This window comes from Salmo salar, chromosome 17, assembly GCF_965601325.2.
Source record: "Salmo salar chromosome 17, fSalSal1, whole genome shotgun sequence".
Taxonomy (NCBI): Eukaryota; Metazoa; Chordata; class Actinopteri; order Salmoniformes; family Salmonidae; genus Salmo; species Salmo salar.
Window position 1 is genome coordinate 64,378,530 of NC_138307.1, and position 247,590 is coordinate 64,626,119.

Here is a 247,590-nt window from a genome sequence, read left to right on the forward strand (position 1 = left end):
CACTGTCAAACATGGTGGTGGCAGCATCATGGTTTGGGCCTGCTTTTCTTCAGCAGGGGCAGGGAAGATGGTTAAAATTGATGGGAATATGGATGGAGCCAAATACAGGACCATTCTGGAAGAAAACCTGATGGAGTCTGCAAAAGACCTGAGACTGGGACGGAGATTTGTCTTCCAACAAGACAATGATCCAAAACATAAAGCAAAATCTACAATGGAATGGTTCACAAATAAACATATCCAGGTGTTAGAATGGCCAAGTCAAAGTCCAGACCTGAATCCAATCGAGAATCTGTGGAAAGAACTGAAAACTGCTGTTCACAAATGCTCTCCATCCAACCTCACTGAGCTCGAGCTGTTTTGCAAGGAGGAATGGGCAAAAATGTCAGTCTCTCGATGTGCAAAACTGATAGAGACATACCCCAAGCGACTTACAGCTGTAATCGCAGCAAAAGGTGGCGCTACAAAGTATTAACTTAAGGGGGCTGAATAATTTTGCACGTCCAATTTTTCAGTTTTTTATTTGTTAAAAAAGTTTGAAATATCCAATAAATTTCGTTCCACTTCATGATTGTGTCCCACTTGTTGTTGATTCTTCACAAAAAATTACAGTTTTATATCTTTATGTTTGAAGCCTGAAATGTGGCAAAAGGTCGAAAAGTTCAAGGGGGCCGAATACTTTCGCAAGGCACTGTATATATATCAGGGGGGTTGGATAAGAAAAACAGACACATGGTGAGACCCTTCCTTCCTTCCTTCCTTCCTTCCTTCCTTCCTTCCTTCCTTCCTTCCTTCCTTCCAATGAGACAAACCAAGTTCTCCTCTGAGATAACTTATGACAATTTACACTGCATTTTCATAGCATGTCTAACTCAATATATTGAAATTGGATATGATTGAGGGAGTTCCTCATTCCACCCTGTAATGTTTGAATTGATAGTGACTGGCACTTTGTACATTCAAATGTATTTATAAAGCCCTTTTTACTTCAGCAGATGTCACAAAGTGCTTATACAGAAACCCAGCCTAAAACCCCAAACAGCAAGCAATTCCTATCTAGAGGGGCAAAAGCAGGATCCGCATTTTAAAAATCCTTCTACTAGCTTTAGGGGACTTTAATTGCTAACATAATGTGATGTATGAGTCATATTAAATCTATGGGCTTGAGATGTGGCTGGAGAGAAAGAAAATATATAAAAACTGTTAAACTCTCTTAAAGAGATTTACAGAAGCAAACATTAACTCACAGCCCCAACCTTATAATCAGATCACCGTAGCAACACAATGTGCCATATCTAGGCCATAACGCGGCCGACTGTCAATCTGAAAATAGGGCTTTAAAGCTCGTGTTGAATTTTGTGGCTTCTACTTTACCAGTCACGATTAGACAAATCTTGTTCTTGGGTACAAAACAGATTAAGAGACAGGTTGTTCTGGTTTGAGTGAGTTTGTGTTTGTGTGCGTGTAGGTATTATCTGGAAGAAGCAGCCTCAACTTCCGTCCGTCATCTCACAGCCAAAACTGTGCTGCTAGCTGCAAGGATTAACATCCCAGAATCCACCTGGACAGGGAGAGAGAGATTCATCCACCACTAGCCAGATAAAAAGCCTTATCCCTGTATTTTCTCACACATATCCTTACTTTTCTTCTCTGCTTGGAAAGCCATCAGATCTAATTTTAATTTGTCACATGCGCCGAATACAACAGGTGTAGACCTTACCGTGAAATGCTTACTTCAAAGCCCCTAAACAACAATGCAGTTAAGAAAAAAAAAAGAAAAAGTAACAAATAATTAAAGAGCAGCAGTAAAATAACAATAGCGAGGCTATATACAGGGGGTACTGGTACAGAGTCAGTCAAGGTAATTGAGGTAATATGTACATTTACATTTACGTCATTTGGCAGACGCTCTTATCCAGAGCGACTTACAAATTGGTGCATTCACCTTATGATATCCAGTGGAATAACCACTTACAATAGTGCATCTATATCTTTTTTTGGGGGGGGGGGGGTTAGAAGGATTACTTTATCCTATCCCAGGTATTCCTTATAGAGGTGGGGTTTCAGGTGTCTACGGAAGGTGGTGATTGACTCCGCTGTCCTGGCGTCGTGTACATGTAGGTAGAGTTATTAAAGTGACTATGCATAGATAATAACAGAGAGTAGCAACAGCATAAAAGGGGGGGGGGCAATGCAAATAGTCCGAGTAGCCATTTGATTAGAAGCTGTTTAGAAGCCTCTTGGACCTAGACTTGGCGCGACGGTACCATTTGCCGTGCGGTAGCAGAGAGAACAGTCTATGACTTGTGTTTTTGTGGTGTCCTTTCACCCATATGAAAGCTGCAAGATAAGTGATCAATCACCAATTGATTGAGACCTGGACTGGCAGGTGTGGACACAATCAGTGGCATTGTGTCCACATATTTAGGGGGTAAAGGCTGGGGGCTAGGGGTCACTTTCCTCCACAGCCAGTTAGAACCCACTCCACTACAACCAGATTGGTGGAGTGGGGCAGACATATCAGCTTGCCCCGCCCCCTCTATAACCCTGATCTGTAGGTCCACTTTGTGTGTTACTGGTTCTGACATCATGCTGGGTTAGCTATAACCAGGTGAAGCACGAGTGACTGGAGCACCTGCTCTCTCTGGGCCCTTCTCATTTCAGTCTATACTCCCTACCTACCTTCCCTTGTCTCCTATCCCCTTCGAAGTGTACAGATCTGAATGGACTGTGTAGGATGTGATAGCAAGGTCTACTTAACTATATTGAGGCTATAATATCCCTTTATTACATCCACCTATCCGGTTACTTCAGATCGGCACAGAGTGAATGGTTAGGTGGCTAAGGGAAGGGGGTAGGGAGTGAAATGGAACTTGACCCATGCGATCGCGGTCTGGACCGGAGCCCGATCCCTCGCTCGACATGGGGGAGAAAAAAAAGCAGAGGGCAGCAGCGTGGACAGCTGACAGGAACCAATACTCGGCCAAGGTCAGGGGAGGGAGAAAGGGGACGCGCAGGGGCTCAGAGGTCTGACAGGAAGCAGTGGTCAGCAGGTGGGAAAGGGTTAATGTGGCGACTGTGCTGCGATGTGGCCGGAACCACTTTCCTGGCAGGGTCAGTGGAGGGGGCCATATACTGCCAGACAGTGAGATCTACAACCCCGGGGCCATATACACTTCACTGTTACACACACAAACTGACCCCATCATTGTTTTTCACCACACATACAGTACATAGATGCACTCACTCACACTTCCTATGCATGATAAGTATGACTGAGACAGCTGCCCTGCTTGGCCAGAGGTCTCGATGGTGGAGGAACCAATCAATATTGCATAACCTACAGTTCACCGTCCCCCCAGCACCCTCTGTGTGTGTGTGTGTGTCTGTCTGTGCCCACAAATATCCTCACGCACATTAGTGCACAACCCCCGGCTGAAAAATATAAAACACTGAAAAATGTATGAGGGAAGAAGAACAAAATAATGAAAAGAAAGAAAACAGAAAATAAAATAAAAGTATTGAGCAGACAGGAGACAGTAGAGAGGAGACAGCAGAGAGGAGACAGCAGGCAGCAGACAGGAGATAGTAGACAGGAGACAGTAGAGAGGAGACAGCAGGCAGCAGACAGGAGATAGTAGAGAGGAGACAGCAGACAGCAGAGAGGAGACAGCAGGCAGCAGAGAGGAGACAGCAGACAGCAGAGCGGAGACAGCAGACAGCAGAGAGGAGACAGCAGAGAGGAGACAGGAGACAGTAGAGAGGAGACAGCAGGCAGCAGAGAGGAGACAGCAGGCAGCAGAGAGGAGACAGCAGGCAGCAGAGAGGAGACAGCAGACAGCAGAGAGGAGACAGCAGGCAGCAGAGAGGAGACAGCAGACAGCAGAGAGGAGACAGCAGGCAGCAGAGAGGAGACAGCAGACAGCAGAGCGGAGACAGCAGGCAGCAGAGAGGAGACAGCAGACAGCAGAGAGGAGACAGCAGGCAGCAGAGAGGAGACAGCAGACAGCAGAGAGGAGACAGCAGGCAGCAGAGAGGAGACAGCAGACAGCAGAGAGGAGACAGCAGGCAGCAGAGAGGAGATAGTAGACAGGAGACAGTAGAGAGGAGACAGCAGGCAGCAGAGAGGAGACAGCAGGCAGCAGAGAGGAGACAGCAGACAGCAGAGCGGAGACAGCAGGCAGCAGAGAGGAGACAGCAGGCAGCAGAGAGGAGACAGCAGGCAGCAGAGAGGAGACAGCAGACAGCAGAGAGGAGACAGCAGGCAGCAGAGAGGAGACAGCAGACAGCAGAGAGGAGACAGCAGGCAGCAGAGAGGAGATAGTAGACAGGAGACAGTAGAGAGGAGACAGCAGGCAGCAGACAGGAGATAGTAGACAGGAGACAGTAGAGAGGAGACAGCAGGCAGCAGAGAGGAGACAGCAGGCAGCAGAGAGGAGACAGCAGGCAGCAGAGAGGAGACAGCAGACAGCAGAGAGGAGACAGCAGGCAGCAGAGAGGAGACAGCAGACAGCAGAGAGGAGACAGCAGGCAGCAGAGAGGAGATAGTAGACAGGAGACAGTAGAGAGGAGACAGCAGGCAGCAGACAGGAGATAGTAGACAGGAGACAGTAGAGAGGAGACAGCAGGCAGCAGAGAGGAGACAGCAGGCAGCAGAGAGGAGACAGCAGGCAGCAGACAGGAGACGGCAGACAGCAGAGAGGAGACAGCAGGCAGCAGAGAGGAGACAGCAGACAGCAGAGAGGAGACAGCAGGCAGCAGAGAGGAGACAGCAGACAGCAGAGAGGAGACAGCAGGCAGCAGAGAGGAGACAGCAGACAGCAGAGCGGAGACAGCAGGCAGCAGAGAGGAGACAGCAGACAGGAGACAGCAGACAGCAGAGAGGAGACAGCAGACAGCAGAGAGGAGACAGCAGAGAGGAGACAGCAGACAGCAGAGAGGAGACAGCAGACAGGAGACAGTAGAGAGGAGACAGCAGACAGGAGACAGTAGAGAGGAGACAGCAGGCAGCAGAGAGGAGACAGCAGACAGCAGAGAGGAGACAGCAGGCAGCAGAGAGGAGACAGCAGACAGCAGAGAGGAGACAGCAGGCAGCAGAGAGGAGACAGCAGACAGCAGAGCGGAGACAGCAGGCAGCAGAGAGGAGACAGCAGACAGGAGACAGCAGACAGCAGAGAGGAGACAGCAGGCAGCAGAGAGGAGACAGCAGGCAGCAGAGAGGAGACAGCAGACAGCAGAGAGGAGACAGCAGGCAGCAGAGAGGAGACAGCAGACAGCAGAGCGGAGACAGCAGGCAGCAGAGAGGAGACAGCAGACAGGAGACAGCAGACAGCAGAGAGGAGACAGCAGACAGCAGAGAGGAGACAGCAGAGAGGAGACAGCAGACAGCAGAGAAGAGACAGCAGACAGGAGACAGTAGAGAGGAGACAGCAGACAGGAGACAGTAGAGAGGAGACAGCAGGCAGCAGAGAGGAGGCAGTAGACAGCAGACAGGAGACAGTAGAGAGGAGACAGGAGACAGTAGACAGCAGACAGTAGAGAGGAGACAGCAGGCAGCAGAGAGGAGACAGCAGGCTGCAGAGAGGAGACAGCAGACAGGAGGCAGTAGAGAGGAGACAGTAGACAGCAGACAGGAGACAGTAGAGAGGAGACAGCAGGCAGCAGAGGAGACAGGAGTCGGTAGACAGCAGACAGGAGAGAGGAGACAGTAGACAGCAGACAGGAGACAGTAGAGAGGAGACAGGAGACAGTAGACAGCAGACAGTAGAGAGGAGACAGGAGACAGTAGACAGCAGACAGGAGATAGTAGACAGCAGGCAGCAGAGAGGAGACAGCAGGCAGCAGAGAGGAGACAGCAGGCAGGAGGCAGTAGAGAGGAGACAGGAGACAGTAGACAGCAGACAGGAGACAGTAGAGAGGAGACAGCAGGCAGCAGAGGAGACAGGAGACAGTAGACAGCAGACAGGAGAGAGGAGACAGCAGGCAGCAGAGAGGAGACAGCAGGCAGCAGAGGAGACAGTAGACAGCAGACAGTAGAGAGGAGGCAGCAGAGAGGAGACAGCAGGCAGCAGAGAGGAGACAGCAGGCAGCAGAGGAGACAGCAGGCAGCAGAGGAGACAGCAGGCAGCAGAGAGGAGACAGTAGACAGTAGAGAGGAGGCAGCAGAGAGGAGACAGCAGGCAGCAGAGAGGAGACAGCAGGCAGCAGAGGAGACAGCAGGCAGCAGAGGAGACAGCAGGCAGCAGGCAGCAGAGGAGACAGTAGACAGCAGACAGTAGAGAGGAGGCAGCAGAGAGGAGACAGCAGGCAGCAGAGGAGACAGCAGGCAGCAGGCAGCAGAGAGGAGACAGCAGGCAGCAGAGGAGACAGCAGGCAGCAGAGAGGAGACAGCAGGCAGCAGAGGAGACAGTAGACAGCAGGCAGCAGAGAGAAGTGAGCAAGCAGCAGAGAGGAGACAGCAGACAGGTGACAGTAGAGAGGAGACAGCGGGCAGCAGAGAGGAGACAGCAGGCAGCAGAGAGGAGGCAGCAGGCAGCAGAGAGGAGGCAGCAGGCAGCAGAGAGGAGGCAGCAGGCAGCAGAGAGGAGGCAGCAGGCAGCAGAGAGGAGGCAGCAGGCAGCAGAGAGGAGACAGCAGACAGGTGACAGCGGGCAGCAGAGAGGAGTGAGCAAGCAGCAGAGAGGAGACAGCGGGCAGCAGAGAGGAGACAGCAAGCAGAAAGGAGACTGAAATCTTCCAGCCCAGCCCTCCCAAAGGCTTCTGGGAAAACAACTAGGGAGGTCTAAAAATGTGCCTGATGCATTAGCCAAGACCTACATCTTTCATAATTAAAGTATTGCGCAGACAGAACCCAGGGGGTTCACATGTCTTGAATGAAATCATCCAGCCCAGCCCTCCCAAAGGCTTCTGGGAAAACAAGTCTCCAGTTGGGGCCTTCCACTTTTACACTGGACTTATAGCTCTGGATCGCATTCATTATAGCGCATCGTAGCAAAACGTTTTGCCATGGAAAACGAAAATGAGCGTTTAGTCCCACCCTGTTTCAGTATGGTTTCTTGCTTTTAGTGCCTAATGAATAAGACCTTTGTCAAGTCTCTTAGCCCTTAAAAACCCAGCGTCAGTTTCCTTCTGTGAGCAAACGCAAAGCCTTTCAGCTGGTTTTAATTAACTCAACCAGAGACAATGATTAATTAAAATGAGTGCAAAGACTTTTTAGTGAGGATACTGACAAAGACTGGAGAACTTCACACTGGTCCCAGGACGAAGGGATTTTAGTACAGACACAGAAGTAGGTCTAACACACACACACACACACCTCCACAAGGTGGTCAAAACTCTCATGAGACCCTCTCTATTTTAACAATGTCCAAACAAACCAAATTGAAAGTGGGCTTTGGTTGTTCAATCCAGACTAAATATATGTTCAGTGTTTATAGGTTTCAACTTCAATCATCAGTATCCATCAACCATCATAACCATTCTCAGATCCACAGCCTTTACCGGTTGGGCTTTGACACACAGAGGGATACAGAGAGAGAGGAAGCATGGTGAGACAGGCAGCGTGGTATAAGGAGAAAGGCAGCGTGGTATAAGGAGAAAGGCAGCGTGGTATAAGGAGAAAGGCAGCGTGGTATAAGGAGAAAGGCAGCGTGGTATAAGGAGAAAGGCAGCGTGGTATAAGGAGAGAGGCAGCGTGGGATAAGGAGAAAGGCAGCGTGGGATAAGGAGACAGGCAGCGTGGTATAAGGAGAGAGGCAGCGTGGTATAAGGAGAGAGGCAGCGTGGTATAAGGAGACAGGCAGCGTGGGATAAGGAGAGAGGCAGCGTGGTATAAGGAGACAGGCAGCGTGGGATAAGGAGAGAGGCAGCGTGGTATAAGGAGACAGGCAGCGTGGTATAAGGAGACAGGCAGCGTGGGATAAGGAGAGAGCCAGCGTGGTATAAGGAGAGAGGCAGCGTGGGATAAGGAGACAGGCAGCGTGGGATAAGGAGAGAGGCAGCGTGGTATAAGGAGACAGGCAGCGTGGGATAAGGAGACAGGCAGCGTGGGATAAGGAGACAGGAAGCGTGGGATAAGGAGAGAGGCAGCGTGGTATAAGGAGAGAGGCAGCGTGGTATAAGGAGACAGGCAGCGTGGTATAAGGAGACAGGCAGCGTGGTATAAGGAGACAGGCAGCGTGGTATAAGGAGAGAGGCAGCGTGGTATAAGGAGACAGGCAGCGTGGGATAAGGAGACAGGCAGCGTGGTATAAGGAGACAGGCAGCGTGGTATAAGGAGACAGGCAGCGTGGTATAAGGAGACAGGCAGCGTGGGATAAGGAGACAGGCAGCGTGGTATAAGGAGACAGGCAGCGTGGGATAAGGACACAGGCAGCGTGGTATAAGGAGAGAGGCAGCGTGGGTTAAGGACACAGGCAGCGTGGTATAAGGAGACAGGCAGCGTGGGATAAGGAGACAGGCAGCGTGGGATAAGGAGATAGGCAACGTGGGATGAGGAGACAGGCAGCGTGGTATAAGGAGACAGGCAGCGTGGTATAAGGAGACATGCAGCGTGGTATAAGGAGACAGGCAGCGTGGTATAAGGACACAGGCAGCGTGGTATAAGGACACAGGCAGCGTGGTATAAGGACACAGGCAGCGTGGTATAAGGAGACAGGCAGCGTGGTATAAGGAGAGAGGCAGCGTGGTATAAGGAGACAGGCAGCGTGGTATAAGGAGGCAGGCAGCGTGGTATAAGGATACAGGCAGCGTGGTATAAGGAGACAGGCAGCGTGGTATAAGGAGGCAGGCAGCGTGGTATAAGGACACAGGCAGCGTGGTACAAGGAGAGAGGCAGCGTGGTATAAGGATACAGGCAGCGTGGTATAAGGAGACAGGCAGCGTGGTATAAGGAGAGAGGCAGCGTGGTATAAGGATACAGGCAGCGTGGTATAAGGAGACAGGCAGCGTGGTATAAGGACACAGGCAGCGTGGTATGAGGAGAGAGGCAGCGTGGTATAAGGATACAGGCAGCGTGGTATAAGGAGACAGGCAGCGTGGTATAAGGAGAGAGGCAGCGTGGTATAAGGACACAGGCAGCGTGGGATAAGGAGATAGGCAACGTGGGATGAGGAGACAGGCAGCGTGGTATAAGGAGACAGGCAGCGTGGTATAAGGAGACATGCAGCGTGGTATAAGGAGACTGGCAGCGTGGTATAAGGACACAGGCAGCGTGGTATAAGGACACAGGCAGCGTGGTATAAGGACACAGGCAGCGTGGTATAAGGAGACAGGCAGCGTGGTATAAGGAGAGAGGCAGCGTGGTATAAGGAGACAGGCAGCGTGGTATAAGGAGGCAGGCAGCGTGGTATAAGGATACAGGCAGCGTGGTATAAGGAGACAGGCAGCGTGGTATAAGGAGGCAGGCAGCGTGGTATAAGGACACAGGCAGCGTGGTACAAGGAGAGAGGCAGCGTGGTATAAGGATACAGGCAGCGTGGTATAAGGAGACAGGCAGCGTGGTATAAGGAGAGAGGCAGCGTGGTATAAGGATACAGGCAGCGTGGTATAAGGAGACAGGCAGCGTGGTATAAGGAGACAGGCAGCGTGGTATGAGGAGAGAGGCAGCGTGGTATAAGGATACAGGCAGCGTGGTATAAGGAGACAGGCAGCGTGGTATAAGGAGAGAGGCAGCGTGGTATAAGGACACAGGCAGCGTGGTATAAGGAGAGAGGCAGCGTGGTATAAGGACACAGGCAGCGTGGTATAAGGAGACAGGCAGCGTGGTATAAGGAGACAGGCAGCGTGGTATAAGGAGACAGGCAGCGTGGTATAAGGAGACGGGCAGCGTGGTATAAGGAGACGGGCAGCGTGGTATAAGGACACGGGCAGCGTGGTATAAGGTCACGGGCAGCGTGGTATAAGGACACAGGCAGCGTGGTATAAGGACACAGGCAGCGTGGTATAAGGAGGCAGGCAGCGTGGTATAAGGAGGCAAGCAGCGTGGTATAAGGAGACAGGCAGCGTGGTATAAGGAGACAGGTAGCGTGGTATAAGGAGAGAGGCAGCGTGTGATAAGGAGACAGGAAGCGTGGGATAAGGAGAGAGGCAGCGTGGTATAAGGAGAGAGGCAGCGTGGTATAAGGAGAGAGGCAGCGTGGTATAAGGAGACAGGCAGCGTGGGATAAGGAGACATGCAGCGTGGTATAAGGAGACAGGCAGCGTGGGATAAGGACACAGGCAGCGTGGGATAAGGACACAGGCAGCGTGGGATAAAGAGACAGGCAACGTGGGATGAGGAGACAGGCAGCGTGGTATAAGGAGACAGGCAGCGTGGTATAAGGAGACAGGCAGCGTGGTATAAGGAGACAGGCAGCGTGGTATAAGGAGAGAGGCAGCGTGGTATAAGGAGACAGGTAGCGTGGTATAAGGAGACAGGTAGCGTGGTATAAGGAGTCAAGCAGCGTGGTGTAAGGATACAGGCAGCGTGGTGTAAGGAGACAGGCAGCGTGGTGTAAGGAGACAGGCAGCGTGGTATAAGGAGAGAGGCAGCGTGGTATAAGGACAGAGGCAGCGTGGTATAAGGATACAGGCAGCGTGGTGTAAGGAGACAGGCAGCGTGGTATAAGGAGGCAGGCAGCGTGGTATAAGGACACAGGCAGCGTGGTATAAGGAGACAGGCAGCGTGGGATAAGGAGACAGGAGGCGTGGGATAAGGAGAGAGGCAGCGTGGTATAAGGAGAGAGGCAGCGTGGTATAAGGAGAGAGGCAGCGTGGTATAAGGAGAGAGGCAGCGTGGTATAAGGAGAGAGGCAGCGTGGTATAAGGAGAGAGGCAGGGTGGTATAAGGAGACAGGCACCGTGGGATAAGGAGACATGCAGCGTGGTATAAGGAGACAGGCAGCGTGGGATAAGGACACAGGCAGCGTGGGATAAGGACACAGGCAGCGTGGGATAAGGAGATAGGCAACGTGGGATGAGGAGACAGGCAGCGTGGTATAAGGAGACAGGCAGCGTGGTATAAGGAGACAGGCAGCGTGGTATAAGAAGACAGGCAGCGTGGTATAAGGACAGAGGCAGCGTGGTATAAGGAGACAGGTAGCGTGGTATAAGTAGACAGGTAGCGTGGTATAAGGAGTCAAGCAGCGTGGTGTAAGGATACAGGCAGCGTGGGATAAGGAGACAGGCAGCGTGGGATAAGGAGACAGGAAGCGTGGGATAAGGAGAGAGGCAGCGTGGTATAAGGAGAGAGGCAGCGTGGTATAAGGAGAGAGGCAGCGTGGTATAAGGAGAGAGGCAGCGTGGTATAAGGAGACAGGCAGCGTGGGATAAGGAGACATGCAGCGTGGTATAAGGAGACAGGCAGCGTGGGATAAGGACACAGGCAGCGTGGTATAAGGAAAGAGGCAGCGTGGGTTAAGGACACAGGCAGCGTGGTATAAGGAGACAGGCAGCGTGGGATAAGGAGACAGGTAGCGTGGTATAAGGAGACAGGTAGCGTGGTATAAGGAGACAAGCAGCATGGTGTAAGGATACAGGCAGCGTGGTGTAAGGAGACAGGCAGCGTGGTATAAGGAGGCAGGCAGCGTGGTATAAGGACACAGGCAGCGTGGTATAAGGAGACAGGCAGCGTGGGATAAGGAGACAGGAGGCGTGGGATAAGGAGAGAGGCAGCGTGGTATAAGGAGAGAGGCAGCGTGGTATAAGGAGAGAGGCAGCGTGGTATAAGGAGAGAGGCAGCGTTGTATAAGGAGAGAGGCAGCGTGGTATAAGGAGAGAGGCAGGGTGGTATAAGGAGACAGGCACCGTGGGATAAGGAGACATGCAGCGTGGTATAAGGAGACAGGCAGCGTGGGATAAGGACACAGGCAGCGTGGGATAAGGACACAGGCAGCGTGGGATAAGGAGATAGGCAACGTGGTATAAGGAGACAGGCAGCGTGGTATAAGGAGACAGGCAGCGTGGTATAAGGAGACAGGCAGCGTGGTATAAGAAGACAGGCAGCGTGGTATAAGGACAGAGGCAGCGTGGTATAAGGAGACAGGTAGCGTGGTATAAGTAGACAGGTAGCTTGGTATAAGGAGTCAAGCAGCGTGGTGTAAGGATACAGGCAGCGTGGTGTAGGGAGACAGGCAGCGTGGTATAAGGAGAGAGGCAGAGTGGTATAAGGAGAGAGGCAGAGTGGTATAAGGAGACAGGCAGCGTGGTATAAGGAGACAGGCAGAGTGGGATAAGGAGACAGGCAGCGTGGGATAAGGAGACAGGAAGCGTGGGATAAGGAGAGAGGCAGCGTGGTATAAGGAGAGAGGCAGCGTGGTATAAGGAGAGAGGCAGCGTGGTATAAGGAGAGAGGCAGCGTGGTATAAGGACACAGGCAGCGTGGTATAAGGATACAGGCAGCGTGGTATAAGGAGACAGGCAGCGTGGTATAAGGAGACAGGCAGCGTGGTATAAGGAGACAGGCAGCGTGGTATAAGGACACATGCAGCGTGGTATAAGGAGACAAGCAGCGTGGTGTAAGGATACAGGCAGCGTGGTATAAGGACACAGGCAGCGTGGTATAAGGAGAGAGACAGCGTGGTATAAGGAGAGAGGCAGCAAGGTATAAGGAGACAGGCAGCGTGGTATAAGGACACAGGCAGCGTGGTATAAGGAGAGAGGCAGCGTGGGATAAGGAGACAGGCAGCGTGGTATAAGGAGACAGGCAGCGTGGGATAAGGAGAGAGGCAGCGTGGTATAAGGAGACAGGCAGCGTGGTATAAGGAGACAGGCAGCGTGGTATAAGGAGACAGGCAGCGTGGGGTAAGGAGACAGGCAGCGTGGTGTAAGGAGACAGGCAGCGTGGTATAAGGAGACAGGCAGCGTGGTATAAGGAGACAGGTAGCGTGGTATAAGGAGAGAGGCAGCGTGGTATAAGGAGACAGGTAGCGTGGTATAAGGAGACAGGCAGCGTGGTATAAGGACACAGGCAGCGTGGTATAAGGAGAGAGGCAGCGTGGTATAAGGACACAGGCAGCGTGGTATAAGGACACAGGCAGCGTGGTATAAGGAGACAGGCAGCGTGGTATAAGGAGAGAGGCAGCGTGGTATAAGGACACAGGCAGCGTGGTATAAGGAGAGAGGCAGCGTGGTATAAGGACACAGGCAGCGTGGTATAAGGACGCAGGCAGCGTGGTATAAGGAGGCAGGCAGCGTGGTATAAGGACACAGGCAGCGTGGTATAAGGACACAGGCAGCGTGGTATAAGGACACAGGCAGGGTGGTATAAGGAGACAGGCAGCGTGGTATAAGGAGAGAGGCAGCGTGGTATAAGGAGACAGGCAGCGTGGTATAAGGAGGCAGGCAGCGTGGTATAAGGATACAGGCAGCGTGGTATAAGGAGACAGGCAGCGTGGTATAAGGAGGCAGGCAGCGTGGTATAAGGACACAGGCAGCGTGGTATAAGGAGAGAGGCAGCGTGGTATAAGGATACTGGCAGCGTGGTATAAGGAGACAGGCAGCGTGGTATAAGGAGAGAGGCAGCGTGGTATAAGGATACAGGCAGCGTGGTATAAGGAGACAGGCAGCGTGGTATAAGGAGAGAGGCAGCGTGGTATAAGGACACAGGCAGCGTGGTATGAGGACACAGGCAGCGTGGTATAAGGATACAGGCAGCGTGGTATAAGGAGACAGGCAGCGTGGTATAAGGAGACAGGCAGCGTGGTATAAGGAGAGAGGCAGCGTGGTATAAGGACACAGGCAGCGTGGTGTAAGGAGAGAGGCAGCGTGGTATAAGGACACAGGCAGCGTGGTATAAGGAGACAGGCAGCGTGGTATAAGGAGACAGGCAGCGTGGTATAAGGAGAGAGGCAGCGTGGTATAAGGAGACGGGCAGCGTGGTATAAGGAGACGGGCAGCGTGGTATAAGGACACGGGCAGCGTGGTATAAGGACACAGGCAGCGTGGTATAAGGACACAGGCAGCGTGGTATAAGAAGGCAGGCAGCGTGGTATAAGGAGGCAAGCAGCGTGGTATAAGGAGACAGGCAGCGTGGTATAAGGAGACAGGTAGCGTGCTATAAGGAGAGAGGCAGCGTGGGATAAGGAAAAAGGAAGCGTGGGATAAGGAGAGAGGCAGTGTGGTATAAGGAGAGAGGCAGCGTGGTATAAGGAGAGAGGCAGCGTGGTATAAGGAGAGAGGCAGCGTGGTATAAGGAGAGAGGCAGCGTGGTATAAGGAGACAGGCAGCGTGGGATAAGGAGACATGCAGCATGGTATAAGGAGACAGGCAGCGTGGGATAAGGACACAGGCAGCGTGGGATAAGGACACAGGCAGCGTGGGATAAGGAGATAGGCAACGTGGGATGAGGAGACAGGCAGGGCGGTATAAGGAGACAGGCAGCGTGGTATAAGGAGACAGGCAGCGTGGTATAAGGAGACAGGCAGCGTGGTATAAGGAGAGAGGCAGCGTGGTATAAGGACACAGGCAGCGTGGTATAAGGAATCAGGCAGCGTGGTATAAGGACACAGGCAGCGTGGTATAAGGAGACAGGCAGCGTGGTATAAGGAGAGAGGCAGCGTGGTATAAGGAGACAGGCAGCGTGGTATAAGGAGGCAGGCAGCGTGGTATAAGGATACAGGCAGCGTGGTATAAGGAGACAGGCAGCGTGGTATAAGGAGGCAGGCAGCGTGGTATAAGGACACAGGCAGCGTGGTATAAGGAGAGAGGCAGCGTGGTATAAGGATACAGGCAGCGTGGTATAAGGAGACAGGCAGCGTGGTATAAGGAGAGAGGCAGCGTGGTATAAGGATACAGGCAGCGTGGTATAAGGAGACAGGCAGCGTGGTATAAGGACACAGGCAGCGTGGTATGAGGAGACAGGTAGCGTGGTATAAGGAGAGAGGCAGCGTGGGATAAGGAGAAAGGAAGCGTGGGATAAGGAGAGAGGCAGCGTGGTATAAGGAGAGAGGCAGCGTGGTATAAGGAGACAGGCAGCGTGGGATAAGGAGACATGCAGCGTGGTATAAGGAGAGAGGCAGCGTGGTATAAGGAGAGAGGCAGCGTGGTATAAGGAGACAGGCAGCGTGGGATAAGGAGACATGCAGCGTGGTATAAGGAGACAGGCAGCGTGGGATAAGGACACAGGCAGCGTGGTATAAGGAGAGTTGCAGCGTGGGTTAAGGACACAGGCAGCGTGGTATAAGGAGACAGGCAGCGTGGGATAAGGAGACAGGCAGCGTGGGATAAGGAGATAGGCAGCGTGGTATAAGGAGACAGGCAGCGTGGTATAAGGAGAGAGGCAGCGTGGGTTAAGGACACAGGCAGCGTGGTATAAGGAGACAGGCAGCGTGGTATAAGGAGACAGGCAGCGTGGGATAAGGACACAGGCAGCGTGGTATAAGGAGAGAGGCAGCGTGGGTTAAGGACACAGGCAGCGTGGTATAAGGAGACAGGCAGCGTGGGATAAGGAGACAGGCAGCGTGGGATGAGGAGATAGGCAACGTGGGATGAGGAGACAGGCAGCGTGGTATAAGGAGAGAGGCAGCGTGGTATAAGGAGAGAGGCAGCGTGGTATAAGGAGACAGGCACCGTGGGATAAGGAGACATGCAGCGTGGTATAAGGAGACAGGCAGCGTGGGATAAGGACACAGGCAGCGTGGGATAAGGACACAGGCAGCGTGGGATAAGGACACAGGCAGCGTGGGATAAGGAGATAGGCAACGTGGGATGAGGAGACAGGCAGCGTGGTATAAGGAGACAGGCAGCGTGGTATAAGGAGACAGGCAGCGTGGTATAAGGAGACAGGCAGCGTGGTATAAGGAGAGAGGCAGCGTGGTATAAGGAGACAGGTAGCGTGGTATAAGGAGACAGGTAGCGTGGTATAAGGAGTCAAGCAGCATGGTGTAAGGATACAGGCAGCGTGGTGTAAGGAGAGAGGCAGCGTGGTATAAGGAGAGAGGCAGCGTGGTATAAGGAGAGAGGCAGCGTGGTATAAGGAGAGAGGCAGCGTGGTATAAGGAGAGAGGCAGCGTGGTATAAGGAGAGAGGCAGCGTGGTATAAGGAGACATGCAGCGTGGTATAAGGAGACATGCAGCGTGGTATAAGGAGACAGGCAGCGTGGGATAAGGACACAGGCAGCGTGGTATAAGGAGAGTTGCAGCGTGGGTTAAGGACACAGGCAGCGTGGTATAAGGAGACAGGCAGCGTGGGATAAGGAGACAGGCAGCGTGGGATAAGGAGATAGGCAACGTGGGATGAGGAGACAGGCAGCGTGGTATAAGGAGACAGGTAGCGTGGTATAAGGAGACAGGCAGCGTGGTATAAGGAGACAGGCAGCGTGGTATAAGGAGAGAGGCAGCGTGGTATAAGGAGACAGGCAGCGTGGTATAAGGAGACAGGCAGCGTGGTATAAGGAGAGAGGCAGCGTGGTATAAGGATACAGGCAGCGTGGTATAAGGAGACAGGCAGCGTGGTATAAGGACACAGGCAGCGTGGTATGAGGAGAGAGGCAGCGTGGTATAAGGATACAGGCAGCGTAGTATAAGGAGACAGGCAGCGTGGTATAAGGAGAGAGGCAGCGTGGTATAAGGACACAGGCAGCGTGGTATAAGGAGAGAGGCAGCGTGGTATAAGGACACAGGCAGCGTGGTATAAGGAGACAGGCAGCGTGGTATAAGGAGACAGGCAGCGTGGTATAAGGAGACGGGCAGCGTGGTATAAGGAGACGGGCAGCGTGGTATAAGGAGACGGGCAGCGTGGTATAAGGAGACGGGCAGCGTGGTATAAGGACACGGGCAGCGTGGTATAAGGACACGGGCAGCGTGGTATAAGGACACGGGCAGCGTGGTATAAGGACACAGGCAGCGTGGTATAAGGAGGCAGGCAGCGTGGTATAAGGAGGCAAGCAGCGTGGTATAAGGAGACAGGCAGCGTGGTATAAGGAGACAGGTAGCGTGGTATAAGGAGAGAGGCAGCGTGGGATAAGGAGACAGGAAGCGTGGGATAAGGAGAGAGGCAGCGTGGTATGAGGAGAGAGGCAGCGTGGTATAAGGATACAGGCAGCGTAGTATAAGGAGACAGGCAGCGTGGTATAAGGAGAGAGGCAGCGTGGTATAAGGACACAGGCAGCGTGGTATAAGGAGAGAGGCAGCGTGGTATAAGGACACAGGCAGCGTGGTATAAGGAGACAGGCAGCGTGGTATAAGGAGACAGGCAGCGTGGTATAAGGAGACGGGCAGCGTGGTATAAGGAGACGGGCAGCGTGGTATAAGGAGACGGGCAGCGTGGTATAAGGAGACGGGCAGCGTGGTATAAGGACACGGGCGCAGCGTGGTATAAGGAGACAGGTAGCGTGGTATAAGGAGACAGGTAGCGTGGTATAAGGAGTCAAACAGCGTGGTGTAAGGATACAGGCAGCGTGGTGTAAGGAGACAGGCAGCGTGGTATAAGGAGAGAGGCAGAGTGGTATAAGGAGACAGGTAGCGTGGTATAAGGAGACAGGCAGCGTGGTGTAAGGAGACAGGCAGCGTGGTATAAGGAGAGAGGCAGTGTGGTATAAGGAGAGAGGCAGAGTGGTATAAGGAGACAGGCAGCGTGGTATAAGGAGACAGGCAGTGTGGGATAAGGAGACAGGCAGCGTGGGATAAGGAGACAGGAAGCGTGGGATAAGGAGAGAGGCAGCGTGGTATAAGGAGAGAGGCAGAGTGGTATAAGGAGAGAGGCAGCGTGGTATAAGGAGAGAGGCAGCGTGGTATAAGGAGAGAGGCAGCGTGGTATAAGGAGACAGGCAGCGTGGGATAAGGAGACATGCAGCGTGGTATAAGGAGACAGGCAGCGTGGGATAAGGACACAGGCAGCGTGGTTTAAGGAGAGTTGCAGCGTGGGTTAAGGACACAGGCAGCGTGGTATAAGGAGACAGGCAGCGTGGGATAAGGAGACAGGCAGCGTGGGATAAGGAGATAGGCAACGTGGGATGAGGAGACAGGCAGCGTGGTATAAGGAGACAGGTAGCGTGGTATAAGGAGACAGGCAGCGTGCGGGCAGCGTGGTATAAGGACACAGGCAGCGTGGTATAAGGAGGCAGGCAGCGTGGTATAAGGAGGCAAGCAGCGTGGTATAAGGAGACAGGCAGCGTGGTATAAGGAGACAGGTAGCGTGGTATAAGGAGAGAGGCAGCGTGGGATAAGGAGACAGGAAGCGTGGGATAAGGAGAGAGGCAGCGTGGTATGAGGAGAGAGGCAGCGTGGTATAAGGATACAGGCAGCGTAGTATAAGGAGACAGGCAGCGTGGTATAAGGAGAGAGGCAGCGTGGTATAAGGACACAGGCAGCGTGGTATAAGGAGAGAGGCAGCGTGGTATAAGGACACAGGCAGCGTGGTATAAGGAGACAGGCAGCGTGGTATAAGGAGACAGGCAGCGTGGTATAAGGAGACGGGCAGCGTGGTATAAGGAGACGGGCAGCGTGGTATAAGGAGACGGGCAGCGTGGTATAAGGAGACGGGCAGCGTGGTATAAGGACACGGGCAGCGTGGTATAAGGACACGGGCAGCGTGGTATAAGGACACAGGCAGCGTGGTATAAGGAGGCAGGCAGCGTGGTATAAGGAGGCAGGCAGCGTGGTATAAGGAGACAGGCAGCGTGGTATAAGGAGACAGGTAGCGTGGTATAAGGAGTCAAGCAGCGTGGTGTAAGGATACAGGCAGCGTGGTGTAAGGAGACAGGCAGCGTGGTATAAGGAGAGAGGCAGAGTGGTATAAGGAGAGAGGCAGAGTGGTATAAGGAGACAGGCAGCGTGGTATAAGGAGACAGGCAGCGTGGGATAAGGAGACAGGCAGCGTGGGATAAGGAGACAGGAAGCGTGGGATAAGGAGAGAGGCAGCGTGGTATAAGGAGAGAGGCAGCGTGGTATAAGGAGAGAGGCAGCGTGGTATAAGGAGAGAGGCAGCGTGGTATAAGGAGAGAGGCAGCGTGGTATAAGGAGAGAGGCAGCGTGGTATAAGGAGACAGGCAGCGTGGTATAAGGAGAGAGGCAGCGTGGGTTAAGGACACAGGCAGCGTGGTATAAGGAGACAGGCAGCGTGGTATAAGGAGACAGGCAGCGTGGTATAAGGAGACAGGCAGCGTGGGATAAGGACACAGGCAGCGTGGTATAAGGAGAGAGGCAGCGTGGGTTAAGGACACAGGCAGCGTGGTATAAGGAGACAGGCAGCGTGGGATAAGGAGACAGGCAGCGTGGGATGAGGAGATAGGCAACGTGGGATGAGGAGACAGGCAGCGTGGTATAAGGAGACAGGTAGCGTGGTATAAGGAGACAGGCAGCGTGGTATAAGGAGACAGGCAGCGTGGTATAAGGAGAGAGGCAGCGTGGTATAAGGAGACAGGCAGCGTGGTATAAGGAGACAGGCAGCGTGGGATAAGGAGAGAGGCAGCGTGGTATAAGGAGACAGGTAGCGTGGTATAAGGAGACAGGTAGCGTGGTATAAGGAGTCAAGCAGCGTGGTGTAAGGATACAGGCAGCGTGGTGTAAGGAGACAGGCAGCGTGGTATAAGGAGAGAGGCAGAGTGGTATAAGGAGAGAGGCAGAGTGGTATAAGGAGACAGGCAGCGTGGTATAAGGAGACAGGCAGTGTGGGATAAGGAGTCAGGCAGCGTGGGATAAGGACACAGGCAGCGTGGGATAAGGACACAGGCAGCGTGGGATAAGGAGATAGGCAACGTGGGATGAGGAGACAGGCAGCGTGGTATAAGGAGACAGGCAGCGTGGTATAAGGAGACAGGCAGCGTGGTATAAGGAGACAGGCAGCGTGGTATAAGGAGAGAGGCAGCGTGGTATAAGGAGACAGGTAGCGTGGTATAAGGAGACAGGTAGCGTGGTATAAGGAGTCAAGCAGCGTGGTGTAAGGATACAGGCAGCGTGGTGTAAGGAGACAGGCAGCATGGTATAAGGAGAGAGGCAGAGTGGTATAAGGAGAGAGGCAGAGTGGTATAAGGAGACAGGCAGCGTGGTATAAGGAGACAGGCAGTGTGGGATAAGGAGTCAGGCAGCGTGGGATAAGGAGACAGGAAGCGTGGGATAAGGAGAGAGGCAGCGTGGTATAAGGAGAGAGGCAGCGTGGTATAAGGAGAGAGGCAGCGTGGTATAAGGACACAGGCAGCGTGGTATAAGGAGACAGGCAGCGTGGTATAAGGAGAGAGGCAGCGTGGTATAAGGACACAGGCAGCGTGGTATAAGGAGAGAGGCAGCGTGGTATAAGGACACAGGCAGCGTGGTATAAGGACGCAGGCAGCGTGGTATAAGGAGGCAGGCAGCGTGGTATAAGGACACAGGCAGCGTGGTATAAGGACACAGGCAGCGTGGTATAAGGACACAGGCAGCGTGGTATAAGGAGACAGGCAGCGTGGTATAAGGAGAGAGGCAGCGTGGTATAAGGAGACAGGCAGCGTGGTATAAGGAGGCAGGCAGCGTGGTATAAGGATACAGGCAGCGTGGTATAAGGAGACAGGCAGCGTGGTATAAGGAGGCAGGCAGCGTGGTATAAGGACACAGGCAGCGTGGTATAAGGAGAGAGGCAGCGTGGTATAAGGATACTGGCAGCGTGGTATAAGGAGACAGGCAGCGTGGTATAAGGAGAGAGGCAGCGTGGTATAAGGATACAGGCAGCGTGGTATAAGGAGACAGGCAGCGTGGTATAAGGAGAGAGGCAGCGTGGTATAAGGACACAGGCAGCGTGGTATGAGGACACAGGCAGCGTGGTATAAGGATACAGGCAGCGTGGTATAAGGAGACAGGCAGCGTGGTATAAGGAGACAGGCAGCGTGGTATAAGGAGAGAGGCAGCGTGGTATAAGGACACAGGCAGCGTGGTGTAAGGAGAGAGGCAGCGTGGTATAAGGACACAGGCAGCGTGGTATAAGGAGACAGGCAGCGTGGTATAAGGAGACAGGCAGCGTGGTATAAGGAGAGAGGCAGCGTGGTATAAGGAGACGGGCAGCGTGGTATAAGGAGACGGGCAGCGTGGTATAAGGACACGGGCAGCGTGGTATAAGGACACAGGCAGCGTGGTATAAGGACACAGGCAGCGTGGTATAAGAAGGCAGGCAGCGTGGTATAAGGAGGCAAGCAGCGTGGTATAAGGAGACAGGCAGCGTGGTATAAGGAGACAGGTAGCGTGCTATAAGGAGAGAGGCAGCGTGGGATAAGGAAAAAGGAAGCGTGGGATAAGGAGAGAGGCAGCGTGGTATAAGGAGAGAGGCAGTGTGGTATAAGGAGAGAGGCAGCGTGGTATAAGGAGAGAGGCAGCGTGGTATAAGGAGAGAGGCAGCGTGGTATAAGGAGAGAGGCAGCGTGGTATAAGGAGACAGGCAGCGTGGGATAAGGAGACATGCAGCATGGTATAAGGAGACAGGCAGCGTGGGATAAGGACACAGGCAGCGTGGGATAAGGACACAGGCAGCGTGGGATAAGGAGATAGGCAACGTGGGATGAGGAGACAGGCAGCGTGGTATAAGGAGACAGGCAGCGTGGTATAAGGAGACAGGCAGCGTGGTATAAGGAGACAGGCAGCGTGGTATAAGGAGAGAGGCAGCGTGGTATAAGGACACAGGCAGCGTGGTATAAGGAATCAGGCAGCGTGGTATAAGGACACAGGCAGCGTGGTATAAGGAGACAGGCAGCGTGGTATAAGGAGAGAGGCAGCGTGGTATAAGGAGACAGGCAGCGTGGTATAAGGAGGCAGGCAGCGTGGTATAAGGATACAGGCAGCGTGGTATAAGGAGACAGGCAGCGTGGTATAAGGAGGCAGGCAGCGTGGTATAAGGACACAGGCAGCGTGGTATAAGGAGAGAGGCAGCGTGGTATAAGGATACAGGCAGCGTGGTATAAGGAGACAGGCAGCGTGGTATAAGGACACAGGCAGCGTGGTATAAGGAGACAGGCAGCGTGGTATAAGGAGAGAGGCAGCGTGGTATAAGGAGACAGGCAGCGTGGTATAAGGAGGCAGGCAGCGTGGTATAAGGATACAGGCAGCGTGGTATAAGGAGACAGGCAGCGTGGTATAAGGAGGCAGGCAGCGTGGTATAAGGACACAGGCAGCGTGGTATAAGGAGAGAGGCAGCGTGGTATAAGGATACAGGCAGCGTGGTATAAGGATACAGGCAGCGTGGTATAAGGAGACAGGCAGCGTGGTATAAGGACACAGGCAGCGTGGTATGAGGAGACAGGTAGCGTGGTATAAGGAGAGAGGCAGAGTGGGATAAGGAGAAAGGAAGCGTGGGATAAGGAGAGAGGCAGCGTGGTATAAGGAGAGAGGCAGCGTGGTATAAGGAGACAGGCAGCGTGGGATAAGGAGACATGCAGCGTGGTATAAGGAGAGAGGCAGCGTGGTATAAGGAGAGAGGCAGCGTGGTATAAGGAGACAGGCAGCGTGGGATAAGGAGACATGCAGCGTGGTATAAGGAGACAGGCAGCGTGGGATAAGGAAACAGGCAGCGTGGTATAAGGAGAGTTGCAGCGTGGGTGAAGGACACAGGCAGCGTGGTATAAGGAGACAGGCAGCGTGGGATAAGGAGACAGGCAGCGTGGGATAAGGAGATAGGCAGCGTGGTATAAGGAGACAGGCAGCGTGGTATAAGGAGAGAGGCAGCGTGGGTTAAGGACACAGGCAGCGTGGTATAAGGAGACAGGCAGCGTGGTATAAGGAGACAGGCAGCGTGGTATAAGGAGACAGGCAGCGTGGGATAAGGACACAGGCAGCGTGGTATAAGGAGAGAGGCAGCGTGGGTTAAGGACACAGGCAGCGTGGTATAAGGAGACAGGCAGCGTGGGATAAGGAGACAGGCAGCGTGGGATGAGGAGATAGGCAACGTGGGATGAGGAGACAGGCAGCGTGGTATAAGGAGAGAGGCAGCGTGGTATAAGGAGAGAGGCAGCGTGGTATAAGGAGACAGGCACCGTGGGATAAGGAGACATGCAGCGTGGTATAAGGAGACAGGCAGCGTGTGATAAGGACACAGGCAGCGTGGGATAAGGACACAGGCAGCGTGGGATAAGGAGATAGGCAACGTGGGATGAGGAGACAGGCAGCGTGGTATAAGGAGACAGGCAGCGTGGTATAAGGAGACAGGCAGCGTGGTATAAGGAGACAGGCAGCGTGGTATAAGGAGAGAGGCAGCGTGGTATAAGGAGACAGGTAGCGTGGTATAAGGAGACAGGTAGCGTGGTATAAGGAGTCAAGCAGCATGGTGTAAGGATACAGGCAGCGTGGTGTAAGGAGAGAGGCAGCGTGGTATAAGGAGAGAGGCAGCGTGGTATAAGGAGAGAGGCAGCGTGGTATAAGGAGAGAGGCAGCGTGGTATAAGGAGAGAGGCAGCGTGGTATAAGGAGACAGGCAGCGTGGGATAAGGAGACATGCAGCGTGGTATAAGGAGACAGGCAGCGTGGGATAAGGACACAGGCAGCGTGGTATAAGGAGAGTTGCAGCGTGGGTTAAGGACACAGGCAGCGTGGTATAAGGAGACAGGCAGCGTGGGATAAGGAGACAGGCAGCGTGGGATAAGGAGATAGGCAACGTGGGATGAGGAGACAGGCAGCGTGGTATAAGGAGACAGGTAGCGTGGTATAAGGAGACAGGCAGCGTGGTATAAGGAGACAGGCAGCGTGGTATAAGGAGAGAGGCAGCGTGGTATAAGGAGACAGGCAGCGTGATATAAGGAGACAGGCAGCGTGGTATAAGGAGAGAGGCAGCGTGGTATAAGGATACAGGCAGCGTGGTATAAGGAGACAGGCAGCGTGGTATAAGGACACAGGCAGCGTGGTATGAGGAGAGAGGCAGCGTGGTATAAGGATACAGGCAGCGTAGTATAAGGAGACAGGCAGCGTGGTATAAGGAGAGAGGCAGCGTGGTATAAGGACACAGGCAGCGTGGTATAAGGAGAGAGGCAGCGTGGTATAAGGACACAGGCAGCGTGGTATAAGGAGACAGGCAGCGTGGTATAAGGAGACAGGCAGCGTGGTATAAGGAGACGGGCAGCGTGGTATAAGGAGACGGGCAGCGTGGTATAAGGAGACGGGCAGCGTGGTATAAGGAGACGGGCAGCGTGGTATAAGGACACGGGCAGCGTGGTATAAGGACACGGGCAGCGTGGTATAAGGACACAGGCAGCGTGGTATAAGGAGGCAGGCAGCGTGGTATAAGGAGGCAAGCAGCGTGGTATAAGGAGACAGGCAGCGTGGTATAAGGAGACAGGTAGCGTGGTATAAGGAGAGAGGCAGCGTGGGATAAGGAGACAGGAAGCGTGGGATAAGGAGAGAGGCAGCGTGGTATGAGGAGAGAGGCAGCGTGGTATAAGGATACAGGCAGCGTAGTATAAGGAGACAGGCAGCGTGGTATAAGGACACAGGCAGCGTGGTATAAGGAGAGAGGCAGCGTGGTATAAGGACACAGGCAGCGTGGTATAAGGAGACAGGCAGCGTGGTATAAGGAGACAGGCAGCGTGGTATAAGGAGACGGGCAGCGTGGTATAAGGAGACGGGCAGCGTGGTATAAGGAGACGGGCAGCGTGGTATAAGGAGACGGGCAGCGTGGTATAAGGACACGGGCAGCGTGGTATAAGGACACGGGCAGCGTGGTATAAGGACACAGGCAGCGTGGTATAAGGAGGCAGGCAGCGTGGTATAAGGAGGCAAGCAGCGTGGTATAAGGAGACAGGCAGCGTGGTATAAGGAGACAGGTAGCGTGGTATAAGGAGAGAGGCAGCGTGGGATAAGGAGACAGGAAGCGTGGGATAAGGAGAGAGGCAGCGTGGTATAAGGAGAGAGGCAGCGTGGTATAAGGAGAGAGGCAGCGTGGTATAAGGAGACAGGCAGCGTGGGATAAGGAGACATGCAGCGTGGTATAAGGAGATAGGCAGCGTGGGATAAGGACACAGGCAGCGTGGGATAAGGACACAGGCAGCGTGGGATAAGGAGACATGCAGCGTGGGATAAGGAGACAGGAAGCGTGGGATAAGGAGACAGGCAGCGTGGTATAAGGAGAGAGGCAGCGTGGTATAAGGAGACAGGTAGCGTGGTATAAGGAGACAGGTAGCGTGGTATAAGGAGTCAAGCAGCGTGGTGTAAGGATACAGGCAGCGTGGTGTAAGGAGACAGGCAGCGTGGTATAAGGAGAGAGGCAGAGTGGTATAAGGAGAGAGGCAGAGTGGTATAAGGAGACAGGCAGCGTGGTATAAGGAGACAGGCAGCGTGGGATAAGGAGACAGGCAGCGTGGGATAAGGAGACAGGAAGCGTGGGATAAGGAGAGAGGCAGCGTGGTATAAGGAGAGAGGCAGCGTGGTATAAGGAGAGAGGCAGCGTGGTATAAGGAGAGAGGCAGCGTGGTATAAGGAGAGAGGCAGCGTGGTATAAGGAGAGAGGCAGCGTGGTATAAGGAGACAGGCAGCGTGGTATAAGGAGAGAGGCAGCGTGGGTTAAGGACACAGGCAGCGTGGTATAAGGAGACAGGCAGCGTGGTATAAGGAGACAGGCAGCGTGGTATAAGGAGACAGGCAGCGTGGGATAAGGACACAGGCAGCGTGGTATAAGGAGAGAGGCAGCGTGGGTTAAGGACACAGGCAGCGTGGTATAAGGAGACAGGCAGCGTGGGATAAGGAGACAGGCAGCGTGGGATGAGGAGATAGGCAACGTGGGATGAGGAGACAGGCAGCGTGGTATAAGGAGACAGGTAGCGTGGTATAAGGAGACAGGCAGCGTGGTATAAGGAGACAGGCAGCGTGGTATAAGGAGAGAGGCAGCGTGGTATAAGGAGACAGGCAGCGTGGTATAAGGAGACAGGCAGCGTGGGATAAGGAGAGAGGCAGCGTGGTATAAGGAGACAGGTAGCGTGGTATAAGGAGACAGGTAGCGTGGTATAAGGAGTCAAGCAGCGTGGTGTAAGGATACAGGCAGCGTGGTGTAAGGAGACAGGCAGCGTGGTATAAGGAGAGAGGCAGAGTGGTATAAGGAGAGAGGCAGAGTGGTATAAGGAGACAGGCAGCGTGGTATAAGGAGACAGGCAGTGTGGGATAAGGAGTCAGGCAGCGTGGGATAAGGACACAGGCAGCGTGGGATAAGGACACAGGCAGCGTGGGATAAGGAGATAGGCAACGTGGGATGAGGAGACAGGCAGCGTGGTATAAGGAGACAGGCAGCGTGGTATAAGGAGACAGGCAGCGTGGTATAAGGAGACAGGCAGCGTGGTATAAGGAGAGAGGCAGCGTGGTATAAGGAGACAGGTAGCGTGGTATAAGGAGACAGGTAGCGTGGTATAAGGAGTCAAGCAGCGTGGTGTAAGGATACAGGCAGCGTGGTGTAAGGAGACAGGCAGCATGGTATAAGGAGAGAGGCAGAGTGGTATAAGGAGAGAGGCAGAGTGGTATAAGGAGACAGGCAGCGTGGTATAAGGAGACAGGCAGTGTGGGATAAGGAGTCAGGCAGCGTGGGATAAGGAGACAGGAAGCGTGGGATAAGGAGAGAGGCAGCGTGGTATAAGGAGAGAGGCAGCGTGGTATAAGGAGAGAGGCAGCGTGGTATAAGGAGAGAGGCAGCGTGGTATAAGGAGAGAGGCAGCGTGGTATAAGGAGAGAGGCAGCGTGGTATAAGGAGAGAGGCAGCGTGGTATAAGGAGAGAGGCAGCGTGGTATAAGGAGACAGGCAGCGTGGTATAAGGAGACAGGCAGCGTGGGATAAGGAGACAGGCAACGTGGGATGAGGAGACAGGCAGCGTGGTATAAGGAGACAGGTAGCGTGGTATAAGGAGACAGGCAGCGTGGTATAAGGAGACTGGCAGCGTGGTATAAGGAGACAGGCAGCGTGGGATAAGGACACAGGCAGCGTGGGATAAGGACACAGGCAGCGTGGGATGAGGAGATAGGCAACGTGGGATGAGGAGACAGGCAGCGTGGTATAAGGAGACAGGCAGCGTGGTATAAGGAGACAGGCAGCGTGGTATAAGGAGACAGGCAGCGTGGTATAAGGAGAGAGGCAGCGTGGTATAAGGAGACAGGTAGCGTGGTATAAGGAGACAGGTAGCGTGGTATAAGGAGTCAAGCAGCGTGGTGTAAGGATACAGGCAGCGTGGTGTAAGGAGACAGGCAGCGTGGTATAAGGAGAGAGGCAGCGTGGTATAAGGAGACAGGCAGCGTGGTATAAGGAGAGAGGCAGCGTGGTATAAGGAAAGAGACAGCGTGGTATAAGGAGAGAGGCAGCGTGGTATAAGGAGACAGGCAGCGTGGGATAAGGAGACATGCAGCGTGGTATAAGGAGACAGGCAGCGTGGGATAAGGACACAGGCAGCGTGGTATAAGGAGAGTTGCAGCGTGGGTTAAGGACACAGGCAGCGTGGTATAAGGAGACAGGCAGCGTGGGATAAGGAGACAGGCAGCGTGGGATGAGGAGATAGGCAACGTGGGATGAGGAGACAGGCAGCGTGGTATAAGGAGACAGGCAGCGTGGTATAAGGAGACAGGTCAGCGTGGTATAAGGAGAGCAGGCAGCGTGGTATAAGGAGACAGGCAGCGTGGTATAAGGAGAGCAGGCAGCGTGGTATAAGGAGCACAGGCAGCGTGGTATGAGGAGAGAGGCAGCGTGGTATAAGGATACAGGCAGCGTGGTATAAGGAGACAGGCAGCGTGGTATAAGGAGAGAGGCAGCGTGGTATAAGGACACAGGCAGCGTGGTATAAGGAGAGAGGCAGCGTGGTATAAGGACACAGGCAGCGTGGTATAAGGAGACAGGCAGCGTGGTATATAGAGACGGGCAGCGTGGTATAAGGAGACGGGCAGCGTGGTATAAGGAGACGGGCAGCGTGGTATAAGGAGACGGGCAGCGTGGTATAAGGACACGGGCAGCGTGGTATAAGGACACGGGCAGCGTGGTATAAGGACACAGGCAGCGTGGTATAAGGAGGCAGGCAGCGTGGTATAAGGAGGCAAGCAGCGTGGTATAAGGAGACAGGCAGCGTGGTATAAGGAGACAGGTAGCGTGGTATAAGGAGAGAGGCAGCGTGGGATAAGGAGACAGGAAGCGTGGGATAAGGAGAGAGGCAGCGTGGTATAAGGAGAGAGGCAGCGTGGTATAAGGAGAGAGGCAGCGTGGTATAAGGAGACAGGCAGCGTGGGATAAGGAGACATGCAGCGTGGTATAAGGAGATACGCAGCGTGGTATAAGGAGACAGGCAGCGTGGTATAAGGAGACAGGCAGCGTGGTATAAGGAGAGAGGCAGCGTGGTATAAGGAGACAGGTAGCGTGGTATAAGGAGACAGGTAGCGTGGTATAAGGAGTCAAACAGCGTGGTGTAAGGATACAGGCAGCGTGGTGTAAGGAGACAGGCAGCGTGGTATAAGGAGAGAGGCAGAGTGGTATAAGGAGACAGGTAGCGTGGTATAAGGAGACAGGCAGCGTGGTGTAAGGAGACAGGCAGCGTGGTATAAGGAGAGAGGCAGTGTGGTATAAGGAGAGAGGCAGAGTGGTATAAGGAGACAGGCAGCGTGGTATAAGGAGACAGGCAGTGTGGGATAAGGAGACAGGCAGCGTGGGATAAGGAGACAGGAAGCGTGGGATAAGGAGAGAGGCAGCGTGGTATAAGGAGAGAGGCAGAGTGGTATAAGGAGAGAGGCAGCGTGGTATAAGGAGAGAGGCAGCGTGGTATAAGGAGAGAGGCAGCGTGGTATAAGGAGACAGGCAGCGTGGGATAAGGAGACATGCAGCGTGGTATAAGGAGACAGGCAGCGTGGGATAAGGACACAGGCAGCGTGGTATAAGGAGAGTTGCAGCGTGGGTTAAGGACACAGGCAGCGTGGTATAAGGAGACAGGCAGCGTGGGATAAGGAGACAGACAGCGTGGGATAAGGAGATAGGCAACGTGGGATGAGGAGACAGGCAGCGTGGTATAAGGAGACAGGCAGCGTGGTATAAGGAGTCAAGCAGCGTGGTGTAAGGATACAGGCAGCGTGGTGTAAGGAGACAGGCAGCGTGGTATAAGGAGAGAGGCAGCGTGGTATAAGGAGAGAGGCAGCGTGGTATAAGGAGAGAGGCAGCGTGGTATAAGGAGAGAGGCAGCGTGGTATAAGGAGAGAGGCAGCGTGGTATAAGGAGACAGGCAGCGTGGGATAAGGAGACATGCAGCGTGGTATAAGGAGACAGGCAGCGTGGGATAAGGACACAGGCAGCGTGGTATAAGGAGAGTTGCAGCGTGGGTTAAGGACACAGGCAGCGTGGTATAAGGAGACAGGCAGCGTGGGATAAGGAGACAGGCAGCGTGGGATGAGGAGATAGGCAACGTGGGATGAGGAGACAGGCAGCGTGGTATAAGGAGACAGGCAGCGTGGTATAAGGAGACAGGTAGCGTGGTATAAGGAGACAGGCAGCGTGGTATAAGGAGACAGGCAGCGTGGTATAAGGAGAGAGGCAGCGTGGTATAAGGATACAGGCAGCGTGGTATAAGGAGACAGGCAGCGTGGTATAAGGACACAGGCAGCGTGGTATGAGGAGAGAGGCAGCGTGGTATAAGGATACAGGCAGCGTGGTATAAGGAGACAGGCAGCGTGGTATAAGGAGAGAGGCAGCGTGGTATAAGGACACAGGCAGCGTGGTATAAGGAGAGAGGCAGCGTGGTATAAGGACACAGGCAGCGTGGTATAAGGAGACAGGCAGCGTGGTATATAGAGACGGGCAGCGTGGTATAAGGAGACGGGCAGCGTGGTATAAGGAGACGGGCAGCGTGGTATAAGGAGACGGGCAGCGTGGTATAAGGACACGGGCAGCGTGGTATAAGGACACGGGCAGCGTGGTATAAGGACACGGGCAGCGTGGTATAAGGAGGCAGGCAGCGTGGTATAAGGAGGCAAGCAGCGTGGTATAAGGAGACAGGCAGCGTGGTATAAGGAGACAGGTAGCGTGGTATAAGGAGAGAGGCAGCGTGGGATAAGGAGACAGGAAGCGTGGGATAAGGAGAGAGGCAGCGTGGTATAAGGAGAGAGGCAGCGTGGTATAAGGAGAGAGGCAGCGTGGTATAAGGAGACAGGCAGCGTGGGATAAGGAGACATGCAGCGTGGTATAAGGAGATACGCAGCGTGGTATAAGGAGACAGGCAGCGTGGTATAAGGAGACAGGCAGCGTGGTATAAGGAGACAGGCAGCGTGGTATAAGGAGAGAGGCAGCGTGGTATAAGGAGACAGGTAGCGTGGTATAAGGAGACAGGTAGCGTGGTATAAGGAGTCAAACAGCGTGGTGTAAGGATACAGGCAGCGTGGTGTAAGGAGACAGGCAGCGTGGTATAAGGAGAGAGGCAGAGTGGTATAAGGAGACAGGTAGCGTGGTATAAGGAGACAGGCAGCGTGGTGTAAGGAGACAGGCAGCGTGGTATAAGGAGAGAGGCAGTGTGGTATAAGGAGAGAGGCAGAGTGGTATAAGGAGACAGGCAGCGTGGTATAAGGAGACAGGCAGTGTGGGATAAGGAGACAGGCAGCGTGGGATAAGGAGACAGGAAGCGTGGGATAAGGAGAGAGGCAGCGTGGTATAAGGAGAGAGGCAGAGTGGTATAAGGAGAGAGGCAGCGTGGTATAAGGAGAGAGGCAGCGTGGTATAAGGAGAGAGGCAGCGTGGTATAAGGAGACAGGCAGCGTGGGATAAGGAGACATGCAGCGTGGTATAAGGAGACAGGCAGCGTGGGATAAGGACACAGGCAGCGTGGTTTAAGGAGAGTTGCAGCGTGGGTTAAGGACACAGGCAGCGTGGTATAAGGAGACAGGCAGCGTGGGATAAGGAGACAGGCAGCGTGGGATAAGGAGATAGGCAACGTGGGATGAGGAGACAGGCAGCGTGGTATAAGGAGACAGGTAGCGTGGTATAAGGAGACAGGCAGCGTGGTATAAGGAGACAGGCAGCGTGGTATAAGGAGAGAGGCAGCGTGCTATAAGGAGACAGGCAGCGTGGTATAAGGAGAGAGGCAGCGTGGTATAAGGATACAGGCAGCGTGGTATAAGGAGACAGGCAGCGTGGTATAAGGACACAGGCAGCGTGGTATGAGGAGAGAGGCAGCGTGGTATAAGGATACAGGCAGCGTAGTATAAGGAGACAGGCAGCGTGGTATAAGGAGAGAGGCAGCGTGGTATAAGGACACAGGCAGCGTGGTATAAGGAGAGAGGCATCGTGGTATAAGGACACAGGCAGCGTGGTATAAGGAGACAGGCAGCGTGGTATAAGGAGAGAGGCAGCGTGGTATAAGGAGACGGGCAGCGTGGTATAAGGAGACGGGCAGCGTGGTATAAGGAGACGGGCAGCGTGGTATAAGGAGACGGGCAGCGTGGTATAAGGACACGGGCAGCGTGGTATAAGGACACGGGCAGCGTGGTATAAGGACACAGGCAGCGTGGTATAAGGAGGCAGGCAGCGTGGTATAAGGAGGCAAGCAGCGTGGTATAAGGAGACAGGCAGCGTGGTATAAGGAGACAGGTAGCGTGGTATAAGGAGAGAGGCAGCGTGGGATAAGGAGACAGGAAGCGTGGGATAAGGAGAGAGGCAGCGTGGTATAAGGAGAGAGGCAGCGTGGTGTAAGGAGAGAGGCAGCGTGGTATAAGGAGACAGGCAGCGTGGGATAAGGAGACATGCAGCGTGGTATAAGGAGATAGGCAGCGTGGGATAAGGACACAGGCAGCGTGGGATAAGGACACAGGCAGCGTGGGATAAGGAGATAGGCAACGTGGGATGAGGAGACAGGCAGCGTGGTATAAGGAGACAGGCAGCGTGGGATAAGGAGACATGCAGCGTGGGATAAGGAGACAGGAAGCGTGGGATAAGGAGACAGGCAGCGTGGTATAAGGAGAGAGGCAGCGTGGTATAAGGAGACAGGTAGCGTGGTATAAGGAGAGAGGCAGAGTGGTATAAGGAGACAGGTAGCGTGGTATAAGGAGACAGGCAGCGTGGTGTAAGGAGACAGGCAGCGTGGTATAAGGAGAGAGGCAGAGTGGTATAAGGAGAGAGGCAGAGTGGTATAAGGAGACAGGCAGCGTGGTATAAGGAGACAGGCAGCGTGGGATAAGGAGACAGGCAGCGTGGGATAAGGAGACAGGAAGCGTGGGATAAGGAGAGAGGCAGCGTGGTATAAGGAGAGAGGCAGCGTGGTATAAGGAGAGAGGCAGCGTGGTATAAGGAGAGAGGCAGCGTGGTATAAGGAGAGAGGCAGCGTGGTATAAGGAGAGAGGCAGCGTGGTATAAGGAGACAGGCAGCGTGGTATAAGGAGAGAGGCAGCGTGGGTTAAGGACACAGGCAGCGTGGTATAAGGAGACAGGCAGCGTGGTATAAGGAGACAGGCAGCGTGGGATAAGGACACAGGCAGCGTGGTATAAGGAGAGAGGCAGCGTGGGTTAAGGACACAGGCAGCGTGGTATAAGGAGACAGGCAGCGTGGGATAAGGAGACAGGCAGCGTGGGATGAGGAGATAGGCAACGTGGGATGAGGAGACAGGCAGCGTGGTATAAGGAGAGAGGCAGCGTGGTATAAGGAGAGAGGCAGCGTGGTATAAGGAGACAGGCACCGTGGGATAAGGAGACATGCAGCGTGGTATAAGGAGACAGGCAGCGTGGGATAAGGACACAGGCAGCGTGGGATAAGGACACAGGCAGCGTGGGATAAGGACACAGGCAGCGTGGGATAAGGAGATAGGCAACGTGGGATGAGGAGACAGGCAGCGTGGTATAAGGAGGCAGGCAGCGTGGTATAAGGAGACAGGCAGCGTGGTATAAGGAGACAGGCAGCGTGGTATAAGGAGAGAGGCAGCGTGGTATAAGGAGACAGGTAGCGTGGTATAAGGAGACAGGTAGCGTGGTATAAGGAGTCAAGCAGCGTGGTGTAAGGATACAGGCAGCGTGGTGTAAGGAGACAGGCAGCGTGGTATAAGGAGAGAGGCAGAGTGGTATAAGGAGAGAGGCAGAGTGGTATAAGGAGACAGGCAGCGTGGTATAAGGAGACAGGCAGTGTGGGATAAGGAGTCAGGCAGCGTGGGATAAGGAGAGAGGCAGTGTGGTATAAGGAGAGAGGCAGCGTGGTATAAGGAGAGAGGCAGCGTGGTATAAGGAGAGAGGCAGCGTGGTATAAGGAGACAGGCAGCGTGGTATAAGGAGACATGCAGCGTGGTATAAGGAGACAGGCAGCGTGGGATAAGGACACAGGCAGCGTGGTATAAGGAGAGTTGCAGCGTGGGTTAAGGACACAGGCAGCGTGGTATAAGGAGACAGGCAGCGTGGGATAAGGAGACAGGCAGCGTGGGATAAGGAGATAGGCAACGTGGGATGAGGAGACAGGCAGCGTGGTATAAGGAGACAGGTAGCGTGGTATAAGGAGACAGGCAGCGTGGTATAAGGAGACAGGCAGCGTGGTATAAGGAGAGAGGCAGCGTGCTATAAGGAGACAGGCAGCGTGGTATAAGGAGAGAGGCAGCGTGGTATAAGGATACAGGCAGCGTGGTATAAGGAGACAGGCAGCGTGGTATAAGGACACAGGCAGCGTGGTATGAGGAGAGAGGCAGCGTGGTATAAGGATACAGGCAGCGTAGTATAAGGAGACAGGCAGCGTGGTATAAGGAGAGAGGCAGCGTGGTATAAGGACACAGGCAGCGTGGTATAAGGAGAGAGGCAGCGTGGTATAAGGACACAGGCAGCGTGGTATAAGGAGACAGGCAGCGTGGTATAAGGAGACGGGCAGCGTGGTATAAGGAGACGGGCAGCGTGGTATAAGGAGACGGGCAGCGTGGTATAAGGAGACGGGCAGCGTGGTATAAGGACACGGGCAGCGTGGTATAAGGACACGGGCAGCGTGGTATAAGGACACAGGCAGCGTGGTATAAGGAGGCAGGCAGCGTGGTATAAGGAGGCAAGCAGCGTGGTATAAGGAGACAGGCAGCGTGGTATAAGGAGACAGGTAGCGTGGTATAAGGAGAGAGGCAGCGTGGGATAAGGAGACAGGAAGCGTGGGATAAGGAGAGAGGCAGCGTGGTATAAGGAGAAAGGCAGCGTGGTATAAGGAGAGAGGCAGCGTGGTATAAGGAGACAGGCAGCGTGGGATAAGGAGACATGCAGCGTGGTATAAGGAGATAGGCAGCGTGGGATAAGGACACAGGCAGCGTGGGATAAGGACACAGGCAGCGTGGGATAAGGAGATAGGCAACGTGGGATGAGGAGACAGGCAGCGTGGTATAAGGAGACAGGCAGCGTGGGATAAGGAGACATGCAGCGTGGGATAAGGAGACAGGAAGCGTGGGATAAGGAGACAGGCAGCGTGGTATAAGGAGAGAGGCAGCGTGGTATAAGGAGACAGGTAGCGTGGTATAAGGAGAGAGGCAGAGTGGTATAAGGAGACAGGTAGCGTGGTATAAGGAGTCAGGCAGCGTGGGATAAGGACACAGGCAGCGTGGGATAAGGAGATAGGCAACGTGGGATGAGGAGACAGGCAGCGTGGTATAAGGAGACAGGCAGCGTGGTATAAGGAGACAGGCAGCGTGGTATAAGGAGACAGGCAGCGTGGTATAAGGAGAGAGGCAGCGTGGTATAAGGAGACAGGTAGCGTGGTATAAGGAGACAGGTAGCGTAGTATAAGGAGTCAAGCAGCGTGGTGTAAGGATACAGGCAGCGTGGTGTAAGGAGACAGGCAGCGTGGTATAAGGAGAGAGGCAGAGTGGTATAAGGAGAGAGGCAGAGTGGTATAAGGAGACAGGCAGCGTGGTATAAGGAGACAGGCAGTGTGGGATAAGGAGTCAGGCAGCGTGTGATAAGGACACAGGCAGCGTGGGATAAGGACACAGGCAGCGTGGGATAAGGAGATAGGCAACGTGGGATGAGGAGACAGGCAGCGTGGTATAAGGAGACAGGCAGCGTGGTATAAGGAGACAGGCAGCGTGGTATAAGGAGAGAGGCAGCGTGGGATAAGGAGACAGGCAGCGTGGTATAAGGAGAGAGGCAGCGTGGTATAAGGAGTCAGGTAGCGTGGTATAAGGAGACAGGTAGCGTGGTATAAGGAGTCAAGCAGCGTGGTGTAAGGATACAGGCAGCGTGGTGTAAGGAGACAGGCAGCGTGGTATAAGGAGAGAGGCAGAGTGGTATAAGGAGAGAGGCAGAGTGGTATAAGGAGACAGGCAGCGTGGTATAAGGAGACAGGCAGTGTGGGATAAGGAGTCAGGCAGCGTGGGATAAGGAGACAGGAAGCGTGGGATAAGGAGAGAGGCAGCGTGGTATAAGGAGAGAGGCAGCGTGGTATAAGGAGACAGGCAGCGTGGTATAAGGAGAGAGGCAGCGTGGTATAAGGAGAGAGGCAGCGTGGTATAAGGAGAGAGGCAGCGTGGTATAAGGAGAGAGGCAGCGTGGTATAAGGAGAGAGGCAGCGTGGTATAAGGAGAGAGGCAGCGTGGTATAAGGAGACAGGCAGCGTGGGATAAGGAGACATGCAGCGTGGTATAAGGAGACAGGCAGCGTGGGATAAGGACACAGGCAGCGTGGTATAAGGAGAGTTGCAGCGTGGGTTAAGGACACAGGCAGCGTGGTATAAGGAGACAGGCAGCGTGGGATAAGGAGACAGGCAGCGTGGGATAAGGAGATAGGCAACGTGGGATGAGGAGACAGGCAGCGTGGTATAAGGAGACAGGTAGCGTGGTATAAGGAGACAGGCAGCGTGGTATAAGGAGACAGGCAGCGTGGTATAAGGAGAGAGGCAGCGTGGTATAAGGAGACAGGCAGCGTGGTATAAGGAGACAGGCAGCGTGGGATAAGGAGAGAGGCAGCGTGGTATAAGGAGACAGGTAGCGTGGTATAAGGAGACAGGTAGCGTGGTATAAGGAGTCAAGCAGCGTGGTGTAAGGATACAGGCAGCGTGGTGTAAGGAGACAGGCAGCGTGGTGTAAGAAGAGAGGCAGAGTGGTATAAGGAGAGAGGCAGAGTGGTATAAGGAGACAGGCAGCGTGGTATAAGGAGACAGGCAGTGTGGGATAAGGAGTCAGGCAGCGTGGGATAAGGACACAGGCAGCGTGGGATAAGGACACAGGCAGCGTGGGATGAGGAGATAGGCAACGTGGGATGAGGAGACAGGCAGCGTGGTATAAGGAGGCAGGCAGCGTGGTATAAGGAGACAGGCAGCGTGGTATAAGGAGACAGGCAGCGTGGTATAAGGAGAGAGGCAGCGTGGTATAAGGAGACAGGTAGCGTGGTATAAGGAGACAGGTAGCGTGGTATAAGGAGTCAAGCAGCGTGGTGTAAGGATACAGGCAGCGTGGTGTAAGGAGACAGGCAGCGTGGTATAAGGAGAGAGGCAGAGTGGTATAAGGAGAGAGGCAGAGTGGTATAAGGAGACAGGCAGCGTGGTATAAGGAGACAGGCAGTGTGGGATAAGGAGTCAGGCAGCGTGGGATAAGGAGACAGGCAGCGTGGGATAAGGAGAGAGGCAGCGTGGTATAAGGAGAGAGGCAGCGTGGTATAAGGAGAGAGGCAGCGTGGTATAAGGAGAGAGGCAGCGTGGTATAAGGAGAGAGGCAGCGTGGTATAAGGAGAGAGGCAGCGTGGTATAAGGAGAGAGGCAGCGTGGTATAAGGACACAGGCAGCGTGGTATAAGGAGACGGGCAGCGTGGTATAAGGAGACGGGCAGCGTGGTATAAGGAGACGGGCAGCGTGGTATAAGGAGACGGGCAGCGTGGTATAAGGAGACGGGCAGCGTGGTATAAGGACACGGGCAGCGTGGTATAAGGACACGGGCAGCGTGGTATAAGGACGCGGGCAGCGTGGTATAAGGAGGCAGGCAGCGTGGTATAAGGAGGCAAGCAGCGTGGTATAAGGAGACAGGCAGCGTGGTATAAGGAGACAGGTAGCGTGGTATAAGGAGAGAGGCAGCGTGGGATAAGGAGACAGGTAGCGTGGTATAAGGAGAGAGGCAGCGTGGGATAAGGAGACAGGAAGCGTGGGATAAGGAGAGAGGCAGCGTGGTATAAGGAGAGAGGCAGCGTGGTATAAGGAGAGAGGCAGCGTGGTATAAGGAGACAGGCAGCGTGGGATAAGGAGACATGCAGCGTGGTATAAGGAGATAGGCAGCGTGGGATAAGGACACAGGCAGCGTGGGATAAGGACACAGGCAGCGTGGGATAAGGAGATAGGCAACGTGGGATGAGGAGACAGGCAGCGTGGTATAAGGAGACAGGCAGCGTGGGATAAGGAGACATGCAGCGTGGGATAAGGAGACAGGAAGCGTGGGATAAGGAGACAGGCAGCGTGGTATAAGGAGAGAGGCAGCGTGGTATAAGGAGACAGGTAGCGTGGTATAAGGAGAGAGGCAGAGTGGTATAAGGAGACAGGTAGCGTGGTATAAGGAGAGAGGCAGCGTGGTGTAAGGAGACAGGCAGCGTGGTATAAGGAGAGAGGCAGAGTGGTATAAGGAGAGAGGCAGAGTGGTATAAGGAGACAGGCAGCGTGGTATAAGGAGACAGGCAGCGTGGGATAAGGAGACAGGCAGCGTGGGATAAGGAGACAGGAAGCGTGGGGATAAGGAGAGAGGCAGCGTGGTATAAGGAGAGAGGCAGCGTGGTATAAGGAGAGAGGCAGCGTGGTATAAGGAGAGAGGCAGCGTGGTATAAGGAGAGAGGCAGCGTGGTATAAGGAGAGAGGCAGCGTGGTATAAGGAGAGAGGCAGCGTGGTATAAGGAGACAGGCAGCGTGGTATAAGGAGAGAGGCAGCGTGGGTTAAGGACACAGGCAGCGTGGTATAAGGAGACAGGCAGCGTGGTATAAGGAGACAGGCAGCGTGGGATAAGGACACAGGCAGCGTGGTATAAGGAGAGAGGCAGCGTGGGTTAAGGACACAGGCAGCGTGGTATAAGGAGACAGGCAGCGTGGGATAAGGAGACAGGCAGCGTGGGATGAGGAGATAGGCAACGTGGGATGAGGAGACAGGCAGCGTGGTATAAGGAGAGAGGCAGCGTGGTATAAGGAGAGAGGCAGCGTGGTATAAGGAGACAGGCACCGTGGGATAAGGAGACATGCAGCGTGGTATAAGGAGACATGCAGCGTGGGATAAGGACACAGGCAGGAGACAGGTAGCGGGATAAGGAACAGGAGCGTGATAAGGAGCAGCACGTGGGATAAGGACACAGGCAGCGTGGTATAAGGAGACAGGCAGCGTGGTATAAGGAGATGATAAGGAGACAGGCAGCGTGGTATAAGGAGAGAGGCAGCGTGGTATAATGAGACAGGTAGCGTGGTATAAGGAGACAGGTAGCGTGGTATAAGGAGTCAAGCAGCGTGGTGTAAGGATACAGGCAGCGTGGTGTAAGGAGACAGGCAGCGTGGTATAAGGAGAGAGGCAGAGTGGTATAAGGAGAGAGGCAGAGTGGTATAAGGAGACAGGCAGCGTGGTATAAGGAGACAGGCAGTGTGGGATAAGGAGTCAGGCAGCGTGGGATAAGGAGACAGGAAGCGTGGGATAAGGAGAGAGGCAGCGTGGTATAAGGAGAGAGGCAGCGTGGTATAAGGAGACAGGCAGCGTGGTATAAGGAGAGAGGCAGCGTGGTATAAGGAGAGAGGCAGCGTGGTATAAGGAGAGAGGCAGCGTGGTATAAGGAGAGAGGCAGCGTGGTATAAGGAGAGAGGCAGCGTGGTATAAGGAGAGAGGCAGCGTGGTATAAGGAGACAGGCAGCGTGGGATAAGGAGACATGCAGCGTGGTATAAGGAGACAGGCAGCGTGGGATAAGGACACAGGCAGCGTGGTATAAGGAGAGTTGCAGCGTGGGTTAAGGACACAGGCAGCGTGGTATAAGGAGACAGGCAGCGTGGGATAAGGAGACAGGCAGCGTGGGATAAGGAGATAGGCAACGTGGGATGAGGAGACAGGCAGCGTGGTATAAGGAGACAGGTAGCGTGGTATAAGGAGACAGGCAGCGTGGTATAAGGAGACAGGCAGCGTGGTATAAGGAGAGAGGCAGCGTGGTATAAGGAGACAGGCAGCGTGGTATAAGGAGACAGGCAGCGTGGGATAAGGAGAGAGGCAGCGTGGTATAAGGAGACAGGTAGCGTGGTATAAGGAGACAGGTAGCGTGGTATAAGGAGTCAAGCAGCGTGGTGTAAGGATACAGGCAGCGTGGTGTAAGGAGACAGGCAGCGTGGTGTAAGAAGAGAGGCAGAGTGGTATAAGGAGAGAGGCAGAGTGGTATAAGGAGACAGGCAGCGTGGTATAAGGAGACAGGCAGTGTGGGATAAGGAGTCAGGCAGCGTGGGATAAGGACACAGGCAGCGTGGGATAAGGACACAGGCAGCGTGGGATGAGGAGATAGGCAACGTGGGATGAGGAGACAGGCAGCGTGGTATAAGGAGGCAGGCAGCGTGGTATAAGGAGACAGGCAGCGTGGTATAAGGAGACAGGCAGCGTGGTATAAGGAGAGAGGCAGCGTGGTATAAGGAGACAGGTAGCGTGGTATAAGGAGACAGGTAGCGTGGTATAAGGAGTCAAGCAGCGTGGTGTAAGGATACAGGCAGCGTGGTGTAAGGAGACAGGCAGCGTGGTATAAGGAGAGAGGCAGAGTGGTATAAGGAGAGAGGCAGAGTGGTATAAGGAGACAGGCAGCGTGGTATAAGGAGACAGGCAGTGTGGGATAAGGAGTCAGGCAGCGTGGGATAAGGAGACAGGAAGCGTGGGATAAGGAGAGAGGCAGCGTGGTATAAGGAGAGAGGCAGCGTGGTATAAGGAGAGAGGCAGCGTGGTATAAGGAGAGAGGCAGCGTGGTATAAGGAGAGAGGCAGCGTGGTATAAGGACACAGGCAGCGTGGTATAAGGAGAGAGGCAGCGTGGTATAAGGACACAGGCAGCGTGGTATAAGGAGACAGGCAGCGTGGTATAAGGAGACGGGCAGCGTGGTATAAGGAGACGGGCAGCGTGGTATAAGGAGACGGGCAGCGTGGTATAAGGAGACGGGCAGCGTGGTATAAGGACACGGGCAGCGTGGTATAAGGACACGGGCAGCGTGGTATAAGGACACAGGCAGCGTGGTATAAGGACACGGGCAGCGTGGTATAAGGACACGGGCAGCGTGGTATAAGGACACAGGCAGCGTGGTATAAGGAGGCAGGCAGCGTGGTATAAGGAGGCAAGCAGCGTGGTATAAGGAGACAGGCAGCGTGGTATAAGGAGACAGGTAGCGTGGTATAAGGAGAGAGGCAGCGTGGGATAAGGAGACAGGAAGCGTGGGATAAGGAGAGAGGCAGCTTGGTATAAGGAGAAAGGCAGCGTGGTATAAGGAGAGAGGCAGCGTGGTATAAGGAGACAGGCAGCGTGGGATAAGGAGACATGCAGCGTGGTATAAGGAGATAGGCAGCGTGGGATAAGGACACAGGCAGCGTGGGATAAGGACACAGGCAGCGTGGGATAAGGAGATAGGCAACGTGGGATGAGGAGACAGGCAGCGTGGTATAAGGAGACAGGCAGCGTGGGATAAGGAGACATGCAGCGTGGGATAAGGAGACAGGAAGCGTGGGATAAGGAGACAGGCAGCGTGGTATAAGGAGAGAGGCAGCGTGGTATAAGGAGACAGGTAGCGTGGTATAAGGAGAGAGGCAGAGTGGTATAAGGAGACAGGTAGCGTGGTATAAGGAGTCAGGCAGCGTGGGATAAGGACACAGGCAGCGTGGGATAAGGAGATAGGCAACGTGGGATGAGGAGACAGGCAGCGTGGTATAAGGAGACAGGCAGCGTGGTATAAGGAGACAGGCAGCGTGGTATAAGGAGACAGGCAGCGTGGTATAAGGAGAGAGGCAGCGTGGTATAAGGAGACAGGTAGCGTGGTATAAGGAGACAGGTAGCGTAGTATAAGGAGTCAAGCAGCGTGGTGTAAGGATACAGGCAGCGTGGTGTAAGGAGACAGGCAGCGTGGTATAAGGAGAGAGGCAGAGTGGTATAAGGAGAGAGGCAGAGTGGTATAAGGAGACAGGCAGCGTGGTATAAGGAGACAGGCAGTGTGGGATAAGGAGTCAGGCAGCGTGTGATAAGGACACAGGCAGCGTGGGATAAGGACACAGGCAGCGTGGGATAAGGAGATAGGCAACGTGGGATGAGGAGACAGGCAGCGTGGTATAAGGAGACAGGCAGCGTGGTATAAGGAGACAGGCAGCGTGGTATAAGGAGAGAGGCAGCGTGGGATAAGGAGACAGGCAGCGTGGTATAAGGAGAGAGGCAGCGTGGTATAAGGAGTCAGGTAGCGTGGTATAAGGAGACAGGTAGCGTGGTATAAGGAGTCAAGCAGCGTGGTGTAAGGATACAGGCAGCGTGGTGTAAGGAGACAGGCAGCGTGGTATAAGGAGAGAGGCAGAGTGGTATAAGGAGAGAGGCAGAGTGGTATAAGGAGACAGGCAGCGTGGTATAAGGAGACAGGCAGTGTGGGATAAGGAGTCAGGCAGCGTGGGATAAGGAGACAGGAAGCGTGGGATAAGGAGAGAGGCAGCGTGGTATAAGGAGAGAGGCAGCGTGGTATAAGGAGACAGGCAGCGTGGTATAAGGAGAGAGGCAGCGTGGTATAAGGAGAGAGGCAGCGTGGTATAAGGAGAGAGGCAGCGTGGTATAAGGAGAGAGGCAGCGTGGTATAAGGAGAGAGGCAGCGTGGTATAAGGAGAGAGGCAGCGTGGTATAAGGAGACAGGCAGCGTGGGATAAGGAGACATGCAGCGTGGTATAAGGAGACAGGCAGCGTGGGATAAGGACACAGGCAGCGTGGTATAAGGAGAGTTGCAGCGTGGGTTAAGGACACAGGCAGCGTGGTATAAGGAGACAGGCAGCGTGGGATAAGGAGACAGGCAGCGTGGGATAAGGAGATAGGCAACGTGGGATGAGGAGACAGGCAGCGTGGTATAAGGAGACAGGTAGCGTGGTATAAGGAGACAGGCAGCGTGGTATAAGGAGACAGGCAGCGTGGTATAAGGAGAGAGGCAGCGTGGTATAAGGAGACAGGCAGCGTGGTATAAGGAGACAGGCAGCGTGGGATAAGGAGAGAGGCAGCGTGGTATAAGGAGACAGGTAGCGTGGTATAAGGAGACAGGTAGCGTGGTATAAGGAGTCAAGCAGCGTGGTGTAAGGATACAGGCAGCGTGGTGTAAGGAGACAGGCAGCGTGGTGTAAGAAGAGAGGCAGAGTGGTATAAGGAGAGAGGCAGAGTGGTATAAGGAGACAGGCAGCGTGGTATAAGGAGACAGGCAGTGTGGGATAAGGAGTCAGGCAGCGTGGGATAAGGACACAGGCAGCGTGGGATAAGGACACAGGCAGCGTGGGATGAGGAGATAGGCAACGTGGGATGAGGAGACAGGCAGCGTGGTATAAGGAGGCAGGCAGCGTGGTATAAGGAGACAGGCAGCGTGGTATAAGGAGACAGGCAGCGTGGTATAAGGAGAGAGGCAGCGTGGTATAAGGAGACAGGTAGCGTGGTATAAGGAGACAGGTAGCGTGGTATAAGGAGTCAAGCAGCGTGGTGTAAGGATACAGGCAGCGTGGTGTAAGGAGACAGGCAGCGTGGTATAAGGAGAGAGGCAGAGTGGTATAAGGAGAGAGGCAGAGTGGTATAAGGAGACAGGCAGCGTGGTATAAGGAGACAGGCAGTGTGGGATAAGGAGTCAGGCAGCGTGGGATAAGGAGACAGGCAGCGTGGGATAAGGAGAGAGGCAGCGTGGTATAAGGAGAGAGGCAGCGTGGTATAAGGAGAGAGGCAGCGTGGTATAAGGAGAGAGGCAGCGTGGTATAAGGAGAGAGGCAGCGTGGTATAAGGAGAGAGGCAGCGTGGTATAAGGAGAGAGGCAGCGTGGTATAAGGACACAGGCAGCGTGGTATAAGGAGACGGGCAGCGTGGTATAAGGAGACGGGCAGCGTGGTATAAGGAGACGGGCAGCGTGGTATAAGGAGACGGGCAGCGTGGTATAAGGAGACGGGCAGCGTGGTATAAGGACACGGGCAGCGTGGTATAAGGACACGGGCAGCGTGGTATAAGGACGCGGGCAGCGTGGTATAAGGAGGCAGGCAGCGTGGTATAAGGAGGCAAGCAGCGTGGTATAAGGAGACAGGCAGCGTGGTATAAGGAGACAGGTAGCGTGGTATAAGGAGAGAGGCAGCGTGGGATAAGGAGACAGGTAGCGTGGTATAAGGAGAGAGGCAGCGTGGGATAAGGAGACAGGAAGCGTGGGATAAGGAGAGAGGCAGCGTGGTATAAGGAGAGAGGCAGCGTGGTATAAGGAGAGAGGCAGCGTGGTATAAGGAGACAGGCAGCGTGGGATAAGGAGACATGCAGCGTGGTATAAGGAGATAGGCAGCGTGGGATAAGGACACAGGCAGCGTGGGATAAGGACACAGGCAGCGTGGGATAAGGAGATAGGCAACGTGGGATGAGGAGACAGGCAGCGTGGTATAAGGAGACAGGCAGCGTGGGATAAGGAGACATGCAGCGTGGGATAAGGAGACAGGAAGCGTGGGATAAGGAGACAGGCAGCGTGGTATAAGGAGAGAGGCAGCGTGGTATAAGGAGACAGGTAGCGTGGTATAAGGAGAGAGGCAGAGTGGTATAAGGAGACAGGTAGCGTGGTATAAGGAGAGAGGCAGCGTGGTGTAAGGAGACAGGCAGCGTGGTATAAGGAGAGAGGCAGAGTGGTATAAGGAGAGAGGCAGAGTGGTATAAGGAGACAGGCAGCGTGGTATAAGGAGACAGGCAGCGTGGGATAAGGAGACAGGCAGCGTGGGATAAGGAGACAGGAAGCGTGGGATAAGGAGAGAGGCAGCGTGGTATAAGGAGAGAGGCAGCGTGGTATAAGGAGAGAGGCAGCGTGGTATAAGGAGAGAGGCAGCGTGGTATAAGGAGAGAGGCAGCGTGGTATAAGGAGAGAGGCAGCGTGGTATAAGGAGAGAGGCAGCGTGGTATAAGGAGACAGGCAGCGTGGTATAAGGAGAGAGGCAGCGTGGGTTAAGGACACAGGCAGCGTGGTATAAGGAGACAGGCAGCGTGGTATAAGGAGACAGGCAGCGTGGGATAAGGACACAGGCAGCGTGGTATAAGGAGAGAGGCAGCGTGGGTTAAGGACACAGGCAGCGTGGTATAAGGAGACAGGCAGCGTGGGATAAGGAGACAGGCAGCGTGGGATGAGGAGATAGGCAACGTGGGATGAGGAGACAGGCAGCGTGGTATAAGGAGAGAGGCAGCGTGGTATAAGGAGAGAGGCAGCGTGGTATAAGGAGACAGGCACCGTGGGATAAGGAGACATGCAGCGTGGTATAAGGAGACATGCAGCGTGGGATAAGGACACAGGCAGCGTGGGATAAGGACACAGGCAGCATGGGATAAGGACACAGGCAGCGTGGGATAAGGAGATAGGCAACGTGGGATGAGGAGACAGGCAGCGTGGTATAAGGAGACAGGCAGCGTGGTATAAGGAGACAGGCAGCGTGGTATAAGGAGACAGGCAGCGTGGTATAAGGAGAGAGGCAGCGTGGTATAATGAGACAGGTAGCGTGGTATAAGGAGACAGGTAGCGTGGTATAAGGAGTCAAGCAGCGTGGTGTAAGGATACAGGCAGCGTGGTGTAAGGAGACAGGCAGCGTGGTATAAGGAGAGAGGCAGAGTGGTATAAGGAGAGAGGCAGAGTGGTATAAGGAGACAGGCAGCGTGGTATAAGGAGACAGGCAGTGTGGGATAAGGAGTCAGGCAGCGTGGGATAAGGAGAGAGGCAGTGTGGTATAAGGAGAGAGGCAGAGTGGTATAAGGAGACAGGCAGCGTGGTATAAGGAGACAGGCAGCGTGGTATAAGGAGAGAGGCAGCGTGGTATAAGGAGAGAGGCAGCGTGGTATAAGGAGAGAGGCAGCGTGGTATAAGGAGAGAGGCAGCGTGGTATAAGGAGAGAGGCAGCGTGGTATAAGGAGAGAGGCAGCGTGGTATAAGGAGACAGGCAGCGTGGGATAAGGAGACATGCAGCGTGGTATAAGGAGACAGGCAGCGTGGGATAAGGACACAGGCAGCGTGGTATAAGGAGAGTTGCAGCGTGGGTTAAGGACACAGGCAGCGTGGTATAAGGAGACAGGCAGCGTGGGATAAGGAGACAGGCAGCGTGGGATAAGGAGATAGGCAACGTGGGATGAGGAGACAGGCAGCGTGGTATAAGGAGACAGGTAGCGTGGTATAAGGAGACAGGCAGCGTGGTATAAGGAGACAGGCAGCGTGGTATAAGGAGAGAGGCAGCGTGGTATAAGGAGACAGGCAGCGTGGTATAAGGAGACAGGCAGCGTGGGATAAGGAGAGAGGCAGCGTGGTATAAGGAGACAGGTAGCGTGGTATAAGGAGACAGGTAGCGTGGTATAAGGAGTCAAGCAGCGTGGTGTAAGGATACAGGCAGCGTGGTGTAAGGAGACAGGCAGCGTGGTGTAAGGAGAGAGGCAGAGTGGTATAAGGAGAGAGGCAGAGTGGTATAAGGAGACAGGCAGCGTGGTATAAGGAGACAGGCAGTGTGGGATAAGGAGTCAGGCAGCGTGGGATAAGGACACAGGCAGCGTGGGATAAGGACACAGGCAGCGTGGGATGAGGAGATAGGCAACGTGGGATGAGGAGACAGGCAGCGTGGTATAAGGAGGCAGGCAGCGTGGTATAAGGAGACAGGCAGCGTGGTATAAGGAGACAGGCAGCGTGGTATAAGGAGAGAGGCAGCGTGGTATAAGGAGACAGGTAGCGTGGTATAAGGAGACAGGTAGCGTGGTATAAGGAGTCAAGCAGCGTGGTGTAAGGATACAGGCAGCGTGGTGTAAGGAGACAGGCAGCGTGGTATAAGGAGAGAGGCAGAGTGGTATAAGGAGAGAGGCAGAGTGGTATAAGGAGACAGGCAGCGTGGTATAAGGAGACAGGCAGTGTGGGATAAGGAGTCAGGCAGCGTGGGATAAGGAGACAGGAAGCGTGGGATAAGGAGAGAGGCAGCGTGGTATAAGGAGAGAGGCAGCGTGGTATAAGGAGAGAGGCAGCGTGGTATAAGGAGAGAGGCAGCGTGGTATAAGGAGAGAGGCAGCGTGGTATAAGGAGAGAGGCAGCGTGGTATAAGGAGAGAGGCAGCGTGGTATAAGGACACAGGCAGCGTGGTATAAGGAGACAGGCAGCGTGGTATAAGGAGACGGGCAGCGTGGTATAAGGAGACGGGCAGCGTGGTATAAGGAGACGGGCAGCGTGGTATAAGGAGACGGGCAGCGTGGTATAAGGACACGGGCAGCGTGGTATAAGGACACGGGCAGCGTGGTATAAGGACACAGGCAGCGTGGTATAAGGAGGCAGGCAGCGTGGTATAAGGAGGCAAGCAGCGTGGTATAAGGAGACAGGCAGCGTGGTATAAGGAGACAGGTAGCGTGGTATAAGGAGAGAGGCAGCGTGGGATAAGGAGACAGGAAGCGTGGGATAAGGAGAGAGGCAGCGTGGTATAAGGAGAGAGGCAGCGTGGTATAAGGAGAGAGGCAGCGTGGTATAAGGAGACAGGCAGCGTGGGATAAGGAGACATGCAGCGTGGTATAAGGAGATAGGCAGCGTGGGATAAGGACACAGGCAGCGTGGGATAAGGACACAGGCAGCGTGGGATAAGGAGATAGGCAACGTGGGATGAGGAGACAGGCAGCGTGGTATAAGGAGACAGGCAGCGTGGGATAAGGAGACATGCAGCGTGGGATAAGGAGACAGGAAGCGTGGGATAAGGAGACAGGCAGCGTGGTATAAGGAGAGAGGCAGCGTGGTATAAGGAGACAGGTAGCGTGGTATAAGGAGAGAGGCAGAGTGGTATAAGGAGACAGGTAGCGTGGTATAAGGAGAGAGGCAGCGTGGTGTAAGGAGACAGGCAGCGTGGTATAAGGAGAGAGGCAGAGTGGTATAAGGAGAGAGGCAGAGTGGTATAAGGAGACAGGCAGCGTGGTATAAGGAGACAGGCAGCGTGGGATAAGGAGACAGGCAGCGTGGGATAAGGAGACAGGAAGCGTGGGATAAGGAGAGAGGCAGCGTGGTATAAGGAGAGAGGCAGCGTGGTATAAGGAGAGAGGCAGCGTGGTATAAGGAGAGAGGCAGCGTGGTATAAGGAGAGAGGCAGCGTGGTATAAGGAGAGAGGCAGCGTGGTATAAGGAGAGAGGCAGCGTGGTATAAGGAGACAGGCAGCGTGGTATAAGGAGAGAGGCAGCGTGGGTTAAGGACACAGGCAGCGTGGTATAAGGAGACAGGCAGCGTGGTATAAGGAGACAGGCAGCGTGGGATAAGGACACAGGCAGCGTGGTATAAGGAGAGAGGCAGCGTGGGTTAAGGACACAGGCAGCGTGGTATAAGGAGACAGGCAGCGTGGGATAAGGAGACAGGCAGCGTGGGATGAGGAGATAGGCAACGTGGGATGAGGAGACAGGCAGCGTGGTATAAGGAGAGAGGCAGCGTGGTATAAGGAGAGAGGCAGCGTGGTATAAGGAGACAGGCACCGTGGGATAAGGAGACATGCAGCGTGGTATAAGGAGACATGCAGCGTGGGATAAGGACACAGGCAGCGTGGGATAAGGACACAGGCAGCATGGGATAAGGACACAGGCAGCGTGGGATAAGGAGATAGGCAACGTGGGATGAGGAGACAGGCAGCGTGGTATAAGGAGACAGGCAGCGTGGTATAAGGAGACAGGCAGCGTGGTATAAGGAGACAGGCAGCGTGGTATAAGGAGAGAGGCAGCGTGGTATAATGAGACAGGTAGCGTGGTATAAGGAGACAGGTAGCGTGGTATAAGGAGTCAAGCAGCGTGGTGTAAGGATACAGGCAGCGTGGTGTAAGGAGACAGGCAGCGTGGTATAAGGAGAGAGGCAGAGTGGTATAAGGAGAGAGGCAGAGTGGTATAAGGAGACAGGCAGCGTGGTATAAGGAGACAGGCAGTGTGGGATAAGGAGTCAGGCAGCGTGGGATAAGGAGAGAGGCAGTGTGGTATAAGGAGAGAGGCAGAGTGGTATAAGGAGACAGGCAGCGTGGTATAAGGAGACAGGCAGTGTGGGATAAGGAGACAGGCAGCGTGGGATAAGGAGACAGGAAGCGTGGGATAAGGAGAGAGGCAGCGTGGTATAAGGAGAGAGGCAGAGTGGTATAAGGAGAGAGGCAGCGTGGTATAAGGAGAGAGGCAGCGTGGTATAAGGAGAGAGGCAGCGTGGTATAAGGAGACAGGCAGCGTGGGATAAGGAGACATGCAGCGTGGTATAAGGAGACAGGCAGCGTGGGATAAGGACACAGGCAGCGTGGTATAAGGAGAGTTGCAGCGTGGGTTAAGGACACAGGCAGCGTGGTATAAGGAGACAGGCAGCGTGGGATAAGGAGACAGGCAGCGTGGGATAAGGAGATAGGCAACGTGGGATGAGGAGACAGGCAGCGTGGTATAAGGAGACAGGTAGCGTGGTATAAGGAGACAGGCAGCGTGGTATAAGGAGACAGGCAGCGTGGTATAAGGAGAGAGGCAGGATGCTATAAGGAGACAGGCAGCGTGGTATAAGGAGAGAGGCAGCGTGGTATAAGGATACAGGCAGCGTGGTATAAGGAGACAGGCAGCGTGGTATAAGGACACAGGCAGCGTGGTATGAGGAGAGAGGCAGCGTGGTATAAGGAGAGAGGCAGCGTGGTATAAGGACACAGGCAGCGTGGTATAAGGAGAGAGGCAGCGTGGTATAAGGACACAGGCAGCGTGGTATAAGGAGACAGGCAGCGTGGTATAAGGAGACAGGCAGCGTGGTATAAGGAGACGGGCAGCGTGGTATAAGGAGACGGGCAGCGTGGTATAAGGAGACGGGCAGCGTGGTATAAGGAGACGGGCAGCGTGGTATAAGGACACGGGCAGCGTGGTATAAGGAGGCAGGCAGCGTGGTATAAGGAGGCAACCAGCGTGGTATAAGGAGACAGGCAGCGTGGTATAAGGAGACAGGTAGCGTGGTATAAGGAGAGAGGCAGCGTGGGATAAGGAGACAGGAAGCGTGGGATAAGGAGAGAGGCAGCGTGGTATAAGGAGAAAGGCAGCGTGGTATAAGGAGAGAGGCAGCGTGGTATAAGGAGACAGGCAGCGTGGGATAAGGAGACATGCAGGGTGGTATAAGGAGATAGGCAGCGTGGGATAAGGACACAGGCAGCGTGGGATAAGGACACAGGCAGCGTGGGATAAGGAGATAGGCAACGTGGGATGAGGAGACAGGCAGCGTGGTATAAGGAGACAGGCAGCGTGGGATAAGGAGACATGCAGCGTGGGATAAGGAGACAGGAAGCGTGGGATAAGGAGACAGGCAGCGTGGTATAAGGAGAGAGGCAGCGTGGTATAAGGAGACAGGTAGCGTGGTATAAGGAGAGAGGCAGAGTGGTATAAGGAGACAGGTAGCGTGGTATAAGGAGACAGGCAGCGTGGTGTAAGGAGACAGGCAGCGTGGTATAAGGAGAGAGGCAGAGTGGTATAAGGAGAGAGGCAGAGTGGTATAAGGAGACAGGCAGCGTGGTATAAGGAGACAGGCAGCGTGGGATAAGGAGACAGGCAGCGTGGGATAAGGAGACAGGAAGCGTGGGATAAGGAGAGAGGCAGCGTGGTATAAGGAGAGAGGCAGCGTGGTATAAGGAGAGAGGCAGCGTGGTATAAGGAGAGAGGCAGCGTGGTATAAGGAGAGAGGCAGCGTGGTATAAGGAGAGAGGCAGCGTGGTATAAGGAGACAGGCAGCGTGGTATAAGGAGAGAGGCAGCGTGGGTTAAGGACACAGGCAGCGTGGTATAAGGAGACAGGCAGCGTGGTATAAGGAGACAGGCAGCGTGGGATAAGGACACAGGCAGCGTGGTATAAGGAGAGAGGCAGCGTGGGTTAAGGACACAGGCAGCGTGGTATAAGGAGACAGGCAGCGTGGGATAAGGAGACAGGCAGCGTGGGATGAGGAGATAGGCAACGTGGGATGAGGAGACAGGCAGCGTGGTATAAGGAGAGAGGCAGCGTGGTATAAGGAGAGAGGCAGCGTGGTATAAGGAGACAGGCACCGTGGGATAAGGAGACATGCAGCGTGGTATAAGGAGACAGGCAGCGTGGGATAAGGACACAGGCAGCGTGGGATAAGGACACAGGCAGCGTGGGATAAGGAGACAGGCAACGTGGGATAAGGAGATAGGCAACGTGGGATGAGGAGACAGGCAGCGTGGTATAAGGAGACAGGCAGCGTGGTATAAGGAGACAGGCAGCGTGGTATAAGGAGACAGGCAGCGTGGTATAAGGAGAGAGGCAGCGTGGTATAAGGAGACAGGTAGCGTGGTATAAGGAGACAGGTAGAGTGGTATAAGGAGTCAAGCAGCGTGGTGTAAGGATACAGGCAGCGTGGTGTAAGGAGACAGGCAGCGTGGTATAAGGAGAGAGGCAGAGTGGTATAAGGAGAGAGGCAGAGTGGTATAAGGAGACAGGCAGCGTGGTATAAGGAGACAGGCAGTGTGGGATAAGGAGTCAGGCAGCGTGTGATAAGGACACAGGCAGCGTGGGATAAGGACACATGCAGCGTGGGATAAGGAGATAGGCAACGTGGGATGAGGAGACAGGCAGCGTGGTATAAGGAGACAGGCAGCGTGGTATAAGGAGACAGGCAGCGTGGTATAAGGAGAGAGGCAGCGTGGGATAAGGAGACAGGCAGCGTGGTATAAGGAGAGAGGCAGCGTGGTATAAGGAGTCAGATGGCGTGGTATAAGGAGACAGGTAGCGTGGTATAAGGAGTCAAGCAGCGTGGTGTAAGGATACAGGCAGCGTGGTGTAAGGAGACAGGCAGCGTGGTATAAGGAGAGAGGCAGAGTGGTATAAGGAGAGAGGCAGAGTGGTATAAGGAGACAGGCAGCGTGGTATAAGGAGACAGGCAGTGTGGGATAAGGAGTCAGGCAGCGTGGGATAAGGAGACAGGAAGCGTGGGATAAGGAGAGAGGCAGCGTGGTATAAGGAGAGAGGCAGCGTGGTATAAGGAGAGAGGCAGCGTGGTATAAGGAGAGAGGCAGCGTGGTATAAGGAGAGAGGCAGCGTGGTATAAGGAGAGAGGCAGCGTGGTATAAGGAGAGAGGCAGCGTGGTATAAGGAGAGAGGCAGCGTGGTATAAGGAGACAGGCAGCGTGGGATAAGGAGACATGCAGCGTGGTATAAGGAGACAGGCAGCGTGGGATAAGGACACAGTCAGCGTGGTATAAGGAGAGTTGCAGCGTGGGTTAAGGACACAGGCAGCGTGGTATAAGGAGACAGGCAGCGTGGGATAAGGAGACAGGCAGCGTGGGATAAGGAGATAGGCAACGTGGGATGAGGAGACAGGCAGCGTGGTATAAGGAGACAGGTAGCGTGGTATAAGGAGACAGGCAGCGTGGTATAAGGAGACAGGCAGCGTGGTATAAGGAGAGAGGCAGCGTGGTATAAGGAGACAGGCAGCGTGGTATAAGGAGACAGGCAGCGTGGGATAAGGAGAGAGGCAGCGTGGTATAAGGAGACAGGTAGCGTGGTATAAGGAGACAGGTAGCGTGGTATAAGGAGTCAAGCAGCGTGGTGTAAGGATACAGGCAGCGTGGTGTAAGGAGACAGGCAGCGTGGTATAAGGAGAGAGGCAGAGTGGTATAAGGAGAGAGGCAGAGTGGTATAAGGAGACAGGCAGCGTGGTATAAGGAGACAGGCAGTGTGGGATAAGGAGTCAGGCAGCGTGGGATAAGGACACAGGCAGCGTGGGATAAGGACACAGGCAGCGTGGGATAAGGAGATAGGCAACGTGGGATGAGGAGACAGGCAGCGTGGTATAAGGAGACAGGCAGCGTGGTATAAGGAGACAGGCAGCGTGGTATAAGGAGACAGGCAGCGTGGTATAAGGAGAGAGGCAGCGTGGTATAAGGAGACAGGTAGCGTGGTATAAGGAGACAGGTAGCGTGGTATAAGGAGTCAAGCAGCGTGGTGTAAGGATACAGGCAGCGTGGTGTAAGGAGACAGGCAGCGTGGTGTAAGGAGACAGGCAGCGTGGTATAAGGAGAGAGGCAGAGTGGTATAAGGAGACAGGCAGAGTGGTATAAGGAGAGAGGCAGCGTGGTATAAGGAGAGAGGCAGCGTGGTATAAGGAGAGAGGCAACGTGGTATAAGGAGACAGGCAGCGTGGGATAAGGAGACAGGCAGCGTGGGATAAGGAGATAGGCAACGTGGGATGAGGAGACAGGCAGCGTGGTATAAGGAGACAGGTAGCGTGGTATAAGGAGACAGGCAGCGTGGTATAAGGAGACAGGCAGCGTGGTATAAGGAGAGAGGCAGCGTGGTATAAGGAGACAGGCAGCGTGGTATAAGGAGACAGGCAGCGTGGGATAAGGACACAGGCAGCGTGGGATAAGGACACAGGCAGCGTGGGATAAGGACACAGGCAGCGTGGGATGAGGAGATAGGCAACGTGGGATGAGTAGACAGGCAGCGTGGTATAAGGAGACAGGCAGCGTGGTATAAGGAGACAGGCAGCGTGGTATAAGGAGACAGGCAGCGTGGTATAAGGAGAGAGGCAGCGTGGTATAAGGAGACAGGTAGCGTGGTATAAGGAGACAGGTAGCGTGGTATAAGGAGTCAAGCAGCGTGGTGTAAGGATACAGGCAGCGTGGTGTAAGGAGACAGGCAGCGTGGTATAAGGAGAGAGGCAGAGTGGTATAAGGAGACAGGCAGCGTGGGATAAGGAGACAGGAAGCGTGGGATAAGGAGAGAGGCAGCGTGGTATAAGGAGAGAGGCAGCGTGGTATAAGGAGGGAGGCAGCGTGGTATAAGGAGAGAGGCAGCGTGGTATAAGGAGAGAGGCAGCGGGGGATAAGGAGACATGCAGCGTGGTATAAGGAGACAGGCAGCGTGGGATAAGGACACAGGCAGCGTGGTATAAGGAGAGTTGCAGCGTGGGTTAAGGACACAGGCAGCGTGGTATAAGGAGACAGGCAGCGTGGGATAAGGAGACAGGCAGCGTGGGATGAGGAGATAGGCAACGTGGTATAAGGAGACAGGCAGCGTGGGATAAGGAGACAGGCAGCGTGGGATAAGGAGATAGGCAACGTGGGATGAGGAGACAGGCAGCGTGGTATAAGGAGACAGGTCAGCGTGGTATAAGGAGACAGGCAGCGTGGTATAAGGAGACAGGCAGCGTGGTATAAGGAGAGAGGCAGCGTGGTATAAGGAGACAGGCAGCGTGGTATAAGGAGACAGGGAGCGTGGTATAAGGAGAGAGGCAGCGTGGTATAAGGATACAGGCAGCGTGGTATAAGGAGAGAGGCAGCGTGGTATAAGGACACAGGCAGCGTGGTATGAGGAGAGAGGCAGCGTGGTATAAGGATACAGGCAGCGTGGTATAAGGAGACAGGCAGCGTGGTATAAGGAGAGAGGCAGCGTGGGTTAAGGACACAGGCAGCGTGGTATAAGGAGACAGGCAGCGTGGGATAAGGAGACAGGCAGCGTGGGATAAGGAGATAGGCAACGTGGGATGAGGAGACAGGCAGCGTGGTATAAGGAGACAGGTAGCGTGGTATAAGGAGACAGGCAGCGTGGTATAAGGAGACAGGCAGCGTGGTATAAGGAGAGAGGCAGCGTGGTATAAGGAGACAGGCAGCGTGGGATAAGGAGACATGCAGCATGGTATAAGGAGACAGGCAGCGTGGGATAAGGACACAGGCAGCGTGGTATAAGGAGAGAGGCAGCGTGGTATAAGGAGACAGGCAGCGTGGTATAAGGAGGCAGGCAGCGTGGTATAAGGATACAGGCAGCGTGGTATAAGGAGAGAGGCAGCGTGGTATAAGGAGGCAGGCAGCGTGGTATAAGGACACAGGCAGCGTGGTATAAGGAGAGAGGCAGCGTGGTATAAGGAGACAGGCAGCGTGGTATAAGGAGAGAGGCAGCGTGGTATAAGGATACAGGCAGCGTGGTATAAGGAGACAGGCAGCGTGGTATAAGGACACAGGCAGCGTGGTATGAGGAGACAGGTAGCGTGGTATAAGGAGAAAGGCAGCGTGGGATAAGGAGAAAGGAAGCGTGGGATAAGGAGAGAGGCAGCGTGGTATAAGGAGAGAGGCAGCATGGTATAAGGAGAGAGGCAGCGTGGTATAAGGAGAGAGGCAGCGTGGTATAAGGAGAGAGGCAGCGTGGTATAAGGAGAGAGGCAGCGTGGTATAAGGAGAGAGGCAGCGTGGTATAAGGAGACAGGCAGCGTGGGATAAGGAGACATGCAGCGTGGTATAAGGAGACAGGCAGCGTGGGATAAGGACACAGGCAGCGTGGGATAAGGACACAGGCAGCGTGGGATAAGGAGATAGGCAACGTGGTATAAGGAGGCAGGCAGCGTGGTATAAGGATACAGGCAGCGTGTTATAAGGAGACAGGCAGCGTGGTATAAGGAGGCAGGCAGCGTGGTATAAGGACACAGGCAGCGTGGTATAAGGAGAGAGGCAGCGTGGTATAAGGATACAGGCAGCGTGGTATAAGGAGACAGGCAGCGTGGTATAAGGAGAGAGGCAGCGTGGTATAAGGATACAGGCAGCGTGGTATAAGGAGACAGGCAGCGTGGTATAAGGACACAGGCAGCGTGGTATGAGGAGAGAGTCAGCGTGGTATAAGGATACAGGCAGCGTGGTATAAGGAGACAGGCAGCGTGGTATAAGGAGAGAGGCAGCGTGGTATAAGGACACAGGCAGCGTGGTATAAGGAGAGAGGCAGCGTGGTATAAGGAGACAGGCAGCGTGGTATAAGGAGACAGGCAGCGTGGTATAAGGAGACAGGCAGCGTGGTATAAGGAGACGGGCAGCGTGGTATAAGGAGACGGGCAGCGTGGTATAAGGACACGGGCAGCGTGGTATAAGGACACGGGCAGCGTGGTATAAGGACACGGGCAGCGTGGTATAAGGACACGGGCAGCGTGGTATAAGGACGCAGGCAGCGTGGTATAAGGAGGCAGGCAGCGTGGTATAAGGAGGCAAGCAGCGTGGTATAAGGAGACAGGCAGCGTGGTATAAGGAGACAGGTAGCTTGGTATAAGGAGAGAGGCAGCGTGGGATAAGGAGACAGGAAGCGTGGGATAAGGAGAGAGGCAGCGTGGTATAAGGAGAGAGGCAGCGTGGTATAAGGAGAGAGGCAGCGTGGTATAAGGAGACAGGCAGCGTGGGATAAGGAGACATGCAGCGTGGTATAAGGAGACAGGCAGCGTGGGATAAGGACACAGGCAGCGTGGGATAAGGACACAGGTAGCGTGGTATAAGGAGTCAAGCAGCGTGGTGTAAGGATACAGGCAGCGTGGTGTAAGGAGACAGGCAGCGCGGTAAAAGGAGAGAGGCAGAGTGGTATAAGGAGAGAGGCAGAGTGGTATAAGGAGACAGGCAGCGTGGTATAAGGAGACAGGCAGCGTGGGATAAGGAGAGAGGCAGCGTGGGATAAGGAGACAGGAAGCGTGGGATAAGGAGAGAGGCAGCGTGGTATAAGGAGAGAGGCAGCGTGGTATAAGGAGAGAGGCAGCGTGGTATAAGGAGAGAGGCAGCGTGGTATAAGGAGACAGGCAGCGTGGGATAAGGAGACATGCAGCGTGGTATAAGGAGACAGGCAGCGTGGGATAAGGACACAGGCAGCGTGGTATAAGGAGAGAGGCAGCGTGGGTTAAGGACACAGGCAGCGTGGTATAAGGAGACAGGCAGCGTGGTATAAGGAGAGAGGCAGCGTGGTATAAGGAGAGAGGCAGCGTGGTATAAGGAGACAGGCACCGTGGGATAAGGAGACATGCAGCGTGGTATAAGGAGACAGGCAGCGTGGGATAAGGACACAGGCAGCGTGGGATAAGGACACAGGCAGCGTGGGATAAGGAGATAGGCAACGTGGGATGAGGAGACAGGCAGCGTGGTATAAGGAGACAGGCAGCGTGGTATAAGGAGACAGGCAGCGTGGTAAAAGGAGACAGGCAGCGTGGTATAAGGAGACAGGCAGCGTGGTATAAGGAGACAGGTAGCGTGGTATAAGGAGACAGGTAGCGTGGTATAAGGAGTCAAGCAGCGTGGTGTAAGGATACAGGCAGCGTGGTGTAAGGAGAAAGGCAGCGTGGTATAAGGAGAGAGGCAGAGTGGTATAAGGAGAGAGGCAGAGTGGTATAAGGAGACAGGCAGCGTGGTATAAGGAGACAGCCAGTGTGGGATAAGGAATCAGGCAGCGTGGGATAAGGAGACAGGAAGCGTGGGATAAGGAGAGAGGCAGCGTGGTATAAGGAGAGAGGCAGCGTGGTATAAGGAGAGAAGCAGCGTGGTATAAGGAGAGAGGCAGCGTGGTATAAGGAGAGAGGCAGCGTGGTATAAGGAGACAGGCAGCGTGGGATAAGGAGACATGCAGCGTGGTATAAGGAGACAGGCAGCGTGGGATAAGGACACAGGCAGCGTGGTTTAAGGAGAGTTGCAGCGTGGGTTAAGGACACAGGCAGCGTGGTATAAGGAGACAGGCAGCGTGGGATAAGGAGACAGGCAGCGTGGGATAAGGAGATAGGCAACGTGGGATGAGGAGACAGGCAGCGTGGTATAAGGAGACAGGTAGCGTGGTATAAGGAGACAGGCAGCGTGGTATAAGGAGACAGGCAGCGTGGTATAAGGAGAGAGGCAGCGTGGTATAAGGAGACAGGCAGCGTGGTATAAGGAGACAGGCAGCGTGGGATAAGGACACAGGCAGCGTGGGATAAGGACACAGGCAGCGTGGGATAAGGAGATAGGCAACGTGGGATGAGGAGACAGGCAGCGTGGTATAAGGAGACAGGCAGCGTGGTATAAGGAGACAGGCAGCGTGGTATAAGGAGACAGGCAGCGTGGTATAAGGAGACAGGCAGCGTGGTATAAGGAGAGAGGCAGCGTGGTATAAGGAGACAGGTAGCGTGGTATAAGGAGACAGGTAGCGTGGTATAAGGAGTCATGCAGCGTGGTGTAAGGATACAGGCAGCGTGGTGTAAGGAGACAGGCAGCGTGGTATAAGGAGAGAGGCAGAGTGGTATAAGGAGAGAGGCAGAGTGGTATAAGGAGACAGGCAGCGTGGTATAAGGAGACAGGCAGTGTGGGATAAGGAGACAGGCAGCGTGGGATAAGGAGACAGGAAGCGTGGGATAAGGAGAGAGGCAGCGTAGTATAAGGAGAGAGGCAGCGTGGTATAAGGAGAGAGGCAGCGTGGTATAAGGAGAGAGGCAGCGTGGTATAAGGAGACAGGCAGCGTGGGATAAGGAGACATGCAGCGTGGTATAAGGAGACAGGCAGCGTGGGATAAGGACACAGGCAGCGTGGTATAAGGAGAGTTGCAGCGTGGGTTAAGGACACAGGCAGCGTGGTATAAGGAGACAGGCAGCGTGGGATAAGGAGACAGGCAGCGTGGGATAAGGAGATAGGCAACGTGGGATGAGGAGACAGGCAGCGTGGTATAAGGAGACAGGTAGCGTGGTATAAGGAGACAGGCAGCGTGGTATAAGGAGACAGGCAGCGTGGTATAAGGAGAGAGGCAGCGTGGTATAAGGAGACAGGCAGCGTGGTATAAGGAGACAGGCAGCGTGGTATAAGGAGAGAGGCAGCGTGGTATAAGGATACAGGCAGCGTGGTATAAGGAGACAGGCAGCGTGGTATAAGGACACAGGCAGCGTGGTATGAGGAGAGAGGCAGCGTGGTATAAGGATACAGGCAGCGTGGTATAAGGATACAGGCAGCGTGGTATAAGGAGACAGGCAGCGTGGTATAAGGAGAGAGGCAGCGTGGTATAAGGACACAGGCAGCGTGGTATAAGGAGAGAGGCTGCGTGGTATAAGGACACAGGCAGCGTGGTATAAGGAGACAGGCAGCGTGGTATAAGGAGACGGGCAGCGTGGTATAAGGAGACGGGCAGCGTGGTATAAGGAGACGGGCAGCGTGGTATAAGGACACGGGCAGCGTGGTATAAGGACACGGGCAGCGTGGTATAAGGACACAGGCAGCGTGGTATAAGGGGGCAGGCAGCGTGGTATAAGGAGGCAAGCAGCGTGGTATAAGGAGACAGGCAGCGTGGTATAAGGAGACAGGTAGCGTGGGATAAGGAGAGAGGCAGCGTGGGATAAGGAGACAGGAAGCGTGGTATAAGGAGAGAGGCAGCGTGGTATAAGGAGAGAGGCAGCGTGGTATAAGGAGAGAGGCAGCGTGGTATAAGGAGACAGGCAGCGTGGTATAAGGAGACAGGCAGCGTGGTATAAGGAGACAGGCAGCGTGGTAAAAGGAGACAGGCAGCGTGGTATAAGGAGACAGGCAGCGTGGTATAAGGAGACAGGTAGCGTGGTATAAGGAGACAGGTAGCGTGGTATAAGGAGTCAAGCAGCGTGGTGTAAGGATACAGGCAGCGTGGTGTAAGGAGAAAGGCAGCGTGGTATAAGGAGAGAGGCAGAGTGGTATAAGGAGAGAGGCAGAGTGGTATAAGGAGACAGGCAGCGTGGTATAAGGAGACAGCCAGTGTGGGATAAGGAATCAGGCAGCGTGGGATAAGGAGACAGGAAGCGTGGGATAAGGAGAGAGGCAGCGTGGTATAAGGAGAGAGGCAGCGTGGTATAAGGAGAGAAGCAGCGTGGTATAAGGAGAGAGGCAGCGTGGTATAAGGAGAGAGGCAGCGTGGTATAAGGAGACAGGCAGCGTGGGATAAGGAGACATGCAGCGTGGTATAAGGAGACAGGCAGCGTGGGATAAGGACACAGGCAGCGTGGTTTAAGGAGAGTTGCAGCGTGGGTTAAGGACACAGGCAGCGTGGTATAAGGAGACAGGCAGCGTGGGATAAGGAGACAGGCAGCGTGGGATAAGGAGATAGGCAACGTGGGATGAGGAGACAGGCAGCGTGGTATAAGGAGACAGGTAGCGTGGTATAAGGAGACAGGCAGCGTGGTATAAGGAGAGAGGCAGAGTGGTATAAGGAGAGAGGCAGAGTGGTATAAGGAGACAGGCAGCGTGGTATAAGGAGACAGGCAGTGTGGGATAAGGAGACAGGCAGCGTGGGATAAGGAGACAGGAAGCGTGGGATAAGGAGAGAGGCAGCGTAGTATAAGGAGAGAGGCAGCGTGGTATAAGGAGAGAGGCAGCGTGGTATAAGGAGAGAGGCAGCGTGGTATAAGGAGACAGGCAGCGTGGGATAAGGAGACATGCAGCGTGGTATAAGGAGACAGGCAGCGTGGGATAAGGACACAGGCAGCGTGGTATAAGGAGAGTTGCAGCGTGGGTTAAGGACACAGGCAGCGTGGTATAAGGAGACAGGCAGCGTGGGATAAGGAGACAGGCAGCGTGGGATAAGGAGATAGGCAACGTGGGATGAGGAGACAGGCAGCGTGGTATAAGGAGACAGGTAGCGTGGTATAAGGAGACAGGCAGCGTGGTATAAGGAGACAGGCAGCGTGGTATAAGGAGAGAGGCAGCGTGGTATAAGGAGACAGGCAGCGTGGTATAAGGAGACAGGCAGCGTGGTATAAGGAGAGAGGCAGCGTGGTATAAGGATACAGGCAGCGTGGTATAAGGAGACAGGCAGCGTGGTATAAGGACACAGGCAGCGTGGTATGAGGAGAGAGGCAGCGTGGTATAAGGATACAGGCAGCGTGGTATAAGGATACAGGCAGCGTGGTATAAGGAGACAGGCAGCGTGGTATAAGGAGAGAGGCAGCGTGGTATAAGGACACAGGCAGCGTGGTATAAGGAGAGAGGCTGCGTGGTATAAGGACACAGGCAGCGTGGTATAAGGAGACAGGCAGCGTGGTATAAGGAGACGGGCAGCGTGGTATAAGGAGACGGGCAGCGTGGTATAAGGAGACGGGCAGCGTGGTATAAGGACACGGGCAGCGTGGTATAAGGACACGGGCAGCGTGGTATAAGGACACAGGCAGCGTGGTATAAGGGGGCAGGCAGCGTGGTATAAGGAGGCAAGCAGCGTGGTATAAGGAGACAGGCAGCGTGGTATAAGGAGACAGGTAGCGTGGTATAAGGAGAGAGGCAGCGTGGGATAAGGAGACAGGAAGCGTGGGATAAGGAGAGAGGCAGCGTGGTATAAGGAGAGAGGCAGCGTGGTATAAGGAGAGAGGCAGCGTGGTATAAGGAGACAGGCAGCGTGGTATAAGGAGACAGGCAGCGTGGTATAAGGAGACAGGCAGCGTGGTAAAAGGAGACAGGCAGCGTGGTATAAGGAGACAGGCAGCGTGGTATAAGGAGACAGGTAGCGTGGTATAAGGAGACAGGTAGCGTGGTATAAGGAGTCAAGCAGCGTGGTGTAAGGATACAGGCAGCGTGGTGTAAGGAGAAAGGCAGCGTGGTATAAGGAGAGAGGCAGAGTGGTATAAGGAGAGAGGCAGAGTGGTATAAGGAGACAGGCAGCGTGGTATAAGGAGACAGCCAGTGTGGGATAAGGAATCAGGCAGCGTGGGATAAGGAGACAGGAAGCGTGGGATAAGGAGAGAGGCAGCGTGGTATAAGGAGAGAGGCAGCGTGGTATAAGGAGAGAAGCAGCGTGGTATAAGGAGAGAGGCAGCGTGGTATAAGGAGAGAGGCAGCGTGGTATAAGGAGACAGGCAGCGTGGGATAAGGAGACATGCAGCGTGGTATAAGGAGACAGGCAGCGTGGGATAAGGACACAGGCAGCGTGGTTTAAGGAGAGTTGCAGCGTGGGTTAAGGACACAGGCAGCGTGGTATAAGGAGACAGGCAGCGTGGGATAAGGAGACAGGCAGCGTGGGATAAGGAGATAGGCAACGTGGGATGAGGAGACAGGCAGCGTGGTATAAGGAGACAGGTAGCGTGGTATAAGGAGACAGGCAGCGTGGTATAAGGAGACAGGCAGCGTGGTATAAGGAGAGAGGCAGCGTGGTATAAGGAGACAGGCAGCGTGGTATAAGGAGACAGGCAGCGTGGGATAAGGACACAGGCAGCGTGGGATAAGGACACAGGCAGCGTGGGATAAGGAGATAGGCAACGTGGGATGAGGAGACAGGCAGCGTGGTATAAGGAGACAGGCAGCGTGGTATAAGGAGACAGGCAGCGTGGTATAAGGAGACAGGCAGCGTGGTATAAGGAGAGAGGCAGCGTGGTATAAGGAGACAGGTAGCGTGGTATAAGGAGACAGGTAGCGTGGTATAAGGAGTCATGCAGCGTGGTGTAAGGATACAGGCAGCGTGGTGTAAGGAGACAGGCAGCGTGGTATAAGGAGAGAGGCAGAGTGGTATAAGGAGAGAGGCAGAGTGGTATAAGGAGACAGGCAGCGTGGTATAAGGAGACAGGCAGTGTGGGATAAGGAGACAGGCAGCGTGGGATAAGGAGACAGGAAGCGTGGGATAAGGAGAGAGGCAGCGTAGTATAAGGAGAGAGGCAGCGTGGTATAAGGAGAGAGGCAGCGTGGTATAAGGAGAGAGGCAGCGTGGTATAAGGAGACAGGCAGCGTGGGATAAGGAGACATGCAGCGTGGTATAAGGAGACAGGCAGCGTGGGATAAGGACACAGGCAGCGTGGTATAAGGAGAGTTGCAGCGTGGGTTAAGGACACAGGCAGCGTGGTATAAGGAGACAGGCAGCGTGGGATAAGGAGACAGGCAGCGTGGGATAAGGAGATAGGCAACGTGGGATGAGGAGACAGGCAGCGTGGTATAAGGAGACAGGTAGCGTGGTATAAGGAGACAGGCAGCGTGGTATAAGGAGACAGGCAGCGTGGTATAAGGAGAGAGGCAGCGTGGTATAAGGAGACAGGCAGCGTGGTATAAGGAGACAGGCAGCGTGGTATAAGGAGAGAGGCAGCGTGGTATAAGGATACAGGCAGCGTGGTATAAGGAGACAGGCAGCGTGGTATAAGGACACAGGCAGCGTGGTATGAGGAGAGAGGCAGCGTGGTATAAGGATACAGGCAGCGTGGTATAAGGATACAGGCAGCGTGGTATAAGGAGACAGGCAGCGTGGTATAAGGAGAGAGGCAGCGTGGTATAAGGACACAGGCAGCGTGGTATAAGGAGAGAGGCTGCGTGGTATAAGGACACAGGCAGCGTGGTATAAGGAGACAGGCAGCGTGGTATAAGGAGACGGGCAGCGTGGTATAAGGAGACGGGCAGCGTGGTATAAGGAGACGGGCAGCGTGGTATAAGGACACGGGCAGCGTGGTATAAGGACACGGGCAGAGTGGTATAAGGACACAGGCAGCGTGGTATAAGGGGGCAGGCAGCGTGGTATAAGGAGGCAAGCAGCGTGGTATAAGGAGACAGGCAGCGTGGTATAAGGAGACAGGTAGCGTGGTATAAGGAGAGAGGCAGCGTGGGATAAGGAGACAGGAAGCGTGGGATAAGGAGAGAGGCAGCGTGGTATAAGGAGAGAGGCAGCGTGGTATAAGGAGAGAGGCAGCGTGGTATAAGGAGACAGGCAGCGTGGTATAAGGAGACAGGCAGCGTGGGATAAGGAGACATGCAGCGTGGTATAAGGAGATAGGCAGCGTGGGATAAGGACACAGGCAGCGTGGGATAAGGACACAGGCAGCGTGGGATAAGGAGATAGGCAACGTGGGATGAGGAGACAGGCAGCGTGGTATAAGGAGACAGGCAGCGTGGTATAAGGAGAGAGGCAGCGTGGTATAAGGAGACAGGTAGCGTGGTATAAGGAGACAGGTAGCGTGGTGTAAGGAGTCAAGCAGCGTGGTGTAAGGATACAGGCAGCGTGGTGTAAGGAGACAGGCAGCGTGGTATAAGGAGAGAGGCAGAGTGGTATAAGGAGACAGGCAGCGTGGTATAAGGAGACAGGCAGCGTGGGATAAGGAGACAGGCAGCGTGGTATAAGGAGACAGGCAGCGTGGTATAAGGAGACAGGCAGCGTGGTATAAGGAGAGAGGCAGCGTGGTATAAGGAGACAGGTAGCGTGGTATAAGGAGACAGGTAGCGTGGTATAAGGAGTCAAGCAGCGTGGTGTAAGGATACAGGCAGCGTGGTGTAAGGAGACAGGCAGCGTGGTATAAGGAGAGAGGCAGAGTGGTAAAAGGAGAGAGGCAGAGTGGTATAAGGAGACAGGCAGCGTGGTATAAGGAGACAGGCAGTGTGGGATAAGGAGACAGGCAGCGTGGGATAAGGAGACAGGAAGCGTGGGATAAGGAGAGAGGCAGCGTGGTATAAGGAGAGAGGCAGCGTGGTATAAGGAGAGAGGCAGCGTGGTATAAGGAGAGAGGCAGCGTGGTATAAGGAGAGAGGCAGCGTGGTATAAGGAGAGAGGCAGCGTGGGATAAGGAGACATGCAGCGTGGTATAAGGAGACAGGCAGCGTGGGATAAGGACACAGGCAGCGTGGTATAAGGAGAGTTGCAGCGTGGGTTAAGGACACAGGCAGCGTGGTATAAGGAGACAGGCAGCGTGGGATAAGGACACAGGCAGCGTGGTTTAAGGAGAGTTGCAGCGTGGGTTAAGGACACAGGCAGCGTGGTATAAGGAGACAGGCAGCGTGGGATAAGGAGACAGGCAGCGTGGGATAAGGAGATAGGCAACGTGGGATGAGGAGACAGGCAGCGTGGTATAAGGAGACAGGTAGCGTGGTATAAGGAGACAGGCAGCGTGGTATAAGGAGACAGGCAGCGTGGTATAAGGAGAGAGGCAGCGTGGTATAAGGAGACAGGCAGCGTGGTATAAGGAGACAGGCAGCGTGGGATAAGGACACAGGCAGCGTGGGATAAGGACACAGGCAGCGTGGGATAAGGAGATAGGCAACGTGGGATGAGGAGACAGGCAGTGTGGTATAAGGAGACAGGCAGCGTGGTATAAGGAGACAGGCAGCGTGGTATAAGGAGACAGGCAGCGTGGTATAAGGAGAGAGGCAGCGTGGTATAAGGAGACAGGTAGCGTGGTATAAGGAGACAGGTAGCGTGGTATAAGGAGTCATGCAGCGTGGTGTAAGGATACAGGCAGCGTGGTGTAAGGAGACAGGCAGCGTGGTATAAGGAGAGAGGCAGAGTGGTATAAGGAGAGAGGCAGAGTGGTATAAGGAGACAGGCAGCGTGGTATAAGGAGACAGGCAGTGTGGGATAAGGAGACAGGCAGCGTGGGATAAGGAGACAGGAAGCGTGGGATAAGGAGAGAGGCAGCGTAGTATAAGGAGAGAGGCAGCGTGGTATAAGGAGAGAGGCAGCGTGGTATAAGGAGAGAGGCAGCGTGGTATAAGGAGACAGGCAGCGTGGGATAAGGAGACATGCAGCGTGGTATAAGGAGACAGGCAGCGTGGGATAAGGACACAGGCAGCGTGGTATAAGGAGAGTTGCAGCGTGGGTTAAGGACACAGGCAGCGTGGTATAAGGAGACAGGCAGCGTGGGATAAGGAGACAGGCAGCGTGGGATAAGGAGATAGGCAACGTGGGATAAGGAGATAGGCAACGTGGGATGAGGAGACAGGCAGCGTGGTATAAGGAGACAGGTAGCGTGGTATAAGGAGAGAGGCAGCGTGGTATAAGGAGACAGGCAGCGTGGTATAAGGAGACAGGCAGCGTGGTATAAGGAGAGAGGCAGCGTGGTATAAGGATACAGGCAGCGTGGTATAAGGAGACAGGCAGCGTGGTATAAGGACACAGGCAGCGTGGTATGAGGAGAGAGGCAGCGTGGTATAAGGATACAGGCAGCGTGGTATAAGGATACAGGCAGCGTGGTATAAGGAGACAGGCAGCGTGGTATAAGGAGACAGGCAGCGTGGTATAAGGACACAGGCAGCGTGGTATAAGGAGAGAGGCTGCGTGGTATAAGGACACAGGCAGCGTGGTATAAGGAGACAGGCAGCGTGGTATAAGGAGACGGGCAGCGTGGTATAAGGAGACGGGCAGCGTGGTATAAGGAGAGAGGCAGCGTGGTATAAGGACACGGGCAGCGTGGTATAAGGACACGGGCAGCGTGGTATAAGGACACAGGCAGCGTGGTATAAGGGGGCAGGCAGCGTGGTATAAGGAGGCAAGCAGCGTGGTATAAGGAGACAGGCAGCGTGGTATAAGGAGACAGGTAGCGTGGTATAAGGAGAGAGGCAGCGTGGGATAAGGAGACAGGAAGCGTGGGATAAGGAGAGAGGCAGCGTGGTATAAGGAGAGAGGCAGCGTGGTATAAGGAGAGAGGCAGCGTGGTATAAGGAGACAGGCAGCGTGGTATAAGGAGACAGGCAGCGTGGGATAAGGAGACATGCAGCGTGGTATAAGGAGATAGGCAGCGTGGGATAAGGACACAGGCAGCGTGGGATAAGGACACAGGCAGCGTGGGATAAGGAGATAGGCAACGTGGGATGAGGAGACAGGCAGCGTGGTATAAGGAGACAGGCAGCGTGGTATAAGGAGAGAGGCAGCGTGGTATAAGGAGACAGGTAGCGTGGTATAAGGAGACAGGTAGCGTGGTGTAAGGAGTCAAGCAGCGTGGTGTAAGGATACAGGCAGCGTGGTGTAAGGAGACAGGCAGCGTGGTATAAGGAGAGAGGCAGAGTGGTATAAGGAGACAGGCAGCGTGGTATAAGGAGACAGGCAGCGTGGGATAAGGAGACAGGCAGCGTGGTATAAGGAGACAGGCAGCGTGGTATAAGGAGACAGGCAGCGTGGTATAAGGAGAGAGGCAGCGTGGTATAAGGAGACAGGTAGCGTGGTATAAGGAGACAGGTAGCGTGGTATAAGGAGTCAAGCAGCGTGGTGTAAGGATACAGGCAGCGTGGTGTAAGGAGACAGGCAGCGTGGTATAAGGAGAGAGGCAGAGTGGTAAAAGGAGAGAGGCAGAGTGGTATAAGGAGACAGGCAGCGTGGTATAAGGAGACAGGCAGTGTGGGATAAGGAGACAGGCAGCGTGGGATAAGGAGACAGGAAGCGTGGGATAAGGAGAGAGGCAGCGTGGTATAAGGAGAGAGGCAGCGTGGTATAAGGAGAGAGGCAGCGTGGTATAAGGAGAGAGGCAGCGTGGTATAAGGAGAGAGGCAGCGTGGTATAAGGAGAGAGGCAGCGTGGGATAAGGAGACATGCAGCGTGGTATAAGGAGACAGGCAGCGTGGGATAAGGACACAGGCAGCGTGGTATAAGGAGAGTTGCAGCGTGGGTTAAGGACACAGGCAGCGTGGTATAAGGAGACAGGCAGCGTGGGATAAGGAGACAGGCAGCGTGCGATAAGGAGATAGGCAACGTGGGATGAGGAGACAGGCAGCGTGGTATAAGGAGACAGGTAGCGTGGTATAAGGAGACAGGCAGCGTGGTATAAGGAGACAGGCAGCGTGGTATAAGGAGACAGGCAGCGTGGTATAAGGAGAGAGGCAGCATGGTATAAGGAGACAGGCAGCGTGGTATAAGGAGAGAGGCAGCGTGGTATAAGGAGACAGGCAGCGTGGTATAAGGAGACAGGCAGCGTGGTATAAGGACACAGGCAGCGTGGTATAAGGAGACAAGCAGCGTGGTGTAAGGATACAGGCAGCGTGGTGTAAGGAGACAGGCAGCGTGGTATAAGGAGAGAGGCAGAGTGGTATAAGGAGACAGGCAGCGTGGTATAAGGAGACAGGCAGCGTGGGATAAGGAGACAGGCAGCGTGGTATAAGGAGACAGGCAGCGTGGTATAAGGAGACAGGCAGCGTGGTATAAGGAGAGAGGCAGCGTGGTATAAGGAGACAGGTAGCGTGGTATAAGGAGACAGGTAGCGTGGTATAAGGAGTCAAGCAGCGTGGTGTAAGGATACAGGCAGCGTGGTGTAAGGAGACAGGCAGCGTGGTATAAGGAGAGAGGCAGAGTGGTAAAAGGAGAGAGGCAGAGTGGTATAAGGAGACAGGCAGCGTGGTATAAGGAGACAGGCAGTGTGGGATAAGGAGACAGGCAGCGTGGGATAAGGAGACAGGAAGCGTGGGATAAGGAGAGAGGCAGCGTGGTATAAGGAGAGAGGCAGCGTGGTATAAGGAGAGAGGCAGCGTGGTATAAGGAGAGAGGCAGCGTGGTATAAGGAGAGAGGCAGCGTGGTATAAGGAGAGAGGCAGCGTGGGATAAGGAGACATGCAGCGTGGTATAAGGAGACAGGCAGCGTGGGATAAGGAGAGAGGCAGCGTGGTATAAGGAGAGTTGCAGCGTGGGTTAAGGACACAGGCAGCGTGGTATAAGGAGACAGGCAGCGTGGGATAAGGAGACAGGCAGCGTGCGATAAGGAGATAGGCAACGTGGGATGAGGAGACAGGCAGCGTGGTATAAGGAGACAGGTAGCGTGGTATAAGGAGACAGGCAGCGTGGTATAAGGAGACAGGCAGCGTGGTATAAGGAGACAGGCAGCGTGGTATAAGGAGAGAGGCAGCGTGGTATAAGGAGACAGGCAGCGTGGTATAAGGAGAGAGGCAGCGTGGTATAAGGAGACAGGCAGCGTGGTATAAGGAGACAGGCAGCGTGGTATAAGGACACAGGCAGCGTGGTATAAGGAGACAAGCAGCGTGGTGTAAGGATACAGGCAGCGTGGTATAAGGACACAGGCAGCGTGGTATAAGGAGAGAGGCAGCGTGGTATAAGGAGGGAGGCAGCGTGGTATAAGGAGACAGGCAGCGTGGTATAAGGACACAGGCAGCGTGGTATAAGGAGAGAGGCAGCTTGGGATAAGGAGACAGGCAGCGTGGTATAAGGAGACAGGCAGCGTTGGATAAGGAGAGAGGCAGAGTGGTATAAGGAGACAGGCAGCGTGGTATAAGGAGACAGGCAGTGTGGGATAAGGAGAAAGGCAGCGTGGGATAAGGAGACAGGAAGCGTGGGATAAGGAGAGAGGCAGCGTGGTATAAGGAGAGAGGCAGCGTGGTATAAGGAGAGAGGCAGCGTGGTATAAGGAGACAGGCAGCGTGGTATAAGGAGACAGGTAGCGTGGTATAAGGAGACAAGCAGCGTGGTGTAAGGATACAGGCAGCGTGGTGTAAGGAGGCAGGCAGCGTGGTATAAGGAGGCGGGCAGCGTGGTATAAGGACACAGGCAGCGTGGTATAAGGAGAGAGGCAGCGTGGTATAAGGATACAGGCAGCGTGGTATAAGGAGACAAGCAGCGTGGTATAAGGAGAGAGGCAGCGTGGTATAAGGATACAGGCAGCGTGGTATAAGGAGACAGGCAGCGTGGTATAAGGAGACAGGCAGCGTGGTATAAGGAGACAGGCAGCGTGGTATAAGGACACAGGCAGCGTGGTATAAGGAGACAAGCAGCGTGGTGTAAGGATACAGGCAGCGTGGTATAAGGACACAGGCAGCGTGGTATAAGGAGAGAGGCAGCGTGGTATAAGGAGGGAGGCAGCATGGTATAAGGAGACAGGCAGCGTGGTATAAGGACACAGGCAGCGTGGTATAAGGAGAGAGGCAGCGTGGGATAAGGAGACAGGCAGCGTGGTATAAGGAGACAGGCAGCGTGGGATAAGGAGAGAGGCAGCGTGGTATAAGGAGACAGGCAGCGTGGTATAAGGAGAGAGGCAGCGTGGTATAAGGAGACAGGCAGCGTGGGATAAGGACACAGGCAGCGTGGGATAAGGACAGGCAGTGTGGTATAAGGAGACAGGCAGCGTGGTATAAGGAGAGAGGCAGCGTGGTATAAGGAGACAGGCAGCGTGGTATAAGGAGACAGGCAGCGTGGTATAAGGAGACAGGCAGCGTGGTATAAGGAGACAGGCAGCGTGGTATAAGGAGACAGGCAGCGTGGTATAAGGAGACAGGCAGCGTGGTATAAGGACACAGGCAGCGTGGTATAAGGAGAGAGGCAGCGTGGTATAAGGAGACAGGCAGCGTGGGATAAGGAGACATGCAGCATGGTATAAGGAGACAGGCAGCGTGGGATAAGGACACAGGCAGCGTGGGATAAGGACACAGGCAGCGTGGGATAAGGAGATAGGCAACGTGGGATGAGGAGACAGGCAGCGTGGTATAAGGAGACAGGCAGCGTGGTATAAATAGACAGGCAGCGTGGTATAAGGAGACAGGCAGCGTGGTATAAGGAGAGAGGCAGCGTGGTATAAGGACACAGGCAGCGTGGTATAAGGACACAGGCAGCGTGGTATAAGGACACAGGCAGCGTGGTATAAGGACACAGGCAGCGTGGTATAAGGAGAGAGGCAGCGTGGTATAAGGAGACAGGCAGCGTGGTATAAGGAGGCAGGCAGCGTGGTATAAGGATACAGGCAGCGTGGTATAAGGAGACAGGCAGCGTGGTATAAGGAGACAGGCAGCGTGGTATAAGGAGACAGGCAGCGTGGTATAAGGAGGCAGGCAGCGTGGTATAAGGACACAGGCAGCGTGGTATAAGGAGAGAGGCAGCGTGGTATAAGGATACAGGCAGCGTGGTATAAGGAGACAGGCAGCGTGGTATAAGGAGAGAGGCAGCGTGGTATAAGGAGACAGGCAGCGTGGGATAAGGAGACAGGCAGCGTGGTATAAGGAGACAGGCAGCGTGGTATAAGGACACAGGCAGCGTGGTATGAGGAGACAGGTAGCGTGGTATAAGGAGAGAGGCAGCGTTGGATAAGGAGAAAGGAAGCGTGGGATAAGGAGAGAGGCAGCGTGGTATAAGGAGAGAGGCAGCGTGGTATAAGGAGAAAGGCAGCGTGGTATAAGGAGAGAGGCAGCGTGGTATAAGGAGACAGGCAGCGTGGTATAAGGAGAGAGGCAGCGTGGTATAAGGAGACAGGCAGCGTGGGATAAGGAGACATGCAGCGTGGTATAAGGAGACAGGCAGCGTGGGATAAGGACACAGGCAGCGTGGGATAAGGACACAGGCAGCATGGGATAAGGAGATAGGCAACGTGGTATAAGGAGGCAGGCAGCGTGGTATAAGGATACAGGCAGCGTGTTATAAGGAGACAGGCAGCGTGGTATAAGGAGGCAGGCAGCGTGGTATAAGGACACAGGCAGCGTGGTATAAGGAGAGAGGCAGCGTGGTATAAGGAGAGAGGCAGCGTGGTATAAGGAGACAGGCAGCGTGGGATAAGGAGACATGCAGCATGGTATAAGGAGACAGGCAGCGTGGGATAAGGACACAGGCAGCGTGGGATAAGGACACAGGCAGCGTGGGATAAGGAGATAGGCAACGTGGGATGAGGAGACAGGCAGCGTGGTATAAGGAGACAGGCAGCGTGGTATAAATAGACAGGCAGCGTGGTATAAGGAGACAGGCAGCGTGGTATAAGGACACAGGCAGTGTGGTATAAGGACACAGCCAGCGTGGTATAAGGACACAGGCAGCGTGGTATAAGGACAGAGGCAGCGTGGTATAAGGACACAGGCAGCGTGGTATAAGGAGAGAGGCAGCGTGGTATAAGGAGACAGGCAGCGTGGTATAAGGAGGCAGGCAGCGTGGTATAAGGATACAGGCAGCGTGGTATAAGGAGACAGGCAGCGTGGTATAAGGAGACAGGCAGCGTGGTATAAGGAGACAGGCAGCGTGGTATAAGGAGACAGGCAGCGTGGTATAAGGAGGCAGGCAGCGTGGTATAAGGACACAGGCAGCGTGGTATAAGGAGAGAGGCAGCGTGGTATAAGGATACAGGCAGCGTGGTATAAGGAGACAGGCAGCGTGGTATAAGGAGGGAGGCAGCGTGGTATAAGGAGACAGGCAGCGTGGGATAAGGAGACAGGCAGCGTGGTATAAGGAGACAGGCAGCGTGGTATAAGGACACAGGCAGCGTGGTATGAGGAGACAGGTAGCGTGGTATAAGGAGAGAGGCAGCGTGGGATAAGGAGAAAGGAAGCGTGGGATAAGGAGAGAGGCAGCGTGGTATAAGGAGAGAGGCAGCGTGGTATAAGGAGAGAGGCAGCGTGGTATAAGGAGAGAGGCAGCGTGGTATAAGGAGAGAGGCAGCGTGGTATAAGGAGAGAGGCAGCGTGGTATAAGGAGAGAGGCAGCGTGGGCTAAGGAGACATGCAGCGTGGTATAAGGAGACAGGCAGCGTGGGATAAGGACACAGGCAGCGTGGGATAAGGACACAGGCAGCGTGGGATAAGGAGATAGGCAACGTGGTATAAGGAGGCAGGCAGCGTGGTATAAGGATACAGGCAGCGTGTTATAAGGAGACAGGCAGCGTGGTATAAGGAGGCAGGCAGCGTGGTATAAGGACACAGGCAGCGTGGTATAAGGAGAGAGGCAGCGTGGTATAAGGATACAGGCAGCGTGGTATAAGGAGACAGGCAGCGTGGTATAAGGAGAGAGGCAGCGTGGTATAAGGATACAGGCAGCGTGGTATAAGGAGACAGGCAGCGTGGTATAAGGAGAGAGGCAGCGTGGTATAAGGACACAGGCAGCGTGGTATATGGAGAGAGGCAGCGTGGTATAAGGAGACAGGCAGCGTGGTATAAGGAGACAGGCAGCGTGGTATAAGGAGACAGGCAGCGTGGTATAAGGAGACAGGGAGCGTGGTATAAGGAGATGGGCAGCGTGGTATAAGGACACGGGCAGCGTGGTATAAGGACACGGGCAACGTGGTATAAGGACACGGGCAGCGTGGTATAAGGACACAGGCAGCGTGGTATAAGGACGCAGGCAGCGTGGTATAAGGAGGCAGGCAGCGTGGTATAAGGAGGCAAGCAGCGTGGTATAAGGAGACAGGCAGCGTGGTATAAGGAGACAGGTAGCGTGGTATAAGGAGAGAGGCAGCGTGGGATAAGGAGACAGGAAGTGTGGGATAAGGAGAGAGGCAGCGTGGTATAAGGAGAGAGGCAGCGTGGTATAAGGAGAGAGGCAGCGTGGTATAAGGAGACAGGCAGCGTGGGATAAGGAGACATGCAGCGTGGTATAAGGAGACAGGCAGCGTGGGATAAGGACACAGGCAGCGTGGGATAAGGACACAGGCAGCGTGGGATAAGGAGATAGGCAACGTGGGATGAGGAGACAGGCAGCGTGGTATAAGGAGACAGGCAGCGTGGAATAAGGAGACAGGCAGCGTGGTATAAGGAGACAGGCAGCGTGGTATAAGGAGAGAGGCAGCGTGGTATAAGGAGACAGGTAGCGTGGTATAAGGAGACAGGTAGCGTGGTATAAGAAGTCAAGCAGCGTGGTGTAAGGATACAGGCAGCGTGGTGTAAGGAGACAGGCAGCGTGGTAAAAGGAGAGAGGCAGAGTGCTATAAGGAGAGAGGCAGAGTGGTATAAGGAGACAGGCAGCGTGGTATAAGGAGACAGGCAGCGTGGGATAAGGAGAGAGGCAGCGTGGGATAAGGAGACAGGAAGCGTGGGATAAGGAGAGAGGCAGCGTGGTATAAGGAGAGAGGCAGCGTGGTATAAGGAGAGAGGCAGCGTGGTATAAGGAGAGAGGCAGCGTGGTATAAGGAGAGAGGCAGCGTGGTATAAGGAGACAGGCAGCGTGGGATAAGGAGACATGCAGCGTGGTATAAGGAGACAGGCAGCGTGGGATAAGGACACAGGCAGCGTGGTATAAGGAGAGAGGCAGCGTGGGTTAAGGACACAGGCAGCGTGGTATAAGGAGACAGGCAGCGTGGTATAAGGAGACAGGCAGCGTGGTATAAGGAGAGAGGCAGCGTGGTATAAGGAGACAGGTAGCGTGGTATAAGGAGACAGGTAGCGTGGTATAAGGAGTCAAGCAGCGTGGTGTAAGGATACAGAAAGCGTGGTGTAAGGAGACAGGCAGCGTGGTATAAGGAGAGAGGCAGAGTGGTATAAGGAGAGAGGCAGAGTGGTATAAGGAGACAGGCAGCGTGGTATAAGGAGACAGGCAGTGTGGGATAAGGAGACAGGCAGCGTGGGATAAGGAGACAGGAAGCGTGGGATAAGGAGAGAGGCAGCGTAGACAGGCAGCGTGGTATAAGGACACAGGCAGCGTGGTATGAGGAGAGAGGCAGCGTGGTATAAGGATACAGGCAGCGTGGTATAAGGAGACAGGCAGCGTGGTATAAGGAGAGAGGCAACGTGGTATAAGGACACAGGCAGCGTGGTATAAGGAGAGAGGCTGCGTGGTATAAGGACACAGGCAGCGTGGTATAAGGAGACAGGCAGCGTGGTATAAGGAGACGGGCAGCGTGGTATAAGGAGACGGGCAGCGTGGTATAAGGAGACGGGCAGCGTGGTATAAGGACACGGGCAGCGTGGTATAAGGACACGGGCAGCGTGGTATAAGGACACGGGCAGCGTGGTATAAGGACACAGGCAGCGTGGTATAAGGAGGCAGGCAGCGTGGTATAAGGAGGCAAGCAGCGTGGTATAAGGAGACAGGCAGCGTGGTATAAGGAGACAGGTAGCGTGGTATAAGGAGAGAGGCAGCGTGGGATAAGGAGACAGGAAGCGTGGGATAAGGAGAGAGGCAGCGTGGTATAAGGACACAGGCAGCGTGGTATAAGGAGAGAGGCTGCGTGGTATAAGGACACAGGCAGCGTGGTATAAGGAGACAGGCAGCGTGGTATAAGGAGACAGGCAGCGTGGTATAAGGAGACAGGCAGCGTGGTATAAGGAGACAGGCAGCGTGGTATAAGGACACAGGCAGCGTGGTATAAGGAGACAAGCAGCGTGGTGTAAGGATACAGGCAGCGTGGTATAAGGACACAGGCAGCGTGGTATAAGGAGAGAGGCAGCGTGGTATAAGGAGGGAGGCAGCGTGGTATAAGGAGACAGGCAGCGTGGTATAAGGACACAGGCAGCGTGGTATAAGGAGAGAGGCAGCGTGGTATAAGGAGAGAGGCAGCGTGGGATAAGGAGACAGGCAGCGTGGTATAAGGAGACAGGCAGCGTTGGATAAGGAGAGAGGCAGAGTGGTATAAGGAGACAGGCAGCGTGGTATAAGGAGACAGGCAGTGTGGGATAAGGAGACAGGCAGCGTGGGATAAGGAGACAGGAAGTGTGGGATAAGGAGAGAGGCAGCGTGGTATAAGGAGAGAGGCAGCGTGGTATAAGGAGAGAGGCAGCGTGGTATAAGGAGAGAGGCAGCGTGGTATAAGGAGAGAGGCAGCGTGGTATAAGGAGACAGGCAGCGTGGGATAAGGAGACATGCAGCGTGGTATAAGGAGACAGGCAGCGTGCGATAAGGACACAGGCAGCGTGGTATAAGGAGAGTTGCAGCGTGGGTTAAGGACACAGGCAGCGTGGTATAAGGAGACAGGCAGCGTGGGATAAGGAGACAGGCAGCGTGGGATGAGGAGATAGGCAACGTGGGATGAGGAGACAGGCAGCGTGGTATAAGGAGCCAGGTAGCGTGGTATAAGGAGACAGGCAGCGTGGTATAAGGAGACAGGCAGCGTGGTATAAGGAGAGAGGCAGCGTGGTATAAGGAGACAGGCAGCGTGGTATAAGGAGACAGGTAGCGTGGTATAAGGAGACAAGCAGCGTGGTGTAAGGATACAGGCAGCGTGGTGTAAGGAGGCAGGCAGCGTGGTATAAGGAGGCGGGCAGCGTGGTATAAGGACACAGGCAGCGTGGTATAAGGAGAGAGGCAGCGTGGTATAAGGATACAGGCAGCGTGGTATAAGGAGACAAGCAGCGTGGTATAAGGAGAGAGGCAGCGTGGTATAAGGATACAGGCAGCGTGGTATAAGGAGACAGGCAGTGTGGTATAAGGAGACAGGCAGCGTGGTATAAGGAGACAGGCAGCGTGGTATAAGGACACAGGCAGCGTGGTATAAGGAGACAAGCAGCGTGGTGTAAGGATACAGGCAGCGTGGTATAAGGACACAGGCAGCGTGGTATAAGGAGAGAGGCAGCGTGGGATAAGGAGACAGGCAGCGTGGTATAAGGAGACAGGCAGCGTGGTATAAGGAGACAGGCAGCGTGGGATAAGGAGAGAGGCAGCGTGGTATAAGGAGACAGGCAGCGTGGTATAAGGAGACAGGCAGCGTGGGATAAGGACACAGGCAGCGTGGGATAAGGACAGGCAGTGTGGTATAAGGAGACAGGCAGCGTGGTATAAGGAGAGAGGCAGCGTGGTATAAGGAGACAGGCAGCGTGGTATAAGGAGACAGGCAGCGTGGTATAAGGAGACAGGCAGCGTGGTATAAGGAGACAGGCAGCGTGGTATAAGGAGACAGGCAGCGTGGTATAAGGAGACAGGCAGCGTGGTATAAGGACACAGGCAGCGTGGTATAAGGAGAGAGGCAGCGTGGTATAAGGACACAGGCAGCGTGGTATAAGGACACAGGCAGCGTGGTATAAGGAGACAGGCAGAGTGGTATAAGGAGACAGGCAGCGTGGTATAAGGAGAGAGGCAGCGTGGTATAAGGACACAGGCAGCGTGGTATAAGGAGAGAGGCAGCGTGGTATAAGGACACAGGCAGCGTGGTATAAGGACGCAGGCAGCGTGGTATAAGGAGGCAGGCAGCGTGGTATAAGGACACAGGCAGCGTGGTATAAGGACACAGGCAGCGTGGTATAAGGAGACAGGCAGCGTGGTATAAGGAGACAGGCAGCGTGGTATAAGGAGAGAGGCAGCGTGGTATAAGGAGACGGGCAGCGTGGTATAAGGAGACGGGCAGCGTGGTATAAGGAGACGGGCAGCGTGGTATAAGGACACGGGCAGCGTGGTATAAGGACACGGGCAGCGTGGTATAAGGAGAGAGGCAGCGTGGTATAAGGAGGCAGGCAGCGTGGTATAAGGAGGCAGGCAGCGTGGTATAAGGAGGCAAGCAGCGTGGTATAAGGAGACAGGCAGCGTGGTATAAGGAGACAGGTAGCGTGGTATAAGGAGAGAGGCAGCGTGGGATAAGGAGAAAGGAAGCGTGGGATAAGGAGAGAGGCAGCGTGGTATAAGGAGAGAGGCAGCGTGGTATAAGGAGAGAGGCAGCGTGGTATAAGGAGAGAGGCAGCGTGGTATAAGGAGAGAGGCAGCGTGGTATAAGGAGACAGGCAGCGTGGGATAAGGAGACATGCAGCGTGGTATAAGGAGACAGGCAGCGTGGGATAAGGACACAGGCAGCGTGGGATAAGGACACAGGCAGCGTGGGATAAGGAGATAGGCAACGTGGGATGAGTAGACAGGCAGCGTGGTATAAGGAGACAGGCAGCGTGGTATAAGGAGACAGGCAGCGTGGTATAAGGAGACAGGCAGCGTGGTATAAGGAGACAGGCAGCGTGGTATAAGGAGAGAGGCAGCGTGATATAAGGACACAGGCAGCGTGGTATAAGGACACAGGCAGTGTGGTATAAGGACACAGGCAGCGTGGTATAAGGAGACAGGCAGCGTGGTATAAGGAGAGAGGCAGCGTGGTATAAGGATACAGGCAGCGTGGTATAAGGAGACAGGCAGCGTGGTATAAGGAGAGAGGCAGCGTGGTATAAGGACACAGGCAGCGTGGTATGAGGAGAGAGGCAGCGTGGTATAAGGATACAGGCAGCGTGGTATAAGGAGACAGGCAGCGTGGTATAAGGAGAGAGGCAGCGTGGTATAAGGACACAGGCAGCGTGGTATAAGGAGAGAGGCAGCGTGGTATAAGGACACAGGCAGCGTGGTATAAGGAGACAGGCAGCGTGGTATAAGGAGACAGGCAGCGTGGTATAAGGAGACAGGCAGCGTGGTATAAGGAGAGAGGCAGCGTGGTATAAGGAGACAGGCAGCGTGGTATAAGGACACAGGCAGCGTGGTATAAGGAGACAAGCAGCGTGGTGTAAGGATACAGGCAGCGTGGTATAAGGACACAGGCAGCGTGGTATAAGGAGAGACGCAGCGTGGTATAAGGAGGGAGGCAGCGTGGTATAAGGAGACAGGCAGCGTGGTATAAGGACACAGGCAGCGTGGTATAAGGAGAGAGGCAGCGTGGTATAAGGAGAGAGGCAGCGTGGGATAAGGAGACAGGCAGCGTGGTATAAGGAGACAGGCAGCGTTGGATAAGGAGAGAGGCAGAGTGGTATAAGGAGACAGGCAGCGTGGTATAAGGAGACAGGCAGTGTGGGATAAGGAGACAGGCAGCGTGGGATAAGGAGACAGGAAGTGTGGGATAAGGAGAGAGGCAGCGTGGTATAAGGAGAGAGGCAGCGTGGTATAAGGAGAGAGGCAGCGTGGTATAAGGAGAAAGGCAGCGTGGTATAAGGAGAGAGGCAGCGTGGTATAAGGAGACAGGCAGCGTGGGATAAGGAGACATGCAGCGTGGTATAAGGAGACAGGCAGCGTGCGATAAGGACACAGGCAGCGTGGTATAAGGAGAGTTGCAGCGTGGGTTAAGGACACAGGCAGCGTGGTATAAGGAGACAGGCAGCGTGGGATAAGGAGACAGGCAGCGTGGGATGAGGAGATAGGCAACGTGGGATGAGGAGACAGGCAGCGTGGTATAAGGAGCCAGGTAGCGTGGTATAAGGAGACAGGCAGCGTGGTATAAGGAGAGAGGCAGCGTGGTATAAGGAGACAGGCAGCGTGGTATAAGGAGACAGGTAGCGTGGTATAAGGAGACAAGCAGCGTGGTGTAAGGATACAGGCAGCGTGGTGTAAGGAGGCAGGCAGCGTGGTATAAGGAGGCGGGCAGCGTGGTATAAGGACACAGGCAGCGTGGTATAAGGAGAGAGGCAGCGTGGTATAAGGATACAGGCAGCGTGGTATAAGGAGACAAGCAGCGTGGTATAAGGAGAGAGGCAGCGTGGTATAAGGATACAGGCAGCGTGGTATAAGGAGACAGGCAGTGTGGTATAAGGAGACAGGCAGCGTGGTATAAGGAGACAGGCAGCGTGGTATAAGGACACAGGCAGCGTGGTATAAGGAGACAAGCAGCGTGGTGTAAGGACACAGGCAGCGTGGTATAAGGACACAGGCAGCGTGGTATAAGGAGAGAGGCAGCGTGGGATAAGGAGACAGGCAGCGTGGTATAAGGAGACAGGCAGCGTGGTATAAGGAGACAGGCAGCGTGGGATAAGGAGAGAGGCAGCGTGGTATAAGGAGACAGGCAGCGTGGTATAAGGAGACAGGCAGCGTGGGATAAGGACACAGGCAGCGTGGGATAAGGACACAGGCAGCGTGGGATAAGGACAGGCAGTGTGGTATAAGGAGACAGGCAGCGTGGTATAAGGAGAGAGGCAGCGTGGTATAAGGAGACAGGCAGCGTGGTATAAGGAGACAGGCAGCGTGGTATAAGGAGACAGGCAGCGTGGTATAAGGAGACAGGCAGCGTGGTATAAGGAGACAGGCAGCGTGGTATAAGGAGACAGGCAGCGTGGTATAAGGAGACAGGCAGCGTGGTATAAGGACACAGGCAGCGTGGTATAAGGAGAGAGGCAGCGTGGTATAAGGACACAGGCAGCGTGGTATAAGGACACAGGCAGCGTGGTATAAGGAGACAGGCAGAGTGGTATAAGGAGACAGGCAGCGTGGTATAAGGAGAGAGGCAGCGTGGTATAAGGACACAGGCAGCGTGGTATAAGGAGAGAGGCAGCGTGGTATAAGGACACAGGCAGCGTGGTATAAGGACGCAGGCAGCGTGGTATAAGGAGGCAGGCAGCGTGGTATAAGGACACAGGCAGCGTGGTATAAGGACACAGGCAGCGTGGTATAAGGAGACAGGCAGCGTGGTATAAGGAGACAGGCAGCGTGGTATAAGGAGAGAGGCAGCGTGGTATAAGGAGACGGGCAGCGTGGTATAAGGAGACGGGCAGCGTGGTATAAGGAGACGGGCAGCGTGGTATAAGGAGACGGGCAGCGTGGTATAAGGACACGGGCAGCGTGGTATAAGGACACAGGCAGCGTGGTATAAGGAGAGAGGCAGCGTGGTATAAGGAGGCAGGCAGCGTGGTATAAGGAGGCAAGCAGCGTGGTATAAGGAGACAGGCAGCGTGGTATAAGGAGACAGGTAGCGTGGTATAAGGAGAGAGGCAGCGTGGGATAAGGAGAAAGGAAGCGTGGGATAAGGAGAGAGGCAGCGTGGTATAAGGAGAGAGGCAGCGTGGTATAAGGAGAGAGGCAGCGTGGTATAAGGAGAGAGGCAGCGTGGTATAAGGAGAGAGGCAGCGTGGTATAAGGAGACAGGCAGCGTGGGATAAGGAGACATGCAGCGTGGTATAAGGAGACAGGCAGCGTGGGATAAGGACACAGGCAGCGTGGGATAAGGACACAGGCAGCGTGGGATAAGGAGATAGGCAACGTGGGATGAGTAGACAGGCAGCGTGGTATAAGGAGACAGGCAGCGTGGTATAAGGAGACAGGCAGCGTGGTATAAGGAGACAGGCAGCGTGGTATAAGGAGACAGGCAGCGTGGTATAAGGAGAGAGGCAGCGTGATATAAGGACACAGGCAGCGTGGTATAAGGACACAGGCAGCGTGGTATAAGGACACAGGCAGCGTGGTATAAGGAGACAGGCAGCGTGGTATAAGGAGAGAGGCAGCGTGGTATAAGGATACAGGCAGCGTGGTATAAGGAGACAGGCAGCGTGGTATAAGGAGAGAGGCAGCGTGGTATAAGGACACAGGCAGCGTGGTATGAGGAGAGAGGCAGCGTGGTATAAGGATACAGGCAGCGTGGTATAAGGAGACAGGCAGCGTGGTATAAGGAGAGAGGCAGCGTGGTATAAGGACACAGGCAGCGTGGTATAAGGAGAGAGGCAGCGTGGTATAAGGACACAGGCAGCGTGGTATAAGGAGACAGGCAGCGTGGTATAAGGAGACAGGCAGCGTGGTATAAGGAGACAGGCAGCGTGGTATAAGGAGACAGGCAGCGTGGTATAAGGAGAGAGGCAGCGTGGTATAAGGAGACGGGCAGCGTGGTATAAGGAGACGGGCAGCGTGGTATAAGGACACGGGCAGCGTGGTATAAGGACATGGGCAGCGTGGTATAAGGAGAGAGGCAGCGTGGTATAAGGAGGCAGGCAGCGTGGTATAAGGAGGCAAGCAGCGTGGTATAAGGAGACAGGCAGCGTGGTATAAGGAGACAGGTAGCGTGGTATAAGGAGAGAGGCAGCGTGGGATAAGGAGAAAGGAAGCGTGGGATAAGGAGAGAGGCAGCGTGGTATAAGGAGAGAGGCAGCGTGGTATAAGGAGAGAGGCAGCGTGGTATAAGGAGAGAGGCAGCGTGGTATAAGGAGAGAGGCAGCGTGGTATAAGGAGAGAGGCAGCGTGGTATAAGGAGACAGGCAGCGTGGGATAAGGAGACATGCAGCGTGGTATAAGGAGACAGGCAGCGTGGGATAAGGACACAGGCAGCGTGGGATAAGGACACAGGCAGCGTGGGATAAGGAGATAGGCAACGTGGGATGAGTAGACAGGCAGCGTGGTATAAGGAGACAGGCAGCGTGGTATAAGGAGACAGGCAGCGTGGTATAAGGAGACAGGCAGCGTGGTATAAGGAGACAGGCAGCGTGGTATAAGGAGACAGGCAGCGTGGTATAAGGAGACAGGCAGCGTGGTATAAGGAGAGAGGCAGCGTGATATAAGGACACAGGCAGCGTGGTATAAGGACACAGGCAGTGTGGTATAAGGACACAGGCAGCGTGGTATAAGGAGACAGGCAGCGTGGTATAAGGAGAGAGGCAGCGTGGTATAAGGAGACAGGCAGCGTGGTATAAGGAGGCAGGCAGCGTGGTATAAGGATACAGGCAGCGTGGTATAAGGACACAGGCAGCGTGGTATAAGGAGGCAGGCAGCGTGGTATAAGGAGGCAGGCAGCGTGGTATAAGGACACAGGCAGCGTGGTATAAGGAGAGAGGCAGCGTGGTATAAGGATACAGGCAGCGTGGTATAAGGAGACAGGCAGCGTGGTATAAGGAGAGAGGCAGCGTGGTATGAGGAGAGAGGCAGCGTGGTATGAGGATACAGGCAGCGTGGTATAAGGAGAGAGGCAGCGTGGTATAAGGACACAGGCAGCGTGGTATAAGGAGAGAGGCAGCGTGGTATAAGGACACAGGCAGCGTGGTATAAGTAGACAGGCAGCGTGGTATAACGAGACAGGCAGCGTGGTATAAGGAGAGAGGCAGCGTGGTATAAGGAGACGGGCAGCGTGGTATAAGGAGACGGGCAGCGTGGTATAAGGACACGGGCAGCGTGGTATAAGGACACGGGCAGCGTGGTATAAGGACACGGGCAGCGTGGTATAAGGACACAGGCAGCGTGGTATAAGGAGGCAGGCAGCGTGGTATAAGGAGGCAAGCAGCGTGGTATAAGGAGACAGGCAGCGTGGTATAAGGAGACAGGTAGCGTGGTATAAGGAGAGAGGCAGCGTGGGATAAGGAGACAGGATGCATGGGATAAGGAGAGAGGCAGCGTGGTATAAGGAGAGAGGCAGGGTGGTATAAGGAGAGAGGCAGCGTGGTATAAGGAGAGAGGCAGCGTGGTATAAGGACACAGGCAGCGTGGTATAAGGAGAGAGGCAGCGTGGTATAAGGACACAGGCAGCGTGGTATAAGGACACAGGCAGCGTTGTATAAGGACGCAGGCAGCGTGGTATAAGGAGGCAGGCAGCGTGGTATAAGGAGGCAGGCAGCGTGGTATAAGGACACAGGCAGCGTGGTATAAGGACACAGGCAGCGTGGTATAAGGAGAGAGGCAGCGTGGTATAAGGACACAGGCAGTGTGGTGTAAGGACACAGGCAGTGTGGTATAAGGACACAGGCAGCGTGGTATAAGGACACAGGCAGCGTGGTATAAGGAGACAGGCAGCGTGGTATAAGGAAAGAGGCAGCGTGGTATAAGGAGAGAGGCAGCGTGGTATAAGGAGACAGGCAGCGTGGTATAAGGAGGCAGGCAGCGTGGTATAAGGATACAGGCAGCGTGGTATAAGGAGGCAGGCAGCGTGGTATAAGTTGGCAGGCAGCGTGGTATAAGGACACAGGCAGCGTGGTATAAGGAGAGAGGCAGCGTGGTATAAGGATACAGGCAGCGTGGTATAAGGAGACAGGCAGCGTGGTATAAGGAGAGAGGCAGCGTGGTATAAGGATACAGGCAGCGTGGTATAAGGAGACAGGCAGCGTGGTATAAGGAGAGAGGCAGCGTGGTATAAGGACACAGGCAGCGTGGTATGAGGAGAGAGGCAGCGTGGTATAAGGATACAGGCAGCGTGGTATAAGGAGACAGGCAGCGTGGTATAAGGAGAGAGGCAGCGTGGTATAAGGACACAGGCAGCGTGGTATAAGGAGAGAGGCAGCGTGGTATAAGGACACGGGCAGCGTGGTATAAGGACACAGGCAGCGTGGTATAAGGACACAGGCAGCGTGGTATAAGGAGGCAGGCAGCGTGGTATAAGGAGGCAAGCAGCGTGGTATAAGGAGACAGGCAGCGTGGGATAAGGACACAGGCAGCGTGGGATAAGGACACAGGCAGCGTGGGATAAGGAGATAGGCGACGTGGGATGAGTAGACAGGCAGCGTGGTATAAGGAGACAGGCAGCGTGGTATAAGGAGACAGGCAGCGTGGTATAAGGAGACAGGCAGCGTGGTATAAGGAGAGAGGCAGCGTGATATAAGGACACAGGCAGCGTGGTATAAGGACACAGGCAGTGTGGTATAAGGACACAGGCAGCGTGGTATAAGGACACAGGCAGCGTGGTATAAGGAGACAGGCAGCGTGGTATAAGGAGACAGGCAGCGTGGTATAAGGAGAGAGGCAGCGTGGTATAAGGAGACAGGCAGCGTGGTATAAGGAGACAGGCAGCGTGGTATAAGGAGACAGGCAGCGTGGTATAAGGAGACAGGCAGCGTGGTATAAGGAGACAGGCAGCGTGGTATAAGGAGACAGGCAGCGTGGTATAAGGAGACAGGCAGCGTGGTATAAGGACACAGGCAGCGTGGTATAAGGAGAGAGGCAGCGTGGTATAAGGACACAGGCAGCGTGGTATAAGGACACAGGCAGCGTGGTATAAGGAGACAGGCAGAGTGGTATAAGGAGACAGGCAGCGTGGTATAAGGAGAGAGGCAGCGTGGTATAAGGACACAGGCAGCGTGGTATAAGGAGAGAGGCAGCGTGGTATAAGGACACAGGCAGCGTGGTATAAGGACGCAGGCAGCGTGGTATAAGGAGGCAGGCAGCGTGGTATAAGGACACAGGCAGCGTGGTATAAGGACACAGGCAGCGTGGTATAAGGAGACAGGCAGCGTGGTATAAGGAGACAGGCAGCGTGGTATAAGGAGAGAGGCAGCGTGGTATAAGGAGACGGGCAGCGTGGTATAAGGAGACGGGCAGCGTGGTATAAGGAGACGGGCAGCGTGGTATAAGGAGACGGGCAGCGTGGTATAAGGACACGGGCAGCGTGGTATAAGGACACAGGCAGCGTGGTATAAGGAGAGAGGCAGCGTGGTATAAGGAGGCAGGCAGCGTGGTATAAGGAGGCAAGCAGCGTGGTATAAGGAGACAGGCAGCGTGGTATAAGGAGACAGGTAGCGTGGTATAAGGAGAGAGGCAGCGTGGGATAAGGAGAAAGGAAGCGTGGGATAAGGAGAGAGGCAGCGTGGTATAAGGAGAGAGGCAGCGTGGTATAAGGAGAGAGGCAGCGTGGTATAAGGAGAGAGGCAGCGTGGTATAAGGAGAGAGGCAGCGTGGTATAAGGAGACAGGCAGCGTGGGATAAGGAGACATGCAGCGTGGTATAAGGAGACAGGCAGCGTGGGATAAGGACACAGGCAGCGTGGGATAAGGACACAGGCAGCGTGGGATAAGGAGATAGGCAACGTGGGATGAGTAGACAGGCAGCGTGGTATAAGGAGACAGGCAGCGTGGTATAAGGAGACAGGCAGCGTGGTATAAGGAGACAGGCAGCGTGGTATAAGGAGACAGGCAGCGTGGTATAAGGAGAGAGGCAGCGTGATATAAGGACACAGGCAGCGTGGTATAAGGACACAGGCAGCGTGGTATAAGGACACAGGCAGCGTGGTATAAGGAGACAGGCAGCGTGGTATAAGGAGAGAGGCAGCGTGGTATAAGGATACAGGCAGCGTGGTATAAGGAGACAGGCAGCGTGGTATAAGGAGAGAGGCAGCGTGGTATAAGGACACAGGCAGCGTGGTATGAGGAGAGAGGCAGCGTGGTATAAGGATACAGGCAGCGTGGTATAAGGAGACAGGCAGCGTGGTATAAGGAGAGAGGCAGCGTGGTATAAGGACACAGGCAGCGTGGTATAAGGAGAGAGGCAGCGTGGTATAAGGACACAGGCAGCGTGGTATAAGGAGACAGGCAGCGTGGTATAAGGAGACAGGCAGCGTGGTATAAGGAGACAGGCAGCGTGGTATAAGGAGACAGGCAGCGTGGTATAAGGAGAGAGGCAGCGTGGTATAAGGAGACGGGCAGCGTGGTATAAGGAGACGGGCAGCGTGGTATAAGGACACGGGCAGCGTGGTATAAGGACATGGGCAGCGTGGTATAAGGAGAGAGGCAGCGTGGTATAAGGAGGCAGGCAGCGTGGTATAAGGAGGCAAGCAGCGTGGTATAAGGAGACAGGCAGCGTGGTATAAGGAGACAGGTAGCGTGGTATAAGGAGAGAGGCAGCGTGGGATAAGGAGAAAGGAAGCGTGGGATAAGGAGAGAGGCAGCGTGGTATAAGGAGAGAGGCAGCGTGGTATAAGGAGAGAGGCAGCGTGGTATAAGGAGAGAGGCAGCGTGGTATAAGGAGAGAGGCAGCGTGGTATAAGGAGAGAGGCAGCGTGGTATAAGGAGACAGGCAGCGTGGGATAAGGAGACATGCAGCGTGGTATAAGGAGACAGGCAGCGTGGGATAAGGACACAGGCAGCGTGGGATAAGGACACAGGCAGCGTGGGATAAGGAGATAGGCAACGTGGGATGAGTAGACAGGCAGCGTGGTATAAGGAGACAGGCAGCGTGGTATAAGGAGACAGGCAGCGTGGTATAAGGAGACAGGCAGCGTGGTATAAGGAGACAGGCAGCGTGGTATAAGGAGACAGGCAGCGTGGTATAAGGAGACAGGCAGCGTGGTATAAGGAGAGAGGCAGCGTGATATAAGGACACAGGCAGCGTGGTATAAGGACACAGGCAGTGTGGTATAAGGACACAGGCAGCGTGGTATAAGGAGACAGGCAGCGTGGTATAAGGAGAGAGGCAGCGTGGTATAAGGAGACAGGCAGCGTGGTATAAGGAGGCAGGCAGCGTGGTATAAGGATACAGGCAGCGTGGTATAAGGACACAGGCAGCGTGGTATAAGGAGGCAGGCAGCGTGGTATAAGGAGGCAGGCAGCGTGGTATAAGGACACAGGCAGCGTGGTATAAGGAGAGAGGCAGCGTGGTATAAGGATACAGGCAGCGTGGTATAAGGAGACAGGCAGCGTGGTATAAGGAGAGAGGCAGCGTGGTATGAGGAGAGAGGCAGCGTGGTATGAGGATACAGGCAGCGTGGTATAAGGAGAGAGGCAGCGTGGTATAAGGACACAGGCAGCGTGGTATAAGGAGAGAGGCAGCGTGGTATAAGGACACAGGCAGCGTGGTATAAGTAGACAGGCAGCGTGGTATAACGAGACAGGCAGCGTGGTATAAGGAGAGAGGCAGCGTGGTATAAGGAGACGGGCAGCGTGGTATAAGGAGACGGGCAGCGTGGTATAAGGACACGGGCAGCGTGGTATAAGGACACGGGCAGCGTGGTATAAGGACACGGGCAGCGTGGTATAAGGACACAGGCAGCGTGGTATAAGGAGGCAGGCAGCGTGGTATAAGGAGGCAAGCAGCGTGGTATAAGGAGACAGGCAGCGTGGTATAAGGAGACAGGTAGCGTGGTATAAGGAGAGAGGCAGCGTGGGATAAGGAGACAGGATGCATGGGATAAGGAGAGAGGCAGCGTGGTATAAGGAGAGAGGCAGGGTGGTATAAGGAGAGAGGCAGCGTGGTATAAGGAGAGAGGCAGCGTGGTATAAGGACACAGGCAGCGTGGTATAAGGAGAGAGGCAGCGTGGTATAAGGACACAGGCAGCGTGGTATAAGGACACAGGCAGCGTTGTATAAGGACGCAGGCAGCGTGGTATAAGGAGGCAGGCAGCGTGGTATAAGGAGGCAGGCAGCGTGGTATAAGGACACAGGCAGCGTGGTATAAGGACACAGGCAGCGTGGTATAAGGAGAGAGGCAGCGTGGTATAAGGACACAGGCAGTGTGGTGTAAGGACACAGGCAGTGTGGTATAAGGACACAGGCAGCGTGGTATAAGGACACAGGCAGCGTGGTATAAGGAGACAGGCAGCGTGGTATAAGGAAAGAGGCAGCGTGGTATAAGGAGAGAGGCAGCGTGGTATAAGGAGACAGGCAGCGTGGTATAAGGAGGCAGGCAGCGTGGTATAAGGATACAGGCAGCGTGGTATAAGGAGGCAGGCAGCGTGGTATAAGTTGGCAGGCAGCGTGGTATAAGGACACAGGCAGCGTGGTATAAGGAGAGAGGCAGCGTGGTATAAGGATACAGGCAGCGTGGTATAAGGAGACAGGCAGCGTGGTATAAGGAGAGAGGCAGCGTGGTATAAGGATACAGGCAGCGTGGTATAAGGAGACAGGCAGCGTGGTATAAGGAGAGAGGCAGCGTGGTATAAGGACACAGGCAGCGTGGTATGAGGAGAGAGGCAGCGTGGTATAAGGATACAGGCAGCGTGGTATAAGGAGACAGGCAGCGTGGTATAAGGAGAGAGGCAGCGTGGTATAAGGACACAGGCAGCGTGGTATAAGGAGAGAGGCAGCGTGGTATAAGGACACAGGCAGCGTGGTATAAGGAGACAGGCAGCGTGGTATAAGGAGACAGGCAGCGTGGTATAAGGAGAGAGGCAGCGTGGTATAAGGAGACGGGCAGCGTGGTATAAGGAGACGGGCAGCGTGGTATAAGGACACGGGCAGCGTGGTATAAGGACACAGGCAGCGTGGTATAAGGACACAGGCAGCGTGGTATAAGGAGGCAGGCAGCGTGGTATAAGGAGGCAAGCAGCGTGGTATAAGGAGACAGGCAGCGTGGGATAAGGACACAGGCAGCGTGGGATAAGGACACAGGCAGCGTGGGATAAGGAGATAGGCGACGTGGGATGAGTAGACAGGCAGCGTGGTATAAGGAGACAGGCAGCGTGGTATAAGGAGACAGGCAGCGTGGTATAAGGAGACAGGCAGCGTGGTATAAGGAGAGAGGCAGCGTGATATAAGGACACAGGCAGCGTGGTATAAGGACACAGGCAGTGTGGTATAAGGACACAGGCAGCGTGGTATAAGGACACAGGCAGCGTGGTATAAGGAGACAGGCAGCGTGGTATAAGGAGACAGGCAGCGTGGTATAAGGAGAGAGGCAGCGTGGTATAAGGAGACAGGCAGCGTGGTATAAGGAGGCAGGCAGCGTGGTATAAGGATACAGGCAGCGTGGTATAAGGACACAGGCAGCGTGGTATAAGGAGGCAGGCAGCGTGGTATAAGGACACAGGCAGCGTGGTATAAGGAGAGAGGCAGCGTGGTATAAGGATACAGGCAGCGTGGTATAACGAGACAGGCAGCGTGGTATAAGGATACAGGCAGCGTGGTATAAGGATACAGGCAGCGTGGTATAAGGAGACAGGCAGCGTGGTATAAGGACACAGGCAGCGTGGTATGAGGAGAGAGGCAGCGTGGTATGAGGATACAGGCTAGCGTGGTATAAGGAGACAGGCAGCGTGGTATAAGGAGAGAGGCAGCGTGGTATAAGGAGACGGGCAGCGTGGTATAAGGAGAGAGGCAGCGTGGTATAAGGACACAGGCAGCGTGGTATAAGGAGACAGGCAGCGTGGTATAAGGAGACAGGCAGCGTGGTATAAGGAGAGAGGCAGCGTGGTATAAGGAGACGGGCAGCGTGGTATAAGGAGACGGGCAGCGTGGTATAAGGACACGGGCAGCGTGGTATAAGGACACAGGCAGCGTGGTATAAGGACACAGGCAGCGTGGTATAAGGAGGCAGGCAGCGTGGTATAAGGAGGCAAGCAGCGTGGTATAAGGAGACAGGCAGCGTGGGATAAGGACACAGGCAGCGTGGGATAAGGACACAGGCAGCGTGGGATAAGGAGATAGGCGACGTGGGATGAGTAGACAGGCAGCGTGGTATAAGGAGACAGGCAGCGTGGTATAAGGAGACAGGCAGCGTGGTATAAGGAGACAGGCAGCGTGGTATAAGGAGAGAGGCAGCGTGATATAAGGACACAGGCAGCGTGGTATAAGGACACAGGCAGTGTGGTATAAGGACACAGGCAGCGTGGTATAAGGACACAGGCAGCGTGGTATAAGGAGACAGGCAGCGTGGTATAAGGAGACAGGCAGCGTGGTATAAGGAGAGAGGCAGCGTGGTATAAGGACACAGGCAGCGTGGTATAAGGAGAGAGGCAGCGTGGTATAAGGATACAGGCAGCGTGGTATAACGAGACAGGCAGCGTGGTATAAGGATACAGGCAGCGTGGTATAAGGATACAGGCAGCGTGGTATAAGGAGACAGGCAGCGTGGTATAAGGACACAGGCAGCGTGGTATGAGGAGAGAGGCAGCGTGGTATGAGGATACAGGCTAGCGTGGTATAAGGAGACAGGCAGCGTGGTATAAGGAGAGAGGCAGCGTGGTATAAGGAGACGGGCAGCGTGGTATAAGGAGAGAGGCAGCGTGGTATAAGGACACAGGCAGCGTGGTATAAGGAGACAGGCAGCGTGGTATAAGGAGACAGGCAGCGTGGTATAAGGAGAGAGGCAGCGTGGTATAAGGAGACGGGCAGCGTGGTATAAGGAGACGGGCAGCGTGGTATAAGGACACGGGCAGCGTGGTATAAGGACACAGGCAGCGTGGTATAAGGACACAGGCAGCGTGGTATAAGGAGGCAGGCAGCGTGGTATAAGGAGGCAAGCAGCGTGGTATAAGGAGACAGGCAGCGTGGGATAAGGACACAGGCAGCGTGGGATAAGGACACAGGCAGCGTGGGATAAGGAGATAGGCGACGTGGGATGAGTAGACAGGCAGCGTGGTATAAGGAGACAGGCAGCGTGGTATAAGGAGACAGGCAGCGTGGTATAAGGAGACAGGCAGCGTGGTATAAGGAGAGAGGCAGCGTGATATAAGGACACAGGCAGCGTGGTATAAGGACACAGGCAGTGTGGTATAAGGACACAGGCAGCGTGGTATAAGGACACAGGCAGCGTGGTATAAGGAGACAGGCAGCGTGGTATAAGGAGACAGGCAGCGTGGTATAAGGAGAGAGGCAGCGTGGTATAAGGAGACAGGCAGCGTGGTATAAGGAGGCAGGCAGCGTGGTATAAGGATACAGGCAGCGTGGTATAAGGACACAGGCAGCGTGGTATAAGGAGGCAGGCAGCGTGGTATAAGGACACAGGCAGCGTGGTATAAGGAGAGAGGCAGCGTGGTATAAGGATACAGGCAGCGTGGTATAACGAGACAGGCAGCGTGGTATAAGGATACAGGCAGCGTGGTATAAGGATACAGGCAGCGTGGTATAAGGAGACAGGCAGCGTGGTATAAGGACACAGGCAGCGTGGTATGAGGAGAGAGGCAGCGTGGTATGAGGATACAGCTAGCGTGGTATAAGGAGACAGGCAGCGTGGTATAAGGAGAGAGGCAGCGTGGTATAAGGACACAGGCAGCGTGGTATAAGGAGAGAGGCAGCGTGGTATAAGGACACAGGCAGCGTGGTATAAGTAGACAGGCAGCGTGGTATAAGGAGACAGGCAGCGTGGTATAAGGAGACAGGCAGCGTGGTATAAGGAGAGAGGCAGCGTGGTATAAGGAGACGGGCAGCGTGGTATAAGGAGACGGGCAGCGTGGTATAAGGACACGGGCAGCGTGGTATAAGGACACGGGCAGCGTGGTATAAGGACACGGGCAGCGTGGTATAAGGAGGCAGGCAGCGTGGTATAAGGAGGCAAGCAGCGTGGTATAAGGAGACAGGCAGCGTGGTATAAGGAGACAGGTAGCGTGGTATAAGGAGAGAGGCAGCGTGGGATAAGGAGACAGGAAGCGTGGGATAAGGAGAGAGGCAGCGTGGTATAAGGACACAGGCAGCGTGGTATAAGGAGAAAGGCAGCGTGGTATAAGGACACAGGCAGCGTGGTATAAGGACGCAGGCAGCGTGGTATAAGGAGGCAGGCAGCGTGGTATAAGGAGGCAGGCAGCGTGGTATAAGGACACAGGCAGCGTGGTATAAGGACACAGGCAGCGTGGTATAAGGAGAGAGGCAGCGTGGTATAAGGACACAGGCAGTGTGGTATAAGGACACAGGCAGCGTGGTATAAGGACACAGGCAGCGTGGTATAAGGAGACAGGCAGCGTGGTATAAGGAGAGAGGCAGCGTGGTATAAGGAGAGAGGCAGCGTGGTATAAGGAGACAGGCAGCGTGGTATAAGGAGGCAGGCAGCGTGGTATAAGGATACAGGCAGCGTGGTATAAGGAGGCAGGCAGCGTGGTATAAGTTGGCAGGCAGCGTGGTATAAGGACACAGGCAGCGTGGTATAAGGAGAGAGGCAGCGTGGTATAAGGATACAGGCAGCGTGGTATAAGGAGACAGGCAGCGTGGTATAAGGAGAGAGGCAGCGTGGTATAAGGACACAGGCAGCGTGGTATAAGGAGAGAGGCAGCGTGGTATAAGGACACAGGCAGCGTGGTATAAGTAGACAGGCAGCGTGGTATAAGGAGACAGGCAGCGTGGTATAAGGAGAGAGGCAGCGTGGTATAAGGAGACGGGCAGCGTGGTATAAGGAGACGGGCAGCGTGGTATAAGGAGACGGGCAGCGTGGTATAAGGACACGGGCAGCGTGGTATAAGGACACGGGCAGCGTGGTATAAGGACACAGGCAGCGTGGTATAAGGAGGCAGGCAGCGTGGTATAAGGAGGCAAGCAGCGTGGTATAAGGAGACAGGCAGCGTGGTATAAGGAGACAGGTAGCGTGGTATAAGGAGAGAGGCAGCGTGGGATAAGGAGACAGGAAGCGTGGGATAAGGAGAGAGGCAGCGTGGTATAAGGAGAGAGGCAGCGTGGTATAAGGAGAGAGGCAGCGTGGTATAAGGAGAGAGGCAGCGTGGTATAAGGACACAGGCAGCGTGGTATAAGGAGAGAGGCAGCGTGGTATAAGGACACAGGCAGCGTGGTATAAGGACGCAGGCAGCGTGGTATAAGGAGGCAGGCAGCGTGGTATAAGGAGGCAGGCAGCGTGGTATAAGGACACAGGCAGCGTGGTATAAGGACACAGGCAGCGTGGTATAAGGAGACAGGCAGCGTGGTATAAGGAGACAGGCAGCGTGGGATAAGGAGACATGCAGCGTGGTATAAGGAGACAGGCAGCGTGGGATAAGGACACAGGCAGCGTGGTATAAGGAGACAGGCACCGTGGTATAAGGAGACAGGTAGCGTGGTATAAGGAGAGAGGCAACGTGGTATAAGGAGACAGGCAGCGTGGGATAAGGACACAGGCAGCGTGGTATAAGGAGACAGGCAGCGTGGTATAAGGAGACAGGCAGCGTGGTATAAGGAGACAGGCAGCGTGGTATAAGGAGACAGGCAGCGTGGTATAAGGAGACAGGCAGCGTGGTGTAAGGAGACAGGCAGCGTGGTATAAGGACACAGGCAGCGTGGTATAAGGAGAGAGGCAGCGTGGTATAAGGAGAGAGGCAACGTGGTATAAGGAGACAGGCAGCGTGGTATGTTGGGCTTGTCGGCCCCATCAGCGGTCTGTCAGAAGGATGTTTCAGGAGCAGACGGAGCGTGACCAACGTTGTGTCAGCAGCTAGCTAACCCAGCACTCCATCCCTGGAGGAGACAACACTGACAGCCATGCAGCATCTCCTCTCTGACACACACAGACTGACACACACATTATATGGCTAGTCTACACATCATCGTAGTTGAACATCTTTTGCATTTTTCTTTCAAACTGCTTCAGATCTAACTTCTCTTATCCATTAAAACACAAACGTCAACGCAACATGTAACAATTTCAAAGATTTCACTGAGTTACAGTTTATGTACTGAAATCAGTCAATTGAAATAAATGAATTAGGCCCTAATCTATGGATTTCATATGACTGGGAACACAAATACCTTAAAAAAAAAAACAGTAGTGGTGTGGATCAGAAAACCAGTCAGTATCTGGTGTGACCATCATTTGCCTCATACAGCGTGACACATCTCCTTCGCATGGAGTTGATCGGGGTGTTAATTGTGGCCTGTGGAATGTTGTCCCACTCCTCTTAATAGCTGTGCAAAGTTTCTGGATATTGGTGGGAACTGGAACACGCTGTCGTACACGTTGATCCAGAGCATCCCAAAAATGCATCATGGGTAACATGTCTGGTGAATATGAAAGAACTGGGACATTTTCAGCTTCCGAGGAATTGTGTTCAGATCCTTGCGATGTGGGGCCGTGCATTATCATGCTGAAACATGAGGTGATGGCGGCGGATGAATGACACGACAATGGGCCTCAGGATCTCGTCACGGTCTCTTTGTGCATTCAAATTGCCATTGATAAAATGCAATTGTGTTCGTTGTCCGTAGCTTATGCCTGCCCATAGCATAACCCCACCACTAGCATGGAGCACTCTGATCACAACATTGACATCAGCAAACTGCTCGCTCTGCCACACAACGCCATACACGCCACCATCTGCCCTGTACAGTGGAAACTGGGATTCATCTGTGAAGAGCACACTTCTCCAGCGTGCCAGTGGCCATCGAAGGTGAGCATTTGCCCACTGAAGTCGGTTGTGACGCCGAACTGCAGTCAGGTCAAGACCCTGGTGAGGACGATGAGCACACAGATGAGCTTCCCTGAGACGGTTTCTGACAGTTTGTGCAGAAATTATTCGATTGTGCAAACCCACAGTTTCATCAGCTGTCCGGGTGGCTGATCTCAGATGATCCCGCAGGTGAAGAAGTTGGATGTGGAGGTCCTGGGCTGGTATGGTTACACGTGGTCTGCAGTTGTGAGGCCGGTTGGACGTACTTCCAAATTCTCTAAAACAATGTTGGAGGAGGCTTATGGTAGAGAAATGAATATCCAATACTGCATTCCTGTAGTCAGTACGCCAATTGCACTTCCTCAAAACTTGAGACATCTGTGGCATTGTGTTGTGTGACAAAACTGCACATTTTAGAATGGCCTTATATGTAATGATTATGCTGTTTAATCAGCTTCTTGATATGCTACAGCTGTCAGGTGGATGGATCATCTCGGCAAAGGAGAAATGCTCACTAAAAAGGATGTAAACAAATTTGTTAAAGAAATAGGCTTTTTGTGCGTGTGGAAAATTTCAGGAATGTTTTATTTCAGCTCATGAAACCAACACTTTACATGTTGCGTTTTTTTGTTCAGTGTAGATCAAATACTACCCTATGCTCTGGACGGTGAACAACAAATGATTTAATGATAAATTAAGAGGAGTAAGTAAGCCACCTGCTGTCATAGAATGTTTTATTCTCTAAGGTATTATAAATTACACAGCACACACAAGCACTTTACCATAACAGTATTCATGTCCTGAGATCACCTCAAGACTTCACAGATTTGATTGACAGGGAGAGACCTCCTCTGATGATTGACTTGCACACTGAGTTTAAAGCACCAATAGGTAAGAGCACATGTTCTAACTTTAAAAACAAGGCCCAGATTGAATACTTTGGAAACACATCCTTCCTTTCAATAACCACAGATATTAAATGACTCTGGATTGTCAGCCATGAAGTGGAAGCAATCGGTCAGCTATTCAATAGCGTCAGATCAGAGATGAAATCAAGCAATGATGGAAGGAAGGAAGGACGCATTGTCAAAGTATTGGAAGAAGGCCATGTCCTTGATATAGACCACAAGAGAAAAATCATAGTGCCTTCCTATAAAGCTCACTAGAGCGTGGCTCAGTAGTAATAAGAAAACAAAATGTATGAAAGCAAGATATATACAATAAAAAAAGGACTTGTACAAAAAAAACAGGCGCTATAGATACAATTACTGTAGAAAATGTCCTAAATAGTATTGAACTTGATAGTAAACATAGTCGACAGATGCTATTCTGACAAATGCCTTTGGTCAAGGTTTGAATTACTCATTGGCTCTAGAAAGTGGGCTGAACCAATACAATATTTTTTTGCATTTATGGCGGTAACCTGACTTGTTGATAACATTGCAAACCAGCCAGGTCACCTGTTATACAAGTCAGTATTTGACATCCATCCAAGTCTGAAGATGTTGGGAGATGACGTGGAAACCGGCCACTAGGGGGGAAACAGTAGGCGCTGTTACCTTCAATTAGGTTTTGGTTTTGCTAGGGCGTTGTGGACAGGGATGGCGGATGGGCGGAAGCATCTCCCTCTGATTCCAAAGGTTGCAAGTTTGAATACAGCAATAGAAAGTTAAGCCTAACCCAAACCTTAACCCTTACCTTAACCATTCAGAGTTAACACCTAACCTTAAGAATATGGAGTTAATGCCTGGACTTTACCTTAAACACTTTGAACTTTGACGTTTGGAACATCTTTGAAATTTGACGTTTAGAACATCTTTGAAATTTGACGTTTGGAACATCTTTGAAATTTTACGTTTAGAACATCTTTGAAATTTGACGTTTGGAACATCTTTGAAATTTGACGTTTAGAACATCTTTGAAATTTGACATTTGGAACATCTTTGAAATTTGACGTTTAGAACATCTTTGAAATTTGACGTTTGGAACATCTTTGAAACTTGACGTTTAGAACATCTTTGAAATTTGACGTTTGGAACATCTTTGAAATTTGACGTTTGGAACATCTTTGAAATTTGATGTTTAGAACATCTTTGAAATTTGACGTTTGGAACATCTTTGAAATTTGACGTTTGAGAAACATGGATGAACGTCTAATTCTGACATGAGACTGTGAGAGCTGGTTTGCTGCAAAAATCCCTATCATTTGGACCTTTCCTTTACTTTCCCACATTTTCCTTAGTATATGTCCCCTTTAAAAACATTAATGCTGGACTCCTTAATGGTGAAACAGCCACATCCGTTTGTGATATTACAACAACAAAGAAGTTACTGGAAACGACCAACAGTTTTCCCCCTCAGACATCAGTGCATGCGCGATAAAAGAGCACAATATGTCCTGCTATTAGTTTTACCATGCTGTGTGACGCTCCTCAGCCCGGACAACAACAAAAAAACAGTGGTGGGGAGGCTTTCCCATACTGCGGACTCCATCTTTAAGGCTTTAGTTACTCCAAATACACAGGTTTAGACCTTTACATTTTTACATTTTAGTCAACTGACGCTCTTATCCAGAGCAACTTACAGGAGCAAATTAGGTTAAGTGCGTTGCTGAAGGGCATAGAGAGATTTTTCACCCAGTCGGCTCAGAGATTCGAACCAGCAACCTTTAGGTTACTGGCCCAATGCTCTTAATCGCTAGGCTCCCTGCTGCCCGAACTTCACAGGGAAAAATACATGTACTTTGTTTAAGACGACAGAAGACACTCATGACCATTTGCAGAGTGCCACGACATCAACAAAGCAAAAGACTCATTGTGCACTTAGAAATACAAAACCAATTCACTGTGTTTGACATCATCACTGTAGAATCACAACAGATAATACTGGTGCATTTCATTATAGCATAGATTATCCTAGTTAAAAAGAGGATAGCAAAATCTGTCCATATTGCATGCAATTTACCCCAGTGCAGTAAGAATCAAATGCATTTTTGCTATGGTCCCCTGATACAATAAGAAAAGCATAATAGTTAATTTTGTCAGGATATGAATTTTGTTGTGATTGTTTTGACTGTTATGGCATGCAGAAGAAGGCAGAGCAGGAGAAATGATGTATTTCTTCCTTTAGCAGATCTCCTGTTCGTCACCTCCTCTGATCTGAGAACGCAGGCTAAAGCAACATGGCAGATGACTAACAGACATTGGCTCTCACCTGTCTGGCTCTTTCAGATCAATGCAAGGAGAGGAGACGAGAACTATTTCTATTATTGAGCTACGCCCCCTTTAGACTAATGAGCTATGCCTCCCTCTCATTCCACCTTCTTCAGGACGTAGAGGATTCCGATATTGTCGATGGTGACGAAGGTGGAGAAGTCAGGTGACACATGGATCCTTTTCAGATTGGCTCCTGTTGGGTAGAAGGTCTGGAGGGCCTCCCCTTTCTCCACGTTCCACCACTATGAGGGAGAGCGAGAGAGAGAGCAGGGGCAAGAGAGGGAGAGTGAGAGAGAATGAGAGAGGGTGAGAGAGACAGACAGAGAGAGAGAGTTATCAGTTTAAGTGTGTCTCTAAGCTCCTACCACTGATGTACAGTACCCTGTAAGAGCCCTTCTGATAAATAGATCAGTGATGCAGTTTGGTCTTGTCAGCCCCACACACACACACACACGGTTTTGCTAACCGATTCTATTTAATGCGACCTGATATGTTGTAATTTTTTCATTGAAGTTCCACCTCTCAGAATTCACTATCCACCACCAAGTCAATCGTATCAAGTGTGCACGCGTGAGGCGTCTCAAACGAAGACATGCCAATCTTCCACATTTCCCAGAATAATATTCATATTCGCTCTTTTATCAAGCCAATGAAAAACAGACAGTATCATCACACCACTTATCTCCCTGCAGAACATATTTCAACTTCCTCAATTCCATTAGTGGAAGGGAGAAACCTAGCAGCTTCTAAGACCCAGCTGTTATTGTGGGTCTGAGGAAAAACCAGGCCAAGTCAGACTGTAAGACCCAGCTGTTATTGTGGGTCTGAGGAAAAACCAGGACAAGTCAGACTGTAAGACCCAGCTGTTATTGTGGGTCTGAGGAAAAACCAAGCCAAGTCAGACTGTAAGACCCAGCTGTTATTGTGGGTCTGAGGAAAAACCAGGCCAAGTTAGACTGTAAGACCCAGCTGTTATTGTGGGTCTGAGGAAAAACCAGGCCAAGTCAGACTGTAAGACCCAGCTGTTATTGTGGGTCTGAGGAAAAACCAGGACAAGTCAGACTGTAAGACCCAGCTGTTATTGTGGGTCTGAGGAAAAACCAGGACAAGTCAGACTGTAAGACCCAGCTGTTATTGTGGGTCTGAGGAAAAACCAGGACAAGTCAGACTGTAAGACCCAGCTGTTATTGTGGGTCTGAGGAAAAACCAGGACAAGTCTGTCTCCGAGAGAGTGTGTGCAGCGTCAACTGTTGCAGAATTAGTAGTAGTATGCTTGTACCATCGTACTGAAGTACACACACATTCTCACACACAGACACATGTACGCACGCACAAACACACCACAGACACAGAAATATTAATGAATCATAGAAACTCCTCAAACACACAAAAGGGGTCTCATTTTCCATTCCCCTGCAAGTACAGCTTGCAAATGAGACCCCTTTTGTGTGTTTGAGGAGTTTGTATCATTCATTAATGTGTGTGTGGTGTGTCTGACTGTCTGCCACTCTGTACCCCCCCATCTCTAGTCTATGAGTGTGAGGCCCATGCTGTGTAATGGCTCTGTCTGTTCACTACAAACCTCTGCAGGGGTTTAGGCCACGGTCAGTGGAATACCAACACCACTGTGTGTGCAGCTTATGGAGCGGGCTGCAGTGAAGTGGGGTGACTGACCTCCATAGGGCCTCAAGCTGACTATTCTAGATCTATGAAGACTGAGGAATGGAGGGTCTCATTAAAACAAATAGGAGGAACAACAGGATGTCTGTTTTGACTTAATGAGGTATGCTTCTGTGGAGAAGAGAGGGAGAGATGGAGGGAAGGAGAGAAGGAGGGCAGGAGAGATGGAGAAGGTCCGGTAGATGATTCCCTTTCAGATCCCTGTGTGTCACTCACACACACAGCGGTTACATAACCATGCAACACAACAAGACAAAGGTCTTCAATATTTAACACCACTAAGATCTCTCTCTGTCTCTAAATTCATCTCTTTCTCTCCATCTCTCATTTTATTCTCTCCCCCCTCCATTTCCAGAGGAGAGATAGACAGTGAGGTGAGTCAGTAATAAAGAAACCCTGTACTGTAGCTGTAAGACTGCTGATTCTAATCCCAGACTGGGCAACACAGATATGGACCCATGGATATAGATAGTTACTGCTTTCAGCAGTGCTCTTAACCCTAGATAACTCTAGGTAGTGCTGCACTTGGAGTGGTGTGTGTGTGTGTGTGTGTGTGTGTGTGTGTGTGTGTGCGTGCGTCCATGTGGCCTGCCTGTTGACAACAGAGAAGGTTTCTGTAGTAACAGATGGATATAAAAATAAAGTACTATTCTTCCTATTTGACAGCTTCTCGTGATGGAGGAGGTGGTACCCCATACAGAGAGGAAAGTGTGATTAAGTCTCGGAGGAAAGAAAAATAGCTCCCCCCACACACACTCATGTGCGCACAAAACTCCTAGTCTCTCAAACTCATCAATCTCTCTTGTAAATATCCTTTGATCGAAAGACAACCAGCAAGGGATGAGAATAAAGACAGACAACCAGCAAGGGATGAGAATAAAGACAGACCACCAACAAGGGATTAGAATAAAGACAGACAACCAACAAGGGATTAGAATAAAGACAGACAACCAACAAGGGATTAGAATAAAGACAGACCACCAACAAGGGATTAGAATAAAGACAGACAACCAACAAGGGATTAGAATAAAGACAGACAACCAACAAGGGATTAGAATAAAGACAGACAACCAGCAAGGGATTAGAATAAAGACAGACCACCAACAAGGGATTAGAATAAAGACAGACAACCAACAAGGGATTAGAATAAAGACAGACCACCAACAAGGGATTAGAATAAAGACAGACCACCAACAAGGGATTAGAATAAAGACAGACAACCAGCAAGGGATTAGAATAAAGACAGACCACCAACAAGGGATTAGAATAAAGACAGACAACCAACAAGGGATTAGAATAAAGACAGACAACCAGCAAGGGATTAGAATAAAGACAGACCACCAACAAGGGATTAGAATAAAGACAGACAACCAACAAGGGATTAGAATAAAGACAGACCACCAACAAGGGATGAGAATAAAGACAGACCACCAACAAGGGATTAGAATAGACAGACAACCAACAAGGGATTAGAATAGACAGACAACCAACAAGGATTAGAATAGACAGACAACCAACAAGGATTAGAATAAAGACAGACAACCAACAAGGGATTAGAATAAAGACAGACCACCAACAAGGGATTAGAATAAAGAGACAACCAGCAAGGGATTAGAATAAAGACAGACAACCAACAAGGGATTAGAATAAAGACAGACAACCAACAAGGGATTAGAATAAAGACAGACAACCAACAAGGGATTAGAATAAAGACAGACCACCAACAAGGGATTAGAATAAAGACAGACAACCAACAAGGGATTAGAATAAAGACAGACCACCAACAAGGGATTAGAATAAAGACAGACCACCAACAAGGGATTAGAATAAAGACAGACCACCAACAAGGGATTAGAATAAAGACAGACCACCAACAAGGGATTAGAATAAAGACAGACCACCAACAAGGGATTGGAAGAGACCGAATAAAGAGAACGAGAATGACACAGAGGAGAAGAGAGGCCTTCACTCCACATCCTCCAAACTCTAACCCCAGAGAGAGAGAGAGAAAAGAGAGAGAGAGGAGAGAGAATGTGGTTCCTGCTAAAGGTGTCAGCATGCTTCAGTTCGGCTGATGCCTAGCCGAACACGGCTAGCTGAACCGAACGAGTGTGCTCGCATACTGCCTTGAAAGACCTATGCTTGAAAGAGGAGGAAAAAGCTGAAATAGTACTGTTTGTCCATTTTGACATGCCGTAGCCAGGATATACTTCCTCAAAATAGTCTGAATTATTCCAAGAAATCTGTCATTAATTTTGACGTTTTACCGAAGAGATCTTAGTCGTGCAATTTTACATCTAAGATGTTTGGTGCAGCATCAATTTTACATCTAAGATGTTTGGTGCAGCATCAATTTTACATCTAACTAAGATGTTTGGTGCAGCATCAATTTTACATCTAGATGTTTTGTGCAGCATCAATTTTACATCTAAGATGTTTGCTGCAGTATTTTTCAATGAAACAATGTGCTGGGGACAGTGTGTACATGTGGGATACATGATGCGGGGGAAGACAGGGGCAAGGGAGGGAACGAACATGACAGGGACAGAGTCACTGTACTATAGGTACACACAGAAACACACAGACTACAAGAGGAGCCTTATTTGACAAAGGTCTAATGACCACCAAGAGAATACTGCAGTACAAGTCATGATGGAATGTGTGTGTGTCCTCTATAGAACAGATGGTGCTGCTGATATGAACACTATTACTGTGCTGCCATTGATTTATGATGGTGTTAGCGAAGCAGAAAGATGCAATGTCCTGGTGTGTGTGTGTGCGCGCATACGTGTACTGTAAGCTGTGTTTTTGTTTGTGTGCTTGTAACTTGTGTGTGTGTGTTTGTGCCATCTTGAGTTCTCATGAGTTATAAAACTTTTCAATCCAACAGCACAGCTTGCTGCCCCCTCCTGCCAAGTCTTCTAAAATTAACACTAATGATGATGATATCTGCATGGATATACTAATATAGAATAACAACCAGTCTAACACACACACACACACACACACACACACACACACACACACACACACACACACACACACACACACACACACTAAATGTGTTAGTATATGTACTGTATGTGTGTCTAGTGAGTATTAGCTTATGCTAATACAGTACACTAGAATGAGCCCGTCTGTGTCAGTATGTGAATATGCAGGCTTGTATACTGAGAGCACGTTTGTGTGTGTCAGTATGTGAATATGCAGGCTTGTATACTGAGAGTACATTTGTGTGTGTCAGTATGTGAATATGCAGGCTTGTATACTGAGAGTACGTTTGTGTGTGTCAGTATGTGAATATGCAGGCTTGTATACTGAGCGTATGTTTGTGTCAGTATGTGTAGGTACAACCATAACCCAGTCCACTGGAATAAACTGGCTGTGACAGGTGCTTGCAGCTTTTGCAGAGCTGAGCAGGTCTGTCTATTGAAGCTGCCCAGACTTACATGATAGAAACACAGCCTGCCTGGCCCAGTCACAACACAACAGAGTGTGTATGTGTGTGTGTGAGTGAGAGAGAGAGAGAGTTGGATGGGAGGAGAGAGAGAGAGAGAGAAAGAGGGAGAGAGATGGAGAGGCAGGTGTTTATATGTGTGTGAGCAATTTCTTTCACACTCAGACAAAGTGCCCAGGGATAATGCGTACAGTTCCCTTGCTCTTTTTCAACTCCTACAGGCTCTGGGAAAAGGTAGCCACAGGAAAGGAGATGGAGGGAGAGAGATGATCAAATAAAAGGTGAGAGAACTGTGAGTGAACTAGGTGAATACCAGTACACTGTAGGCCTATATTACAACTGTACACTGATGTACAAAATATTAACAACACCTCCCTAAATTTTGCCCTCAGAAAAGCCTCATTTTGTCGGGGCATGGACTCTACAAGGTGTCAAAAGCGTTCCACAGGGATGCTGGCCCATGTTGACTTCAATGCTTCTCACAGTTGTGTCAAGTTGGCTGGACGTCTTTTGGGTGGTGGACCATTCTTGACACAAACGGGAAACTGTTGAGTGTGAAAAACCCAGCAGTGTTGCAGTTCTTGACTCAAACTGGTGCGTCTGGTACCTACTACCATAACCCGTTCAAAAGGCACTTAAATATTCACCCTCTGAATGGCACACACACAATCCATGTCTCAATTGTCTCAAGGCTTAAAAATCCTTATTTAACCTGTCTCCTCCCTTTCATCTACAGTCGTGGCCAAAAGTTTTAAGAATGACACAAATATTAATTTCCAAAGTTTGCTGCTTCAATGTCTTTAGATATTTCTGTCAGATGTTACTATGGAAAACGGAAGTATAATTACAAGCATTTCATAAGTGTCAAAGGCTTTTACTGACAATTACATGAAGTTGATGCAAAGAGTCAATATTTGCAGTGTTGACCCTTCTTTTTCAAGACCTCTGCAATCCGCCCTGGCATGCTGTCAATTAACTTCTGGGCCACATCCTGACTGATGGCAGCCCATTCTTGCATAATCAATGCTTGGAGTTTGTCAGAATTTGTGGGTTTTTGTTTGTCCACCTGCCTCTTGAGGATTGACCACAAGTTCTCAATGAGATTAAGGTCTGGGGAGTTTCCTGGCCATGGACCCAAAATATCGATGTTTTGTTCCCTCAGCCACTTAGTTATCACTTTTGCCTTATGGCAAGGTGCTCCATCATGCTGGAAAAGGCATTGTTTGTCACCAAACTGTTCCTGGATGGTTGGGAGAAGCTGCTCTCAGAGGATGTGTTGGTACCATTTTTCATTCATGGCTGTGTTCTTAGGCAAAATTGTGAGTGAGCCCACTCCCTTGGCTGAGAAGCAACCTCACACATGAATGGTCTCAGGAGGCTTTACTGTTGGCATGACACAGGACTGATGGTAGCACTCACCTTGTCTTCTCCGGACAAGCTTTTTTCCGGATGCCCCAAACAATCGGAAAGGGGATTCATCAGAGAAAATGACCCAGTCCTCAGCAGTCCAATCTCTGTACCGTTTGCAGAATATCAGTCTGTCCCTGATGTTTTTCCTGGAGAGAAGTGGCTTCTTTGCTGCCCTTCTTGACACAAGGCCATCCTCCAAAAGTCTTCGCCTCACTGTGCGTGCAGATGCACTCACATCTGCCTGCTGCCAATCCTGAGCAAGCGCTGTACTGGTGGAGCCCCGATCCCGCAGCTGAATCAACTTTAGGAGACGTTCCTGGTGCTTGCTGGACTTTCTTGGGCACCCTGAAGCCTTCTTCACAACAATTGAACCGCTCTCCTTGAAGTTCTTGATGATCCAATAAATTGTTGATTTAGGTGCAATCTTACTGGCAGCAATATCCTTGCCTGTGAAGCCCTTTTTGTGCAAAGCAATGATGACGGCACGTGTTTCCTTGCAGGTAACCATAGTTGACAGAGGAAGAACAATGATTCCAAGCACCACCCTCCTTTTGAAGCTTCCAGTCTGTTATTAGAACTCAATCAGCATGACAGTGATCTCCAGCCTTGTCCTCGTCAACACTCACACCTGTGTTAACGAGAGAATCACTGACATGATGTCAGCTGATCCTTATGTGGCAGGGCTGAAATGCAGTGGAAATGTTTTTTGGGGATTCAGTTCATTTGCATGGCAAAGAGGGACTTTGCAATTAATTGCAATTCATCTGATCACTCTTCATAACATTCTGGAGTATATGCAAATTGCCATCATACAAACTGAGGCAGCAGACTTTGTGAAAATGTATATTTGTGGCCAAAAGTTTTGAGAATGACACGACTGTACATTGATTGAAGTGGATTTAACAAGTGACATCAATACGCTTTTACCTGGAATGACTTGGTCAGTATATGTCATAGAAAGAGCATGTTCCTAATGTTTTGTACACTCAGTGTATGTATGCCAATGCCAGGTGTGTGTGTGTGTGTGTGTGTGTGTGTGTGTGTGTGTGTGTGTGTGTGTGTGTGTGTGTGAGCACCCAGGACCAAGCGGAGAGAGAGGGAAACTGTCTGACACAACAGCTGCATTATTCAACAAAGGATCCACCCATTGAAATATTGATGCACAGTTAATCCTTTAACTCCTCCCCTCCTCCATCTCTCTCTCCCTATATTGTTCTCTCAGTCTTCCTGTCTCATTCTTTCTTGCCCTGTCTCCAAGTCTTTTTTTTTGACCTCCCTCTCTCCATCCCTTCCTCTCCCTATCTCTCCACCTCCTCTCTCTCTCTCGGAAAGGATGGCATTGTCTCAATTTCTATATGCATATGTACTCTGTCCTGGCAACACCGTGTGTGTGTGTGTGTGTGTGTGTGTGTTTCTCTGTCTCCACCTACCTCTACCTTTCCCACTCTTCCCTAACCTTAACCCTCTACCTGTGCGTGTGTGTCTCTGTCTGTCTGCGTGTCTGTCTGTCTGTGTGTGTCTGCAGGTGTGCGTGTGTGTGTGTCTGTGTTTCTCTCCTGTCTCCACCTACCTTTCCCTCGCTTCCCTAATGTTAACCCTCTACCTTTCCCTCTCTTCCCTAACCCTTTCCCTTTCCCTCTCTTCCCTTTCCCTTTCCCTCTCTTCCCTAACCCTTTCCCTCTCTTCCCTAACCCTTTCCCTCTCTTCCCTAACCCTTTCCCTCTCTTCCCTAACCCTTTCCCTCTCTTCCCTAACCCTTTCCCTCTCTTCCCTAACCCTTTCCCTCTCTTCCCTAACCCTTTCCCTCTCTTCCCTAACCCTTTCCCTCTCTTCCCTAACCCTTTCCCTCTCTTCCCTAACCCTTTCCCTCTCTTCCCTAACCCTTTCCCTCTCTTCCCTAACCCTTTCCCACATCTTGCCGCTCTTCCTCTCCACCATCTCGTCCTGGGGTGTAAGGTATAACATGTCCCCTCTCTCTCCCACAGCCAAAGACAATTAACCCAGGTTTAATGAGAGGAGAGCATGGGAACAACAGGCTTTGGGGGGATAAATATTTTACTACATCATGTGTTTACGCCATGAGCCTGGGAAGAGATATACTGTAGCTAGGCCAAACTCAGGGCTGCCAACCAAATGGCACCCTGGTCAAAAGTAGTGTACTATAAACGGAATAGGGTACCTTTTGGGACATAGCAAAGGCTGAACAAGGCTCTAGCTGAAGAAGAAGAAGAATACTTTATTAGTTCAACCGAGACAGAAATGAGTCTGCTTTTACCAAACCCCACGGTTTCATCGCTGCTCGCTGAAAGATCTGTCTCCCTGTCTCCCTGTCTGTTAGAGACCGACAGTCTGCACTCCTAAACTACCAGTCATTTTGTACCTGACATAATATGCTTTATACATTAGAATATACACACACACACACACACACACACACACGTACGTACGTACGTACGTATGTGTGTGTGTGTGTGTGTGTACAGGCAAACACACATTAAGTTGGAGAAGCTGGAGCAGAGAGCAGCCAATGAGCAGTTTGGGTGGTCCTTACTCAAGGGAACGTTGACAATAGCTGGCTCTTTCAAAGACCGAGATGTAGCTTTTGATCTTGGAATCAGAAAAATATGAACATAAATATAATAACTGTATGGTGTCTGATCGTAATTCTATCCGAAATACACAATTAATTTATACAAAAACACAAGCCTAAAAACAAAACCTCAAACAAAAATCACAAAAAACACCCACCCCATACCCACATCCACACAAAGCCACCACATAGCACAGAACTGTGATGTGACAGGCAGTGTGTGTGTATTTTTAGAGGCATGTCTCTGCTCTGCGTGGAGTGTGGCATGGCTCTCCTGCAGCTTCTCTGTTGGGAACTATCAGTACGTGGTGTTATGGCTGGGGAGGAACAACAGATCTACACTGACAAGGTTCTCTCCTACTGACTCACTCCACCATGTCTGATCGGAGGACTTCATCCAATCTATTTACCGACATAGATTGTGGTGTAAGAGTGCTGTATCTACAAGCATTAGAAAATGCACCGTTGTCATGGGAAGGCAACAGAGCCTTTTTATTACTAAACTAGGTGTTTGTGACGTTAAATCGGGAGACTAAACGGACCAATCAGCATAATATACATTTCTTGTCCAATATTGTTAGGCGACTGACTATTAAACATTATTAACAGGGTTTCAGCAACAAGATATTTACAGATGGATTATTTAGCTTTATGGGGGACAGAGATCACACAATGTACCTCCATATCTCTCTCTTCCTAACTCCCACCCTTCCTTCTCTATGATTCTCTCCCTCACGAATGTAGTCTTTATTTTCTCCCCCTTTCCACCTCTCCAGGGGAAGGTCATATTAACCTTGACTCCTCTCACTCCCCACCTGGGTCTTATTAGCACAGACTAGACCCGATCAGACCAGACAGACAAGAGAAGCAGAAAGCTCTCATATTTTACCCAATTCTTACCCCTGTTCAGCAGCCTATGATGGAAGGAGAGAGAGATTGAGAAAGGGGTTCTAATGGGGAGATGAAAAGTGAAAGAAACAGAGAATGAACACCTGAGAGAGAGGGAGAAACAGACAGAGAAAGAGAGAGAGAGAGCCACAAAGTGAGTGAGTAAAAGAGAGAGTGAGAGAAAGACAGACAGACAGAGGTAGAGAGTGAGAGAGGAGAGATACCATTAGTAGGAGAGCGTGAGAGACGTCCTATGGGGAACAGAGAGATGGAGAGCAACAACAGCGAGTGTGAAAAGGTGAGATAAGGTTGGATATCTTCTCTTGGTCTTCAATCACCTAGAGAAGAGAAGTGAGGTCTGACAACACTACCGACAGGCAACTGCCTTCATCTAAACTCCCCACATCCATCTACAGTACTGTGTGTGTGTCTACGTATGTGTGTGTGTGTCTGTATTTTTAGACGTATGTGTGTCTCTGTGTGTGTGTGTATGTCTGTACACGTGTGTGTCAGTGCATGATTCATGTGAGAGTACCTAGGGAAATGAATGAAGGTTAAATAAGGATGCTATGAGATCTGGGGATATGTTTGATAAATGTGGGTATATTGAGAAAACAGAACATACAGTGCCTTCAGAAAGTAGTCATAATTTCTGGCTGTAACACAACAAAATGTGGAATAAGTTAACAAAACTTTATGTCTGTATTTCATTTTCAATAAATTAGCTAACATTTCTTAAAACATGTTTCCACTTTGTCATTATGGGTTATTGTGTGTACATGGGTGAGAATTATTATTCCCATAACCCATAATGACAAAGTGGAAACATGTTTTAAGAAATGTTAGCTAATTTATTGAAAATGAAATACAGACATTTCTAATTTACATAAGTATTCACACCCGAGTCAATACTTTGTAGAAGCACCTTTGGCAGCGATTACAGCTGTGAGTCTTTCTGGGTAAGTTAGGATTTTGCCTGTGCTTACCTCCATTACATTTCTTTTTTATCCTGAAAAACTCACTAGTCCTTTACGATTAGGAGCATACCCATAACATAATGCAGCCACCACTATGCTTGAAAATATGGAGAGTGGTACTCAGTGGCGACCCGTCATTTAGGGCATGTTATTTTGGCATTAATTCATGTCACATATCAGTTCGCAAACAATGTATATATATTTTTTTATAATATTGAGTTAATAAAGCCGCATACAAACATGGTCTCTTTCTTGAGTAAGGCAGCTCCAAAATGCAGGCGTTTCAGCCTAGCTCAGTGCTTTCTGTGGTGGAGGGGCAGCTAGCGGAATATACAGAGCATAGGCGTTGGTAATCTTCTTTAGTTGTGCTGTGATTGGCTCAGTGTTCTGTCACTCATGGGAACACTACGTCACCGCAGAATCTACAGGGAAAGCTAGGCAGTTTATGTCCCCTTGGGTACTGCCATAGATTTACATTAGAAGTGCCTATTTAAGAAGGCTCAAGGTCATTGGCCACAGATAAAATGACATCAAATCACGTTATATCTACTGTAGCTTTGATTGGATCATGTTACTTTCAAAATCTTAGCTAGGAAGCTAGACAAGCAGTCATCACCATGAACCACGTCGACAATCTACTGGAAAATCCTTCTCCATCCTTGCAATATGAAGATAAATTATAGATAAAACGTATCGGTGCTCATCGGCCATTGGACATAAACATTACACAACAAGTTGGAAATCGCAAGTTCAACAATGAGTGGTTTGGAAGGAATCAGTAGCTAACTGCAAGCGTTGCAAAGCAATCACCATTTTGCTTCGCCTGCCTGCTATTCGGTGGAGAGGGTGTGTGGTCCAAGTCTGGGTTTAAGGATTTAAATCATCTGTCTGAAATGGTCTCTTTTCCAAGCTTAAAACGATAAACATTCACTCGCAACACCATGGGCCAGAAAAGGTTGAATACATTAGCCATGCTGTCCATCCAGCATGACTTCTTCCGTGTTTAAGACAACTGGGAACTCTGGGGAAAAAAACTAGCTCCAACTTGGAAACATTTTGAACGGTCATCCAACATAGAATTCCACACCGGGAACTTGGGCCTCTTTCTAGCGCTCCGACCTGAAATTCACGGACATCATGATTCAACCTTCTTTTTGTTTTTTTAGAGTTCCCAGTTACCTTGAAAACACCTTTGATGACAAAATTTGCCCACAAGAAGGACCGCCACGCCACCTTCCTGTTCAAGTAAGCACAACAACGGTCTAAAAATGTATGCTGCTGCATAAATTAGCTCATGTGCTTTTATTCACGAGGAAGGGATACTATATAATGTTGTTGGGTCTGTAACCATGAGGAGGGGATACTATATAATGTTGTTGGGTCTGTAACCATGAGGAAGGGATACTATATAATGTTGTTGTGTCTGTAACCATGAGGAGGGGATACTATATAATGTTGTTGGGTCTGTAACCATGAGGAAGGGATACTATATAATGTTGTTGGGTCTGTAACCATGAGGAGGGGATACTATATAATGTTGTTGGGTCTGTAACCATGAGGAAGGGATACTATATAATGCTGTTGGGTCTATAACCATGAGGAGGGATACTATATAATGTTGTTGGGTCTGTAACCATGAGGAAGGGATACTATATAATGCTGTTGGGTCTATAACCATGAGGAGGGATACTATATAATGTTGTTGGGTCTGTAACCATGAGGAGGGGATACTATATAATGTTGTTGGGTCTGTAACCATGAGGAGGGATACTATATAATGTTGTTGGGTCTGTAACCATGAGGAGGGATACTATATAATGTTGTTGGGTCTGTAACCATGAGGAGGGGATACTATATAATGTTGTTGGGTCTGTAACCATGAGGAGGGGATACTATATAATGTTGTTGGGTCTAACCATGAGGAGGGATACTATATAATGTTGTTGGGTCTGTAACCATGAGGAGGGATACTATATAATGTTGTTGGGCCTGTAACCATGAGGAGGGATACTATATAATGTTGTTGGGTCTGTAACCATGAGGAAGGGATACTATATAATGTTGTTGGGTCTGTAACCATGAGGAGGGATACTATATAATATTGTTGGGCCTGTAACCATGAGGAGGGATACTGTATAATGTTGTTGGGTCTGTAACCATGAGGAGGGATACTATATAATGTTGTTGGGTCTGTAACCATGAGGAGGGATACTATATAATGTTGTTGGGTCTGTAACCATGAGGAGGGGATACTATATAATGTTGTTGTGTCTGTAACCATGAGGAAGGGATACTATATAATGTTGTTGGGTCTGTAACCATGAGGAGGGGATACTATATAATGTTGTTGGGTCTGTTACCATGAGGGGATACTATATAATGTTGTTGGGTCTGTAACCATGAGGGATACTATATAATGTTGTTGGGTCTGTAACCATGAGGAGGGGATACTATATAATGGTGAATCCAGGTGAAAGCTATGATCCCTTACTGATGTCACTTGTTAAATCCACTTCAATCAGTGTAGATGAAGGGGAGGAGACAGGTTTAAGTAGGATTTGTAAGCCTTGAGACAGTTGAGACATATATTGTGTGTGCCATTCAGAAGGTGAATGGGCAAGACAAAATATTGAAGTGCCTTTGATCAGGGTATGGTAGTAGGTGCCTGGTTTGTGTCAAAAACTACAACGCTGCTGGGTTTATCACAGTTTTATCAAGAATGGCCCACCACCCAAAGGACATCCAGCCAACTTGACACAACTGTGGGAAGCATTGGAGTCAACATGGGCCAGCATCCTTGTGGAACGCTTGACACTTAAGAGTCCATGCCCTGACGAAATGAGGCTGTTCTAAAGAAGGTGCTCCTAATGTTTTGTACACTCAGTATATGTGGGTATATTGAGAGAACAGACCATACAGTGTATACCCACATACATGTTCTGTTCTGCTGACATAGGTGCCTCTAGCATGTATGGAATCAGGAAGCTGAATACTTACGCAACTAATATATTTGATTTATTTTTTATTAATCTTTAAAAAAGTATTGAAAAAATTATTCCACTTTGAAAGAGTATTTTGTTAAGATTGTTGACAATAATAAAAAAAAATATATATAATCCATTTCAATCCCACTTTGCAACACAATAAAATGTGAAGAAATCCAAGGGGTCCGAATACTTTTGCAAAGCACTGTATTTTGGAATATTGAGAAAACTCAACATTCTATCCCTTGCATTAGTCATTTATAGAACCGTAATGTACTAATATAGAGCACTATGTTGAGTCATATAGTGCTGTATAATATTGTATTGGAAAGCATCATAAAGTAATATAATGATAAATTAAATACTGTGTGGTTATCAAGATAGGTGGTTGCACCTACAGTACCAGTCAAAAGTTTGGACACACCTACTCATTCCAGAGTTTCTTTATTTGTACTACTTTCTACATTGAAGAATAATAGTGAAGAAATCAAAACTATGAAATAACACATATGGAATCATGTAGTAGCCAAAAACAAGTGTTAGTCAAATCTAAAATATATTTTGATTTGTTTATCTTCAAAGTAGCCACCCTTTGCCTTGATGACAGCTTTGCACACTCTTGGCATCCTGTCAACCAGTTTCATGAGGTAGTCACTTGGAATACATTTCAATTAACACGTGTGCCTTGTTAAAAGCTAGCGGAATTTCTTTTGTTCTTAATGCGTTTGAGCCAATCAGTTGTATTGTGACAAGGAAAGGGTGGTAACAGAAGAAAGACCAATAGTTGAAGTCAGAAGTTTACATACACTTTAGCCAAATAAACTGAGTTTAAATGTTTAACAATTCCTGACATTTAATCCTAGTAAAAATTCAGTCTTCGGATCACCACTTTATTTAAGAATGTGAAATGTCAGAATAATAGTAGAGAGAATGATTTATTTCAGCTTTTATTTTTTTCATCACATTCCCAGTGGGTCAGAAGTTAACATACACTCAATTAGTATTTGGTAGCATTGCCTTTAAATTGTTTAACTTGGGTCAAATGTTTTGGGTAGCCTTCCACAAGCTTCCCACAATAAGTTGGGTGAATTTTGGCCCATTCCCCCTGACAGAGCTGGTGTAACTGAATCAGGTTTGTAAGCCTCCTTGCTCGCACACGCTTTTTCAGTTCTGCCCACAAATTTTCTATAGGATTGAGGTCAGGGCTTTGTGATGGCCACTCCAATACCTTGACTTTGTTGTCCTTAAGCCATAACTTTAGAAGTATGCTTGGGGTCATTGTCCATTTGGAAGACCCATTTGCGCCCAAGCTTTAACTTCCTGACTGATGTCTTGATGTTGCTTCAATATATCCACATCATTTTCCTCTCTCATGATGCCATCTATTTTGTGAAGTTCACCAGTCCGTCCTGCAGCAAAGTACCCCCACAACATGATGCTGCCACCCCCGTGCTTCACGATTGGGATGGTGTTCTTCGGCTTGCAAGCCTCCCACTTTTTCCTCCAAACATAACCATGGTCAGTATGGCCAAACAGTTCTATTTTTGTTTCATCAGACCAGAGGACATTTCTCCAAAAAGTACAATCTTTGTCCCCATGTGCAGTTGCAAACCGTAGTCTGGCTTTTTTAATGGCAGTTTTGGAGCAGTGGCTTCTTCCTTGCAGAACGGCCTTTCAGGTTATGCCGATATAGGACTCGTTTTACTGTGGATATAGATACTTTTATACCCGTTTCCTCCAGCATCTTCACAAGGTCCTTTGCTGTTGTTCTGGGATTGATTTGCACTTTTCGCACCTAAGTACGTTCATCTCTAGGAGACAGAACGCGTCTCCTTCCTGAGCGGTATGACGGCTGCGTGTTTCACATGGTGTTTATACTTGCGTACTATTGTTTGTACAGATGAACGTGGTACCTTCAGGCATTTGGAAATTGCTCCCAATGCTGAACCAGACTTGTGAAGGTCTACAATTTTTTTTCTGAGGTCTTAGCTGATTTCTTTTGATTTTCCAACGGATGTCAAGCAAAGAGGCACTGAGTTTGAAGGTAAGCCTTGAAATACATCCACAAGTACACATCCAATTGACTCAAATTATGTCAATTAGCCTATCAGAAACTTCTAAAGCCATGAAATAATTTTCTGGAATTTTCCAAGCCGTTTAAAAAGGCACAGTCAACTTAGTATATGTAAACTTCTGACCCACTGGAATTGTGATATAGTGAATTATAAGTCAAATAATCTGTCTGTAAACAATTGTTGGAAAAATGACTTTGTGTCATGCACAAAGTAGATGTCCTAACCGACTTGCCAAAACTATAGTTTGTTAACAAGAAATGTGTGGAGTGGTTGAAAAACGAGTTTTAATGACTCCAACATAAGTGTATGTAAACTTCCGACTTCAACTGTATTTGGTTAAAGACCAAGTCCATATAATGGCAAGAACAGCTCAAATAAGCAAAGAGAAAAGACAGTCCATGATTACTTTAAGACATGAAGATCAGTCAATGCGGAAAATGTCAAGAACTTTGAAAGTTCCCTCAAGTGCATTCGCAAAAACCATCAAGCGCTATGATGAAACTGGGACCGCCACAGGAAAGGAAGACCCAGAGTTCTCTGCTGCAGAGGATAAGTTCATTAGAGTTACCAGCCTCAGAAATTGCAGCCCAAATAAATGCTTCACAGAGTTCAAGTAACAGAGACATCTCAACATCAACTGTTCAGAAGAGACTATGTGAATCAGGCCTTCATGGTTGAATTGCTACAAAGAAACCACTACTAAAAGGACAACAATAAGAAGAAGAGACTTGCTTGGGCCAAGAAAACGAGCAATGTACATTAGACCGGTGGAAATCTGTTCTTTAGTCTGATGAGTCCAAATTTGCAATTTTTGGCGCCAATCGCCATGTCTTTGTGAGACACAGAGTAGGTTAACCTCTCTTGGGTAGGGGGCAGTATTTTGACGTCCGGATGAAGAAGGTGCCCAGAGTAAACTGCCTGCTACTCAGTCCCAGAAGCTTAGATATGCATATTCTGAAGTTTCTAAAACTGTTTGAATGATATCTGTGAGTATAACAGAACTCATATGGCAGGCAAAAACCTGAGAAAAAAATCCAACCAGGAAGTGTGGAAATCTGAGGTTTGTAGTTTTTCAAGTGATTCCCTATCCAATATAGTGTCTGTGGGGTAATTTTGCACTTCCTAAGGCTTCCACTAGATGTCAACAGTCTTTTGAACATTGTTTCAGGCTTCTACTGTGAATGGGGAGAGAATAAGAGCATATGGAGTCAGAGGACTGAGAAAATGACATGAGCTCAGTGGCGAGCGCTCACGTGCGAGTTAGCTGTGTTCCTTTTCTTTTTTGAAGACAAAGGAATCGTCCGGTTGGAATATTATGGAAGATTTATAATAAAAACATCCTAAAGATTGATTCTATACATCGTTTGACATGTTTCTACGAACTGTAATATAACTTTTTTGACTTTTCGTCTGAACTTTTCGACTGAACGCGCAAACAAAATGGAGGTATTTGGACATAAAGGATGAACTTTATCGAAACAAATGAACATTTATTGTGGAACTGGGATTCCTGGGAATGCATTCCGATAAAGATCATCAAAAGTAAGTGAATATTTATAATGCTATTTCTGAGTTTTGTTGACTCCACAAAATGGCGGGTTTAGTTTTGTGACTGAGCGCCGTACTCAGATTATTGCAAAGTGTGCTTTCGCTGTAAAGCTTTTTTGAAATCTGACACAGCAGTTGCATTAAGGAAAAGTGTATCTATAATTCTTTAAATAACAGTTGAATATTTGATCAACGTTTATGATGAGTATTTCTGTAAATTGATGTGCTCATTCACCAGAAGTTTTGGGAGGCAAAACATTTCTGAACATTACACGCCAATGTAAAATGGGGTTTTTGGATATAAAAATGAACTTTATCGAGCAAAACATACATGTATTGTGTAACATGAAGTCCTATGAGTGCCATCTGATGAAGATCATCAAAGGTTAGTGATTAATTTTAGCTGTATTTCTGTTTTTTGTGACGCCTCTCCTTGCTTGGAAAATGGCTGTGTGGTTTTTCTTGTCTAAGCGCTGTCCTAACATAATCTAATGTTATGCTTTCGCCGTAAAGCCTTTTTTAAATCGGACAATGTGGTTGGATTAACGGGAAGTGTATCTTTAAAATGGGATATAATAGTTGTATGTTTGAGAAATTTGAATTATGAGATTTTTGTTGTTTTGAATTTGGCGCCCTGCTATTTCACTGGCTGTTGAATAGTGTGTCCCGCGGGTGGCGTCCCACATACCCCAGAGAGGTTAACGGATGACCTCCGCATGCGTGGTTCCCACCGTGAAGCATGGAGGAGGTGGTGTGATGGTGCTTTGCTGGTGACACGGTCAGTGATTTATTTACAATTCAAGACACACTTAACCAGCATGGCTACCACAACATTCTGCAGCGATACGTCATCCCATCTGGTTTCACTTGAGTGGGTTGAGTCACTGACGTGGTCTTCCTGTCTGGGTTGACGCCACCCCTTGGGTTGTGCCGTGGCGGAGATCTTTGTGGGCTATACTCGGCCTTGTCTCAGGATGGTAAGTTGGTGGTTGAAGATATCCCTTCAGTGGTGTGGGGGCTGTGCTTTGGCAAAGTGGGTGGGGTTATATCCTGCCTGTTTGGCCTTGTTTGGGGGTATCATCGTGTCTCCTGACCCCTCCTGTCTCAGCCTCCAGTATTTATGCTGCAGTAGTTTATGTGTCGGGGGGCTAGGGTCAGTCTGTTATATCTGGACTATTTCTCCTGTCTTATATGGTGTCCTGTGTGAATTTAACTATGCTCTCTCTAATTCTCTCTTTCTCGGAGGACCTGAGCCCTAGGACCATTCCTCAGGACTACCTGACATGATGACTCCTTGCTGTCCCCAGTCCACCTGGCCGTGCTGCTGCTCCAGTTTCAACTGTTCTGCCTGCGGCTATGGAACCCTGACCTGTTCACCGGACGTGCTACCTGTCCCAGACCTGCTGTTTTCAACGCTCTAGAGACAGCAGGAGCGGTAGAGATACTCTCAATGATCGGCTATGACTAGCCAACTTGACATTTACTCTTGAGGTGCTGACTTGTTGCACCCTCGACAACTACTGTGATTATTATTATTATTTGACCATGCTGGTCATTTATGAACATTTCAACATCTCGGCCCTGTTCTGTTATAATCTCCAGCCAGCACAGCCAGAAGAGGACTGGCCACCCCTCATAGCCTGGTTCCTCTCTAGGTTTCTTCCTAGGTTATGGCCTTTCTAGGGAGTTTTTCCTAGCCACCGTGCTTCTACACCTGCATCGCTTGCTGTTTGCGGTTTTAGGCTGGGTTTCTGTACAGCACTTTGAGATATTAGCTGATGTAAGAAGGGCTATATAAATACATTTGATTTGGTTTACGCTTAGTGGAACTATCATTTGTTTTTCAACAGGACAATGACCCAACACACCTCCAGGCTGTGTAAGGGCTATTTGACCAAGAAGGAGAGTGATTCTTGGAGAATGATGAGTGCTGCATCAGATGACCTGGCCTCTACAATCACCCAACCACAACCCACATTTTTTATTTATTTATTTATTTATTTATTTCACCTTTATTTAACCAGGTAGGCAAGTTGAGAACAAGTTCTCATTTACAATTGCGACCTGGCCAAGATAAAGCAAAGCAGTTAAACAACATACAAACAACACAGAGTTACACATAGAGTAAAAGAAACATACAGTCAATAATACAGTAGAAAAATAAGTCTATATACAATGTGAGCAAATGAGGTGAGATAAGGGAGGTAAAGGCAAAAAGACCATGGTGGCAAAGTAAATACATTATAGAAGTAAAACACTGGAATGGTAGATTTGTAGTAGAAGAAAGTGCAAAGTAGAAATAATGGGGTGCAAAGGAGCAAAATAAATAAATACAGTAGGGGAAGAGGTAGTTGTTTGGGCTAAATTATAGATGGGCTATGTACAGGTGCAGTGATCTGTGAGCTGCTCTGAAAGCTGGTGCTTAAAGCTAGTGAGGGAGATAAGCGTTTCCAGTTTTAGAGATTTTTGTAGTTCATTCCAGTCATTGGCAGCAGAGAACTGGAAGGAGAGACGGCCAAAGGAGGAATTGGCTTTGGGGGTGACCAGAGAGATATACCTGCTGGAGCGGATGCTACAGGTGGGTGCTGCTATGGTGACCAGTGAGCGGAGATAAGGGGGGACTTTACCTAGCAGGGTCTTGTAGATGACCTGGAGCCAGTGGGTTTGGCGACGAGTATGAAGCGAGGGCCAGCCAACGAGAGCGTACAGGTCGCAGTGGTGGGTAGTATATGGGGCTTTGGTGACAAAACGGATGGTACTTTTGACTGGTACTGTATATTGGTCTGTGGTTGCATACCAAACGGTGCACTTTCCAAACGGTGCACTTTCCCCTATACAGTGCACTACTGTTGACCAGAGCGAGTTGGGCCCTGATCAAAAGTAGTGCACTAAATAGGGGAATAGGGTGTCATTTGGGATGTATACTGTGTCTCCTCAATCCTAGGGACTAGTGTTGACTTAGCAACAGTGGAGGTGTAGGGGAGAGGAGGAAGATATGAAGCATCTGTAAGTATGAGCGCTCTGTGTGAATTACTCAGGGTCTCCTGCTGTGTGTGTGTGTGTAAGGATGAGCCTCTTCACACATCCCACCTCTACTTGGATCATGGCACTATGACAGATTGTCTCACAGCAACTCATGCTGAATCTGTGAGGTCCTGCTGATTCTCTGAGTGTACCTGTGTGCATACCTGTGTGCATACCTGTGTCTGCGCGTGTCAGCATGTTTGTGTATGTGTGTCTCCATGTGTGTGGTGTGTGCCAGACTGTGTATAGCTGTGCGTCGTGGGCTGTCTCCCAGGTGTAAGACAGGCAGTGTGAGGTATTACCGGGCAGAGAACAGAGGAGTGATGGGGGTCAGTGTGATATTACACCCTCACTCAGAGAGCTGCCCCAAAACAACTTATCACTCCCTGACACACACACACACACACACACACACACACACACACACACACACACACACACACACACACACACACACACACACACACACACACACACACACACACACACACACACACACACACACACACACCACTGTCCTATCCTGGTGTCTCAGAGGCTTAAGGAAGCATTGGAACAGCTCCCAGAGGGTCACACACCATGCTGCTTTTAATTACACAACCTGATAATACCTGTCGTATGAACCAGACAGAGATAGACAGAGACAGACACACAGAGACAGAGAGGTAGAGGTAGAGATGGCATGGAAAAGGACTAGAGATGGAGACAGAGAAAAGGAGAGTGCATGAAGAGAGAGAGAGAAAAATGGGTAAATAATGAGAGAGGAGGCCATGGAAAGGGACCAGAGATGGAGAGAGAGGAGAATAGAAAGAGAGAGATAGATAATCTCCTTTAAATATAGCAAGACAGAGATAGTGTGTGGTGGGAAGTTACTCCAGGAAGCCATAAGGAGGAGACAGATAGGGGTTGACAGACATCAGGGAGACTAGCTTTATTGAATCATCATCACAGCACTACTGATCCCATCAGCACCACTTCTACTGAACACACACGTCTGTAATGATAAGTTCTGCTCACTGTTGGCTGCTTCCTCAAGTTGATTTTGTATCACGCTGTGTGAAAACTAACATTTGGAAAGACAAGGCTACAGTACAAACTAGGCCTTAAATCAATCAAAACCCCAAATTGTCAGAGCAGAAGGAAGCAAGTTTTCTTCCAGGACAACCTTGTACGTGGCTTGATTCATGCGTCCTTCAAAGACAAATTTCACAGTGGGTGTGAGACACTGTGGCTTGTAGGCCTCTCCAGGTCTCACACCCACTGTGAAATTTAGTGGAGGATCGGTGATGATCTGGGGGTGCTTCAGCAAGGCTGGAATCTGGCAGATGTGTCTTTGTGAAGGACACGTGAATCAAGCCACATACAAGGTTGTCCTGGAAGAAAACTTGCTTCCTTCTGCTCTGACAATGTTCCCCAACTCTGAGGATTGGTTTTTCCAGCAGGACAATGCTCCATGCCACACAGCCAGGTCAATCAAGGTGTGGATGGAGGACCACCAGATCAAGACCCTGTCATGGCCAGCCCAATCTCCAGACCTGAACCCCATTGAAAACCTCTGGAATGTGATCAAGAGGAAGATGGTTGGTCATAAGCCATCAAACAAAGTAGAGCTGCTTGAATTGTTGCGCCATAATGTCACCCAACATCAATGTGAAAGACTGGTGGAGAGCATGCCAACACGCGTGAAAGCTGTGATTGGAATAACCCTGATTTTCACCAAATATTGATTTCTGAACTCTTCCGAAGTTAAAACATTAGTATTGTGTTGTTTAAAAATGTATATGAACTTATTTTCTTTGCATTATTTGAGGTCTGACAACACTGCATCTTTTTTGTTATTTTGACCAGTTGTCATTTTCTGCAAATAAATGCTCTAAATGACAATATTTTTATTTGGAATTTGGGAGAAATGTTGTCAGTAGTTTATAGAATAAAACAAAAATGTTCATTTTACCCAACCACATATCTATAAATAGTAAAACCAGAGAAACTGATCATTTTGCAGTGGTCTCTTATTTTGTTCCAGTGCTATCTATTTTGTAATAATTTCCAGCTGAAATCTGGACACAGGTTGGTTTGAATAAGGCCCACTGTTAATACATACAGATGCAATTAGTCCGTTTTATGTATTCTGTCCCCACGTCTCCCCAGGCTAAATTTGCCATCGTTTAACTATGAATACACAGCTGCCACGGCAATTATTATGACTGACAGCTCACCTCTCACCCACGATAAATCAATCAAGGCTCATTACAAGGGATTTGCCTCTTCAGCGCAGACAGGCATAATAATCAATCACTGCTCGTTACATCCACACATGCTCAGATCCATCAAGTCAGGAGAAAGAAAGAAGGGAAGTGTGGAAAGAGGAAGTGATAGAGTGATGAAGAGGTATTCTGTCCTACCACTCTGGATAAGAGTGAGTGATGAAGAGGTAAATGTATTCTGTCCTAACACTCTGGATAACAGCGAGTGTCATCAGGAGGTAATGACGGAATTAGTAGTTAAGTTCTCCATCAGTATCCATGGAGTTGACTCATTAAGTCTAGTAGTTAAGTTCTCCATCAGTATCCATGGAGTTGACTCATTAAGTCTAGTAGTTACGTTCTCCATCAGTATCCATGGAGTTGACTCATCAACATATTGACTGATCACAATGGGCTTAGTGACCTGGGGCTCTCATCAATAGAAACTAGAATCTTCCCAATGAAGACAACAAAACAAAAGGCTAGCTAACAACTGTGAGAGAAGGAAGTTTGAAATGAACATGCAGTCAATTTATTTTGTGTTTCTTGGATACGTGGCAACCAGTTTGATTCAAACAGACACTTGAATATCACATAAAAATAGCCAAGCATGAGAGTTGATGTGTTGAGAGACATTAGAAGAAAAACATCCATTACATTGATCCAATTTAGGTTAAAATCACTGGTTTAATATGCTTAATACATTTACTAGAGGCTTTTGGAATTCAAAGCGGAGGAGACAAGTGAGATAAGGAATGCTGCTGTTGAATTTTCCTGAAATCACTCAGGCAAGAAACTCCCTCTCTCTCCTCTCACACCCACGCACGCCCGCCCGCCCGCCCGCCTACCACGCCCATCCACGCATGCTAAATGTAATGCCCCCAAGCTTTCTTACACCACAGTAGGTTTATAGTACTCCCAAAGCAATAGTCACAGTGAGAGTGTGAGTGATATTTCATAACTCATCCTCCTCCCAACTTGATTGGATTGCGGAGTGTGTGTCTGTTACTCCTCTCTGATTACCTCCAGTTTTACAGAAGGAGGGATCACCTGGGGGTCAGCCTCAGCCGGGCTCTGATTGGCTTTTTAACCAGGCAGTGATGATGTAATCCCCGGGGGACAAGGGCTCTGGTCGATAGTGCTTTAAACCTCTGTTTGTTCCCATTAGTGTGTGCACATCTATTTGTCTTTACATGTTTGTGTGTGTGTGTGTGTGTGTGTGTGTGTGTGTGTGTGTGTGTGTGTGTGTGTGTGTGTGTGTGCACATCTATTTGTCTTTACATGTTTGTGTGCGTGTCTCTGTAAAAGTGTGTGTGTCTCTCTCCGTGTGTGTGTTTCCTACCTTAATGTATCCTCCTGTAGACAGCAGCACAGTGTTGTCTGGGGAGAAGTGCAGGTCGGTCACCCAGCCTCCGTGCAGAGAGTCCATGGCGTCCTTGTTGTCTCGGGAACAGATCTTTAGTAGAGTACCATCCTTCACGTTCCACAGCTGAGACACGGGACACACATGAGACAAACGAATGAAAAATGAGAGAATTGAATGAGACCTAGTAGTTATAAATGGTGGGGTGTATGTCAGCTATGGACTTATTATCAACCTGGTATCTTAGGAAGCTTTTGACTAAACGGCCATAAAATATCTAACCCCAACCTTAACCAGAACTACAAACCAAAATAACAACAAATATCTCATGTACTGTTCGGGCTACTTTAGTACTTTCTAACATGGCCATCTAGTGACTACCAACCTTATAGACATACAGTAGTCTACAGTTAGGTGTGCAATAATCCAGTCCTTGAATGCTACAGTATCTTGTGCTTTTCAACTTTACCTTTCAATCAATGACTACTTTCACTGATTAATAAAGCACCATAGAGACATAAAACAACCCTCCATTTGAATACTGGAGTTATGCAACTAACAACCATGAGCCATACTGTCCTGTCTATATAGGACACAGAACATGCTATATTTAACACCTTGCATGATTCACTGAGAATGACTCAAGTGTTTCCATAGAAACAAGAGGGGCATATATTCTACTCTATGTACTATAATTCAATCTTGTGGTTTAAGTCTCCTTCTGTTTGGTGCCTAATGAACACAACCCTGGATGATTGACATGTCATGACATGATTTTAAAGTGACAGTTCACTCCAAAATAAAAGTTTGTCAGTTGTTTTCAAACCTGGGAAGTGGCATGAGATGTGGACTCATCTCGACATTAGATCACTTTTCAGGTTCGAAAACTTTGGAGTGTAGTCCAAATGTACGAGTCAGACAGTCAGTCAGGGATAGTTTGTGGAAAGCAGCTGGTAGAGGAACAATGTAATTGTAGAGGAACAGACAGGTCCCTCTGTCACGCTCTCATTTCTTCAGTCCCTAGTCTGTCCCTCTCTTTCACTCTCCGTTCTTCTCTTTAATTGTTCTTATTTTCCATCATCCCCTCTTGCCCACTCTCATTTCTTCTCTTACCCCACTTTCCCTCTCTCCCTTCATTTCCATCATCCCTTCTCCCTCTCTCTTTAGTTCTCTATCTCTCCTTCTCTAGGATCTATGCAGATGCCAAAGCCTTAGGGATTCAATCTGACTAACTGTCTTCTACTTCCTCCCCTCTGCCTTCTTTCCTTCCTCTTCATCACCCCTGCACACCTGTTCCACATCCTCCTCTCCATCTCTTTAGACTTCTCTCTATTTTTCTATTGATCCTTCCTTCACTCATGTGCTCACTCCTTCACTCCTCAACTTCCCTCCTTCTAATGCTCCTTCCTTCCTTCCTTCCTTCCTTCCTTCCTTCCTTCCTTCCTTCCTTCCTTCCTTCCTTCCTTCCTTCCTTCCTTCCTTCCTTCCTTCCTTCCTTCCTTCCTTCTTTACTCACTCACCCCCCCTTCCATCCCTCTATCCCTACCCACCCGTATCTCTCCGTTGTCGTCGCCGGTTGCTAGGCGCCGGCCGTCCCAAGAGAAGCGGCAGCTGCGGACACAGTCCTGGTGGCCGTTCAACAGGCGCACGCACTCCCACGATGCACTGCTCCACACCTGAGGGCCAATGAGAGGAGAAACAGGAGGTCAGAGGTTACAAAAGTTTGTCGAAAATAAAATACTTTTTTTTCAAATATGTTCTTTTGAACATGCCATAGCAATATTGGTTAGGCCACTTCTATATGCAGAGTGCCTTGGTTAATTCAATTGAATAAATGTAATTTTTCCCTGAAAGCCTAACTGTCTATTGTTTCTCTATGCTGCTAGTTCGGTAGACCACTCAACTTAAAGAACGGAACAAGCGCTTCCGGCTGCTTCTTTGATAGATGATACTGCCCATACCATAATGCTATTTTTACATTGTATTAACCCATCCACCAGCACCAGTCTTCGGAGGATATATATATATATATATATATATATATATATATATATATATTTTTTTTTTTTACAGCTTTTCTGCTACATATACATACATGGTACTTTTATATAAAGCAGTCACATAACAATAATACATTACCAAACAACGTATTATTACCAATCCCACCCCTCAGCCACTCTCAGCCCATCCCACCTATCACCATAGACCACCCTCGTTTGGTTTCCATCCACCAGATATTTTTCAATTGTGCTGTGATGTTTTACATCCTTTTTTAACCTTTCTAAATCGTAAAGTATCCACAGATTGTGAGCTAAAGATGAAAACTTTTCCTACTAGTATTATTATATTATTTAATGACTGACTATGGCTATCCAAATTGCCCAATATTGCTATTTGCAAGGATAATGTTGTGATTTTTTAACCATTCCTAAACCTGTGACCAGAAACAAGCTACATAGGCAAAATACCAGAATTAATGATCTAGTGATTCTGTCTCTTCACAGCAAAATCTACAGAGCTGAGATTGTTGTATGCCCCATATATATAGCATTCTGTCGGTGGCAAGAATTTATATAATCATTTAAATTGAAAAACTCTAAGTGTTGTTTTTTGTACCAGTTCATAAACCATGTGCCATGGAATCGGTACATCAAAAATCTCTTCACATTTATTTTGCAATCTGTATGGCGCAGCTGTCAACATTTTTGTCCTCAAATGAAAACGGGTATATTTTTCAATTTACGCCAATTCCTTTCAGCCAATTTGTATCTTTAATATATGGCAGGCAAACAAGTTCCCTACCTTCTCCCTTTTCCACTTGCCTCCTCCATTGTGGTAGTGCTGCAATCAGTTGGTTGTAAATTAGGATTGACCAGATATGCAGCTATCAGAAATATATTGGAATATGTGACATAACTCCTCCATTTCTTTGTTTTTTTAATTAATCAGTATATTTGAGTTTAACCATAACATTTGTTCTATCTTTTCTGGAGGATAAAACTGAAATTGTAACCAGCTTTGTATGGCTTGTTTAAGAAAGGGCGATACTTTAAACAAAATTTCATTTTCAATTAGTCGGAAATGAGAAGTTGTAATCTGTATAAAGGCCAAAAGGACATTTTTTAACAAAGGATGAGCCTTAATAATCTACTGGAGAACCATTTTGGGTTTAAGTATAACTTATGCATGAGTGAAGCTTTTAGTGAGAGGTTTAAATATTTCATATTTAATAATTTTAGCCCCCCAAACTCATATTTATTATATAAATAGGCACATTTAAATTTTGTCTGGCTTAGCATTCCAAATAAAATAAAATATAATTTGCTCATATGATTTTAAAAAACGAGTCGTTTGGAGTAGGTAGTGCCATTAGTAAGTAAACTGTGATAGGACCAAAGTGTTAATCAATGTGATTTTTCCATAAATAGACAAGTATTTACCTCTCCATGGTCCATGGTTGCAGAATCGTATCTATTTTTGCTAACTTTCTATTGAAATTGATTGTGGTAATTTAATTTATTTATTTTGAGACGTGAATACGAAGTATGTCTACGTCACCATCCGCCTATTTTATTGGATTATTTTACAAGGTAGTGTAAACCCATTTTAATTTAATCTCATCAGTATGTAAAGTACATCTAATTGATGAGCTCTGACTTCTAAACTTACAATATCCTTGTTCATGGTACTGAGGGAGAGAGGGGAATGCAGAACATGTTATTGTTTGACATCAGGTATCCTATGGAAAGGAGAAGGGCCACAGTCTGGTTTCAGTTGTTGGGTTGTAATTTGAAATACTTGCTACACCAGAAGTGAATGGTTATCTGTAGAAGGAATGTGTATGGTGGGGTCAATTAAGGTTGGATATGAGCCAGGGGCTTGGACTGTTACTGAGTAAGGGAAAGGCAATCACATGGTTGTGGTCAATGATAAGGGTGGAGAGCTGTGGATTAGTGAGGAATCGGGGCCGAGGTCAGGTCACATTAAGGGAGAAGGAACAGTTTATTACCCACATCACTTACCTTCCTACCTACCATTAAATATGTAATGTATAGAGAAAGGGAGACCACCTAAAGTGGGATATTATATATATATATTAGACATACATATACACACACGCACACACACACACACACTTGTGCTGGTGGGAACATGTCTTTGTCTGTTCAGCTGTCTGACCCATTGGGTGAATAAATTTTGTTTGAGCTTTTCCTAGCTGTCCGTTAGTTTTACTCTGTTTATTTAGAACCTAACATATTAAAGAATACTCTGTTTATTACAAGAACACAATGTTCTTAGTAAATTGTCTCTGTCTTTCTGTCTCGCTCTCCCTCTTTCGATCTCTCTTTCATGCTTGATGGAGAACATCACATGGTAGATGATTAAAAAAGTTAATTTGGCACGTCTCGTAGTCATCTAAAGGTCAATAGACAGAGGGAGGAAGGGAGAGAGAAAGGAACAGAGAGAGAGAGAGAGAGAGAGAGAGAGAGAGAGAGAGAGAGAGAGAGAGAGAGAGAGAGAGAGAGAGAGAGAGAGAGAGAGAGAGAGAGAGATGAGTGGAACAAAAACCTTCAGTCTTTTATTCTATCTGACAAAGACGATCAGACTCAGGGTTCGGCTTTGACCTATGATAGCAGACAGAAAAAGACAGTGGGTGTATGTGTGCATACAGTGGCTTGTGAAAGTATTCACCCCCCTTGGCATTTTTCCTATTTTGTTGCCTTACCCCTGGAATTAAAATTGATTTTTGGGGGGTTTGTATCATTTGATTTTCACAACATGCCTTCTACTGTGAAGATGCAAACTATTTTTTCTTGTGAAACAAACAAGAAGACAAAAAAACTGAAAACTTGAGCGTGCATAACTATTCACCCCCCCAAAGTCAATACTTTGTAGAGCCACCTTTTGCAGCAATTACAGATGCAAGTATTTTGGGGTGTCTCCATAAGCTTGGCACATCTAGCCATTGGGATTTTTGCCCATTCTTCAAGGCAAAACTGCTCCAGCTCCTTCAAGTTGGATGGGTTCCGCTGGTGTACTTTAAGTCATACCACAGATTCTCAATTGGATTGAGGTCTGGGCTTTGACTAGGCCATTCCAAGAGAATTAAATGTTTCCCCTTAAACCACTCAAGTGTTGCTTTAGCAGTATGCTTAGGGTCATTGTCCTGCTGCAAGGTGAACCTCCGTCCCAGTCTCAAATCTCTGGAAGACTGAAACAGGTTTTCCTCAAGGATTTCCCTGTATTTAGCGCCATCCATCATTCCTTAAATTCTGACCAGTTTCCCAGTCCTTGCCGATGAAAAACATCCCCACAGCATGATGCAAACATCACCATGGTGTTCTCGGGGTGATGGGAGGTGTTGGGGTTGCGCCAGACATAGCGTTTTCCTTGATGGCCAAAAAGCTCAATTTTAGTCTCATCTGACCAGAGTACCTTCTTCCATTAGCTTGGGGAGTCTCACACATGCCTTTTGGCGAACACCAAACATGTTTGCTTATTTTTTTCTGGCCACTCTTTTCCGTAAAGCCCAGCTCTGTGGTGTACGGCTTAAAGTGGTCCTATGGACAAATACTCCAATCTCCGCTGTGGAGCTTTGCAGCTCCTTCAGGGTTATCTTTGGTCTCTTTGTTGCCTCTCTGATTAATGCCCTCCTTACCTGGTCTGAGAGTTTTGGTGGGTGGCCCTCTCTTGGCACGTTTGTTGTCGTGCCATATTCTTTAAAAAGAAATGTATAATAGATTTAACTTTTTAGTGACGGGGGGCAGTATTCGGAAATTCAGATGAATGACGTGTCCAAATTAAACCGCCTGCTACTCGGGGCCAGAAGGTAGGATATGCATATTATTAGTAGATTTGGATAGAAAACACTCTGAAGTTTCTAAAACTGTTTGAATGATGTCTGTGAGTATAACAGACCTCATATGGCAGGCAAAAACCTGAGAAAAAATACAACCAGGAAGTGGTTTGTAGTTTTTTCAACTGATTGCCTTTCCAAACTAGTGTCTGTGGGGTCATTTTGCACTTCCTAAGGCTTCCACTAGATGTCAACAGTCTTTAGAACCTTGTTTCATGCCTCTACTGTTACTGGGAAGAGAATAAGAGCTGTCTCAAGCCTGGGACCAGTGAGTTGTTTACTGCGCACTCACGCGGGCGCGCCCCTCCTTCTTTTTCCTCTGTAATGAATACGCTATTGTCCGGTTGGAATATTATAGAAGATGTATGTTAAAAAGACCCTAAGGATTGATTGTAAACATCGTTTTACATGTTTCTATGAACGGTAATGGAACTATTTGACTTTTCGTCTCGGGTTTTGCGCTTGCGCATTATGCCTTTGGATTAGTGATCTGAACGTGCGAACAAAACGGAGGTATTTGGACATAAATATGGAGTGTATCGAACAAAACTAACATTTCTTGTGGAAGTGGGAGTCCTGGGAGTGCATTCCGACGAAGATCAGCAAAGGTAAGTGAAGATTTATAATTCTATTTCTGAGTCTAGTTGACTCCAGAACTTGGCGGGTAACTGAATAGCTTGCTTTGATGGCTGAGCTCTGTACTCAGAATATTGAACAATGTGCTTTCGCCGTAAAGCTATTTTGAAATCTGACACAGCGGTTGTATTAATGGTGCTCTGTGGGACGTTCAAAGTTTCAGATATTTTTTTATAACCCAACCCTGATCTGTACTTCTCCACAACTTTGTCCCTGACCTGTTAGGAGAGCTCCTTGGTCTTCATAGTGCCGCTTGCTTGGTGGTGCGCCTTGCTTAGTGGTGTTGCAGACTCTGGGGCCTTTCAGAACAGGTGTATATATATATATATATATACACTGAGATCATGTGACACTTAAATAAAGTCCACCTGTGTGCAATCTAACTAATTATGTGACTTCTGGAGGTAATTGGTTGCACCAGATCTTATTTAGGGGCTTCATAGCAAAGGAGTGAACACATATGCACGCACCACTTTTCCTTATTTTGTTAATAAAAAAATACTTTTTAAAAATTAAAAAAAAAACATTTTTTTTTTAAAGTAAGTCATTTTTTAAATTTCACTTCACCAATTTGGACTATTTTGTGTATGTCCATTACATGAAATCCAAATAAAAATAAATTTAAATTACAGGTTGTATTGCAACAAAATAGGAAAAACGCCAAGGGGGGTGAATACTTTTGCAAGGCACTGTATGTGTGTGTGAGAGACAGCGCACCTGCGTGTGTATGTGTGTGTATGCGTTTGTGGATGGTGGAACCATGGCCAGCCCTTCAGACTACTTTTCCACATCATTACCAGAGTGTCTAGGTCCAAAGCACTAATGAAAGCATGCTGGTCTGGTGAACAGAAATAAACAGTGTGGTTAATGGGAACACCAGCTCTGAACCATTACAACACACACACAATCCTCCAATGCCAATTTGGATGCTGACCTAATAGCCATTTCCACAGTGAGTGACCAACTCAATGATCCTGTGACTGACAGACAGAGGGGGAAACAAGGATAGAAAATAGAAGAAAGAGAGAACAATACAAACTGACGGAGAGAATGAGGAAGGACGATCAAGGGCAAAAACACAGTAAGGTGACAGAGTGAAAACCTAGTCAGAGGAGAGATCCCACAGTGATCAGAGGAGTCAGGGGTCAGAGGAGATCCCACACCCACAGTGTCAATCAAAGTCAACCGCAGAGCAGCAGCCTGCTCTCTCTCACAAACACATAGGTAATGCTAGGTAGGAGGAGAGGAGAGGGCAGCGGTACGGTCTGTAGGTTGCAGTCAGACTTAATGACCGCTGGAGGGGCAGGGAGGCGAGTGGGCGGCTTGACCGCTGGAGGGGCAGGGAGGCGAGTGGGCGGCTTGACCGCTGGAGGGGCAGGGAGGCGAGTGGGCGGCTTGACCGCTGGAGGGGCAGGGAGGCGAGTGGGCGGCTTGACCGCTGGAGGGGCAGGGAGGCGAATGGGCGGCTTGACCGCTGGAGGGGCAGGGAGGCGAATGGGCGGCTTGACCGCTGGAGGGGCAGGGAGGCGAGTGGGCGGCTTGACCGCTGGAGGGGCAGGGAGGCGAATGGGCGGCTTGACCGCTGGAGGGGCAGGGAGGCGAGTGGGCGGCTTGACCGCTGGAGGGGCAGGGAGGCGAATGGGCGGCTTGACCGCTGGAGGGGCAGGGAGGCGAATGGGCGGCTTGACCGCTGGAGGGGCAGGGAGGCGAGTGGGGGCTTGACCGCTGAAGGGGCAGGGAGGCGAATGGGCGGCTTGACCGCTGGAGGGGCAGGGAGGCGAGTGGGCGGCTTGACCGCTGGAGGGGCAGGGAGGCGAGTGGGCGGCTTGACCGCTGGAGGGGCAGGGAGGCGAGTGGGCGGCTTGACCGCTGGAGGGGCAGGGAGGCGAGTGGGCGGCTTGACCGCTGGAGGGGCAGGGAGGCGAGTGGGCGGCTTGACCGCTGGAGGGGCAGGGAGGCGAGTGGGCGGCTTGACCGCTGGCTAAGTTAGTGACCGCAGTAACCATCTGCTTCATGTCCACCTCAAGCTACCAATGACCTTTAGTTGACCGCATAATAATGTACACTATACACACGGTTCTGAAGGGATCGTGATATAGACAACATATCTGTCTCACACTGATCTAACGATTTAGGCTAGGTTCTGTTGCATACTGATGACACGTGTGTGTGTGTTACCTTGGCAGTCTTGTCAGCGGAGGTGGTGGCGAAGAGCTGTCTGTCAGGCGACACGTCACAGGCTAGCACCGCCCCCTGGTGACACACTAGGTCCTGCAGCCGTTCACCACTAGACATGTCCCACACCTGGGGGAGGGAGCGAGAGGGGGAGACGCTTTCTGTGTCACCTCCCTCTAGTAAATATCCTTTAGTTCATGTAAGTGCACGCTGATCGTAACTTGTTGCTTTTAACAGGTTTTGCATGCATGCATGCGTGTGTGTTTCTAAGTCTTACTGTCTGTCTGGTACTCCATACGTGTGCTTGTATTACCTTGATGGTGCCGTCAAAGGACCAGCTGAGGAGATGTGTCTCTGAGGAGGGTGAGGTGGTGAGCAGAGAGAAGCATCTGACCTGCTCCTTGTGGCCCTCCAGAACCACACACTCACCTGTCCTCCACCTCCACACCTACAGGGGGGGAGAGAGAGAGAGACAAAGAGAGAGAGAAAGCGAGAGCGAGAGAAAGTGCGAGAGAGAGCAAGAGAGCAATCACCTTCTGGTACTGGAGTGGGTAAAAGTTGCACCTCAACCAGGGATTTAGCACAATCAGAGTTATTGAGGGTAAGCTGATCCTGGATCTGTGTCCAGAGTGGGAGTATTTAGCTGCTAGGTAGGGAATGGGCACTGGGCAAAATATTGGCCTCTATGCAAATATCTCAGACAATGATTGACACATCAAACTCTTACCAATGTTGGGTTTGTGAATGTACCATTCACCCCCCTCACCACTCCAGAAGTCAGCGGTCAGAGTAACAGCTATGTTTACTGTATAGAGCTATTCACATTCCCTGTAGGTCAACATTTCCTCAAAGTGAATCTATCCACCAAATACTCCCTTTTCAGCGAAGCTACTCAAACATTATTCATATAAAACAGGAGATGGTCCATGGACAGTAAGGGAATACACAGGAGATGGTCCATGTACAGTAAGGTAATACACAGGAGATGGTCCGTGGACAGTAAGGGACTAAACAGGAGATGGTCCATGTACAGTAAGGGAATACACAGGAGATGGTCCGTGGACAGTAAGGTAATACACAGGAGATGGTCCGTGGACAGTAAGGGACTAAACAGGAGATGGTCCATGTACAGTAAGGTAATACACAGGAGATGGTCCGTGGACAGTAAGGGAATACACAGGAGATGGTCCGTGGACAGTAAGGTAATACACAGGAGATGGTCCGTGGACAGTAAGGGACTAAACAGGAGATGGTCCATGTACAGTAAGGGAATACACAGGAGATGGTCCGTGGACAGTAAGGTAATACACAGGAGATGGTCCGTGGACAGTAAGGGAATACACAGGAGATGGTCCGTGGACAGTAAGGTAATACACAGGAGATGGTCCATGTACAGTAAGGGAATACACAGGAGATGGTCCATGTACAGTAAGGGAATACACAGGAGATGGTCCATGTACAGTAAGGTAATACACAGGAGATGGTCCGTGGACAGTAAGGGAATACACAGGAGATGGTCCGTGGACAGTAAGGTAATACACAGGAGATGGTCCATGTACAGTAAGGGAATACACAGGAGATGGTCCATGTACAGTAAGGGAATACACAGGAGATGGTCCGTGGACAGTAAGGGACTAAACAGGAGATGGTCCATGTACAGTAAGGGAATACACAGGAGATGGTCCGTGGACAGTAAGGTAATACACAGGAGATGGTCCGTGGACAGTAAGGTAATACACAGGAGATGGTCCATGTACAGTAAGGGAATACACAGGAGATGGTCCGTGGACAGTAAGGTAATACACAGGAGATGGTCCGTGGACAGTAAGGGAATACACAGGAGATGGTCCGTGGACAGTAAGGTAATACACAGGAGATGGTCCGTGGACAGTAAGGTAATACACAGGAGATGGTCCGTGGACAGTAAGGTAATACACAGGAGATGGTCCGTGGACAGTAAGGGACTAAACAGGAGATGGTCCATGTACAGTAAGGGAATACACAGGAGATGGTCCGTGGACAGTAAGGTAATACACAGGAGATGGTCCGTGGACAGTAAGGGAATACACAGGAGATGGTCCATGGACAGTAAGGTAATACACAGGAGATGGTCCGTGGACAGTAAGGTAATACACAGGAGATGGTCCATGTACAGTAAGGGAATACACAGGAGATGGTCCGTGGACAGTAAGGTAATACACAGGAGATGGTCCGTGGACAGTAAGGGACTAAACAGGAGATGGTCCGTGGACAGTAAGGGAATACACAGGAGATGGTCCGTGGACAGTAAGGGAATACACAGGAGATGGTCCATGTACAGTAAGGTAATACACAGGAGATGGTCCGTGGACAGTAAGGGAATACACAGGAGATGGTCCGTGGACAGTAAGGTAATACACAGGAGATGGTCCATGGACAGTAAGGGAATACAGAGTAAGATAAATACAAAGTGAGGCTGTGCTGTTCAGATTTGCAGCAAGGTGGTGCTCTGGATAGTGTGTGTACTTCTGATAGGCAGATAGGTCTAGCAGTGGACAGGCTGTCCTAAAAACAGAGGAGAGGAGATGAGAGAAACAGAGGAGATGAGAGGATATGTTCAGTGAGGTGGAACAGTAGAGGAGAGCTGTTAGGGGTGACAGAGTGGAACAGTCTGAAAACATCACATGCACAGATGCACACAGGGAGGGAAATAACAAACCACAGAAGAGAAGAAGAAGAGAAGAAAGAAGGATGAGGAAGAAAGAGAAGGGCCCCACCCGTATGGTGGTGTCCTCAGAGGAGGTGATGAGTGTGTGTCCCTCCGGGGTGAACTGGCAGTGGAGAACTGTCCTGGTGTGACCCTGAAGAGTGGCTAGAGAGGTCCCCGATGGCACCTCCAACACCTGGGAGAGAGAGGGAGGAAGGGGAAGGGAGAGATGATTCCATTTCAATCCTTTATTACTGTGTCAAAAGAGCAAAAACAATCTATTAAAAGCATGAGTTGACACACATCCCAAGAACTTGGAGAGGTGTTGACTAACAGAATAGTAAACTTAGAAAAAATTAAATAAGATAGTCACACACTATATTTTGCTCCCAAAAGTGTAAAAACAAGCAACTGCTCAAGTGAGATGGAAAACAGGAGACAGAAAGAAGAGGGAAGACAGAGATATTTAGAGGGGAAAGGATAAAGAGCATAAAGTGATACCCATAGACAGTCAGAAGGTTAAGACAGAGATATTTAGAGGGGAAAGGATAAAGAGCATAAAGTGATACCCATAGACAGTCAGAAGGTTAAGACAGAGATATTTAGAGGGGAAAGGATAAAGAGCATAAAGTGATACCCATAGACAGTCAGAAGGTTAAGACAGAGATATTTAGAGGGGAAAGGATAAAGAGCATAAAGTGATACCCATAGACAGTCAGAAGGTTAAGACAGAGATATTTAGAGGGGAAAGGATAAAGAGCATAAAGTGATACCCATAGACAGTCAGAAGGTTAAGACAGAGATATTTAGAGGGGAAAGGATAAAGAGCATAAAGTGATACCCATAGACAGTCAGAAGGTTAAGACAGAGATATTTAGAGGGGAAAGGATAAAGAGCATAAAGTGATACCCATAGACAGTCAGAAGGTTAAGACAGAGATATTTAGAGGGGAAAGGATAAAGAGCATAAAGTGATACCCATAGACAGTCAGAAGGTTAAGACAGAGATATTTAGAGGGGAAAGGATAAAGAGCATAAAGTGATACCCATAGACAGTCAGAAGGTTAAGACAGAGATATTTAGAGGGGAAAGGATAAAGAGCATAAAGTGATACCCATAGACAGTCAGAAGGTTAAGACAGAGATATTTAGAGGGGAAAGGATAAAGAGCATAAAGTGATAACCTTCTGACTAGACCAAAACTAGTAAAAGAGCAAAATAAAAACAATACAAATATATAGAATAAAAAAGGAGACCAAAGTAATGTGTTTGTGTTGACAGTGATAAGCTCATCAAAAAGGATTTTTTTTTTTTAAATATTACCGGGCTCTGCGTGCGATTGATCAGCCCAGTCGGAGAGTGGATCTGCCCTGACTGCTTTGTGTGAGGGTCTGACAGACAACACTGTCACAGCAGGAGAAAAAGCAGCTCTGATGCTCAAAGAACTGGCTTCAAGTTACAAAACCACTTTAATCTTATAAGGGAGACAACGGAAACTCTGACAACCTAGAGTACATTATTGAGGTCCTAGAAGTCCTAACTGTCTTAGAAACTTCCTGCGCCATCTTTGCTAACTTGACTGAGTAGTTGGACTAGAATTTTAAGGCTGAATTCTGTTGACATTGAACTATTGGAAATTATTGCAAACTTAAGTTATTAAACATACTTGAAGTCTATTAATATTATCGCAAAATAATTCAACCCAATTAACTCTCCTGGTATGATATCTGTAGTGTAAACCAAAAGGCAAAGAAACACACAAGCTCATAACTTAAGACGAAAAATGACTACAAATGCACGCAAGCATGCACACACACCGCCCCCCCCCCCCCCCCCCCACACCCACACACACACACACACACACACACACACACCACACACACACACACACACACACACACACACACACACACACACACACACACACACACACGACACCCACACAAGTGAAATCTCAATCTAGGATTCACCTTGTGCTAAAATATTTAAGCCTCTCAAATAAAACCCTACTTCAAACAAACGCGTGAGAAGGCTAGCCGCAGGGCATGCCAACCAGAAGACACTCTGCGATGCTACTGGGAAACGGGTTTCAAAAGGTTGCCAGCTCACCTCAAGGTTTGGGAATGAGGCAGCAGGGAGGGTGCTCAGGGCGATATGGGGGAAAGGTTGAGTAAAACATGTTAGCGTTAGGAATACTAGTTTGGCTTATGACGCTTAGGAATAAACAGATCAACGAAAGCAGCACAGATCTGATCTGAGAGCAGTGGTCATCGAAGTACCTTACGATGAGCGGGTTAACGTTTACTGATCTCTGATCTGTTTTCATCCACATCTGCAGCCTCCCTAGTGTAATACTGCATACTGAAAGATATGCTGTGACGTACACGTTAAACTCCATTTGAACAATAGATCACTCCACAGTACCTGAGCTATCCCTCCCCCTGACACTGATCACAATCCCTTTGAGAAGGTCAAGGAACACACACACACACACACACACACACACACACACACACACACACACACACACACACACACACACACACACACACACACACACACACACACACACACACACACACCTTTGAAAAAGATCAGGACTTGATTAAGCCTGGTGCAAATGGACAAATGGAATAGTCCCAACAGTGCACACCCTAACCATCTAGGCAGACTAAAGCAAAGTATTTATAATATTATTTGAATCCAGGTCGAAGCACACAGTGGAGGCCGCTGAGGGGAGGACGGCTCATAGTAATGGCTGGACTGGTATCAATCACATAGAAACCACGTGTTCGATACAATTCCATTGACTCCATTGCAGCCATTATTATGAGCCGTCCTCCCCTCAGCAGCCTCCACTGACTCGCACACATGCCATATCACGCTACCATACCTGCACACTGCCTGTTTCTAGCCCTAGCGCCAGCAACGAGCCCCTGTGAGGGGTCAGCCGCTGTAGAGTCCTCCATCCAATGGTCCTCAGTACCTGCCTAACTGTCATCCCTCCTGCCTGGAGTAGAACACACACAGTCACTCTCTTCAACACTCCTGTACCTCTCTTTCTCCAGCACACCCTCTCTTCTTTTCCTTCTTAATAGAAAAACAGCATGTCATTTCAACAGAGGAGAGAACCGAGCCAATCAAAGTGGCAATTACGGCCCAGAAAGAAGACTAGAATGTGAGGCATGCGTCAAACTGAGTCAATGACAATGAGGGCATTGCTTTGTGAGTTCATTAGAGTTCTGGTCAATTTTTACCTCTCTGCTCTAATAGCACAGTGGCTCTGAGGTGGAGAGAAAGAGAGAGCAGGCAGAGAGAGAGCAGGCGGGGGAGGAGAGAGAGAGAGGAGAGAGAGAGAGAGAGAGAGGAGAGAGAGAGAGAGAGAGAGAGAGGGAGAGAGAGAGAACAAAAGAGGGCGCAAGAGCTAGAGGGAGCAAGAGAGAGTGCGAGAGAGAGAACAAGAGAGAGAGAGAAAGAGCTAGAGGGAGAGAGAGAAAGAGCTAGAGGGAGAGAGAGAAAGAGCTAGAGGGAGAGAGAGAAAGAGCTAGAGCGGGGGCAGACTACTGCAGCAGCAGACCTGTAAGGAAACAAAGCAGCAGCTCCCTCTGGTGTAAATGACAGGAATTAGATGTAATGGAACAGGTTTAAAGACCAACACAAGTATACTCACAGTGAAACCAACATTTCCATGGTATGCCCACTTTTCACATATTAAGTAACTGATATTACACAACCCTGCAGTCTTTCAGCTCCACTCATTATCATCCCTCTGTCCTCATCCCCCTCTCCTCATCCCCCTCTTGACTGAGAAGAGTAGACAGACACCCAGGTGTGTGTGTGTGAAGAGGCCTGAGTAATTAGAATCCATTAACCCCTGTGTTGGTTAGAGCCCAGGCCCCCTTCATTAATTAAAGAGGTTCCTGAGGTGCGGCCCCAACTGGAGTACAGAGTTCTACACACCTGCCAGGGGACAGAGGGTGTGTGACACTACTTACTACCACTTCCAGGGACATCCCTGAGTCTCCACACACACTTCCAAAAGGGAGCAGATTTTCCTTGGCTCGCAGTAAACAACCATTTATCATAGAGACAGGGAGCGATGGAGCAAGTAGTGCAGAGTGGGAATAAGTAGGAAAAATCTAATTTATGACAACTAGAAAAGAGAAGCAGAAAGCGAGAGAACAGAGAGTACAAAATAGGTAAGGAAAGAGAGAGAGAAAGCTGGGTACGGTACAGTAGGACTGAGACAGGGTTGACAGGCCAGACAGAGAGAAAGAGAGAGCTGGGTACAGTACAGTAGGACTGAGACAGACAGACAGACAGACAGACAGACAGACAGACAGACAGACAGACAGACAGACAGACAGACAGACAGACAGACAGACAGACAGACAGACAGACAGACAGACAGACAGACAGACAGACAGACAGACAGACAGACAGACAGACAGACAGAGCTGGGTACAGTACAGTAGGACTGAGACAGGGTTGACAGGCCAGACAGACAGAGAGAAAGAGAGAGAGCTGGGTACAGTACAGTACAGTAGGACTGAGACAGGGTTGACAGGCCAGACAGAGAGAGAAAGAGAGAAAGAGAGAGAGAGAGAGAGAGAGAGAGAGCTGGGTACAGTACAGTACAGTAGGACTGAGACAGGGTTGACAGGCCAGACAGAGAGAGAAAGAGAGAAAGAGAGAGAGAGAGAGAGAGAGAGAGCTGGGTACAGTACAGTACAGTAGGACTGAGACAGGGTTGACAGGCCAGACAGAGAGAGAAAGAGAGAAAGAGAGAGAGAGAGAGAGAGAGAGAGAGAGCTGGGTACAGTACAGTACAGTAGGACTGAGACAGGGTTGACAGGCCAGACAGAGAGAGAGAGACAGCTGGGTACAGTACAGTACAGTAGGACTGAGACAGGGTTGACAGGCCAGACAGAGAGAGAAAGAGAGAGCTGGGTACAGTAGGACTGAGGCAGGGTTGACAGGCCAGACAGAGAGGGTTCTAGCACAATGTCACCAGCCATTACTAGATGTGAAAAACACCTCGGCCAGCAAGGTGAACATGATTTTTACACACACACCACATGGACCAACTCTTCCAAGCATAGGCAGACCACAGTAGTCACAATGCTACTAGAACAGCACCAGTGGTAAAACTGTCAAACTTAGTTTTGGTGTAACATTGTGTCCAGCTTAACCTGCAAAAATGTCTCTTCCCGCCTTTCCTACAGCTCAGTTGGTCTTTATCAAGTTTGGCAGTGATACCCCCTCTTCTCCAGCCAAAAAGCCTTTTACATTTCTGGCACTTTTCCCTCATAGCACCTGCACTTTTGTCAAGTTAAGCATAAATTATACGTAAGCATTTTCCTACTTTTGTGTCCTTGAAGAGTTTTGCTTTCTGGTATGTGTGTGAGGGTAAAAGTGTGTATATGTGTGTGTGTGTGCATATGTGTATGTGTACCTGTATCGTCCCATCCTCTCGTCCCAGCCCCACGGCTGAGGTCTGTGAGCAGATAGCAGTGCAGCGGATACGAGACTCCTGGTCCTCTGACTGGAACATCACCGCTCCGGTCCTCCCATTCCTCACCTGACACACACACACTCGTCAGCCTGCTGGGTTAACACCTGTCACATCTGTAAGACATCATTGTGTGTGCGCGCGTGCGCACACACGCATGCACGCACGAGTTCAGCCTAGCCCTCTCACCTGCAGTCTGTTGCGATTGTCGGCGGCGACCACGGTAATGTCACCGTTGTTAAAGAGCACGTCAGAGTCCCTCTTCAGACAGACAGCCGAGGAGGTGTGGACTCTATTGGTCTCCCACACCTAACAGACACACACACACACACACACCAAGGAATTACATTTTTTATGCCATTAAAAAGGTTAAATGGATAAGTACAATATGTCACAAAAAGGGTTAACTGATGAAGACAGATTGGACAAATTATTGACAGACAGACGGCAGACGCGCGCACACACACACACACACACACACACACACACAGACACTTACCCTGACGGTCTGGTCGTCAGAACAGGAGAGCAGTAGAGATCCGTCAGGGGAGAACTGGACTCCATGGACCCAGCTCAGATGACCACTACAGTCAGCCATCTTCTTACTGGTCTCTATGTCCCACAGCTGGAGGGAAGAGACGTATGATGTCATATCCTGCCGTATGATGGTGTAGTAGTTTGATAGGGCTATAGCCACCATGTGTGTACTACCTACATGGCACAGTGTAATAGTCAACAGGCTGTGTGTGTGTGTGTGTGTGTGTGTGTGTGTGTGTGTGTGTGTGTGTGTGTGTGTGTGTACCTCCACAGCATAGTGTGACAGTGCGATGGCCACCAGGTTGCTGCTGGGACAGGAGTGACAGTACTGCACCGTGCTCAGACGACTGGTCCGGATCTCCAACAACATGGCTGCCGTCTCTACATCAAACACCTGGGAACAGCAGGAGGGATCTGTCACTACACCATAGTTATAGCTGGTGATCGCTCTCTAGTGCAACTGCCAATATGTGGGGCACAAAATGGCTTCCATGCATTTGCTAGTGATTAGCTTGTGCATTAGCTAACTTTCTAGACATTTCTTGATGGCCCCTTGGAGGGCTCAGAGGTTGTTAGGTCGGACCATGTAGAGATCTAAAGGTGCTCTGGAGTCTTTACTAAATGACTCAAATGTAATGTGAACTGTGAAGGACATGACAGGATGGGATTTGATGGAAGCAATATGGTAATAGCCTGATAAGCTGCTAAGTGAAGTCTCAACTGCAGGTTTTGTTATCATGAATTTTTCTGACTTTGCAGCTGTCCCATCTAGCAGAAACCGCTCAGTTCTGCCTCCAGGGCAAGACTCATGACAATACATGTCAACATGCATCTCAACCATCGATGATGATTTCCATATCTTCCAACTTGGCAAAGTGTGGGATTGTGAAGGGAAAGAAAAGAAAGGGAAAGAGAAGGAGAGAAATTGAGGTGGAAAACAAAAGAGTTCCAACTGCTGTTTCTACGTGCCATAATTTTAAAAAAGTCCATCAAGCTATCTATTCTACTATCAATACTAGCCTACAAACTGACAACGCTGACATTCAACGCCACTCTGACATTCAACGCCACTCTGATTCCTGGAGTGGAGAGAACAGACACGGACACACAGAGACCTTTACATTTCCCAGGAGTGGGACGGCTTCATTCTCAGTCAGAACACACGCTTCTACCCTCTGATGGGCAGACAGGCCCAAATACCAAAACATGAAAGACAAGTTGTCCAGGGCATTCTCATTGCTTCACGGACAGATTGCTCTAGGAGCAGTTGCTAGACAAGAACATACCGCTAAACACAAATATATTGACAGAATTTGACAGATAGGCTACGCAGTGCATCGACACAGTGTACAACACATTATGAACACCTGCTCTTTCCATGACAGACTGACCAGGTGAATCCTGGTAAAAACCTTATTGATGTCACTTGTTAAATCCACTTCAATCAGTGTAGATGAAGGGGAGGAGACAGGTTAAAGAAGGCTTTTTAAGCCTTGAGACAATTGAAAAATGTATTGTGTATGTGTGCCATTCAGAGGGTGAATGGGCAAGACAAAATATTGAAGTGCCTTTGATCGGGGTATGGTAGTAGGTGCCTGGTTTGTGTCAAAAATTACAACGCTGCTGGGTTTATCACAGTTTTATCAAGAATGGCCCACCACCCAAAGGACATCCAGCCAACTTGACACAACTGTGGGAAGCAATGGAGTCAACATGGACCAGCATCCCTGTGGAACGCTTTGTAGAGTCGATGTCCCGACGAAATGAGGCTGTTCTGAGGGCAAGGGGGGGTGCAATGTTTGTACACAATTGATGTTATGTAGTTAATGCCACAGATGTCTCAAGTTGAGGGAGTGTGCAATTGTCATGCTGACTGCAGGAATGTCCATAAGAGCTGTTGCCAGAGAATTGAATGTTCATTTCTCTACCATAAGCCGCCTCCAAAAGAATTTGGCAGTACGTCCAACCGGCCTCACAACCGCAGACCACGTGTAAACACACCAGCCCAAGACCTTCACATCCGGCTTCTTCACCTGCGGGATCGTCTGAGACCAGCCACCCGGACAGCTGATGAAACTGAGGGTTTGCACAACTGAAGAATTTCTGCACAAACTGTCAGAAACCGTCTCAGGGAAGCTCATCTGCGTGCTTGTTGTCCACAGCCACAACATTCCACAGGACACAATCAACAGCCTGATCAATTCTACGCAAAGGAGATGTGTCGTGCTGCATGAAGCAAATGGTGGTCACACCAGATACTGACTGGTTTTCTGATCCACTCCCTACTTTTCTTTTTAAGGTATCTGTGACCAACAGATACATATCTGTATTCACAGTCATGTGAAATCTATAGATTAGGAACAAATTAATTTATTTCAATTGACTGATTTCCTTTTATGAACTGTAACTCAGTAAAATCTTTGAAATTGTTGCATGTTGCGTTTCTATTTTTGTTCAGTGTAGTATTAGCCATAGCATGAGCATTAGCTCATGTCCCCCAGTTACCGAAGTCCATTCAACATTCTGCCAGCTCCTACTCTGATGAATCGCAACATGCTAAACAAATCTGGTCTGAGTCATGGAGCTCCGCCAGGGGACCACCCCTCAGTCCCTGTGCCCACGCCACGGCCCCATGCCAGCCTCAGCAGGGGAGGGCTGGCTCTTCAACACTCACAAAGACCGCGTTCCTGGCAGCACAGATGATGGTCCTGCCGTCTGCTGACCAGGTGCTGCACTTCACCATGACCGCAGTCTGCTCTCTCTGCTCCGGGAACATGTCCGCCACGTCTATGGACTTCCACTCATTGGCTGAGGACACCTCCCACAGCTGAAACACACACGCAAGCACACAGGTACGCACGCACACATACGTGCACAGAAACACATACACACACACCCTCACACATAGGTACGTACAATTAATGTTGTTAAATACATACTAGTAGTCTACACCTAAATGAAAAACCTGTATCTATATTTGCTAATATAAACACACAAAGCCCTAGGTGGTGACTATGCCCCGCCCACCTTCAGGGTTCCGTCGCTGGAAGAGGTGGAGAGGTAGGCATCATCAGGGGAGAAACAGCAGTGATTGACAGGCTCCAAATGACCAAACATGGTGTTCTGGGAGGAGGGTTTATTGATGTTCCACAGCTAGAGAGAGAGAGAGAGGGTGGGAGATGTGTATATATATATATCTATATATATATATATATATATATATATATATATATATCTATATCTATATATATATATATATATATATATATATATAAATAAAACCATGAAGTAGGCCAGCCACATTTTCTGCACTCTGGATATAAGAGATGTATGTATGTATGTTAGTATGTATGTATGCATGCATGTATACACACACACACATACATCTCCCACCCTAATATATATATATATATATATATATATATATATATATATATATATATATATATATATATATATATATAAGGGTGTGGCCTACTTCATGGTTTTAAAAATCACACACACAGACACACAACAGAAACAGGCACACACACACACACACACAACAGACACACAGGCTCACCTTGGTGTTCAAGAACTTGTCGTTGGAACAGGTGGCCAGTAGGAGGCGTCGACGTGTGTTGGTGAACTGACAGTGGTTGACCTGCTCCTCGTGTTCCTCCTCAAACATCCTCATCAGAGTCCCACGCTCCACGTTCCAAACCTGGCACACAACACAGATACTGTAGTTACACAGATGTACAACTATTATATTTGCTTTCCAAACCTGGCACACAACACAGATTAGAGACAGACAAACGACTTCCGTCTGTCGAAGTCGGGTTGTCAGGCAAGTCTGTCTGAAGTCTGTCCAAAGTTTGAATGGCAGAGGGGAGGGTTCCACACCATACCTTGACCTTCCTATCACTAGAGCAGGTTGCTAGGAGACGGTCATCTGGGGAGAAGGCGCAGCAGAGCACCTCATCGTCGTGGGCTTGGATCTCCAGCATCTTCTCCCCAGAGGTGCTCTTAAACACCTGGAGACGCACACAGGGCAGAGTTTATAGAGGACACCCACTCACACAAACAGGGATGTGTGGGATATACAGTGGGTGAAGATTTATTTCAAAAGAATGTGTGTCTTACTCGCAGTGTCTTGCTGGAGCCACAGGAGGCGATCTTGGTGCCGTCGTGGGAGAAGCAGGCAGCGTAGATGGACCCCTGGTGGGGCTGGACCACCAGACGAGACAGGCTCTTCAGACTACTTTTGTTCCTGGAACGAGAACGTGAGCATGAGGGGATGTTAGAGGAAGTTGAACATCAGGGAATGAGACTAAAACTTAGAGTGAGGGTCATAGAGTTGGAGTCATAGAGTTGGATAGAGGGCATTTACAATGGCTTCTGTTTTAGCATGGGCAGTGCCACTGACACTACGCTAAAACAGGCTTTGTGGTAATTGCAACACAAAACCAACTCTATGGTTAGGGTATGGTTGACTGGGGAATGGAATGCATAAGGGCTAGGGAGTAAGAGGTAGGGGTCAATACTGTACACCCCGATTAAGGAGTGAGTACGCTTATAAGCACATGAGCAGTGTGTATGGGCCTACTACTGACATCCAGTCAAGGTAGAGTCCCCCTCTGGTGGCCCTCTCCTGCGCCTGCAGCAGGGCCTGGCGGTACACCTCAGAGGAGTCTGGCTGGGACAGGGCCAGCTGCACTACGTCAGGGAACGGACGCTGCTCCAACTGGTGGCCGTTCAGAGACAGGAACTCCTGGAAGTGGCCCCGCACCTCGCTGTTCTGGGGGGACCATAAAAAGAGACTCACAGCGAGGATGTGACAAACGGGGTGTTTCAAAACCATGAGGGGAATTGAACAAGTACACACTGCGGGAGAAAGGAGAGATTGGAACACAACAATTGTATTCACAGGCATGAAACAAGTAACTGTTTCTTGCATTGACATTTCTATATTGTAGTCATTTAGCAGACGCTCTTATCCAGAGAGACTTACAAGAGCAATTAGGGTTAAGTGCCTTGCTCAAGGGCACAAGGACAAATTGTTCACCTAGTCGGCCCAGGAATTCAAACCAGCGACGTTTTGGTTACTGGCCCAATGCTCTTAACCGCTAGGCCACCATTGACTTACGAGGAATTGATACCAACCGCAAGATCTGAAAACCAAATCAAATGAGGATAGAACAGAGTACACTGAGTTCCTCACTGAACTTGGTGTTGATCAAATCCTGACCTCTTTGTCCAGTATGGCGCCGTACTCCACATAGTCATTGATGAGATGAGCCGGTCCCATAATCTGAGCTTTAGTTCTGACCCAGTCCAGAGAGAACATCAGAGAGCACAACTCCTAAAGGGAGAGAGGGGGGGAAATAGGGGAGAGAAGGAAGGGAGGGGGTGTAAGGGTAACAGAAAAAGAGGGAGAGGGGGGGGGAAGAGGGGAGAGAAGGGAGGGGTGTAAGGGTAACAGAAAAAGAGAGAGAGAGAGAGAGAGAGAGAGAGGAGAGAGAGAGAGAGAGAGAGGAGAGAGAGAGAGAGAGAGAGAGAGAAGGAAGAGGGAGGGGTGTAAGGGTAACAGAAAGAGAGAGAGAGAAAGACGTTAGCGACTTGTGCTTGTCTGGCGAAGGCCTCCATCATACGGAGTGGTGCTTTTATCTCCATCAGACTGTTGAACAGCCATCACACCATCTCCTGTAGCAAGACACAAAGATAGACTCGCTCACAAAACACACACACTAGCTCTCACTCACACACCAGCTCAAACAAAACACACACTCACACCAGCTCTCTCTCACACACCAGCTCAAACTCAAACACCAGCTCAAACAAGCTCAAACAAGCTCAAACACAAGCTCTGAAAGTGTTGTTTGGGTTGTTCATTGGATTTAGTTTTTGATTATTTGTGTACCTGTTAGGAGCTAGTAACACAAGCATTTCCCTGCACCCGCTAAACATCTGCTAAACTGTGTACGCGACCCAAAAATGTTGACTTGATTTAGATGTGTGGGTTGTGTGTGCGCGTACCTGTGTGAGGTTGGCCTTGGCCATGTGGTAGGTGAGGAATCTGAACCAGTAGAGGCACTCTTCATCTCCTGAGGTGGGGGGACCCTGGCTGTAGCGCTGCTGGTACTGACGCACCACCTTGGTGTGGAGGCTCTGGAACACACATACATACACACACACACACACACACACACACACACACACACACACACACACACGTTCAAAAACATACCATATTATAAACTGGGTGGTTTTAACGCCCTGAATGCTGATTGGTTGACAGCCGTGGTATAACAGACCATATAGCACAGATATGACAAAACATTTATTTTAACTGCTTTAATTACATTGGTAACCAGTTTATAATAGCAATAAGGCACCTCAGGGGTTTGTGATATATGGCCAATATACCACAGCGAAGGGCTGTTCTTAAGCACGACGCAACACGGAGTGCCTGGACACAGCCCTTAGCCATGGTATATTGGCCATATATCACGAACCCCTCAGACCTTATTGCTTAATTATAGTAGATTGATGTCCCAATAATGCAGGGCATAGAAGACATGAGTCTAACTGATTCATTCTATAAGCGACTGTCTAGTTTTCCAAATTCTATGTACATTGATTATCTAGAAGACAGTGTTTTCCTTTTATTGGATTTCAGAAAATATGAATTAATTCCAACACATTTGACAAAAGTTAACAAACATCAAACTTTAGATACATTTCAAAATGGCCACCAGCATACATAACAACCCTATGTAAATGAAGGTAGAGGTGTGTATGTTGGAGTCAGTGGAGGCTGCTGAGGGGAGGACGGCTCATAATAATGGCTGGAATGGAGTGTTTAATACCATTCCATTCACTCCATTCGGGACATTATCATGAGTCGTCCTCCTCTCAGCAACCTCACCTAGTTGGAGTGTATGAGACCCACTTCTAGACCAGAGCGGTTCATCTCAGCCAGGAAGTCCAGCTGGAGGTCGTGGAGGTAGTAGAGGTAGGGCCGGTGGTGACAGTCACGGAACAGTAGGGACTTGTTCACAAAGTCCTGGAGAACGTCCTCCACCTCCTCCGGTTCTAGATCCCACAGAACCGACAGAACCTGCAGGCAGAGGAACATGGAAGACACAGATTGGTGATGGCACCTTAATTGGAGAGGACTGGCTCATAGTAATGGCTGGAACGCTATTCCAGACATTATTATGAGCCGTCCTCCCCTCAGCAACCTCCTTTGATGGAAGAACAGGCTTCAATTTAGAGACAATGACCTGTTTCCTTGTCATTTCTGATCTCTTATTATCTTTTCCCCTCCTTTCCACAAGGACAGCTCACAATGTCTCCATGGGTTGTGAATACTTTTTGGCTGAAGGTGGCGGACAGCCTTACCCTAACCTACTGTAGCCTAGCTTAGTTTAGCCTAACCTTACCTAACCAAGCCTAGCCGAATCTAACCTTACCTACCCAAGCCTAACCATGATCTCTCTCCCCCCCCCACCCGGCCAGTCTGACCTTGGCAGGTACTTTGACGTCCTTCTCCAGCACGGTGAGGTCAATGTAAAGCTCCCTGTGTTCATCAGACAGGACCTGGATGCTGGCAGCCATGGCCTGGTCAAGGGCATCGTAGTCATACGAAGACGACTTACGGATACGCTTGAACTTCTTCTGCTGGAGCGTGTGCAGGTAGTAGGCCCAGCGGTCCGGGAACTCCCGCAGCAGGGCCCCGATTAGGGACACCACCAAGGGGGAGCCTTGGGAAGAAAGGAGGGTAGAGGGGTTTAGGTAGGCTGGTTGATTGTGCCAAGAGTTTTATAGTTTTTCTTTTAAGAGTTGAGATGTATCAAAACTAATAAATACACATTTCATTTCTGTTACATTTCATTATTTAATGTATTGAATTTAAAATTTCACTAATTGAAATTGAATTTCATGATTTAGTATGGAATTCTACAAGTCGTTGAAGGTTAACAGAATTTTCAGTGGGCATTAAGGGCTCCTTTTCACTATGCTCTATGCTCAGACTAATTTGACTATCAGTTTTTTGACTCAAACAAAAACAGGCTAACAGCCTCATACTCATTTGACTGATGTCCTGCTGGTAAGAGAGAACTGAACATAACCACTATACAAATAAAGCTATAAAAAGACATGAATAGGTGTTTTGTGAAACCCATTGTTCTGACAGAGAAATAGGGCCTGCCCTACAGAGAAAGATGCAGCTGAATGCAGAGGATCCACAGTACACCAGGTCAAGACCTGATGAAGAGAGCTAGCTCAAAATATTGGTTTCTTTTTTTATTAATCTTTTGTCATGGAGAAGAAAGTGCTGATTGTGTTTTTCTCAGGTCAGTGTCTTTATTATGATATTTAAAATATATATATATTTTATTACAATGTATTTACGATTGCATATCTGCAGCCAGCACATTTGTGTTCCAACCCAACACTATCACAAATAATCAATGAACCATCAAGCCCTTGAGAAGTTGAATCTGCTAAAGTGCAACTCTTTTAGATAGAGTTAAAATGTGAATATTAGTAGTTTAAGAAATAGTAATAAGATGAGTTTTTCTACCTCTGGTTAGAAGGGTCTATATTATTAATGTTGCAGCCTCTGGGTAGAAGGGTCTATATTATTAATGTTGCAGCCTCTGGGTAGAAGGGTAGATATTATTAGTGTTGCAGCCTCTGGGTAGAAGGGTCTATATTATTAATGTTGCAGTCTCTGGGTAGAAGGGTCTATATTATTAATGTTGCAGTCTCTGGGTAGAAGGGTCTATATTATTAATGTTGCAGCCTCTGGGTAGAAGGGTAGATATTATTAATGTTGCAGCCTCTGGGTAGAAGGGTCTATATTATTAATGTTGCAGCCTCTGGGTAGAAGGGTCTATATTATTAATGTTGCAGCCTCTGGGTAGAAGGGTCTATATTATTAATGTTGCAGCCTCTGGGTAGAAGGGTCTATATTATTAATGTTGCAGCCTCTGGGTAGAAGGGTCTATATTATTAATGTTGCAGCCTCTGGGTAGAAGGGTCTATATTATTAATGTTGCAGTCTCTGGGTAGAAGGGTCTATATTATTAATGTTGCAGCCTCTGGGTAGAAGGGTCTATATTATTAATGTTGCAGCCTCTGGGTAGAAGGGTCTATATTATTAATGTTGCAGCCTCTGGGTAGAAGGGTCTATATTATTAATGTTGCAGCCTCTGGGTAGAAGGGTCTATATTATTAATGTTGCAGCCTCTGGGTAGAAGGGTCTATATTATTAATGTTGCAGCCTCTGGGTAGAAGGGTCTATATTATTAATGTTGCAGCCTCTGGGTAGAAGGGTCTATATTATTAATGTTGCAGTCTCTGGGTAGAAGGGTCTATATTATTAATGTTGCAGCCTCTGGGTAGAAGGGTCTATATTATTAATGTTGCAGCATCTGGGTAGAAGGGTCTATATTATTAATGTTGCAGCCTCTGGGTAGAAGGGTCTATATTATTAATGTTGCAGCCTCTGGGTAGAAGGGTCTATATTATTAATGTTGCAGCCTCTGGGTAGAAGGGTCTATATTATTAATGTTGCAGCCTCTGGGTAGAAGGGTCTATATTATTAATGTTGCAGCCTCTGGGTAGAAGGGTAGATATTATTAATGTTGCAGTCTCTGGGTAGAAGGGTCTATATTATTAATGTTGCAGCCTCTGGGTAGAAGGGTCTATATTATTAATGTTGCAGTCTCTGGGTAGAAGGGTCTATATTATTAATGTTGCAGCCTCTGGGTAGAAGGGTCTATATTATTAATGTTGCAGCCTCTGGGTAGAAGGGTAGATATTATTAATGTTGCAGCCTCTGGGTAGAAGGGTCTATATTATTAATGTTGCAGCCTCTGCGTAGAAGGGTCTATATTATTAATGTTGCAGCCTCTGGGTAGAAGGGTCTATATTATTAATGTTGCAGCCTCTGGGTAGAAGGGTAGATATTATTAATGTTGCAGCCTCTGGGTAGAAGGGTCTATATTATTAATGTTGCAGCCTCTGGGTAGAAGGGTCTATATTATTAATGTTGCAGCCTCTGGGTAGAAGGGTAGATATTATTAATGTTGCTGCCTCTGGGTAGAAGGGTCTATATTATTAATGTTGCAGTCTCTGGGTAGAAGGGTAGATATTATTAATGTTGCAGCCTCTGGGTAGAAGGGTCTATATTATTAATGTTGCAGCCTCTTGGTAGAAGGGTCTATATTATTAATGTTGCAGCATCTGGGTAGAAGGGTCTATATTATTAATGTTGCAGTCTGGGTAGAAGGGTCTATATTATTAATGTTGCAGCCTCTGGGTAGAAGGGTCTATATTATTAATGTTGCAGCCTCTGGGTATAAGGGTCTATATTATTAATGTTGCAGCCTCTTGGTAGAAGGGTCTATATTATTAATGTTGCAGCATCTGGGTAGAAGGGTCTATATTATTAATGTTGCAGCCTCTGGGTAGAAGGGTCTATATTATTAATGTTGCAGCCTCTGGGTAGAAGGGTAGATATTATTAATGTTGCAGCCTCTGGGTAGAAGGGTCTATATTATTAATGTTGCAGCCTCTGGGTAGAAGGGTCTATATTATTAATGTTGCAGTCTCTGGGTAGAAGGGTCTATATTATTAATGTTGCAGCCTCTGGGTAGAAGGGTCTATATTATTAATGTTGCAGCCTCTGGGTAGAAGGGTAGATATTATTAATGTTGCAGCCTCTGGGTAGAAGGGTAGATATTATTAATGTTGCAGCCTCTGGGTAGAAGGGTAGATATTATTAATGTTGCAGTCTCTGGGTAGAAGGGTCTATATTATTAATGTTGCAGTCTCTGGGTAGAAGGGTCTATATTATTAATGTTGCAGTCTCTGGGTAGAAGGGTAGATATTATTAATGTTGCAGCCTCTGGGTAGAAGGGTCTATATTATTAATGTTGCAGTCTCTGGGTAGAAGGGTCTATATTATTAATGTTGCAGTCTCTGGGTAGAAGGGTCTATATTATTAATGTTGCAGTCTCTGGGTAGAAGGGTCTATATTATTAATGTTGCAGTCTCTGGGTAGAAGGGTAGATATTATTGATGTTGCTGCCCTTGAGGCAGTTACTTGAAATGACAATGCACCTCTTCACAGCGCTCTTCACACTATCCTCTTGTCAGTATCACTATGTAACGGACCCTAAAAACTGAAGCACAAAGGTACTGCAGAGAGAAGTACACAGACCTGGCCACCGTAAGCAACATGGAGGATATGAACAGACTGAACCACTCGACTCTAGACAGCGGTTATGATGGCGCAGTGTGGATAGGACTGAGGAAGGGACAGTATTTCAGGTGGCAGTGGTCTCTGGCAGATATAGACTACTATAGTGAGGGACAGACTGAGTTTAGTACTTTTTGGGACACAGACCAATCAGGTAATTTGAATAAAGATTGCGGTGTCGTGTTCAATTCTGGAAAATGGCACGACTATCCCTGCACTACTCAATTCCCTTCAGTGTGCTACGACGGTGAGTGACATACTACATGTATTCTAGTTAAAACACACTAACCTGGTAACACCAGCGGACACTAGCATCACATACAGTGAGGGAAAAAAGTATTTGATCCCCTGCTGATTTTGTACGTTTGCCCAGTGACAAAGAAATTATCAGTCTATAATTTTAATGGTAGGTTTATTTGAACAGTGAGAGACAGAATAACAACAACAAAAATCCAGAAAAATGCATGTCAAAAATGTTATAAACTGATTTGCATTTTAATGAGGGAAATAAGTATTTGACCCCTCTCAATCAGAATGATTTCTTTCTCCCAGGTGTCTTATACAGGCAACGAGCTGAGATTAGGAGCACACTCTTAAAGGGAGTGCTCCTAATCTCAGTTTGTTACCTGTATAAAAGACACCTGTCCACAGAAGCAATCAATCAATCAGATTCCAAATTCTCCACCATGGCCAAGACCAAAGAGCTCTCCAAGGATGTCAGGGGCAAGATTGTAGACCTACACAAGGCTGGAATGGGCTACAAAACCATCGCCAAGCAGCTTGGTGAGAAGGTGACAACAGTTGGTGCGATTATTCGCAAATGGAAGAAACACAAAAGAACTGTCAATCTCCCTCGGCCTGGGGCTCCATGCAAGATCTCACCTCGTGGAGTTGCAATGATCATGAGAACGGTGAGGAATCAGCCCAGAACTACACGGGAGGATCTTGTCAATGATCTCAAGGCAGCTGGGACCATAGTCACCAAGAAAACAATTGGTAACACACTACGCCGTGAAGGACTGAAATCCTGCAGCGTCCGCAAGGTCCCCCTGCTCAAGAAAGCACATATACATGCCCGTCTGAAGTTGTCCTCTGAATCATTTAGATGTTCATTGGCAAACTGGGTGAAAGTGTTGTGGTCAGATGAGACCAAAATGGAGCTCTTTGGCATCAACTCAACTCACCGTGTTTGGAGGAGGAGGAATGCTGCCTATGATCCCAAGAACACCATCCCCACCGTCAAACATGGAGGTGGAAACATTATGCTTTGGGGGTGGACAACTTCACCGCATCAAAGGGACGATGGACGGGGCCATGTACCGTCAAATCTTGGGTGAGAACCTCCTTCCCTCAGCCAGGGCATTGTAAATGGGTCGTGGATGGGTATTCCAGCATGACAATGACCCAAAACACACGGCCAAGGCAACAAAGGAGTGGCTCAAGAAGAAGCACATTCAGGTCCTGGAGTGGCCTAGCCAGTCTCCAGACCTTAATCCCATAGAAAATCTGTGGAGGGAGCTGAAGGTTCGAGTTGCCAAACGTCAGTCTCGAAACCTTAAGGACTTGGAGAAGCTCTGCAAAGAGGAGTGGGAGAAAATCCCTCCCGAGATGTGTGCAAACCTGGTGGCCAACTACAAGAAACATCTGACCTCTGATTGCCAACAAGGGTTTGCCAACAAGGGTTTGCCACCAAGTACTAAGTCATGTTTTGCAGAGGGGTCAAATACTTATTTCCCTCATTAAAATGCAAATCATTTTATAACATTTTTGACATGCGTTTTTCTGGATTTTTGTTGTTGTTATTCTGTCTCTCACTGTTCAAATAAACCTACCATTAAAATTATAGACTGATCATTTCTTTGTAAGTGGGCAAACATACAAAATCAGCAGGGGATCAAATACTTTTTTCCCTCACTGTACACACAAGTTCACCAAGTAACAGATTACTGTGGGGTTATCAAGGTCGCAACGTTTGTCTTTCAAATTTCTTGTCAATTCCAAGCTTATGATTTCCAAAGGTTTATGAACTGACAACAGTTCAAACGGCACTGATCCAAAATCTGCCGGTTGCATTTGTCCCCATAGGGACTAAGTCTCCAGCTGGACGTTTCTTAATGGTTCAACAGCCAATGACCTGGAGGGAGGCTCAGCGCTACTGCAGAAAGCACCACACAGACCTGGCCAGTGTGAGGAACCAGGCTGAGAACAAAGAGATCTGTAACGTGGCCGGGAGTAGTGCCGTGTGGATCGGCCTGTTCAAAGACACCTGGGAATGGTCGGACCAGAGTAACTCCTCGTTCAGATACTGGGTCGACAGAGAACTGAACGAGTCCTGCGCGGCTTGGAATCGTAGTACCTCAGGCCAATGGATAGACAGAGAATGTCTGAAGGAATTTCCCTTCGTTTGCTACGGTAGTAAGTTAAGATCTCTTATTGTGCCGCCGAACTCATCTCGTTAAATGGGCTATTGATTTGGAATAACTGTCCACACAGATTTAAATATGTAACATTCTTGTATGTAATGGTGACTGTTCATCTTAACTGTATATATAACCAACCACCCTGCGTCATGGGTTTTGCATTTTGTGGAGTTTAATTTGACTACTTGACAATGTGTCTTTCGACATTCAGGTCCCCAAAGCTAAATGACCATGAAAAGGCTACATTATAGAATTGCCCACTATTATAGAATTATGAATTATTTCAATTGGTGGTTTGAATTTCCAATTCATTCCCTGCTGAGAAGGGTTTATCTGTGTATGTGTTAGACCCAAGACCCCCAACAGTCAAGAAGATGCAGGTAGTGAGAATGACCCCAGACCCAAACATGAACCTGAATGATGCTAAGGTGAGGGAGGCCATTTTACAGCAGGTGAGTCTCACCCTCTTCATTTATAGATTTTTATTTTAATTTAACCATGTATGCCAGTTAACCCTTTACACTTTTTTATTTTTATCTAACTAGGCAAGTCAGTTAAGAACAAATTCTTATTTTCAATGGCGGCCTAGGAACAGTGGGTTAACTGCCTTGTTCAGGGGCAGAATGTTTGGATCGTTTACGAGTTCAAAGTGGCAGATTTTATGCCCACCTGACCCAGATTGCGATTTATAAATGGGCCGTTTTTAGATTGCGTAAACAACAGTAATTGTGGGATGCAGGGTCGTGTTCCAAACAAAACAACTACAAATTTGCTTGCTCTACTTCCTCAACAGCACCGCTAGGAGAGCTAAAAAAAAAAGCACTTTATATTTGAACACTCTTCTTTGAGTCATAAAAGTGCATTGGAATGACTTAGGAAGTGTGCACACTGTGGAGAGGTGTGTGTCCACTTGGAGACACCAGTTAGTCCTCTCACTCAAACCCTTGTAATTGTTTTGTCTTATGTTGCACCTATCCCACATTTTCCAGGAATATTCTTGTCATGCTACTGGATGGATCCAGAGTATTTTCAGATTTCGCTAATAACAAATGCAGTGAAAAGTACAGTAAATGTAAAATGCACATAAAATCAACAGTGCAATGTTTGGATTCAGTCTTGTATCAGGTGAACTGTTGTGTCCTCACTTTGATCAAATCCTTTTCCCCTAATCTCCCAATTGTTCCCTTTCAATTTCTACCATGCTATTCATATTTCTTCTTTTAGAAACATTTAAATTTACCCCTATCCATAAAGGCCAATTTCCCACGAGTGTAAAGGGTTAAGAACAAGTACAGTCCACTGCTCCTTACGTTAAGAGAGTTCTCCAAGTAATGAAAAACCCTTCAAACCGTAACCGAGTGCAGGTACCTACATATGGAAGCATATAGCTGCCATAATTAAATGTGTAATGCAAATTGGTTAATCATACAATGTATTAATAAATAAACCTTCAGTAAGATTAAGTGTTCAGGGTATAAATCCTGGTTCTGTTCCTCAGATAATGGAGAAAATGAAGGCCAATGGGATAACTTCAAACTGAGATGGAAAGAGCAGGCAGATGGAAAGGTCTTCCACAAGGAAGAGAAGAAAGAATGTCAGAAAGAGAGAAAAAGGGGGCCAAAAAAGAAGAGCTTTGAATAGAAGCACAGAGTTAGAGTGTGGATCGTTTGCCCCGTGCCAGCTATAATTAATGATTCCCTTCTCATCTCACATTGTACTCATTTATCATGAACCATTATTAAATATCATAATTAAGTGATAATGCCCGAGAAGCCGGTGTTTGGAGGATATATTGGCATGGGTGTTGTTAGGCCTGAGACGAAGTCAAGAGCCGGCAAACTGTGCAAATTAAATTCTCCAAACACTGGCTTCGAGGGCATTATCACATTTATACAACGGGTTACTGACATATTCAAATAATGATTTACATATTTTCATTAAAAACTTTATTTTGATTACCTTATTCATACTATTTCATCCTTCCAGGGTTGCTACCCAAGCCGGCTGGTCGGTCGTTCGTTCTATCGGTTCGGTTGCCAGAGACGCGACCCAGTTGTTCAGTCTTTTTGTTCTGTATCTATGGATGTGACCCAGTCGTTCAGTCTTTTTGTTCTGTATCTATAGATGTGACCCAGTCATTCAGTCTTTTTGTTCTGCATCTATAGATGTGACCCAGTCATTCAGTCTTTTTGTTCTGTATCTATAGATGTGACCCAGTCATTCAGTCTTTTTGTTCTGCATCTATAGATGTGACCCAGTCGTTCAGTCTTTTTGTTCTGTATCTATAGATGTGACCCAGTCATTCAGTCTTTTTGTTCTGCATCTATAGATGTGACCCAGTTGTTCAGTCTTCTTGTTCTGTATCTATAGATGTGACCCAGTTGTTCAGTCTTTTTGTTCTGTATCTATGGATGTGACCCAGTAGTTCAGTCTTTTTGTTCTGTATCTATGGATGTGACCCAGTCGTTCAGTCTTTTTGTTCTGTATCTATAGATGTGACCCAGTCGTTCAGTCTTCTTGTTCTTTATCTATAGATGTGACCCAGTCGTTCAGTCTTTTTGTTCTGTATCTATAGATGTGACCCAGTCGTTCAGTCTTTTTGTTCTGTATCTATAGATGTGACCCAGTCGTTCAGTCTTTTTTGTTCTGCATCTATGGATGTGACCCAGTCGTTCAGTCTTTTTGTTCTGTATCTATGGATGTGACCCAGTTGTTTGTTCTGAATGTTCCATAGCCATACTGGCTGGCAACGTTCTTATCCCTTGCTTGCTAGCTAGCCAACTACGTCTAACTTACAGTCACGTCAAACAGCACAGCCAGAATAACAACAGTAGCTGCATTTGTGTTTGTTTGAGCTGTTTTCTAGTGACATTTACTTGGATACATCCATAACAATGAGCTAATGATGCACAATTTCTACTGGCATAGAAAATGAACTCTCTTGTCAGGACATTGTTGTTCAGAGGAGCCAACAACACAACTAACACAATCACTAAAAACTGAAGCTGGAAAGACTGCAAACTAGCCCCGTTTCATTTGACCTTTTTTAAATTTACATTTATTTGTGTATATATTCATAAAAATGATGCCAGCTGATTGTCTTCACTGACATTTTCAACCTCTCCCTGACCGAGTCTATAATACCTACATGTTTCAAGCAGACCACCATAGTCCCTGTGCCCAAGGAAGCAAAGGTAACCTGCCTAAATGAGTACCGCCCCGAAGCACTCACGTCTGTAGCCATGAAGTGCATTGAAAGGCTGGTTATGGCTCACATCAACAGCATCATCCTGGATACCCTAGACCCACTCCAATTCGCATACCGTCCCAACAGATTCACAGATGATGCAATCTCTATTGCACTCCACACTGCCCTTACCCACCTGTACAAAAGGAACCCCTATGTGAGAATGCTGTTCATTGACTACAGCTCAGCGTTCAACACCATAGTGCCCACAAAGCTCATCACTAAGCTAAGGACTCTGGGACTAAACACCTCCCTCTGCAACTGGATCCTGGACTTCCTGATGGGCCGCCCCCAGGTGGTGAGGGTAGGCAACAACATGTTTGCCATGGTGATCCTCAACACTGGGGCCCCTCAGAGGTGCGTGCTTAGTCCCCTCCTGTACTCCCTGTTCACCCACGACTGCGTGGTCAAACACGACTCCAACACCATCATTACATTTGCTGACGACACAATAGTGGTAGGCCTGATTACCGACAACAATGAGACAGCCTATAAGGAGGAGGTCAGAGACCTGGCAGTGTGGTGCCAGGACGACAACAACCTCTCCCTCAATGTGAGCAAGACAAAGAAGCTGATCATGGACAACAGGAAAAGGCAGGCCGAACAGGCCCCCATTAACATCAACGGGCTGAAGTGGAGCGGGTGGAGAGTTTCAAGTTCCTTGGTGTCCACATCACCAAGAACTGACATGGTCCAAACACACCAAGACAGTTGTGAAGAGGGCATGACAATACCTTTTCCCCCTCAGGAGACTGAAAAGATTTGACATGGGTCCCCAGATCCTCAAAAAGTTCTACAGCTGAACCATCGAGAGCATCCTGACCGGTTGTGTCACCGCCTGGTATGACAACTGCTCGGCATCTGATCGTAAGGCGCTACAAAGGGTAGTGCATACGGCCCAGTACATCACTGGGGCCAAGCTTCCTGCCATCCAGGACCTATATACTAGGCAGTGTCAGAGGAAAGCCCAAAAATGTGTCAAAGACTCCAGTCACCCAAGTCATAGACTGTTATCTCTGTTACCGCACGGCAAGCGGTAGCGGAGCGCCAAGTCTAGCACCAAAAACCTCCCTAACAGCTTCTACCCCCAAGCTATAAGACTGCTGAACAATTAATCAAATGGCCACCTAGACTACTTATATTGTCAACCCCCCCCCCCCCCCCCATTGTTTATTATCTATTATCTATGCATAGTTACTTTAAACGGTGGTAACTTGTGTAATAGACACCGGCTGGAATGTGGTTTTAACCAATCAGCTTTCAGGATTAGACCCACCCTTTGTATAATGTACTATATTCTATCCATACTATTACAGTATGTCATGGTGCTGTTTTATTTGATGTTTAATTAGCTTGTTCTCTATTTACGATCTGTTCATTATTTCTATCAATGTTTTTGGTCACTACATAATGCTTCCCAAATCCTTCATAAGAAAATGTAATACTATATTTCTCTTGAATATGTGAAATAAATTGACATTTTATTGTAAACCTGAATGGAATTTTCATTTCATTCAATACAATTTCTGTTGACACTATAGTTCCATATGTGTGTATGTGTGTGTGCATGTACCTTTGCACTCTCGGACAATGCTGCGGGCCTGTTCTGGGAGTCTCTGGGGTTTCCCGTTGACATACAGGGCGAGGATCTCCAAGGCCTGATCTTCCTCCAGACCACTCTCCACTGCCACCTCAGACTTAGAACCTGGACACACACACACACACACACACATAAATGCATGAGTGCACACACACACACACACACACACACACACACACACACACACACGCACACACACACGCACACACACACGCACAGTTTGAGCAGGTGCATTGAGCGTAATGTTTGAGAAGTGTTCTATAAATGAAGTCATCATTATCAGTAGTACTGTAGTAATATTAGTATTAATATCAGTGCTATTACTCATACACACCGCTGACACAGTCGGCTAGGCTTCTGTCTCGGGTGGTGAGCAGTACTCGACACTGGATGTCAAAGGCCTTGATCACAGAGCTGTCCCAGATGTCATCCAGTATCAGCAACGACCTGGACGGACGGACGGACAGACAGACGGACGCACACACACACAATTAAATTGACAGGAATTGGAATGGAATTAACAGAATACAATAAATCACTCCAGAGCTGAAACTTCTGAGGTCCAACTGAACATTCGACTTATCATCAACAGCCACCATTTAGAAGGAATGGACCAACTTGAAAAGTTGGCTACCAGTCCACATCAATACACTTCAACCCTGGGGGACTGACCTGGGGTAACGACGGAGCATGAGGAAGCGTAGTCGCTCCTTGGCCTCCTCCAGAGAGCCAGGAGACCGGTGGAGGGAGGACGAGGGGTCTTTCTCCTGGCTCTGCTGCTCCAGGCGGAAACACAGTGACTGGATCCTAACCAGCAGGTCAGACCGGTCCAGCTGGCCTATGGACAGCCAGTGGACTCCTCCTGGAAAACACTCTGGGGGGAGCGTGTCAGAAGGACCAGTGTGAGTGAGTGAGTGAGTGAGTGAGTGAGTGAGTGAGTGAGTGAGTGAGTGAGTGAGTGAGTGAGTGAGTGAGTGAGTGAGTGAGTGACAGCGAGAGAGAAAGACAGGGAGAGAGAAAGACAGGGAGAGAGAGTACAGTCAAGAGACCTATGCGATAACGAACAGAGAAAACAGAGAGAAAGATGGAGACAAACAGAGAGAAAGACACACAGACAGAACAGTTAGAACAATGCGATAACAAACAGAGAGAAAACAGAGAAAGTGAATGCAGACAGAGAGAAAAAGAGCCTCCTCTACATGTATTAACCCCCCTCCTGAAATGCATCTTGGGTCAGTTTGACATTTTACCCATTATTGGGCTTGGTTAGGACTGGCGGAGGAAGCTGATCCTAGATCTGTACCTAGGGAAAACTTCACTCCGGAGCCACCTACCTGTGATGAGTGCGTGGTCTCGGACTGCCTCCGCAGCCAAGACTGACTTGCCGGAGCCGGCCATGCCGAACACAGTAACCCAGCCGGGCTCCTGCAAGCGGTAGAGCTTCTCCCTGACCCGGTTTACCAGGGCTGGCCGGCTCACAAACACCACGGGTCTCTGGGGCACGCCGCCCTCACTCAGCACCGCCTGGACTGGAACAGGGTAATACAGCAAATATGGCATTATATATAAATGCAGTATGTTGCCAATGGAATAAACAGAGGGGTCAAACAAGGCAGAGAGACAGAGAGGTGAGCTAACATACACACGCACACATACACATTCACATACAGTTGAAGACGAAAGTTTACATACACGTAGGTTGGAGTCATTAAAACTCGTTTTTCAACCACTCCACAAATTTCTTGTTAACAAACTATAGTTTTGGCAAGTCGGTTAGGACATCTACTTTGTGCATGACACAAGTAATTTTTCCAACAATTGTTTACAGACAGATTCACTGTATCACAATTCCAGTGGGTCAGAATTTTACATACAGTAAGTTGACTGTGCCTTTAAATAAGCTTGCAAAATTCCAGAAAATGATGCCATGGCTTTAGAAGCTTCTGATAGGCTAATTGACATAATTTGAGTCAATTGGAGGTGTACCTGTGGATGTATTTCAAACTCAGTGCCTCTTTGCTTGACATCATGGGAAAATCAAAAGAAATCAGACAAGACCTAAAAAAAAAATTGTAGACCACGTTCAACGGTACCACGTTCATCTGTACAAACAATAGTATAAACACCAAGGGACCACGCAGCCGTCATACCACTCAGGAAGGAGATGTGTTCTGTCTCCTAGAGAAGAACGGACTTTGGTGCGAAAAGTGCAAATCAATCCCAGAACATCAGCAAAGGACCTTGTGAAGATGCTTGAGGAAACAGGTACAAAAGTATCTATATCCAAAGTAAAACGAGTCCTATATCGACATAACCTGAAAGGCCAGTCAGCAAGGAAGAAGCCACTGCTCCAAAACAGCCATAAAAAAGCCAGACTACAGTTTGCAACTGCACATGGGGACAAAGATCGTACTTTTTGGAGAAACGTCCTCTGGTCTGATGAAACAAAAATAGAACTGTTTGGCCATAATGACCATCGTTATGTTTGGAGGAAAAATGGGGAGGCTTGCAAGCCGAAGAACACCATCCCAACCGTGAAGCACGGGGGTGGCAGCGTCATGTTGTGGGGGTGCTTTGCAGCGGGAGGGACTGGTGCACTTCACAAAATAGATGGCTTCATAAGGAAGGAAAATTATACGGATATATTGAAGCAACATCTGAAGACATCAGTCAGGAAGTTGAAGCTTGGTTGCAAATGGGTCTTCCAAATGGACAATGACCCCAAGCATACTTCCAAAGTTGTGGCAAAATGACTTAAGGACAACAAAGTCAAGCTACTGGAGTGGCCATCACAAAGCCCTGACCTCAATCCTATAGAACATTTGTGGGCAGAACTGAAAAAGCGTGTGCGAGCAAGGAGGCCTACAAACCTGACTCAGTTACACCAGCTCTGTCAGGAGGAATGGGCCAAAATTCACCCAACTTATTGTGGGAAGCTTGTGGAAGGCTACCCGAAATGTTTGACCAAAGTTAAACAATTTAAAGGCAATGCTACCAAAAACTAATTGAGTGTATGTAAACTTCTGACCCCCTGGGAATGTGATGAAAGAAATAAAAGCTGAAATAAAATCATTCTCTCTACAATTATTCTGACATTTCACATTTTTAAATAAAGTGGTGATCCTAACTGACCTAAGACAGGGAATTTTTACTAGGATTAAATGTCAGGAGTTGTGAAAAACTGAGTGTAAATGTATTTGGCTAAGGTGTATGTAAACTTCTGACTTCAACTGTATAATATACATAGAGCTCCCCTGCATATTATTTCCCTGTATCAGAAAAGGAGGGCACATCTCAGACTGCCCTAGTCTCCTGGTATTCTCCATCCTCCACCCTTTGGGGCAGCTCACCATAGCGGGTGCCCCCATCTGAGAAGCTCTTCTCAGCCTCAGGGGAGATCAGGGGCAGGCTGTTGTGGAGCAGGCTGGCCAGGTCTCCGTAGCTCTCGCGGACCAGGGCATTGTAGAAGGAGATGTAGGCCTGGTTATCCTTCCTCAGGAGCAGCTCCAGCAGGGCCGCCGCCTGCTCTTTCCTGGTGGGCTGATCGATGGAGAGAGACAATGTGAATTTTGAAACCACTTTATTGCTTTTCTTACACCGATGCAGTTCTTTCAGATGTCCGTAGTGTTAAGTGTTTAAAAAGCCCTGCAATCTCTCTGACTTTACCTCTCTCTCTCTCTCTCCCCCTTCCTCTCTTTCTTCCTCCCTCTCCCCCCTCCCTCTTATGAGGGTGTTTGTTTGGAATCAGGCACCCAACCACTTATATGTTTTCCCAGCACAGTGCACTCGGTTGGCTCAGCAGTGTGAAAGTTTGTTTGGAATCTGGCCCACAACCAACACTTTTATACACTTAATCATCACTACACACTTACCACTATGGACATAGGAAAGTGTATGAAAAGGGTGCTACTGCCCCCCCCCCCCCACTTCCTCACCCCACCTTGCTCCTGATCCTGTCCTCCTCGTCCCCCGTCAGCACGCCATCACTGATCATGTGATCCATCAGGTAGGAAGCCCTGATGTCCTGCTCCAGGCTGGAGCGTGACTGAAGCAGGCAGCTCCGCGCCCCTTCCTCCATCATCGCCATGCCAACGGGCCAGACCTGGTCCGACCACACAGGTGGGGTGGCTGGGCTGGAATGGTGATTGATTGGCAGGTGAAGGGAACTGCGGGGAAAGGAAGTTGCATGGATGGATGTAGTATGGGCAGTACTAGCTCTGATCCAGGGTTCTATGTGTGGCTTGAGCTTCTTGAACAATAATATGTTGAAGGAGGCTCAAGCTGCACGTAACACCCTGGACCAGAGCTAGGACAGTACTACTACTAGCACTGCTGCCTCTTAGTGACTCCTGTGCCCCCCCTAAAATAAGACTGGAAACTGATAAGAGCCCTGATAGATATACAGTATGATGAAGATCCTTGTAATATTACAGGGCCATGAAATACTTGATTATGCTGCCCTTACAAAAAAAGATTGCAGTTTGGAAATTGCAGTAAAAGTGCAGTAACTGCAGTCGACTGTGTAATTTTGGAGGCAGTATTTGCAGCAGTCTGACTGCAATATATTTCGTAAGGACAGGTGACTTTTTTCTCCATGAATGTGGTTGAGAATGGAATAAAAGTCTGACTGACTTGACCATCTAATTTGTAACAGAAAAACAACAATTGAGACTACTTTCGTTATCAATCTCCTCCATTCAGTCTGCGTGCACTGACTTGCCAGATACTGCGATGATTCAACGTCGGGAAGTTACCTAATTTCCAAAGTTAGCAAATTTCCTCTTTAGAGTGAACATTGATTGTAGGCTTTTGTCAGTCAGTCAGGTGTTAGGGTTGAACTGGCTATTTGTATGCATAACTTATATAATATACTGGGGAAGCTATGCTAAGTACATAAACTACGGGTAAATCAACTGTTGAAGACAAGAAGAACTACAACCGGCAACAGGAAGTGCGTCACGACGCTGGGATCAGCCTGCACGCCGACGTTAGGAGGAGCAAGTTTAAACCACGCTCCTCCTCCCTCTGACAGGCCAGCATTGAGCGGGAACTATCTCTGTCAGAGTATAAAAGAGAGAACAATAGAATGTGACGCCCTCTTCTTCTGTCTGCCCTGCGAGGTGTCACAGAGAGACCGTATACGAACCACCCATTTACCACACGTGTTTGCATTAATTAAAGTACAGCTAAATCAGAAGTTACTATGTGCTGACTATTTTGTTCTGATACCAGAAACGAACTGTCGCAACATTAACACAGGTTACACGTTATATCATATATATATATATATATATATATATATCTATATCTATATCTATCTATATCTATATCTATATATATATATATATATATATATATACTGCTCAAAAAAATAAAGGGAACACTTAAACAACACAATGTAACTCTGGGTCAATCACACTTCTGTGAAATCAAACTGTCCACTTAGGAAGCAACACTGATTGACAATAAATTTCACATGCTGTTGTGCAAATGGAATAGACAACAGGTGGAAATTATAGGCAATTAGCAAGAAACCCCCAATAAAGGAGTGGTTCGGCAGGTGGTGACCACAGACCACTTCTCAGTTCCTATGCTTCCTGGCTGATGTTTTGGTCACTTTTGAATGCTGGCGGTGCTTTCACTCTAGTGGTAGCATGAGACGGAGTCTACAACCCACACAAGTGGCTCAGGTAGTGCAGCTCATCCAGCATGGCACATCAATGCGAGCTGTGGCAAGAAGGTTTGCTGTGTCTGTCAGCGTAGTGTCCAGAGCATGGAGGCGCTACCAGGAGACAGGCCAGTACATCAGGAGACGTGGAGGAGGCTGTAAGAGGGCAACAACCCAGCAGCAGGACCGCTACCTCTGCCTTTGTGCAAGGAGGAGCACTGCCAGAGCCCTGCAAAATGACCTCCAGCAGGCCACAAATGTGCATGTGTCTGCTCAAACGGTCAGAAACAGACTCCATGAGGGTGGTATGAGGGCCCGACATCCACAGGTGGGGGTTGTGCTTACAGCCCAACACCGTGCAGGATGTTTGGCATTTGCCAGAGATCACCAAGATTGGCAAATCGCCACTGGCGCCCTGTGCTCTTCATAGATGAAAGCAGGTTCACACTGAGCACATGTGACAGACGTGACAGAGTCTGGAGACGCCGTGGAGAACGTTCTGCTGCCTGCAACATCCTCCAGCATGACCCGTTTGGCGGTGGATCAGTCATGGTGTGGGGTGGCATTTCTTTGAGGGGCCGCACAGCCCTCCATGTGCTCGCCAGAGGTAGCCTGACTGCCATTAGGTACCGAGATGAGATCCTCAGACCCCTTGTGAGACCATATGCTGGTGCGGTTGGCCCTGGGTTCCTCCTAATGCAAGACAATGCTAGACCTCATGTGGCTGGAGTGTGTCAGCAGTTCCTGCAAGAGGAAGGCATTGATGCTATGGACTGGCCCGCCCGTTCCCCAGACCTGAATCCAATTGAGCACATCTGGGACATCATGTCTCGCTCCATCCACCAACGCCACGTTGCACCACAGACTGTCCAGGAGTTGAAAGGATGATTTAGTCCAGGTCTGGGAGGAGATCCCTCAGGAGACCATCTGCCACCTCATCAGGAGCATGCCCAGGCGTTGTAGGGAGGTCATACAGGCACGTGGAGGCCTCACACACTACTGAGCCTAATTTTGACTTGTTTTAAGGACATTACATCAAAGTTGGATCAGCCTGTAGTGTGGTTTTCCATTTTAATTTTGAGTGTGACTCCAAATCCAGACCTTCATGGGTTGATAAATTGGATTTCCATTGATTATTTTTGTGTGATTTTGTTGTCAGCACATTCAACTATGTAAAGAAAAAATAATTTAATAAGATTATTTCATTCATTCAGATCTAGGATGTGTTATTTTACTGTTCCCTTTATTTTTTTGAGCAGTATATATATATATATATATATATATATATTGCACTTGGTAGTTAACTATAACGTTACTATTTAATTTGACAGCTGTAGTACACAGCACAGTGTAACGTTAGCTAGCCGACATTCCCAAAACTACACAGCAGCTGTCTGTAGTAGGCTATATAGTATGCATAACAAACGCTATTTATACGTTTATTATTTCCACAAACATTTTATAATGTTTATAAAAACAACAGATAGGAACAACACTTTTTAACTGAAGGTGGCACATACTTCACTCGTAATAAGACTTGCCCAAGTTGTAAGGAAATGAAACAAATGAAATACAACTACTCACATGTATCTATTTGCTCGACACAGGAGCTCGCTATCCACAGTGGTCAGGATTATAATAATTTCCTTTCTAAATAATGTAATTCTGACAACAACAAAAAACACCTATTTTTTAAATGAGTAGGGTTCTTCCTGAATTACAACAAAAAACAACTTCCCTCGGTCTGAAATGACCAATGCGGTGGCGTTTCGCGCTCACGTGAGAGGGTGAGATAATGCATGCTTGACTGTAACTAGGCAGATGGGAGCATGCTGCCTGGTGATACGTGACAGCTTGTTGTTCATTGTAAACTTGTAGGCCCGCAGTGCTAGCTCAGTATCTTTGGTATTTCACTTGGTAATACTGATAAGACACTTACCAGTGGCCCTAAATAGACTCAAGGTGCAAACAGCGTTCCTTTTGTCATGGCACTTAGAGTTGCATGTTTCTGCCACACTCAGAAGAAAATAATGTAAATTATTAATGTGGGAGCTAAGTAATATAAATAAGTGTAGTTGCTATGCTGAAGTAGCAAAGACATAAGTACATTGGCCATAGGAAGAGAAGGTGACACCCTGTACAATTGATATTTCCAAATAAGATAACAGGCCACTGCGGGTTGTGCAGTAACCTGGCAACTGGACTTGAGTTCTGTATTTACCTCTTCTGAAACCTTATTATCATCAGTCTCTTAAGATTACACGAGCAATGAGTACATTAGCCAAGGCCATAAGTACATTTATGACAGCCAGACATACCAAAGTCAGAAGGGCACAGGAAGGAGGATGGTAGCAAAAGGACCAAACATGAGCATGTAATGCATGCGTTATTTTTGTATGACATACAGAGTTCCCCGCCACCATTATAATCTAATCAGAAGCAGATATGAGCGTTGTTGGGAAAGATAATAATGGAGAAAGGTCAAGGAAAGCTATTTTCATATAGAGGGAGGGGACTCTACACGTTATGCAAAGACAAAATCCTATAAAGATAGGACTCTGTAATATGAGAATTTAGTCTTTTTCATGGAGGGGCTTGGCTCTGTTACGTGTGTAATAGGGTCCTTCCATGGAAGGCCTCGGCTTTGCTACTCTGTATTAAAGTCTATATTGAATTCACAAGTTCTTGTAAGAGTGTTATATTTTTGAGACAATTTTCCACGACATTAATGACAAAATATTCACCATATCAAATGTTGTCAATGTCAGATGAACCTACTAGTAGTGCATATATATTATCCAATCACGTTAATACATTTACTTGACAAGTGATAATGATAATGGATTATATATAATATGAATACATACAAATGATCAAATATAATATTTCCTTCCAAGCGGTGCATACAAACAATTTTCCAAGCATTCTATTAATTTGCTTACAACGTTCAAACTTATACTGGATACACTGAGCTCGGCTGGGTTGGGTTGGAGCAGCTGTGTGTGTGAGGGTGGGGTCTCTGGCTGAGGGTCGGGGTGTGTCCTTGGGGGGTGGGGTGGGTGCCCGGGTACAGCCGAAGGTTGGAGTTGAGGGGGGGGCAGTCTGGTGGGGAGAGAGCCCCTCCCCTCCACCACCCTCTCCAGAGCCTGGACCCGGCGCTCCTGCTGCAGCCAATAGAGAATCTCGATGCGGTCCCAGCGCATCTCCTCCCTGTACGGCCTCCCCTGGAGAGAGTGAGAGAGTGACAGTTGAAAACACAGCTGTGAGGAAACTGCTTAGTTATGTCTGGCTACACCAGAGTTTTGGGGCTTTTGTTCTAGCCCAATACTAATACACCATATTAAACCAATGAAGGACTTGATGATGAGTTGACAAGTTCTGGTTATTGGGGATAATCAGATAAGGGGGGTGGCGCAGAGCTCTCCATAGCATTTTCTCAGTATGTATGAGCCTAGTATGTCAATATCTGTAGCTTACTGCATACATTTTTTTCTAACTGGTATGTTCTAGATAGAATATACGACTATTACACATTATGCCGTTTTAGTAAGTAGTAGGCAAGACAGGACCGATTTTGGACATGGCCAGAGGAAGAAACAGAGAACATGAGGGAGGGAGAGAGAGAAATCGAGAATGTGAGGGAATGGCAAGGCTCTTTTAATTAGGGTAAATCACCAACCTAAAAACTCTGCTCTCTCTCTGTCTCTCTCTATCCCCCATAGCAGACTGCATGTGCTGTATGTCAGAGAGCACAGTGACACTAGTGGGTCATATTCACTAGGAAGTCAACGGAAGCAAACAAGCAAAAACGAGGAGGGACTTTGCTCAATTTGTCTAATAAGAAACACAGGTTTTCGTTTTCCGTTGCAAAACATTTTGCTACGCTGTACACTAATTAATAGACCCCTGATGTATGGCCCATTGGCCTGACTCACCTTGTAGGTGACAGTGTCGCGGAAGCTGTCTGTAATGTGATGGAGAATCTTAGACAACACCTTCTCCAGAGAACAGATCTGGGAGTTGAGTTTGCTCCGGTGCTTGGACTCATCCATCCTGGCTAGAGAGGTGCCCCGCTAGCCTGAGAAAGAAAAAAATGAGTGAGAGAGCAAGAAAGAGAGAGGGGCAGGAAAGAATAAATAGAAAGAAAATAAAGAAAGACGAAGGAAAGAAAGATAGAATGAAAGAAAGAGACAAAGATAGTGTGGTGGCTAATTTCTGCATTACCAAATGAGGAGAGTTAGAAAACACACCAGTCTGAGTTAAACTACATCTTTAATACTTAAGATACTTTTGCAAAAGCACTTTGACTTTCAACGATTCACCATTTCTAATTACCCATTAATAGTGTCAACACAATGGCTACTGAGATATTTTATTGAAAATATCCACCCCCCTTTGACATGACAAACCACAGATCTTAGGAACAGTTCACAAAGGGACCTTATACTTTAGAAAGGAGTATCCACAGCCAGATAGCATTCGCTATAAATTATCGTTCAGTTTGGTCCCCAATGACGAGGTTCTAATATCGTCCCTGGTACGTCATAGAACAAAATCACAATTTCATCCAATGGCATATATCAATTGTCAACTCTAGATACTCCCATCTCAAGTAAACCCCCTTTTGACCCCACTCCTGGACAAGCTCACTGAGGGGAGTGATTTGCGCACAGACATTGTGGAGACAAATAATTGGTTCCCCATTAATCACGCCATCCCTTCACATGGTTTAAGAATAGGTAAAAACACATTCACATATGAAGACAATGTTTCATTCTGTCCTCCTCCCTGTCTGATATTCTGCATAGCAACAGAGACATGTAAAAAACAAGTCTAACCTCTCCCCTCTCTGGGCCCCAAGTGACTGAGCCCCAGCTAAGGGAAAAGTACAACTGTCAACACCAGAGTCCAAAGGACACTTTCTAATGACAAGTATCTCACATAAGCATATTATACAAATAAAACATCTTACTTATCTATGTTACACAACTAATTCTGATTCATCCACCACAATAGAGCGAGAGACATTCACTTTGTAAAGTGTACGAAGATATGTTCCTTCACTTACGACCATACTAGCCTCTCGGAAGCTATGCAGGGTTGGGCCTAGTTAGTACTTGGCTGGGAGACTGCCTGGGAATACCAGGTGCTTACATTTTTTTGTCCAGTAGGGTGTACTCTGGCATTAGATATTTCATCAACTGCCTTTTATTTATAACAATAATAATATGATGACATATTTAGCAACTTACAATATATCATCCAATACAATATGCTGTAAAACAACATGTTATAATATTGTAAGGAGCACAGGAGGTTGGTGTCACCTTAATTGGGGAGGACGGGCTCGTGGGAATATATCTGTACCGAGGGGAAACTTCATCCCAGAGCAGATATATATTATGCAATATATGATATGATGAGCTCTGTGTCTATGGTGATATGGTGAGCTCTGTCTCTATGGTGATATGGTGAGCTCTGTGTCTGGTAATATGGTGAGCTCTGTCTCTATGGTGATATGGGGAGATCTGTGTCTATGGTGATATGGTGAGCTCTGTGTCTGGTGATATGGTGAGCTCAGTCTCTATGGTGATATAGTGAGCTCTGTGTCTATGGTAATATGGTGAGCTCTGTGTCTATGGTAATATGGTGAGCTATATCTCTATGGTGATATAGTGAGCTCTGTGTCTATGGTAATATGGTGAGCTCTGTGTCTATGGTGATATGGTGAGCTCTGTGTCTATAGTGATATGGTGAGCTCTGTGTCTATGGTGATATGGTGAGCTATGTGTCTATGGTAATATGGTGAGCTATATCTCTATGGTGATATGGTGAGCTCTGTGTCTATGGTGATATGGTGAGCTCTGTGTCTATGGTGATATGGTGAGCTCTGTGTCTATAGTGATATGGTGAGCTCTGTGTCTATGGTGATATGATGAGCTCTGTGTCTATGGTGATATGGTGAGCTATATCTCCATGGTGATATGGGGAGCTCTGTGTCTATGGTGATATGGTGAGGAAATATGAGCACAGCATCAAGTATCATGCTGCCATCTCTATTAACCTCTATCAGGTCTGTCCAATGTCGGTCCTGGAGGGCCCAAAACCTTCTGGTTTTCATTCTCTCCTTCTAATCAGAGACTAATTCAGACCTGGGACACCAGGTGAGTGCAATTAACTACCAGGTAGAAACAAAAACCAGAAGTGTTTAAGCCCTCCAGGACCAGAATTAGACAGCCCTACTATAGATGGTGGCATGATACTTGTACAGTAAGTGTGCATTCACTTGTATGTATTTGTTATCGTATGCGTGTGTGTCTGTGTACTGTGCACACCTCCTCCAGCTGGTCCCTGCGTGCGTGGGAGCTGTACTTGATGGCCATGTCCAGTCTGTAGGTGTCAGGCAGGCAGAGAAATGTCCAGATCCTCTCCAGCCTGCTCTGGACCTGGTCCCCCTCTCCCATCACCCCCCCTCGACTGGCCTCCTTGCTCCCCACACTCACTGTCCTCTTATAGGCCTTCTGACAGGGAGAGAGGACAGTTAGTAGAAAAAACAGTTTGGGGGGGAAATAGTATCCATATTGCTAAGGCCTATTCAATTCAAGTCTACATAAATTCCCTAGGGGTAGGAGTTTGATTTGGAACAGGGCCCAATCAGCCCCAAACTGTTTGCACAGATCTGAAGCAATTGAGGTGTTAGAAATATGGGAAATATTTCCACTAAAATAGCAGAGGCCTTAGGGCTATGTGGAGAGGTTACCATGTTGCTAAGTAATACCTTTCCTTCCCATTCCAAAACTGTAAGGGTAGGGGCTAGGGTTTCATTTGGAATTGGGCCTTCTTACAGACATGGAGAACTAGGGTTGGGTCAATTCAACTAATTTCAATTGAACCAATTTACCATGTATGAATTGGTGAATTGACCACTGTTTTAAATGTTGTTTTGGAATTCTTGATTTAATCTTTATTTATCCATGAAGTCCCATTGAGGTCAGAATACCTCATTTACAAGGGAAACCTGGCCAAGAGGGCAACTCAAAAAAAAGGAGGAAAACAGAAAATGAAGACCTTGGTGACATCCTGGTTAGTTCCCACTATTTAATGTATTGTGACAAGGAAGGAGAGATGATGGAATGGGACAATGAAGGAGAGATGATGGAATGGGACAATGAAGGAGAGATGACGGAATGGGACAATGAATGAGAGATGACGGAATGGGACAAGGTAGGAGATTTGACGGAATGGGACAATGAAGGAGAGATGATGGAATGGGACAAGGTAGGAGAGATGATGGAATGGGACAAGGTAGGAGAGATGATGGAACGGGACAAGGTAGTAGAGATGATGGAACGGGACAATGAAGGAGAGATGATGGAACGGGACAATGAAGGAGAGATGATGGAACGGGACAATGAAGGAGAGATGATGGAACGGGACAATGAAGGAGAGATGATGGAACGGGACATGGTAGGAGGGATGATGGAACGGGACAAGGTAGGAGGGATGATGGCACGGGACAAGGTAGGAGGGATGATGGAACGGGACAAGGTAGGAGGGATGATGGAATGGGACAAGGTAGGAGAGATGATGGAACGGGACAAGGTAGGATAAATGATGGAACGGGACAAAGAAGGAGAGATGATGGAACAGGACAAGAAGGGAGAGATGATGGAATGGGACAAGGTAGGAGAGATGATGGAATGGGACAAGGTAGGAGGGATGATGGAACGGGACAATGAAGGAGAGATGATGGAATGGCACAATGAAGGAGAGTTGATGGAATGGGACAAGGAGGGAGAGATGATGGAATGGGACAAGGTAGGAGAGATGATGGAATGGGACAAGGTAGGAGAAATGATGGGAACTACCCAGATCGAAGGCTCCCAGTCTATATGACACATAAAACCTGACTGTATTACAATGGCTGTATATCCATTTACAATACATTATTTTTATTTTTTTATTGAATATCCAAAACATACAATATACTTGCAGTGAAGCCACTCAACAACTACATCATACCAGTCATCCAACAGACTCCCATTCAGAGCAACACACAGAAGCATCCAGGGTCAACACCCTGCTCAAGGGCACGTCGACATATCTCCCACAAGGCCCCCCAAAAAACGGGAATGCGAACCCTCCAAGATCCCTCCACAGTTCCCCATAGCTGTCCCTCAACCATCCGAGACCCCTCCTCCAGTCACCCCCCCAAGAAAACATAGAAAAGAAAATAATAAAAAAGAAAATGAATTCCGTACCCCACCCCATGCACCAACAACTAAGAAAATTAACTCATGAGGGAAAAAAAGGAGGACATCAAGGACAAATAAAATCATAACAGCAAGGCCAAATGTATATGTTTGAGTGCTTGTCTGGCACTATTTTATATATGTGTGTGTCCGTGTATGTGTGTATAGAATTTAGATAATTCTAATTTAGAGATAGAATTTGTAGATAATTGGCCCTCTTTCTGGGACTCACCCACAAACAGGACCAAGCCTGGCCTGTTGAGGAGTGACGGACTCCATCCTAGCTGGAGGGGTGCTCTCATCTTATCTACGAACATAGACAGGGCTCTAACTCCTCTAGCTCCACAATGAAATAGGGTGCAGGCCAGGCAGCAGGCTGTTAGCCAGCCTGCCAGCTTAGTGGAGTCTGCCACTAGCACAGTCAGCGTAGTCAGCTCAGCTTTCCCCATTGAGACCGTGTGTGTGCCTCGATCTAGGTTGGGCAAAATTAAAAATGGCGGTGTTCGCTTTAGCAATCTCACTAGTATAAAGACCTCCTCCATTCCTGCCATTATTGAAAGAGATTGTGATACCTCACATCTCAAAATTGGGTTACTTAATGTTAGATCCCTCACTTCCAAGGCAGTTATAGTCAATGAACTAATCACTGATCATAATCTTGATGTGATTGGCCTGACTGAAACATGGCTTAAGCCTGATGAATTTACTGTGTTAAATGAGGCCTCACCCCCTGGTTACACTAGTGACCATACCCCCCGTGCATCCGGCAAAGGCGGAGGTGTTGCTAACATTTACGATAGCAAATTTCAATTTACAAAAAAAAAAACAATGACGTTTTCGTCTTTTGAGCTTCTAGTCATGAAATCTATGCAGCCTACTCACTCACTTTTTATAGCTACTGTTTACAGGCCTCCTGGGCCATATGCAGTGTTCCTCACTGAGTTCCCTGAATTCCTATCGGATCTTGTAGTCATAGCAGATAATATTCAAAGTTTTGGTGACTTTAACATTCACATGGAAAAGTCCACAGACCCACTCCAAAAGGCTTTCGGAGCCATCATCGACTCAGTGGGTTTTGTCCAACATGTCTCTGGACCTACTCACTGCCACAGTCATACTCTGGACCTAGTTGTGTCCCACGGAATAAATGTTGTGGATCTTAATGTTTTTCCTCATAATCCTGGATTATCGGACCACCATTTTATTGCGTTTGCAATTGCAACAAATAATCTGCTCAGACCCCAACCAAGGAGCATTAAAAGTCGTGCTATAAATTCTCAGACAACCCAAAGATTCCTTGATGCCCTTCCAGACTCCCTCTGCCTACCCAAGGACGTCAGAGGACAAAAATCAGTTAACCACCTAACCGAGGAACTCAATTTAACCTTGCGCAATACCCTAGATGCAGTTGCACCCCTAAAAATTTAAAACATCTGTCATAAGAAACTAGCTCCCTGGTATACAGAAAATACACGAGCTCTGAAGCAAGCTTCCAGAAAATTGGAACGGAAATGGCGCCACACCAAACTGGAAGTCTTCCGACTAGCTTGGAAAGACAGTACCGTGCAGTATCGAAGAGTCCTCACTGCTGCTCGATCATCCTATTTTTCCAACTTAATTGAGGAAAATAAGAACAATCCGAAATTTCTTTTTGATACTGTCGCAAAGCTAACTAAAAAGCAGCCTTCGCAAATGGAGGATGGCTTTCACTTCAGCAGTAATAAATTTATGAACTTCTTTGAGGAAAAGATCATGATCATTAGAAAGCAAATTACGGACTCCTCTTTAAATCTGGGTATTCCTCCAAAGCTCCATTGTCCTGAGTCTACACAACTCTGCCAGGACCTAGGATCAAGGGAGATACTAAAGTGTTTTAGGACTATATCTCTTGACACAATGATGAAAATAATCATGGCCTCCAAACCCTCAAGCTGCATACTGGACCCTATTCACACTAAACTACTGAAAGAGCTGCTTCCTGTGCTTGGCCCTCCTATGTTGAACATAATAAACGGCTCTCTATCCACCGGATGTGTACCAAGCTCACTAAAAGTGGCAGTAATAAAGCCTCTCTTGAAAAAGCCTCTCTTGAAAAAGAAATTATAAAAAACTATCGGCCTATATCGAATCTTCCATTCCTCTCAAAAAAAATTGAAAAAGCTGTTGCACAGCAACTCACTGCCTTCCTGAAGACAAACAATGTATACAAAACGCTTCAGTCTGGTTTTAGACCCCATCATAGCACTGAGACTGCACTTGTGAAGGTGGTAAATTACCTTTTAATGACGTCAGACCGAGGCTCTGCATCTGTCCTCGTGCTCCTAGATCTAAGTGCCGCTTTTGATACCATCGATCACCACATTCTTTTGGAGAGATTGGAAACCCAAATTGGTCTACATGGACAAGTTCTGGCCTGGTTTAGATCTTATCTGTCGGAAAGATATCAGTTTGTCTCTGTGAATGGTTTGTCCTCTGACAAATCAATTGTAAATTTTGGTGTTCCTCAAGGTTCCGTTTTATGACCACTATTGTTTTCACTATATATTTTACCTCTTGGGGATGTCATTCGAAAACATAATGTTAAATTTCACTGCTATTAGGACGACACACAGCTGTACATTTCAATGAAACATGGTGAAGCCCCAAAATTGCCCTCGCTAGAAGCCTGTGTTTCAGACATAAAGAAGTGGATGGCTGCAAACGTTCTACTTTTAAACTCGGACAAAACAGAGATGCTTGTTCTAGGTCCCAAGAAACAAAGAGATCTTCTGTTGAATCTGACAATTAATCTGGATGGTTGTACAGTCGTCTCAAATAAAACTGTGAAGGACCTCGGCGTTACTCTGGACCCTGATCTCTCTTTTGAAGAACATATCAAGACTGTTTCAAGGACAGCTTTTTTCCATCTACGTAACATTGCAAAAATCAGAAACTTTCTGTCCAAAAATGACGCAGAAAAATGTATCCATGCTTTTGTTACTTCTAGGCTGGACTACTGCAATGCTCTACTTTCCGGCTACCCGGATAAAGCACTAAACAAACTTCAGTTAGTGCTAAATACGGCTGCTAGAATCCTGACTAGAACCAACAAATTTGATCATATTACTCCAGTGCTAGCCTCCCTACACTGGCTTCCTGTTAAGGCAAGGGCTGATTTCAAGGTTTTACTGCTAACCTACAAAGCATTACATGGGCTTGCTCCTACCTATCTTTCCGATTTGGTCCTGCCGTACATACCTACACGTACGCTACGGTCACAAGACGCAGGCCTCCTAATTGTCCCTAGAATTTCTAAGCAAACGGCTGGAGGTAGGGCTTTCTCCTATAGAGCTCAATTTTTATGGAATGGTCTGCCTACCAATGTGAGAGACGCAGACTCAGTCTCAACCTTTAAGTCTTTACTGACGACTTCTCTTCAGTAGGTCCTATGATTAAGTATAGTCTGGCCCAGGAGTGTGAAGGTGAACGGAAAGGCTGGAGCAACGAACCGCCCTTGCTGTCTCTGCCTTGCCGGTTCCCCTCTTTCCACTGGGATTCTCTGCCTCCAACCCCATTACAGGGGCTGAGTCACTGGCTTACTGGTGTTCTTCCATGCCATCCATGGGAGGGGTGCGTCACTTGAATGGGTTGAGTCACTGACGTGGTCTTCCTGTCTGGGTTGGCGCCCCCCCCTTGGGTTGTGCCATGGCGGAGATCGTTGTGGGCTATACTCGGCCTTGTCTTAGGACGGTAAGTTGGTGGTTGGAGACATCCCTCTAGTGGTGTGGGGGCTGTGCTTTGGCAAAGTGGGTGGGGTTATATCCTGCCTGTTTGGCCCTGTCCGGGGGTATCATCGGATGGGGCCACAGTGTCTTCTGATCCCTCCCGTCTCAGCCTCCAGTATTTATGCTGCAGTAGTTTATGTGTCGGGGGGCTAGGGTCAGTCTGTTACATCTGGAGTATTTCTCTTGTCTTATCCGGTGTCCTGTGTGAATTTAAATATGCTCTCTCTAATTCTCTCTTTCTCTCTTTCTGTCTTTCTCTCGGAGGACCTGAGCCCTAGGACCATGCCTCAGGACTACCTGGCATGATGACTCCTTGCTGTCCCCAGTCCACCTGGCCGTGCTGCTGCTCCAGTTTCAACTGTTCTGCCTGCGGCTATGGAACCCTGACCTGTTCACCGGACGTGCTTGTTGCACCCTCGACAACTACTATGATTATTATTATCTGACCATGCTGGTCATTTATGAACATTTTAACATCTTGACCATGTTCTGTTATAATATCCACCCTGCACAGCCAGAAGAGGACTGGCCACCCCTCATAGCCTGGTTCCTCTCTAGGTTTCTTCCTAGGTTTTTGGCCTTTCTAGGGAGTTTTTCCTAGGGAGTTGTTCCTAGCCACCGTGCTTCTTTCACATGCATTGCTTGCTGTTTGGGGTTTTAGGCTGGGTTTCTGTACAGCACTTTGAGATATCAGCTGATGTACGAAGGGCTATATAAATAAATTTGATTTGATTTGATTTGTATTTGAATGAGAGTGTGTGTATATGCATGTGTACAAACACCTGCATGGCGTCGGCCTCAGGCAAACCGGCATTAGCTGTAAAAACACTGCCCCTCTGTGTCATTCAAATTTACTTTTTATTATGTTTTATTTTGACTTTATTTTTTATACTTTGTCTTTGACCATTCTATCTCCTGCCCAGCAACTCCACTCCCACTTGTCTCCAATTCCACATCCCAACCCTCAGCTTCCCTCAGCTCATCCCACCTATCTCTGTTGGCCACCCTCTTCGGATTTCTACGCAACATGTATCTTTCAACTATACTGTGATGCTTAATGTACAATTTCAATCTATCTAATCGAATAGAATCCACAGATTGCGAGTTGAAGATAAATATTTTTACTAAGAGTATTAGTATATTAGTAATTGACTGACCTGGTCTCTCCAGATCTCCTAACAGTACTATTTCTAGGGTCAATTTTAGATCAATGCTCTGCATTTTCAGCCATTCCTGAACCTGAAACCAGAAACAGGCTACCTGAGGGCAATACCAAAATAAATGGTCTATTGATGCTGTATCCTCACAACAAAATCTGCAGAGCTTCGATGATTTTATGCCCTAAATATACACACTTTTTGTTGGTTGCAAGTATTCTATATAATAATTAAAGCTGAAAAGCACAAAGTCTTGAATCTTGTGTCGTTTTATATATCAACTCATACCATGGAATCGGTACATCAAAAATCTCTTCCCAACTATTTTGCAATCTGTACTGTACATTTATAGTATCCATTTACAGTACATTTATAGTATAATCTGTACACTAAGACACGCATACACACACACACCTGTTTAGGGCTGGGCTCTCTTCCTCCTCTGTAAAAAACCCAACAGACAATAGGTTACCTATGAGTCTATAAACTATGAAACAGGTTTAGTACTAATGAGCCAGAAATCCAATGAGTCATGACATTACCTACTAAACCAGAACTGTTTGACTTCCTTTTATTTCACAATCCTTGACTGGAACATCCTGCTTTTGAATGACTCACTAAATTACTATGGTCAAAAGTCAGTGTGTGTGTGTGTTTGTTACCCTCCAGATCGGGTTCCTTCCACAGCCCTCCCAGCAGCACCGCGTTGACGTTCCACACCCCTGTCACGTACTCCTGCTTCTGACCCTTTAGAGCCTCCATCTTCTGCCTCCGCCTCCTGTCCACACACATTGGTTTGTTAGCTGCTCGCAGTCCTCATAATGTAAGAAACATGATTTCAACAACAAAAAAATGGAGAAAAAAGAATGAAAATAGTGGGGCAGACAGACAGACAGTAAGATAGACAGACCTACAGACAGACAGTAAGATAGACAGATAGTAAGACAGAGAGACAAACAATCAGACAAACAGACTTCTTCCTCTCGTCTCGTCGTAGCTGGAGCAGTCTCCTCCTCTCGTCCTCCTCATCGTCACTATCGCCACTATCATACAGGTGGAACGCCGCCCACAGGTAGTCAGAGTCCTACAGAGACACAGAGACAGAGAGAGTCCTAGTCAATCACTCGCTGATACCACAAAAATAACTGGACATGGAAATAATTGGACATGTATCCAGTGTTTGAATTGGGCCTGAAAAAACACTGTTACTCTGATATTACACAGGTACTTAAAGAGTGGGAGAAGGGGTTTGCTAGTTTGTTCTCAGGTAACGAAAATGTGGCATATTTTGAGGAAGAATTTTATAAAGACATATTTTCCCTGAAAACTAAACTGGAAAATACAATGTTAGAACCCTCTGATATATGTAACCCGTATTTAAATGAGGAGCTGTCTGTGGCAGAAATAAATCAAGCCATGTCTATAATGTACATGAATAACCTATGGTCCAATTCAAAAGTCTATTGAGATTTATTTGTACACAAAACCGGTTGATTTTCTTCTAGTTACTCAATCGATTTTATGCATTTACTGCCTTCTATTAATTAGAAAGTCTTCTTCTATTTGCTTCCTGTAACTACAGAATGTGTGACCTCTGACATGATTGGTGATGTATCGGAGGTAGTCCTCGACTGAGAGGTCAGTCTTCCACCACTGCAGCAGGCCGTGTAGACCCGGGAAGTCTGGTTTTCCGGTTTCTTACACACACACACACACACACACCCACACACACACACACACACACACACACACACACACACACACACACACACACACACACACACACACACTTTGAGTTACCTTGGGAGAGCTGCAGCTCTCCGTGAGAAAATGTGTTGCATTATGAGAGAGAGCGTGTTAAAGTGGTGTTCAGGTGTTGAGTCAAGTGGGATGCAGGGTACAGTACCTGTGGGACATGGCGTTGGTATTCTGTCTCTTCAGCTGTGGGTTGATGAACCTCTGAGGATTCTTCTTCTTCAGACTCCATCTGATGTTGGTCAGGGCTGGCTCTATCATGGGGTCCTATAGGGGAAAGGAACAGATCATTTGGGAGTCAATTCTATTTATATTCAAGAGATTCATTGAAATTCTGGATCAACAATTGCCAATTCAAGACTGGATTTTTCCTGAATTAAATAAATTCAACAGACAATGTAAAAGAGTATATCTCACCTCATCGAAGTTGAGATACTGTGTAGATTTACTTTTGGATAACTCCTTATAGACTTCCTTTATTTCTTCCACGGCAAACAGGTTACGATCCAGCCATTGCACTGAGGAGAGTTCAAGCTGTTTAGAGAGAGAGAGAGAGAGAGAGAGAGAGAGAGAGAGAGAGAGAGAGAGAGAGAGAGCGAGAGAGGTCAGACCACCATGATGAGGTCATAATGATAGTAACAGTATAACAGTACCATCATCACACACTGAGTAGTAATAATAACATGTCTATTCTCCGCCTCCTCTCTGACCCACCTCTTTGGTGAGGTAGTTGTAGACGGGTGGGTACGTGTGGATGTTGATGGTGTCGCGGAGAACCCTGTCTGAGACGCGGGCGGCGGCTGTGCTGGCTAGAGAGCCGTGGGACAGGGCCACGTTCACCACAGCTCCCTGTGGGTGCTCCGGTTCCTCCACTGGCACCCTGTACCTCTCCCTCTTCTCCCCTTCCTCTTCCTGTTTCTAGGATTGGACAAGAATAGATGGGGGGGTACATAGGAAGTATACTATGGTGAGAGAATGTGTGTGCATGTGTTTGTGCGTGTGAGTGTGTGTGTGCAAGTTCAGTTCACTTTATTGTCCCCGAATGGCAATTTGAGTGTAGCATAAAGACATCCAACATCAAACCATATGACAAAACATAAGTCCAATTACGATCTGATAAGAAGTGTAATTATGCAAGTTGCATAGTCAAAAGTCAATGACAGACCAGGCAGCAAGGTTAACCCACTTTAGCATTGTATGGTGCTATTTGTACAAATGCAGAGGAGTGTGTTTTCTACCTGCAATGTGTTTCCTACCTACAGAGTGTGTTCCCTGCCTGCAGAGGTGTGTTTTCTGCCTGCAGTGTGTTCCCTGCCTGCAGAGTGTGTCCTACCTGCAGAGTGTGTTTCCTACCTACAGTGTGTTCCCTGCCTGCAGAGTGTGTTCCCTGCCTGCAGAGGTGTGTTTTCTGCCTGCAGTGTGTTCCCTACCTGCAGAGTGTGTTTCCTACCTGCAGAGTGTGTTCCCTGCCTGCAGAGTGTGTTCCCTGCCTGCAGAGTGTGTTCCCTGCCTGCAGAGTGTGTTTCCAACCTGCAGAGTGTGTTTCCTACCTGCAGAGTGTGTTCCCTGCCTGCAGAGTGTGTTCCCTGCCTGCAGAGTGTGTTTCCTACCTGCAGTGTGTTCCCTACCTGCATAGTGTGTTCCCTGCCTGCAGAGTGTGTTCCCTACCTGCAGAGTGTGTTTCCTGCCTGCAGAGGTGTGTTCCCTGCCTGCAGAGGTGTGTTCCCTGCCTGCAGTGTGTGTTTCCTACCTGCAGTGTGTTCCCTACCTGTATAGTGTGTTCCCTGCCTGCAGAGGTGTGTTCCCTACCTGCAGAGGGTGCTCACTGCCTGCAGAGGTGTGTTCCCTGCCTGCAGAGTGTGTTCCCTGCCTGCAGAGGTGTGTTCCCTGCCTGCAGAGGTGTGTTTCCTGCCTGCAGAGGTGTGTTCCCTGCCTGCAGAGTGTGTTCCCTACCTGCAGAGTGGGTTCCCTGCCTGCAGAGGTGTGTTTCCTGCCTGCAGAGGTGTGTTTCCTGCCTGCAGAGGTGTGTTTCCTGCCTGCAGAGGTGTGTTTCCTGCCTGCAGAGGTGTGTTTTCTGCCTGCAGAGTGTGTTCCCTACTTGCAGAGTGTGTTCCCTACCTGCAGAGTGTGTTCCCTACCTGCAGAGTGGGTTCCCTGCCTGCAGAGGTGTGTTTCCTGCCTGCAGAGGTGTGTTTCCTGCCTGCAGAGGTGTGTTTCCTGCCTGCAGAGGTGTGTTTCCTGCCTGCAGAGGTGTGTTTCCTGCCTGCAGAGGTGTGTTTTCTGCCTGCAGAGTGTGTTCCCTACTTGCAGAGTGTGTTCCCTACCTGCAGAGTGTGTTCCCTGCCTGCAGAGTGTGTTCCCTACCTGCAGAGTGTGTTCCCTACCTGCAGAGTGTGTGTGAGCTGTTGTAGTTTGGTGGAACTTCTCCACGTCAGGGCCTTGATCAGAGGAGGGAGGTCTGCTTGGTGAGTTTGCACTTATCAACAAAAGGCGGATGATCGATAATTCAAGTAACGAGCTTAGATGGCAAGTTCGCCTATAAGAATTTGGCTACAATTGGTTTCAATTGTAAATCTTGGTTTAAAGAAGATAGAGATGTTGATTTGAGGACCTTTGATCCCCACCTAGGAAATAATGGAGCTCGGGGAAACCTTGCTCGCCAGTCACTCACAGGCTGGTGCAGTCTATGGCCATCTGGGCCCCCAGGCGGCTGCGGTTGGCCTGGTCGCTGAAGATGGCGTGGCGCCTCAGACTGTCCAGCAGGTAGAGATAGTTGAGGTAGAGCTCCTGGCAGATGCGGAGCACCTCCTGGCACGTCTCCACCTGCCTGTTCTCCTCCTGGTTCAGCGTGGGCTCGTCCATCAGCCCCTTCAGGTCCTGCCAGATCAGGCCCAGCTCTGACGTCATTACCGCCGCCTTGGGGGGAGTCGCAGTGTTTTTGGTGGGTGGGGGCTGTGTGTGTGTGACAGTGTTCCATCCATCTATCTATCCAACCATCCATCCATTTAGTAGATGCTTAGGAGAGAGAGAGTGTATAGTGGATCCTAATGGAGTGGCTCACCAGAGCTTGCTGATCCTCCACAGGGGTGGAGTGGAGCACGGTATGCTCCTGGATCCTGTACTGCAGCTGCTGACACGTCGGCCAGAGAGGTGGGGTTGGTCTTCACCCCCTCTGACACCGACGGGGACACTGGCCTCTCCTCCTGGACCCTGTCGGGGAGGAACAACACGCCCGGGACGTATGTACATACCTTTCATTCTCCTGTATCACCTCCATTCAAAAAAATGTGAAACATATTTTGTTTTGGCATTGTAAAAGATGTGTTGGGCATGTGGATAAAGAAAATAGACTGTGTAGATCGACACCCTGTTTGTGTTTTCAGGTCAGCCCTGTAAATGAATAGGCCTAGACGTTAAAATTTGAGTGGGTAAAACTGTCTACACATCATTTTGTTGATTCAAATAACTCAAAGGCCTCATGTATACAATCATGGATCAACAATAGCACCTCACACAAGGCACCAGGCTGTCTTCCCTCAAACAGCTTTAAGTCCCCACACACCTAACCTCTTCTCTCCCTCGGGGTTGGACTGAAAGAAGAGGGACAGTGGCCCCAGGATGCTGCGGTATCTCTGCTGGATATCCTGGGTGCAGGCCACCATCTGGGTCATGGAGGTCAGCATGTCCTGGCCCTCTGTCACCCGTCGTTTGGCCTCCGCCGCTCGGGAGAGGCAGCCCACCACTTTCATTTGGCCACCGTTTAACATAGACAGCAAAGAAGCCTTGGTATACACTGATCTACAGAGCTTGAATGAGCAACTCTAGTATCAGGATATGACATGGCACTTTTGGGCATGCATGGTAACCTGGGTCCAGGTTCAGACATCTTTTGGGTCATACACATACTGTAGCTACATGCAGGGGCGAAAATCTGATATCCACTTTGGAGGGGACAATTACATGAAATTTTCTCAAGAGCAATTCCTGAGGGGGACACCAAAAGTAGTGCTGTAACACATAGCCTACATTGTAATATGGTAAATGTATATTGAGGAACCAAAGAAATAAGGTGTTTGCCGTACTCCTAACTACCGGTACCCAAAACTACACAACTAATCACAACAGCAATACCATTGCCTTTAACAAATCTTAGTTCAGTCACCAGTTTAAGTTGAGAGTGGGGGTATCCATGGCATTTTCCAATTATGTTCCTATTTTACAAGTCAAAAAAATGGAGAACCTTTCATAATGTTGCCAAACAAAGACTCAACAAACTTACCTGAGACTCCCTGTCTCTGCCAGTCTGTCCCTGCATATCTGTCCCCAACTCTGCTGTCTGTGTGCCATCTGTTGCCTGCTCTGCCTAATGACATCATTGTGAAACATTTCCATTAGAATTTCATTTCTTTCTTATGAACATTTTATCAACTAGTCTTTGAGATATTAGGCTACTAGGGTTCTTACTATGCGTTTTGGTGTATTTGGTGTATATGAAAAATACTCTGATGTCCGTCTTTTATTTTTCTGCCATTTTTCTACCCGGCTGGCTACACACACAGTGTGTAGGTTATTTACAGTAGGAGATGGGCTTCTATCATCTTCAATCATTCTATATGGGCTTCGATCTAAAAGGTAGCTAGCAAATGTGAAACGGATTAAAATGACAAGAGTTGACAGCTGTATGAGTTCACCATTTACACAACATATGCTGCAACCTTTTGTAATTTTAATAGTTTGTTTCATATTGGCTGGCTTCCAACAATAGCTGAATTTGCAAAGCTAGCGAGCACCAATTCAGTTTCAGTGGTGTTTGCTATAATCTTTGCTACCCGGGTTAAATAAAGGTGAAATTAAATAAATAAAAGTTCCCTTGCGACAATTTAGCTTTTGCAACGAGAACATTAAATATATTTAAGACAATGGTAGATGAGAGTGTAGTTCTGTTCAGTTTGGACTTCAGTTTATCGCTAACCTTATCATAGGGACTTTGAAGCACTAACTTACATCATCTGCATGCTGATTCCATCTTTGACGACGCCACATAAATGGAATAGGTACTAGCTAGCTTAATAGTTAATATTTGCGCGCTAGCTCTGCATATTCAGCTAGTGTGTGTGTGCGCGATTGACTGGATGAACCTCACAGCAGTTACGTAGCAAGCTAAGGAACTGGCAGTGGATCAAACCATTGTGAGGCAAAGGGCGGGGGGGTCGCAATCTTTTGAAACTTAAAAACGCGCTACTAAGTGTCTATAATCAGCACAATTGCTTTCATTGCGTATTATTAATATTATTTAAATTACATAGTTATGTTTCAGTGATATATTGGGGAGGACAAATCATATTTTTCCCAGGATGGGGGGGTCGTGTCCCCCCCGCTACATGATGCACAGTGCACACAAAGACATGAATTTCTGTACCCGCTGCCTGTTATGATTCACATTCACAGGCTGTCATTTTTAACTTTGTGAACCAAATATCTAGCTACCCACATGGTCACAGACATCAGGTTTTGATTTACATTTCCTTGAGTTGTCAACTAACGTGAATGGAACGTGAAATCAACAAAACATGTAACCAAGTCATTGGATTTAGGCTAATTTATCGGCATCACATAAAAATGTAATAAAAAGACGTGGAAACAACGTTTATTTAACCAGTTTTTGCCCAGTGGGTAGCTCCACTCTTGAACGTCACCATGTCATTGGATTTAGGTTAATTCAACGTCATCACATAAAAATTAAATAAAAAGACGTGGAAACGTTTATTCAACCAGTTTTTACCGTGGGTAGCTCCCACCTTGAACGGTAATGCGTACTCTTTACAGCAATGCTCTGTACTAACTAGCTAGCTAACATTAGCTCGCCAGCAAGCAATGGAAGTTGGAACTTTGACAAGTGAGCTCTAAAAACGATATAAAATTAAACGAAAATACTACTTGAATTTGTCATAATTTGGAGAATACCAAAATAATTGTTAATTCATATTAATAGATAAGAAACATAACTTGCTGTACGTTTAGCTACCATTATTTCCTCATAGCCCGTTTCAGGAAGGACGCGTTGCTTGGAAACGCAAGTACTCACCAGTGAGCAAATTACGTGAATTGGCCACTGAGAGGCTTTGAAGCCACAGGTCAGTCATATTGGCACTCCCCAGAAGGAGCAGTCCTCCATAGGATAAGAATGAATGGAATTCTACATAATTTGTTGTTGTAGTGGGGACAGTAACATTACAACTTTGAAACAAAAAAAACACACTTTAAAGAAATGTTTTATATATTTAGCTCACACATAATTTAAAAAGTATGCATTAAACGGGGAGCAAGATGGAGGAGAGGTGGCTTCAAGACCGTACCCCCAGCCACTGCAGCAGAGAGGTTACAGGACTAGACAGGCAGCTGATTTGTCAGGTCACTCGAGTTCTGTAATCTAACAGCAAGGACTGTTCCTTCTACTTACATTCCTTGTCCGATTGTAATCTATACAATCTATGCCCTTTGCAGGTATTACAACTGTCTTTGATTGTTGTGTCTATGTAGACAGCTATTTTCAATAAGCACACACACAGGTCACTGCTAGACAAATAATAAGGTACTGCATGAGAGTTTATTGCATTACATGAGAAGATAAATGTATTTATTCAAGTGAATTTTAAATGCTAACAACATACAATGTTTATCCTGCATCAAAAAGTTCCATTGTGGGAAGTTTGAGACATTTCAAAACACCCATCTTCAGCACCTCTCATGACTTGGGTTCTAAACCAAAAGATAGATATTACATAAAATGTCCAGAAATATACAGCTGTTGGATAGCTTTGAGGGAAATATAGGTATAGAAGGACAACTAATACTGGTACCTTGAAGATATAAAGCAAGCAACTTTATAAATCCACTGACACAAAATAAAAATCTACATTAAGTCAACACATTCAAACAACCCAACAAAATTACTGAATACTATGCAAGGTCGAACATACAACAAAACATTTTCCAACGAATGTTAACACAAAATAAAACATGCATTATATTTATCTCCAAAAAGGTCAGAATCCATCAGGTTTAGCGATTCCATAATCATATCAATTAATCAGCCCCCCCCAAAGGTAATATATTAATTAAGTCTCCTAATTTAGCTCAAGTGTTTTAAACATGTCTTCGACATGTTGGAAAGCAACAATTAAAACAAGTCTCTTGTTTTCATTCAAGATGACATTTCCTGAGCCCTAACCTGTTTAATGGCGAGTTATCACAAGCCGACATAAGTTAAAAAAACAACTTTTTATATTTCTATCAAATGGTGGCACTTCAATGAATAGGCTAATGGCATGAATAATATAGCATTTTGTGTTCTGGTTTTGTCAACGTGTAACAAACAGTTATAGATCAACTTTATTTAACCTACGCTCTGCACAGCATAAAGCATATGAGATGTGATGTTATAAAAATGGGCGACATGATTCTAAATATATAGGCCTTTCCCTTTTGTCATAAAGTCTATAAAATGTGTATAAATGTTCTTTGTAACAGTAGCACTTCATGAACGTTCTACCCTTTTCCGATGACACCCTCCAAAATAACAACAGGAGAATGGACGTCGAGCACTCCCTTCCATGGGAATGCAGACTCACAACGTACCCGAATCTAAATAAAAAGGACATTGGGAAAGATTCCACACTCAAAACACTAGGGTGTGTTTTTAGGTATGAATCTACACAAAATCTCACTAACAGATCAGGTCAGGTGTCAGAAAGGCGGATGTCGCAATACACGACAGTGGGAGGTGGATTAGTCAAAGCTTGTACGTGCACCACAATCGCTCGTTGTCATTTTCCTGACGCACCTCTAATACACGTACCCCGACATTCTAGACAAAACGTAGATGTGATACAACTTCATCTAAAGCCTAAGGGAAGGAGGGTTAGGGATGGGGGGGCGATTGCAACCTCAAGGAATCAGAGGAACCTTTGACCACTGGGGGGGTGGATTTAGCTAGCTGCTAAGTCTTTCTTTTCTTCGCCCCTTTTTCAAATAAGGTGTTGTCAGCTCCAGCTTTGTATTGCTCCTGGCTCGGTAGGTAGGTTGGCGGTCCTATTTGGAGTTCACAGGGTTCTGTATGCTGGGGTCCTGAGGTGCGGTGGCTGCCGGTGGAGGCGCCTCGTTACTGAAGAGCAGGGTCTTGAGGATCATCATGTAGAAGGGGCTGTAGACCTGCTTGTTGAAGTTGACCAGGCTGACGAAGGTGACCGCCAAGGAGGTGAGCTCCGGTTGGATCAGGGCCAGGCCTCCGGGCATCGGGGGCAGATTCACGTGGGAGTTGGGCGTGGCGAGGAGCACCCGGAAGTACTGCTGGACCCTTCCCTCTGGAGAGGAACGGAGAAGAGGCACAGAACAAACAGAGTGATCAGAAAAACAGGCACGAGACAATTGTGAGCTATTCAAGCAATTCAATAAACTGGAGGAAAATTTCACGCAATGTACAATTACACAGTCCATTCGGAAAGTATTCAGACCCCTTCTTCCACCTTTTGTTACGTTACAGCCTCATTCTAAAATTGATTTAAAAAAAAATTAAATCCTCATCGATCTACACACATACCCCATAATGGCTGAGTGAAAAAACAGGTTTAGAAATTTGCAAATGTATTAAAAATAAAACAGAAATACCTGATTTGCATAAGTATTCAGACCCTTTGCTATGAAACTTGAAATTGAGCACAGGTGCATCCTGTTTCAATCATCCTTGAGATGTTTCTATAACTTGATTGGAGTCCACCTGTGGTAAATTCAACTGATTTGACATGATTTGTAGAGGCACACACACCGGTCTATATATGGTCCCACAGTTGACAGTGCATGTCAGAGCAAAAACCAAGCCATGAAGTCGAAGGAATTGACCGTAGAGCTCCGAGACAGGATTGTGTCGAGGCACATATCTGGGGAAGGGTACCAAAACATTTCTCCAGCATTGAAGGTCCCCAAGAACACAGTGGCCTCCATCATTCTTAAATGGAAGAAGTTTGGAACCACCAAGACTCTTCCTGGGCAGCAGCGTAGCCTAGTGGTTAGAGTGTTGGACTAGTAACCGAAAGGTTGCAAGTTCAAATCCCTGAGCTGACAAGGTACAAAAATCCTAGAGCTGGCTGCCCCAGCCAAACTGAGCCATCGGTGGAGAAGGGCCTTAGTCAGGGAGGTGACAAAGAACCCGATGGTCACTCTGACAGAGCTCCTCTGTGAAGATGGGAGAACCTTCCAGAAGGACAACCTTCTGTAGCACTCCACCAATCAGGCCTTTATGTTAGAGTGGCCAGACGGAAGCCACTCCTCAGTAAAAGGCACATAACAGCCCACTTGGAGTTTGCCAAAAGGCACCTAAAGGACTCTCAGACTATGAGAAACAAGATTCTCTGGTCTGATGAAATTCTTTGGCCTGAATGACAAGCGTCACGTCAGGAGGAAACCTGGCACCATCCCTACGGTGAAGCGTGGTGGCAGCATCATGCTGTGGGGTTTTTCAGCAGCAGGGACTGGGAGACTAGTCAGGATGAGGCAAAGATGAATGGCGAAGTACAGAGAGATCCTTGATGAAAACCTGCTCCAGAGCGCTCAGGACCTCAGACTGGGGTGAAGTCTCTGAATGTCCTTGAGTGGCCCAGCCAGAGCCCGGACTTGAACTCAAACAAACCTCTCTAGAGACGTGAAAATAGCTGTGCAGCAACGCTCCCCATCCAACCTGACAGGATCTGCAGAGAAGAATGGGATAAACTCCCCAAATACAGGTGTGCCAAGCTTGTAGCGTCAATTCCTTCATACCCAAGAAGACTCAAGGCTGTAATCGCTGCCAAAGGTGCTTCAACAGAGTACTGAGTAAAGGGTCTGAATACTTATGTAAATGTGATATTTCCGTTTTTTTATTTATACATTTACAAAATAAAAAAATAAAAATTGTTTTGTCATTATGGGGAATAGTGTGTACATTGATGAGCAAAAAACAACAACAATTTAATCAATTTTAGAATAAGGCTGTAATGTAACAAAATGTGGAAAAAGTCAAGGGGTCTGAATACTTTCCGAATGCAATGTAGCTTGGCTGAGAACATTGCATTAAATATATACAATGAAATAGTTAGAGCCATGTCAGGCCCTCCGGTGTCATTTTGCTTACCCAGAAGACTGCGGATAGGGTTGTTTTCCTGGGTGATGCTAGTGATCTGGCCCTTGAGTGTGACCTGGAGTTCTGGGGGCAAGGCTGGGTAGTTCCTCTCAGTCAGGGACTTGTTGAGCTCACAGCAGATCTGACCACTAACGTTCCCCAGAGCCTCTGACAGGTTAAAGTCCCTGCAGAGTGGAGGAAGTTGTCAGTCTCAATTTTCACATTGAAATTGATATATATGAGTGTGTGTGTTATGTAGAACCTACGGGCTGTGTATGCCCTCCAGGAGCACGCTGGTCATCCTCTTGAGGCGCTCGGCCAGTGCGGGCAGCCCCGAGATGGGCCCTCCGATGGCGCTGTAGACAATGAGCAGCACGGAGGCCACGGCCTTTAGCAGCTGGAGCCTCCGCTGAAGCTCCCGCAGACGCACCTCATCTGTCATCAGGGTCTGAGTTGGTTAAACACACAGAGATAGACTCAAATGGCCTTCACATATAGGGGCGAATCATCAACTTAAGCCACATTTTTACTTAGTCTCCCATTGACATCAATGCATGACTAAATTAACATTTGACATTAGTGGAAGTTAGGATTCACCCCATGGAGACTAGATTTTAGACAATGGTCATTTAATAGACTTGTGGTTGTAAGTTGGTTGAGAGAGATGGTACCTTCTTTGACACTTGCATTCATATGGAATTCACACAGATTTCAGACAAACAAATCCTCTAGATAATAGTCTATATGCAAATAAATACGACAATTTCATTTGACCAATGAGTATAATACACAGAAACAGAAGCTAACACCTGTCAACATCCTTGTCACCTCTATTTACACACACACACACACACACACACACACACACACACACACACACACACACACACACACACACACACACACACACACACACACACACACGTTTCCCCTGTGACCATTCAGCAACACCCTCACCACTTGACAAACACACTGAATGTCACCTTTTCTTAACTTCTCTGGGCTAGGTGGGACGTGACCGTCCCACACTATTCATCAGCCAGTGAAATAGCATGGCGCGAAATACAAAACAGCAAAAATCTCAATTTCATTTTTTTCAAACAATCAACTATTTTACACCATTTTAAAGATAAGACTCTCGTTAATCTAACCACATTGTCCGATTTCAAAAAGGCTTTACGGCGAAAGCATAAAATTAGATTTATGTTAGGACATAAACTTCACAAGAAAATCCACACAGCCATTTTCCAAGCAAGGACATGCATCACAAAAACCAAAAGTACAGCTAAAATATTCACTAACCTTTGATGATCTTCATCAGATGGCACTCATAGGACTTCATGTTATACAACACATGTATGTTTTGCTCGATAAATGTCATATTTATTTCCAAAAACAGCATTTTACATTGGCGCGTGATGTTCAGAAAATGTATTCCCACCAAAACTGCTGGTGAATGTGCACATCAATTTACAAAAATACTCATCATAAACGTTGATAAAATTGACAACAGTTATTGAAAGAATTATAGATACACTACTCCTTGACGCAACCGCTTTGTCAGATTTCAAAATAACTTTACGGAGAAAGCACATTGTTACATTTTCTGAGTACATAGCTCAGCCATCGAAGCAAGCTATACAGCTACCCGCCAAGTTCTGGCATCAACAAAACTCTGAATTAGTATTATAAATATTCTCTTACCTTTGCTGATCTTCGTCAGAATGCCCTCCAAGGACTCCTACTTCTACAAGAAATGTTAGTTTTGTTCGAAATACTCCATATTTATGTCCAAATACCTCCGTTTTGTTCGTACATTCAGATCACTATCCAAAGGCATAACGCGCGAGCGCAGTACCAGAGACAAAAAGTCAAAATGTTCAATTACCGGTCGTAGAAACATGTCAAACGTTGTTTACAATCAATCCTTAGTGTATTTTTAACATAAAACAATAGCGTATTCATTCAAGAAGAAAACAAAGAAGGGGCGCGCTGGTCGGGCTCACGCACCACCAAGCCCTTTGTCCTCAGGCAGTCCACTCATTGACTGAGCTACTATTCTCTGCCCAGTAACAGGAGAAGGATGGAAAAACTTTCTGAAGGCTGTTGACAGCCAATGGAAGCCTTAGGAAGTGCAACGTGACCCCACAGACACTGTAGTTTCGATAGGGATTCAAAAGAAGAACTACAATTCTCAGATTTCCACACTTCCTGGTTGGATTTTTCTCAGGTTTTTGCCTGCCATATGAGTTCTGTTATACTCACAGACATCATTCAAACAGTTTTAGAAACGTCAGAGTGTTTTCTATCCAAATCTACTAATAATATGCAAATATTTGACTCTGGGCCCGAGTATTAGGCAGTTTACTCTGGGCACGCTTTTCATCCGAAATCGAAAATACTGCCCCCTATACCCTAAAAAGTTAATAACAAAAGATGAGTAATCCAATGGCAATCAAGATATGTCTTGAATAAGCAAATCATTATTTTGAAACCGTCTGTGTACTAAGACACACACACACACACTCCAACCCACCTCAGGCAGTGGACTCTTGTGGTAGTCCCAGGTGAGGAGGCGGATGAATCCACTGTTGAAGACCAGGAAGGGACTTGGCAGGGCTTTCCCCGCCTTTCCATGGCCGTTGGGCTGCTCCACGGTTGGCATGGAGAAAAGCACTTCCTCCAGAGAAGACTTGATCCACTCAGTGGTATGGTCCAACGCACCTGAGGAAGTTAGGACAGTCATTTGTATGGCATTTAATAGTGATTGACATCTTTCATTTAATGACGTAGAGAAATCAAACCCACGCTTCACATGCAGTAAATACCACAACACAAACATCCCCTAATACCATAAATTAGTACAGGCACATAATTCACTTTGGAAGAAAACCTGCTGGACCTGAAACTTACACAGGAGCACACCCTGTTCAAACAATGAATGAATACTATGCTGACCTTTAGGCACTCAACTGACAAATGTATTTGTAAAGGAACAGGAAAATGATCCAAACGCCAGTCCATTGCCAATAAAACGTTCCTCATAATAAACAAAAGTTAATAACAATGCAGACTCACTGGGAGTCTTCTCCACAACGCTCTGGAACTTGGCCCTCTCATACTCCACTGACTGCCTCTGCAGATCGGGCCGCAGGCTCTGGATGGTAAAGTTCACCATGTCCATCTTCATCAGGTCCAGCACCCGGAAGATCTCCCTGCTCAATGTAATAACACTCTCAAAACGGATGCTTCCGGAAGTAATACCTAGTGACTTGCCATCATCAAACCCATGCCTCAACATCTGTACTTCTAGCTTTGGAGATCTAAAAGGGTCAATTGAATTTACCAAAGGTGGACTTCAATTAAGTTGTAGAAACATCTCAAGGATGATCAATGGAAACACAATACATCTGAGCTCAATTTCGATTCTCATAGCGAAGGGTCTGAATACTTATGTAAATAAAGGTCTGTTTTTCTATATTTATTTTAACATTTTGCAAAAATGTCTAAAAACCTGTTTTCACTTTGTCATTGTGGTATTGTGTGTCAATTGATTACATTTTTTTTAAATCCATTTTAGAATAAGGCTGTAACGTAACAAAATGTGGAAAAAGTCAAAGGGTCTGAATAGTTTCCGAATGCACGGTAGCTTTAGAGAGCCAAAAAGATCAAATGGGTGCCAGCCATGTATGGGGATGGCTACAATTATCCAAATAAATATTCACAAGGGTTGGAAACAAAACTTTGCCCAAACGTACTTGAACATTGACACAACATAGTCGGGGCTCTCGCGGAGCTTCTTGACCTCGTCGTCACGGACGGGGGCGCACAGCTTGCTCATGATGGTGACGATGTAAGAGGCCAGGCCCTGTATGTCCACCGCTTCCTTGTCCGCCTGCTGTCGAATCAGATCCATGTCCAGCACCTCCAGGATCTGAGTCCGTAGCCGATTGGCTCCCGGGCTCAGGAATGACAACAGGATCTGTTCATAGTAAATGGTTTTTTTAAAAATGAAGGAAAGAAACAATATATAGCTAGAAGATATCAATCTTAAAAGCTATTAGCCCATTTTAAATACATCCTTCTTGCATACATTCACAATACATACACAACTGGACAGGTGAAAGAATGGATTCCACTACATAACTGTTGCTTATCCACTTGTGTCAGATCAGTGATTACTGCTCAGGGAGTTAGAAATGATACGTTTTCAAAATCTTCCAACAGGGTCATCTTCCTGAAAAGATAAGCTTTCCAACCATGGATTAATCAAGTTTGATAGAGGGGAAAAGGGCCAAAGCTCACCTCTCGGATCTCCTCCAGCAGTTTGATGGCGTGCTCATACTCTGGTGGGTCATCATTCAGCTCAGACTCCAGGCTATCCCAGAACGCCTTGTGAACTATATCTTTGACTTGCTTCTCCAAACTGAAAAGGAGAATTGAATATCATCAGTTGTCAATTGGCATTTGAGTAGCCCAAGTGATGGCCATGTTCACTGGGCGTCCATTTTGAGCTGGTAGGTACCTGTTCTGAGATAGGTGGGGCTGCTCTACATGGAAGTCACGGTTGACGATGATCTCGTGGGCCAGGGTCAGGTTGGACAGGTCCCGGGCAGAAGACATGACATCATCCAGTGTTATAGTTTTGGGCGGGCTGGCTGTAAATAGGGGGCATAACATTTTTAAATAAGAACAAAAAGTGTTGAGAGTAACCATTTTGGCATTTGAAAGCTCAACCAAAGTGGGGAGAGGGCACAGTGTTGCATTCTGATTCTCTATACTACTCAAAAAGTGATGACAACACCAATCCAATGCTTTTAAATCAATGATGGGAAGTGTGCAAATGCACACTTTCTGGAAAAGGGTAGGAAATGGAAATGCAATTTTTAGGGTGACATTTTGACAAGCCTAAGAAGCAGTCCTACTAGACAGGGAGGAAGGAGATCTTCTCACAGGAGGGCGAGCTGTGCTTGCTGCTGGAGCAGTCACTGGTGAAGCTCTGGCGGGAGCAGTCAAAGTCGCTGGCAGACGTGATGCTGTTACAGCGGTCCGACGACGACTCAGCGTCACTGCTGGCGTCCTCGCTAACAGTGGTGGACATGGAGGTGGGCTGCTCGTCATTCCCAGGCATGGTGGGATAGCGCTGCAGGCAGGCACAGCAGTCATGCATGTATGTACAGTTGAAGTCGGAAGTTTACATACACCTTAGCCAAATACATTTAAACTCAGTTTTTCACAACTCCTGACATTTAATCCAAATAAAAATTCCATGTCTTAGGTCAGTTAGGATCACCCCTTTATTTTAAGAATGTGAAAATGTCAGAATAATAGTAGAGAGAATGATTAATTTCAGCTTTTATTTATTTGATCACATTCACAGTGGGTCAGAAGTTTACATACACTCAATTAGTATTTGGTAGCATTGCCTTTAAATTGTTTAACTTGGGTGAATTTTGGCCCATTCCTCCTGACAGAGCTGGTGTAACTGAGTCAAGTTTGTAGGCCTCCTTGCTCACACACGCCTTTTCAGTTTTGGCCACAAATTTTCTATAGGATTGAGGTCAGGACTTTGTGGTAGCCACTCCAATACCTTGACTTTGTTGTCCTTAAGCCATTTTGTCACAACTTTGGAAGTATGCTTGGGGTCATTGTCCATTTGGAAGACCCATTTGCGACCAAGCTTTAACTTCCTGACTGATATCTTGAGATGTTGCTTCAATATATCCACATCATTTTCCTTTCTCATGATGCCATCTATTTTGTGATGTGCACCAGTCCCTCCTGCAGCAAAGCACCCCCACAACATGATGCTGCCACACCCGTGCTTCACGGTTGGGATGGTGTTCTTAGGCTTGCAAGCCTCTCTCTTTTTCCTCCAAACATAACTATGGTCATTATAGCCAAACAGTTCCATTTGTGTTCCATCAGGCAGAGGACATTTCTCCAAAAAGTACAATCTTTGTCCCCATGTGCAGTTGCAAACTGTAGTCTGGCTTTTTTAATGGCAGTTCTGGAGCAGTGGCTTCTTCCTTGCTGACTGGCCTTTCAGGTTATGTCAATATAGGACTCATTTTACTGTGGATATAGATACTTTAATACCTGCATCTTCACAAGGTCCTTTGCTGTTGTTCTGGGATTGATTTGCACTTTTCGCACCAAAGTACGTTCATCTCTAGGAGACAGAACGCGTCTCCTTCCTGAGTGGTATGACGGCTGTGTGGTCCCATGGTGTTTATACTTGCATACTATTGTTTGTACAGATGAACGTGGTACCTTCAGGTGTTTGGAAGTTGGTCTTGGCTGATTTCTTTTGATTTTCCCATGATGTCAAGCAAAGAGGCACTGAGTTTGAAGGTAGTCCTTGAAATGCATCCACATCTACACCACCAATTGACTCAAATGATGTCAATTGGCCTATCAGAAGCTTCTAAAACCATGAAATCATTTTTTTGGAATTTTCCAAGCTGTTTAAAGGCACAGTCAACTTAGTGTATGTAAACTTCTGACCCACTGGCATTGTGATACAGTGAATTATAAGTGAAATAATCTGTCTGTAAACAATTTTTGGAAAAATTACTTGTGTCATGCACATAGTAGATGTCCTAACCGACTTGCCAAAAATATAGTTTGTTAACAAGAAATGTGTGGAGTGGTTGAAAAACGAGTTTTAATGACTCCGACCTACGTGTATGTAAACTTCCGATTTCAACTATATATAATGTAGCATTATTTAAGCCTACATGAATACTGTAACATGTGGTTTGAATGCACTGGAATGTACCCACAAGTTTCTCTTATGGAAAAATAAGGGTCTTGTGTAGTGGGGGTCAGGCAGTTGTAGCCAGAGCCTTGAGTTTGAGCTTACATTCATTATCTAGCTATGTAGCCTATAAAAGGCTCTGGACTGGCCATGAGCTAGTTAAACCTAGCTTAACCTTCCTTTCCAAAGTCTGAGGTCCCCCAAGAAAAACAATTGCACTACCTTACTGAAGACACTACTTTTTGGTTTGGTGTGTTACCATTACCGGGGGGGGGGGGTGTGTGTGTGTGTGTGTGTGTGTGTGTGTGTGTTTTTGCCTGTGTTGGTAGTAGAGGCAGAGTATAAAACACCACAGGACAGTATAACAGCTGTTAGGCCAGAGTGGCCATGGAAACAGAAGGAGGGCCATCCACTTGTGCCCCAGTTAAGATAAAAGGATCAACACACAGTTTCCAAAATGATTCAGACATTAGTTGACTTAAAAGAGGGTGCTGATAAAAAGAGGAATATTATCACCGTAGTTCAGCCAGTACAGCCTACAGCCAAACAAAGGGACAGTGTTATGAATGGGATCACATGCGTCTCCAGGGTAACACAATAACAGCAGGATTCTCAGCCAACCGTCCACAGATCCAGTTACACTTCACTGCTTAGATAAACAGGGTAATCATTCTCATGTACCTCACATCGGTCCAAGCAACATAAAGGCACACTTCCAGCCATCCCGTCATTGAGATCAAGTAAACAACTTGGCCTACACTTTTTAGAACAATAAGTGTTGTTGAGGCAAAGCACTTGAATTTAGGCCAATAGTTTTAAAATGGACCTTAAAACATTCCAATACACTATGTCGAACTACTAGGCCAACGTGCCATATACAGAAGACATTATCAGACGTGTGTTGCCCTGTTGGGCTATCTGGCAAAGAAAACACCAACAACTCCAGTCCAGAGATAGCTAGGTGGTGCTTCCTTCTTATGGAGGAAGGCTGTGACTTTATAGTCTATGCCTGTGTGTAGTCTCAGTCATGACCTTCATCGTCATTCTCCTGTCAGACATGGCAAGGTCATAACCCATATCTCAACGGTCACAAGAGAAACGGAATGTCTTAAGTTTTTTGATACAGTGCATCCAGAAAGTATTCAGACCCCTTCGCTTTTTCCACATTTTGTTACATTACAGACTTATTATAAAATGTATTAAATAGTTCCCCCCCCCCCCTCCATCTACACACAATACCCCATAATAGCCCTCGCTAGAAGCCTGTGTTTCAGACATAAAGAAGTGGATGGCTGCAAACTTTCTACTTTTAAACTCGGACAAAACAGAGATGCTTGTTCTAGGTCCCAAGAAACAAAGAGATCTTCTGTTGAATCTGACAATTAATCTGGATGGTTGTACAGTCGTCTCAAATAAAACTGTGAAGGACCTCGGCGTTACTCTGGACCCTGATCTCTCTTTTGAAGAACATATCAAGACTGTTTCAAGGACAGCTTTTTTCCATCTACGTAACATTGCAAAAATCAGAAATTTTCTGTCCAAAAATGACGCAGAAAAATTAATCCATGCTTTTGTTACTTCTAGGCTGGACTACTGCAATGCTCTACTTTCCGGCTACCCGGATAAAGCACTAAATAAACTTCAGTTAGTGCTAAATACGGCTGCTAGAATCCTGACTAGAACCAAAAAATTTGATCATATTACTCCAGTGTTAGCCTCCCTACACTGGCTTCCTGTTAAGGCAAGGGCTGATTTCAAGGTTTTACTGCTAACCTACAAAGCATTACATGGGCTTGCTCCTACCTATCTTTCCGATTTGGTCCTGCCGTACATACCTACACGTACGCTACGGTCACAAGACGCAGGCCTCCTAATTGTCCCTAGAATTTCTAAGCAAACGGCTGGAGGTAGGGCTTTCTCCTATAGAGCTCCATTTTTATGGAATGGTCTGCCTACCAATGTGAGAGACGCAGACTCAGTCTCAACCTTTAAGTCTTTACTGAAGACTTATCTCTTCAGTAGGTCCTATGATTAAGTATAGTCTGGCCCAGGAGTGTGAAGGTGAACGGAAAGGCTGGAGCAACGAACCGACCTTGCTGTCTCTGCCTTGCCGGTTCCCCTCTTTCCACTGGGATTCTCTGCCTCTAACCCTTTTACAGAGGCTGAGTCACTGGCCTACTGGTGTTCTTCCATGCCGTCCATGGGAGGGGTGCGTCACTTGAGTGGGTTGAGTCACTGACGTGGTCTTCCTGTCTGGGTTGGCGCCCCCCCCCCCCCCCCCCCCTTGGGTTGTGCCATGGCGGAGATCGTTGTGGGCTATACTCGGCCTTGTCTTAGGACGGTAAGTTGGTGGTTGGAGACATCCCTCTAGTGGTGTGGGGGCTGTGCTTTGGCAAAGTGGGTGGGGTTATATCCTGCCTGTTTGGCCCTGTCCGGGGGTATCATCGGATGGGGCCACAGTGTCTTCTGATCCCTCCTGTCTCAGCCTCCAGTATTTATGCTGCAGTAGTTTATGTGTCGGGGGGCTAGGGTCAGTCTGTTACATCTGGAGTATTTCTCTTGTCTTATCCGGTGTCCTGTGTGTATTTAAATATGCTCTCTCTAATTCTCTCTTTCTCTCTTTCTGTCTTTCTCTCGGAGGACCTGAGCCCTAGGACCATGCCTCAGGACTACCTGGTATGATGACTCCTTGCTGTCCCCAGTCCACCTGGCCGTGCTGCTGCTCCAGTTTCAACTGTTCTGCCTGCGGCTATGGAACCCTGACCTGTTTACCGGACGTGCTTGTTGCACCCTCGACAACTACTATGATTATTATTATTTGACCATGCTGGTCATTTATGAACATTTTAACATTTTGACCATGTTCTGTTTTAATATCCACCCTGCACAGCCAGAAGAGGACTGGCCACCCCTCATAGCCTGGTTCCTCTCTAGGTTTCTTCCTAGGTTTTTGGCCTTTCTAGGGAGTTTTTCCTAGGGAGTTTTTCCTAGCCACCGTGCTTCTTTCACATGCTTTGCTTGCTGTTTGGGGTTTTAGGCTGGGTTTCTGTACAGCACTTTGAGAATATCAGCTGATGTACGAAGGGCTATATAAAAATAAATTTGATTTGAAATTTGATAATGACGAAGCAAAAACATTTTAGAAATTTGTGAAAATGTATTTTTTTTTTTATAAAACATAAATCTCACATTTACATAAGTATTTAGACCCTTTACTCAGTACTTTGTTGAAGCACCTTTGGCAGCAATTACAGCCTTGAGTCTTCTTGAGTATGACGCTACTTCTTCCATTTAAGAATGATGGAGGCCACTGCAATCTTGGGGACCTTCAATGCTGCAGAAATGGTTTTGGTACCCTTCCCCAGAGTTGTGCCTTGACACAATCCTGTCTCGGATCTCTACGGACAATTCCTTCTACTTCATGTCTTGGTTTTTGCTCTGACAACTGTGGGACCTTATATAGACAGGTGTGTGCCTTTCTAAATCATGCTGAATCAAATGAATTGACCACAGGTGGACTCCAATCAAGTTGTAGAAACACCTCAAGGATGATCAATGGAAACAGGATGCACCTGAGCTCAATTTCGAATCTCATAGCAAAGGGTCTGAATACTTATGTAAATAAGGTATTTGTTTTATTTTTAATAAATTTGCCCAAAAAATTAACTTTTCTCTTTGTCATTGTGGGGTATTGTGTGTAAATTGAGGAGGGAAAAAAAATATTTATTCAATTTTAGAACAAGGCTGTAACGTAACAAAATGTGGAAAAGGTCAAGGGGTCTGAACACTTTCCGAATGCACTGTATTTGCCTTCTAGATCAGCCCATGTCTATTGTGATGCCTGAAGTGATGTGCCCAGTCCTACCAATGAAGGATAAACAGGCAGGGGATTCAGAGAGAATTCCTAATACAAATGCAAGTCAAAACATTTTGAAATTACTGCACCAGATTAGCTTGCTTAGACACACAGAGGCATTGATAAGGCAAACCAGCACAAGAATCTACGCTGACCTTTTAATTATTTTTTTTCCCAAGGAGCATGTGTGTGCCTAAATAGAAAAATGTAGGCGCACACAAAGACATTTAGGAGCACAATGAAAAATAGTTGAGGTAATAAAGCTAGAATCCTTTATATTTCTAGGCACACTGGTGCTCCTAAATTTAAATTCCAGATCGCACAGCAACATATTTAGGCGCATGTGTGAGTAAAATGGTTGCACTGTAGAGCCCTGACCCAGGAGGAAAAGGAACGTTACAGAGCAGGGATTGAGATGAAGGTCTGAAAGGCATTCGCCCATCGGCCAAGTCAGGAGTATTTTGAATGCCTGAAGATTATGATCAAGTATGATCATTTTAAGCTATTTTTCCCTAGACAGGAACCAGAGAAACTAGAAAGACTAGACAACTGGAATACTTAGCAAAAAAGAAAATATCACATGCCCATTGGGGCAACCACAGAGCAGGCTCAACTTGCACGACTGCTCAGGTAATTTGCCCTTGGCAATAGGGCAACCCTTAATGTCAATCCCAGTAGAGCAACTGACACTTCACCACCACTTCACAGTGGATATAAATAGACTAGGATATGTCTATTACTGTAGTTAGGCGAGTTAGTTCGATATGATCACATTACAATCACAAAGCGTCCCGTATCCACACGCAGACAAAATAGCTACCCTTGTGTGTGCAGTGCACGGACTATATCAGTGAACAACAGTGGGGAAAATAGCTTTCCATGGCAACGCTATCATTGGTTGATTCCCATCGCTTTGTCTAAACAGACTGTTACCATGGTTATGCCATGGATTAGCAGTCTGACTGAAGTTGCCCTAAAAAAGATGCAGTAGGCTCTACAAGCCAGGATGTTGAATAAAATGATATTTACACTTACTTTACTAGTTGTTCATGCTGTTGATCCTTTTGGAGGTAGGTGGTGGAGAAAGGGTATCCACAGGAAAGGGTTGTTTACCTGACTTTTTGCGGTGTCGGTAGTTTCTGTAACTTGTATTTTCAATCATTTCAGGCATTGCACGTGATGCACAAAAATGTCCATTTACTTTTATCAATAGTTAGCATTTAATTTTTTTTTTTTTTAAGTTACCTTGCCCAAGAGAGATTTGCGTGGTTATCAAAATGTCATGCCAGGGTAAGCCTACACGAAACACAGACCTTATATGACATCATTCTAAAATCCACAGGAGGCTGCTGAGGGGAGGATGGCTCATAATAAATGGCTGGAACATAGCGAATGGAATGGCATCAAACATGGAAAACATGTTTAATGTAGTTGATACTATTCCACTCCCAGCCATTACCACGAGCCCGTACTCCCAAGTTAAGGTACCACCAACCTCCTGTGCTAAAATCCCAGATGTAAAAATGTATGGTGAAAAAAACGATTGGAACCATTTCCAGGTTTTATGACTCATACTGTGGTACTCAATTGCATCAGTATTGATTTTTTAATATAAAACCATATACAGACCATTGTACTAAAAGTTGGGCAAAGAACACTTCCCTGCGAATACTTTGTCTCAGATCACCTCTTACATAAGGACAAAAATCAGCAGATAACTGGTGAAGGACAGTACCAGTCAAAGCTTTGGACACACCTACTCATTCCAGGGTTTCTTTATTTTTACTATTTTCTACATTGTAGAATAATAGCGAAGACATCACAACTATGAAATAGCACAAATGGAATCACGTAGTAACCAAAAAAAAAAAGTGTTAAACAATTCAAAAAATATTTTTTATTTTTTATTCTTTAAAGTAGCCACCCTTTACCTTGATGACAGCTTTGCACACTCTTGGCATTCTCTCAAACAGCTTCATGAGGTAGTCACCTGGAATGCATTTCAATTAACAGGTGGGCCTTGTTAAAAGTTAATTTGTGGAATTTCATTCCTTCTTAATGCATTTGAGCCAATCAGTTGTGACAAGGTAGAGGTAGTATACAGAAGTTAGCCCTATTTGGTAAAAGACCAAGTCCATATTATGGCAAGAACAGCTCAAATAAGCAAAGAAAAATGACAGTCCATCATTACTATTAAGACATGAAGGTCAGTCAATGCGAAAAATGTCAAGAACTTTTAAAGTGTCTTCAAGTGCAGTCGCAAAAACCATCAAGCGCTATGATGAAACTGGCTCTCATGAGGATCGCCACAAGGAAGGAAGACCCAGAGTTACCTCTACTGCAGAGGATAAGTTCATTAGAGTTACCAGCCTCAAATTGCAGCCCAAATAAATGCTTCAGAGTTCAAGTAACACACACATCTCAATATCAACTGTTCAGAGGAGACTGTGTGAATCTGGCCTTTATGGTTGAATTGCTGCAAAGAAACCACTACTAAAGGACACCAATAAGAAGAAGACTTGCTTGGGTCAAGAAACACGAGCAATGGATGTTAGACCGGTGGAAGACTGTCCTTTGGTCTGATGAGTCCAAATTTGATATTTTTGGTTCCAACCGCTGTCTTGGTGAAACGCAGAGTAGGTGAACGGATCTCTGCATGTGTGGTTCCCACCGTGAAGCATGGAGGAGAAGACGTGATGGTGCTTTGCTGGTGACACTGTCAATGATTTATTTAGAATTCAAGGCAGCATGGCTACCACAGCATTCTGCAGCGATACATCATCCCATCTGGTTTGCGCTTAGTGGGACTATCATTTGTTATTCAACAGGACAATGACCCAACACACCTCCAGGCTGTGTAAGGGCTATTTGACCAAGAAGGAGAGTGATGAAGTGCTACATCAGATGACTTGGCCTCCACAATCACCTGAGTTCAACCCAATTGAGATGGTTTGGAATGAGTTGGACCACAGAGTAAAAGAAAAGGAACCAACAAGTGCTCAGCATATGTGGAACTCCTTCAAGACTGTTGGAAAAGCATTCCAGGTGATGCTGGTTGAGAGAATGCCAAGAGTGTGTAAAGCTGTCATCAAGGCAAAGGGTGGCTACTTTTTAGAATCTAAAATATAACATGTTTTTGATTTGTTTAACACTTTTGGTTACTACATGAGTCCATGTGTTATTTCATAGTTTATCTTCACTATTAAAAATAAAGAAAAACCCTTGAATGAGTAGGTGTGTCCAAACTTTTGACTGGTACTGTACATTCAAATTAAGTATATTCAAAAGTCTGACTTGTGATAGGAATGTTTACAAAAACTGAGCCTGCGTGTTAGAGACGAGTCTTTCACTCTCGGATTCGTAGAGGCTATCCGTCGCTCAGCCCTACAAGGCTGGTTACAGCAAAGGGCATCTTCAGTTAAGCTGCAATACTGTACAAGCTGCATACACAAAACAATATATCCTCACACGCGTTACTGATAAGTACACGTGATCCTGCAGCACCAAAACAAGAGAGCTGGACAAGACTGAGAAGAGATCTGCCTGTGCCAAAAGAAACGCAAGACAATAACTATGTGGCTGAAAGGGTTTGAATTGATTGCAAAGCATGTTGATCCTCGCATCTTGTTACACAGGAAGAATTGTACTGAAGCTACCAACTCCAATTAAAATGTCGCTACAAGCAACAGTTATTGTTTCGGATGAAGTCACAAGCGCAGCAGGCTAACGACGTTAGATTCATCTGACAAGGAGCTAAATGGCTTTTTAATAGCAAGAAGATATACATTGTTATGTTTGTAAACAAGAATGCTAACGCTAAATCACCAATTTCTAATGGGTTCAAGTTTGTAACTAACGTTACGATTACATACATCCAGCTCAATCCCACCAACAAGGATAAAGATGACCCAAACAATACATTGGTAACTAGCAACATCATAGCATAGGTGACTGTTGACAAGCTCAAAGGCTTTCGCTATCTAGCTAAGTTCCCAACTAGCATGTGCTAATGCTAACAAAAATATACGTCGAAATATAGTTATGTTTTACCTTTTTCACGTCTCCGCTGTGGGAGACTAGGTTATACACCAAAAGAGTAGTTTGTAAAGGAGATTGAGTCTAGTTAGCTGACGGCACTTTAGTATTTTTAAAGGTCCAAGACCTCAGCTGGCTTGCTGTTCGATTTGGGCTAAACCGTTCAGTAGCGGTGGGGGGTACTTTGTTGGGCAACGTTAATACAAACCTAAACCGTATATACAAACAGCAATTTATGGATAGATAGTTATCATTATATACCGAATACATGTTTCATTCATCTCAATATATGGTATTATCCCGGCTCTAGCTCACTGAAAGAAAATATCCACTTCGATACATGACACGTCCATTGTTTACAGTACAAGTACCTCCCTTTCCTTATCGATGAATGGTAGGCTCTGCTTCACATGGGACCGCTTTGTTTACGGATGTGACGTTTGAGAAAGATTAAATACATTTTTACAAAACATTCAACAATACATGATGTCACGTACATTGTTTTTTATATTTTGTATCCAGTGCATGATATCTAAAACGTGTTACCTGGGATCCTTGGGGCGTCCCTACCCTAAAACCCTAACCAAAGATGTATAACTAATCCCTAAGCATTTTACGTTACAACTTCAATAGGGGAGGGGTTAGGGACGTCCCATGGATCATAGAGAGCAATAGCCGTGTGGAAAATTCATTTCACAACTTAACTTGTCACCTCCACTACTCAAAGGCACAATAAGGACACAACCAGTTGATTTTAAATGTTTTATTTATTTTTACATTTAACCTTTATTTAACTAGGCAAGTGAGTTAAGAACAAATTCTTATTTTTAATGGCGGCCTACCCCTGCCAAACCTGGACGAAGCTGGGCCAATTGTGCTCCGCCCTATAGGACTCCCAATCATTACCGGATGTGATACAGCCTGGATTCAAACCTGGAACTGTAGTGACGCCTCTTGCACTGAGATGCAGTGCTTTATCTCCTTTATGGGCGTTGGTGAATAAGGGCATATTGTGAACTGATCAACCAGGAGGAAATTATGTGGCTCCTGTAAGGCTGTCAACATTAATTTTGTGAACTTGATTTTCAAATTCACTACATATGTTAATGTTTTATTGTATTTATCCTATTTATTGCAAGTATTTTTTTCTCTCACATCCATTCCAATTCTAAACAATAGAGAACAGTATCATGATGTTAATGGTCAGCATTTTGCATTACATGATGTATGTAGACAGCATTATACATTACATGATGTATGTGGACAGCATTTTACATTACGTTATGTATGTGGACAGCATTTTACATTACATTATGTATGTGGACAGCATTTTACATTACATGAGCAGGTTGAGAGCTTGGTGTCCACATTGGTGTCCACATCACCAACGAACTATCATGGTACAAACACACCAAGACCGATGTGAAGAGGGCACGACAACGCCTATTCTCAAGACACTGAAAAGATTTGGCATGGGTCTTCAGATCCTCAAAGTTCTACAGCTGCACCATCGAGAGCATCCTGAACGGATGCATCACCGCCTGGTAAGGCAACTGATTGGCCTTCGACCATAAGGCACTACAAGAGGGTAGTGCGTACGGCCCGGTACATCACTGGGGCCAAGCTTCCTGCCATCCAGGACCTCTATACCAGGCATGTCAGAGGAAGGCCCTAAAAATTGCCAAAGACTCCAGCCACCCTAGTCATAGACTGTTCTCTCTGCTACCGCACGGCAAGCAGTGCCGGAGCACCAAGTCTAGGTCCAAAAGGCTTCTGAACAGCTTCTACCCCCAAGCCATAAGACTCCTGAACAGCTAATCTCCACTGGGATTCTCTTCCTCCAACCCTATTACGGGGGCTGAGTCACTGGCTTGCTTGAGCTCTCCCATCCTTCCTGTACTCAGGCTCCTGTGGTGGGAGAGATCTTTGTGGGCTATACTCGGCCTTGTCTCAGGGTAGTAAATTAGTGGTCTGTTGTTATCCCTATGTTGGTGTGGGGGTTGTGTTTTGGCAAAGTGGAAAGGGCCCAGTGTCTTCAGAAAGTATTCATACCCCTTGACTTATATTTCTTTTACAAAAGTGTTACAGCCTAAATTCAAAATTGAATAAATAGATTTTTTTCCCTGAAAATTAAATGCAGAAATCTCATTTACATAATGTTACGTTCCCCAGTTTCTGTGTTGTGGTTTTGTTTGTATGTGTGTGTTTCAGGATGGCTTCCTGAAATTCCCCCCAAGCAGCTGATTGGAGCTGACCCCGCCCTCTCGTCAGAGGATACAGCTGTATCCCATTACAGACTCCGTCTCCAGCTGTATAAGACAGTGTTCTGTTGCTCAGAAGAGAGATGATTAGTGTGTCGGTTGTATGTAGATAGATAGAGAGAGAATTTAATGCAATGCTCTGTCTTGGTTGTTGCTCAGAAACAGGTTTTGTTAAGTATTGTGTAGTCGCTGCTTCTGGGGTATGTGTGTGCCAATGGGATGCAGTGGTTTTGATTATTGAAATTGTTTACTTATGTTTGTGTTATTCTGTTTCATTTGTTCCCAGGGGGGAAGGCACCTAGGGAGTGCTTAGGCAAGAGTCCTGCGGGCATACATAACCTGTAGTATTTACTGTCTATACACACTAGGTAAGACCTGGGTGGACCACCCCCTGTATTTTGGTTAGCGCATCAGGTGGTGTTAAAAGGTTAGGTCGGTAGGCAGGTAAGGTAGGAGAGGTGGCTTCGACATTTACTTTCTTTGCTTTGGTTCCGTTCAACCGCTTTTCCCCAAATTTACCGTGTGAAGGAATAAATAAATTCCCAGTAAATGGTAAATTCTCTGCCTTTTTTCATCCTTACTCGCACTTACAATCCCATACCTCTTTCACTCCATGGGGAGTTGAGATGTAGCAGGGTGTTGCGTTCCCTCTTCTTAGAGGCATACGTAACACATAATTATTCACATCCCTGAGTCAATACTTTGTAGAAGCACTTTTGGCAGCGATTACAGCTGTGTGACTTTCTGGGTAGGTCTCTAAAGCCGTGTTCACATTGGCAGTTTGAAGTGACCCAAATCCTATTATTTGCATATCTGATTTGAATCTTATTTTTTTCTGCAGTCTGAACAGTCTTCGTCGGTGGTTTGAAGTCAGATACAAATTGGCCATGTGAGTTGTGATTTTTAGACTGTTATTCCACATATCTTTTTGCTTGTTAGCTACTCAGGTGACAGTTTGACAAGTTGGATCATCTCATCCTTTGAGGCTTTGTGTTCTCTACTATGATTTTAAACATTTAAATCAACTGGGAAACGTCCATGGCAGGCATTGTTGTCACTTTAGCTTGACACCTAACTTCTGAGTGAAAGGAAGCACCTCCACCAATCAGTCTACACTACTGCTCTCACACACACCCCCGTCATTACTATGACAACTGGCATAGCCTTATCAGCAATTGACTGCTGTCTGAACACACACATCTGATTTAGTAACTTGCTGTTTGGACAGTCAGTACTCCAAAACAGATTAGAGCATTAAGGCCTGCGTTGTGAACAAGGCTTAAGAGCTTTCCACACCTGGATTGTGCAACATTTGCCATTTATTATTTTAAACATTCTTCAAGTTCTGTCAAATTGGTTGTTGATCATTGCAAGACAACCATTTCCAGGGCTTGCCATAGATGTTCAAGTAGATTTAAGTCAAACCTCAGCAACATTCACTGTGTTCTTGGTAAGCAACTCCAATGGATATAGATTTGGCCTTGTGTTTTAAGTCAGTGATTCCCGACCCTGGTCCTTGAGTACCCCCAACAGAGTACCCCCAACACATTTTTATTGTAACCCTGGACAAGCACACCTGATTCAACTTATCAACTAATCATCGAGCCCTCAATGAGTTGAATGATGTGTGTTTGTCCAGGGCTCCAACGACAATGTGTACTGCTGGGGGTACTTGAGAACCAGGGTTGGGAAACAGATGGTCGTGCTGATGATACACTTTCTGCTGTTCTGTCTGCGGCTATGGAAGCCTGACCTGTTCACCGGTCGTGCTACCTTGTCCTAGACATCTATAACCAATATGATTTGTATTTGACCTTACTGGTCATCTATAAATGTTTGAATATCTTGAACGATCTGGCCTTAATGGCTATGTACTCTTATAATCTCCACCCTGCACAACCAGAGCCTGGTTCCTCTCTACGTTTCTTCCTAGGATCGAGCCTTTCTAGGGAGTTTTTCCTAGCCACCCTGCCTCTATATTGCTTGCTCTTTGGGGTTTTAGTGACAACTGCAGATGTAAAAAAGGGCATTATAATACATTCTATTGATTGAACTGCACAGGTTGGTGCTTATGGGTCCTTTTACATGGAAATATCCCACTACAAATGAGTCACTTAGCCCCAAAACCATTTATTTACATTATGAGTAGTTCTGTATCCTTTATTTCTTCTAATGTGATCACATGAGCGACAGGCGTGCAAATACCCTTGTTGAACTTTAAAGTTCTTTCGCCAGGTGAAGTACCCCATGTATTCTTCCTCATTCTGGTCGAGAAAGAGAAGCTTCTTTGCCAGCTCCTCTGTAGAGGAGAAGTCATCCACATGGATGAAAGAGTCCCTTGGGATAAATTGCTCGTAGTTGTCCCTGGATGGACCTAGAACAACGGGCACTGCTCCCAACTTCATAGCGTTGAACAGCTTCTCTGTAGCATAGTCTTTGTAGATGGAGTTTTCAAACGCCAGGTAGAATTTACAGCTCGACAGCGTCTTTGAGTAGTCTTCATTTTCTAGGTATCTACTAAAATGTCTCCCATAGGCCTCTACTTTGACATGCCCACTGAGCTCATTGAACACCTGTACCCTCTTGTAGTTTGGGTTCCAGTTGCTCACTACCCAGCAGACTAATTTGTCCTTCTTGGGTAGCTGAAAGATTTTATCTTCACTGGTTACCTTGACAAGCGACCCATATGGAATCTTGATATCAGAATCCAGTCGATAACTCAAAGTCAAATTGAACAAGTGGTCAACACCAGGGATCCTGTTTGTGTTAGCCGGTGATTCTGCATTCCACCACACCCATTTCTGTAACCATGGATGTTGTTCTTGAGGCATGTTCTTCAGGTCTCCATGGATGTCTCCATGGTGGAAGATAACACTGTGCGCCTTGCTGTAAAGGGTTTTATCCACTGTTAGGTGACAGCCTTTGATGTTGAAGTAGGCACAAGAGTCTGTCAAAGTCCTGACTAAATGGCCACATCCAGATCAAAATGATAGTGTCCCTGTCATCATCGGCCTGAATGGCTGTCTGGGCATGGTGTGCCTGTGTGGTTCCCTGCCATACTTACTTGAGGGCAAGGAGAACAACCAGCCTTCCACTCGTGGGATGCCTGGTCAGTAGGGCATGAAAGGAACTTGATCTGGGGTTTGTAGTAAATTTAAGAATATTCCCATGAATCACGCCTTAAAAAAACAGCCAATCAGAACAGGCCGTAGAACCCCCTGGGAAGCCGGAGTGGACATACCTTGACCCTTTGAAAGAGAAAAGAGACCAATCAAAACCACTCTAGAATATCAACAACAACTACAAAAGTATTTATGGATGTGAAATACGTTATAATAATGGTAGTGACTGGTTATAGCTGAAAAAGTAGTTAGTTGGATCTCTCTGTACTTTGCTCTGTTCATCTTTCCCTCGATCCTGACTAGTCTCCCAGTCCCTGCCGCTGAAAAAACATCCCCACAGCATGATGCTGCCTCCACCATGCTTCACTGTAGGGATGGTGCCATGTTTTCTCCAGACTTGACATTCAGGGAAAAAAAAGAGTTCAATCTTGTTTTCATCAGATCAGAGAATCTTGTTTCCCATGGCCTGAGAGTCTTTCGGTACCTTTTGGCAAACTCCAAGCGGGCTGTCATGTGAATTTTACTGAGTGGCTTCCATCTGGCCACTACCATAATGGCCTTTTTGGTGGAGTGCTGCAGAGATGGTTGTCCTTCTGGAAGGTTCTCCCATCTCCACAGAGGAACTATAGAGCTCTGTCAGAGTGACCATCAGGTTATTGGTCACCTCCCTAACCAAGGCCCTTCTCCCCCGATTGTTCAGTTTGGCCGGGCGGCCAGCTCCAGGAAAAGTCTTGATGGTTTCAAACATATTCAATTCAAGAATGATGGAGGCCACTGTGTTTTTGGGGACCTTCAATGCAGCAGAAATGTTTTGGTACCCTTCCCCAGATCTGTGCCTCGACACAATCCTGTCTCCGAGCTCTACGGACAATTCCTTCAACCTCACGGCTTGGTTTTTGCTCTGACATGCACTGTCAACTGTGGGACATTATATAGACAGATGTGTACCTTTCCAAATCATGTCCAATCAATTGAATTTACCAAAGGTGAACTCCAATGAAGTTGTAGTGTAATGTGTACGCTGGGAGTCGGGAAGCAAGTACAGGGAGTGCAAATGTAATATTAAATAGAACATAACACGAAAGCGTACAGACATGAAACAGATTCAATAACTCCTGAGGAAAGAACCAAAGGGAGTGACAGATATAGAGGAGTTAGTCAGGAAGGCGATGGAGTCCAGGCGAGTCTCATGAGGAGCAGGTGCGTGAATCGATGGTGACAGGTGTGCGTAATAATGAGTAAACTGGTGACAACGAGCGCCAGAGGAGCAGGAGTAGATGTGACAGTACCCCTTCCCTGACGCACGGCCCCAGCCGCAGGACGCCGACCAGAGGGACGATCCTGAGGACCAAGAGTGGATCGATTTTCCAGTTTTTCTTTTTCACAAATATTTTATAATATCACCCCTCTTTTGGAACAAAGTATACTTGTGCTACCCTGTGAATACGCCAAGTGCATGTTCAGCAATATGTCTCAAGCAATGACCAACAATGCCTTGGACAAGACCAAACCATACAACCATGTTATCACATAAAACTCATATCATAGTCTAAAATTCTGCCAATCATTAACTAGGACTCATGCCTCATTAACTTCCTATTCCTTAGCCTTGTCACAAAAATATCTCTGGTCACTTATTAAACTATATCATAAAATGGCAAAGTCATCTTTAATCAAAGAATACTAAAATAAAATAAGAAATTAACATAACAAATAGTACAAGATTCCATATGATATTTATGATTACTCACAATGCTCTTATTTAGAGTAACAGTTATACATAAACAGTCAAAACATTGTCATTACTTCTATTATAATGAATAGTTCCTCCTCCAAGCCAAGTTATCAAACTTACCTTGGTATCTAATATAATATAGCTATATTGTATTTACTTCGCCACCATGGCCTATTTATTGCCTTTACCTCCCTATCTCACCTCATTTGCTCACATTGTATATAGACTTATTTTTCTACTGTATTTTTGACTGGATGTTTGTTTTACTCCATGTGTAACTCTGTGTTGTTGTATGTGTCGAACTGCTTTTCTTTATCTTAGCCAGGTCGCAGTTGTAAATGAGAACTTGATCTCAACTTGCCTACCTGGTTAAATAAAGGTGAAATCATTATTATTCTTTTTTTAATCCACAATGTCAGGAGAAGATGAAGTATTGTATCACACTGTCTACATATACCATCCAGGTGTAGAGATCACTGAGTGACTGAGTGACGCCTCAAAACGCCTTGTGCCGAGCTACTCTCGGAGACGGCAGGTCAGGTAAAAAGGTGTGGCTGCTATTTATGTTTCCTCTTCACCTGGTTGTCTGATGCAGGCAGGAAGTTTATCAAAGTATGATTGTACTTTTATCATAGTTATTTAGACCTAACTCCACATTCAAAAAGTGAACTTGGAGCATAGTTTATTCTCTCTAATGATGTCTAATAATTTTTTATTATCGTTGAAAGCTGTCAGAGACAATGTATATAATACAAGAGGTAGCAGTTAAATGGTTGGTCCACACCCCCTAAACAATGAGTAGCCTACAGTACATAGTGTTTGCATCACCACCATCAACGGGTTATTTTACCTGACAAATAGAGCCCTCAACAGTTTTGTGCCAGCATCAATACAACTTTAACTTCTTTGGTCTTGAAAAGTATCTTTCATATACTGTGTGAATTCTGCTATTATTTGTTGTACTGTAAATTATTACTCCTGTTGTATTCCAAGTTCATCGTTTTGAGTTGTATATCATTTCTATGCCAGTTGTATGGACATATCGAAGTAACTTTTTAGTTCACTTTCCATTTGAAAAACAACCTATGCTAATTTTACGTTGGATAGTGAACCTGCCAAAAGCTAGACACACCATCAACTCCATGGTCATACCCCTATGGTTAACATCGGTTTGATGAGATCTTGACCTGATAGAACAAGAATAAGAAAAGTATTTTTATTTTTTTATTTCCAAGTGACCTTACCTGTTTCAATTTGTCTGACTCATCCATGGCTATGCCCACTAAGAGAACCTGATTTTAGAAGATCAAAAATACAAAACAATAAATGATAAGAATGAAGCATTTTAAATAACTTTGGATTTAAAAAAAATGTAATTGTGAGATGATGTGTAACAAAAGAGCATTCCCACTGAGCACACTGGTTCAATCAACATTGTTTTCATGTCATTTCAATGATGTTGGTTCAACGTTGAATTGATGTCTGTGCTCAGTGGATTAGTCTCTTATTCTCTAAACTAGTTCCACCAAGTATGTTAAAAAACCAACACTGAAACTGAACATAACAACAACACCACCTCTACTGTAATTTACTATATTTGAAAACCAATATTGAATATAATTTGTCTATCACCATAATGAAATTAATAATTTTCTCTACCTTAAAAAAAGCTTGAGTTCTTCAAATGACATGACAATGAGTGAGTGTTGAGGGAATGCGTGTGTGACATTTGTTCGATAAGCAGTAGGTCAGAAAATGTCTCTCCCACTTTTTGGTAACATTCTGCTTCTGGTTTAGTCTAGTAGAGCTATGTAAGTTTGTGGGCTAGACTAGTCTAGCAATGCTGCTACAGGAACTACATAGATGTGGTCAGGTGAATCATGTCTCATCACTGAAAGCAACATTATTTGTGGACTTGTATTCAATTGCATTTCAAAGGAATGAACAGGTACACTTTATTTCAACTAAAGCTTCTCAAAATAATACATACAATATCATTATCAAAGAATAATTATTTAATCAATCTGCCAGCCTTTTATACAACAAATGCCAAGCCTATAGGAAGCCTGTGTGGAGTTTCCATCGTCTTGTGGTTGTGGCCCTGCTTCCTGTCAGAATTTATCTGTCTGCGTTCAGTATATGTCTGTGGTCTGATGTGTTGCAATTTCTTCTCACAGAACAAAAAAGGCTCATAGCCAGTTTTAGATATTCTTTAGCCTATAGCTGTGGTCTGACCTGGATAATGATCTACAGTGCATTCTGAAAGTATTCAGACCCCTTGACTTTTCCCAAAAAAATGTAACGTTACCGCCTTATTCTAAAATTGATTAAATTGTTTGTTACAAAAATATAAATGCATCATGTAAAGTGTTGGTCACATGTTTCATGAGCTGAAATAAAAGATCCCAAAAAGTTTGCTGATGTCAACGTTGTGAACAGAGTGTCCCATGGTGGCGGTGAGGTTATGTTGTGGGCAGACATAAGCTACAGACAACAAACACAGTTGAATTTCATCAATGGCAATTTGAATGCACAGAGATACCGGGACAAGATCCTGAGGCCCATTGTCATGCCATTCATCCACCGTTATCACCTCATGTTTCAGCATGACAATGCAAGGCATCATGTTGCAAGGATCTGTACACAATTCCTGGAAACTGAATATGTCTCAGTACTTCTATGACCTACATACTCAGACATGTCACCCATTGAGCATGTTTGGGATGCTCTGGATCGACGTGTTCCAGTTCTCGCCAATATCCAGAAACTTCGCAAAGCCATTGAAGGAGTGGAACAACATTCCACAGGCCACAATCAACAGCCTGATCAACTCTTTGCGAAGTCGATGTGTCGTGCTGCATGAGGCCACACCAGTGGTCACACCAGATACTGATTGGTTTTCTGATCCACGCCCCTACCATTTTTTTTTTAAGGTATCTGTATTCCCAGTCATATGAAATCCATAGATTAGGGCCTTTTTTCAAATTGACTGATTTCCTTATATGCACTGTAACTCAGTAAAATGTACATGTTTTTACAAGCATTCTACAATACTCAAGGCACATTCATTCCAGACCTTAGTTTTTAATAATCAGACAGTATTCAGTACATGACATACAGTGGGGGAAAAAAGTATTTGATCCCCTGCTGATTTTGTATGTTTGCCCACTTACAAAGAAATGATCAGTCTATAATTTTAATAGTAGGTTTATTTCAACAGTGAGCGACAGTATAACAACAAAGAAATCCAGAAAAACGCATGTCAAAAATGTTATAATAAGATTTGCATTTAAATGAGGGAAATACGTATTTGACCCCTCTCTAAAACATGACTTAGTACTTGGTGGCAAAACCCTTGTTGGCAATCACAGAGCTCAGACGTTTCTTGTAGTTGGCCACCAGGTTTGCACACATCTCAGGAGGGATTTTGTCCCACTCCTCTTTGCAGATCTTCTCCAAGTCATTAAGGTTTCGAGGCTGACATTTGGCAACTCGAACCTTCAGCTCCCTCCACAGATTTTCTATGGGATTAAGGTCTGGAGACTGGCCTGACCTTAATGTGCCACTCCTTTGTTGCCTTGGCCGTGTGTTTTGGGTCATTGTCAAGCTGGAATACCCATCCACGACCCATTTTCAATGCCTGAGGGAAGGAGGTTCTCACCCAAGATTTGACGGTACATGGCCCCGTCAAATGATGCTGTGAAGTTGTCCTGTCCCCTTAGCAGAAAAACACCCCCAAAGCATAATGTTTCCACCTCCATGTTTGACGGTAGAGATGGTGTTCTTGGGGTCATAGGCAGCATTCCTCCTCCTCCAAACACGGTGAGTTGAGTTGATGTCAAAGAGCTCCATATTGGTCTCATCTGACCACAACACTTTCACCAGTTGTCCTCTGAGTCATTCAGATGTTCATTGGCAAACTTCAGACGGGCATGTATATGTATTCTTGAGCAGGGGGACCTTGCGGGCGGTGCAGGATTTCAGTCCTTCACGGCGTAGTGTGTTACCAATTGTTTTCTTGGTGACTATGGTCCCAGCTGCCTTGAGATCATTGACAAGATCCTCCCGTGTAGTTCTGGGCTGATTCCTCACCGTTCTCATGATCATTGCAACTCCACGAGGTGAGATCTTGCATGGAGCCCCAGGCCGAGAGATATTGACAGTTCTTTTGTGTTTCTTCCATTTGCGAATAATCGCACCAAATGTTGTCACCTTCTCACCAAGCTGCTTGGCGATGGTCTTGTAGCCCATTCCAGCCTTGTGTAGGTCTACAATCTTGTCCCTGGAGAGCTCTTTGGTCTTGGTCATGTTGGAGAGTTTGGAATCTGATTGATTGATTGCTTCTGTGGACAGGTGTCTTTTTTTTACAGGTAACAAGCTGCGGTTAGGAGCACTCCCTTTAAGAGTGTGCTCCTAATCTCAGCTCGTTACCTGTATAAAAGACACCTGGGAGCCAGAAATATTTCTGATTGAGAGGGGGTCAAATACTTATTTCCCTCATTAAAATGCAAATCAATTTATAACATTTCTGACATGCGTTTTTCTGGATATTTTTGTTGTTATTCTGTCACTCACTGTTGAAATAAACCTACCATTAAAATTATAGACTGATCCTTTCTTTGTCAGTGGGCAAACGTACAAAATCAGCAGGGGATCAAATACTTTTTTCCCCCCACTGTATCTTGAAGGTCTTACAACTCTTTTCACTCTGTCGAGAGAGTCAGTGTGGAAAATTCCTCACAGCTGTACTTTTCCCTTCCCCCTTTCAAAGGATACTCAAAGGCACAGTAAGTACACAACCAATTTATCTTTCTGTCTGTGCTGTAAGGTTGTATGGTTTCCTTTTGTTTTGTGCTGGTAGGTAACATTGCAAAAACAAATATATGCAAAGGGATTGCTCTGTTTGGGCAGTGGAGTAAAGGAGTGCATATTCTGAACTGATCAAGCAGGTGTAAATTATGTGGCTGCTGTGAGGTGGTCAACATTAATAAAAATGTAAATATCCACAAAAATCTTGAACAATATTTAAAATTCATTGCATTCTCACATCAACTTCAATTCTCTCTCTAAAAAAAAAACGGTATGATGTTAATGCACAGCATTTGTACATTACATGATCTTAATATGGGTTATATTTTACATTACATGATGTTAATATGGTTAACATTTTACATTACATGATCTTAATATGGGTAATATTTTACATTACATGATGTTAACGTGGGTAACATTTTACATTACGTGATGTTAACGTGGGTAACATTTTACATTACATGACATTAATGTGGGTAACATTTTACATTGGGGTGGCAGGTAGCCTAGTGGTTAGAGCATTGGGCCAGTAACCGAAAGGTTGCTGGTTGAATCCCTGAGCTGACAAGGTAAAAAGCTGTCATTCTGCCCCTGAACAAGGCAGTTAACCTGCTGTTCCCTGGTAGGCCGTTATTGTAAATAAGAATTTGTTCTGTTGGGGCTACAGGTTAGCAATGAACCCCGAGTCGGGATTGCTAACAAGGCTGGAAATTCAAAACATCAAAAATCTAATAATTTCAATTTCTCAAACAATCAACTATTTTACACAATTTAAAAGATAAACATCTCCTTAATCTAACCACATTGTTCGATTTTCAAAGAGGCTTTACGGCAAAAGCATAAAGTTAGATTATGTTAGGACAGTACATAGCCACAAAAGTACAAACATCCATTTTCAATTCAAGGTCAGGCGTCACCAAAAGCAGAAACCAGCTAGAATTATGCACTAACCTTTGTCAATCTCCATCAGATGACACTCCTAGGACATTATGTTATACAATACATGCATTTTTTGTTCCATCAAGTTCATATTTATATCCAAAAACAGCATTTTACAGTAGCGTGAAATTCAGATTTTTTTCTTCTCTGAAATGCTTCCGGTGAACATAACAAAATTACTATTCGAAAACATTGGTAAATTATAATATTGTCATTCAAAGAATAATATATTATCATCTCGTAATTGCTACCGAATGGCCAGATCTCAAAATAACTTTACTGGGAAATCACATTTTGCAATAAACGGGGTGCTATGCTAAGAACAATAAGCTATGCTATACAGTTAGCATCATCTAATATCGATAATAACATTGTAAATATCCCCTTACCTTTGATTATCTCCATCAGAAGGCACTGCCAGGAATCGCAGGTCCAGAACAAATGTGGTTTCTTTTGACAAAGTTCATAATTTATGTCCAAATAACACCAAGTAGTTAGCGTTCATTATGCTCCCACAAAACGTGGTGGGGGGGTGTAAAATCACGCCGAAAAGCAAAAAAAAACTAGTAAATAATCTATTTACGTTCGTTCAAACATGTCAAACGTTGTTTAGCATTAATCTTTTGGTCCATTTTTAACGTTAAACATCAGTAATATTTTCACACAACCTATCCTATGTCTAGATAAACAATTATGACAAACTCACGCTTCTCAGATTTATGCGCAGGCGCAAAAAAATGAAGTGACGACATGTCAACTTCCTTGCATTCTAATTTGCTCTCTGTTTATCATAGACGCTTCAAACAACTTTATAAAGATCGTTGACATCTAGTGGAAGCCGTAGGAGTTGCGAAATGAATCCTTTCTCACTATGGTATCTATAAAACAATGACACTAAATAGTACAGTCACAAAATTCACATTTTTTTTAATCTATTTTTCACAGGTTTTTGCCTGCAATATGAGTTTTGTTATACTTACAGACACCATTCAAACTGTTTTAGAAAATTCAGAGTGTTTTCTATCCGAATGTGTTAATAATATGCATATCCTAGCTTCTGAGTTGGTGTAGGAGGCAGTTAAAAATGGGCACATATTTTTTTCAAAATTTATCAATACTGCCCCCTAGCCCCAACAGGTTAACTGACTTGCCTAGTTAAATGAAGGTTACATTTAAAAAAACATTACATGATGTTAATGTGGGCAACATTTTACATTACGTGATGTTAATGTGGGTAACATTTTACGTTACGTGATGGTAATGTGGGTAACATTTTACATTACGTGATGTTAATGTGGGTAACATTTTACATTACGTGATGTTAATGTGGGTAACATTTTACGTTACGTGATGGTAATGTGGGTAACATTTTACATTACGTGATGTTAATGTGGGTAACATTTTACATTACGTGATGTTAATGTGGGTAACATTTTACATTACGTGATGTTAATGTGGGTAACATTTTACATTACGTGATGTTAATATGGTTAACATTTTACATTACGTGATGTTAATGTGGGTAACATTTTACATTACGTGATGTTAATGTGGGTAACATTTTACATTACGTGATGTTAATGTGGGTAACATTTTACATTATTAGGTAACAAGTCATATTACACGTTCCCCCCTCCTTTCTCTGTCGTGTATTGTATGGTGTGTGTGCACCCCAGGAAAAGTGGCTGTTGCATGTTCAACAGCTACTAGGGCTCCTAATATTCTAAAGGGTTGTTTTGTTTCAAGAAAGAGTGTCTTGTCCATCCCTTCAATATTTGAAGTAGAAATTGTGCACCAGTATTGGATTGTAAAACCCTGTTATATTAAATGAAGTGCCCTTTAATGTAAACCACATGGAGAATTCAATAACAGATTTTTTTTATACGAATAAAGACTTATCGTGCTAAAATGTAGCATTTTGACATGTCCCTACGTGCACTCTCTGATTTCTAGGATGCTTGTCCAGCATACAATACTCTTCACGCAGCCACATTGTTGACCACTACAAATGGGTCAATTAGCCCCAAAACCATTGATTTAGATTATGAAAAGTTTTGTATCCTTTATTTCTTTGAATGTAATCACATGAGCGACAGGCGTGCTCAAGTCCAAACCACCATCCCTGGACTTTAAAGTTCTCCCGCCAGTTGAAGTACCTCATGTATTCTTCATTATTCTGGTCGAGAAAGAGAAGCTTCTTTGCCAGCTCCTCTGTAGAGGAGAAGTCATCCACATGGATGAAAGAGTCCCTTGGGATAAATTGCTCGTAGTTGTCCCTGGATGGACCTAGAACAACGGGCACTGCTCCCAACTTCATAGCGTTGAACAGCTTCTCTGTAGCATAGTCTTTGTAGATGGAGTTTTCAAACGCCAGGTAGAATTTACAGCTCGACAGCGTCTTTGAGTAGTCTTCATTTTCTAGGTATCTACTAAAATGTCTCCCATAGGCCTCTACTTTGACATGTCTATTGAGCTCGTTGAACACCTGTACCCTCTTGTAGTTTGGGTTCCAGTTGCTCACTACCCAGCATACTAATTTGTCCTTCTTGGGCAGCTCAAAGATTTTATCTTCACTCGTTACCTCGACAAGCGACCCATATGGAATCTTGATATCAGAATCCAGTCGATAACTCGCAGTCAAATTGAACAAGTGGTCAACACCAGGGATCCTGTTTGTGTTAGCCGGTGATTCTGCATTCCACCACACCCATTTCTGGAACCATGGACGTTGTTCTTGAGGCATGTTCTTCAGGTCTCCATGGATGTCTCTATGGTGGAAGATGACACCGTGCGCCTTGCTGTAAAGGTTTTTATCCACGGTTAGGTGACAGCCTTTGATGTTGAAGTAGGCACAAGAGTCTATGTCAAAGGCCTGACCAAATGGCCACATCCAGATCAAAATGATAGTGTCTGTGTCTCCGTCATCATCAGCCTGAATGACTGTCTGGGCATGGTGTGTTTTTTGCCCTGTGTGGTTCCCTGCCATACTTACTTGAGGGCAAGGAGAACAACCAGCCTTCCACTCGTGGGATGCCTGGTCAGTAGGGCATGAAAGGAACTTGATCTGGGGTTTGTAGTAAATTAAGAATATTCCCATGAAGCACGCCATAAAAAAACAGCCAATCAGAACAGGCCGTAGAACCCCCTGGGAAGCCGGAGTGGACATACCTTGACCCTTTGAAAGAGAAAAGAGACCAATCAAAACCACTCTAGAATATCAACAACAACTAGAAAAGTATTTATGGATGTGAAATACACTATAATAATGGTAGTGACTGGTTGTAGCTGAAAAAGTAGTTATATAGAAAGATTGATTGAATGTATTTTTAGAATTTCTATTATTATATTAGAATCTTAATGTGACTCTATTACCTTACTGATTGCCTCCCCTATATCTGTCACTTTCTCAGTTTCTTTCCTGTGTCTGCATTAATGTTGTTTTGTTCCCCGTCCAGACGCTGTTCTTGGGTTTTTTTCATGTCCGTTTATCTATTAAAAACCTCTTTGGGCAGATTTGGATAGAAAACACTCTAAAGTTTCTAAAACTGTTAAAATAATGTCTGTGAGTATAACAGAACTGATATGGCAGGCGAAACCCCGAGGACAAATCATTCCCCCCCAAAACAAATTCAGCCTTCCACTGTTTCCAGTGGCTGTCATGTTTATTAGGAGGCTAAATCCTCCCAGATTGCAGTTCCTAGGGCTTCCACTAGATGTCAACAGTCTTTAGAAAGAGTTTCAGGCTTGTTTTTGGAAAAATGAACTAGAATTTGTAGTTTTTCTAAGTGGCTCCCATTTTGGCTGTATTGTTTCCATGTGCGTGGATGAGAGCTATTCTTTGTTGTTTATCTCCGGTAAAGTCAATAACGATTCTTCGTCTTAAATTTTATTGTTTATTTACGTATTAGGGTACTTGAGGTTTGATTATAAACGTTGTTTGACTTGTTTGGAGAAGTTTATTGGTAACTTTTGGGATTCATTGTGTATGCATTTTGAAGGAAGGAAACCAGTGGATTATTGAATGAAGCGAGCCAGCTAAACTGAGTATTTGGGGATATAAAGAAGGACTTTATCGAAAAAGGACCATTTGTGATGTAGCTAGGACCTTTTGAAGTGCCAACAGAAGATGATCTTCAAAGGTAAGGCATTTATTATATCGCTATTTCTGACTTTCGTGGCGCACCTGCCTGGTTGAAAAATGTTTTTCATGCTTTTGTATGCGGGGCGCTGTCCTCAGATAATCGCATGGTGTGCTTTCGCCGTAAAGCCTTTTTGAAATCTGACACAGCGGCTGGATTAACAAGAAGTTAAGCTTTATTTTGATGTATGATGTATTTCCATGAATGTTAAATATTTCTGTTTCTGTAATTTGAATTTGGCGCTCTGCAATTTCACCGGATGTTGTCGAGGTGGGTCGCTAGCGGAACGCCTGCGCCAGAAAGGTTAAATCTTCACTCCCTGTACTTGCTTCTCGTCTCCCAGCGTCTGTCCTCACACTAAACTATCTATATCGAAACTAATTTCCCACATATAATAATAGAGTTAGCCTAAAGACAAGATTAAATTGACAATAGACTGATGGGTGAGAATATTATCAATTGTTAAATTGTATATGAAGAATCCAATGAACAGTTGCAGCTTGGAATTGACACAGAGGCAGGTAAACGGTGTGCCAAAAAGTTACTTTTTCAAATTGTCCTACAAATCACAAGCTGGTAAGACGTTTTGATGTCTATATAGTGTCAGAAAGAGCAGATTATGAAATTCCAAATCACTTATCCTTGCCACACAACTAAAAAAAATGACCCCTTGAGCTACTATATATTTGAAGATATAACTTTTTTTTTATATCTTCTTTTTTTGAAGATATAACTTAATGGGAAAGGGGGATACCTACAACGGAATGACTCAACTGAAATGTGTCTTCTGCATTTAACCCAACAACTCTGAATTACAGTGATCCCATCCATCCACTCCCCACGTGAACTCAACACTCAAAGAACAGTAATATATTTAAATAGAAAATATGCCATTCTGTTCTTTTGAAATGCATTTTCTTAAATTCATGATGCTCATTAAGACCTGTCTTTAACAAATTAATTATCTTTGTGACAGTGTTTATTTAATTGATTTTAACACTTGAATTGTGTTTTTTTTTCAATTGCACATATTGTTACATAAACAAATGAAAATGCTATTGTGTCCTTTTCATATACATTTTCTGTCATATTCTAATGTTATCTAAGACCTTCATAAACACAATTAAATGATAGGATATATTAAATGTATTCATTAGACTGTTATAATGTTGACTTTCAAAGGATGGCCAAAGGGGGTCCAAGGAGGCCAGGCTTTTCTAGCGTTAAGCGCTAGAGCTGGTGACATATGAATTAATTTCAGCAAGCACATTAACTATCTTATATGACAATACACCAGGGAACAAAGAATGTAAAATGCATCACTAGTGAAACTAAGGCTAACATCAGGTGTCGTTCAGTGCTGTTGATAAGTTCAGCATTCATGAGGACAGTCTGATTATCTTGTATGACGATGTATACAGTATGTACAGCAAACACAGTGTACACCAGGGATGGACAACTGCAGTCCTCAGGGGCCTGATGATTGGTGGCACAATTTTGCCCCAGCACTAGCTGACACACACCTGACTCTAATCTACTACGCTATATGGAATTGTTTTAAGAAGGTCATACCAAGGATCATTTAGCTATATAATTTAGAATTTGATTTAGAAGACCTCTTGAAGTATAAAAAAATATATAAAAATATATATTTAAAAAATTGTCTTACTGCTATTAGCCCATACAAACGTGTTGAATAACAGATTCACTAAGTGGAAGAGAGAGTCCCGAAAAAACCCAAAGGAAGTGTTCTGAAGTATATAAGAAAGATCGTAAATGTATTTTTTTTTCATGGTTTTAACCCCTTATTCTTGGAACAAAACAGTCTCCATACACAGTGCCTTCGGAAAGTATTCAGACCCCTTGACTTTTTCCACATTTTGTTACATTACAGCCTTATTCTAAAATTCAAACATTTTTTTTATCAATCTACACACAATATCCCATAATGACAAAGCAAAAACAGCTTTTTATAAATTGTTGCTAATTTATAAAAAAAAAACAACAACTGAAATATCATATTTACGTAAGTACCCTTTAATCAGTACTTTTTTTAAGCACCTTTGGCAGCGATGACAGCGTAGAGTCTTGGGCATGACGCTACAAGCTTGGCACACCTGTATTTGGGGAGTTGCTCCCATTCTTCTCTGAAGATCCTTTCAAGCTCTGTCAGGTTGGATGGGGAACGTTGCTGCACAGCTATTTTCAGGTCTCTCCAGAGATGTTCGATCGGATTCAAGTCCGGGCTCTGGCTGGGCCACTCAAGGACATTCAGAGACTTGTCCCGAAGCCACTCCTGCATTGTCTTGGCTGTGTGCTTTGGGTTGTTGTCCTCCTGAGTGCTCTGGAGCAGGTTTTCATCCAGGATCTCTCTGTACTTTGCTCTGTTCATCTTTCCCCAAATCCTGACTAGTCTCCCAGTCCCTGCCTCTGAAAAAACATCTCCACAGCATGATGCTGCCACCAGACGTGACACTTGACATTCAGCCTAAGAGTTCAATCTTGTTTTCGTCAGACCATAGAATCTTGTTTCTCATGGTCTGAGAGTCCTTCGGTGCCTTTAGGCAAACTCCAAGTGGGTTGTCATGTACATTTTACTGAGGAGTGGCTTTCATCTGGCCACTCTACCAGAAAGGCCTGATTGGTGGAGTGCTGCAGAGATGGTTGTCCTCCTGGAGCTGGCCGCCTGGTCAAACTGACCGGGCGGCCAGCTCCAGGAAAAGTCTTGGTGGTTCCAAACATTTTCAATTTAAGAATGATGGAGGCCACTGTGTTTTTGGGGACCTTCAATGCTTCAGAAATGTTTTGGTACCCTTGCCCAGATCTGTGCCTTGACACAATCCTGTCTCTGAGCTCTACGGACAATTCCTCCGACCTCATGGCTTGGTTTTTGCTCTGACATGCACTGTCAACTGTGGGACATTATATAGACAGATGTGTACCTTTCCAAATCATGTTCAATCAATTGACTTTACCACCGGTGAACTCCAATGAAGTTGTAGTGTAATGTGTACACTGGGAGTTGGAAAGCAAGTACAGGGAGTGCAAAGGTAATAATAAATAGTCCGTAGTACAAAACAAGAAACACGAAAAGCGTACAGACATGAAACGGTGTCAATAACACCTGAGGAAAGCACCAAAGGGAGTGACCGATATAGGGGAGGTAATCAGGAAGGTGATGGAGTCCAGGCGAGTCTCATGCCTTATGATTAATGATACATGGTGTGATCATAACAACATACCGGAACTCAAGTCCTTTTGTTCACCTGTCCTAGAATTTCTTACAATCAAATGCAGACCGCCTTATCTACCAAGAGAATTCTCTTCGATTATAATCACAGTTGTGTATATCCCCCAAGCAGACACATCAACGGCACTGAAAGAACTTCATTGGACTCTATGTAAACTGGAAACCATATATCCTAAGGCTGCATTTATTGTAACTGGGGATTTTAACAAGGCTAATCTGAAAACAAGGCTCCCTATATTTTATCAGCATATCGAATGCGCGACCCGGGCTGGCAAAACCCTGGATCATTGTCATTCTAACTTCCGCGACGCATACAAAGCCCTCCCCTGCCCTCCTTTCAGAAAATCTGACCACGACTCCATTTTGTTGCTCCCAGCCTATAGACAGAAACTAAAACAGGAAATGCCCGTGCTCAGGTCTGTTCAACGCTGGTCCGACCAATCGGATTCCACGCTTCAAGATTGCTTCGATCACGTGGACTGGGATATGTTCCGAATACATAGGACAATAACATTGATGAATACGCTGATTCGGTGAGCGAGTTTATTAGCAAATGCGTCGGTGATGTTGTACCCACAGCGACTATTTAAACTTCCCCAACCAGAAACCGTAGATTGATGCCAGCATTTGCGCAAAACTGAAAGCGCGAACCACTGCTTTCAATCAGGGCAAGGCGACCGGAAACATGACCAAATACAAATAGTGTAGCGATTCCCTCCGCAAGGCAATCAAACAAGCTAAGCGTCAGTATAGAGACAAAGTAGAGTCACAATTCAACGGCTTAGACACGAGAGGTATGTGGCAGGGTCTACAGTCAATCACGGACTACAAAAAGAAAACCAGCCCCGTCGCGGACCACGATGTCTTGCTCCCAGACAAACTAAACAACTTCTTTGCTCGCTTTGAGGACAATACAGTGCCACCGACACGGCTCGCTACCAAAACCTGCGGGCTCTCTTTCACTGCAGCCAACTTGAGGAAAACATTTAAATGTGTTATCCCTCGCAAGGCTGACGGCCCAGACGACATCCCTAGCCGCGTCTTCAGAGCATGCGCAGACCAGCTGGCTGGTGTGTTTACGGACATCAATCAATCCTTATCCCAGTCTGCTGTTCCAACGTGCTTCAAGAGGGCCACCATTGTTCCTGTTCCCAAGAAAGCTAAGGTAACTGAGCTAAATGACTATCGCCCCGTAGCACTCACTTCCCGTCATCATGAAGTGCTTTGAGAGACTAGTCAAGGACCATATCGCCTCCACCCTACCTGACACCCTAGACTCACTCCAATTTGCTTACCTCCCAGATAGGTCCACAGACGACGCAATCGCAGTCACACTGCACACTGCCCTAACCCATCTGGACAAGAGGAATACCTATGTAAGAATGCTGTTCATCGACTACAGCTCAGCATTTAACACCATAGTACCCTCCAAACTCGTCATTAAGCTTGAGACCCTGGGTCTCGACCCCGCCCTGTGCAACTGGGTCCTGGACTTCCTGACGGGCCGCTCCTAGGTGGTGAGGGTAGGAAACAACATCCTCACCCCGCTGATCCTCAACACTGGGGCCCCACAAGGGTGCGCTCTCAGCCCTCTCATGTACTCCCTGTTCACCCATGACTGCGTGGCAATGCACGCCTCCAACTCAATCATCAAGTTTGCAGACGACACTACAGTGGTAGGCTTAATTACCAACAACGACGACACGGCCTACAGGGAGGAGGTGAGGGCCCTTGGAGTGTGGTGTCAGGAAAATAACCTCACACACAATGTCAACAAAACAAAGGAGATGATCGTGGACTTCAGGAAACAGCAGAGGGAGCAGTCCCCTATCCACGTCGACCAGACAGTAGTGGAGACAGTAGTGGAGAAGTTTTAAGTTCCTCGGCGTACACATCACGGACAAACTGAAATGGTCCACCCACACAAACAGCGTGGTGAAGAAGGCACAGCAGCGCCTCTTCAACTTCAGGAGGCTGAAGAAATTCGGCTTGTCACCAAAAACACTCACAAACTTTTACAGATGCACAATCGAGAGCATCCTGTCGGGCTGTATCACCACCTGGTACGGCAACTGCTCCGCCCACAACCGTAAGGCTCTCCAGAGGGTAGTGAGGTCTGCACAACGCATCACCGGGGGCAAACTCCCTGCCCTCCAGGACACCTACACCACCCGATGTCACCCGAAGGCCAAAAAGATCATCAAGGACAACAACCACCCGAGCCACTGCCTGTTCACCCCGCTATCATCCAGAAGGTGAGGTCAGTACAGGTGCATCAAAGCTGGGACCGAGAGACTGAAAAACAGCTTCTATCTCAAGGCCATCAGACTGTTAAACAGCCATCCCTAACATTGAGTGGCTGCCAACATACGGACTCATCTCTAGCCACTTTAATAATGAAAAATTGGATGTAATAAATGTATCACTTGCCACTTTAAACAATGCCACTTTATATAATGTTTACATACCCTACATTACTCATCTCATATGTCTATACTGTACGCTATACCATCTACTGCACCTTGCCTATGTTGTTCGGCCATCGCTCATCCATATATTTTTATGTACATATTCTTATTCATTCCTTTACACTTCTGTGAGTATAAGGTAGTTGTTGTGAAATTGTTAGATTACTTGTTAGATATTACTGCATGGTCGGAACTAGAAGCACAAGCATTTCACTACACTTGCATTAACATCTGCTAACCATGTGTATGTGACAAATAACATTTGATTTGATTTGAGGCGCAGGTGTGCGTAATGATGGTGACAGGTGTGTGTAATAATGTGTAAACCGGACGACAACGAGCGCCAGAGAAGAGGAGCAGGAGTAGATGTGTCAGTACCCCCTCCCTAACGCACGGCTCTTGCTGGTCGATCCTGAGGAACAGGAGCGGGACGATCGCTTCTGCTGAGGCACAGAAACCAGTCAAACCAGCTGAGGCATGGGAGTATTGTGAGATGGCATGAGGTATTGTGTGTAGATTGATGAGGAAAACATTTATTTAATCCATTTTAGAATAAGGCTTAAGTTAATGTACTTTTGTATATTTCTAGATTTGCTCTTGAGTGCTTTATTGGGAGTTACTATGTGTGATCCGTCTGCAATGTTCCCGAAGTGTATTGTCCAGTTTTTCTTTTTTACAAGTATTTTATAATATCGCCCCTCTTTTGGAACAAAGTATACTTGTGCTACCCTGTGAATACGCCAAGTGCATGTTCAGCAATGTCTCAAACAATGTCTTGGACAAGACCAAACCATACAACCATGTTATCACATAAAACTCATATCATAGTCTAAAATTCTACCAATCATTAACTAGGACTCATGCCTCATTAACTTCCTATTCCTTAGCCTTGTCACAAAAATATCTCTGGTCACTTATTAAACTATATCATAATATGGCAAAGTCATCATTAATCAAAGAATACTCAAATAAAATGACAAATTAACATAAGAAATAGTACAAGATTCCGTATGATTTTTATGATTACTCACAATGCTCTTATTTAGAGTAACAGTTATACATAACCAGTCGAAACGTTGTCATTACTTCAATTATAATAAATAGTTCCTCCTTTGAGCCAAGTTATCAAACTTACCTTGGTATCCACAATGCCAGGAGAAGATGAAGTATTGTATCACACTGTCTACATATACCATCCAGGTGTAGAGATCACTGAGTGACTGAGTGACGCCTCAAAACGCCTTGTGCCGAGCTACTCTCGGAGACGGCAGGTCAGGTAAAAAGGTGTGGCTGCTATTTATGTTTCCTCTTCACCTGGTTGTCTGATGCAGGCAGGAAGTTTATCAAAGTATGATTGTACTTTTATCATAGTTATTTAGACCTAACTCCACATTCAAAAAGTGAACTTGGAGCATAGTTTATTCTCTCTAATGATGTCTAATAATTTTTTATTATCGTTGAAAGCTGTCAGAGACAATGTATATAATACAAGAGGTAGCAGTTAAATGGTTGGTCCACACCCCCTAAACAATGAGTAGCCTACAGTACATAGTGTTTGCATCACCACCATCAACGGGTTATTTTACCTGACAAATAGAGCCCTCAACAGTTTTGTGCCAGCATCAATACAACTTTAACTTCTTTGGTCTTGAAAAGTATCTTTCATATACTGTGTGAATTCTGCTATTATTTGTTGTACTGTAAATTATTACTCCTGTTGTATTCCAAGTTCATCGTTTTGAGTTGTATATCATTTCTATGCCAGTTGTATGGACATATCGAAGTAACTTTTTAGTTCACTTTCCATTTGAAAAACAACCTATGCTAATTTTACGTTGGATAGTGAACCTGCCAAAAGCTAGACACACCATCAACTCCATGGTCATACCCCTATGGTTAAAATCGGTTTGATGAGATCTTGACCTGATAGAACAAGAATAAGAAAAGTATTTTTATTTTTTTATTTCCAAGTGACCTTACCTGTTTCAATTTGTCTGACTCATCCATGGCTATGCCCACTAAGAGAACCTGATTTTAGAAGATCAAAAATACAAAACAATAAATGATAAGAATGAAGCATTTTAAATAACTTTGGATTTAAAAAAAATGTAATTGTGAGATGATGTGTAACAAAAGAGCATTCCCACTGAGCACACTGGTTCAATCAACATTGTTTTCATGTCATTTCAATGATGTTGGTTCAACGTTGAATTGATGTCTGTGCTCAGTGGATTAGTCTCTTATTCTCTAAACTAGTTCCACCAAGTATGTTAAAAAACCAACACTGAAACTGAACATAACAACAACACCACCTCTACTGTAATTTACTATATTTGAAAACCAATATTGAATATAATTTGTCTATCACCATAATGAAATTAATAATTTTCTCTACCTTAAAAAAAGCTTGAGTTCTTCAAATGACATGACAATGAGTGAGTGTTGAGGGAATGCGTGTGTGACATTTGTTCGATAAGCAGTAGGTCAGAAAATGTCTCTCCCACTTTTTGGTAACATTCTGCTTCTGGTTTAGTCTAGTAGAGCTATGTAAGTTTGTGGGCTAGACTAGTCTAGCAATGCTGCTACAGGAACTACATAGATGTGGTCAGGTGAATCATGTCTCATCACTGAAAGCAACATTATTTGTGGACTTGTATTCAATTGCATTTCAAAGGAATGAACAGGTACACTTTATTTCAACTAAAGCTTCTCAAAATAATACATACAATATCATTATCAAAGAATAATTATTTAATCAATCTGCCAGCCTTTTATACAACAAATGCCAAGCCTATAGGAAGCCTGTGTGGAGTTTCCATCGTCTTGTGGTTGTGGCCCTGCTTCCTGTCAGAATTTATCTGTCTGCGTTCAGTATATGTCTGTGGTCTGATGTGTTGCAATTTCTTCTCACAGAACAAAAAAGGCTCATAGCCAGTTTTAGATATTCTTTAGCCTATAGCTGTGGTCTGACCTGGATAATGATCTACAGTGCATTCTGAAAGTATTCAGACCCCTTGACTTTTCCCAAAAAAATGTAACGTTACCGCCTTATTCTAAAATTGATTAAATTGTTTGTTACAAAAATATAAATGCATCATGTAAAGTGTTGGTCACATGTTTCATGAGCTGAAATAAAAGATCCCAAAAAGTTTGCTGATGTCAACGTTGTGAACAGAGTGTCCCATGGTGGCGGTGAGGTTATGTTGTGGGCAGACATAAGCTACAGACAACAAACACAGTTGAATTTCATCAATGGCAATTTGAATGCACAGAGATACCGGGACAAGATCCTGAGGCCCATTGTCATGCCATTCATCCACCGTTATCACCTCATGTTTCAGCATGACAATGCAAGGCATCATGTTGCAAGGATCTGTACACAATTCCTGGAAACTGAATATGTCTCAGTACTTCTATGACCTACATACTCAGACATGTCACCCATTGAGCATGTTTGGGATGCTCTGGATCGACGTGTTCCAGTTCTCGCCAATATCCAGAAACTTCGCAAAGCCATTGAAGGAGTGGAACAACATTCCACAGGCCACAATCAACAGCCTGATCAACTCTTTGCGAAGTCGATGTGTCGTGCTGCATGAGGCCACACCAGTGGTCACACCAGATACTGATTGGTTTTCTGATCCACGCCCCTACCATTTTTTTTTTAAGGTATCTGTATTCCCAGTCATATGAAATCCATAGATTAGGGCCTTTTTTCAAATTGACTGATTTCCTTATATGCACTGTAACTCAGTAAAATGTACATGTTTTTACAAGCATTCTACAATACTCAAGGCACATTCATTCCAGACCTTAGTTTTTAATAATCAGACAGTATTCAGTACATGACATACAGTGGGGGAAAAAAGTATTTGATCCCCTGCTGATTTTGTATGTTTGCCCACTTACAAAGAAATGATCAGTCTATAATTTTAATAGTAGGTTTATTTCAACAGTGAGCGACAGTATAACAACAAAGAAATCCAGAAAAACGCATGTCAAAAATGTTATAATAAGATTTGCATTTAAATGAGGGAAATACGTATTTGACCCCTCTCTAAAACATGACTTAGTACTTGGTGGCAAAACCCTTGTTGGCAATCACAGAGCTCAGACGTTTCTTGTAGTTGGCCACCAGGTTTGCACACATCTCAGGAGGGATTTTGTCCCACTCCTCTTTGCAGATCTTCTCCAAGTCATTAAGGTTTCGAGGCTGACATTTGGCAACTCGAACCTTCAGCTCCCTCCACAGATTTTCTATGGGATTAAGGTCTGGAGACTGGCCTGACCTTAATGTGCCACTCCTTTGTTGCCTTGGCCGTGTGTTTTGGGTCATTGTCAAGCTGGAATACCCATCCACGACCCATTTTCAATGCCTGAGGGAAGGAGGTTCTCACCCAAGATTTGACGGTACATGGCCCCGTCAAATGATGCTGTGAAGTTGTCCTGTCCCCTTAGCAGAAAAACACCCCCAAAGCATAATGTTTCCACCTCCATGTTTGACGGTAGAGATGGTGTTCTTGGGGTCATAGGCAGCATTCCTCCTCCTCCAAACACGGTGAGTTGAGTTGATGTCAAAGAGCTCCATATTGGTCTCATCTGACCACAACACTTTCACCAGTTGTCCTCTGAGTCATTCAGATGTTCATTGGCAAACTTCAGACGGGCATGTATATGTATTCTTGAGCAGGGGGACCTTGCGGGCGGTGCAGGATTTCAGTCCTTCACGGCGTAGTGTGTTACCAATTGTTTTCTTGGTGACTATGGTCCCAGCTGCCTTGAGATCATTGACAAGATCCTCCCGTGTAGTTCTGGGCTGATTCCTCACCGTTCTCATGATCATTGCAACTCCACGAGGTGAGATCTTGCATGGAGCCCCAGGCCGAGAGATATTGACAGTTCTTTTGTGTTTCTTCCATTTGCGAATAATCGCACCAAATGTTGTCACCTTCTCACCAAGCTGCTTGGCGATGGTCTTGTAGCCCATTCCAGCCTTGTGTAGGTCTACAATCTTGTCCCTGGAGAGCTCTTTGGTCTTGGTCATGTTGGAGAGTTTGGAATCTGATTGATTGATTGCTTCTGTGGACAGGTGTCTTTTTTTTACAGGTAACAAGCTGCGGTTAGGAGCACTCCCTTTAAGAGTGTGCTCCTAATCTCAGCTCGTTACCTGTATAAAAGACACCTGGGAGCCAGAAATATTTCTGATTGAGAGGGGGTCAAATACTTATTTCCCTCATTAAAATGCAAATCAATTTATAACATTTCTGACATGCGTTTTTCTGGATATTTTTGTTGTTATTCTGTCACTCACTGTTGAAATAAACCTACCATTAAAATTATAGACTGATCCTTTCTTTGTCAGTGGGCAAACGTACAAAATCAGCAGGGGATCAAATACTTTTTTCCCCCCACTGTATCTTGAAGGTCTTACAACTCTTTTCACTCTGTCGAGAGAGTCAGTGTGGAAAATTCCTCACAGCTGTACTTTTCCCTTCCCCCTTTCAAAGGATACTCAAAGGCACAGTAAGTACACAACCAATTTATCTTTCTGTCTGTGCTGTAAGGTTGTATGGTTTCCTTTTGTTTTGTGCTGGTAGGTAACATTGCAAAAACAAATATATGCAAAGGGATTGCTCTGTTTGGGCAGTGGAGTAAAGGAGTGCATATTCTGAACTGATCAAGCAGGTGTAAATTATGTGGCTGCTGTGAGGTGGTCAACATTAATAAAAATGTAAATATCCACAAAAATCTTGAACAATATTTAAAATTCATTGCATTCTCACATCAACTTCAATTCTCTCTCTAAAAAAAAAACGGTATGATGTTAATGCACAGCATTTGTACATTACATGATCTTAATATGGGTTATATTTTACATTACATGATGTTAATATGGTTAACATTTTACATTACATGATCTTAATATGGGTAATATTTTACATTACATGATGTTAACGTGGGTAACATTTTACATTACGTGATGTTAACGTGGGTAACATTTTACATTACATGACATTAATGTGGGTAACATTTTACATTGGGGTGGCAGGTAGCCTAGTGGTTAGAGCATTGGGCCAGTAACCGAAAGGTTGCTGGTTGAATCCCTGAGCTGACAAGGTAAAAAGCTGTCATTCTGCCCCTGAACAAGGCAGTTAACCTGCTGTTCCCTGGTAGGCCGTTATTGTAAATAAGAATTTGTTCTGTTGGGGCTACAGGTTAGCAATGAACCCCGAGTCGGGATTGCTAACAAGGCTGGAAATTCAAAACATCAAAAATCTAATAATTTCAATTTCTCAAACAATCAACTATTTTACACAATTTAAAAGATAAACATCTCCTTAATCTAACCACATTGTTCGATTTTCAAAGAGGCTTTACGGCAAAAGCATAAAGTTAGATTATGTTAGGACAGTACATAGCCACAAAAGTACAAACATCCATTTTCAATTCAAGGTCAGGCGTCACCAAAAGCAGAAACCAGCTAGAATTATGCACTAACCTTTGTCAATCTCCATCAGATGACACTCCTAGGACATTATGTTATACAATACATGCATTTTTTGTTCCATCAAGTTCATATTTATATCCAAAAACAGCATTTTACAGTAGCGTGAAATTCAGATTTTTTTCTTCTCTGAAATGCTTCCGGTGAACATAACAAAATTACTATTCGAAAACATTGGTAAATTATAATATTGTCATTCAAAGAATAATATATTATCATCTCGTAATTGCTACCGAATGGCCAGATCTCAAAATAACTTTACTGGGAAATCACATTTTGCAATAAACGGGGTGCTATGCTAAGAACAATAAGCTATGCTATACAGTTAGCATCATCTAATATCGATAATAACATTGTAAATATCCCCTTACCTTTGATTATCTCCATCAGAAGGCACTGCCAGGAATCGCAGGTCCAGAACAAATGTGGTTTCTTTTGACAAAGTTCATAATTTATGTCCAAATAACACCAAGTAGTTAGCGTTCATTATGCTCCCACAAAACGTGGTGGGGGGGTGTAAAATCACGCCGAAAAGCTAAAAAAAACTAGTAAATAATCTATTTACGTTCGTTCAAACATGTCAAACGTTGTTTAGCATTAATCTTTTGGTCCATTTTTAACGTTAAACATCAGTAATATTTTCACACAACCTATCCTATGTCTAGATAAACAATTATGACAAACTCACGCTTCTCAGATTTATGCGCAGGCGCAAAAAAATGAAGTGACGACATGTCAACTTCCTTGCATTCTAATTTGCTCTCTGTTTATCATAGACGCTTCAAACAACTTTATAAAGATCGTTGACATCTAGTGGAAGCCGTAGGAGTTGCGAAATGAATCCTTTCTCACTATGGTATCTATAAAACAATGACACTAAATAGTACAGTCACAAAATTCACATTTTTTTTAATCTATTTTTCACAGGTTTTTGCCTGCAATATGAGTTTTGTTATACTTACAGACACCATTCAAACTGTTTTAGAAAATTCAGAGTGTTTTCTATCCGAATGTGTTAATAATATGCATATCCTAGCTTCTGAGTTGGTGTAGGAGGCAGTTAAAAATGGGCACATATTTTTTTCAAAATTTATCAATACTGCCCCCTAGCCCCAACAGGTTAACTGACTTGCCTAGTTAAATGAAGGTTACATTTAAAAAAACATTACATGATGTTAATGTGGGCAACATTTTACATTACGTGATGTTAATGTGGGTAACATTTTACGTTACGTGATGGTAATGTGGGTAACATTTTACATTACGTGATGTTAATGTGGGTAACATTTTACATTACGTGATGTTAATGTGGGTAACATTTTACGTTACGTGATGGTAATGTGGGTAACATTTTACATTACGTGATGTTAATGTGGGTAACATTTTACATTACGTGATGTTAATGTGGGTAACATTTTACATTACGTGATGTTAATGTGGGTAACATTTTACATTACGTGATGTTAATATGGTTAACATTTTACATTACATGATGTTAATGTGGGTAACATTTTACATTACGTGATGTTAATGTGGGTAACATTTTACATTACGTGATGTTAATGTGGGTAACATTTTACATTATTAGGTAACAAGTCATATTACACGTTCCCCCCTCCTTTCTCTGTCGTGTATTGTATGGTGTGTGTGCACCCCAGGAAAAGTGGCTGTTGCATGTTCAACAGCTACTAGGGCTCCTAATATTCTAAAGGGTTGTTTTGTTTCAAGAAAGAGTGTCTTGTCCATCCCTTCAATATTTGAAGTAGAAATTGTGCACCAGTATTGGATTGTAAAACCCTGTTATATTAAATGAAGTGCCCTTTAATGTAAACCACATGGAGAATTCAATAACAGATTTTTTTTATACGAATAAAGACTTATCGTGCTAAAATGTAGCATTTTGACATGTCCCTACGTGCACTCTCTGATTTCTAGGATGCTTGTCCAGCATACAATACTCTTCACGCAGCCACATTGTTGACCACTACAAATGGGTCAATTAGCCCCAAAACCATTGATTTAGATTATGAAAAGTTTTGTATCCTTTATTTCTTTGAATGTAATCACATGAGCGACAGGCGTGCTCAAGTCCAAACCACCATCCCTGGACTTTAAAGTTCTCCCGCCAGTTGAAGTACCTCATGTATTCTTCATTATTCTGGTCGAGAAAGAGAAGCTTCTTTGCCAGCTCCTCTGTAGAGGAGAAGTCATCCACATGGATGAAAGAGTCCCTTGGGATAAATTGCTCGTAGTTGTCCCTGGATGGACCTAGAACAACGGGCACTGCTCCCAACTTCATAGCGTTGAACAGCTTCTCTGTAGCATAGTCTTTGTAGATGGAGTTTTCAAACGCCAGGTAGAATTTACAGCTCGACAGCGTCTTTGAGTAGTCTTCATTTTCTAGGTATCTACTAAAATGTCTCCCATAGGCCTCTACTTTGACATGTCTATTGAGCTCGTTGAACACCTGTACCCTCTTGTAGTTTGGGTTCCAGTTGCTCACTACCCAGCATACTAATTTGTCCTTCTTGGGCAGCTCAAAGATTTTATCTTCACTCGTTACCTCGACAAGCGACCCATATGGAATCTTGATATCAGAATCCAGTCGATAACTCGCAGTCAAATTGAACAAGTGGTCAACACCAGGGATCCTGTTTGTGTTAGCCGGTGATTCTGCATTCCACCACACCCATTTCTGGAACCATGGACGTTGTTCTTGAGGCATGTTCTTCAGGTCTCCATGGATGTCTCTATGGTGGAAGATGACACCGTGCGCCTTGCTGTAAAGGTTTTTATCCACGGTTAGGTGACAGCCTTTGATGTTGAAGTAGGCACAAGAGTCTATGTCAAAGGCCTGACCAAATGGCCACATCCAGATCAAAATGATAGTGTCTGTGTCTCCGTCATCATCAGCCTGAATGACTGTCTGGGCATGGTGTGTTTTTTGCCCTGTGTGGTTCCCTGCCATACTTACTTGAGGGCAAGGAGAACAACCAGCCTTCCACTCGTGGGATGCCTGGTCAGTAGGGCATGAAAGGAACTTGATCTGGGGTTTGTAGTAAATTAAGAATATTCCCATGAAGCACGCCATAAAAAAACAGCCAATCAGAACAGGCCGTAGAACCCCCTGGGAAGCCGGAGTGGACATACCTTGACCCTTTGAAAGAGAAAAGAGACCAATCAAAACCACTCTAGAATATCAACAACAACTAGAAAAGTATTTATGGATGTGAAATACACTATAATAATGGTAGTGACTGGTTGTAGCTGAAAAAGTAGTTATATAGAAAGATTGATTGAATGTATTTTTAGAATTTCTATTATTATATTAGAATCTTAATGTGACTCTATTACCTTACTGATTGCCTCCCCTATATCTGTCACTTTCTCAGTTTCTTTCCTGTGTCTGCATTAATGTTGTTTTGTTCCCCGTCCAGACGCTGTTCTTGGGTTTTTTTCATGTCCGTTTATCTATTAAAAACCTCTTTGGGCAGATTTGGATAGAAAACACTCTAAAGTTTCTAAAACTGTTAAAATAATGTCTGTGAGTATAACAGAACTGATATGGCAGGCGAAACCCCGAGGACAAATCATTCCCCCCCAAAACAAATTCAGCCTTCCACTGTTTCCAGTGGCTGTCATGTTTATTAGGAGGCTAAATCCTCCCAGATTGCAGTTCCTAGGGCTTCCACTAGATGTCAACAGTCTTTAGAAAGAGTTTCAGGCTTGTTTTTGGAAAAATGAACTAGAATTTGTAGTTTTTCTAAGTGGCTCCCATTTTGGCTGTATTGTTTCCATGTGCGTGGATGAGAGCTATTCTTTGTTGTTTATCTCCGGTAAAGTCAATAACGATTCTTCGTCTTAAATTTTATTGTTTATTTACGTATTAGGGTACTTGAGGTTTGATTATAAACGTTGTTTGACTTGTTTGGAGAAGTTTATTGGTAACTTTTGGGATTCATTGTGTATGCATTTTGAAGGAAGGAAACCAGTGGATTATTGAATGAAGCGAGCCAGCTAAACTGAGTATTTGGGGATATAAAGAAGGACTTTATCGAAAAAGGACCATTTGTGATGTAGCTAGGACCTTTTGAAGTGCCAACAGAAGATGATCTTCAAAGGTAAGGCATTTATTATATCGCTATTTCTGACTTTCGTGGCGCACCTGCCTGGTTGAAAAATGTTTTTCATGCTTTTGTATGCGGGGCGCTGTCCTCAGATAATCGCATGGTGTGCTTTCGCCGTAAAGCCTTTTTGAAATCTGACACAGCGGCTGGATTAACAAGAAGTTAAGCTTTATTTTGATGTATGATGTATTTCCATGAATGTTAAATATTTCTGTTTCTGTAATTTGAATTTGGCGCTCTGCAATTTCACCGGATGTTGTCGAGGTGGGTCGCTAGCGGAACGCCTGCGCCAGAAAGGTTAAATCTTCACTCCCTGTACTTGCTTCTCGTCTCCCAGCGTCTGTCCTCACACTAAACTATCTATATCGAAACTAATTTCCCACATATAATAATAGAGTTAGCCTAAAGACAAGATTAAATTGACAATAGACTGATGGGTGAGAATATTATCAATTGTTAAATTGTATATGAAGAATCCAATGAACAGTTGCAGCTTGGAATTGACACAGAGGCAGGTAAACGGTGTGCCAAAAAGTTACTTTTTCAAATTGTCCTACAAATCACAAGCTGGTAAGACGTTTTGATGTCTATATAGTGTCAGAAAGAGCAGATTATGAAATTCCAAATCACTTATCCTTGCCACACAACTAAAAAAAATGACCCCTTGAGCTACTATATATTTGAAGATATAACTTTTTTTTTATATCTTCTTTTTTTGAAGATATAACTTAATGGGAAAGGGGGATACCTACAACGGAATGACTCAACTGAAATGTGTCTTCTGCATTTAACCCAACAACTCTGAATTACAGTGATCCCATCCATCCACTCCCCACGTGAACTCAACACTCAAAGAACAGTAATATATTTAAATAGAAAATATGCCATTCTGTTCTTTTGAAATGCATTTTCTTAAATTCATGATGCTCATTAAGACCTGTCTTTAACAAATTAATTATCTTTGTGACAGTGTTTATTTAATTGATTTTAACACTTGAATTGTGTTTTTTTTTCAATTGCACATATTGTTACATAAACAAATGAAAATGCTATTGTGTCCTTTTCATATACATTTTCTGTCATATTCTAATGTTATCTAAGACCTTCATAAACACAATTAAATGATAGGATATATTAAATGTATTCATTAGACTGTTATAATGTTGACTTTCAAAGGATGGCCAAAGGGGGTCCAAGGAGGCCAGGCTTTTCTAGCGTTAAGCGCTAGAGCTGGTGACATATGAATTAATTTCAGCAAGCACATTAACTATCTTATATGACAATACACCAGGGAACAAAGAATGTAAAATGCATCACTAGTGAAACTAAGGCTAACATCAGGTGTCGTTCAGTGCTGTTGATAAGTTCAGCATTCATGAGGACAGTCTGATTATCTTGTATGACGATGTATACAGTATGTACAGCAAACACAGTGTACACCAGGGATGGACAACTGCAGTCCTCAGGGGCCTGATGATTGGTGGCACAATTTTGCCCCAGCACTAGCTGACACACACCTGACTCTAATCTACTACGCTATATGGAATTGTTTTAAGAAGGTCATACCAAGGATCATTTAGCTATATAATTTAGAATTTGATTTAGAAGACCTCTTGAAGTATAAAAAAATATATAAAAATATATATTTAAAAAATTGTCTTACTGCTATTAGCCCATACAAACGTGTTGAATAACAGATTCACTAAGTGGAAGAGAGAGTCCCGAAAAAACCCAAAGGAAGTGTTCTGAAGTATATAAGAAAGATCGTAAATGTATTTTTTTTTCATGGTTTTAACCCCTTATTCTTGGAACAAAACAGTCTCCATACACAGTGCCTTCGGAAAGTATTCAGACCCCTTGACTTTTTCCACATTTTGTTACATTACAGCCTTATTCTAAAATTCAAACATTTTTTTTATCAATCTACACACAATATCCCATAATGACAAAGCAAAAACAGCTTTTTATAAATTGTTGCTAATTTATAAAAAAAAAACAACAACTGAAATATCATATTTACGTAAGTACCCTTTAATCAGTACTTTTTTTAAGCACCTTTGGCAGCGATGACAGCGTAGAGTCTTGGGCATGACGCTACAAGCTTGGCACACCTGTATTTGGGGAGTTGCTCCCATTCTTCTCTGAAGATCCTTTCAAGCTCTGTCAGGTTGGATGGGGAACGTTGCTGCACAGCTATTTTCAGGTCTCTCCAGAGATGTTCGATCGGATTCAAGTCCGGGCTCTGGCTGGGCCACTCAAGGACATTCAGAGACTTGTCCCGAAGCCACTCCTGCATTGTCTTGGCTGTGTGCTTTGGGTTGTTGTCCTCCTGAGTGCTCTGGAGCAGGTTTTCATCCAGGATCTCTCTGTACTTTGCTCTGTTCATCTTTCCCCAAATCCTGACTAGTCTCCCAGTCCCTGCCTCTGAAAAAACATCTCCACAGCATGATGCTGCCACCAGACGTGACACTTGACATTCAGCCTAAGAGTTCAATCTTGTTTTCATCAGACCATAGAATCTTGTTTCTCATGGTCTGAGAGTCCTTCGGTGCCTTTAGGCAAACTCCAAGTGGGTTGTCATGTACATTTTACTGAGGAGTGGCTTTCATCTGGCCACTCTACCAGAAAGGCCTGATTGGTGGAGTGCTGCAGAGATGGTTGTCCTCCTGGAGCTGGCCGCCTGGTCAAACTGACCGGGCGGCCAGCTCCAGGAAAAGTCTTGGTGGTTCCAAACATTTTCAATTTAAGAATGATGGAGGCCACTGTGTTTTTGGGGACCTTCAATGCTTCAGAAATGTTTTGGTACCCTTGCCCAGATCTGTGCCTTGACACAATCCTGTCTCTGAGCTCTACGGACAATTCCTCCGACCTCATGGCTTGGTTTTTGCTCTGACATGCACTGTCAACTGTGGGACATTATATAGACAGATGTGTACCTTTCCAAATCATGTTCAATCAATTGACTTTACCACCGGTGAACTCCAATGAAGTTGTAGTGTAATGTGTACACTGGGAGTTGGAAAGCAAGTACAGGGAGTGCAAAGGTAATAATAAATAGTCCGTAGTACAAAACAAGAAACACGAAAAGCGTACAGACATGAAACGGTGTCAATAACACCTGAGGAAAGCACCAAAGGGAGTGACCGATATAGGGGAGGTAATCAGGAAGGTGATGGAGTCCAGGCGAGTCTCATGCCTTATGATTAATGATACATGGTGTGATCATAACAACATACCGGAACTCAAGTCCTTTTGTTCACCTGTCCTAGAATTTCTTACAATCAAATGCAGACCGCCTTATCTACCAAGAGAATTCTCTTCGATTATAATCACAGTTGTGTATATCCCCCAAGCAGACACATCAACGGCACTGAAAGAACTTCATTGGACTCTATGTAAACTGGAAACCATATATCCTAAGGCTGCATTTATTGTAACTGGGGATTTTAACAAGGCTAATCTGAAAACAAGGCTCCCTATATTTTATCAGCATATCGAATGCGCGACCCGGGCTGGCAAAACCCTGGATCATTGTCATTCTAACTTCCGCGACGCATACAAAGCCCTCCCCTGCCCTCCTTTCAGAAAATCTGACCACGACTCCATTTTGTTGCTCCCAGCCTATAGACAGAAACTAAAACAGGAAATGCCCGTGCTCAGGTCTGTTCAACGCTGGTCCGACCAATCGGATTCCACGCTTCAAGATTGCTTCGATCACGTGGACTGGGATATGTTCCGAATACATAGGACAATAACATTGATGAATACGCTGATTCGGTGAGCGAGTTTATTAGCAAATGCGTCGGTGATGTTGTACCCACAGCGACTATTTAAACTTCCCCAACCAGAAACCGTAGATTGATGCCAGCATTTGCGCAAAACTGAAAGCGCGAACCACTGCTTTCAATCAGGGCAAGGCGACCGGAAACATGACCAAATACAAATAGTGTAGCGATTCCCTCCGCAAGGCAATCAAACAAGCTAAGCGTCAGTATAGAGACAAAGTAGAGTCACAATTCAACGGCTTAGACACGAGAGGTATGTGGCAGGGTCTACAGTCAATCACGGACTACAAAAAGAAAACCAGCCCCGTCGCGGACCACGATGTCTTGCTCCCAGACAAACTAAACAACTTCTTTGCTCGCTTTGAGGACAATACAGTGCCACCGACACGGCTCGCTACCAAAACCTGCGGGCTCTCTTTCACTGCAGCCAACTTGAGGAAAACATTTAAATGTGTTATCCCTCGCAAGGCTGACGGCCCAGACGACATCCCTAGCCGCGTCTTCAGAGCATGCGCAGACCAGCTGGCTGGTGTGTTTACGGACATCAATCAATCCTTATCCCAGTCTGCTGTTCCAACGTGCTTCAAGAGGGCCACCATTGTTCCTGTTCCCAAGAAAGCTAAGGTAACTGAGCTAAATGACTATCGCCCCGTAGCACTCACTTCCCGTCATCATGAAGTGCTTTGAGAGACTAGTCAAGGACCATATCGCCTCCACCCTACCTGACACCCTAGACTCACTCCAATTTGCTTACCTCCCAGATAGGTCCACAGACGACGCAATCGCAGTCACACTGCACACTGCCCTAACCCATCTGGACAAGAGGAATACCTATGTAAGAATGCTGTTCATCGACTACAGCTCAGCATTTAACACCATAGTACCCTCCAAACTCGTCATTAAGCTTGAGACCCTGGGTCTCGACCCCGCCCTGTGCAACTGGGTCCTGGACTTCCTGACGGGCCGCTCCTAGGTGGTGAGGGTAGGAAACAACATCCTCACCCCGCTGATCCTCAACACTGGGGCCCCACAAGGGTGCGCTCTCAGCCCTCTCATGTACTCCCTGTTCACCCATGACTGCGTGGCAATGCACGCCTCCAACTCAATCATCAAGTTTGCAGACGACACTACAGTGGTAGGCTTAATTACCAACAACGACGACACGGCCTACAGGGAGGAGGTGAGGGCCCTTGGAGTGTGGTGTCAGGAAAATAACCTCACACACAATGTCAACAAAACAAAGGAGATGATCGTGGACTTCAGGAAACAGCAGAGGGAGCAGTCCCCTATCCACGTCGACCAGACAGTAGTGGAGACAGTAGTGGAGAAGTTTTAAGTTCCTCGGCGTACACATCACGGACAAACTGAAATGGTCCACCCACACAAACAGCGTGGTGAAGAAGGCACAGCAGCGCCTCTTCAACTTCAGGAGGCTGAAGAAATTCGGCTTGTCACCAAAAACACTCACAAACTTTTACAGATGCACAATCGAGAGCATCCTGTCGGGCTGTATCACCACCTGGTACGGCAACTGCTCCGCCCACAACCGTAAGGCTCTCCAGAGGGTAGTGAGGTCTGCACAACGCATCACCGGGGGCAAACTCCCTGCCCTCCAGGACACCTACACCACCCGATGTCACCCGAAGGCCAAAAAGATCATCAAGGACAACAACCACCCGAGCCACTGCCTGTTCACCCCGCTATCATCCAGAAGGTGAGGTCAGTACAGGTGCATCAAAGCTGGGACCGAGAGACTGAAAAACAGCTTCTATCTCAAGGCCATCAGACTGTTAAACAGCCATCCCTAACATTGAGTGGCTGCCAACATACGGACTCATCTCTAGCCACTTTAATAATGAAAAATTGGATGTAATAAATGTATCACTTGCCACTTTAAACAATGCCACTTTATATAATGTTTACATACCCTACATTACTCATCTCATATGTCTATACTGTACGCTATACCATCTACTGCACCTTGCCTATGTTGTTCGGCCATCGCTCATCCATATATTTTTATGTACATATTCTTATTCATTCCTTTACACTTCTGTGAGTATAAGGTAGTTGTTGTGAAATTGTTAGATTACTTGTTAGATATTACTGCATGGTCGGAACTAGAAGCACAAGCATTTCACTACACTTGCATTAACATCTGCTAACCATGTGTATGTGACAAATAACATTTGATTTGATTTGAGGCGCAGGTGTGCGTAATGATGGTGACAGGTGTGTGTAATAATGTGTAAACCGGACGACAACGAGCGCCAGAGAAGAGGAGCAGGAGTAGATGTGTCAGTACCCCCTCCCTAACGCACGGCTCTTGCTGGTCGATCCTGAGGAACAGGAGCGGGACGATCGCTTCTGCTGAGGCACAGAAACCAGTCAAACCAGCTGAGGCATGGGAGTATTGTGAGATGGCATGAGGTATTGTGTGTAGATTGATGAGGAAAACATTTATTTAATCCATTTTAGAATAAGGCTTAAGTTAATGTACTTTTGTATATTTCTAGATTTGCTCTTGAGTGCTTTATTGGGAGTTACTATGTGTGATCCGTCTGCAATGTTCCCGAAGTGTATTGTCCAGTTTTTCTTTTTTACAAGTATTTTATAATATCGCCCCTCTTTTGGAACAAAGTATACTTGTGCTACCCTGTGAATACGCCAAGTGCATGTTCAGCAATGTCTCAAACAATGTCTTGGACAAGACCAAACCATACAACCATGTTATCACATAAAACTCATATCATAGTCTAAAATTCTACCAATCATTAACTAGGACTCATGCCTCATTAACTTCCTATTCCTTAGCCTTGTCACAAAAATATCTCTGGTCACTTATTAAACTATATCATAATATGGCAAAGTCATCATTAATCAAAGAATACTCAAATAAAATGACAAATTAACATAAGAAATAGTACAAGATTCCGTATGATTTTTATGATTACTCACAATGCTCTTATTTAGAGTAACAGTTATACATAACCAGTCGAAACGTTGTCATTACTTCAATTATAATAAATAGTTCCTCCTTTGAGCCAAGTTATCAAACTTACCTTGGTATCCACAATGCCAGGAGAAGATGAAGTATTGTATCACACTGTCTACATATACCATCCAGGTGTAGAGATCACTGAGTGACTGAGTGACGCCTCAAAACGCCTTGTGCCGAGCTACTCTCGGAGACGGCAGGTCAGGTAAAAAGGTGTGGCTGCTATTTTTGTTTTCTCTTCACCTGGTTGTCTGATGCAGGCAGGAAGTTTATCAAAGTATGATTGTACTTTTATCATAGTTATTAAGACCTAACTCCACATTCAAAAAGTGAACTTGGAGCATAGTTTATTCTCTCTAATTATGTCTAATAATTTTTTATTATGGACATATCGAAGTAACTTTTTAGTTCACTTTCCATTTGAAAAACAACCTATGCTAATTTTACGTTGGATAGTGAACCTGCCAAAAGCTAGACACACCATCAACTCCATGGTCATACCCCTATGGTTAAAATCGGTTTGATGAGATCTTGACCTGATAGAACAAGAATAAGAAAAGTATTTTTATTTTTTTATTTCCAAGTGACCTTACCTGTTTCAATTTGTCTGACTCATCCATGGCTATGCCCACTAAGAGAACCTGATTTTAGAAGATCAAAAATACAAAACAATAAATGATAAGAATGAAGCATTTTAAATAACTTTGGATTTAAAAAAAATGTAATTGTGAGATGATGTGTAACAAAAGAGCATTCCCACTGAGCACACTGGTTCAATCAACATTGTTTTCATGTCATTTCAATGATGTTGGTTCAACGTTGAATTGATGTCTGTGCTCAGTGGATTAGTCTCTTATTCTCTAAACTAGTTCCACCAAGTATGTTAAAAAACCAACACTGAAACTGAACATAACAACAACACCACCTCTACTGTAATTTACTATATTTGAAAACCAATATTGAATATAATTTGTCTATCACCATAATGAAATTAATAATTTTCTCTACCTTAAAAAAAGCTTGAGTTCTTCAAATGACATGACAATGAGTGAGTGTTGAGGGAATGCGTGTGTGACATTTGTTCGATAAGCAGTAGGTCAGAAAATGTCTCTCCCACTTTTTGGTAACATTCTGCTTCTGGTTTAGTCTAGTAGAGCTATGTAAGTTTGTGGGCTAGACTAGTCTAGCAATGCTGCTACAGGAACTACATAGATGTGGTCAGGTGAATCATGTCTCATCACTGAAAGCAACATTATTTGTGGACTTGTATTCAATTGCATTTCAAAGGAATGAACAGGTACACTTTATTTCAACTAAAGCTTCTCAAAATAATACATACAATATCATTATCAAAGAATAATTATTTAATCAATCTGCCAGCCTTTTATACAACAAATGCCAAGCCTATAGGAAGCCTGTGTGGAGTTTCCATCGTCTTGTGGTTGTGGCCCTGCTTCCTGTCAGAATTTATCTGTCTGCGTTCAGTATATGTCTGTGGTCTGATGTGTTGCAATTTCTTCTCACAGAACAAAAAAGGCTCATAGCCAGTTTTAGATATTCTTTAGCCTATAGCTGTGGTCTGACCTGGATAATGATCTACAGTGCATTCTGAAAGTATTCAGACCCCTTGACTTTTTCTACATTTTGTTACATTACAGCCTTTTTCTAAAATGTGTTTTTTTCCCCTCATCAATCTACACACATACCCCATAATGATAAAGCAAAAGCAGGTTTTAGACATTTTTGCAACTATGATTTTTCAGTAAAAACATATTTACATAAGTTTTCAGACCCTTTACTTAGGACTTTGTTGAAGCACCTTTGGCAGTGATTACAGCCTTGAGTATTCTTGGGTATGATGCTTCAAGCTTGGCACACCTGTATTTGGGGAGTTTTTCCCATTCCTCTCGGCAGATCCTCTCAAGATTTTTCAGATTGGATGGAGAGCGTTGCTACACAGCTGTTTTTAGGTCTCTCCAGAGATGTTCGATTGGATTCAAGTCCGGGCTCTGGCTGGGCCACTCAAGGACATTCCTGTGTTGTCTTGGCTGTGTGCTTAGGGTTGTTGTCCTGTTGGAAGGTGAACCTTCGCCCCAGTCTGAGGTCCTGAGCGCTCTGGAGCAGGTTTTCACCAAGGATCTCTCTGTACTTTGTGTCGTTCATCTTTGCCTCATCCTGACTAATCTCCCAGTCCCTGCTGCTGAAAATCATCCCCACAGCATGATGCTGCCACCACCATGCTTCACCGTAGGGATGGTGCCAGGTTTCCTCTTGACGCAACGCTTGGCATTCAGGCCAAAGAGTTCAATCTTGGTTTCATCAGACCAGAGAATCTTGTTTCTCATGTTCTGAGAATCATTAGGAGCCTTTTGGCAATCTCCAAGCGGAATGTGTTGAAAAAGTCAAGGGGTCTGAATACTTTCCGAAGGCACTGTATAAAAAAATATGAATGCAACATGCAAAGAGTTTCATGAGCTGTTTCATGAGCTGAAATAAGATGTAAAACAGAACTGAAAATGCTGCACACTGCTGATCATGCTCCCAGGTGATATTTATTTACCACGTTTCGACCCTTAGGTCTTCATCAGACAGTAAAAGATCCCAAAAAGTTTGCTGATGTCAACGTTGTGAACAGAGTGTCCCATGGTGGCGGTGAGGTTATGTTGTGGGCAGGCATAAGCTACAGACAACAAACACAGTTGAATTTTATCAATGGCAATTTGAATGCACAGAGATACCGGGACAAGATCCTGAGGCCCATTGTCGTGACATTTATCTACCGTTATCACCTCATGTTTCAGCATGACAATGCAAGGGATCATGTTGCAAGGATCTGTACACAATTTCTGGAAACTGAAAATGTCTCAGTACTTCTATGACCTACATACTCACCAGACATGTCACCCATTGAGCATGTTTGGGATGCTCTGGATTGACGTGTTCCAGTTCTCACCAATATCCAGCAACTTCGCAAAGCCATTGAAGGAGTGGGACAACATTCCATTCAGAACATGACATATCTTTAAGGTCTTACAACTCTTTTCATTGTGTGGAAAATTCCTCATAACTGTACTTTTCCCCTCCCCCTTTCAAAGGATACTCAAAGGCACAGTAAGTACACAACCAATTTATCTTTCTGTCTGTGCTGTAAGGTTGTATGGTTTCCTTTTGTTTTGTGCTGGTAGGTAAACAATGCAAAAACAAATATATGCAAAGGGATGATCTGTTTGGGCCATTGTAGTTTTTCTGCGGGTCAAATCTCCGATATGGGGAGTGGAGTAAATGAGTGCATATTCTGAACTGATCAAGCAAGTGGAAATGATGTGGCTGCTGTGAGGTGTTCAACATTAATACAAATATCCACAAATCTTTAACAATATTTAAAATTCATTGCATTCTCACATCAATTGCAATTCTCTCAAAAAATGAAAACAGTATAATGTTCATGGACAGCACTTGTACATTACGTGATGTTAATGTGGGTAACATTTTACATTACATGATGTTAATGTGGGTAACATTTTACATTACATGATGTTAATGTGGGTAACATTTCACATTACATGATGTTAATGTGGGTAACATTTTACATTACGTGATGTTAATGTGGGTAACATTTCACATTACATGATGTTAATGTGGGTAACATTTTACATTATGTGATGTTAATGTGGGTAACATTTTACATTACATTTTTTTATATTTTAGTCATTTTAGCAGACACTCTTATCCAGAGCGACTTACAGTAGTGAATGCATACATTTCATACATTTTTTTCTCCGTACTGGTCCCCCTGTGGGAATCAAACCCACAACCCTGGCGTTGCAAACGCCATGCTCTACCAACTGAGCCACACGTTACATTACGTGATGTTAATGTGGGTAACATTTTACATTACGTGATGTTAATGTGGGTAACATTTTACATTACGTGATGTTAATGTGGGTAACATTTTACATTACGTGATGTTAATGTGGGTAACATTTTACATTACGTGATGTTAATGTGGGTAACATTTTACATTACGTGATGTTAATGTGGGTAACATTTTACATTATTAGGTAACAAGTCATATTACACGTTCCCCCCTCCTTTCTCTGTCGTGTATTGTATTTATTTTTTCTTTATTTAACTAGGCAAGTCAGTTAAGAACAAATTCTTACTTTCAATGATGGCCTAGGAACAGTGGGTTAACTGCCTTGTTCAGGGGCAGAATGACAGATTTTTATCTTGTCAGCTCGCGGGTTTGATCTGCAACCTTTCAGTTACTAGTCCAACACTCTAACCACTAGGCTACCTGCCGCCCCAGATGCTCCTTTAAATAAATATTGAGGGTCTTATTTTGGTGACATGATGATCGAAGCTTGGCTGCCATTTGACAAATAAAATCATTCTCAAACTTTGGTCCATAATAATCTCATCATGTAGTAGACTATACCCGCACTGTCTACAAGCTGTTGACTAGAGTGCACCTGCCAATAGAGTGGGCACTATTGTTATACCTACGCACCATTTTATGTGACAAAACCATCAATTGGCCTAAAGTTGAAAATAGAAATGGAAATCCATTTAACTTGTATTTTTTATTCGGTTTATGGGAATTTAACAGCAAAAGTCATTTGTATGTGCACTATGTATTTACACACAGACTTTAATATGCAACATGTCAATTTGATGGAAACAACTCTGATGGGAAAATGCCTATATTGTATTTCTGCAGATTTTAGAATATTCGCATGGAAATCTGTCCGCGTGCTCCTAGATCTTAGTGCCGCTTTTGATACCATCGATCACCACATTCTTTTGGAGAGATTGGAAACCCAAATTGGTCTACATGGACAAGTTCTGGCCTGGTTTAGATCTTATCTGTCGGAAAGATATCAGTTTGTCTCTGTGAATGGTTTGTCCTCTGACAAATCAATTGTAAATTTCGGTGTTCCTCAAGGTTCCGTTTTAGGACCACTATTGTTTTCACTATATATTTTACCTCTTGGGGATGTCATTCGAAAACATAATGTTAAATTTCACTGCTATGCAGACGACACACAGCTGTACATTTCAATGAAACATGGTGAAGCCCCAAAATTGCCCTCGCTAGAAGCCTGTGTTTCAGACATAAAGAAGTGGATGGCTGCAAACTTTCTACTTTTAAACTCGGACAAAACAGAGATGCTTGTTCTAGGTCCCAAGAAACAAAGAGATCTTCTGTTGAATCTGACAATTAATCTGGATGGTTGTACAGTCGTCTCAAATAAAACTGTGAAGGACCTCGGCGTTACTCTGGACCCTGATCTCTCTTTTGAAGAACATATCAAGACTGTTTCAAGGACAGCTTTTTTCCATCTACGTAACATTGCAAAAATCAGAAATTTTCTGTCCAAAAATGACGCAGAAAAATTAATCCATGCTTTTGTTACTTCTAGGCTGGACTACTGCAATGCTCTACTTTCCGGCTACCCGGATAAAGCACTAAATAAACTTCAGTTAGTGCTAAATACGGCTGCTAGAATCCTGACTAGAACCAAAAAATTTGATCATATTACTCCAGTGTTAGCCTCCCTACACTGGCTTCCTGTTAAGGCAAGGGCTGATTTCAAGGTTTTACTGCTAACCTACAAAGCATTACATGGGCTTGCTCCTACCTATCTTTCCGATTTGGTCCTGCCGTACATACCTACACGTACGCTACGGTCACAAGACGCAGGCCTCCTAATTGTCCCTAGAATTTCTAAGCAAACGGCTGGAGGTAGGGCTTTCTCCTATAGAGCTCCATTTTTATGGAATGGTCTGCCTACCAATGTGAGAGACGCAGACTCAGTCTCAACCTTTAAGTCTTTACTGAAGACTTATCTCTTCAGTAGGTCCTATGATTAAGTATAGTCTGGCCCAGGAGTGTGAAGGTGAACGGAAAGGCTGGAGCAACGAACCGCCCTTGCTGTCTCTGCCTTGCCGGTTCCCCTCTTTCCACTGGGATTCTCTGCCTCTAACCCTTTTACAGAGGCTGAGTCACTGGCCTACTGGTGTTCTTCCATGCCGTCCATGGGAGGGGTGCGTCACTTGAGTGGGTTGAGTCACTGACGTGGTCTTCCTGTCTGGGTTGGCGCCCCCCCCCCCCCCCCCCCCTTGGGTTGTGCCATGGCGGAGATCGTTGTGGGCTATACTCGGCCTTGTCTTAGGACGGTAAGTTGGTGGTTGGAGACATCC

The 247,590-nt window shown here is 47.0% G+C and overlaps 6 protein-coding genes and 1 pseudogene across 21 annotated transcripts; 1 reads left to right on the plus strand and 6 right to left on the minus strand.

Annotated features, from left to right (window-relative positions):
- Positions 1-93,029: 93,029 nt before the first annotated feature.
- Positions 93,030-168,010, minus strand: LOC106576445 (apoptotic protease-activating factor 1). 9 transcript variants are annotated; one of them, XM_045699997.2, is made up of 31 exons: positions 167,849-168,010; positions 165,449-165,591; positions 163,098-164,737; positions 159,786-160,011; positions 159,196-159,385; positions 157,180-157,374; positions 156,518-156,719; positions 156,180-156,292; positions 155,819-155,950; positions 144,831-145,069; positions 144,256-144,423; positions 143,340-143,471; positions 142,552-142,665; positions 141,917-142,101; positions 141,447-141,573; positions 141,212-141,337; positions 140,884-141,024; positions 140,349-140,474; positions 139,996-140,148; positions 137,587-137,715; positions 137,284-137,409; positions 136,974-137,093; positions 136,728-136,853; positions 134,166-134,282; positions 132,596-132,676; positions 131,345-131,470; positions 128,902-129,036; positions 128,592-128,717; positions 121,471-121,596; positions 119,900-120,046; positions 93,030-95,920 (listed from the first exon to the last, which is right to left on the minus strand). In XM_045699997.2, the coding sequence occupies exons 4-31, from the start codon at positions 159,930-159,932 to the stop codon at positions 95,774-95,776; spliced, it is 3,996 nt and encodes a 1,331-aa protein (XP_045555953.2). In that variant the 5' UTR covers positions 159,933-160,011; positions 163,098-164,737; positions 165,449-165,591; positions 167,849-168,010; the 3' UTR covers positions 93,030-95,773. The 9 variants fall into 9 exon arrangements, 6 of the variants coding, with proteins under 6 accessions (XP_045555953.2, XP_045555955.2, XP_045555956.2 ...); XM_045699999.2 differs by lacking the exons at positions 132,596-132,676; positions 134,166-134,282; XM_045700000.2 differs by lacking the exons at positions 163,098-164,737; positions 165,449-165,591; positions 167,849-168,010 and having other exon boundaries at positions 159,781-160,005.
- Positions 148,284-151,498, plus strand: LOC106576447 (putative C-type lectin domain family 20 member A). The gene is given in 5 exon segments (XM_082964370.1): positions 148,284-148,501; positions 148,503-148,825; positions 150,506-150,513; positions 150,597-150,993; positions 151,347-151,498. Coding segments are annotated over 5 exon segments (975 nt in total). The 5' UTR covers positions 148,284-148,397; the 3' UTR covers positions 151,490-151,498.
- LOC106576446 (uncharacterized) lies at positions 165,769-180,714 on the minus strand. Of its 3 annotated transcripts, none has more exons than XM_082964029.1 (11): positions 180,009-180,711; positions 179,503-179,651; positions 179,113-179,357; positions 178,826-178,879; positions 177,156-177,359; positions 176,859-176,975; positions 176,593-176,708; positions 175,661-175,770; positions 175,349-175,464; positions 175,101-175,128; positions 165,769-168,034 (listed from the first exon to the last, which is right to left on the minus strand). In XM_082964029.1, the coding sequence occupies exons 1-9, from the start codon at positions 180,206-180,208 to the stop codon at positions 175,436-175,438; spliced, it is 1,224 nt and encodes a 407-aa protein (XP_082820155.1). In that variant the 5' UTR covers positions 180,209-180,711; the 3' UTR covers positions 165,769-168,034; positions 175,101-175,128; positions 175,349-175,435. The 3 variants fall into 3 exon arrangements, with proteins under 3 accessions (XP_082820155.1, XP_014009110.1, XP_014009109.1); XM_014153635.3 differs by lacking the exon at positions 165,769-168,034 and adding an exon at positions 176,286-176,383 and having other exon boundaries at positions 180,009-180,714; XM_014153634.3 differs by lacking the exon at positions 165,769-168,034 and adding an exon at positions 176,279-176,383 and having other exon boundaries at positions 180,009-180,714.
- Positions 180,715-183,029: 2,315 nt separating this feature from the next.
- Positions 183,030-201,621, minus strand: LOC106576448 (T-complex protein 11-like protein 2). 6 transcript variants are annotated; one of them, XM_045700007.2, is made up of 11 exons: positions 201,261-201,621; positions 198,246-198,349; positions 191,548-191,737; positions 191,120-191,252; positions 190,900-191,020; positions 190,353-190,576; positions 189,673-189,809; positions 189,131-189,318; positions 186,861-187,042; positions 186,607-186,779; positions 183,030-184,804 (listed from the first exon to the last, which is right to left on the minus strand). In XM_045700007.2, the coding sequence occupies exons 3-11, from the start codon at positions 191,723-191,725 to the stop codon at positions 184,533-184,535; spliced, it is 1,608 nt and encodes a 535-aa protein (XP_045555963.1). In that variant the 5' UTR covers positions 191,726-191,737; positions 198,246-198,349; positions 201,261-201,621; the 3' UTR covers positions 183,030-184,532. The 6 variants fall into 6 exon arrangements, with proteins under 6 accessions (XP_045555963.1, XP_045555962.1, XP_045555965.1 ...); XM_045700006.2 differs by having other exon boundaries at positions 191,520-191,737; XM_045700009.2 differs by having other exon boundaries at positions 198,246-198,355.
- A 315-nt stretch (positions 201,622-201,936) lies between these two features.
- On the minus strand, positions 201,937-209,634 carry LOC106591248 (4-galactosyl-N-acetylglucosaminide 3-alpha-L-fucosyltransferase 9-like; annotated as a pseudogene).
- Positions 209,635-213,375: 3,741 nt separating this feature from the next.
- On the minus strand, positions 213,376-225,261 carry LOC123739572 (4-galactosyl-N-acetylglucosaminide 3-alpha-L-fucosyltransferase 9). Its single transcript, XM_082964030.1, has 2 exons — positions 225,107-225,261; positions 213,376-217,289 (listed from the first exon to the last, which is right to left on the minus strand). The coding sequence occupies exon 2, from the start codon at positions 217,278-217,280 to the stop codon at positions 216,132-216,134; it is 1,149 nt and encodes a 382-aa protein (XP_082820156.1). The 5' UTR covers positions 217,281-217,289; positions 225,107-225,261; the 3' UTR covers positions 213,376-216,131.
- A 4,458-nt stretch (positions 225,262-229,719) lies between these two features.
- Positions 229,720-241,604, minus strand: LOC106576450 (4-galactosyl-N-acetylglucosaminide 3-alpha-L-fucosyltransferase 9). Its single transcript, XM_045700012.2, has 2 exons — positions 241,451-241,604; positions 229,720-233,633 (listed from the first exon to the last, which is right to left on the minus strand). Exon 2 carries the CDS (start codon positions 233,622-233,624, stop codon positions 232,476-232,478), a length of 1,149 nt encoding a protein of 382 aa, XP_045555968.2. The 5' UTR covers positions 233,625-233,633; positions 241,451-241,604; the 3' UTR covers positions 229,720-232,475.
- Between the last annotated feature and the right edge of the window lie 5,986 nt (positions 241,605-247,590).

Coding starts and splice junctions, on each gene's coding strand:
- LOC106576445 (XM_045699997.2), bottom strand. CDS start 159,932: ATGGCGATGATGGAGGAAGGGGCGCGGAGCTGCCTGCTTCAGTCACGC. Junction 159,386..159,785: donor AGGACAGGATCAGGAGCAAG/GTGGGGTGAGGA, acceptor TCCATCGATCAG/CCCACCAGGAAAGAGCAGGC. Junction 157,375..159,195: donor AGATGGGGGCACCCGCTATG/GTGAGCTGCCCC, acceptor ACCCTGTTCCAG/TCCAGGCGGTGCTGAGTGAG.
- LOC106576446 (XM_082964029.1), bottom strand. CDS start 180,208: ATGTTAAACGGTGGCCAAATGAAAGTGGTGGGCTGCCTCTCCCGAGCG. Junction 179,358..179,502: donor TGGAGGATCAGCAAGCTCTG/GTGAGCCACTCC, acceptor ACTCCCCCCAAG/GCGGCGGTAATGACGTCAGA. Junction 175,465..175,660: donor CGACGAGACGAGAGGAAGAA/GTCTGTTTGTCT, acceptor GTGTGTGGACAG/GAGGCGGAGGCAGAAGATGG.
- LOC106576448 (XM_045700004.2), bottom strand. CDS start 191,715: ATGACGAGCAGCCCACCTCCATGTCCACCACTGTTAGCGAGGACGCCA. Junction 190,577..190,899: donor TGCTGGAGGAGATCCGAGAG/GTGAGCTTTGGC, acceptor TACTATGAACAG/ATCCTGTTGTCATTCCTGAG. Junction 184,805..186,606: donor CCCTATCCGCAGTCTTCTGG/GTAAGCAAAATG, acceptor GTTCCTCTCCAG/AGGGAAGGGTCCAGCAGTAC.
- LOC123739572 (XM_082964030.1), bottom strand. CDS start 217,280: ATGTCCACTCCGGCTTCCCAGGGGGTTCTACGGCCTGTTCTGATTGGC.
- LOC106576450 (XM_045700012.2), bottom strand. CDS start 233,624: ATGTCCACTCCGGCTTCCCAGGGGGTTCTACGGCCTGTTCTGATTGGC.